The sequence below is a fragment of the Pan paniscus genome, chromosome 1 (genome assembly GCF_029289425.2).
Source record: "Pan paniscus chromosome 1, NHGRI_mPanPan1-v2.0_pri, whole genome shotgun sequence".
Taxonomy (NCBI): domain Eukaryota; kingdom Metazoa; phylum Chordata; class Mammalia; order Primates; family Hominidae; genus Pan; species Pan paniscus.
This window is the reverse complement of record NC_073249.2, coordinates 99626255-99914612: the sequence shown is the minus strand read 5'-3', so window position 1 is coordinate 99914612 and position 288358 is coordinate 99626255. Positions and strand designations below refer to the sequence as shown.

General features: G+C 42.1%; 5 protein-coding genes, 2 long non-coding RNA genes and 1 pseudogene across 22 annotated transcripts in view; 3 read left to right on the top strand and 5 right to left on the bottom strand.

Annotated features, from left to right (window-relative positions):
- SF3B4 (splicing factor 3b subunit 4) overlaps nucleotides 1-5569 on the bottom strand; it is a 6780-nt gene extending 1211 nt beyond the window's left edge. Inside the window, exons 1-4 of the mRNA XM_055114000.2 lie at nucleotides 3182-5569; nucleotides 2622-2750; nucleotides 1832-2374; nucleotides 1292-1498 (exon numbers count right to left, since the gene is read on the bottom strand). Of these exons, the coding sequence (XP_054969975.1) occupies nucleotides 1292-1498; nucleotides 1832-2374; nucleotides 2622-2750; nucleotides 3182-3215 (913 nt within the window). The 5' untranslated portion in view covers nucleotides 3216-5569. The remainder of the gene's footprint in view (nucleotides 1-1291; nucleotides 1499-1831; nucleotides 2375-2621; nucleotides 2751-3181) is intronic.
- Nucleotides 4107-12330, bottom strand: MTMR11 (myotubularin related protein 11). Of its 4 annotated transcripts, none has more exons than XM_003817320.6 (17): nucleotides 12045-12330; nucleotides 11622-11697; nucleotides 11050-11171; nucleotides 10765-10825; nucleotides 10454-10596; nucleotides 9919-9997; nucleotides 9662-9797; nucleotides 9326-9413; nucleotides 9081-9169; nucleotides 8872-8996; nucleotides 7726-7792; nucleotides 7406-7476; nucleotides 6722-6888; nucleotides 6254-6427; nucleotides 5827-6009; nucleotides 5085-5378; nucleotides 4107-4779 (listed from the first exon to the last, which is right to left on the bottom strand). In XM_003817320.6, the coding sequence occupies exons 1-17, from the start codon at nucleotides 12108-12110 to the stop codon at nucleotides 4591-4593; spliced, it is 2130 nt and encodes a 709-aa protein (XP_003817368.1). In that variant the 5' UTR covers nucleotides 12111-12330; the 3' UTR covers nucleotides 4107-4590. The 4 variants fall into 4 exon arrangements, with proteins under 4 accessions (XP_003817368.1, XP_034790305.1, XP_034790302.1 ...); XM_034934414.3 differs by having other exon boundaries at nucleotides 11050-11086; nucleotides 12045-12116; XM_034934411.3 differs by lacking the exon at nucleotides 11050-11171 and having other exon boundaries at nucleotides 12045-12184.
- Nucleotides 12331-13274: 944 nt separating this feature from the next.
- OTUD7B (OTU deubiquitinase 7B) lies at nucleotides 13275-86234 on the bottom strand. 5 transcript variants are annotated; one of them, XM_034934387.3, is made up of 12 exons: nucleotides 85847-86234; nucleotides 52872-53022; nucleotides 46523-46711; nucleotides 42762-42989; nucleotides 41244-41345; nucleotides 39680-39807; nucleotides 35153-35265; nucleotides 25563-25690; nucleotides 25101-25247; nucleotides 24441-24555; nucleotides 22724-22808; nucleotides 13275-20532 (listed from the first exon to the last, which is right to left on the bottom strand). In XM_034934387.3, exons 2-12 carry the CDS (start codon nucleotides 52954-52956, stop codon nucleotides 19324-19326), a joined length of 2529 nt encoding a protein of 842 aa, XP_034790278.1. In that variant the 5' UTR covers nucleotides 52957-53022; nucleotides 85847-86234; the 3' UTR covers nucleotides 13275-19323. The 5 variants fall into 5 exon arrangements, with proteins under 5 accessions (XP_034790278.1, XP_014202687.2, XP_054969952.1 ...); XM_014347201.5 differs by lacking the exon at nucleotides 85847-86234 and adding an exon at nucleotides 82107-82254; XM_055113977.2 differs by lacking the exon at nucleotides 85847-86234 and adding an exon at nucleotides 55723-55799.
- A 34823-nt stretch (nucleotides 86235-121057) lies between these two features.
- Nucleotides 121058-143010, bottom strand: LOC117975203 (uncharacterized). 3 transcript variants are annotated; one of them, XR_008625725.2, is made up of 5 exons: nucleotides 142879-142995; nucleotides 130090-130215; nucleotides 125990-126087; nucleotides 123960-124056; nucleotides 121058-123444 (listed from the first exon to the last, which is right to left on the bottom strand). It is a non-coding gene; the product is annotated as an uncharacterized LOC117975203 (long non-coding RNA). The 3 variants fall into 3 exon arrangements; XR_008625728.2 differs by having other exon boundaries at nucleotides 125990-126048; XR_008625726.2 differs by lacking the exon at nucleotides 130090-130215 and having other exon boundaries at nucleotides 142879-143010.
- On the top strand, nucleotides 126094-130989 carry LOC100983771 (large ribosomal subunit protein eL6-like; annotated as a pseudogene).
- Nucleotides 134082-221287, top strand: VPS45 (vacuolar protein sorting 45 homolog). Of its 4 annotated transcripts, none has more exons than XM_063605608.1 (15): nucleotides 134083-143871; nucleotides 144551-144685; nucleotides 148111-148171; nucleotides 152192-152271; nucleotides 152875-152943; nucleotides 153053-153190; nucleotides 153629-153739; nucleotides 157301-157435; nucleotides 157843-157956; nucleotides 158685-158852; nucleotides 167909-168067; nucleotides 168274-168381; nucleotides 169517-169638; nucleotides 186479-186610; nucleotides 194590-202602. In XM_063605608.1, the coding sequence occupies exons 1-15, from the start codon at nucleotides 143779-143781 to the stop codon at nucleotides 194642-194644; spliced, it is 1680 nt and encodes a 559-aa protein (XP_063461678.1). In that variant the 5' UTR covers nucleotides 134083-143778; the 3' UTR covers nucleotides 194645-202602. The 4 variants fall into 4 exon arrangements, with proteins under 4 accessions (XP_034790329.1, XP_063461678.1, XP_003817366.1 ...); XM_003817318.7 differs by lacking the exon at nucleotides 194590-202602 and adding an exon at nucleotides 220669-221287 and having other exon boundaries at nucleotides 134130-143871; XM_034934436.3 differs by lacking the exon at nucleotides 194590-202602 and adding an exon at nucleotides 220669-221287 and having other exon boundaries at nucleotides 143733-143871; nucleotides 144531-144685.
- Nucleotides 221288-225586: 4299 nt separating this feature from the next.
- PLEKHO1 (pleckstrin homology domain containing O1) lies at nucleotides 225587-235661 on the top strand. 4 transcript variants are annotated; one of them, XM_063605620.1, is made up of 6 exons: nucleotides 225587-225781; nucleotides 226907-227053; nucleotides 232079-232219; nucleotides 232924-233028; nucleotides 233406-233507; nucleotides 234846-235661. In XM_063605620.1, exons 5-6 carry the CDS (start codon nucleotides 233499-233501, stop codon nucleotides 235548-235550), a joined length of 714 nt encoding a protein of 237 aa, XP_063461690.1. In that variant the 5' UTR covers nucleotides 225587-225781; nucleotides 226907-227053; nucleotides 232079-232219; nucleotides 232924-233028; nucleotides 233406-233498; the 3' UTR covers nucleotides 235551-235661. The 4 variants fall into 4 exon arrangements, with proteins under 4 accessions (XP_063461690.1, XP_034790348.1, XP_034790355.1 ...); XM_034934457.3 differs by lacking the exon at nucleotides 225587-225781 and adding an exon at nucleotides 225910-226282; XM_034934464.3 differs by lacking the exons at nucleotides 225587-225781; nucleotides 232079-232219 and adding an exon at nucleotides 226045-226282.
- Nucleotides 230835-260896, bottom strand: LOC117975206 (uncharacterized). Its single transcript, XR_010112567.1, has 3 exons — nucleotides 258355-260896; nucleotides 231394-231499; nucleotides 230835-230959 (listed from the first exon to the last, which is right to left on the bottom strand). It is a non-coding gene; the product is annotated as an uncharacterized LOC117975206 (long non-coding RNA).
- Nucleotides 260897-288358: the final 27462 nt, after the last annotated feature.

Here is a 288358-nt window from a genome sequence, read left to right as displayed (position 1 = left end):
ACTCAATCAACTCCTTACCCTATTTGCTTGCTTCTTCCATGATTTAGGTACTGTAATAGTAATGATGAAGTATATAACAAGTGGAGTAATAACTCTGTTGATAGGATTTGAGAAAGTAGCAGAGGACATACTGTCTAAGCAAAGATCTAATTCTAAAGGATGAATACTTCAGGAGGATAAGATCATGGGAAGAAAGCATCCAAGCAGAAAGATTACCATGTGCAAGTCACAGGTGTGGCAAACAGCACAGTATGTTCCAGGAAATGCCAGGAGCAAAATGCAGTTATAGAAATGAGGGGCAGGAGCCAGATCATAAAGAGCTGTGAATGCTACGGTAATGAGTTTGGGTTTTACTCTGTAGGTCAAAGGCTGCAACAGAGGAATTCTGAGCAAGTGTGTGCACATCTGTGTCTTAAAAAACCTACACTGTGAAAGTAGATCAAAGTTAGGGAAAACTGGAGTCAAAGTGGCAGGAGATTACTACAATAAATTAAGTGTAAAATAATGAGGCAATGAGAGACTGAACTAGGGCACTGGCCATGGGGAGAGATGCCACTGATACAAATAAGACTTGGTATTAAGAGTGGGGTGATAGGGAGCAGTCAAACATAGCTCTCAGATTCATGAATTAAGCACCTGAAAAAAAAGAACGCTAGAGGAAGAATGGGTTTGAAGGAGAGGGATAGAAAAATGACGCTATCTATTAAGCAGCAGCATTAAGGATCTGGAATATCAACAGCTACGGACTAGAGATACAGACCTAGGAGGCATCAGTATATATCCAATTAAAACTATAGATATATGCAGAAAAGAGAAACAAGCACAAAAATCTAGGCACAAGTAGACATGAGTCTATCACGGTAGCTGAGATTAAGAAGTCAGAGAGAGGGGTGGAGGATCTAGAAAAGCAAAAGCAAAAAGAGACAAGAATTTCAAACAGGAGGACACAACTAGTTTCAAGTATATCAGAGGTCAAACTAGATAAGGAGCAGAAGCGTCCCCGAGATTTGGCAATTAGGTCACCACTTTGAGGTGGAGTCAGAGAAGAGAATGGAACTAAAGGTTAAAGAAATAAAAACTGGCAAGTAGAGTCTACTTGTCAGAAAAACTTAAGAAATGGATTCAGGGTGGTAGATGTTAGAGAGCATTTTGTATGTTTTTATAATAGAATGTCTGAAGGAAAGGAAAACTCTGAAACTGTTACTGTTGAGGAACAAAGGGCAGCAGGGTGAGTGGTAACAGAGATGCTCTACCAAGCTCTTCCCTCCCTTTCCCAACAAAGCACACCTACCTGGATGGGGCATCCCACCCGGTGGGAATGGGTGAGGATGTGAGTGTCCATGACCAGGATGTCCTGCCCCTGGGGTTCCTGCCGATGGGGGGCCATGTCCTGCAGCCCCAGGAGGCATAGGTGGTGGGGGCATGGCTGGGGGTATCCCAGGTGGGAGGGCTCCAGGAGGTGGCACTGGGGGTGGGAAGGAGCCAGGAGGAGGCATGCCTATAGAGGAAATGGAAAAAGGAAGAGTTAATGGTAGTGAGGAGAAAATGTCTTTAAAGAGCCTGTCCTGATCTGGCCTCTCCAGGCAGGGTGAGCTCTTTCCCCCTCCTCCCAGTGCTCTAAAATCAAAAGCAATGTTAGAAAAGTCAACCAACTTCACCCTCCTAAAGAAACCCAACAACTTTCTTCTCCACCACTACCATCACCCCTCAGTCCTCTTCCCATCAACTCACTGACTCAATGTCCCCTGTCCCCCTTTCAGACTTGTTTTCTTCTTCCTCCTGACCCTCTCCCCCAACCTTAAGACAAACATATTTTAACCAAAAGCTTTACCTGGTGGAGGAAGCCCAGACCCCAATGATGATACCACAGGATTGGGAGCAGAGGGTGGAGGAGGTGCATCTGCAAACAGCTGATGAGGGCGATCAGCCTGGGAGAGCGGGTTCTGAGCTGCCAGAAGTCGTTCGGCTGCTGAGCCATGGCGCTCACCCTTGGAGTCCTTCTTGAAGGCATAAGATACGGTGATAGGGCGGTTACAGAGGTACTGCCCATTCATGGCTTCAATGGCTGCATCCGAAGCATCAAATGAAGCAAAATTAATAAAGGCATAACCTTTGGAGTTGCCTGTGTCAGGGTCCCGCATAATCTTGGGGGTTTGTAAGATGACCCCAAAGGCGCTGAAAGTATCATAAAGCAACTTCTCATCAATCTCGGGGTCCAGGTTCCCAATGAAAATGTTGGCCCCTACATCCAGGTTTTTGTTGTGAGCTGATGCTTTGTTCACCCGTATTGGCTTCCCATAGAGTTTGATCATGTTCATGATCTTAATGGCATAGTCAGCATCTTCCTCACTCAAGAATTCCACAAAGCCATAGCCTGGAAAAGTGGAGAAGAGGAGGTTAACAACGTAAGTAAAGAGACTGAAAATGGGGTAAAACTCATCTACCCTCTAATCACAAAGAACAAGAAAGAAACAACATCACTTTACTTAAGAATGGTTCCAGAAATAAACTGAACAGAGGCTTAAAAGAAAAAAATCTTTAGGTTGCTCATGTTATTCCAAAACAGTTGTGAATACTGCTGGGACCCTCCGGGAGCAATTCGCCCCTTGTCATGTACTCACCTTGGTGCTGGCCAGTGACTCTATCCTTTGGCATGTGGGTGTTGACTACTGGTCCAGCCTGGAGAAACAGTTCCCACAGCAGTGGTTCACTAACCTTCTCATCCAGGCCCCCCACGTACACAGTGGCATCTTGAAGGGAGGGAGCAAAAAGAGCAAGCGTGAGAGTGTAACGGGAAGGAAGGAAGTGATGGAAACATGAAGATGGAACCCAACCAGGGGAACTGGGGACCGGGGTAGGGGACAGGAGCAAAAAAAAAAGTTTAAACCCTTAAACTTCTCTCTTCCCAGGACTTCGGGAATCCTCTGAGGTCTAATTTAGTATTGTGAGTGGATTTTTTTGATTTTTTGAGTGAGAAGTCAGCAGGGGACCGGACTTAAGTATCACACCCAGAGGCCTCAGCCAGCACCCGGCCACCCCGCCCCCAACAGGCACAGGGCCGGTCTCGCGCCCTCTGGGGAAGGGAGGAGTCCAGTCTCCCACCCCTGCAGAGACACTGCTGGCTGTAGTCGGGGCCTCCTAGCCACGCTGAGCCCATTCCAGACTTTCCCCCTCCAGTTACCCTGGTTCCGCTCGGAGATCGGCCCGGCAGCCATGGCGAAAGAGATCCCGCCGTCTCCCAGCAGCGGTTCCGCCTTCTGACCTCAGCACGACTTCCACTTCCGGGGCGAAGGCAGACGTAGCGGTGGGCGGGGCCGCGGAAGAGGAGGTGCCTGGAAGCGGCTGCAGCCATCTTAGGAGCCTCCGAAACTTAACCTGGGTCGGGCGGTAGAGTCCTCGGCTCGCGTCCTGAGGTGCCGCTGCTAGTTGTCTTAGCGAGGAGGGCGGAACGGAAACGCTCAGGCCCTCTTAATGCACTGCTAGACTTGAAAGAATCACACTGCTCTCAAAAATGTAAATTCGAAAGCTAAAAGAACAAAAATTTCAGTTTTAATATATTTTGTGGACAGTGATTCTTTTTTTGTTGTCCAGAGAAGGATGTGCTGAAGAGTTCCCCCCAACCCGAGGACTTGGCTGCTTTCAGGCGCAGAGGGAGCCTTCCCTCTCGCCTGCAGCCTTCTTGCAGATTTGGCCTCACAACCCTGATTTGGGCTGGAGGTATTTGGTTTTCCCTCAGGGGAGGAGACTGCGAAATGTCTGGGCTTAGAGTGACGTCTGCGCTCACCTCGTCGTAATTGCATGGGGAGGGTGAGGGCTGCTCCGGGTTGGTGTGTGACCACAGCTGAGGGGTGGATGGGATCGGAGCTCTAGAGTCTGGATCTCTAGAACACTCTGGCCCCATCTGCCTCTAAATGGGAGACACACACACGAGAACCCTTTCCCCAAATTGCACTTGAATTTTGCAGAGCCTCACCAAACCCAGTTCCCCTATTTCCTTAGCAATAATATGGTGGATGCCTTCCTCTCTTGGGTCATACACCCCTTTTACCCACCACTTTCCTACCTAGGAGAATCCTTTATTCAAACACAAGAAACAATGCCAGCAATGTGTATAAATACTATGCTTTAATGAGCCCCTTAAATAGAAATTCCACTACAAAAATACAGAGGAGACAGGGTGTTTCCTGTATCCGCCTCATTCCTATAGAAAACTATAAGGGAAGAAATAGAACTTGGAATTAAAGCAGCAGCAAGGCGAGGTGAGAATGCGATTTCTAGGCCATCTTGTTGGGACTGATGAACAGCATCTCTGATCTCATGATTTAACATCTGGTTATCCAGAAGGGATGGGATTGGCCTAAGAAAACCGATCAATTTCTGGATTGTTTTTGTTTCTTAATCCTTCAAATGACAAGAAGCAAAAATATTTGTAGGAACTAAGCAAGACAAGAGTTGGAGCAGTTAACACCACCATCTGCAGCAGAAACTCAGACCTTCTTAGTGAACTTAAGGGCTGAAGTGTGAAAGCTGAGGCTGCAAGTCCAGATACAAAAAAAAAAAAAAAAAAAAAAGATTAGACGGAACCCTCCTCTACCCCAGATCCCCCTCTGCCCTGCCTTTGAGAATGCCAGCAATTTCAGTGGGATTGAGAATGGTATGTGGATCTCTTTTCTTGGAGTGATCCTCAGGAGATATTCTTGGTGTCCATTTCCGTAATAACTCCTGAAGATGGGATAGCTCATCCTGGAGGCCAGAGATTGTGGGAGCTGAGAGGCCCATCTGGGGAGGAGGCAAAGAGGAACAGAGAGGAATACTGTTGTAGCTCTGGCCTCCTGCTTCTCTGCTACTTCTGGTGTCTTTAATTCTGTTTCCCCTTTCAGCTATGCCCTAAATTCCACTTAATCTAAGCCACAAGCACTTTCCCGCACCTCCTACACTCCCAAACCTTGTTTGATGCCAGGAGGAGTAGAACTTCACTTCCCAGACTCCCAGAGGCTTCAGCTCCTTGCCTTTCCAGCTCCTGTTCATCTGGTTCAGCAGAGTCAAGTCCCTTGTCCCACTCCCAGTCTATTTTCCCTTCTTACCTGGACCTCAGGCCTTCCCCTCAGGTAGCAGCGTCTCCAGAGCCTGATCTGGGGTCCCAGATACCCAGGCAGCAGCAGCCCTGGAGGTAAAGGGCAAGCTCCCCAATGTGAGGGGAGACCCCATTCCTGGTCAGCCAGGCTTTCAGAGGAGATAGCAGGTCGAGGGAGCCAACGAGAAGAGACTGCCAGCAGGGAGGGACTGTCCCGCCAAGGACAGAGCTGATTCAGGGGGGTCAATGCTCCTCTAGAGAAGAGCCACACAGAACTGGGGGGTCCAGGAACCATGAAGCTTGGCTAAAAGGAAAAGAAAATCAACTGGCAACAGAGAGACCAGATAACCCTAGTTTCCCCAATCTGGATCAGGACAGGGTGTCCTGCTGCCACCCACTCACTGCACTGGTGACTAGAACTACAAGCCTCCCCATGAGAACTCTTCTACCCTCCTCATTAGGCTTCAACTAGGCCTCAGGACTGATTAAGGTTGATTTTAGGGCACCTTATGTGTGCACGAGACAGGAAGATGAGTAAACAGACTTGAGGAAGGACAAAAAGGGTGCCCTCTATGCTATTCTAGGTCTTCTGTCTTCCTAGGGACACCCAGGGACTATAAGTGACAGCTGCAGAAGAGTAGTGGAGTAGCTTTCCCTAAGGAACTCAAGACATTTTGTCTTTCACTTCTCACTGTCTAGTAGCATGAGCCTGTGGGAACATCAAGGGAATTTAGGAAGTTTAGACACTTCACCTGTGGTCTAGGGAGCCAGGAATCTGGACAGTGTTCTGGGTCATAGCCAGGATTCTGGAATTGTAGTATCTGTGCATTGCTATAACGTAAATCCCAGTCCCAGACAGACAGCTGCAGGTTAAAAGAGTTCCCAGCTGGAGGCTGGGAGTATCCTGGGGTGTAGACTTGTGTATAGGAGTTTAACTGGACAGAGGAAGCAAGAAAAAGGATGGTTACACACAGTCCTCCCACATCTAGAGACAAATCATGAGATTCTCACCTCTTATTCTAGGAAAGATGTAGGGCAAAAGTCTCGTCCTGAAAATGAGAATAAATCTCCCCCTCCCCACTCACAGACCTCACTTCTCATAAAACAAATCAAGACCAAACTTCAGAGAGTACATCTCAATGGAAAAAAAAACACGAGTCAAAAATAGAAGTCACTGACCTGTCCGCTCTGCTTTCCGCGCTCCCAGGGGGTATTTCTCAGGAAGGTAAGGGTGTCAGGAACCCTGACACTGTCATGAAGAGCAAGAAGGAAAAACTCAGAGAATTCAAAATCAGCTGGAAACTGCTGGAGGAGCTGCCAGACACAATCAAGGAAGAGGAGAAACACCGGAGCCTGAAAAGAAATTAAGAGGTTGGAAGGGATTATTGGGACCCAAAGAGGGAGGATGACGAGATGATAAGGGAATGGGGAACACAGGGAATAGGGGGAACTTATGGAAGTTAGGGAATGAAAATCTGAATTGAGGGTAGCAGGGGCTTGTAAGGCCTCACTCATCAGGATCTTCGTCACAGCCTAACCTCGGGGCCCTTCTGACCAGATTCACCTCCAATGGATTATACAAAATAATTTCTCATTCTCTTACTTCCTTAGTAATATCCCCCCGATGCCATCCCGAATCATTCTCACCTCTTCACTGGCCCCAGTTCCCCCAAGCCGAGTCAGGAAGGGATGTCCAGCTGCCACCCACTCTCGCTGTACTAGTGATTGGAAGCCAAACAGTGTTCGGGCTTCGGGGGCTGAAAGCAGCTGGACGAGTGAAGAGAGGAGGCCATTGAGATCACGATCACCGCGCTCTGGGTGATAAAGAGGAAGAAGGGACAAAGAAGAGGGGTCCAAGAAACTAGGGCAGAAGAGAATGAGAAGAGAAATACGGCAAGGAGAAGTGAGAGGCACAGAGGGGAAAGGTTTGGAGTAGGAGGATTGAGAAAGCACATAGAAGTGAAGAGAAAACAAAGACCTTGAATGATTCACTTCCTAGACTCCACCCGGATAGAAATACCCAGTTTCACATGTAAGGGGCAGAATCACAATTCTCAAACCAGCTTCCACACTACCCTTCCCACCCCAACCCCAGTCTCCATCCACTGATGGAAGGAAAGGAACAAAGGGGCTAAGACCATCCTAGTGTCAGGGACCACAAGTTGTGATGGGGAGGCAGAGGTAGCACTGAAGGATGAGAGTAGAGCTCGCAGGTAGTTCCCAGGAACAGGAGAGGAAGAAGCCTTATGGGTCTCCCTCCCTGAATGCAATCTGGTCAGGTGGGTAAAGAAAAGAGGCAAGGAATGGAATGGGCTTAACCAAGGAACTCACCTTGAAGTATTACAGAACGAACCCTGGATGTCACTAATACTGAAATGTCACTGGCCTTTCGAAGACAAGCCCTGGAGGAGCAGGTGAGGAAGAGGGAGGAAGAATGATAAGCCTAGGGGAATGGAGTGATTTTGATGGGTCATGGGATGGAATAAGGCCGACTCCAAATCCTACCCCTCCTCCTTCTAAAGAGCAGAAAATGGCAGTCTTCTTGGGAAACCGAGGAGAAGAACTAAAGAAAGGCCATTTAGGACCCCAAGTTAACAGAAGGTTGAGGAAGGTTGAATTATAAATGATGGCTAGAAGAAGCGAGGGAGTACCTGACATAGTCCAGCCATCGTGTTCCTTCCAGGGCTGAAAGCCATTTATCCTCAGCTACAGATGAATCTGATAGAGGGTAGAAAGATCAGAAGGGCAAAGAGATTAGAATTCAGGATTCAGGATTCAGGTTGATAGCCTGCTGGGTTAAGAACAGGAATGAAAAGTAATTGTAAATGGCCAGGATGGTTTCTAAAATTAAACTGTGGTGATGGTTGTACAACATTGTAAATATAATAAAACTCACTGAATTGTATACCTCAGTGAAGGGTAAATTTTATGGTATGTACATTATGTCTCAATAAAGCTGTTTAAAGAATAAATTGGGGTCAAGAAGACAGGAAACCAGTGAGTCTGTGGGAGAGGTGGGAGAGGTGGGAGGTGAGTAGAAAACAGTCTCACTGGCCGGGCACGACGGCTTGTGCCTGTAATCCCAGCACTTTAGGAGGCCTTGGTGGGTGGATCATCTGAGGAGTTTGAGACCAGCCTAGTCTAACATGGGAACATGGTGAAACCTCGTCTCTACTAAAAATACAAAAATTAGCCAGGCATGGTGGCAGGCACCTGTAATCCCAGCTACTCAGGAGGCTGAGGCAGGAGAATCGCTTGAACATGGGAGTTGGAGGTTGCAGTGAGCCGAGATCGCGCCACTGCACTCCGGCCTGGGCCACAGAGGGAGACTCCGTCTCATCTGCCTTTTTTTTTTTTTTTTTTTAAGACAAGTTTCACTCTTGTCGCCCAGGCTGGAATGCAATGGCACATTCTCAGTTCACCCGCCTCCTGGGTTCAAGCGATTCTCGTGCCTCAGCCTTCCAAGTAGCTGGGATTACAGGCATCGGCCACCACACCCAGCTAATTTTGTGTGTGTGTGTATTTTTAGTAGAAACGGGGTTTCACCATGTTGGCCAGGTTGGTCTCGAACTCCTGCCCTCAAGTGATCTGCCCACCTCGGCCTCCCATAGTGGTGGGATTACAGGCGTGAGCCACCAGGCCCAGCCGAGACTCCGTCTCAAGAAAAAAGAAAAGAAAAGAAAACAGGCTCATTGGACTAAAGAGCTACTCATCTACAGCAAGCAAAGGGTAAACCAGGTTAGGCTCAGCAGACCTAGGGGTGAGGGTGAGGGTTAGGGGTCAAAGGTTATTCTCACCGGGCAGGCAGAGGGCCCTCAGCCTCAGGTGGGCAAGTTGGACATCTGCAAGGCTGGGCAGCTCATCCATAGTGTCTACCAGGACAACATCTGAATGCCCAGCCTGGAGCAACAACTCCACTGCTCTGGAGGGGAGGGAGTCAGGAAATAAGAGAAGGAGTCTGCCCTGAGCACCTAAACCTTGATTCTTCTCATCAAGCCTCCCTCACCTGATATCCTCCTTGTTAGGGTCACTGGCTGTATAGAAGCCTCCACAGCGGAGAAGATCACTGCCCCCAGGGTGATGCCAGGACAAGCGCTTCACATGGGGCAGAAGAGGGTCATTGTGGGAGAAATGCCTAGCTCCACGCTACCCTTGCCCCCACACTGACCTCACAGAGGTTCCTCCCTCCACGATGTCCCTGGCCCACATGACCCTCTAATCCACAGCCATTACCCTAACCATCACACTGACCGGTCCACGGCCCTGATGAAAGTGGCCAAATGCTCTCCTGACCTCACTGTCCAGAATTCGGTTAGGGACCCAGAAGTAACGGGGGAGGCTGTGAAATGAGAGTGATATTACAGTTTGGCTCAGTGACTTCATTATAATGTAAAGCTCTTATTACAAGGAAGCTGCTTCAGAGGGACCATTCCAAGGGATTTCAGGTTTAGGGATCTAGGAGGCAAGGGAGATAGCTTTGTGGGTGTCCTAGGAGGCTGGAGTTTGTGGGAAGTCCTAGCTTTAGAGGATCAAGGAACTAAGGGAAGATTGGGAGAGCAGCAGCGTTGGGGTGCACTGGGGGATCACCTAGTGGCTACGTCGAACCTCTCGTTGACCGTGCTGACCCTCCAGCCTCTGGCTGCCTGCTTCTTCCGCTCAGTCTCCCAGTCTTCCGCTGTCTCCATGAGAGGAATTGGTGGTTTTCTGGAGCCAGAACCCTGGCCTAGAACAGGAGTGAGACATAGAGGAGGAAGGAGAAAATCAGAGACAGCTTCTCAGCTCTTTGTCATCAGCCATCCTCTGCTTTTTCAGACTCTTCCTTACCCTAAAGCACTCTCACTCACCAGCCTTGCTCAGGGTTATCCCCGAATACTGCTGGGCTTGATTGCTCTGAGCTCTGGCTTGGACAATGGCCATGGTCACCTGCAGAGGAAAGGACATTCCATCCTTTTGGCTTAGGCTGAGTAAGTGAAAAGAAGGAAATGGAGCCCATGTGTTGCTCCACTCTCTTTGCCAAGAATGAAGAACAGTGAAGACAGTCCCTAGAGAAGGGGGCTTCCTCAGGTCATGGGGACTGGGGTCGGGAGAACAAATCTGGAACCACAGAATCCTAGAATGATGATTCTGGGAGGAATCCTGGTTTTTCAGAGGAGGAAACTTGCCCACAGTCACACTGCTGGTAATTAATAGAGTAAGGCTAGAGTGCAGGCTCTATACTCTCATCACGCAATCATTTATCCCAGCCTTTTAGCCTTTCCTTGAGAGAAGCAGGGGGAATGATGAGAGGATCCCAGGGGCTGGAGGAGTCTCAGAAATTGTCAGGGAGAGGATCCCAAGGTTCTGAGGTGAGGAGAAAGCCTCAGGTTAGGGGCCTCTTACCTGAAAAGCCTGAGGCTCTAGGCCTCCAGCCTCAAAACCAACTCTGAGCAGCCGGAAGTCTCGGCCATGAATCAGAATCTCCTCAGGGATAAATTTATGCAGGGACCCTGGACGGAGGAGCTGGACTCGGGACAAGCCGCTCACTGAAGTCAAGAGGTACAGAACAGTGTAACCATGGACTAGAGTCTCTCCAGAAGGGACTCTTGCAGCCCATCCCACTCCATCCCTGCTGTTTTCTGAGAACAGAGGAAGGACGAGGAGGGAGTTCCAACAACCCCAGTGAACCCCTTCACCAAACCCCCCCAACTTACCAGCCTCTAATCGTCCAATGTTGACCAGGGCAAAATCGTATTCACTGTTCAAGGGAGTGTCCTAGACGAAGCACGTGACTGGGTAGACATCTGAAATCGCCCTCATTTTCCTACCCTGGCAGCCCCAACCCCTTCTAGGGGGCAACAACCCTAGAGAGAGTTCCCACTGATTATCAATGATACATTCAAAAGACAGCCCTTAACCCATAATGTTTGTCTAAATCCTGCTAGACTCCCCTACCCATTTCCCACTAGCTGTCATTTCTGTGGCCCCAACCATCTCACCTGATTCCACTGCCATCCACAGGGCTGGAAGGTGACCCTAAAGTTGGTACAGATCAGGGTTCCAGACAATTCTGGTTCCAGGCCCTTCCTCACCCCTGGGGCCCATGCTAGGATCTGCTCCCCTAAAGGGGAAGAAGGGAAGCCCTGTTATGACTGTTCCCAGTGTTGCCCACACTTGGATACACCCACCCCTCCAAGAAAGGGAGATCTAAATAGGGAAGATTAAAATCCTCCCCAAAGCCCACTACAATGTAAGCTTATGAGGAAAGATAAATGTTTTTTAATTTCTGTAACTAGAACAGAGCCTAGAACAAGGCCTGGCACATAGCAGGCACTAACTATGTATTGAATAAGTAAATTTGAAAAGGGGTAACAGGGTCAAGGAAACAGAAGGAATGTCAAGGTCCAGCTCTCAGCCAGCTCTAGAGGCTGTCAGGGAGGACAGCGAGCCTCAGGCAGAAGTACTTCGAGCCACGAGAGGAACACAGGGGTATCTTTGGTGAGGGCATGAAACAAGATTGGCGTAGGATGAAATTTGGAAGAGTCTTTGGAGAGTAATAGGGCATTATTACCTGGGAGGCATCTGGAGGCCAGGCAACTGCTAGGCTGACGACTCCTGGGCTCCGGCATCCTGTTTTCCTGGACAGACTTTGGTCCAGAGAGTTGAGGGGGGTCTAGAGTTAACCCCTAGGCTCCCCACCTCCCCAAAGGCAGCTGCCTGTAGAGGCCTACACTCTCACTCTCGGGGGAAACTGAGATCAGTGTCTGTGGGGAGCTCCAGACCTACCAGGGCTGGTAGACAGTAAAGGGAGGGGCTGGTTAATGGATAATGAGACAACGAACTTGAGACTGAGAAAGACAGACCAGGCTCCATCAGCAGAAGCTGATAGACAGACACACCCTCCTCCTCTAGAGCCTTTGCTTCCCCCTTTTATCTCCACCTCATCCCCGTTCTCACCCTCTTGCCGACACCCCCCCAAATTCCTTCTCCTTACCCCCATCTCTGGCTCCTCCTTCTGGGGGGCAATGTTGAAACTCTGGCCCCGGCCCCCCCACCACATTTCTCTGGCTCCATCCGGGGACACAGCAGTTAAGGGTGGGAAACCTCAAGGATGCTCACCCACCTCGGGGAGAGGCTGAGTCTTCTTGAGAAGAGGGGTGTTAGGGAGAGGGGTAGGGGGTTGGACCCAAGGGAAAGGAGCATTTGACGTGCACGGAGCAGAGTTTGGGGGTCCTTGGAAAGGTGTGTCCAGCCCAGCCTGAGAAGTCTCCTCGGAAACTTCAGTCGACTCTGGAGAGGGCGGGAGAGATGCCCAGCCCCTTAAAGGAGAATACACACAATTCTGGAAAAGTGGAGAGGAAACGGTGGAGTCTGAGACGGACGGGTGGGGAAGAAATGGGGACTGAGAGAAAAACGACTCCCTTCTTTACCCCAATCCCAGACCCTGTTCTCTTCCTGTTCATGAGTACTGGAGACCGTTTGAGGGGAGCAGTTCTATTGATTATGAAGCTGGAATCATCTGGGCTACCTCTCTGGAGTGTCTCAGTGATGACTTCCCTTAAAAGCTCCGTTCTTTTGTCTTCTCAAAGGGGTTTGGGGCGGGGAGAGGGGTAGGAATGTGAAAGTGGTTCAAGCCTCCTTGCCGCCTCTTCCAGAAGAAAATGAAAATTAGACCTGGGGGGATTTTTGTCAGCAGAGGCCCAAGAATTAGGTGAGGAAGCAGGGAAACTGGTTAAAGTGGTTTTGCATATCTTTCTCTAGAGGGCATGACACAGACATCATGTGAAGACTGCAGTGGAGAAGTATAAAAAGAGATGGAAATGTGTCCAAGATGCAGACATAAGTACGGTTTGTGTGCAAGTCTTGGGGATGTGGGTGGGACAAAAAGATCTTACCAGTTAATCTTGCCCATCACGTAGATACACAACCAATAGGCAATAAGTGCCCATTCCCGTATGTGACTCCACCCCTCCAACCCAGACACCAGATCTCCAAATGAATGATTCATGTTCAGGACTTTCACAGGTGAGGGCTGGAAACCTCTCTTCAGCTCAGCAGTCCATCCCCCGTCCCTCCCATCTGCAACCCTAGAAGCAAAGATGGGTAAGGAAAGCTGGGAACAAGGAGAGAAGGAGCTGCAGCTCCTTTAAAGGAGGGGGACTTGGGGACAGCAAAGCAAAAATCTTTATTTAGACATGAAAAAGACAGAAAATAAAATACAAAATAAGAGTTAATGAGCTGCTGTTTTATTGCTTTTGAATCTACAGAGGCAGCAATCCTTAGATGGGGGCCCCAGTTTTCCAAAGTGACACTCAATTTTCCCCTCCCCCCAGTACACCACCCTTCTGGCCTCAGCTTTCAGTTTCCTGTCTTGGCTGCAACTGTGGAAATAGTGAAGATATTGTGAGACAGAAAGTCAGTCTGGAACAAAGAGGTATACACCTGCTAAGAAGGTGGCCCAGAAGCCTGATTCTAGAAGTCCTAAAGGCTACAGAGCACCACCACCCCACCTGCCCCTAATGCATTCCATGGGCCTCAACCTCTTGGGGGAAGAAAATATTTCCCAAGGTCTGTTGTAAAAAGAAAATAGGGACCAGGCGCAGTGGCTCACGCCTGTAATCCCAAGCATTTTGGAAGGCCAAGGCAGTCAGATTAGTTGAGGTCAGGAGTTCAGGACCACCTGGCCAACATGATGAAGCCCCATCTCTACTGAAAATACAAAGATTAGCCAGGCGTGGTGGCTCACACCTATAATCCCAGCTACTTGGGAGGCTGAGGCAGGAGAATCGCTTGAACCCAGGAAGCAGAGGTTGCAGTGAGCCAAGATCTAATGACTACGCTCCAGCCTGGGCAACAGAGCAAGACTCCATCGCAAAAAAAAAAAAAAAAAAAGCATAGGAAGGTGTACCATAACTTTTAAATCCCATTATCCACTTTCCTTCTCACCACCATCCTTCATTCAAGAGCCTCATTCTATTCTTTAGCACTTTGAGGTGTGGAGACAGTGGAGGAACACGGAAAAAAAAAAATTGGGGGGTAGGGGTGTGGTGGCTCATGCCTGTAATCCCAGCACTTTGGAAGGCTGAGGTGGGTGGATCACCTGAGGTTAGGAATTCAAGACCAGCCTGGCCAACATGGTGAAACCCCCGACTCTACTAAAAAAAAAACAAAAACAAAACAAAAATTAGCCAGGCATGGTGGTAGGCTCCTGTAATCCCAGCTACTCGGGAGCCTGAGGCAGGAGAATCGCTTGAACCCAGGAGACGAAGGTTGCAGTGAGCTGGGATCGCGCCATTGCACTCCATCCTGGGCGACAAGAGCGAAACTCTGTCTCCAAAAAAAAAAAAAAAAAAAAAAAAAAAAAAAAGCGGGGTGGGGGGAAATCAGGAGGAGAAAAGAATTGGGCGATTTGGATCAATACTTAACCAGGAATGGAGTGGGCAGGAGCTGAGGGTTAAGGCTGCCTCTCACCACCCCACACACCCCCAGTAGAAGTACTAGATGAAGGGAAGGGTGGAGAGGCAAGGGGCTATATCAGATTTTTCCATTTTCAGAATCCTGGTCTGGCTGCAGGTTTGTGCCAGGAGTAAAGGCTGCTGGGAGGGGCAGCTGGAGGAGGGAGGTGGAGCTGAGTGACTCACAAGATGAGTCACAGATCCAGTTATAAGCACAGAAAGAGGCCAAGGTCCTTCCCACCCCTACTCCTCTTAACTGCTGCCAGCCAGCTTCCGTTGCTCTTTTGTACTGCCCCTTACCCACTTGGCCAATGCAGGAGATGGCACAGACAAAGTCTACATGGGGACATCGTAATATTTTGTTACCCAACTGATGTATGGGGGCAAAATACCCTGTGATTTGCAGACTGGCTGTCTGCAAAGTAGAAGAGACAGAATGCCTGCATGACTCATCCAGATCTATAGTTGAAAGGCCTGGAGGGAAAGAAGGAAATTAGAAAAATCTGGAGTGCAGGTGATTCCAGGCCGGGAAGGGGCTTCTAATTCTGTCTCCTCACCTGTGGCTATATGTCTGGGGCACTGACTCATTGGAGAAGGAAGACACAGAGGCCAGTCGCGGTGGCTCATGCCTGTAATCAATCCCAGCACTTTGGGAGGCCGAGGCTGGCGGATCACCTGAGGTCAGGAGTTCAAGATCAGCCTGGCCGACATGGTGAAACCCCATCTCTACTAAAATACAAAAATTAGCCGGGCATGATTGCGGGTGCCTGTAATCCTAGCCACCTGGGAGGCTGAGACGGGAGAATCACTTGAACCCAGGAGACGGTGGTTGGAGTGAGCCGAGATTGCACCACTGCACTCCAGCCTGGGCAGCTGAGCGAGACTCCGTCTCAAACCAAAAAAAAAAGAAAGAAAGAAAAAGGAAAAAGAAAGAAGACTCAGAGTCCAGAGGTGTCTGAGTAATTCAGAGACAATCATCTCTGAAATACTCTTTATTGAGAAAAAAAAAATGTGACTGGAACCTTGGACACATGGCTAAAAGGAGTTAAGAATGGCAAAAGCTAGGTTCTCAGAACACATTCAAAACCAGCTCTATTCTTTTGGGCTCAGTATCACCCCGCAGATATACAACACGAAGTCACTGCTAATTCTTGTTTGTCTGTGGGCCTTAGTTTTGCTTGATAGAAAAAAAAAACTGAGCTAATAGAGGGAAGGTACTTCCCTTCCACTGCCCTCTACAGCACTGAGTTTAACACCATCTCCACTCCTTAAAAAGACTGAATCTTTAAAAAATCTTTGGATATAATCTTTTTATTTTGTTGATAAAAACCAGTATGGAGGAAAAACTTCTGGTTAAATCTTGTAACTTTCAATAAATGCAGCATAGGTTAAGGGAGAAGCGGAGGCCTGTCCTACAGTAACACTTACTCCGTTGGAGATGGGGCAGAGAGCATAGCAGGGAGGGAGTAGCACTGTCTAACATCAAAAAGGGAAAAACAAGAACCCTGAAAATCTCCCCTCTCCATTAAAAACTTCAGTAGGTACCCCAGTTGCCCTGGATTAAAGGAACTAAGTGCACTTAAATTTAAGCCTGAGAGATGATATCATCCCTCACTTGGGGTTAAAGGGTCTACCTTCCCCCTTCACTCACACACCCCTCCTTAACTAAGGAATTTTTCTGCCCATTTCGAGTGCAGGCCATATGCCCCTTCTTTCCTTCTCCCCAACCCAGTAACGACATGGGCTTGCCTCTTCTATTCCCTCATCTTCCCAAAATACCACAAACCAAGCTGAATCTATATTAATTTCCCAGGCATTATTCCTTCACCTCCCCCCATCCCACCAAGACCCTCCTCGAAAGAATGAAGCAAAACAAACTTCACTATCTCCTATAAAAAATATCCATTGTCTCAGGGTCTCTCATCCTTAGAATGGAGAGGTTTTTCAATGCCTCAATAAATAGTTACCCTCCCAAATAAAAAAAATAATTTATTTCTTAATAAAAAGCTATAAGGCCTAAAGCCCCATTTTACCATATTCACCCCTAGACCACCCCTCAAAATTTCCATCTTTTTTTATTTGAAAATAAAGCAAAAGGAATTGGAATTGGCTAACTTATAAATAAAAACAAACATGATACAAGGTTTTTTGTTCATTTGTCCTTAGTTTTTAAAAACAAAAGTGTTAACTAGAATCTAACAACAGATCAAATCCAAACACAGCAGTCCAGTGGAGAATCAAAACTTTTCCGGCTTTATTCTCTGGGAAAACCCCTGGTCTGTTTTCATTCCTATTGGTCCAGGCCAGCATTCTATGATATGAAGGCCTAAATTAGGAAAGCTAGGTGAGCTGTGCAAATTCAGGGTGTCTGAGCCACCTGTTTTTTGGTGTGTGATGGGGATGGAGGCGCACACAGTGGTGTTCTCGCTAGTGTTCAAATCACAGAAACAGGGACGTAACTAGGGTGAGGTGAGCAAAGCACTCACCTTGGGCACAAAATTTAAGGAGTGCCAAAAAATCCAGTAACCAAGATAAATACTATTTTAATGCAACATTTTTAAAAAATCACAATTAATATAAAAAATCTATGATGGACAATGTATCAAAAACTTAAATAAGAAGGATTCATCCCCATACTTATTCAATTCAGCCTCACTTCCCTCCTCCTAATCTCAGTCCTGTCAGATCCTGTAAGATTTCGCTATTTTATCCAACATAAATTTTTTTGCATTAATTTTTTTAAATACTGCATTTTTTAAAGTATCTTGATTAATGAGTTTTATAGTAACCCTTAAATTTTGCAACTTAGGGGAGTGCTCATCTCATACCAGGTTCCAGACCTGCCTAGACATATACACATCCCTTCCTTTGGAATCTCACTGCTTCCTTAACACAAATCTATTTTCAAAGAAAACCCTAAGAATTAATAGCCATAGGAAATTATTAAATCAGATTTGGAAAATAGGTGACTTCTGAGTTTGTTGAGGAGAAAATAACCTTTATAAACCGTGAGCATTTCCAACAAGGACAATCTTGACTGGCTACCGAGGAGGAAAACACACACACATATGCACGCACGCACATGCATGCACGCTCAAGTGCTTTAGATCAAATGTGGGGATTACGTTCCAAGGGATGGGTTATGAGTACATACCTCAAAAGAAAAATCCAAACACAGAAAAACAGCCCCAGTTAATACTCTGGACACATAAGTACACTTATTCCCCTTCTTCACATGCACCCGGGAGTGTATACAATTGCATAGTTGACTTTTTTTCCCGGAAAAAAATATAAAGAAAAAGGAAAATTGGCCCAGGATAGGTCTTCCGGTTTAAAGCTCTTAGAAATGGCTCTGGCCAGAGCATAGGCTGTTCAGACTTGTGCTTTGTGCAAATTGCGAAGGAGCTCCCCCTACTGTGTCCACATCCCCACTCCCAGCCCCTAGAGAACAGGGAAGGGTCAGGGAAAGGGAGAAACCTAAAGACAGATCAGCTCATTGGGAGTCATCTGTGCTCTGTGGTTATAGTTCACTAAAATATATTTCTCTAACTACCTTTTTATAAATTGCCCCTATATGTTTCAACATCAGTCCTAATATCAAAAATATCTCTTCTTAGAAAGTATTTTTAATTATTTTAATAAACTAACCACAGATTAAGGTCAGCTATGGCTTAACAAAAGAAGCCGGGATGTTAAGTTCATTCTCCAAAAGTAGAGCAAAGGGAGAAAGAACCACTTAAGTAGGAGGAAAAAAAATCATTTTTTAAATGTTTTTGCTTGCTGGGGTCCTTTTATTTCTTTTCCTTAAAAAAAAAAAGTCAATAAAATAAGTTGCTTTCTACAGAAACGCAGCAGCCACAGAGGCCTGTAATGCTCTACTTAGGTTTTTGGTTTTGTTTGAAACAGTCTCTGGCTAAAATGTCTGTCCTCCCACCCCTCCCAAGGTGCACTCAAACCCCAACGTATGGTTATTGCTGTGGTTAAAAAATAGATCAGCTCTGCCCCAATTCACCTGGAGAAAATGCAACACACATGACGGCTGTTCTCACCACACTCTTCCCTTTAAACAAATACAATTAAAGACTTAGATGAGGAAAAGATAGGGGGTAATCAGCAATCTCTTCTCAAATTGTAACAGATGACATATGACTGCTTGGAAGGAAATAAACCTTAAGAGGAAAAGGATTTCCCTTTTAAGTTCCTCCCTTTCCCATCTAAACAAACGGATTTAAACTACCCCCACCTCCTAACAGGCACCCATGAGGACACATTACTGCCTTGTCTTTCCAGATCCTTCAAGGGGAAGAATTTATCCAACCTTAATTTCTAGCTTAATTCAAATCAATAGCAAATGTGTCCAATTTCCCACTTCCCCTCCACACTTCTCACTCCACCATGTTTTCCCAACCTAAAGAATTTTGGTTTTATTGACTGAGAACCTCCTTTGCCCATTCCTCCCCAAGACTTCTGCCCACCTCCCACCCCCACACACCAAACCTTCCCCTGCTACTTTCTCTTAGGTCCCTGGATGGGACCCAGGAGGTTATAAGACAGAATCGCCATCTTTTCCCCTTGTACCTCAAACCTCATCAAGTCAAGCTCTGCAGAGGAATAGTACAGCCCCTGAGGTGCCATCCAGCCCCGACCTGCTCTTGCCAGCCTGGCAGCACTCCTGTGTGCACACACTTAAAAGTTTCCAGCCAGGCTCCCACAAACATTACTGCATTTTCCCCCTCAACATGGGGACTGTGTTCTTGATGAGCCAATTAGTTGAGCTTAACTTTGTTTAGCCTCCTTGCCCTTCAGTGTTCCACCCGTTCAGAACCTGTGCACCAGGAGCTCCCCATCCGGTTCCCGCTCCCTCCTCCTCAGTTCTTCCCTGTAACAACAGGAACAGAAGTTGTTTGTCTCAGGGTGTCCATAGAAGCTGCAGTTCGGTTGTTTGCATTTGGTCTGAGTTGGGGGAAGGCCCCGGAGACCTCCAGCCCATCCATCTGGCTCAGGGGGCTCTCTGTAGCCATTGCTATAGGAATCAGCCACTCGGTAGGGGGGTGGTAACAAGGCACCCCTGTGAAGTCCATCCTTAGAGTGGCTGCCTGGCTCCAGAGAAGGGATGCTGTCCTGGTGGGGGTAGGGTCGCCCAGGAGGGCACTGTCTGGGGAAGGTGGCATATGGTGGTAGGCCCCCGACACATGGACCCCCTGCCAACTGCCTCCGGGGTTCCTGGCAGTGGACTCCGCCCCCAGAAGGCCGAGGGATAGTAAAGTCCCCAGGGTAGCCAGTGGAAAATGCCATTGCCCTGGACTCTGCTGGGGGACCGGTCGGCTGCTCTTCCCTAGCATCTGGCTCTGGCTTTTTGGCTGGAGGAGGGCCACCCCCTATTCCTCCATTCATGATCTTCCTCTCTGCCTCCTTCTGCTTCTGTTCTGCCAGGAATCTCTCCTCAGCATCAGAAAGGTAGCGCTGGATCATCTCCTCCTGATACTGGTGACGGTGACCCATCTTCAGGGTTCCAACAAAAATAAACTTCCCCTCCCCTTGCATGGCAGTCCTCAGAATGCTCAGGCTCTGCATCACCTCCTGGCTATACTTGTTCCCTCCGTTACCAACAGACTCAGCTGGGGGCTTCTCAGACACAGGCCCATCCCCAGCTGCCTCCTCCTTGCCACCCTTCCAGCTCTTCAGTGAGTTTTTCTTCTTCTTCTCCAGTGTCTCAGTGCCACTGCTTCCTCCCAACCCTGTCCCCACCCCTCCAGGCTTCGAACCCTTGCTGTGCATCAGGCCCCCCATGTTCTTCTTGAGCTTGCTGCCCAAGGTTTTGCCAAAGCTGCCCAGTTTGTTAGCCACAGAATCTGCTCTCTTCTTGTCCTTCTCCCGATCTCGCTTTGACTTCTCCTTCCGCCGGCCGCCCTCGTTGCTGGTGGAACTGCTGCCAACTGACTCCTTGTCTGAGTCTCCAGACTCAGGAGTGGACCGGGGCTCATCTCCAGCTGAGGCGGTGGGGGACTCAGGCTGGGCCAGAGGAGCCTGGAAGAGACAAGAACACTGTTGACAGTTATCCCAGCAGCCTGGGGTGGGGGAATCCCCCAGGGACCTCTAGCCCATCCATCTGGCTCAGGGAGCTCCCTGCAGCCATGGCTATAGAAATTAGCCAGGTAGAAAAGGATGGACACCTATGAACTCCGTCCTCTGAGTGATTGCCTAGTGACTGCCTTGCTCCAGAGAAGGGCTTCTGTCATGATGAGGGAAGGGTCACCCAGGATGGCACTGTCCTTCCTGGGTTCCAGTCAGTCAGCTTTCTCCCCCACTGCAATCTGACTCCCTTCTGTAATAAGGAGATAGTAGAATAAAGCCTTACTGTTCATTTAGAACAATGAGCAACCATATGATACGTGGCTTCCGGGTGAGAGGCCCAGACATTAGAATGTTCTTTATTATACATTTCTCTATGCCAAATTCTGCTCGAAACTAATCTCAAGAAAGTCTTGACTAATCAAAACTAACCAAGTCTAGCCACTTTGCATCCCCTCAACTTTTATACATTCTGCATTGGAGTTATCAATTTGACCCTACTCCTGTGCTCCTGTTCTAACTCAGAGCCCACTGAATTAGGAGCTCTTTAAGCTACTCCGTCTCCTAGTGCCCAAAACAGAGGTCTATCTACAGAAGACTTTGGACGAAATAATGATCATCTCAAGTTCAACAAACAGTCCAGAAAACCTTTCTTAAAGAATATGTTAAGCCAGGCGCGGTGGCTCATGCCTGTAATCCCAGCACTTTGGGAGGCCGAGGTGGGTGGATCACCTGAGGTCGGGAGTTCCAGACCAGCCTGACCAACATGGAGAAACCCCGTCTCTACTAAAAATACAAAATTAGCCGGACATGGTGGTGCATGTCTGTAATCCCAGCTACTCAGGAGGCTGAGGCAGGAGAATCGCTTGAACCCAGGAGGCGGAGGTTGCAATAAGCTGAGATCGCACCATTGCACTCCAGCCTGGGCAAAAAGAGTGAAACTCCATCTCAAAGAAAAAAAAATAATAATAATAATATGTTTTAGGTCAGGCGCGGTGGCTCACGCCTGTAATCCCAGCACTTTCGGGGGCCAAGGCAGGCGGATCACAAGACCAGCCTGGCCAACATGGCGAAACCCCATCTCTACTAAAAATAGAAAAATTAGCTGGACATGGTGGCGGGCACCTGTAATCTCAGCTACTCGGGAGGCTGAGGCAGGAGAATCGCTTGAACCCAGAAGGTGGAGGTTGCAGTGAGCTGAGATCGTGTCATTGCACTCCAGCCTGGGCGACAAGAGCAAGATTCCGTCTCAAAAAATATATACATGTTTTAGTATCAGACAACAGAGACTGGCTGGAGAGGAGATGTGGAAAACAGGAGACTAACGGTTTTTAAAAAGCAGGAAAGGGCTGGGTGCAGTGGCTCATGCCTGTAATCCCAGAACTTTGGGAGGCCAAGGTGGGTGGATCACCTGAGGTCAGGAGTTCGAGACTAGCCTGGCCAACATGGTGAAACTCCGTCTCTACTAAAAATACAAAAATCAGCTGGGTGTGGTGGCGCACGTCTGTAATCCCAGCTACTCGTGAGGCTAATGCAGGAGAATCACTTGAACCTGGGAAGTGGAGGTTGCTGTGAGCCAAGATTGTGCCACTGCATTTCAGCCTGGGTGACAGAGCAAGACTTCCTCTGAAAAAAAAAAAAAAAAAAAAAAAAAAAAGGCAGGAAAGGCCAGGCGCGGTGGCTCACACTTGTAATCCCAGCACTGTGGGAGGCCGAGGCGGGCAGATCATCTGAGGTCAGGCATTCGAGACCAGCCTGGCCAACATGGTGAAACCTGTCCTCTACTAAAAATACAAAAATTAGCTGGGTGTGGTGGCGCATGCCTGTAATACCAGCTACTCAGGAGGCTGAGGCAGGAGAATCGCTTGAACCCAGGAGGCGGAGGTTGCAATGAGCCAAGATTGTGCCATTGCACTCCAGCCTGGGTGACAGAACAAGACTCCATCTCAAAAATAAAAATAAAAAATACAATAAAAACAGGAAAAATTGTCTTTGGAACTTATCTGACATCTTCTAGTTACTTCTAACCTTGAATTGTAAGCCACCACTCAGAATAGATTCAGAAGGAAACCATCCCAGATCTCCTTGTTCTGTCACTGAAAATGAAATGAAGACACACCAGGGTAGATGTGGGAGAAGTCTTCACCTGTGCATCAGAGGACAGTGGGATCCACTTCACATTCATGTAGCTATGCAGCAGATGCAATTTGACCTCTAGGGACAGAATTACACTATGAAAAAGAGAAAAAAAAATTTACTGTCACCTTTTAAAAGCAAAGCAATTTGATATAGTTGGGAGAAAGGGTGGGAGAGGGCTACATGGCTTAGGACTCAAATAGGGTTGGGTTTGAACTATTTCTCCACCAATTAATAAGCTTTATGACCTTGAGCAAGTCACTTCAACCTCCCTGAAACTCAGCTGCAGCTGAGAATGGGTATAGATAATATCTATCCTGTAGGGTTGTTGTAAAGATTAAAACAGTGTTTGGAAAGAGCCCAGCACAGTGTCTGGAAAATGGGAAATACTAGATAGTAGCCATTATCATTGTTGTTGTTGTAAATATTATTTAGAAGGAGCTTTTGACAAATAGGTGAGAGGTTATTTTTAAAAAGCCATAAACTCTGGATTTTAAAATCAAACTCTCTTAGCTGGGACCCAGTGGCAGGAGCCCAGAGAGTGAAGCACTAGGTAAGTGCTAAGGGAGGAGCTTTTGCATTCATACACTCTCCATCAGGAAGTTGATGCAGGAGGCAGAAGGAAGGCTTAACAAGCCACAGGGAGGTAGAGTGGGGGCTGAGAGGGTAGGGAACATATTTTTCTTGGTATTAAATTCCAGAAAGGCAAAAACTCAGAGCAAACTATTTTTATCACGTATTTATTTATTTATTTTTTGGATGGAGTTTCACTCTTGTTGCCCATACTGGAGTGTAATGGTACCATCTCAGCTCACTGCAACCTCCGCCTCCTGGATTCAAGTTATTCTCCTGCCTCAGCCTCCCGAGTAGATGGGATTATAGACATGCACCACCACGCCTGGCTAATTTTGTATTTTTAGTAGAGACGTGGTTTCTCCATGTTGGCCAGGCTGGTCTCAAACTCCCGACCTCAGGTGATCTGCCTGCCTCGGTTGCCTGTTCACTCTGATGGTGGTTTCTCCCAACATGCTGGGATTACAGGCATAAGCCACTGCACCCAGCCTTGATCAACTCTTTAAAACTCCTCTCACTTGGGCTAAGACATGTGATTTGATTATCCTGATTTTCTTTTTTTTTTTTTTTTTTTTGAGACAGACTCTCACTCTGTTGCCTAGGCTGTAGTGCAGTGGCACGATGTCGGCTCACTGCAACCCCTGCCTCCTGGGTTCAAGCGATTCTCCTGCCTCAGCCTCCCTAGTAGTTGGGATTACAGGCACGCACCACCACGCCTGGCTAATTTTTGTATTTTTAGTAGAGACGAGGTTTCACCATATTGGCCAGGCTTGTCTCGAACTCCTGACCTCATGATCCACCCACCTCAGCCTCCCAAAGTGCTGGAATTACAGGCATAAGCCACCATGCCCGGCCTGATTATCCTGATTTTCTGATCAATGTTTTAGAGATGAATCAGTGTATGAACACTTTTCCTATTGTAAGAAAAGAACAAGTTGAGATGCTAGGATTCCCATCTCTTTCACAGGGAGAAAAAGCAGCTGCACCATGAAAGAGTCCTGGTGCCCAACCTCTCCTCTACCTCCCCATCTTCCCAAAACTCATCTTAGCTTGTGACTGTCTTGCCTGAGCTGAGGAAAAATCCCTGGGAGATGGATGCCACATGTGGAAGAAATCCCAGCACAAAATAGATGAAAAGACTAGGCCTGGCTTACCTGGCCAATCGGACATTGTCACTATCATCTTTGCCCCACTCCCAGCCCTTTCCAGGGTCCACAGCAAAGTGCAAGGGCAGCAGCTTATACTCTGAATCTGTAAGTGGGATCACAGCTGGGGAGGAAGAAACATATCATCAAGGAATCTCCTTAAGAGAGAAAGGTAACTGAACACAGACTTATTTCACTAAAATCATACTAAGGTCTTTAATTGTAGTCACTTCTCAATTCTTACATGTGAATTACCCCTGGTATTAAAACTAATTGGCTAGTTTTCCCGCTACCACGCAGCATGTTTTAGGCCACAAATCTCCCTGAGTCCCCACCAGTCAGTCAACTAACTCTCATGATGTTCTTTCCAGTTAATGTATATTCAGAGAATTCAGTCATAATTTAAGACAAATTCGAAAAGCATCATTTAGAAGCTCTTACACCTTAATCATAAGCCTTTACTCTGGAAGAGGGTATATAGGTCTTGCTTTTCTCCCAACCCTTTTTTTTTTTAATTTGAAAACTCTGGCGTAACTTCTGGCTTAATAAAACAGTATCAACATGTGCTGTCTGGGCTTGCATGTCACTTAATTCTTTCCTCCTACATTAGATCTCATTCAATTTTTTCAAGTGAAAACAATGCAGACCAAAAGACATGTCATTCAGCACCTTGTTCCTTGGTATTCTTCTGCTCCATGGACACGAGTGCAGAAAAGTGGGCCTGATCATAGGCGAGCACCAGAGGGGAGCGGTGACACTGGCTGGCTGGGACCTCCAAAGGCAGATAGATTCCTCCAAAGGGAATAGGGGCAAATGCTGCAGGAAGCCATGAAGATTATTATGAAGGCTGTGTTTCTGCCTAGTGGACAATCCCTACATCCCACTCTGCCAACTGAGTCCCTCCCTGCTTTCATTCCAACATGTTTAATAATTCTTTCCTAAGAAGCCCTGTCAACTAATCCCAACTGCTTTACTCAGAATCTCTTGAGAATTTTGCACTATTCTAATTGATAACTTGCTTTTTCCCCAAGGGTCTATATATCCCCTTTCCTGCCTTCCTTCCAATGCTTAGCCTAAGGCTTTGCAAAAGGGGGTGCTCAGGATGGAGTGAGGACTGACTGGCTGACTCACCTTCCCCTCCGGAGTCCCTCAGCATGGTGTCTGCCACGACGACTATGGGCCTCCTAAGCACATGAGCAAGGACAAAGACGTGAAACTCTTCAAGGCTCTCATATACAGGCTCCTCAGAACTCTCCACCCTGGAACGACGGGAGGGGAGAGAGTGGAAAGGGTGCAGTAAAAATGAGAGAGTAGAAACAGGAGACCCTGAAGACCAGTTCTGCAGAAAGGGAAAAGAAGAATGTCCTTTCCTGGTTTTCCAATCTTAAGGCTGCCACTGATATAGCTGATTATTTTATGCTACCATGGCTGTTTCTACTTCCGTTTCACAGATGGGGAAATCCAAGAGAAGAGATTTGAAGGCTCTAGGGTTAAAGCAGTGTTAGGAATTCGGAGGTAATCCCTATCTCTTAATATTCTTCCTGTTCAATAGCCTCTCTCCATTCTCTTCATCCAGTAGCTCAATACACAACTGCATAGCTTCATCCTACTTATTTTATATACTACAGCCACCCACACATCACACTCATGTCTTACAAAAACAGCCAAACACAATTCCTTTCCTATGTTCCCTCACTGAAAGAACAGCTTCACCATCTATCCAGTAGCCTAATCAGAAATTTGGAAATATTTATTGTGCTTTTATCTCTCACCTTCCAGTAATCACGTGATTTAACCAATTCCATCTCCCGTGTGTTTTTTTGTTTTTTTTTTTTCTTTTTTTTTTTTGAGATAGAGTCTCGCTCTGTCCCCCAGGCTGGAGCAGTGGCGCGATCTCGGCTCACTGCAAGCTCTGCCTCCCAAGTTCACGCCATTCTCCTGCCTCAGCCTCCCGAGTAGCTGGGACTACAGGCACCCGCCACCTCGCCCAGCTAATTTTTTGTACTTTTTGTATTTTTTTTTTTTTTTTCTTTTTTGAGATGGAGTCTCACTCTTTCGCCCAGACTGGAGTGCAGTGGTGCGATCTGGGCTCACTGCAAGCTCCACCTCCTGAGTTCAGGCAATTCTCCTGCCTCAGCCTCCCAAGTAGCTGGGACTACAGGTGCCCACCACCACGCCTGGCTAATTTTTTTGTATATTTAGTAGAGATGGGGTTTCACCGTGGTCTCGATCTCCTGACTTCGTGATCCACCCGCCTCGGCCTCCCAAAGTGCTGGGATTACAGGCGTGAGCCACCGTGCCTGGCAATTTTTTAAATTTTTAGTAGAGACGGGGTTTCACCGTGTTGGCCAGGATGGTCTTGATCTCCTGACCTCGTGATCCGCCCGTCTCAGCCTCCCAAAGTGCTGGGATTACAGGTGTGAGCCACCAGGCCTGGCCTTCCTGTGTGTTTCTTTTATCTGTCTCCCCGGGCTTATCTTTAGTCTACCACACTGTTCATCCATGGCCCTTTCCTGGATTACTACAACTGCATCTTATCCCACTCCTTTCCACTTCATTGTCCACTGGAGTCAGCGTGTTCAAATACGGAGGGACAAATTTGCTCCTGTCATTCACATACTCAATATTCAATGGCTTCCACCCCCTAAAGCAATTTTATTCAATATTGGATGCTGATTACAAACAAGGATTTCTGGGCCTTACCTCTGTCCAACTCAACTGGACTTTTCTGGGGTGGAGGTCCAGAAATCAGCTTTTTAAATAACTCTCCCAGATTATTCTTATGTACAATAAAATCTGCATAGGTTATAATTTTTAACCATTATGGAAAATTTCAAAATTTTAAACATATTCAATACTAGAAATGATAATATACTAAACACTCATGTATCCATCACCCAGCTTTAACAATTATAAACACATGGTCAACATTTTTTTTTTTTTTAAACAGAAACTTTATTACAGCATATTACAGGCTTGTGTCAGTACTAAATTGATCAATAAACAGATTCTAGGCTGCACTTTCAGGAATGCACCCAAAGCTACTCCTCAGATCTAGAGTAGCATGGGAACTGCTTGCTGCTCCTGCACAATTTTTTTTTATTATACTTTAAGTTCTAGGGTACATGTGCACAATGTGCAGGTTTGTTACATAAGTATACATATGCCACGTTGGTGTGCTGCACCCATTAACTCGTCATTTACATTAGATATATCTCCTAATGCTATCCCTCCCCCCTCCCCCCACTCCACAACAGGCCTTGGTGTGTGATGTTCCCCACCCTGTGTCCAAGTGTCCTTATTGTTCAATTCCCACCTATGAGTGAGAACATGTGGTGTTTGGTTTTCTGTCCTTGTGATAGTTTGCTCAGAATGATGGTTTCCAGCTTCATCCATGTCCCTACAAAGGACATGAACTCATGCTTTTTTATGGCTGCATAGTATTCCATGGTGTATATGTGCCACATTTTCTTAATCCAGTCTATCATTGTTGGACATTTGGGTTGGTTCCAGGTCTTTGCTATTGTGAATAGTGCCACAATACACATACATGTGCATATGTCTTTATAGCAGCATGATTTATAATCCTTTGGGTATATACCCAGTAATGGGATGGCTACGTCAAATGGGATTTCTAGTTCTAGAACCTTGAGCAATCGCCACACTGTCTTCCACAATGGTTGAACTAGTTTACAGTCCCACCAACAGTGTAAAAGTGTTCCTATTTCTCCACATCTTCTCCAGCACCTGTTGTTTCCTGACTTTTTTAATGATCACCATTCTAACTGGTGTGAGATGGTATCTCATTGTGATTTTAATTTGCATTTCTCTGATGGCCAGTGATGATGAGCATTTTTTCATGTGTCTGTTGGCTGCATAAATGTCTTCTTTTGAGAAGTGTCTGTTTATATCCTTTGCCCACTTTTTGATGGGGTTGATTTTTTCTTATAACTTTGTTTAAGTTCTTTGTAGATTCTGGATATTAGCCCTTTGTCAGATGAGTAGATTGCAAAAATTTTCTCCCATTCTGTAGGTTGCCTGTTCACTCTGATGGTGGTTTCTTTTGCTGTGCAGAAGCTCTTTAGTTTAATTAGATCCCATTTGTCTATTTTGGCTTTTGTTGCCATTGCTTTTGGTGTTTTAGTCATGAAGTCCTTGCCCATGCCTATGTCCTGAATGGTATTGCCTAGGTTTTCTTCTAGGGTTTTTATGGTTTTAGGTCTAACATTTAAGTCTTTAATCCATCTTGAATTAACTTTTTTATAAGGTGTAAGGAAGGGATCCAGTTTCAGCTTTCTACCTATGGTTAGCCAGTTTTCCCAGCACCATTTATAAAATAGGGAATCCTTTCCCCATTTCTTGTTTTTGTCAGGTTTGTCAAAGATCAGATTGTTGTAGATGTGTGGTATTATTTCTGAAGGCTCTGTTCTGTTCCATTGGTCTATATCTCTGTTTTGGTACCAGTACCATGCTGTTTTGGTTACTGCAGCCTTGTAGTATAGTTTGAAGTCAGGTAGCGTGATGCCTCCAGCTTTGTTCTTTTGGCTTAGGATTGTCTTGGCAATGCAGGCTCTTTTTTGGTTCCATATGGACTTTAAAGTAGTTTTTTCCAATTCTGTGAAGAAAGTCATTGGTGGCTTGATGGGGATGGCACTGAGTCTATAAATTACCTTGGGCAGTATGGCCATTTTCACGATACTGAGTCTTCCTATCCATGAGCATGAAATGTTCTTCCATTTGTTTGTGTCCTCTTTTATTTTGTTGAGCAGTGGTTTGTAGTTCTCCTTGAAGAGGTCCTTCACATCCTTTGTAAGTTGGATTTCTAGGTATTTTATTCTCTTTGAAGCAATTGTGAATGGGAGTTCACTCATGATTTGGCTCTCTGATTGTCTATTATTGGTGTATAGGAATGCTTGTGATTTTTGCACATTGATTTTGTATCCTGAGACTGCTGAAGTTGCTTATCAGCTTAAGGAGATTTTGGGCTAAGACAATGGGGTTTTCTAAATATACAATCATGTCACCTGCAAACAGGGACAATTTGACTTTCTCGTTTCCTAATTGAATATCCTTTATTTCTTTCTCCTGCCTGATTGCCCTGGCCAGAACTTCTAACACTATGTTGAATAGGAGTGGTGAGAAAGGGCATCCCTGTCTTGTGCCAGTTTTCGAAGGGAATGCTTCCAGTTTCTGCCCATTCAGTATGATATTGGCTGTGGGTCTGTCATAAATAGCTCTTATTATTTTGAGATACGTCCCATCAATATCTAGTTTATTGAGTTTTTAGCATGAAGGGCTGTTGAATTTTGTCAAAGGCCTTTTCTGCATCTATTGAGGTAATCATGTGGTTTTTATCTTTGGTTCTGTTTATATGATGGATTATGTTTATTGATTTACATATGTTGAACCAGCCTTGCCTCCCAGGGATGAAGCCAACTTGATCTTGGGGGATAAGCTTTTTGATGTGCTGCTGGATTCGGTTTGCCAGTATTTTATTGAGGATTCTTGCATTGATGTTCATCAGGGATAGTGGTCTAAAATTCTCTTTTTTTGTTGTGTCTCTGCCAGGCTTTGGTATCAGGATGATGCTGGCCTCATAAAATGAGTTAGGGAGGATTCCCTCTTTTTCTATTGATTGGAATAGTTTCAGAAGGAATGGTACCAGCTCCTCTTTGTACCTCTGGTAGAATTTGGCTGTGAATCCATCTGGTCTTGGACTTTTTATGGTTGGTATGCTATTATTGCCTCAATTTCAGAGATGCTATTGGTCTATTCAGGGGTTCAAATTCTTCCTGGTTTAGTCTTGGGAGGGTGTATGTGTCCAGGAATTTATCCATTTCTTCTACATTTTCTAGTTTAATTGTATTGAGGTGTTTATAGTAGTCTCTGATGGAAGTTTGTATTTCTGTGGGATCGGTGGTGATATCCCCTTTATCATTTTTTATTGTGTCTATTTGATTCTTCTCTCTTTTCTTCTTTATTAGTCTTGCCAGCGGTCTATCAATTTTGTTGATCTTTTCAAAAAACCAGCTCCTGGATTCGTTGATTTTTTGAAGGGTTTTTTGTGTCTCTATCTCCTTCAGTTCTGCTCTGATCTTAGTTATTTCTTGCCTTCTGCTAGCTTTTGAATGTTTGCTCTTGCTTCTCTAGTTCTTTTAATTGTGATGTTAGGGTGTCAATTTTGGATCTTTCCTGCTTTCTCTTGTGGGCATTTAGTGCTATAAATTTCCCTCTCCACACTGCTTTGAATGTGTCCCAGAGATTCTGGTATGCTGTGTCTTTGTTCTCATTGGTTTCAAAGAACATCTTTATTTCTGCCTTCATTTCATTACGTACCCAGTAGTCATTCAGGAGCAGGTTGTTCAGTTTCCATGTAGTTGAGCAGTTCTGAGTGAGTTTCTTAATCCCGAGTTCTAATTTGATTGCACTGTGGTCTGACAGACAGTTTGTTATAATTTCTGTTCTTTTACATTTGCTGAGGAGTGCTTTACTTCCAACTATGTGGTCAATTTTGGAATAAGTGCGATGTGGTGCTAAGAAGAATGTATATTCTGTTGATTTGGGGTGAAGAGTTCTGTAGATGTCTATTAGGTCTGCTTGGTGCAGAGTTGAGTTCAAGTCCTGGATATCCTTTTTAACTTTCTGTCTCGTTGATCTCTCTAATGTTGACAGTGGGGTGTTAAAGTCTCCCATTATTATTGTGTGGGAGTCTAAGTCTCTCTGTAGGTCTCTAAGGACTTGCTTTATGAATCTCGGTGCTCCTGTATTGGGTGCATATATATTTAAGATAGCTCTTCCTGTTGAATTGATCCCTTTACCATTATGTAATGGCCTTGTCTCTTTTGATCTTTGTTGGTTTAAAGTCTGTTTTATCAGAGACTAGGATTGCAACCCCTGCTTTTTTTTGATTTCCATTTGCTTGGTAGATCTTCCTCCATCCCTTTATTTTGAGCCTATGTGTGTCTCTGCACCTGAGATGGGTCTCCTGAATATCGCACACTGATGGGTCTTGACTCTTTATCCAATTTGCCAGTCTGTGTCTTTTTAATTGGAGCATTTAGCCTATTTACATTTAAGGTTAATACTGTTATGTGTGAATTTGATCCTGTCATTATGATGTTAGCTGGTTATTTTGCTCGTTAGTTGATGCAGTTTCTTCCTAGCATCGATGTTCTTTACAATTTGGCATGTTTTTGCAGTGGCTGGTACCGGTTGTTCCTTTCCATGTTTAGTGCTTCTTTCAGGAGCTCTTGTAAGGCAGGCCTGGTGGTGACAAAATCTCTCAGCATTTGCTTGTCTGTAAAGGATTTTATTTCTCCTTCACTTATGAAGCTTAGTTTGGCTGGATACGAAATTCTGGGTTGAAAATTCTTTTCTTTAAGACTGTTGAATATTGGCCCCCACGCTCTTCTGGCTTGCAGAGTTTCTGCCGAGAGATCTGCTGTTAGTCTGATGGGCTTCCCTTTGTGGGTAACCCGACCTTTCTCTCTGGCTGCCCTTAGCATTTTTTCCTTCATTTCAACTTTGGGAATCTGACAATTATGTATCTCCAGAGTTGCTCTTCTCAAGGAGTATCTTTGTGGCGTTCTCTGTATTCCCTGAATTTGAATGTCGGCCTACCTTGCTAGGTTGGGGAAGTTCTCCTGGATAATATCCTGAAGAGTGTTTTCCAACTTGGTTCCATTCTCCCCGTCACTTTCAGGTACACCAATCAGACATAGATTTGGTCTTTTCACATAGTCCCATATTTCTTTGAGGCTTTGTTCGTTTCTTTTTACTCTTTTTTCTCTGAACTTCTCTTCTTGCTTCATTTCATTCATTTGATCTTCAATCACTCATACCCTTTCTTCCACTTGATTGAATCAGCTACTGAAGCTTGTGCACGCGTCACATAGTTCTTATGCCATGGTTTTCAGCTCCATCAGGTCGTTTAAGGTCTTCTCTATGCTGTTTATTCTAGTTAGCCATTCGTCTAATCTTTTTTCAAGGTTTTTAGCTTCTTTGCAATGGGTTCGAACATCCTCCTTTAGCTCAGAGTTTGTTATTACCGATCGTCTGAAGCCTTCTTCTCTCAACTCGTCAAAGTCATTCTCCGTCCAGCTTTGTTCTGTTGCTGGTGAGGAGCTGCGTTCCTTTGGAGGAGAAGAGGCACTCTGATTTTTAGAAGTTTCAGCTTTTCTGCTCTGGTTTCTCCCCATCTTTGTGGTTTTATCTACCTTTGGTCTTTGATGATGGTGACATACAGATGGGGTATTGGTGTGGATGTCCTTTCTGTTAGTTTTCCTTCTAACAGTCAGGACCCTCAGCTGCAGGTCTGTTGGAGTTTGCTGGAGGTCCACTCCAGACCCTGTTTGCCTGGGTATCACCAGCGGAGGCTGCAGAACAGCAAATATTGCAGAACGGCAAATGTTGCTGCCTGATCCTTTCTCTGGAAGCTTCATCTCAGAGGGGCACCCAGCTGTATAAGGTGTCAGTCGGCCCCTACTGGGAGATGTCTCCCAGTTAGGCTACTCAGGGGTCAGGGACCCACTTGAGGAGGCAGTCTGTCCGTTCTCAGATCTCAAACTCCGTGCTGGGAGAACCACTACTCTCTTCAAAGCTGTCAGACAGGGACGTTTAAGTCTGCAGAAGTTCCTGCTGCCTTTTGTTCAGCAATGCCCTGCCGCCAGAGGTGGAGTCTACAGAGGCAGGCAGGCCTCCTTGAGCTGCAGTGGGCTCCACCCAGTTCGAGCTTCCCGGCCACTTTGTTTACCTACTCAAGCCTCAGCAATGGCGGACGCCCCTCTCCCAGCCTCACTGCCTCCTTGCAGTTCTACCTCAGACTGCTGTGCTAGCAGTGAGCAAGCCTCCGCGGGCATGGGACCCTCCGAGCCAGGCACGAGATATAATCTCCTGGTGTGCCATTTGCTAAGACCGTTGGAAAAGTGCAGTATTAGGGTGGGAATGTCCCGATTTTCCAGGTACCGTCTGTCACGGCTTCCCTTGGCTAGGAAAGGGAATTCCCCAACTCCTTGTGCTTCCCATGTGAGGCAATGCCCCGCCCTGCTTCAGCTCACGCTCCGTGGGCTATACCCACTGTCCGACAAGCCCTAGTGAGATGAACCCGGTACCTCAGTTGGAAATGCAGAAATCATCCCTCTTCTGCGTCACTCATGCTGGGAGCTGTAGACTGCAGCTGTTCCTATTCGGCCATCTTCAACACTTGGTCAATCTTGTTTTACTACACCTCAGATCTATTTACCTACCTCCCCCATCACGGGGCTACCACCAGATAATTTTGAAGCAAATCCTGGACATTATATAATTTCATCCATTTTTATTTTATTTCAGTTTCTATCTCTAAAAACATAAAGGACTACCTTTTTTTTTTTTTTTTTTGAAATGGAGTCTCACTCTGTCGCCAGGGCTGGAGTGCAGTGGCACGAACTCGGCTGACTACAACCTCTGCTTCCTGGGTTCAAGCAATTCTCCTGCCTCAGCCTCTCGAGTAGCTGGGATTACAGCCGCCTAGCACCACGCCCAGCTAATTTTTTGTATTTTTAGTAGAGACAGGGTTTCACCACATTGGCCAGGCTGGTCTTGAATTCCCGCCCACCTCGGCCTCCCAAAGTTCTGGGATTACAGGCGTGAGCCACTGCGCCTGGCCAGGACTACCTTTTTAAACAACCACTATACCATTAATATCACATTTTATAATTTTAACAATAATCAAACACAGAGACATTGTTCACATTTCCTTAATTGTCTTATGATGTCCACACATCCCAACTGGTTGATGTCTTTTTTTTTCTTTTAGAGACAGAGGTCTCTCTTTGTCACCCAGGCTGGAGTGCAGGGGTGCTGTCACAACTCACTGCAGCCTCGACCTCCCCAGCTCAGGCAATCCTCCCACCTCAGCCTCCCAAGTAGCTGGGACTATAGGCATGCACCACCATGCCTGGCTAATTTTTTTTTTTTTAAGATGTGGTCTCACTGGCCAGGCATGGTGGCTCATGCTTGTAATCCCAGCACTTTGGGAGGCCAAGGTGGGTGGATCACTTGAGGCCAGGAGTTTGAGATCACCCTGGCCAAAATGGTGAAACCCCGTCTCTAATAAAAATACAAAAATTAGCTGGGCGTGGTGGCATGCATCTGTAGTCCCAGCTACTTGGGAGGCTGAAACAGAGAATCACTTGAACCCTGAAGGCAGAGGTTGCAGTGAGCAGAGATCACACCACTGCACTCCAGCCTGGGCAACAAAGTAAGACTCTGTCTCAAAAAAAAAAAGAAAAAAAAAGAAAAGAAAAAGAAATGGGGTCTCACTATGTTACCCAGGCTGGTTTCGAACTCCTGGGCTCACACGATCCTCCTGCCTCAGCCTTTCAAAGTGCTGAGATTACAGGTGTGAGACACCACACCCGGCCTGATATGTCTTTTTAGTCCATTTAAACCTACAAGTTCCTTGTCCCTTTTTATTTTCCTTGCAGTTTACTTACTGAAGATACGGGGTCATTTGTCCTGAAGTTTCCAAAGTCTAGATGGGCTACTTTATATTCCAGTTCAATACCGAACTACCTGTAGTTCCTAAACATATCATGTTGTTACACACTTTTGTGCCCTTAGCATAGTTCCTCTCTTTCCTTCTAATATCCTCTTAGCACAGAGCTCTCTAGACACTGGGCTGTGGAAGCCCAATGAGGACTCTATGCAGGTTTCCTCCTCCCCTACTTAGCCATACTTACCCACCACAGTTGGCTCCATTGGTACCTAGATGCATTCGGGGTTCACTTGAGGCAAGCTTGATCAGTTCATTCCACTCCTTCTGCCATTCATCTTCTGTGTATACCAGCCCTGACTGTGTGAAGGACAGGCAGGGGACATTGGGCAATTAGAGGCTGGGTTCTAAGAGGCAATACCTACTCCACCTTATTCACTGTTACTTACTCCCTAATCCCTTAGCACTTCATTTACAAATTGTACTACAAAGTCAAATCTCTTATCTCTTTTACAGTCAAGATCCATGAACTAATAGTCTATGACTATTACACTTCTTTATCATCCATTCTTTTTGACCTACTGCAATCTGTCCCATTTCTTCCCTCCATCCTCCTCACCCACCTGCCACATAACATTTCACCTACCTGATTTTGGCAAAGAACAATGACCTTCTAATTGCCAAATTCAGTGGACCCTGGTTCCCATCTTAGCCTTCACGTGGGTTATTTTCCTCTTTAAATTTTCTTTGCCATTAGCGTCCATAAAATTACTTTCTATTCCTCTAAATTCTGTCTGCCCCCAAAATACTAGTGGTGTGTCAATGATTTTCACCTTGGTTCCCTCTGGGTGATCTCTTCTACTGCCATAATCTCATCCACTACCATCTGTATGGTATATACCATCTATCTCCAGCCCAGATTTCTTAATTTCTTTTCTTTTTCTTTCTTTCTTTTTTTTTTGAGACAGAGTCACCCAGGCTGGAGTGCAATGGCACAATCTCGGCTCGCTGCAACCTTCACCTCCCGGGTTCAAATGCTTCTCCTGCCTCAGCCTCTCAAGTAGCTGGAATTACAGCACCCACCACCAGGCCCAGCTAATTTTTGTATTTTTAGTAGAGACAGGCTTTCCCCATGTTGGCCAGGCTGGTCTCGAACTCCTGACCTGGTGATCTGCCTGTCTCAGCCACCCAAAATGCTGGGATTACAGGCATGAGGCACTGCACTCAGCCTAGACTTCTTAATTTCTATATTCATATATCCAGCTACCTACTGGAGACTGCCACCTGCCCATGGCTACCTCAAACTCTGCAAAGTCAAAATAGAACTCCTGTTTTTTCCCAAACCCACTCTTCTTCCTATTTTCCTACCTTAGTGAATAGCACCAACTATCACCCAAACATCCAAGCTCAAAACCAAGGAATTATCTAATATTCCTTTCTTTCTTTCACCCACCCCACACCTGGATACCTTCTTTTTTTTTTTTTTTTTTTTTTTTTTTTTTTGAGACAGAGTCTCACTCTGTCGCCCAGGCTGGAGTACAGTGGAACGATCTCGGCTCACTGCAACCTCCACCTCCCGGGTTCAAGCAATTCTCCTGCCTCAGCCTCCCAAGTAGAAGTGCTGCATACAAAGCCTACTTCCTGGCCCCTACCCACTTCTCTAGTCAGATATATCTCACTGAATCAGCTGTAGTTCCTGAAATATACCATGTTGTTTTATACCACTGAGCTTTTGTCTAAGCTGTTCCTTCTGCCTGGAGTAGCTCACTTTCTATCAACCTTGTGAACAATTTCTCAACTTTTAGGACAGAACTCAGGTATCATTCCTCTAAATAGTCTCCTAAATCTCCCTTGGCAGATCAACCACTCCTTCCTTTGTATCCTCTCTCCCTAACTGCTATAGAGTTGTTGTTGTTGTTTTGTTTGTTTGTTTGAGACAAAGTCTTGCTCTGTCACCCAGGATGGAGTGTGGTGGCATGATCTTGGCTCACTGCAACCTCCACCTCCCAGGTTCAAGCAATTCTCCTGCCTCAGCCTCCTGAGTAGCTGGGACTACACGCGCACACCACCATGCCTGGCTAGTTTTGTATTTTTAGTAGAGACGGGGTTTCACCATGTTGGCCAGGCTGGTCTCGAACTACCAACAGGTGATCCGCCTGCCTTGGCCTTCCAAAGTGCTGGGATTACAGGCATGAGCCACCGCATCCGGCCAGCATTAACTGCTATAGAGACGTCTATTGTAAGAGTCATACATGTTATAACCTGTTGCAATTATGTATTTACATGTCCATCTCCTCCTCTATGCTAGGATCATGTTTTATGCAATACACCCAAGGTCTATTTTGTGACTATAATCAATAAACATATGCTAAGTGAAACTACAATTTTTATCAAAGGAGAGCAGGCAATGGTACAAGCAATTTTAAAATACATTGGCTTTAGGATGTATATAATGATAAGGGAAATAAGTTTAACTTATTAATTTTATTTGGCTGACATTAGTATTAAAATGAGTCTATACGGCTTAACCGCACACTGACAGAGTAGAAGGAAATCACTGGAAACATGAGGGGTATTGGGAACAAATTTAATGGGAATTTTTTAAATGACACAGCTATTTTCAATTTGTAAAATGCTATCACAAATTTTACTTCAATTAAAAATAAAGAGAGCAATGCCCAGGTTCTATATGGAGTGCTGCAGTCACTCCAATAGACACATCCAGAGGGATCCGGCTCCCTCTTCCTGGCCGGTTTCTGCTTCCTGTTTTAATGTACACAGCCACTAGGTGGTGTACAACTTCTAGCCTTAACATTTAAGAAACTATTACTGAGCCTCACCACCAATTGCAACATAAAACAAGGAAGCCCAGGAAATCAAAACTTATTTAGTGTGGTTTTGGTACTGGGGAGCTAAAGGAAGCTTCCCCAGTTCATTATCCTCCTCCTACCATTCCCACTCCCAAGGTGGGTATAATGCTATGAATGGTCTAAGCTAAGACAATTTATGAAGGCCACATTTTCAGTATGAACTTTCACTGTACTGAGCAAAAGGACTAAAACTATTGCTCCATTACTAGCCACTATTCTCTATGCATGTTGGGGACTTTCAGATGGAAAGGCTGACTTTGAGAGGGAAAGGCTGGCTGGCCAAGGATAGAACGTGGGTATTTCTGGGTTTCCTGGCTAAATACCATTATAATCTAACCCCATCTTTAGAATAATAACTGTAATTGCTTTAATAACTGGAATTGGGCACACCTAATTTTCTGGGTGTTGCTGTCATTTCTACTTAATAGTTGGCATGTTCTGGTTTGGCCTTTTCTTGCCTCTGCAGTGGTTAAGGTTCCGGTATTATCTGAACTCAACAGTGAAGAGGACAAAGCTGACTACCACAAAACTGACTACTGATTTGCTTTGGATTCTAAATTCTAGGCTAGCTCTAGCTCAGGCAAAAGCTTTCCATGAGATCCAGCCAAGCTTTTGGTGCTAAAAAAGAATGTCACTTATGTGGCCTTGCCCCTGTGGGTTTATTTCCCTCAGGAATCTTCTGGGGAAGACTGGCTGCTCAAGGAGAGGATTCTGATCTTAATATCATCTACTTTTAACAACTGGATTATTTGTTTTTGAGGAAGAAACATAGCATATTCTACTTACATATTAAATCTTCAGGATATAAAATTCTAAATAACTAAAACAAAAAAACTCTTCTACATTGTCAAGTTATGACAGCAATAAAATGAGAAAAAAAGAAAGGTGGACGAAAAAGGAAAGTTTCTGAAGAGATATTGCCATATTAAATGCCAGAAAGATCCAGCCATAACATGGCAAAAAAAAAATAGATATACATAAAGAGCAGGAGATATAAACATAGCACAGAATCACAGGAAAAGGAAATAGGGAGCCTCATTATTTTTATGTAAAGGCATAATGTCATTATTGAAGGGAAGTAATCAGCAAACTTTTTCTGTAAAGGGCCAGGTAGTCAGTAAGTATGGGCTGTGCAGGCCACATCATGTTACTACTGTGCTGCTGGAGGAAGAAAGCAGTTACACGTGTAAACATCCAAGAAATGCACAGGGCTGTGTTCTGATAAAAGGTTTTTTTTGTTTGTTTGTTTGTTTTACAAAATAGCCATAGTTTGCGCAACCCGTTTTGGAGAGGGCAAGTACAAACAATCTGTTGTTACTGCCTTATATAACAGCAGCCTCAACATTTGACAAACTCCTGAGAAGTACTGTTCCGACTCAATTAAATAGGTATGCTTTGTGTGTGTGTGTGTGTGATTAGAATGCTGGTTCCTTATGCTTTTTAAAATTTAAAATAAACTAAAACTGAGTATATGAAAAACAAATGGTATATATGTCCAAAAAGATTTTAAGCATTCACATTTCTATAGGGGCTGAAAACATAAGTCTTTAAAAATTGGTCTAGCCTTATTACAAGCAAAAAAACAAAACAATACAAAAATCCTATGGAATTGTCATAACTCATTTTGCAAAACACTGCCACTAAAAGCTATAAAGCACCTACTGGGGGAAAAGCACAATGTTAGATAACCTCTCTGTAGGTCTCATGCCCACCACCAGTTCTCATGACCACATCAGAAGGCATTTACCCCATTGGCGTTAACTGCATTTTCTCCAATTTTCAGGATCATAAGGGGAGTCACACTGACCTAAACACTTGGAAATATTTTCTACTGGCAGGCACCCGGTGACTTTGGCAGCTTGGTAACTTTAGGAAACAAGGCACTCCCACCCACGCTCTCCCACCTCTTTATTCTGCTGTGTCTGCTGCCACCTCCAGCGCCTTTTCAACGCTTCCTTCTCAACTCCCTTCTCCATCAGTGCATACAAAGCTTTCCGCAGCATCAAGTCCCGATCATGGAAACCCCACATTCCTGTGGCAAAAAAGCATAATGGTAAGATACCTCAGCTTGACTCTGCTAATTTTTGTATTTTTAGTAGAGATGGGGTTTCACCATGTTGGCCAGGCTGGTCTCAAACCCCTGGCCTCAAGTGACGCCCCTGCCTTACCCTCCCAAAGTGCTGGGATTATAGGTGTGAGCCATGGCACCAGGCTGCAAATAATATATTAAGTTGTAAGTTGACTTAATTTTTTGTTTATTTGGTTTTTTATGGGTTTTTTTGGTTGGTTTTTTTGAGACAGAGTTTCACTCTGTCCCCCAGGCTGGAGTGCCATGGTGTGTTCTTGGCTTACCGCAACTTCCGCCTCCCATGTTCAAGAGATTCTCCTGCTTCAGCCTCCCGAGTAGCTAGGATTACAGGTGTCCACCACCACATCAGGCTAATTTTTGTATTTTTAGTAGATACAGGGTTTCACGATGTTGGCCAGGCTGGTCTCGAACTCCCAACCTCAGGTGATCCACCCACCTTGGCATCTCAAAGTTCTGGGACTACAGGCGTGAGCCACCACGCCTGACCTTTTTTTTTTTTTTTTTTTTTTTGAGACAGAGTCTTGCTCTGTTGCCCAGGCTGGAGTACAGTGGTGCGATCTCGGCTCACTCACTGCAACCTCTGGCCCCCGGATTCAGCGATTCTCCTGCCTCAGCCTCCCTAGTAGCTGGGATTACAGGCACCTGCCACCATGCCCAGCTAATTTTTGTATTTTTAGTAGAGATGGGGTTTCACCGTGTTGGCCAGGCTGGTCTCAAACTCCTGGCCTCAAGTGATCTGCCCACCTTGGCCTCCCACAGTGTTGGAATTACAGGCGTGAGCCATTGAGCCCAGCCCTTACTTTAAATATTAAGCCTATTTACAGTGGGGCATGGTGGCTCCCACCTGTAATCCCAGCTACTTGGGAGGCTGAGGCAGGAGAATCACTTGAACCCAGGGGTGGAGGTCACAGTGAGCTGAGATCACACCACTGTACTTCAGCCTGGGCAACAGAGTGAGACTCCGTCTCAAAAACTAAATAAATAAATAAAATAAAGTAAGTGTGTGTTACAAAGGACTGCTAAAAACATACCTTTTTCATACAACAAAAGAATAAATATTAAGTAGAACTGTACACATACACACATCTAGCTATACACTGCTGGCTTACTCCTACTCATTACTCCTGGGGTCAGCTTTCAAAGCCAGCCCAAGCTAATATCTGTGCTCTCTTCACTATCTCACTAGCAAAGGTAGGGCTCACTCCCATTTCCTCTTGTGCCAACATAAACACACAGACACACACGTAAGCATGCACAATCTCGCTCTGAACCATCATTTCCGCCTAAGATCAAGGTTATCTGGATCAAGTCCTACACATGAGATTTGACTCAACTGCTTCCTTTCTGCAGGTGAATGGAGGACTGCTTTCAAGACTCACCAAGGGAGGCTGCATGCAGGAGGCAGTTCCCATCTCCAGTAGTTGCCAAAGGAAGCAGCCTCTGAGAGGTGGGATCCACACTCACCCACCAGTTCAAACGCCCTGTAGAAACAAGATAGTGGAGGAAAAGGAGATTATCCATGAAGCCCTTCCACCTTCCTATTTCTAAAACAGACTCCAAAGCAGCCTCCTCTAGGAGGCCTACCCAGAATAAAACCATCACTTGATTACTCTTTATATCTTCTTCACTTATATCTAGTCAGTCAGAATCTTGTGAGCACAATTGGTTAGATCAGTGAGTAGGGTCAATTTTGTCCCAAAGGGACACTGGCAATGACTGAAGATATGTTTGCATGTCACAACTGGTAGCACGATGCTACTGGTATCTAATGGGTAGAGGCCAGGGATGCTGCTAATCATGATATAATGCACAAGGCAGCTTGCAAAACAAAGAATTATCTAGACCAAAATGTCAATACTGCCAAGGTTGAGAAACCCTGGGTTAAATGACGAGGCCAAGGACATAAGTTGAAACTGTTGACTGCTTGGACTGGCCCTGATTCCTTCCCTCCACTCAGGAGACCAGTATGTATCACAGCAACAAAGCTCAGCAAAAATCCATCATGAACAAAACAAAAACAACTCAAAGCATGTATTTAAGGTGTCTTATGAGTATCATCTGCATATATGACAGCATGTCATCATGTGTGGGGTGTGACTTTAAAGGAATAAGCAATAAGATAAAGTACATAAAATATCCAAGAAAATAAGTCTTAATTCCATACAGTCATCCCACAATTGCCAACCCATTATTTACATGAGGAAAATATCTTATGAGTGATGCATAAGTTTTCTTGAACTACTGTGGAGCATAGTTTTTGAACTACTGAATGAAAAACTGGCTTATAAACTCCCTAGACCAGATAATTTACCAACTTAAAAAAAAAATTACAAATAGATGTATATGGTTAATATAGAAGGTTACAAAATGAAAAATAAAAGCTTCCTTTCCATGCCCTCATCTAACTCCAGTTCTTATCCCACACAAGCATTTTAATGCCTGATTAGCTTTTCCAAAATTCCCAGCTGCCTCATCCTATGATAAGAATTAATTTTAACAATAATTTAAGATAAACACAATTACAAACGTAAATACATTTGGGGGGATAGGTTCACTACTGTGCATCATCTACAGCATTGGTCATTTCTGTTCACAAGGGTGTTTCAGGGCCAATTATAATTCGTTGTATTTTTTTCATGTATTGATTTCTAGGTATTGATTCCTAGGCCTTTTCACATGTGTATCTGGTTTCTCTTCCATCAACCAGGAAATTCCCAGAGTAAAGTATCTAATCTGTATCCATTCTTTGACAGCACAAGTTTATCCCACTGACTCCTGACTTTGCAATCAGATAACACACTTAAACTGGAAGCTACCGATCAAGTCCAGCCCCTCCACAAGGCTGCCTGTAGGTGGAGAGTAGAGGGAAGAGTGTGGGAGAGGAAGCACTCACTGACCTGCCTGTTCCAAGGCAACCAGCATGGACTGCTCAATGAGGTCTCTCTCTATGAAGCTGCGGAAGTCTTCATTGTATACAGTGAGATCTGGAAGCTGGAAGGCACAGATGGGCATTTCCAGGGGGTGCTCATTGCTCCCCCCACCCCCACCATTGGAGGAGACATGGGACCGGGCCAGGGAAACAATGCTGGAGCTGGCGTGGGAGATGCCCCTAGACAGGCGTTTTTCTGCAACGAGAAATGGAGTCACCTTAGAACATACACAGCCCACTTGGAGAACTCTACACTGATGTGGTGAAAGTTACCTCTCAACAGGGTTTACAGTCAGAGAAAAACTAAGTCTAACTGACTACTGAATTTCAGAACCCTTTTTCTGAAGCCAAATACAATTGGAGAAATAGAGAAAGTATTTTTGTAGGCACTCACATTAGCACCAAATTATTCATTCCTCTTTCTGCCCTTGTTTGGAATTTGCCTGATCTTCCCCTCCCTCTGACTGTCTTCCTCCACTTCCATATTTCCCAGTGTGATAGGGACCCATTCATTTAGCAATTTGGTCATTGTTTGGTGGGAGGAGAGGGAATAAGGGAAGTGAGGTTTCCCTAGACTAGAGTTAGTCAAATAACCTCTCTGGTAATTCTCAGGGTCTTGGGAAATACCTTTTCTAAAGGGTATTTTCATTCTAGAAAGATTATAAAAGAAATCCATTATAGAAAAGAAAATCCTTTGGGAGGCCAAGGCAGGTGGATCACCTGAGGTCAGGTGTTCAAGAGCAGCCTGACCAACATGGTGAAACACTGTCTCTACTAAAAATACAAAAATTAGCCGGGCATGGTGGTGTGCCCCTATAATCCCAGCTACTCGGGAGGCTGAGGTGGGAGAATTGCTTGAACCTGGGAGGCGGAGGCTGCAGTGAGCCGAGATCGTGCCACTGCACTCCTGCCTGACAACAGAGCAAGACCCCGTTTCAAAAAAAAAAAAAAAAGACAACAACAAATCTTACACATTTGGGAACTTTCTTCCTACATCAATAACATTAATTTATATTGCTTACTACAACTACTCTCAATACCCATATTTATCAGAAATTTATAGGGACAGTCAATTCTTAACAGTCTATAGAGAACAATAATGTAGATAGTACCCCACATCATTTCATTTGTTTTGAATACATGACACTTGTAATTCCCAAGCAGATATTCCACTGTGATTATAATTTGCTCAATGTAGTATTACAGTTCATTTGTATGGCTTCAATTATGTAATGATTTAATGATGATCCAAAGGAGGCAAAATTTCAAAAGCATGTTGGGCTGTTCTTAATACAATATTTGCCAGATATGATACACAAAATAAACTGAGTTGTCTAAAGTTATCTTATAGTGATGTTATTTTTCAAATATTTTTTAGTTTTGTTTTTTTTGTTCTTTGAGACAGAGTCTCGCTCTGTCGCTCAGGCTGGAGTGCAGTGCTGCAGTCTCAGCTCACTGCAACCTCTGCCTCCCAGGTTCAAGGGATTCTCCTGCCTCAGCCTTCTGAGTAGCTAGGATTACACGCACACGCCACCACACCCAGCTAATTTTTTTTTTTATTTTAGCAGAGACGGGGTTTCTCCACATTGGCCAGGCTGTTCTCCTCAAACTCCTGGCCTCAGGTGATCTGCCAGCCTTGGCCTCCCAAAGTGCTGGGATTACAGGCGTGAGCCACCACACCCACCTTAAAAATATTTTTTAGGTATTCGTAGACTGAGCATGGTGGCTCACACCTGTAATCCCAAAACTTTGGGAAGCCAAGGTAGAAGGATCACTTGAGCCCAGGAATTCGAGACCACCTGGGCAACAGAGTGAGACCTAATTTCTACAAAGAATCAAAAATTTAACTAGGTGAGGTGGTGCGTGCCCATGCTCCCAGCTACTTGGGAGGCTGAGGCAGTAGGATCCCTTGAGCCTAGGAGGTTTAGGCTGTAGTGAGCTGTGTTCCACCAGCCTCACTCCAGCCTTGGGGGACAGAGCAAGACCCTGCCTCAAAAACAGTACCATGTGCCTATGGTAAAAAATCAATATACTATCAAAAGGTATAAAATGATTTCACAAGGAAGTCTTCTTATCGTTCAGAATTCCTGATCCCTTCCCCAGAGGCAAACTTTTGTATCCTTCTAGAAATTTTTATGCATACAGAAGCATATACAGGTTTTGGCCGGGCACGATGGCTCACGCCTGTAATCCCAGCACTTTGGGAGGCCGAGGCGGGTGGATCACAAGGTCAGGAGATCGACACCATCCTGGCTAATATGGTGAAACCCCATCTCCACTAAAAATGCATGTACAGCTTTTAAAATCATCTTTTAAAACACAAATGAGAGTATACTACATACATTGCATTGCGTCTTACCTTTTTGAAAAAAATTATATATTTTTTTATATGGAGTCTCACTCCGTCACCCAGGCTGGAGAGCAGTGGTGCAATCTAGGTTTACTGCAACCTCTGCCTCCTGGGCTTAAGCAAGTCTCCTGCCTCAGCCTCCCAAGTAGCTGGGATTACAGGTGTGCACCACTATGCCCAGCTAATTTTTGTGATTTTAGCAGAGACAGGGTTTCACCATGTAGGCCAGGCTGGTCTCGAACTCCTGACCTCAGGTGATCCACCAGCCTTGGCCTCCCAAAGTGCTGGGATTACAGGTGTGAGCCATCATGCCCAGCCCCCTTCTGAATAGATTTTAGAAATTTTTCCAAAACAGTACACCAAGTTCTGCCTAATTCTTTCTAATGATTACAGAGTATTCCACAACATGGATGATTACAATTTACTTAACCATTCCTTTACTAATGGACATTAAATGTTTTCAGGGCCAGGCGCAGTGGCTCACACCTGTAATCCCAGCACTTTGGGGGGCCAAGTCAGATGGATTGCCTCAAGAAAAAAAAAAAAGTTTCAAGATTTAATTATTGTAAAATAATGCTGCTGTGAATATCCTTATATGCTGCATTTATGTATTTCTTTTTTTAATTTTTATTCATTTATTTATTTGTTTTTTTGAGACAGAGTCTCACTGTGTCACCCAGGCTGGAGTGCAGTGGTGTAATCTCAGTTCACTGCAACCTCCGCCTCCCAAGTTCAAGCAATTCTCCTGCCTCAGCCTCCCAAGTAGCTGGGATTATAGGCATGTACCACCACGCCCAGCTAATGTTTGTATTTTTAATAGAGATGGGGTTTTACCATGTTGGCCAGACTGGTCTCGAACTCCTGAGCTCAGGTGATCCACCCACCTCGACCTCCCAAAGTGCTGGGATTACAGGTGTGAGCCACTGCACCTGGCCTTATGTATTTATTTAAAGAATACTTATGTGCACATACACATATATGATAAATTGCTAGATATGAAATTGCTAAGTCAGAGTACATACGCATTTTAATTTTGATAGATATTGGCAAATATTAACAAATTACCCCCCAAAGAGGTAATGACTCTTTCAATTCTACCTTTATGTGAACTTTATATCAACAAGGAGATTGTTATCCTCCTTCCTCTATTTCTTTCACAGTATCTGAGGAAGGCTTTTATACAGGATAACACTAAAGATGCAGAGACGCAGTGAGGGACTGCAGCACCTGGGCAGACTGAGGCCACCTCAGTCTGGGTTTGGCTGGGAGAAGGGGAAGAAATGGAATCACCTCCAATGGATCACTAGACTTTATGACTCCATTTAACAATCCCCTCCCTTCCTACTCCATATACGGAAACATTCCAGTCACCCCAGTACCTTGAACAATGTCATCCTGCCGTTGGAGGATGGGTCGGGGAGGGCGAGTAGGCTCTCTGTCAGAAAACCCTTTTTCAGGGGTCCTGGAGCCACCACTCCCCTCACTAAAGGATGGGGGTAGGTTTCCAGCATGGACTTGACGTAGCTGTTCAAAATCACTGAGGGCGGCATTCACATCCCAATTCTTTCCTGTCAGGAGACAAAGCAAAAAGCAAACTGTGCACCCATAGTATAGAGACACAAAGATCACACTAACTATCCTATCAAAACCAGTATGCAAATACGCATGCACATAATCATTCTTCTTTTCCTTACCCTGCTTTAATTTTCTTTATAACACTTCAATCTAACTTATCAAATGTCTTTACTTACTTATTTGTTGTCTATTTCCTAAGTAAGTGCCATGAAAATAGAAACTTTGTCCCTCTGAACTAAAAGAGCCCTTAAAGATCTAGTAACCGAAAATTAAAACTTCCTTTTACAGATAAAGTCTACAGAAGTAAATTATTTGCCCAAAGTCACAGCTAGTTCACACCAGACCCAGCAGGACTCAGGCCCAGGTCTCCTAATTCTGAGATCCAAAGAGGTTCTTAGCCTACATGTACTCCAGTGTGTCCTAAACCACTAAACCTGCATATAAGATCATGGGCTTGTGCATTTTCTAGTGAAAGAGTTCATAGCTGTCATCAGCTTTTCAAAGGAAACAGTGTTTCCCCCAAATTTAAGAATCACCATTCTACTAAAGAAATGACCTTAAATGATAAGATTTGTCATAATGGATTTTTCTGATGCTTTCTCCAGCTAAATTATTCAACAAATATGCATTGTATAATTGCTCACATTTCTTTCTGTTGTATTCCATCTACTACCACCTTAATTCAATTCCTATCACCTACTGTCCTACCTCCAATCCATTCCAAAGAATCCCATGAGATTAATCTTTCTAAAGCACAGTTGTGATCATTTTAGTTCCATAATCGAGATTTTTAATGGCTTACCACTGCCTACAGAATAAAACTCAGGCTCTTTGGCTTGATACTCAAGGCTTTGTATGTCCTGGCCTACTTTTCTGGCCTCTTCTCTGTGCTTCAATTTCCTTATCCGTGAAAATGCAGATGATAGTAACAGTGCCTACCTCATAGAGTTGTTATGAAGATTAAATGAGTTGAAAGCACTTAGAATAGTGGTTGGTTTTATTCACAATTTTACGTCTAAATCATTACTGATGATTTTACTTCTAAATCATTACATTAGCCAATTGTTCTGACTCCCTTTGCTCACTCTGTTCCAGTCATCACTGACCTTGCTGTTCCTAGAACATGCTAAGTCCACTCTCACTCTAGGGCCTTTCCACTGACTATTCCCTCTACCTAGAAGGCTCTTTCCCCAATATATCCACACAGACAACTCCTCATTAGCTTTAGGTATTTGCTTAAATATCACATTGTTAGTAAGGCCTACCCTGACTTAAAAATCACAACCCACTTCATCATTCCCTTTACTCTTCTCCATAGCACTTAACAGTTTATAATATACTTTATAATTTACTTAGTTATCACATTTGTTGTTTATTGACCCTCTCTCCTGCTAGAACATGAAGGCAGGTATTTTTGTTTGTTTTGTTTTGTTGGAGCATCTAGAACAGTACCTGGCACACAGTAGTCACTCAATAAATATTTGTTGAATTAATGGATAACTCTTCTCCTGAATCAATGCATGAACGAGTGACATCTGCCTTGAGCATCGGATCTATACTTCCAACTGTCTGCAAATCTCCTTAAAATCAGGTCTTCCTAACAATCCACATGGCCAAATTGAGTATCCATCATTTTCCTTCCCAAAACTTGCTGCTTCTCCTCTTCCTCTGTTCCCTAAATCAGTAATGGCATCACAATCCCTCCAGGCCCTGAAACTTCAGTCATTTTTAGCTCCTCAAGTTTCCTCAGATTGCACTCTTCCTCTTCCCTCACCACCAAGTCAATTTGTACCCCTAAAACATCTCTCAAATCCATTTCTTATTATCCATTTTTATTGCCACTGCCCCATTTGAGGTCCTCATAATCTTTACTTAGTCTTTGGTCTTTTAGGAAGGAATTCTCTATCTGGTCTCTCTGCTCCTAATCTCTTTCCTTTCTAATTTGTTCTTTATAATATGATAGTTTACTTTTGATTTCTTTCTCTCATTTTCAATTATCAGTATTGAACAGTCCCATTAGCCAGGTGTGGTGGTGTGTGCTCGTGGTCCTAGCTACTCAGGAGGCTGAGATGGGAGGCTCACTTGAGCTCAGGAGGCCGAGGTTGCAGTGAGCTGAGATCACACAACTGCACTCCTGCCTGGGTGACAGAGTGAGACCCCATCTCATACAAAACAAAACACAAATCAAACAGTCCTATTGAAATACAATCAGTTAACTGTTGTTGTTGTTGTTGTTTTTGAGATGGAGTCTTGCTGTGTCGCCCAGGCTGGGGTGCAGTGGCACGATCTCGGCTCACTGGAACGTTCTCCTCCTGGGTTCAAGCAATTCTCCTGCCTCAGCCTCTCGAGTAACTGGGATAACAGGCGCGTGCCACCATTCCTGGCTAATTTTTGTATTTTTAGTAGAGATGGGGCTTCACCCTGTTGGCCAGGCTAGTCTCGAACTCCTGACCTCAGGTGATCCACCTGCCTCGGCCTCCCAAAGTGCTGGGGTTACAGGTGTGAGCCACCACACCTGGCCTCAGTTAACTTTTAAAAGAAAAAACAAGCAACAGAGAGAAAATGAGGATGAGGTCCTTTTATGCCCCTTCTAATTTTTTTTTTTTTTTGAGATGGAGTCTCTGTTGCCCAGGCTGGAGTGCAGTGGCATGATCTCAGCTCACTGCAATCTCCACCTCCTGGGTTCAAGCAATTCTCTGCCTCAGCCTCCCGAGTAGCTAGGATTACAGGCGTGCGTCACCACGCCCGGCCAAGTTTTGTATTTTTTTAGTACAGACAGGGTTTCACCATCTTGGCCAGGCTGGTCTTGAACTCAACGGAATCTCATTCTGTCACCCAAGCTGAAGTGCAGTGGTGCAATCTCGGCTCACTGCAACCTCTGCCCTCCTGGGTTCAGGCGATTCTCACGCTTCAACCTCCTGAATAGCTGGGATTACAGGCGTGTGCCACCACACCCACCTAAGTTTTTTGTATTTTTCCTTCTAAATTATCTTAATTCCACCTCCTTCTATCTATTGCTACCACCATAGTCTACAACATCATCATCTGTCACCTGAACTAAGGCAATATTCCTAACTGTTTTAATCATTTCTTCTCTGGCCAGAGTGTTCTCTACAAGTACATTGTTAAAAACTCAAATCCAATCATGTCACTCCCCTGATTAAAATCCTTCACCAGTTTCCTAGTGAACTTAGAATAAAATTTAAACTCCTCATCATGGCCTACAAAGGCCCTACACTCTTTTTTTCTTTTATTTTTCTTTTTTTTTTTTCTTAGTTTTTTTTTTTTTTTTGAGACAGAGTCTCACTCTGTCACCCTGGCTGGAGCGCAGTGGCAGAATCTCGACTCACTGCAGTCTCTGCCTCCCAGGTTTAAGAGATTCTCCTGCCTCAGCCTCCCGAGCAGCTGGAACTACAGGCACCCGCCACCACACCCAGCTAATTTTTGTATTTTTAGTAGAAACGGGGTTTCACCATGTTGGCCAGGCTGGTCTCAAACTCCTGAACTCAGGTGATCCGCCTGCCTCAGCCTCTCAAAGTGTTAGGATTACAGGCATAAGCCACTGCACCCAGCCTCTTTCTTTTTCTTTTTTTTTTTTTTAAGAGACGAGGTCTTGCTATGTTGCCCAGGCTGGTCTCAAACTCCTGGGCTTAATTAAGCGACCGTCCCACCTCAGCCTCCCAGGTAGCTGAGATTACAGTGAATGCCACCACACCTGGCTAGAGCCCCTATTTTCTGCTTCCTGCCTATCTCACCAGCTTCCTACCACTTATGCACCATTCTTACTACCTCATTATTAATAGTTTCTCCAATGTGCCAAACTCTCTTGCACCTTAGGGCCCTTGCATAAACTGTTTATTCTGCATAAACACTCTCTTCTACATCCCTTTGTCTTGCTGCTCCTACTTGTCCTTCAGGGCTCAGCTTAAAAATCACTCCTCGGAAAAGGCCTTCCTGCACTCTAGATCTAAGTTAGGGTTCTTTCTTCACTCTCACAGCACCCTCAACGTTTCTTTCACAGCATGAGTGTATGTGTGTGTGCACACATGTGAGCATGCTAGCAATAATTTGTAACATAATTGCTTACAGCCATACTCTGAAACCAGATTGCCTAGATTCAAATCCTACTTAACTTCACTGAGCCTCAGGTTTTAAAATTATTAACTCCAGGATAATAAAACTTTATTGTATGGTGGTTGTGAGAATAAAATAACATATCTCAAGGACGCTGCACATATTGGACACTCATAAGTGTTCAACACATGTTATAAGAGGAATGCAGAAAGGTTAAGGATTTTATGAAAGAGGAAACATTTGAGCTGACTCTTGAAGGATGAGGAGAATAGAGGAAAGAAATGCTGCAGACTGAGGAAGTAACCTAACATGATCACCAAGAGGTGACAAGTCAGGCCTGGCTGCATAGGAAGTATAGGGAAAAGTAGTAGGAGAAGAAACTAAAAATGCAAATTAGGGTGGGCAGGGTGGCTCATGCCTGTAATCCCAGCACTTTGGGAGGCTGAGGTGGGTAGATCACGAGTCAGGAGTTTGAAACCAGCCTGGCCAGCATTGTGAAACCCCATCTCTACTAAAAATACACAAATTAGCCGGGCATGGTGGCGCGCGTCTGTAGTCCCAGCTACTGGGGAGGCTGAGGCAGGAGAAACGCTTGAATCTGGGAGGCGGAGGTTGTGGTGAGCCGACATCGCGCCACTGCACTCCAGCCTGGGCGACAGAGTGAGACTCTGTCTCAAAAAGAAAAAAAAAAGAAAATGCAAATTAAGGACAAAGTTGTACTAAATTACTAAACTGGAATTTAAACCCTGATCTTCTGTTTCCAAACTCATGCTCTCCTCACGGGTAGCCAAGCAAATGTCTAATTGTCACACCTTGCTAAGGGCTGGCAATTTAAAATATTACCTATGTATGCTAAGAACTTGCCCCTTCCCCATAGGCCTGCCTGTTTGTGTCATTACATATTTTCATCTATTATTTGTGACTCTAAACAGAATCCTAGGGACATGATTCTAACCCTTCAGGACCTTAAAATCTAGAACATTCAGCCAGGCATGGTAGCTCATGCCTGAAATCCCAGCACTTTGGGAGAGGCCGAGGCAGGCGGATCACCTGAGGTCGGGAGTTCGAGACCAGCCTGACCAAAATGGAGAAACCCCATCTCTACTAAAAATACAAAATTAGCTGAGTGTGGTGGCGCATGCCTGTAATCCCAGCTACTCCGGAGGCTGAGGCAGGAGAATTGCATGAACCCAGGAGGAGGAGGTTGCAGTGACCCGAGATCGCACCATTGCACTCTAGCCTGGGCAACAACAGCAAAACTCCGTCTCAAAAAAAAAAAAAAAAAATCTAGAACATTCAAACTTATGTGTATAAAGATATAAGTAAACAAAAGCAGCAAAATGAAAACATTAAATTGATTCACTCAACATAGAATTACCCATAATGTATGTTATGTAAGGAAAGAACAAAACCATGGATGATCCCATTATGAAAACCCTAAAGTCACTTCTATATAAAGAGGAAGTCTTACAGATCTAAAATTATGCTTTTAGGCCGGGCACAGTGGCTCATGCCTGTAATCCCAGCACTTTGGGAGGCCGAGGCAGGCAGATTACCTGAGGTAAGGAGTTCAAGACCAGCCTGGCCAACAGGTAAAACTTCATCTCTACTAAAAAATACAAAAATTAGCCAGGTGTGGTGGCAGGCACCTGTAATCCCAGCTACTCAGGAGTCTGAGACAGGAGAATTGACTGGACCTGGGAGGCAGAGATTGCAGTGAGCCAAGATCATGCCACTGCTCTCCAGCCTGGGCAACAGAGCGAGACTCTGTCTCAAAAATAAATAAATAAATGAAAATAAAACAAAATTATGTTTGTAATGGACTAATATAAAATTTCACTTGCATTGCCTGAGCATAAACTGACAATGGAGAAAACTACCCCAGTAAGTTCAAGGTGAAAAAGGGATTTTAAAATTTCTAATTATGACGGGTTATACACAAAGTATATCATTAGAATTAACTATAGGGCCTAACATACACAAAGTATCTTCCTGATCACCTTAAATGGTCCAAATCATCCTAATGATAAATACCACATTTTACTTTCTCTTTTCTCATTCTCCCCTACAACTCCTCACCTTCTAGGAGATCTCGCGCTAGCCCTGGCTCTGCTCCTGTGGAACGGACAAAATCTGACAGAACAGCATCCATGTCCAGGGTCATGTGATCATCAAGTACTTTCAGCCAGCTGGATGTAGGTAGAACATAGATCAAAATTCAGGCCTCCACCTGAGGAATAAATAAATACATAAGGCTCAAATTACACTGGAACAGGATAATCACAGTCCCATGTCAGCAGCTTCCTAACCAAATGGGGAAACTATCCTAGCTCATTCATTTCAGTTGAATTTTAAAATACAGCACTTTAAAATTATGAAGAGTAACATTTTATTTCCTAACTCTTCATTAACATCTCAACATCTACATTAACCAGTAACCTGTAATACCACTCTGAAAAATGCTTTTCCTGTACTTTCCCTGAGTACTGCTTTTCTACCATGAGTTTGCTTACCCAAACTAAAGAAGGAAGCAACAGGCTACCACCCTAAAGAACTCCCCACCTGCAATAGTCTCTAACATGGCACCTTTGTGTATTTCCTTCCTGGCACTTGAATACTCTCAAATTATTTTAATTAGTTGCTGTCTAGCCATCTCCTCTAATATATGTTTCTTGAAAGCAGGAAACTTGTATGTCTCCTTCACTAATGTATCCCCTGCATGTATCACTTGGCACAGTGCTAGGCACACTGGCCCTCAATAAATATTTGTTGAGTGAATGAACAATTACTATACACTGGATAATTTCAGAGTTGACTAGTGTTTTGATACTAGCAGAGGAGTAAACTGATAGCTAAAATTACTCAAAACACAGTATTAGGCCAGGTGCGGTGGCTCACGCCTTTAATCTCAGCACTTTGGGAGGCCGAGGCAGGTGTATCACCTGAGGTCAGGAGTTTGAGACCAGCCTGGCCAACATGGCAAAACCCTGTTTCTACTAAAAATACAAAAATTAGCCAGGCATGATGGCGGGCACCTGTAATCCTAGCTACTCGGGAGGCTGAGGCAGGAGAATCCCTTGAACCCACGTGGGGCAGAGGTTGCAGTGAGCCAAGATCACGCCACTTCACTCCAGCCTGGTCAAAAGAGTGACTGTCTCAAAAAACTAACTTAAATTAAATTAAAGAATAAGTTATTCCACAAAGCAGAGTGGGGACCCAAAAGGTTCATAACAAGATTCAATCTCTGTCCATTAACCTCTTGAACCCAGGAAACACATCTACTCCAAACACGTCTTTCTCCACACAGGACAGATGACTGTCAAATAAGTTCAACTGAAAAAGATCTCTTCTTTCAGACTTTGGCAGAAACTATGTCCCTAACCTGACAGCCTGGCACCAATTCAACATTCCTCTGAGGTTAAAAGTCAGAGGGAAGCAATAACAGAGTGAAGAACAATCTCTGATCAAATTCTGCCAAGTTTACAGCTTTCTATAGAAGACTCATTCATTAAGTTGCCAGGTACACTTGCCCTACCATACCCACCAATCCCCTGCCTTTTGGGAAAGGTCAAGGCATAATTGTTGAAGGCAAAAAGTGACAAGGCAAATAAACAAAAAAGATTTGTGGGTTATAAAACCAGCAGGTCACTAACTTGCTAACACTGGATTTTTTTTTTTTTTGGGACAGAGAAAGATGGCAAAATAGAAATTTTTCTCTCTTGTCCTGTTCTAATAGTACAAGAGATCCATGAGTGCAGGGACACGATTTCTTCATTTTTGTAACTCCAACATCTAGTGTAGCATCTATAATATGGTAGGTAGTCAAATGCCTGATGAAGAAATGATTCAATGACTAAGCCAATTTCCACATCAGCTACCAACAAACCAACCAATTTGAAGCTTAGCAGATCAGAAATTCTAGGGCACTTCTTATCACCATTCTATTTCTAAGTTTTAAAAACTCTCCTTTCTAAAGGGACATCAACCATGCTGTCACAACTCTTACCTCCCTCACACTACATGAGTTTACCTACATACACCTATATGTATTAACTAGGTGACTTTGGTCAAATTACTTACAGGGTTTCAGTTGTCCCTTCTATAATCTAGACTTGGATTAGATGACTCATAAGATACTTTCAAGGTTTAAAAAATAAACTTCTTCAGTTCACTATAGCCTCATGATCTATGATCTTTGACTATCTATCATTCTAGATATTGTCAATTTTAAATTTACCTGAGTTTCAACATCATAATTATCAGAAAGAATTACTAATACATAAAGAACTTTTGGTCTAAGATACCTCAAATTCAAAATGTCAAATTCAAATGTCAAATTCAAATTCAAAATGTCAAGTCCCTTACCTTCAGGAATTAGGAATTAAATTCCTTCAGAATTAATAGATGAATGAATCCTCCCCCTACCCCCCAGTACAGGCAAGAATTTCTTCTCCAAACCCATTTTAGCCACAGCCTTAGGTCAGAGGAAGTGGTAGCAGCTCAAATAACTTATACACATGAATAATCCAAAACCAAGTGTATAGCTGCAAAATAAATTTCAATCTTCTCTCTTTAAAAAAAAGCAACGCAACTGTAAAGCCATTTTAATAACTTTCTGAAAGAATGTGAGAAATATACAATAAGTACACAAAATACTAATCACAAACAGGTGCTCAGCAAAAAGGAAAAGAGTTGACTAAGCCATGGGCATACAGGCAATTTCACAGCCAGACAGTCTTCTGGGTGAGAGAAGTGAATGAAAACTAGTGTTATGGCATCATAGATCTCACATGTCAACACAGCACACAGGCTATTCTTCTCAAAAAACATTTTAACAAAGTAATTTAGAGGTTCAACATTATCTAGAATGCCTTGCTCTTTAGCAAAAATTTGAAGCACTAAGCCAAACTTCCTAACAGCACATTCTTACATTTGATGTCTCCAGGTGCATGCTGTGGACCCTGACCTAACCCCACCCAACAGGTGAGAACAACAGCTTTTGTTACATCACCACTAATACCTTGCTTAAGCTTTTCAAATTCCAAATGGAGATATCAAACCAATGATTAAAACACAGTGTTTGGGCCAGGCACAGTGGCTCACGCCTGTAATTCCAGCACTTTGGGAGGCCGAGGAGGGTGGATCACCTGAGGTCAGGAGTTTGAGACCAGCCTGGCCAACATGGTGAAACCCTGTCTCTACTAAAAATACAAAAATTTGCTGGGTGTGGTGGCTAGTCCCAGCTACTAGGGAGGCTGAGGCAGAAGGATCACTTGAACCAGGAAGGCGGAGGTTGCAGTGAGCTGAGATGGCACCACTGCACTCCAGCCTGGGCGACAGAGCAAGACTCTGTCTCGAAAAAAACAAAAAGTTTAGGCTGGGCACAGTGGCTCATGCCTGTAATCCCAGCACTTTGAGAGGCTGAGGCAGGAGGATCACTTGAGCCCAGGAGTTTGAGACCAGCCTGGACAACACAGTGGGACCCTGTCTCTAAAAACCTTTTTTAAACTAATTAAGCATGGTCGTGTGTGCCTGTAGTCCCAGCCACTTGAGTGGCTGAGGTGGGAGGATTGCTTGAGCCTGGGAGGTCAAGGCTATATAGTGTGCGACAATTGTGCCCCTACTCTTCAGGCTGGGCGACAGTGAGACCCTGTTTCAAAAAAAAAAAAAAAAAAAAGCAAACCAAACACACAGTTTGTGGCTCTGTCTCAGGGAGGAGGAGGAAGAGGAAGAGGAGGAGGAAGGGGAGGAGGAAGGGGAGGGGGAGGGGGAGAAGAAGAAAAGCAGTGGCTTTCAACCTTTCAAATAAAACAGAGGAGGTTTTCAACTATTTGTTAACTGAATGGTGTAAAGACAGCTCTCACCTGGCATCATCTTCCAACTGAAAGGGACTTTAGCAATTACTTAATCCAAATACCTGCCCCCATGCAAGAATCCTTCTATTACATCTCTGACAAATCACATAGTCTCCACTTGGATACAAGGTCTGACAGGGACCTCATTACTTTGCTATAATGTCTACTTTATTACTGGACAGCTTTAACTGTTAGAAAATGCTTTTCTAAACTAAAACAAACGCTATCACCAGCCTCACACCCCAACTATAACTTTCACATACCGGTTTTGATTCTGTTCTCCAGGACAATAAAATCTACTTCCCAAGGATGATGGAATTTTCATGCAAAATTATTAGACAAAGCATTTCTTTACATAAACATTTGTTGTAGATCAACATCATGATGTTGTTATGAGCCAAACAGTGGCCTTATTTTACAAAATCCTGTCTTATATCAGTACTTGCTTCTACCTATATTCATTCATAAATATTTGTGCTGACCTCATTGTATAAACTTAACAGGCTGAATAAATTATGTTGTTCAAAATTCGCTTCTGCCATCTTTGCCTCTCACCCCTTCTTCCACTTCCAGACCATCTTGAAGTAATGACGCAGTCAAGAATAAAAACTAACAAGTTAATATTAGTTAAGCACTTCTAAAAACACTCTTACTCGGCTAGGCACAGTGGCTCACGACTGTAATCCCAGCACTTTGGGAGGCCGAGGCAGGTGGATCACAAGGTCAGGAGATCGAGACCATCCTGGCTAACACGGTGAAACCCTGTCTCTACTACAAATACAAAAAATTAGCCGGGCATGGTGGTGGATGCCTGTAGTCCCAGCTACCCGAGAGGCTGAGGCAGGAGAATGACGTGAACCCGGGAGGCGGAGCTTGCAGTGAGCCGAGATCGCGCCACTGCACTCCAGCCTGGGCGACAGAGCGAGACTCCATCTCTAAATAAATAAATAAATATAAAAAAAAAAAACATTCTTACTCATTAATGACAAAACTCTTGCAGCAGGTCTCATTATTCCCAATTTATAAACAGAGAAAAAAAAAAGACTTCAAAAGTCAGGTAGGTGGCCAAAAGTCTGAACCTAGATAGTCTGAACCCATGCTCTTTCACTGTACCATACTAGGGGATGCATTACTGATTCCTGGAACTCCCCTGATTCTTGACCATTTAATTTGTTCATCATAGGAAAAGGTTGTGCCTATCTCTCGTATTTATCAGTAAAGTTATCACCTGCCTTATATAACTTTATTTATTTATTTAGAGACAAGGTCTAGCTCTGTCACCCAGGCTGGAGTGCAGGGGTTTGATCTTGGCTCACTGCAACCTCCACCCCCCAGGCTCAGGCAATCCTCCCACCTCAGCCTCCTGAGTAGCTGGGACCAAAGGCACTTAAATAACTTTAAATCCTACCATCTTCCTGAGCAATTTCAGTATCCACCTGCACAACTCGCCTAACATTTCTGCCTTAGAATTTCATTATCTCTTCTAATACTAAGACCACCTCCACAACAACAACTCAAACCTGGACCCTGCCATTTCCTGAAACCATTCCACCTCTAAATCTTAAACTCAAACATTTTACTCTGGCCACAACCTCATCTCCTTCCAGCTTCTCCTCTCTACTTTTTTTTTTTTTTTTAAGACGGAGTCTCGCTCTGTCTCCCAGGCTGGAGTGCAGTGGCCTGATCTCGGCTCACTGCAAGCTCCGCCCCCCGGGTTCACGCCATTCTCCTGCCTCAGCCTCCCGAGTAGCTGGGAAGCTGGGACTACAGGCGCCTGCCACCACACCCAGCTAATTTTTTTGTATTTTTAGTAGAGACAGGGTTTCACCGTGTTAGCCAGGATGGTCTCGATCTCCTGACCTCGTGATCCACCCGCCTTGGCCTCCCAAAGTGCTGGGATTACAGGCGTGAGCCACTGCGCCCGGCCTCCTCTCTACTTTTAAACCTGCCTGCTCACTAAGACATCCAGTCTCTTAACCACCTTATTCATTAATTCAACAAAAGTATTTGGAGTGCCTTTGTGTGAGGCACTATGCTCATGAGTAAAAACACAACAGTGAACTAGACACAATCCCTATCCTCAAAAGCTTCCAGCATGGAGGAAAAAACCACAAAATCCTACCATCTTCCTAAGCAATTTCAACAACCACCTGCACAATTCATCTAACATTTCTGCCTTTCATAATCTTTTCAAATATTTTCACAAACAATTATAATAAAGCAATGTTAGAGAAGGGAGTGTTATCTCCTATAGGGAGTCAGGAAAAGCTTCCCCAAGGAAATTATGTTTCATCTACGAATTAAGATTAATTAAGATTAAGCAGCAATTGGAGAGACAAATTGGGAAAGGAAGAACGCTCCAAGCAGAGGAAACACGCGCTAAACTTCCGTGGCAGGAAGGAACATAAAGATGAGAATGTTGCTACAGGAGGATGAAGAGAGGGCCTAGTGACCCTGTCAAAGATTTGAGATCTTATCTTAAATATAATGGGAAGCCACTGAAAGGTTGCACGCAGAGGTAGAACATAATCAGATGTGAATTGTTAAAAGATCACCCTGGTTACAATGTGAAGAGTTTGGAAGAAGCACAGTGGATTTAGGGAGAGAATTGATTAGAAAATTCTTGCAAAATAGAGCTAAATCAGGATAAAAGCAGTGAAGGTTGAGAAAAATGGATAGATTCCACTTTATCTCTTCTTACCTAACAAAGTAAAACCAATAATTGATCACCTAATTTACTTTCCTGTGAAAATTTAGTTCCCTTATCCATTTCATCTGTCCAACTTGGATGGATCCCACATTCTAACTTCCCTGCTAACCTTGCAGAGCAATATGACTACTAACATGTTATTCAGCCACCTTGCTTTTATTGAAACACTGCTATCTTTGCTTAACTTTAGTACCTCAATCAATTTTCTGAGCTACTATCCCATATCTTCACCATGCTCCTTGAGCCTCCCACCCAAGCCACATCACCTCCCCCTTACTCCTGTCAAATGACCTTGCCTCCTACTTCACAGAAAAAAAAAATTACAAAGCAAAGCAAGAGGGGTTCCTTTAGGTTTCCTCCCCTGCTCCTATTTGTTGGCAGTTAGTCTCCTCTTCCCTGCAAATCTCCTTGTCCTCAACCTACAAAAATAGGCTTCTGCAGAAAGAGAATGGCACTGGCTTATATATAAGATGATCACAATCATCCTTACTTCTGCTCTCTTTGTAGCATTTGATACTTACTGACCACTCTTCCTGCTTCTCCGGCCCTGTGTCTTGGTCGTCTTTGTGGACTCCCATTTCTGTGCCTGAACCAAACTTAGTGCACCCACCATTCCAGCCTTAGGCCTTCCATCTTCTCATTGAAACTTCATTCACAGCCCTAAGCACCCAAATGTTCATGACTCCAAATGTATCTGCACCCCCAAATTCTTTCCACCTCACCTGGGAATCATACAGGCACTTAAAATTCAGTATATAAAAACATGAGCTTATTCTCTCATCTCTGTCTCCCATCCTTTCAAACTATTCCTCTTCCAGTACTGCCTATTGTAGCAAATAGTCCCCAATCATCCAAGTCACAAGCCAGGGAGCCGCCCTGGACTTCTCTCTTGCCTTATCCACACAAATAATCTTTCAATAAGTTTTACTAATTTTACCTTAAATATCTCTCAAATCCCTGCAAAACCTTCCACAGGCTACAGCTCTTTTATTCTATCTCAGGTTTTCATAACCTGCACCCCAGGAAATAGCTCCCTAACTCCTCCCCCTACCTCTCTCCATCAATTGATTGGCCTCCACAGGCAACCACTATGAGCAATTTAAAATGCCAATATTATAGTATTACATCCCACTGTTCTAAATTCTTCAATGGATTTTCAATGGCTAAAGCCTAAGACTCAAATTCCTATACAGAGGCCAGGCACAGTGGCTCATACCTGTAATCCCAGCACTTTGGGAGGCTGAGGCGGGCAGATCACTTAAGGTCAAAAGTTCAAGACCAGCCTAGCCAACATGGTGAAACCCCATCTCTGCTGAAAATACAAAAATTAGCCAGGCGTGGTGGCGTGTGCCTTTTATCCCAGCTACTCGGGAGGCTGAGGCAGGAGAATCACTTGAACCTGGGAGGTGGAGGTTGCAGTGAGCCAGGATCATGCGACTGCACTCCAGCTTGGGCGACAGAGCGAGACCCCATCTCAAAATAAACAAACAAACAAACAAAAAAATTCCTATACAGGGTCGGGCATGCTGGCTCACGCCTGGTGGCTTGCACCTATAATCTTAGCACTTTGGGAGACCACGGAGGAAGGATCACTTGAGTCCTGGAGTTTAAGACCAGCCTAAGCAATGTAGCAAGAACCCATCTCTACAAAAAAATTAATTAATTAATTTAATTAGTCGGGTGTGGAGGTGCACGCCTGTAGTCCCAGCTACTCAGGAGGGTGAGGTGGGAGGATCACTTGAGCACAGAGGGTTGATGCTGCAGTCAGCCATGATGGCACCACTGCACTCAGCCTGAGGGACACAGTGAGACCCTGTATAAAAAAAAAAAAAAAAAAATCTATACAGGACAAACAAGGCCCCTCATGATCTGGCTCTACCTAATTCTCCAGCCTTTTCTACCTCCCATCATTCCCTTCCTTGTACTGGGAGTTCCCGAAGTGTACTATGTGCTTCAAATCTCAGTCCCTTTGCACATATTGTTCCCTCTAACTGGAGTAACTCCTAGGTGTAGCAGGTGAATTCTCACCTCTTCTTTAAAACTAACTTAAGTACTACCTCATTTGCAAAAGTTCTCTGACTTCCTAAATTGCCCACTTCTTTCTTGGTGCCCCCACTGCACCCTGTACGCTACTTCTACCATAATGTTTATCAACCTGCATGGTAGTTGTGTTTATTTACATGTTTGTCTCCCCACTAAACCAGGAACAATTTGAGGGCAGGAATCTTGGCTTGTTCATCCAATATCCCCCAGCATCCAAGCACAGCAGGCACTCAATTTTTGTTCAGATGAACTGAAGTATATTTGTATGGTACCCCATCACACACACACACACACACACACACACACACACACACACACGGTACTGTTGATAGTCTATCAGTGTTGTACACAGACAAGTCTAAAACAGTAACTCATCTCAAAGACATATGTTTAAGATTGTTATACGACTTTATTTGCAACAAATTTCTCTTCCTAAACATTGTTTAGCTCAGAGTAATATTAAAATCGGTCTGCATATTCCAACTGTCCAACTTACTTAATAACAGAGAAAAATGACCCAAAATTAAAGACCATGGATAATAACCCTCTATTAAAATGCCAGAGAAACTACTGACCGTACATTCTCTCATTTACAACATCCCCCAAAGCTTCCAGAGTTTCACTCTCTAACCATCTCCTGATTCCACTGAAGCATTAGAGCTGCATTTGAGTCCTCTCCAACTCTTCCCATAACTCACTGGAAAACCACAACATTCAAGACTGTCAAAAACTTTACAAAGTCAGAGACTCCTCCATGTCTATGATGTCAGTCCCAAGGAATCCAGACAGAGAGAAAGAGGAGGGACAGAGGCACTTAGAACTTTCACATAATTCTTGATTAGGTGGGAGGGAGAGATGAATAATTGTCTTGGCAATTTGTTTTTAGTTAATATGGGTCCTTCAAGTCAAAGAAACAAAATATAACCTTCTTAGAAAATATGACCAATTTTACTATATTTTTTCTTTTTTCTTTTATCTGTGGATCTAGTCCTGAATCCAGACCAATCCTACTCTAAAGGGATCTATATAACACTAAATGTTACAATCCAGAAGTAACAAGATGAGTCTCAAAGTAAGAAGAGAAAGAAAGTAATATGTTTTAAAGCTTTAGATATTATTTCATTTAAACTTCCAAACAACTCTGAGAACTTGGTATTGTTACTCCACATCACAGATGAAGATACTAAAGCTCACAGAGGTTAGGTAATATGCCCAAGGCAACACAGGTAAAAGTGGCAGACCCAGGATTTTTATCAACCCAGCCCAGCTGACTCCAGAGAACATACGCTCACATACCATGCCACATTTTGTCCAGGGAGGAGGACTAAGAAAACACGGGCAGTCCACCATGTGGAAGTCCACCCTCACTGCTTTAACTCCTCTCAACTCCACGTCAGAAGAAAGACCTGGCTCTGGATTCAGACAGATCTTGGTTCCAATCCCAGAGCTACTATTTAAGGGCTGTGTAATCATAGGTAAGTAATATAACCATTTTGTGCCTCAGATTCTTCATGTATAAAATGGGGGAAATGTATGCATTTCAGCCCTCCTGTTAGGATTAAATAACATACGTGAAGCCTTAGGGCAGCTTATTGATATACAATAAATCCTCAACAATTGTCAGTTGCCTTCTTTCTGCCCAATTCCTTTCCATACACTCTCACTCCACTGGTGCCCAACATAGCCCCCTCCCTGTATCTTTCCTTTAAAAGCTTCCTCTACCCCTCCCAAACAAACCCTTCAGTCCCACAACCATTTCCAAAACAGAGTCTTGACACATACACACAGTGCCCAGCCCATCATTTCCAATCCAGTGTCTTTCAACTCAAGCCTTCAAGAAAATATCCTAAAGGGGGTCCCTTAGTTGTACCTTCCACCAGATGGTCTCTCAAAAATAACAGCAAAAGAAAAGTATCTGTCCCTTCCTAGATGTACACAGCTACATAGCTCATTCATTCCCAAATCTCCAGGAACAGCAATTTCATACATATTTACTGGAATCCCAATGTCTTAATCTACCAATCCTACCTCCCCCACCTGTACCTCTTACTACTTCTACTCATTCCAGGTTCAAAGATTTTGTAATAGTCTCTTAATCTCATGTATATTATCTATTTTTTTGATTATTGGAAGGAAATGTTTACATATCCTTCTACTCACCCTGCATACTTCTGGGTTGTTTTCTACCTCTAATGCAGGATATACTTCGGGAATGTCTACTTTCTCCCCCTAAGTCAAACATGGAGTAAAAAAAAAAATCTCAACTCAATCATATAACCACTCCCAAAACAATTTATTTGTTTATCATATGCTATTGTGGATACACAACATTAAGGTCTCAGGAACTAGCCCCTGGTGGCTTCATCACTACCACTAGTATGTGTGTGTGTCAGAAAAAAATTTAACTATTTGTTCAAGAATTTCTAGTTTTGTATCAGGCCTACAAACAGCAGGCCTGATATAAAACTCCAACAGACAAATCCCATCAATAACCAAAGGGTAATATAAAGATCAGGGACTAGTGAACAGAGAACTTGGAAATTGGCATTTGTCTCTTCAGTGCTACTGATAAAGGCTCCTTAAATTACAGTTATTTGGGAAATTTAATAATTTGGAAGACTTGCAAAAGGGAAGTAATCTTTGGGAAAATGGGGGCAGGGAGAGTCATACAGAAAGTCTGTTATTATAATATTGGCACAACAATAGTAGCTTAAATAGAAACAAGAATCATGTCAATGTTTATTTTTTTTAGATCCAGACCAGCATGTCTATTTGCAACACACAATGAACTGTTTTATTCCTTTCAACTAAGGCCAAGGATAGTCCAAGGTTTGGGCTCTCAACAAATTCAACTTTTAAAAGAATAACCTGCAAAAACAAAAGTTCTACTTGACCTATTAAAGATTCTAATTATTGAATTTTTCACACAAGAGAAAAAAACACTATAAATCAAGAGACTAGGCTAATAGCAAAACACACTATCTCTCTAGAATCAATTCTCAAACATTTATTCAGTAGCTGACAATCTTCTCTCCCTTTCTTGATTTCTTTAGTCATTTCACTATAAATTACAGAATTTCCATTCAAGGGGAGAAACAGAAGAAAAAAATTCAAATTACTATACTGTCTACTCTTGGTTATCCACAGGAAATTAATCCACTTCATAAATTTCTTCTGGTAAATTAATTTCCCTCAGCATACAAGTACTAATTAATTTCTTATAAAGCCTCAAAACAGGCCGGGCGTGGTGGCTCACATTTGTAATCTCAGCACTTTGGGAGGCCGAGGCGGGCAGATCACTTGAGGTCAGGAGTTCAAGACCAGCCTAGCCAACACAGTGAAACCCTGTCTTCACTAAAAATACAAAAATTAGCCAGGCGTGGTGGTGGGCACCTGTAATCCCAGCTACTAGGGAGGCTGAGGCAGGAGAATTGCTTGAACCTGGGAGGCAGAGTTTGCACTGAGCCGAAATCGTGCCGCCTGGGTGACAGAGTGAGACTCTGTCCAAAAAAAAAAAAAAAAAAAGCCTCAGAACAATTAGAAATTTGGGCCAGGTGCAGTGGCACACACCTGTAGTCCCAGTGAGACCCATCTCTACAAAAAACAAAACAAACAAAAAACCCACAAAAATTAGCTGGGCATGGTGGCACACACTGTAGACCCAGCTACTCAAGAGGCTGAGCCAAGAGGATCACTCGAGGCCAGGCATTCAAAACTGCAGTGAGCTATGATAGTGCCATTGCACTCCAGCCTGGGTGACAGGGTGAGACCCTGTTAAAAAAAAAAAAAAAGAAGAAGGTGGGGGGCAGGGGGAGGGAGGGAAATTTGTCTTTTATAAAATTATGTAATTCAGTTAAAAGATGGATACTTCTTATTACTATTGTCATTTTTTAAAATTCTCCATCTTTAAGTTCCATAGTTCCATCTTTGCTAGCCATACTTAAATCTCATTTGATCTACAGGCCCAGTATTCAAAACATCCACCTGGCATCTGCTGTTATTATTTACTGTCTTGTGATACTAGTTGACCTTCCTGATACTCACATTTTAACTCTCCAATCTGACTATCAGTCATTCATTCAAAATTTACCAAGTTGGTCTACCATCTACCAGGCACTGCCATGGGGCCTGGAGATATCCCAGTCTTACCTTCAAGGCACTCTCATCTGATAAGAGAAATATAAACATGTTATTAGTGCCCATTGGGGTAGGAAGAGATATAGAAGCAACCAGTTTACCCAGGTGGGTTAGGGAAGCTTCTAAACTTTTAGCCAAGCCTTTAAGGACGTGTAAAAGCTCACCAGGATGGAGGACAAGAGTACGTTCAAGACAGAAGTAAGATTCTTGAAATCTGCACCTTTCTTTTATACTTGAAAACATTCTAAACAGGCCTAACACATTGCTTAGCACATAGTAGATGCCTAGCAAATATTTGTGGTTCTAAACTATTCATGCTAGTCCGTATATGTGGATAATTGAGAGTTATCTACACCTAAAATAGGCTTGTGAGTTACATACTGGTTTCAAATTTGTCCCATCAAGATGTATAAATAGGTCTATATGAATAAATATAACTTATATTTGTATAGCTGTCTGTTCACTAATAGCTTCTCTGTTATAATTTTTTGTTTTTAAAGCACTTTCATAAATAACCTCATAGTAAACATTTTTCAAATTAAATACTTTTTGAGGTTTTTAATCCCATCTATTCTGATGGAAAACACATACACATAGAAAAGTTTACAAAGCTTAGGCCAGGTGCAGTGGCGCATGCCTGTAATTCCGGCACTTTGGGAGGGCGAGGCAGGTGGATCACCTGAGGTCAGGAGTTTGCGACCAGCCTAACATAGTGAAACCCCGTCTCTACTAAATACAAAAAATTAGCCAGGCATGGTGGCACATGCCTGTAATCCGAGCTACTTGGGAGGCTGAGACAGGAGAATCGCTTGTACCTGGGAGGCAGAGGTTGCAGTGAGCTGAGATCGCGCCATTGCACTCCAGCCTGGGCAACAAGAGCGAAACTCCGTCGCAAAAAAAAAAAAAGTTTACAAAGCTTAAATGATACCCAGATAGCACAGAGGTTGGGCCTATGTATTCGGACTTAGAATGCGGGGCTCATATCAGTTTTCTAGGGATTTATAGCAAAACCAGATCAGTCTAGACGTGCAAACTCCACAGGCTAAATAACTCTATTTTGTTTTTTAAAATAATATCCATATTCACTACATTGTCTCCTAGCCACTACTATCCTCCCCACCTCCCATCAACCCCACAAACGCACACACATTTTCCAGGTTGGTGTTAAAAAGCAGAAACTCTAACCCAGTGTATCCTGGGCACTATTTGGCCCTCTCATTTCTACTGATCGTACCTTTTATAATAATAATTTTTCTTTTAGAAGAAACCAAGTCTCTTTTATTTATGCACATAAAATTAGCTACAAGCATATAACACAATCTGATAGTTCTAGTTTACCTGGGAACATAGAATATATACTTCATTTATATAATTAATATTTCACATTTGGGTCTTATGTAGAACAAACCTGGTGGTGAGGTACAGAAAGTCAGTCTGTTTTCCTGATTGACACTTTAGAATCATAAACTTTTAGAACTAGAACATCAGAGATTATTTTTATTCCATACCCTCAAGTTACAGATGACAACACACAGAACTAGAAAGTGAGATTAAGTGACTTGTCCAAATTCAAAGAGCTAACTATAGTAAAACTGAGTACCGAATAGAAATCTGCTTACTCCCATTCCAGTAATCTTTCCTTGACTTCACATGTACCACTAGCCCTCAATTTTCCATGGGATCTACTTTGTGGATTTATTCACAAAAACTGCCTTTCCCCAGCCACCCAGCTAAATCTCTTACTCCTACAGATGCATACCAAAGAAAAAGATGTATACCTAGGAAATTTAATCACTTAAGCAAGCCATATTTAGGAAAGGAAATCATCTATAAAGTAAATCATGGGGCAGGGCACGGTGGCTCATGCCTGTAATCTTAGCACTTTGGGAGGCCAAGGCAGGCGGATCATGAGGTCAAGAGATCGAGACCATCCTAGCCAACATGGTGAAACCCCATCTCTACTAAAAATACAAAAATTAGCTGGGCATGGTGCACACCTGTAGTCCCAGCTACTCAGGAGGCTGAGGCAGGAGAATCACTTGAACCCGGGAGGCGGAGGTTGCACTGAGCTGACATGGCGCCACTGCACTCCAGCCTGGCGACACAGCAAGACTCCGTCTCAAAATAAGAAAATCATGAAGGCATGCCAAAACCAAATAATCATTTATGTTTTGCTCGTCACTACTAAAGGTATAACTGAATTTGTAAGTATTCTTCTAATGTTATAACTATTTTGTAGCAAGAGGGTAGGACAAAATTATGTGTGACATCAGGATAATTTTTCTCTTCTACTGATAGTTTGAAGCTACTTATCATACACCATCCAGAAATCACAGCTATATCTAAATTGTTTTGTGTGTGTGTGTGGTTTTTTTTTTTTTTTTTTTTTTTTTTAGACAGAGTCTCACTCTGTCACCCAGGCTGGAGTGCAGTAGTGCAATCTCGGCTCACTGCAAGCTCGGCCTCCCGGGTTCAAGTGATTCTCATGTCTCAGCCTCCTAAGTAGCTGGGATTATAGGTGTGCACCACCACACCTGGCTAATTTTTGTATCATAAAGACGGGGTTTGGCCATGTTGGCCAGGCTGGTCTCAAACTCCTGGCCTCAAGTGATCCACCCGCCTCAGTCTCCCAAAGTGCTGGGATTGCTGGCGTGAGCCACCGGGCTGGCCTATAGCTAAATTTTGAACAGGACAAAACATAAAACCAAGAGAGAAATAAACCACCAACTTTTAACATACTGTATTACTTCTCCTTAGCCAAAAGTGTTGGCCGGGCATGGTGGCTCACGCCTGTAATCCCAACACTCTGGGAGGCTAAGATGGGTGGATCACCTGAGGTCAGGGGTTCAAGACCAGTCTGGCCAACATGGGGAAACCCCATCTCTACTAAAAATACAAAAATTGGCCAGGGATGGTGGCACGTGCCTATAATTCCAGCTACAAGGGAGGCTGAGGCAGGAGCATCGCTTGAACTAGGGAGGTGGAGGCTGCAATGAGCTGAGATCGCACCACTGTACTCCAGCCTGGGCAACAGAGACTGTCTCAAAAAAAAGAAAGTATACAGCCTGAAAGCATCAAAGCAATAACTTTCCTCACATTCACATTTATTCAAGTTTATTTGTAGGAAGGCAATATTTCCTCTTCCCCTGAGAAAGGCCCACCATCAGTACAGTAGTGCCCAGGTCACTGCAATTCTCTCCTGATGAAAACCTTAACATCCTGACTCAATCATTCAAAACGCATTCTTAATGCCAGGCAGGCTGCTAAGTGAAGGGGATGCATCAGCCAATAAGTCGTTATCTCTGCTTTCCAAAAGTTCATCTAATGGACTGGTTCCAGAGAAAACCCCAAGATAGATATCAGCCAACTTTCTTTATTTAACAAAAGGTTTATTAAGTGCCACACCAGAGACAGAAAAAGATGAAGAGGAAATTTTAAAAGGTGAGAAGCTTTTTCAATTTACTAAACAAATTTATTAAACAACTTACTCCTTTGGATTATTAAAGTCATGTGTTCCTCTCCAAGAATGTCAATCATCAGAAATTGACTGTAAAGGTTTTTTTATGATAATATCTAACCAAATATTTTGGTCAAAGGCACTGTTTCCTTAATCTTACTAATCTGGGAAAACAAGCAGATACTGATCTACATCGATACATTTTAAAATATCTATTATATAATATCTGTATTATAGGAATGTGGTTGATCTTACCAAAACTGGGATGAGTTGCTTCCTGTGCAGACAGATGCTTCCAATAGAATGTACTCTAAGCCTCTAGGGTCAAACATGTAAATCCTGTTTAAACTTTCTTGCCCCATACTGAGTGGGTACAAGTAGTATGGGCAATGCTTCACAATGACCACAATTACATAGGCCAAGTTTTCAGTGAAGGTTTCTGTTTTTCCTTCTCCTTTCCACAAAAACTACAAAAGGTATCAATTAGTACACAAGCCAGCTGGTAAACATCTCATTGTGTTCTGAGCCTTCTTGAAATTAATCCAAGAAACCAACCCTTCTAAGAGTGAGTCCTATCCCATTATTATTTTTAACACTATTATTGGTAGTGGTGGTGGTGATAACAAGTGCTAACTTTGCAGTTCATAAAATACTTTCAAATGTATTACCTCATTCACTGAAAAAAATGAAGAGGGGATAAAAGGAAATATCATAGGCAATTATCTCAAACATCAAAAACCAAACCCAGCCGGGCGCAGTGGCTCACGCCTATAATCCCAGCACTTTGGGAGGCTGAGGTGGGCGGATCACGAGGTCAAGAGATCGAGACCATCCTGGCCAACATGTTGAAACCCCGTCTCTACTAAAAATACAAAAATTAGGTAGGTGTGGTGGCATGCGCCTGTAAACCCAGCTACTTGGGAGGCTGAGGCAGGAGAATCGCTTGAACCTGGGAGGCGGAGGTCAGGTTGCAGTGAGCTGAGATCACACCACTGCACTCCAGCCTGGTGACAGAGCGAGACTCCATCTCAAAAAAAAAAAAAAAAAAAAAACCCCAATTTTTTGTTTTTTTAAGAGACAAGAGTCTTGCTCTATTAACCAGGCTGGAGCGCAGTGGCACGATCATAGCTCACTGTAACCTCAAACTCCTGGGCTCAGGCAGTCCTCTTGCCTTAGCCTCCTGAGTAGCTAGGACTACAGGCGAATGCCACCATGCCTGGCTAATCAAACCCAATTTAACTGGAACTGAAGAGCAAGCATTTTCAATTCAAGAAGTTATTTCTATCAAAAAAGCATTGGACTGACTCTAGCAATGCAAACATCACAGAAAAAATTTCCCTGTAAATTATCCCCTTAAATGCTAGGTCTAATTGATTCGGTGTATAAATGTTAAGATTACAGTCTCAGCAAGAATTTGACACTATAAATCTTTGTTTACCTCAATCTTTTTCCCAAATGCTTTACCTACAGTTAAATACTTAATAAATATTCTTCTACAGAAGGAATACTAACAATAAAGAAGCTGCTCTAGAAAGACAAACTGACAACATTTAGCATTCAAGGACCTTTTGAAGATTTAACGTTTATTGTGCACCTAATCCAAGTACCATGCATTACTTGTGGGTTAGATACATCCACATAAATCATCTCGCTAACCTCATGAACCATGCCCAGATACTCCTGGATCCCCAATACTAAATTGATTAGCTTTCCAATACCAGACAGTTCTAATACTGGCAACCTTGGCCGGGCACAGTGGCTCATGCCTGTAATCCCAGCACTTTGGAAGGCTGAGGCAGGTGGATCACTTGAGGTCAGGAGTTAGAGACCAGCCTGGCCAACATGGGGAAACCCTGTCTCTACTAAAAATACAAAAATTAGCCGGGCATGGTAGTGCGTGCCTGTAATCCCAACTACTAGGAAGGCTGAGCCAGGGGAATCGCTTGAACCTGGGAGGCAGGGGTTGCAGTGAGCCAAGATCGTGCCACTGCACTCCAGCCTGGGTGACAAAGCAAACCTCCACCTCAAAAAAAAAAAAAAAAAAAAACAAACACTGGCAACCTTGATCCCACCTAATTAATCCTTAGAACTTAACTGGAACTCAATTCCTAATGGAACTCAGCTACTCGCTCTAAGTCTTCAGCATTTTTTTTATGCTTTCTACTAGATAATGCTCAAAATAAATCCTTGCACCTGTTCTGAAGATGCTAACTCCAGAGTAAAGACCACACATCTCAGGTATGGCACACAGTAATAGTGGCCGTAATCTAAAACAAGTCCTCTCTTAGATAGCACAAGCTAAAGAATAAACCTAGAATGCTAACAAAACTGAATTTCAGCTGGGCAAAAGACATTGGATCTTGGTATTGTTTCCAACCTCAAAACTCTTTTCTAGTCCTCTGAATACAGAAAGCTTTTTCTATTTGAATGAATTGAGCAGGCAAGTTTGACTCAAGAGTCCCTACCTGCATACTCATCAGAGAGAACTGAGGGAAAACAAAAAAAATTCCAACTCGCATGACCACATTACAATGTTAACAACACATTACTCACCATTGTGCTACAAGAAAGAACCTGCAAGCAGGCACGAACTTTCAGGAAGCCAAAAAGAAACAAGCAAACAACATTCTCCTAGTTCTCAAAGCACAAACACATTCAAATGCCAAAGCAGGTCACACTGTCCAGTTTATACCCAGGTACAAGTGAGTGGAGAGGGAGAAGGGAGAGGCAAGGGGAAGAGAGGAAAAGCATTATTGTGCAAGTATGCTTTTCAGCACCAAGACACATTTCTTTCTTGGATTCATCAAGACCATTTTTAACAACAACAACAAAAAAAACTGGGGTTCCACCTATTTTTATGCCTTTATATATTCACAGAGAACATTCAATATATGTAAACAGTGGCATAATGTAACAATGGTTGCAGACATTCCTTTTGGAATCCATTAGAGCTATATCTAAATCCTACCTGTTACTTTCTTGATTTGTGACCTTGGGTAAATTATTTAACGTCTCTATTGCTTAGCAGATACTTCATTTGACATTCACTATAGCATCCTCAGGACCTTAAACAGTGCCTAAATCACACTAATACATACTTTGAATGAATTAATCTGTAAGGTTGCATAACAGTATCTATTTTATGGCATTGCTATGAGTATAAATGAGGTGTTATATAAAATGTTTAGTATAACTCAGGCTAGGATCTTGCTACTAAAGAGTAAAGTTTTCTTCCCTTTATTCTCCAGCCAGGTCAGAAGTTATGACAGACGAGCTGTGGCCACGAATAAGATAGGATAAGCATGGAAGAAGCTAAGCATTAGAAGATGTTTACTACTATCATCATGGGCCATACCTAGGATGACTGGTGCTTATTCTGGAGTTAGAAGCCTAATAACAGGCACAAGGATTTCTTGTGAGCATTACCTAGCAGAAAACATTTAAAAATGCTTAAGACTGTGACAGCAAGGAGCTGAGTTCCAGGAAGCAGCTGAGTTCCTAGTCAAAAAATCCGAGAATATTTAGTCTTGGCAGACGAAATTAAATAACAGTGCCAGTCCCTTATGGTAGGTGCACAACAAGTGTTAGCTGATTCAGAAAATTGTATTTTCAATCCTCAAGTATCTGTTATCACATAGATAAAAGTCTGGCAAAAGAAGAAAACAAGAAAAGGGGTAGGAACGAGTCACATCTTAAATATGCCTGACTATGTATTTTAAAAGCAAATACAAAAGATCTAAGGCTATTCAACCCCGTAAAAAATCTCCTATTAGCAAAAATACTCAATTGATTTATAGTATTTACTCTCCCTTTCAGGTAATAAGATCTATGTCAGTAAATTGTTTTTAACTGCTGACAGGGTAAATAAGGCTCAAAGATTTGGGTCTAAAGCTCTCTTCCTTTTACTAAAAAAAAGACTAATGGGCCTTTGAGGCTACTTCACCCACAGCTTTCAACTCAAGCAAGCCTACCTTCTTGCAGGGAGAGTGGGGGGACACTAATTGTATCTTCAAATTGGGAGTCAGAGAGACTATGCACTTAAATCCAAAATCTGAAGAAATCTTTCCCCTTGAATATGACGAATTGAATCTCAGAAGATAGCTCTAAGAAACCCAGGCCACTATTGCATTAAGAGCCTGATAGACTAAGTACACACATTTTGTGTCTAAATATAAGGAAAACCCATACGGAACTGAAACAGCTTGTGGTTAAACCTCACCATAATGTGGTCTTCAACTTCCCATTTTGTTTTCCAGGCATCGTTCTGTTTTTAACCACTTGACCCATCTCTTCTCAAGCAATGTGATCTAGTAGAAAGAGCACTAAACAACAATCAAAAGAACGGACGATACACACCAAGTCCTACTACTTACTAGGCATGCAAACATAAACCAGTTACTTAAACCCTGAATTCAGTATCCACTGAGAATGCTGATCCAGACTCAGTACCTTTCAAAGCTGTCTACCAAGGTACCCCACTTTGGAGAGGCATCAGAAACCCACCAAACCCAGCTCTCCCTATTGCTATTACCCAGACTGAAAATGTGTGATCATTCTTATCTAACCTTTTTCACGATAATCAGTTACCAAATTCTCCTTATCTCTCTTCAAATTACTCAAATCTCTCCCCCTTTCTGCATTACCGTTACCCTTGTAGACAGTCTTTTTCCTGGACTATTATAACAGTCCTCTAACTGGTATCCTTTCCTCTATTTTATACCACAAGGCTGAATCAGTTTTCCTAAAATACTAATTCATACAATACAATTCCCTACTCAGAGATTTCTCAGTATAAGTATAAAAACCAAATTCCTTTGGCTGAGATTTAAGTCTCACTCCAATTTATCTAACTCCCTAACTTTACTAACTTTACTGATCTTATTGCCCTCCTAGGTAAAACACTGTGCTACAAACTACTTTTCCTGCCCCCAAAACAAGGTGAGCTCAGCTCGCTGGTTCTCCACCTTGAATGTTTCCCTGCTATATTTCTCTCTTCTCTAAGGTCTAGATTACCATAAAGGTAAAACTTTTCCCTATCTATTCCCTTTAAACTTCTATATAGCTATGTAACTGTACTCCTCACTTGGTACTTAGTACCTAGGACTTGTATTACTATTTATCTATTTATGCAAATATTCAGTGTTCACAAATAATTAGTGAGTTCTTAATGACTTTGACTGTTTCTATAATATACTGGAAGCCTAACTTTTCAGAGAACAGATATCCAATAAACTGTTGACAGTAACTACTACCTTAGACAAGTCATTTAAATTTTCTGGGTCTCATTTTCCTCACCTAGAAAATGACAATATGTAAATCTCTTTTCAGTTCTAAAATGCTATATGATATTAGATATACTGCTACATAGCCTGTATTTGTTTCTCACATTTTTTTCTTTATATGCATTTATCTGTATGTAACCATGTCCTATGTAACCCAGAATATAAATTCCCAAGGGGCCAGTTCTCCTCCTGCTTATTTATTTACTGGGTAACTCCTCCTTGGCATCTCCTTAGTGCATTGTCCCCAGATTCCAGTGCACAGCAAGTGTTCGGTGGAAAGGAATTTGTAGTTTCAATCAGGAAATTTGCATAGATGATTTAAATCTCAATTTTCATAATGAATTAGTATATTATACAAAATTACAAAGATGTGAGAAAGAAGGAACTTAAAGTTGTTAAAATGACAGGACACCTTGTGCCAAATAGCCAGGAATTTATTTTAGGCAAGCAAAGAAGCTAGGACACAGAAACTCTTAAGTCTAACTCTCAAATTCTATTTTCAGAGTTCTAAGAAGGGGTATGGAAAGTCTCTATTCATGTCAGTAAACAACAGGGACCAAGTATTGTTCATGTCAGAGAATCCTGTCCCTTAGAACTGATAGAAATTTTCAGGAAATGGATGGTTTCATACTTAGCCAGGTGAGCTACCAGTTCAAGGGAGGCAAAAGCAGATGCTCACAATGGAACACATAAGAGGAAATAAGTTTCTAAAATATATTTTTGTTGGAGCTAGGCATGTTGGCACACACCTATAGTCCCAGCTACTCACAAGGCTGAGGTAGGAGGATGGCTTGAGCCCAGGAGTTCAAGACCAGCCTGGGCAACATAGTGAGACCCTGTCTCTAATAAATAAATAAACAAACTACATTTTTGTTAGTTAGCATCATTGTATTTTCCCATTGTCGTGTCTTAATTCTTCACATGCGACTACCTTCATGTAAATATCAATATTAATTAACACTAAAGCCTCAGAGGAATACGCTCTTCCTTTTCTTTTGATGTTAGCTGTTAATGATTCAAAAGGCACTAGTAGACTAACTCATTTAAAATGACCCTGACTTTTCAAAGAACTATTTTAGAACACAGCACTGGCACTTTCAAAGCTGCATTCTATCTATAATATTCTCTAAGTAGGTATCTGTAGAGTGTGGCCTGGATACAACTTTGATTAGTTAATATAAAAGGCTTATAAAGAATTCTAAGCCAGTTGTGGGAAAGATTATATCCTGCTGGAGAAAAAAGAAAATCAGGAACGTTTTTGTGGAAGAGATAGTTTACACTGGGACTTTAAGAATGGGTAAGTTTAAAAACAAAACAAAACAAAACAGGGCAAGTGGGAGCTGGGCATGGTGGCTCACGCCTGTAATCCAACACTTTGGGAGACTGAGGCAGGCAGATCACTTGGGGTCAGGAGTTCGAGACCAGCCTGGCTAACATTAGGAAACCCTGTCTCTACTAAAAAATACAAAAATTAGCCGGGTGTGGTAGCGCGCACCTGTAGTCCCAGCTACTTGGGAGGCTGAGGCAGGACAATCACTTGAACGCCGGAGGTAGATGTTGCAGTGAGCAAAGATGGCACCACTGCACTCCAGCCTGGGTGACGGAGCAAGACCCTGTCTTAAAAAAAGAAAACAAAAAACAAACAAACAAAAAAACAGGACAAGTGGGGAGGGCAATGGAGAAAACAGGTTTAAAATTTAGGTGACTGAATGAACTAGATCTACCTGTAGACACATCTGAAAAGCAATGTTGAGAAAAAAAGTTACAAAAGGATACATACATGATCCTATTTATGTAAAATTTCAAAACAAAACTGTATGTTGCCTATGAATACATATGTGGGGCCAGGCATGGTGGCTCATGCCTGTAATCCCAGCACTTTAGGAGGCCAACGTGGGCAGATCACTTGAGGTCAGGAGTTCAAGACCAACCTGGTCAATAAGGGCAAAACTCCGTCTCTACTAAAAATACAAAAATTACCTGGGCACTGTGGCACGCACCTGTAATCCCAGCTGCTCGGGAGGCTGAGGCAAGAGAATCGCTTGAACCCGGGAGGCAGAGGTTGCAGTGAGCAGAGATCGTGCCACTGCACTCCAGCCTGGGTGACAGAGCAAGACTCCATCTCAAAAATAAATAAATAATAAATAAATAAATAAAGATGTGGCAGGGCGGAGGAAGTATAAAACATGAAGGAATGAACACATCAATTCAGGCCAGTAGTCATTTCTTGAGAAAGAGGAAGGAGGAAAGGATGCAGGGTGGAACTTCAGCTATATCTATAACATTTAATATTTTAAAGGGAGTAAGACATCTAACAAATATGACAAAATGTTAATGTCCATCAAGTTGGGGTTGTAGACTCAAAATTGCCTGAGTTTTTCCCCTGAACTTTTCTAAATGTTTGAAATATCTCATTATGCAAAACTGTAAAATTAATAAAGGGCCAGGTGATTGGATGAATAGAGGAGTCAACACAAAAACAGTCAGGAGCAGAATGGTTTCCCAAAACTATAAGGAGATATCTGACTTGTTCAGTTTTAGACTGAAGAGGAGCCTTCACATCCCTCAAACAGCAGCGCTTAGAACAGGGTAGAGTGGGGACTGACAAAAATGGACAAGAAGGTTTATTGCCATCTCAAATCAGATAGCAGAGGGGAGTGAAAAACCACCTTCCCAGATAATTTAAATGCTAGTGTAACCAAGTTATCTCCCCTAAAACAGCCAAGAAAACTTCCAGTTACACAGGAATTCAGATAAGTACTCACTGTGAGTAGCTATTCTGTGCCTCCTCTCTACCCACCCCTTCCCTCTCCCAAATACTCACAAACAAAAACAAAATGTACCCTTGCCCACTTGAGAAAGAATTAAGACTTGGCAGCTCTGCTTAAGTGGACAGCTTCCAAACCAAGGCCCTCCTCTGGGGAAGATGCTGACAGAGCCCAGAGAAAAGAATTTAAAAATCACAACTCAGACAAGTTTTGAGGAAGGCCTATCAATGGAAGGTATCCATCCTTCCACACGTCCTTAAGTCCCAATTTCTCCCAGGGGAATCTAAGGACTTAGAGGATGCCCTCTACCCTGTTCTGTTCTCCTCCAGCAAAAGTGACTAAAACACAAAATCCAAACTCTCGCTTAGCACTTTAAAACCAAACAATTTCCCTCCACAAAAATCCAATGAAAATGAAAATACAGGGAAGATGCAGAATCTGAGTATTTAATATTTTAAAGAGAGTAAGACATCTAAAACAAATATGACAAAATGTTAATGTCCATCAAATTTGGGATGTAGGCTCAAAATTGTTTCTGTTTGGGTTTTTTCCCTGAACTTTTCTAAATTTTGTTTAGATATTCTTTTTTTTTTTAGATAAATATACTTTTAATCAGTGCCCAATTTATCACAGCTTATTTAACAAGTTTCAGTGGCACAAATAAAACTAAGTTTAAAAGAAAACAACTTAAAGGGAGCTTAGTGGCAGAGATAAAGACATGCAACAAAACAAATACCTTGACATTCTTCTACATCTGAATCACTACAGCTGAAAAATCCTAACACCTCATTCAGCCCAGTCCAGGGCACTGAACTGCCCCTCTTCCCAATGGTACTCTCAGGGAACATCTTTCTCAGTCAGACCTAGGAAAATACCTCTATTCACTTTGGACTGGTTAAAAAAAGACAGTAGAATGGAATGATGTTAAGTCCTTCTATCTGCTAGTACAATGCAATGTGGCAGAATGACACAAACACTGAAATGGGACTTGGGAGAGAAGAGAGAGGTGAACTCACCTTTATTAATCACCTAGTACATGCTGAAGACTGAATTCTAGACTAAGCTATCACAGAACCACTTCTGTGATCCTGAGTAAACCTCAGGTATTCTATTTGAAAATGAATGAGGAAAACTAAGAAAGCATCGCAGTCCCGCCAGTTGTCTGATTCCATGAATCTGTAAATATGATCACTCTCAATAAATGTGTTCAGTATAATGAAGTTATTGAAAGGAATTTTGCTTTCTCCATCTCCAATCCACCCTACACACCACTGACATCATCTTTCTAGGATGTGAAACTTATTAAATGGCTCATGATATACTGCAGTATAAGATAAAGCTCCAGGCCGGGCGTGGTGGCTCACGCCTGTAATCCCAGCACTTTGGGAGGCCGAGGCGGGCGGATCACGAGGTCAGGAGATCAAGACCATCCTGGCTAACATGGTGAAACCCCGCCTCTACTAAAAGTACAAAAAATTAGCCGGGCATGGTGGCGGGCGCCTGTAGTCCCAGCAACTCGGGAGGCTGAGGCAGGAGAATGGCGTGAACCCGGGAGGCAGAGCTTGCAGTGAGCTGAGATTGTGCCACTGCACTCCAGCCTGGGTGACAGAGCAAGACTCTGTCTCAAAAAAAAAAAAAAAAGATAAAGCTCTGTATGATCCAGCGTTGCCTACCTCTTCAGCCTGCCCTCCATCCCATCCTCCAGCCATAATGATTAAGTAAAAGTTACCTGAAGAAGTCTGGCCTTCATTCCTTTAAGATTTGTTCATGGTATTTTCTCAGACTGGAATGTAATTCTTGTCATCTGTAGAGTATATCCTTAATTCATCTTTCAAGACTCAGCTCAAATGCTAACTCCTCAGGGAGGCTCTTTCCAACCTCAGCGTTCCCAAGGCAGAACTGACCCTTGGGCTCCCACTCTCCCTGCTGCATACTTCTATCACAGCATCTATCACACTTCATTCTATCTATATATTTACATATCTGTCTCCTCCCACTAGACCCATACGCTCCTCGTGGGTTCCTTGTCTCCCTTACCTCCATCTCAGTGCCTAGGACGGTGTTTACAAGATAGGAGACATGTTTAGGTTTAGACGTGTTTAGGTTTATCAGTACCATTTTCTTTGCCCTTCTGCTCTTTCCCTAAACTTTAGTCCTCAGAGAGCTTATTAATTCTCTTGGCTACAGCTACCACATCTAGGCCATGGATTGCAAAACTGCATTTCCAAACCTACCCCCATCTTTACCCCAGCTCACACCCAGGACAGCCTTCATTTGGACATTTCATTGCCACTTTAAATCCAACACATCGCATATTATACTCATCATATTTCCCTAAAATGAGGAAAGCTTCCTAACTTCTTTATTTCACTCAATGTCTCAGACACCCAGGCACAACGTGTCACAGTTGTAGTTGACTCATCACCCTTCTTCATCTCCCACATCCACCCCTCATTAATTTCCATTTTTCCTTCACAGTCTCTTTTTCACTCTTTCCTCTCCTTAGCCTACCCTCCACAACTCTAACTCGGGCCTCATCACTTCACACACCCCCAGTGTCAATCTCCATTCCCTCCCAGCCAACCTGTGTATTAGTATCATCATACTGCTATTATATTCAAAAATCTTCTACCATTTAAAATATAAAGTTGACCGGGCACGGTGGCTCATGCCTGTCATCCCAGCACTTTGGGAAGCTAAGGTGGGCGGATCACTTGAGGTCAGGAGTTTGAGACCAGCCTGGCCAACATGGTGAAATCCTGTCTCTACTAAAAATACAAAAATCAGCTGGGCATGCTGGTGCACGCCTGTAATCCCAGCTACTCAGGAGGCTGAGGCACGAGAATCACTTGAACCCAGGAGGCGGAGGTTGCAGTCAGCCAAGATTGTGTCACTGCACTCCAGCCTGAGCTGGACAACAGAGCAAGACCCTGTCTCAAAAAAATAATAAATAAATAAATAAATTATATATATATATATAAACTTATAAGCCTAGCTTTTTAACACCCTCTATAAACATAGCTCCAAACCAACCTACCCACCTTCATTTCACTACTGCTCACTGCCACTCAGGTTAGTCTCCTCACCGCCCCAAGAACATCTCAGGTATAGTCCTGTTTCCAGGCTTTTGCTTGATCCCTTTCAGCTCCAATATGAAATGTTTTGTTATCCTCTTCATCTTCATCCCTTGTACCTAATACAATAACATTTATTCATTTATTTTTTTATTTATTTTGGAGACAGAGTCTTGCTCTGTCACCCAGGCTGGAGTGCAGTGGTGCTATCTCGGCTCTTTGCAACCTCCATCTCCTGGGTTCAAGTGATTCTCCTGCCTCAGCCTCCTGAGTAGCTGGGATTACAGGCGTGAGCCACCGTGCCTGGCCTATTTTTTTATTAAGATCTGAAATGAGTTATAATTCCTCTGTGACATAACTACCTGAGTACTCCTCTCCCCAAATACCTACGGTATGAGGTCTGCACTATGCAACTAACAATATAGTTTCACATTTTAAAATTTTGTGTGGCATATTAAGAGGCTCAGCAAGTATTCATTCCTTTTTATTCTTCTTACTCCCAACTGGACTGTAAACTCTTCAAGGACACAAAGTTGTCATTTTTCCTAATCCTCCGTAGCACCTAGCAAAGAATTAAACTCATAGCGGGTCACTACAAATAACAGTTTAGTAATTTTCTTATCTACAGCTATTTCTTAGAGGAAATAAAGGGCTAAAGTATAATCCTAAAAAAAGCACAGTTGAAAAAATCCCTATCTAGTTGTATAAAATAAGATTCCTGACTTTTCCACCTGATTTCTAGCTCAGAAATACTACAATCTCCTGACTCAAGAAGTAAATAATAATCCTGTGCTCGTGACATCACAGTTTGGTAATGATTATAAAGAGGTGGGGGAGAGTGGCAGGGATGGAGAAAAGCAAGTCAACTGGAGAAAAAAAAAAAGGGATGAAAGAATGGCATGTGATTTTGTTTACTTCTTAAATGTGGACACTTCTGCCCATTCCTTTTTTTTTTTTAATTGGACATACTTTCAAACAACTTTCCTACAGGAGGAAAAATCTGACAGATTTTCAATGAAGCTGATATCTGGAAGAGCCTCTACAAAGCACAAGTCCTTTGAGAAAGCCGGCTTAATCTTCAACAACACAACATAATGTAGTGGCATTCGTCCAGATACTGTGAATGAAGGCTCATTCTGGCTGGAACACAAGCATCACCTGCCAGTCATTCTCAGACATAAGACAGACAGCCTAGGAGGCCACATTGGATCCATACAGATTTTGAAAAGAAATTGGTCTATCAACATATTCAGTGTAGTCTAGTCTTAATTATCTACAAATGGATTATTTATTTTACGGATTTCTAAGGCCAAATCTTTAATGCAAGAATGACTGTTCTTCATCATCAGTGTACTCTCCCCACCATCAGGTAATATAAGCTTAGAAATGCAAATTTATTTCAATATTAGTATGATCCCCAAAAATGAAAATAAATCTGGTTTAAAAAATAATGTATTTTCGGCCGGGCACACTGGCTCACGCCTGTAATCCCAGCACTTTGGGAGGCCGAGTCAGGCGGATCACGAGGTCAGGAGATCAAGACCATCCTGGCTAACACGGTGAAACCCCATCTCTACTAAAAATACAAAAAATTAACCGGGCATGGTGGTGGGCGCCTGTAGTCCCAGCTACTCGGGAGGCTGAGGCAGGACAATGGCATGAACCTGGGAGGCAGAGCTTGCAATAAGCTGAGATTGCGCCACTGTACTTCAGTCTGGGAGCAAAGTTGTCATTTTTCCTAATCCTCCATAGCACCTAGCAAAGAATTAAACTCATAGTGGGTCACTACAAATAACAGTTTAGTAATTTTTCTTATCTAAAACTATTTCTTAGAGGAAATAAAGGGATAAGGTATAATCCTAAAAAAACACAGTTGAAAATAACCAAGAAATGTCTTTGTTAAGTTCTGAATTACCTACAACAGTGCTCCCTACATTAGCAGAGACAACTGAGAGTTAAATGCACTTGAAACATAATGCTGTCCTTACTATAAGCTCTTGAGGAGAATCCGGCCATAGTCTTGAGACTTCCCCACAGGTTGGTGCACTACGAGACAGGCACAAGCAGGCTCAGCATAGTAAGGTGTGTAAACACAAAAACTTCTACAAGGAATCTTATGCCTCCTGGCTGTATCCCTTCAGGTTAGGATGGTACAGAAAATAAGAGTCACAATGTACGGATGCCTGCCTGATTCCTTGTCCCTGAGTTCCTGAACCAAAGGGCTCAATATTTCTCATTAAATCCGTCCTTTGTTCAAGGACCTACAATGATTCTATTGACCCTTCTATCAACACCCAACAGAGTCTGGCTTCTGAGTCCCCTCCACCCTCTTGCCTGCTCTACCCATGACTTGCCCAACCCACATTCTCTACAGTCACTCTCATATATTCCCCCCACTCACAACTTAGTCATTCATATCATCATTGCACACTGTACATTCTATACTTTCTGTTTGGAAGATCCTTTCTTTTCTTTTATTCCCAACACAGTAACTATTTCATTTACTTGAATGCTCACATTTTACAGATAAGGAAAAGAAGTTAACTTGTCCAAGGTCACATGGTAAAAAATAGCCGCAAGGTCTGAACGAAGACCCATCTAACTCAATAGCCCATACCTCTTTATGACTCATCCACAGCCTCCCAAGTCCATTTCAAAATTTACTGACTCAGAAATCTCCCCAATTTATTTCACTGATTCTTTGTTACTTTAAGTCTTCTCAGCCCTTACATACTTATCAGCACGTTAAATTTGCTTTTGTCTATATGTTGTTTCCTAAATGTTAAAGCTCATAATAGTCTGCCTTCCCATATTTATATACCACCTTTCCCATCCACCCTCAACCCCAAGAGCAAAGACACATGTCTTTACATCTTTTATACCTCCCTAACGCCTGTCACTGGAGCATGGAGACTGCTTTATCCAGAGAAGTGTTCAATCATTACTCAGCAAGGATGTCTTATTTAAAAACAAACAAACAACTCTCTTCTATTATATTAAAAAGTCAACTGAATTCAGGCATTCATGAGAAAAACTGCCCTGTATCTATCTTCCAGTTACACAAATTTTTAATTACCTGAATTTATCAGAGGCTACAAAAAAGATTCCACAGTCTGCTATTCCACAGCTCCTAAGTTCCCATAGGAAAGATACTGCTGAGGTCACATTTCAAAGCGCTGTTTAAGGATTTTCCCTTTGGTGGGATGAGTGTTTAGGGTAAGGAGAGTGCTACTCATACACACATACACCCACACTATAATGGCCAATGTCTTTTAGCATGCTTAAGATACTCAGGAGCTCCAAAACTTTGACAAGTGGCACTTAGTGCCCTCATAACAATCAGAATACTTATTTTGGTTACATACATTGAATCTCAAAATTGCAAATAAAGCCTCCTGAGAACTAGGAATAGTGGTGGACTACCAGGCAGCTCTCCACTCATTCCTAGGCTTCTTCAACCCCTTTGATCCCCATGCCCTGGAATAAAGTATGCAGTTCAACTTAGGGAGTTGCTAGATGCAGATAAAAATAGAATATACCCAGATATCATCACTAATATTGGCACCAATCAACTCACACAGATCAAAACAATTATTGATCATCAACAGATTCTGGGAAAGGTGTATGTGGTTTTTAAAAATTAGATTTTCGTCTCCAAATTAAGTCTTTTTTTAAATAGGGGTCTCAAAAGAAAGATTAAACAAATAAAGCTTTGGGAAATTTTCCAAGTTGTTGGCAACATAAGGCCACTAAAGGCCACCTAATGATTAGCATTCATTACCGGTCACCGGGCCTTATACAAGTCAGTAGATAGCCAGCTCTTGCTTTGGCAAAGTTTTACATTTTTTTCCGAGGGAGTCTTCAGTATTAAAAGCAAGGAATAAGTCAAATAAGGCAACGACAATAAAAAATTAGTTTGGCACTATCTTCCTTCCATCTTTTCTTCTATCTTGAAAGTGTAATGTCCAAAGCAGATATCTGTTCAATTCTAAATTATTCATGTTAACGGATAATTATTGGCAGAAAGGTGGTGATAATCAAAAATGAGGGTAAAATCGAAAAAAATCTATTTTGGTTTTGGAATATATGTTTTCAGCATATTTACCTTCTTAATTATTCCTAGTATGAGCTAATATTTGCATTGATTTGCAATCTCTAAGTACATAGTAACTGGCCACTTTGTCAGGGAGGTGCTCTGAGGCAAGCTGGGTCAATAGTGGAAATTAGAACGGTCGGGGGTATTCAGCCTGCAGAGGAGCAACATCAAGTTCATTTATTTTACAGTTTTGTTCAGCCTTCAAAATATCAATAGACTAGCACAGCAGGTTGGTTACTAAACGTTAAAAGAACTACTTGAAAAACAATGAAGACAAAGCGTATAATTAATTCTTCATTGTTTGCGCATAATGTATTTGTAAGTTATACACAGCAAATATTTAACTACCTCTGATTCTCCCTAGCCACCCAGCTTCCGTCCCTGAAGTCTTCCCCCATCAGGAATGCAATCTCATTTAGTAGGAAGAAAATTTTCTACATGTTTTCAGAAGTTACATAGCATAGAAACTGTTTTTTAAATATTTAGGGGTTAGCAACTCTTTGGAGCCAGTCTTACCGCCACCTCTTTCTCTACTCTGTCCTTTTCCACCTTTGAAATAGATTCTGAAAGACAAAGGGATCCAGCCTCCTCAAAAATCTCCTAAATATACAGTACTAGAGGCCAAAGACTGAAAAATTAGCAGCATGTGAATTTCTAAGCAAAGCGTTACGTAGTACGTATAAAAAGATAAGGAAAATAAAAGTCAACGTCCTGCTAATTCTAGGCTTTGCATTCGTGAAAAGCTGCCTGAAAAGTTTGTGGGGAACTTCTTCCATAAAATTCCACCAGTCAGTTTCTAATTTCAAATTTTTACATCTTTATTGTGCCCAGAGAAGCCACCTAGGTTAGACAGAAAGACTACCACGAGCGGGGAGAAAGAGACTCTGAGCGCTGGTCCTTGTGAGCCGACAAGCTAAAAATACGCCGGCCCAGTAAACAAATCCCATTCCATCCCGACCGGAGCCACACCGTTAACCTAGTAATTATGAGAAGAGTGAGATCACGCAGCCCCCGGCTTACTCATCATCAGCTTCTAAAGTTTCCATCGGCTCATGGCAACTTTTCTTTTTTCTAAAGTTCTTAAGACTGCCCTAGAATCCGTCAACCTCCGTCTCTCTCTCTCTCTCACACACACACACACAAACACACACACACACCTTTTTCTCGCCTTTCCTCCATTACTGTATGCACCTTAGTTTGGCTATCAATAGGAATAAGCTTATTTGCTTTTCATTTTAGTATTATATTGAGATTTTAAATGAACTTTATCCTACTGTGGGGATAATACACTGCATCTTAATCACCTTAAAACTCCACCATCCCTCCCGAAAGTCTAGCTGACAAGGGGGGACCGTCCAAACTGGCCAGCACAGCTCAGGAAGGGAGGCCGGGAGCTGGAGAGCGCGGGGGTAGGAACGTAGGACGCAGGTGAAAGGGAGGAGGAAAGATTGGGACGAAGCAAGGAGCAGTCAGGGCGAGAAAGGAGTGCCGAGGGGAGATGGCTTCGGGTGAAATAGATTCAGAAAGGAGAAAGCGGACAGTGGCGATCTGAGGAGCAGAGTTTGCGAGTCTGAGAAGCCGGGAGGGGCGGGAGCAGACGGGGGACGGTGTCAGGACGGGGGGCTCCGTTACCCTCGCGGGCTCCCGGGGCAAGGCCCTAGGCCGGGGCGGAGCGCGGGGCCCGGCCGCCTCTCCTCATTCCTCGGCAGTGACCCCGGGGTCCGGCCGGCCCCTCCCCCGACGGCGATGGAGGTGGAGACTGCGACCGCAGCTGTTGCTCCGCACGGGATCTGGAGCTGGAGCCAGAAAGGACTGATCGGGACTGGCCTCCCGCAGTGGCTTTTTGCCCGCTCCGCACCGCACCCGGTCGCCACTCCGGCTCCGGCGCCTGGTTCAGGATCGGTGGCTTTCTGCTGTCCGGCCGGAAACAGGCGCCAGTTTCCGGCCGGAGCGGGTTGGTGGTGACACCCAAGCCGCCCCCGGGCCTCCTCCCGCTCCGCCCCGTCGCAGCCCCGCCTTTAGCGCCGCTCCCCAGGCTGCGGCCAGTTTGGCGCTTGCCCCGCGCGTGACCCCGTGTTTTCCCGACCCGAGTCCCTAAAGCTCCTGGTCTGGAGCATTCTTGAACAGGAGTTGGAGGAGTACAGGGTGGACTCTTAGGACTCTGGGGTAGAATCAGTTGGCTACAGCCGTTGGGAAGGAGCTGAAAGGGGTGGAGTAGTTGTAGAAAGGTGAGAGAGATGAAAATACTTCAGAATGAAAAGACTGAAATTCTAGTAACTCTACACAATCATTCTGGAGTGACCGGAGGAAAATTAGCTTCTTCCACACCAGTCTCCACCCAATTATATACTTCTCTTGTTCCTTCACTCTTGAAGTGAACATATCCTTCTCTGTAAACACTTAATATTTATTTACTTGCATAACAGTGATACCCTGTTGATACATCTGCTTTAGACTGCTAACAGTAAAAAAAAAAACTTACATAGTGCGTTTGTTATGTCTTCTAGTGCGTTTGTTATGTCTTTTAAAACATTATGGCATAATTCAAACATGTATTGTATCCCTGTGATGTGTATCACTGCGCTCAGTGATACAGGGGGATACAAAAATTAACAAGACATAATCCCAGACATCAAAGGTTTTACAATTTAGTAAAATACATAAAACTATATTATATGTGGCAGAACTTGTATGTGTCCTACCCGAGTGACAATGAGCTATGGCTATGAGAACATAATAAGCCATCCTTGTCACATAGTAGACCTTCCATATTTGTTGAATGAATGAATAAGTATTAGGCCTGTGTGGACTGTTTCAAGAAAGAAAGGCCATTTAATAAATACCTCTTTATGACAAACACAAAACGATGCCAACCCCGGCTATACTCTAACAAAAGACATTTGAAATTTTAATTCAGATTCCTAACATTATAGCACCTGGTCTGCATATTCAAAATAATGTATTGTCTAATTGTGCCCATTATGCCTATGTAAAAACAAATACTCTAGTCAACTTTTCTTTCCCCTCACTTCTTCCTCAGTTTCTAAAGGGGAGGCGTGGGGCATAGGCATTTTAGAATTGTCTAGCTCAGAATAGGAAACTGACACCTGAAACAGGGAAACTTCCTAGACAGCTATATCTCTTAGGGATACACCTGGGTTTACAATCGAAAATTTAGGGCTGGGCCCAAGGCTGTCCACACATACTAAGGCCAAACAAGTCAGAGTGCCTTGCATGGGGGCATATCCAAGACATACAATACAGGTTGACAAGTAAAGTCATTTGGCGTGGGCTTCAAGCGTATAGGGACCACAAATTTTAGCTACCGTTTAGTGGTAAATTTAAGGAGGAGAGCAGGATGAGATTTGGTCATCTAAATTGACTCTAACTGAACTCTAACTGAACTGAACTGGAAGGGTACGGGGGTGGACGCTTGGGACTCTGGGGTAGAATCAGTTGGCTACAGCCGTTGGAAAGGAGCTGAAAAGGGTGTCGTTCTAGAAAGGTGAGAGGGATGAAAATACTTTAGAATGAAAAGACTGAAATTCTAGTAACTCTACACAAACATTCTGGAATGATTGTGACAACAATCACTGACCACACCTACCCTTTGCTAGTTAAATCTGAAATGGGAGCACAGATCTGTAGAAGAGGAGCCTCAAAATCTGAAAGTTGCCTTGTTTCACCACAGCTGTCCAGAACCAGGTTATACCCATATAAATATGTCTTTCTAATCTTAACGCCACTGCCACAGACTTAATAGAACCAGGCGTGGAGCTCAAAGGCACTCTACCCTCAATATAAGACAGACTTTTTCTTTTGGCAGTGACCGTAGAAAGTCTCCAGATTTGAAAGCTGGGCCAAGTTGCTGGTCAAAGTCATTTAAGTGACCACACTTTATAGGCTTGCCTGGAAATTTAGGGGCCAGGAAGTGATGGGGTCACAGTTGCTTTGTGCCTATTTCTTGCTCTGACCATCCATCATTCATTGTTGTTTGTGCAGTTGCTCAATGGGCTGCTTGTCTTTGGTCAGCCCAGGCTGTGTGGGTAGCAGTGTGGTCAGCTGGGCTGGGAGCCAGGCCACCTGGGTTCTGGTCCCAGCTCAACCAGTCCCTAATCCATTAAGTGACTCCCTTCCCATTCCTGTGTCTCAGTTTCTCTGCCTAGAAACTAGAGGCTTCTTCTCTAGTGATATGCAGCCATTTAGGCTGGCACTAGGTTGGATGCTCAGAGGCAGCTGTTTAATGTAGACATTGGCAGCAGCCAGAACACAGTTGACTATTTCTTGCTGCTAGGTAGAATAGTAAGGGAAAAAAGGTAAAAGCACCAGACAAAATCCTACCGGTGTACACAGGGCCACACACCCTCAACTGCTATTCTGTCCAAAGTTCTTTTCCACCCTAGAGATCTGTTTTTGTTTACTCGTCTTAGCAATTCTAAGGGCTGCTTCAAGGAGCTCCCTGAGCTTTTACATCACTTTAAGCAAGAGCAGAAAAACCAGAGCTTTGCATTTCACCAGAGAAACTAAAAAGAGAGACTGTTTCAATACTGGCGCTAATGGCTAGAGTTGGGGAAAATGTTCAGAGAAAGGTTGTAGCTAGGCAGGGAAAAAAATTATTTACATTTATATGCTTTTGTGGTGGAAAAGAAAACCAAACCAAAATAACTTCCTTTCCACCGCCCCCAATATAATTTAGACCATTGGTTCTGGGGAGTTTTTAAAAACTACATATTATACATGCCTAGGAACCTCAGACTGACGCAGAATTCTTTCTTGGAACTGAAGACCATGAATCCATATTTTTTAAAAAAAATATCTAGGGCTCGGCTGGGAGCGATGGCTCACGCTTGTAATACCAGCACTTTGGGAGGCTGAGGCAGGCGGATCATGAGGTCGGGAGATTGAGACCATCCTGGCTAACCCGGTGAAACCCTGTCTCTACTAAAACTACAAAAAATTAGCCAGGCGAGGTGGCGGGCGCCTGTAGTCCCAGCTACTTGGGAGGCTGAAGCAGGAGAATGACGTGAACTCGGGAGGCAGAGCTTGCAGTGAGCCGAGATCGTGCCACTGCACTCCAGCCGGGCAACAGAGTGAGACTCTGTCTCAAAAAAAAAAAAAAATATATATATATATATATATATACACACACACACACACACATACACACACATATATACACACATATATACACACATATATACACACATATATACACACATATACATATATGTGTATATATGTATATATACGTATATATGTGTGTGTATATATATGTGTATATATACGTATATATGTGTGTGTATATACGTATATATACGTATATATGTGTGTATATATACGTATATATGTGTGTGTATATATGTGTGTGTGTGTGTATATATATATATATAGGGCTCAGCCAGACATGGTGGATCCTGCCTGAAATCCCAGCACTTTGGGAGGCCAAGGCAGGAGAATGGCTTGAGCCCAGGAGTTTGAGACCAGCCTGGGCAATATAGGGAGATCCCATTTCTACAAAAATAAAAAAAAATTAGTCAGGCATGGTGGTGCATGCCTGTGGTCCCAGCTACTAGGGAGGCTAAGGTGGGAGGATCACTTGAGTCTGGGAGATCGAGGCTCAGGGAACCATGATTGCACCACTGCACTCCAGCCTGGGTGACAGAGAGAAAGTGTCTCAAAAAAAAAAAAAAAAAAGCTGTGTGAGGGGAAGTTTCATAATGTTAAACACATTCCTACCCTAAAACCTAGTAATTCCACTCCCTAGGAATTTACCCAATAGAAATGAAACATATGTGTACACAAAAAACTTATACGTGAATGTTCACTATAGCTTTATTCATAATAGCTCCAAACTAGAACATTTTAAATGTTCACCAACAGAAAATTACTTATATTGTTCTTACAATGGAGTACAAATTTAAAAAACAAATGATCATTAAACACAACAATATGAATGAATCTTGGACTCATTTGTGGTGCAAAAAAAGCCATTTATGTGAAATTCAGGAACAGGCGAACGTAATCTTGAAGATAAAAATCAGAACTGTGGTTACCTATTAGGGGGAGGTGAAGATCAAATAGGAAGGGACATGAGGGAACTTTCTGAGGTGATGAGAATGTTCTGTGTCTTGATAAGGATGGCTGTTACACACAGACATCAAATTGTATACTTAAGATCACTATATGTGAATTTTGCCTCAATTAAAAAAAAATCCAGGGTTTCTTGATAACATTTAACCAGGTTAAACATTTACATTTACTTGTGGATTATTTGATTGATATTTACTTCACCCATCAGATTCTGACACTCCATTAGCTAAGTTTACCATTTTGTGTATAGTACCTAGCATAGTATCTGACCCACGACAGTCATTTATTAAATATCTATTAAGTGAATGAATGAATGAATGAATTGGCAGCCATTTGGCAATTGAAAGCATTGCTTTGGTAGATTATTATTTCATATTTAGTATCTTGTAATAGTATAGCTGAGCCTCCCTAATCCCAGGCCCTCTATCTGCTTGCACACCAGTGCTAAGATTATGGTTCCTAAATTCTTTTTTTTCTTTCTCTTTTTTTTTTTTTTTTTGTTTTTTTTTGGTTTTTTTTGAGATGGAGTCTGGCTCTGTCACCCAGGCTGGAGTGCAGTGGTGCAATCTCGGCTCACTGCAACCTCCACCTCCCGGGTTCAAGCAATTCTCGTGCCTCAGCCTCCAGAGTACCTGGGATTACAGGCACGTGACACCACGCGTGGCTAATTTTTGTATTTTTAGTAGAGATGTTGGCCAGGATGGTCTTGAACTCCTGACCTCAAGTGATCCACCCTCGTCGGCATCCCAAAGTGCTGAGATTACAAGCGTGAGCCCAAAGTGCTGAGATTACAAGTGTGAGCCACCATGCCCGGCCACTTCCTAAATTATTTCATGGATGTTTTCTCTCTTTTCAAAAACTCTCGCAAACATGTTGGTTGCTTAACCAATGTCCATCCTCCTTCTTCCTCCATGCCTATAGAACCTTGATTAGGTTCAAGTAACCAGCCTGCTGTACATGGCTTCAGGGGAGATTGGCCTCAGTAGAGGGGGCGGGGGCGGGGGCTGAGTGGGAGGAACACGGGTGAAACACTAATGGATCATGGGGCTCCCTTCCCCTTGCCAGTGCTTGATCTAGGCATGTGATAGAGTTCTGACCAATTCGAGATGTGAGAAAATCCGCTGGAGGCTTTTGGGAAAGTCTTCTTTGCTCTTACAAAGAGATGAAAAGAAAGAATAAATTATTTTCCTCTGCTGCTGAAAGTTGTTGGATTTGGAAATGTTGTGCTGGTCAGAGGCCAGACTGACATACTAAGGATGACAGAGCAAAAATATTAAAAGAATCTGGGTCTTTGGTGCCCTGATGAATTAACCAATCCCAGAGTGGTCCAACTTGAAATTCTTGTTATATGGGATAAATGCATCTTTCTTATTTTTTGAGCCATTTCAAATTTAGTCTTTCTATTGCTTGTAACCAAAATAATCCCAACGAATAAAATGTCATCAACAATACCTCAGTGTCAATGGATAAACTGAAAATTCCTTAATCTCCTTTGTAAGAGGGAACCCAGCCTGGTCTTAACTCCATTTCTACATTTCCATTTCTACATTTGTGTTCTACCTCCTTGACCACCAGTGGTGTGCTAGTAAATATTAACAACCGGTTCTCCAGGGTGAAAAAGCCCTTATTTGTAACATTTACTAATTTTCTTTCTCTTTTCTTTTTTCTTTTTTTTTTTTTTTTTTTTTTTTGAGACAGAGTCTTGCTTTTGTCGCCAAGGCTGGAGTGCAGTGGCACAATCCTGGCTCACTGCAACCTCTGCCTCCCGGGTTCAAACTTCTCCTGCCCCAGCCTCCTGAGTAGCTGGGATTACAGGCACCCACCACCACGCCTGGCTAATTTTGTATTTTTAGTAGACACGGGGTTTCACCATGTTGACCAGGCTGGTCTTGAACTCCTGACCTCAGGTGATCCACCCACCTTGGCTTCCCAAAGTGCTGAGATTACAGGAGTGAGCCACCATGCCCAGCCAGCAGTTACTAATTTTCATGGTGCAAATATTTCTACCACTGATAATTTCATGCTACCAATGTGATGTTGCTGAACAAGGAGCTGGGAAATGTGCAGTCGGCTCTAGCAAGTCAGCAAGAGACAGCTTGAGCTAACTCCAGCAAACCACCATGTTACCACCCAACTGTCTCCCCTGTCTCTAAGTTTTCTCTCTGGAGAGAGTTCAAGGCCCAATCTGTATCACCTCCTTTTAAAGTCTTTGTGTTAAATCCTAAACTATAAATGTGTTTATCAGTCAACTGGAATTTAGCAATTGCCTTGAATTGTTAATTTTCACAAGTATTTGCTCATAAGTGAACCGCTTAATCAATTAATGAAAAATACTTAGCAATAATAAAAATGTCAAAAGAGAGGAGTTTAGTGACACCATCTTACCTTCCTGCACTCCCTAAAGTGTTCCTAGGATTAGGTATTAGGAGAACTCCTAAGAAGAAAATCCCTGCCTCCAGGCCCTAAAATCACTGGAGGTGCTTTATTGTAAATAAGATTTATCAGCTCCCAATTATTGCAAGTAACAGTTCCCAGGAGAGCTGGGTTAAGAGATTTAAAAAGGGCCCTTGGCAAGATTGGGTGTGTTTCTAGTATGGTCCTGACAAATCCCCTGAGGATGTAAGAATGGGCTTCTAAGGCCATTACAGGCCTAGCAACAAGTAGGTAGAGAAAAGAAGCCAGTTCCTTAGGCTGTGAGGAGAGCAAGTGCTACCTTACCTAATTGGAATGCAGGTCAGGTGGGTCAGCTTAATCTCCACCTCACAGGTGACACACCCCAGGCTTGGAGGAAGCATGTACTTAAGACTACCAACACTTTAGCTCAGGCAATGGGGAGAGGCCTGGGAATGGAATGACAAAGTCACTCTGCCCCTGACTAGGTCAGCACTAGGAGGGAGGCCAAACTCAGGCTACTGGAAACTGACAGAGCATTCAGGGGATAGAAGATTGACACTACATCAGGCTCTGGTTATTGCTTTGGGGCATTTACTTGACACTGTCATTAACTCCCCTTTTTTCTTTGTGACTAATGGCCCAGGTTGACCTCAACAGGTACCACATACTAAGAACATTTCCTAAATTATAAAGACATGCTTTTTCTCCCCACATCAGGGAGCTTTGGGGTTCAGTGACTATATCTAATTGGCATCTACTAGAATCTCTCACTGACATGCCCTCCATTTCCATATTACTGTCCTGATCAGCACTGTGGCTGTTCCCATGTTGCTTATGGTCTATGGACGAGCCTGCAAAGCATAGCAACAACCATAGAGATGTCAATGGAAGTCATTATTTTCAGTTGGAAAAAAATTTAGAATTGAAAAGTGTCACCATTACGTAGGTAACCTTCCTAGTTTAAAAAGAGATAAAATCCTGAGGTCCAAAGAAATTAGTGAAACAAGACCAAAACCTACGAAGGGATCCATGGATACGAGTAAAGTACTCTAGAAGCACCCAAGGGAAAAATATAAGAACTGAGGCACATTTAAAAATAAAACACTGCCTATAGCAGGAAAGAGGAAGGGAAACTGAGGGGCCAAATAATGAAACCGGGCAGAAAGAGGTCCCAAGTGCTAATCAAGGATGCTGGACCTGCAACACCTTTTAAGCAGACTAGCTGCCCCCAGGCAGTGCCCTTCCACTCCTTCCCCGGGCTGCAGATCACACACAAGTGGCAGCTCTCCTCTTACTTGCCAATATATGATGCTGCAGCTAGTGTCATACTGCTTGCCTCCTTATCTAGACCCTCTATGTGAGCAAAAAATACTCAGCAAAATGGGAATTAATGACGATTACATGAATTCTACTGATGTATCTAAGCACCCACTATGTGTAAAGCATGCAAAGATGCAATCATTGCCCTTAAGAAGTTTTCATGAAGAAGACTAGCAGTTAGAGGTCCAAATCCTTCTCTGCTTGACATCTTTCATCTTATTCAGGAAAAAAGACAAAAGGTGTAAAGGACAAGGCAGCCTGTGACTGCAAACATTCATCCCTGAAAGGAGCTGAAAGGGCTGAGTCTTACTGCCCCAACAGCATATTCTGTTCTTGGTTTCCTACTTCCTACAAGACTTTCCTTTCCTTTAGTTTCCTCCTCCCCTCTTTCTCTATATGAATGATATCTGCAGGCCTTTATGCAGCAAACAGCTTCTAACACTCAGCAAGACAGTATGGTGGCTACTCCTAAAATTAAAGCACAGTCTAGTGAGTTGATGTTTCTCTAGCCTATTCCTATGGAATACCCCAATCTAGACATAGACACACCTACAATAATTAGGTTACACTGTGGACACAGTTGTTACTAGTGTCCCTGCTCAGAATCTAGGTTAGCATTTTTGTTTTAAGGTCTGAATCCATTGTCAATACCTCTACATTGAATCATTATATCTATTCCTTTCTCAATTCTCGTTGCTACAATCCCCTAGCTCATTACCTCTGACCTAAACTATTGTAAAGTAACTCCACAACTGTCTCTTGCCTTTCCTGTCTCTCTTCTCCCATCTACTCTTCACACCCTGCCTGAAACTAAGATCTGGTCACATCATTTCCCAGCTCAAAAGCCCCCAATTGTCTTTGTTTTGTTTGTTTGTTTGTTTGTTTGGAGACAGGGTCTTGCTCTGTTGCCCAGGCTGGAGGTCAGTAGCACAATCTCGGCTCACTGCAACCTCTGGCTCCCAGGTTCAAGAGATCCTCCTGCCTCAGCCTCCTGAGTAGCTGGAATTACAGGCATGGGCACCATGCCTGGCTAATTTTTGTATTTTTAGTAGAAATGGGGTTTCACCATTTTGGCCAGGTTGGCCTCAAACTCCTGAACTCGGTGATCCACCCACCCCACAAGTGTTGGGATTACAGGTGTGAGCCACTGGCGCCCTGGCCCAATTTTCCTTAAAGGGAAATTTATCTACTGCGAATAATAAAAATAATAGTAAATATTATTATCTTTGTTATCATTATTCACGTGGTTGGCACGATCCATCCCTAGGGGACTAAATGATTTCAGAGAGCTCATAGATTGTTCTGGGATCATTGTGTAACTGAGAAAGAAAAACTTGTTATTTAGAACCCAACCAGGCCAGGTGCAGTGGCTCACGCCTGTAATCCCAATACTTTGGGAAGCTGAAGCGGGAAGATCACTTGAGCCTAGGAGTTTAAGACCAACCTGGGCAATGTAGTGAGACACGGTCTCTACAAAATTTTTAAAATTAGCCAGGTATGTGCCTGCAGTCCTGGCTACTCAGGAGGCTGAGGAGAGAGGATCACTTGAGCCAGGGAGTTTGAGGCTGCAGTGAACTGAGATCGCATCACTACATTCCAACCTGGGTGACGGAGTGAAACCCTGTCTCAAAAACAAAACAACACAATCAACCCCAACTGTAGCTGCCTACTTTTAAGGTAGGTGATGTAATTCATATAGCAGGGAAAGAATTCTTCACACTGCCTCCTAATAGAATTGGAAGAAGGGAATGGCAGGCCAGGCGCAGTGGCTCACGCCTGTAATCCCAGCACTTTGGGAGGCTGAGGTGGGTGGATCATTTGAGGTCAGGAGTTCGAGACCAGCCTGAATAACATGGTGAAACCCTGTCTCTACTAAAAATACAAAGAATTAGCCAGGCGTGGTGGCGCGCACCTGTAGTCCCAGCTATTCAGGAGACTGAAGCAGGAGAATCGCTTGAACTAGGGAGGTGGAGGTTGCCGTGAGCCAAGATCATGCCACTGCACTCCAGCCTGGGTGACAGAGCAAGACTCCATCTCAAAAAACAAACAAACAAAAAATTAAATATCTAGGTATATGCTGTATGGGCCTCTATTTGTACCCTTGCCCCAGGCCCCACAAAGTTAGAGGTAGTCCTATTTAAAATTAAAACTGCTTGAGACTAGAGACTATTAACAGAGAACTACTTAAAGGAAAATATGTTTCTCTGCTATTTCTGAAAAACTTTGATTACAAACTTAGATTTTTATTTAAAGCTACTGATTTATCTTGAAAATTTTCTCTGAAAGCCAAATAGGCCCCTATCATATAATTATCTGTGTCTAAAATCACATTTCCCCCCAAAATGTTTGGTGCACCTAAATAACGACTGACACTTGTTGATTGCTTAGTTTCCAAACAGGGTGTGGATCTTTGACCCTAACTTTATCTGGCCCTGTTCTGGTCTCTGCTGGGGCAGCGCCTTCCACCTTTTCTCCTCTGGTTGGTTCAGTCTCCATCCCCTTACTTCTGTTGGCTAGACTTCTAATACAACAAAAGCAATTCATTTTTTGAGTACATAGTTTTAAATTTTTTCTGTTATTTTGAAGATTTTTTTAATAGCAAATACATTGGCCCTTCTCTATTTCTTTCTCTCAAAACACACACACCCCTAACAATTGTTTTTAAAATGAGTCAGATTTTTCCCCCTTTGGGTCATATACTTCTAGTAGGAAACATGTTCCATTTTGCTATATCAGACAGTATTTTGTTAAGGCTTTTGATGTCTGTTTTTTTCCAGTGGCGGTGAGGAAGAAGGCAGGCCAGGTCTGGGCAGGGTCCTAGAGGCTGGGAGGACTGGAGTCAGGTTTTCACACACAGCAGCTGGGAGGGAACAAAGCCAGAGGGTGAATGTAAAACTATATTTGGGGAGGTGTGGCAAAGGTTAATATTAATCTGGAAAAACGAGATCTTGTCATCTTACCAAGTTCAAGGGTCAAATTCAGAGCCAAAAATAGGAGATGAAGTCAGAGATCAGGAACTCAGTAAACCCAAGTCCAGTAGTTAAAGCAGATATGAGGTGAAAGGAACCAGTGCTACAGAGTGAAACAGGTGGAGCCCCAGAGCTCCCTGTATGGGATGAGTGAACCTGAACTAAGTCCACATTGGATTTAATGAGAGACGACACGACAGCACCAGTCCAGGGGAATCCAAGTTCTAGTGCTCAGTGAATACTTCTTGCATGATAAAATGGGTTTACTAGTCAACAAGATTTATGAAGCATATATAAGATTCATTAAAATGTGCATATCACCAGCAAATTTAGCAGCTTTCCTAAAGAGAGGCAGAAGGGAGAAAAAAGGTGTGAATGTTAACATTTAAAATTCATTAACATTACAGATGCAGTGGTTACTCCAGACTTTCTCTTGCCACTGAAACAACATCTAATCCAGTCATTTAGAATACAGCTTCTTATTCCAACATGAAGAATAATCTAAACTCTCTCTTTCTCTCTCTCCTTAATCATTCTTCCTGCTTCCCAGCCTGAGCCTGGAACTTTTAATGGAAGTAATGGGTCAAGTCAAGACTAGTTCCACAGTCTTTAGCTGTGTCAAATACTGTAAAATCTCATGCTGGGCCGGGCATGGTGGCCCACACCAGTAATCTCAGCACTTTGGAAGGCTGAGGCAGGTGGATCACCTGAGGTCGGGAGTTCGAGACCAGCCTGGCCAACATGGTGAAACCCCGTCTCTACTAAAAATACAAAGATTAGCCAGGCGTGTTGGCGCATGCCTGTAATCCCAGTTACTCAGGAGGCTGAGGCAGGAGAATCGCTTGAAACCGGGAGGCAGAGGTTGTGGTGAGCCAAGATCGTGCCATTGCACTCCAGCCTGGGCAACAGAGCGAAACTCTCTCAAAAAAAAAAAAAAAAAAAAAAAAAATCTCATGCTGAAGGTCTGAGGCAGCTGATCTGGCTGAGAGAGCAACTCCAGCCGTTGGTAACTGGGATTGCTGAAAAGAGCCGTAACCACATGTGATCACATGTGCAGAGCACACACTTCACGGCTTCAGGGTGTGTTTCCCAGCCTAGCGGTAGTGCCTCACCTGGGAGCTCATTGGAAATGCAGACAGGAGACTTGTGGGCATCAAGAGACACCACAGGCCATCTAATGACATCACTATGTCTCTAAAACAGGCTTCTGCAAGCCACTACAACAAGTGGAAGTCTACCTGGGCCGATCAGTTAAGAGTCACTCTCCATTTACTTTTATTTAACTCTTTAGTATCCCACCAGATTTATCTTATATGCAATGGTATGTATTTTTAAGAACCCAAGAGAAAAAAGAAATATCTCAAAGTGCCCTATTTACTAAAGAGCCCAAGGAGTCTCTTTACCCAGCAGCAGCCACAGCAACCACAGCAACAAACAGCATTAGCATCCAGTAAGGTCATAGTGTTTGCCACCATTGTGGCAAGAGATTTATCACAATTAAATGATCACTGGCAGTGTGGAACTGGGTACTAGAAAAAACAGAAATCCCTCTCACCTGGTATATGTTCTGAAAGCAGAATTAAGAAGTATTGACTTCAGATGCACAAAGGTGAATCTTAGTCACTAGACTACCCAGAATAGCTTTTATCAAAAACATGAAAGGTAAGTGTTTCCAAGAATATGGAGAAAAGGGGACTCAGCCCACTGTTTGTGGGAATGTAAATTTGTACAACCATTTTGAAAAACAGTGTGGAGATTCCTCAAAAAATAAATATAGAATTACCATAAAATCCAGCAATTCAACTTCTGAGTACATATCCAAAGAAATCGAAATCAGTGCATCAAAGAGATATACGCACTCCCATGTTTGTTGCAGCATTATTCACAATAGCCAAGACATAGAAGCAACCTAAATGTCCATCAGCATATAAACAGACACAGAAAATGTGGTATATATACACAGTGGAATACCAGAGAGCCTTGAAGAAGAAGGAAATCTTATTTACAACATGGATGAACCTGAAGGACATAGGCTAAGTGAAGTGAGTCAGGTACAAAAAGACAGATACTGTATAATCTCACTTATATGTGGAATCTAAAAAAGTTGAATTCATAGACACAGAGAGTAGAATGGTGGTTACCAGAGGCTGTGGTGCAGGGATAGAGAAAGCAGAGATGTTGGTCAAAGGATACAAAGTTTCAGTTACACAAAAAGAGTAAGTTTTAGAGATCTGTTGTGCAGCATGACGACCTTGGTTAATAATAAGGTTTTATATATTTCAAAATCGCTAAAAGAGTAGATTTCAAATGTTCTTGCCACACAAAAAAGGTAGGCTAGGTGATGGATATGTTAGTTAGCTTGATTTTAATCTTTCTACATGTATACATATATAAAAACATCACATTTTACCCTTATAAATATATAATCATTATTTGTCAATTTAAAAAGTTTTAAAGGTATTCCAGCTTCCTCCTGCATATGTTAATGAGTAATGACATAATTGAACAAGCACTTTAATTGGCAGCAGTACTATTACCTTCCTCATTTTGACACATCAGATAGTGGCCAGTGCTAAGGACATGAGAGACAATTATTTCTCAATAGAGTGCCACTATTTAGTTTATCAACAAAAACAATTTCTGAGCACTTATCTGCACAAGGTGGAATAAATATTCCATTCCACAAGTTAAATCTAGTTCCTCCTTAGCTTTTCTAAGAGCCTGTGATTTGTTTTAGATCACCAACTCTTAAGTCCTTTCAAATAAAGCCATTTTCATTTTTTGTTAAGAATGAGACCAGGGCATATAATAATGTCAAGGTAACAGTTTTTCTGGCAGGAGCTTGTTCCTGATTATCGCCTCTGCACTCCGGAATGAAGGATCTCACAGGCTTATGAGGGGACATTAGCTTAAATAGGAAGAGAACAATAAAGAGGATCAGGGATTTGAGTACAAGGTGATAAAGCCTAGAAACAGATGGCTTGATGAAGAATGTTAAATAGGGTTAAAGATACTGATCTGCATGCTATTTTTAGTGTCCTCAAAAACTGGAGAAATTAATATTTTAGGAGTTTAGCCTAAGATATACAACAAGAATTATAAATATATAAATACAGATATTGGAGAAAAAATGCCTCAATAAATAGAACTAATAGCAGCTGCCATTTTAGAATGTGGTATATGTGTAGCACATGGAAAGCTAAAGAATTGATGGTTTCTCACTCAATCCTCTCAACAACGCTTTCTTTAAAAGTCTTCAGTGAAGTTTTAGAAAACACCACAATTAGCCGGGCGTGGTGGCTCACGCCTGTAATCCCAGCACTTTGGGAGGCCAAGGCGGGTGGATCTCTTGAGGTCAGGAGTTCGAGACCAGCCTAGCCAACATGGTGAAACCCCATCTCTACTAAAAATACAAAAATTAGCCGGGTGTGGTGGCACACATCTGTAGTCCCAGCTACTCGGGAGGCTGAGAGAGGAAAATCACTTGAACCCAGGAGGCAGAGGTTGCAGTGAGCTGAGATCACACCACTGCACTCCAGCCTGGGTGACAGAGTGAGACTCTGTCTCAAAAACAAAAACAAAACAAAACAAAACAAAAAAAACCCACCACAACCTTATCTGAACTGAGTTAGAGAAGATAAAATATAAGATAGGTCTCAGGGGCTGGGCGCAGTGCCTTATGCCTGTAATCCCAGCACTTTGGGAGACTGAGACAGGTGGATCACCTGAGGTCAGGAGTTCGAGACCAGCCTAACCAACATGGAGAAACCCTGTCTCTACTAAAAATACAACTGGGCATGGTGGCACATGCCTGTAATCCCAGCTACTTGGGAGGCTGAAGCAGGAGAATTGCTTGAATCCAGGAGGTGGAGGTTGCAGTGAGCCGAGATCGTGCCATTGCACTCCAGCCTGGGCAACAAGAGCGAAACTCTGTTTCAAAAACAAGCAAACAAAACACACACACACACACACACACACACAAATAGACCTCAGGAAAGACTGAAACCCAGGGCTAAAATGTTTCCAGAATTCTCTGTAGCCTCTATTACAACTTCTTTCTGCATGTGAGCATTATTCTCTCCCACTACAGACTGACTTCTTCCACACCAGAGGGGAATATCAACTTCAGAGCCTCACATCTTACAGTGCTCACCACCAGAAAGGACCTAAGACTACCTTTCTCTGTGTGAATTCAAAAATCTGATGGAAAGGCTCTGATCAGACCATATTGGGTCAGGTGACCATCCTCAGACAAATACATTATGTCTAATATAGGGGATAGTGAAATATTTTGTTTGGGTCAGTTTTCTAGCCCTAGAGCAATTATTGTGGCAGGGAAATAAGCCCCCACATGAATTACACAACTGAAAAAAGAGATGTGGTCAGGTGCTGTGTTCATACTTGAGACAAAAGAGCAGAGGAGACACAGAGCTCTGATAGTCTGTTTGTCAGGTTGCAAGAAGGATCTGCAGAGCTCTGGAGCATGAATGGCCTTCAGTGAGGGCACTTGGCGAACAGGACAAGTGACTACCAATATGAATTTTAGAAAATACAAGCATTCCTTGGAGATTCCTAGAATTTTATGGAGAAATAGGCCTTCCAGTGTTTTCCAAAGGGAGCAGGAAGGACTGAGAAAGTGCATGACCCTTCAGTTTAAGAACACTTCCTGGAAGGTGCATACAATATTTTGCTTACATCCATTGGCCAGAACTTGGATTCACACTCAGCTGCAAAGGAGGCTGATATGAGCATTATTTATTCTGGGTGGCCATTTGCCAGGTTAAAATTAAAAATTCTTTTACTAAGAAAGAAGGCCAGATGGAAATTAGAAGAAAACTAGCAACATATATCATAGACCATGCAATGAATATTTATTTATTATTTTGTCTCATCATAACAGTACTTTTATTCTTTGGAGAGAATGGTTCTCTCCTTCTGCAACCATGTGATTTTGAAGGGACTTGCCTATAACAGTATCCCACTTCCCTGATGGTAGAGATAAGTTCCTAACCCAGCTTGTTTCAAGCATAATACCCCCATCTGCCTTATCCTCAGTGATTTGTGCAAAGGTAACACATAGTCCAAATGTGACCTATGAGAGCCCTTTCCTGGGATTTTCTAACTGAATTTTTCTCGGGTTACAAGGTCATAAATATATAAGCCCAGGGCTACTTAAGGCTATAGTTGAGATATGGTGACAGCAACTTAAAAGAATAAAGCCAGTACGGAAAGAGAAAAGTGAAAAGTGAAGAGAGAGAAATGAGAAATGTCTGGATAATATCCAAGCTCTTGGTGCCAGTCATCCATAAAAATAAATCCACCCTTACCCTTTCTGCAGATTGGCCATGTAAACCAATATGTCTCCGATTACTGCTTAAGCTCATTCCATCTAGGATTCTGTAATTTGCAATCAAAAGTATATTTATATTTAGAATTTATATAAATTGTAGAAATACTTAGAAATTAAATTTCTAAACAGTTAAAGCTATACTATATTCATAATCAGTGGAAGCCATTAATCATGTGATGTGTTCCTGCTAAATAGTCTCCAACTTTCAGCCTTCAGATAACGTAAATCAAAGGTATTACATTGTATTGTATTGTGTTGTGTTCTGTTGTGTTGTATTGGGCTGTATTATATCAGGTGATTCTGAACAATCACCTACCGAACCTAGCACCTGTTAACTAGGCTCTAGGGATATAAGATTATAGCACTATCTCTAACTTCAAGGTCCTCATCTTCTATAGGGAATACAGAGAGGTAATAAATAATTATAATACCATGCAGAAATATAAAAGGTAAAGCCGGGCACAGTGGCTTACACCTGTAATCCCAGCACTTTGGGAGGCTGAGGTGGGTGGATCACCTGACGTTAGGAGTTTGAGACCAGCCTGGCCAACGTGGTGACATCCCGTCTCTACTAAAACTACAAAAAATTAGCTGGGCATGGTAGTGCACACCTGTAGTCCCAGCTACTTGAGAGGCTGAGGCAGGAGAATCGGTTGAACCTAGAAGGCAGAGGCTACACTGAGCTGAGATCAGGCCGCTGCACTCCAACCTAGGCAACAGAGTGAGACTCCATCTCAAAAAATAAATAAATAAGTAAATAAGATAATCAATGGCACAAAAGCAGAAGTGATCAACTTGACATTTCTAACTTCATCTGCCAAAGAAGATTTCTTATAATAATCTGCTAGTATCCTTTAGTGCTAAAAGGATAACTGCTAAAAAAAAGTGTATTTTCTTAAAATTCCAAATTGGAAATATTTCTTTTCTTTATTATTTCCCTATGAAATAATTAAATTCTATTCTATTTTATCCTGAGAGATTTTAAGTTGAATAATAAAAAAACTGACTAATTTGGTGAGTTCAAAATATTGAGATGATTAATTAGTCAAGACCATATGAATTTCTCAGACATTTTTAATACAAGGAAAAAATACAATTAAAAAAGCTTTCTGAAGTATCCAAAATAACATATCACTATCTGAATCACAAAACCATAATTTTAGGCTGAATTCCCTTAAATAGGAAAATTAACTTTTTAGATAGTAGGTGGTATTCAATAATACTTATGTTTTCACTAGATCATCTGTACATAACTATTTTTCTCAAAAGAGTTATTTATTTAAATCAAACAGGTTTGACAAGGCTCTAGGATGCAGTTGTCAATAGTATCCTTAACACAACAGATACCATGAAACCAAACACATAGAGCCAAGCAAGCATTAACAAGTTCTGTAGAGCCCAGCTCAAGCTAAAGTGATCATTGGATTCAATACAATCAAGATCATTTGGCCTAATAAAAGGTTCGGGATTCTCAAGAGAACCTGGGCAAAGCCAAATTAAGAGAAAAGGCAATGTGAAAGAAAAATTAAACACTTCACTGTGGGTTTTTTTTTCCATTTTTTTTTATTGTGGTAAAATACACATAATACAAATGTACTACAGTATCTTAGCCATTTTTAAGTACCATATACAGTTCAATGGTATTAAGCACATCAATATTGTTGTGCAATCATGACCACCATCCAACTCCAGAATTCTTTTCACTTTGCAAAACTGAAACACTATATTCATTAAACAATAAGTCTCCATTCTCCCTGTTCCCCCTAACCCTTGGCAACCACCATTCTACTTTCTGTCTCTATATTTTTTATTGCTTTATGTACTTTGTGCTTTTTGAGACAGGGTTTCGCTCTTGTTGCCCAGGCTGGAGTGCAATGGCACAGTCTCAGCTCACTGCAACCTCCGCCTCCCAGGTTCAAGCGATTCTCCTGCCTCAGCCTCCCAAGAAGCTGGGATTACAGGCATGAGCCACCACACCCGGTTGCTCTAGGTACTTTGAATAAGTGAAATCATACATATAGTATTTGTCTTTTTTTGTGACTGGCTTATTTTACCTAGCATAATGTCCTCAAGGTTCATCCATATTGTAGCATATGTCAGAATTTCCTTCCTTTTTAAGGCTGAATAATATTCCATTGTGTATATATAGCATATTTTGTTTATCAATTCATATGCTGATGAACATTTGGTGAACTGTACTGTTTTTATGAATTACAATTATATATTAATAATCTCTAGTATTGGCTATATTCAATAAATATACTAGAAAAATAGTTGAATTGATGGTGTGTTAGGAAATTCAGTTTTGTTTCCAAATCTCAAAAGATACCAGAGAGAATATATTTATCTATACAGTTAATTAGATGAATAATTTTTGTCAAAATTGTTATAAGTTTAATAGGAAAGTTTCAGTGATAAAACAACAACCCCTACTGTGGTATGTTGACAGAAGGACCCATCCACCCACAAACTGTTGCTTGATTAAACCCATTGTCCAGGGTTCTGATATCAGCAGGCTATGGAACACCAACAATTCTATCTATATTTGAATTGTGATTCAAGCGAGGTCATTCTTGATACTTAGAAGACTTATGTTTGGCACATAAGTAACTATAGTAAGTAACTGCATTTATGACCCTATTGCTTAAGGATGCTTTAGATTTTTAGAAGCAATAGCTCAAGAATGAACTTACTGGAGGGTCCAAGAGAAGTTTCAACAATTTAGCCCAAAGAAAGCTCAAGGAAAGCATTTATTTGCCACTGTCTCCAGTAGAGGTTGTTCATTCTCTCAAGAGTCCACAGTCTCCAGGACAAGCAATTTGGTGGTTGCATTCTCTTGGCTTCCCATTTTTCATATAAGAAACAGAGGATCCAAAATATTTCAGTAACTCACCCTAGGTCATATAGCAGGGAAGTTGCAATGGGTTCTCCAAAGATGCTGTCATCTCTGAAATCTTAAAAGTCCAGTAATCCACAACCTATACAAATCTCCTATCCCTCCATCTGTTTACCCCTCATACTCTCCACACCCCTCTTTTAGCACCACAGCCAGCTCAAGTTCTAGATGTCTTCATTTTCTCTGAGTCTATCTAGGAGAGCCCAGGTCCCATAGTCAAACTGTTCATGCACTGGTTCTCTCTTGTCCTTACATACATAATTCATGAACTCCTAATGTTGGATCAGTCAAACTGATTTCTCTGCTACTGCATTCTAAGTACAGCTGGGGAAAATTACACCTGTGGATTGATAACAATACAAATTTTTAAATATCAAATTTAAGTTAGAAAACGCTTCTCTCATTCCTTCAGTCACGATTCTAAACTTTAACCACCATCTTCCTTTACGACCATCACCTTGCTCCTTCTCAAAAGATGACCTAATCTCCCAGTTCACTTAGAAAATTGAGGCCTTGGTGTGGATGGGAAGGAATTTCCTTACCCTCCAGGCCCTACATTTATAAGCCTGTTTACAGCTGAATCTATCTTTATCTCACACAAGTTTCTGAACAAAAGCCCTTCCCTCTAGCGTAGAGGAAATGCCCCTTCGAAATGCCCCTTCTGTTCAAGGTTAACATTCCCCGTTATTGTTCATAGTTTTATCCCCTTCTGCTTCCTCAGGGAATTTGTGCCATTAATGTTTCATTTATCTTCTATATTTTCCATTTCTCTTTCTCTCCTGGATTCCTCCCTACAGCCCACAGCACCCTCATTTTAAAACAAATAAAGCAAAAGTCAGCTTCATAAAACATTCGTTGGAACCTGTGTCTCCTTTAAACTGCTGAGCTTCCTCACAAATGAGCTTCTTGAAATGTACACCAAATCTCTCCTCTCTACTTCCTCAACTCCCATTTGCTCTTCAAACCACTTGAATTGGGCTTCCATTTCCACCAGTTCACTGAAACTGTTCTAGCAAATGTCTGTAGCAGCTGTACTTGTCACCCTTTCATGATTACTATTGTTTACCTATGCGTTCTGTTTTGTCATTGAATATAGCTTTGAATTTTTGTCTGTGCAGTTACTGCACAGTTTTTCTTGTTTTTGTTTTTTGAGAGAGTTTTGCTCTTGTCATCCAGGCCCACCACCACACTGGCTAATTTTGTATTTTTAGTAGAGACGGGGTTTCACCATGTTGGCTGGGCTGGGTCCTCGAACTCCTGACCTCAGGTGATTCACCTGCCTTGGCCTCTCAAAGTATTGGGATTACAGGTGTGAGCCATGGCACCTGTCCTCTATTTTTTATTTTTATTTTTATCCCCTTATCTGATTTTTCATTGTATTCTTGATTGTGCCCAGCAAGAAGAAATCTAACGAATATTTGTTAAATAAATTAAAGAAAAATTTAAGTAACATGAAAGAGCACGATGCCACCATATTTTAGATGAGGCACAAGGCTAGGCCTAAACAAAACTTTTCTCTGGTGACGACTACCTGCATTATACTCCTCATTAACCTCATCTTGCTGTTTCTGGCTCAGTGCTCTTCTGCTGTCCCACAGAGCCTGTTACTTTCCCTTCTACTGCCATAAAATTTACCTGTCCTATTTTTTATTTCCTCAGGGTCTAAGATTTCAGCCAGCAAGTCAGACAAACTAATTTTCATTAATAGAGAACAGTAATTGGAGAAGCCAAAAGAAGTACATGCCTAGGCAATAAATGTGCATTTTTAATAAAACGCTGTGCTTTTTCTAATTATAAAATACATTTTTATTATTGAAAAAATTTTAAGCACCAAAATATAGAAAATAAAAAGCACACACACACAAAAATCAGACAAGTCATAACATTTTGGTTTTAATATAGCATAGTAGTTAAGAGCCCAGACTCTGCTGCCTAAGCTTGAATCCCAGCTCTACCACCTTCCAGCTCTTTGACCTTGGGCAAGTGACTTAACCTGTCTATGTCTCAGCTTTATCATCTGTAAAGCAGAGATAGTGATAGTACCTATTATTGCTATGAGAATTAAATGAGCTAACATATGTGAAGTGCTTAAAACACTCTCTGGCACATAATAAGGTCTATGTTAAGTATTTGCTATTATTGTTTTGGCAAATATCCTTCCAGATAGATAAGACAGACCAACAGAGAAGAGATATAACTATAAACACACATACTTTAAAAAGTATTGGAATCATTCTTTACCTATGTTTTGTTATTTGCTTTTGTCACTTAAAAGCACACCATAAGGCCAGGCGCGGTGGCTCACGCCTGTAATCCCAGCACTTTGGGAGGCTGAGGCGGGTGGATCACTTGAGGTCAGGAGTTCGAGACCAGCCTGGCCAACATGGTGGAAACCCTGTCTCTACTAAAAATACAAAAAATTAGCTGGGCGTGGTAGCACACACCTGTAATCCCAGCTACTCAAGAGGCTGAGGCAGGAGAATTGCTTGAACCCGGGAGGCGGAGGTTGCAGTGAGCCGAAATCCTGCCATTGCACTCCAGCCTGGGCAATAAGAGCGAAATTCTGTCTCAAAAAAATAAAAGAAAAAAAAAAGCACACCATGAGGCCAGGCATGGTGGCTCAAGACTGTAGTCCAGCACTTTTGGCGGCTAAATTGGGAGGACTGCTTGAGCCCAGGAGTTCCGAGACTAGCTTGGGCAACATAGCAAGAACCTGTCTACAGAAAAAAAAAAAAAAAAATAGCCAGGTATGGTGGTGCATGCCTGTAGTCCTAGCTACTTGGTAAATTGAGGTGGGAGGATTGATTGAGACCAGGAGTTTAAGGCTGCAGTGAGACATGATCTTGCCACTGTACTCTAGCCTGGGCGACAGAGCAAAATCCTGTTAAAAGAAGAAAAGAAGAAAAAGAAGAGGAAGAAGAAGAAGAGGAAGAAGAGGAGGAAGAGGAATAAGAAGAAGAAGAAGGAGGAGGAGGAAGAAGAAGAAAGTATAGCATGAGTATCTTCCCACATTTTAAAATTCTTCAACAGTAGATGTTTCAAACTGGTAAACCTGTGGATAGAATTTAATTGTGTCTTGGCCAAAACAGTATTCTTTTATGTAAATTAATGCCTCCACATGGAATATAAACTCTCCAGTTCACCACCGTCCTCACCAATCCCTAGTGTCTTCACACATATACTTTACTTGCTAAACAACTGAAGGCATTTGAGTTTTTAACCCCCAACATAATTTTTAGTAACTGCATATTATCTTATTACATGACTAGGACATTCTGTAATTACTCAGTTTCCATTGTTAGACATTTAACTTTTTTTGACCCACTATTATAAATAATGCTGGGAAGAACATCTATAAATCTTTGTTATACTTATTTTCTACATCTCTTTTCCTAAAAATAAAAATGCTGGGTCAAAGTCTGAATGCATTTAAGACCTTTAATATGTATTGCTCAATTACCTTATAAAAAAAATTGTACTACCGTACATTTCTACCAGCCCACTTTTCTGAAGTTATTGATATCTGTATTATCACTTTTAAAACTTTTACCCCAAAAAATCTAATAATAAAATAATATACATCTTTTAAATATGGCCTTTTGAGGACAAAATATTCTTCCCTCCAGCCTCCCAAACTCATTCTTTTCCCTGCTGCCCAGACAACTAAGTGAAATAGTTGGAGGAAGGCAATAATCCTAACTATAGCCATCAATATTATCCTTAACGTCAACACTTCAATATTATCCAGTGTCTTTATGTCACAAAGAACTTGCCAGTGGTAAAAAAGAGGAGTTAAAATATAGGATATTTTTAATCTCTGCTAATCTCTACCATGTAGTGTTAATAGTAACAGTATCATCTACTGCTCATTTTACTATGTTTAAGCACCGTAGCAAGCATTTTGCCTTCATTCATCCTCACAACAATACATACTAATATTATGACATATTATCAGTATTAGTATGTACTATACATATTAATAATTTTTTTTTAGATGGAATCTCGCTGTCACCAGACTGGAGTATAGTGGCGCGAACTTGGCTCACTGCAACCTTCACCTCCCAGGTTTAAGTGATTCTCCTGCCTCAGCCTCCCAAGTAGCTGGGACTACAGGTGTGCGCCACCACACCCAGCTAATTTTTGTATTTTTAGTAGAGACCAGGTTTCACCATGTTGGCCAGGATGGACTCAATCTCTTGACCTTATGATCCGCCCACCTCAGCCTCCCAAAGTGCTGGGATTACAGGCGTGAGTCACCGCACCCAGCCTAATAATATTACTTTAAGAATTATAATGGACAACACTGAGGATCACACAGGTTAAGGAGACTTGTTTAAAGTTACATGATAAGTGGCAAAGCCAGGATTCAAGCCCAAGCTAGTTTAACTCCAAAACCATGACATTAGAATGTCTCTAAGCTAATAATCTGTTACTAATAAATCTGTTTCATTTAGTACTTTTAATTTCTCAAAAGACTTTCATATACATAGTTTGGCCCTAATAAGTCTGTGGGATATAATTAAAGGTATTGGGATCAATTCTAGATTAGGGAACTAAGGCAAAGTCTGCTCCAATATAATAATAAACACATGTCCATTGCTGCCTATTAGGGTCATAACCAGCACCATATCTGCAGTTAGAACTCAAAAATTACTCACATAAGCACTTTAAGTTAGATGTAGATGACAGCCCTATAGATATCACACACACATAGTTTCTGCTAGCTGCAGCAAGAATGCCAGTGACAGAATTATGACAGGAGTTCTGGCCAACTCCAACCCATCCTCATTCAGCAAGCTTGTTCTTTCTCTGTTTCTGCTCTCAGCTGACAGAGCTACTTTAAAAAAAGAAATCATTTCTGCAAACATGTGAAGCAGCTCAACCCTCTGGCATTTAGCAGAATAGGACTCTGTCAGAATAATCTAGAAATCTGTTTTCTGATGCTAGAATTAAAATGCCTGTGTTTTTAGTATTTTTTGGTATTGTTATGCCATTAGATTTGTCCAAAAATATAAATATATGCATAGGCTTTGACTTGTTCAAAATAGCATATTTTGAACATTGCGGTTTTATTATTTTATGTTTACTTATGGGCCTTTAAAAATGTCATTATGAGCCAGGCACGGTGGCTCACACCTGTAATCCCAGCACTTTGAGAGGCTAAGGCAGGAAGATCACCTGAAATCAGGAGTTTGAGACCACCCTGGCTAACATGATGAAACCCCGTTTCAACTAAAAATACAAAAAATTAGCCAGGCATGGTGGTCGCACCTGTAATCCCAGCTACTCAGGAGGATGAGGCAGGAGAATCGCTTGAACCCAGGAGGCAGAGGTTGTAGTGAGCCGAGATCGCGCCATTGCACTACAGCTTGGGCAACAAGAGCGAAACTCCATCTCAAAAAAAAAAAAAAGGTCAGTATGATTTAGAGTACTAATACAGTACACTGCATAACTGATTTTAACAGCTTTTTTCATAAGACCAACAGTTGACAGCTTCCCAATACTTAAATATTTTCTGATTAGTGATATATTGGTAATACAGTAATCCAATCCAGAGCTAGGCTTGGGAGAAATTGAGCCCAAGAAACGAGTGGGCATAACAGCAGGGGAGAAAAAGGCAGCCTGAGTCCGGGAGGCCTAAGCCTCAGAGACAGAGAGGGGAACACAGGGTTCAGGTATGGGTGGCATGGATGCCCTCACTGACAAAATGCAGTGCTATTTAGAGCATCTAATGTCCTCTAACACAGAACCACCAGCTGCCTGGGTTCCAGTCTCTAGAAAAGAGAAAAACAATATGCCAACCACAACCCTAATGCAAGGGTTACCATATGAATATGTTTCTATTGTCTTCCTTAGGCTTACGTCATTTTTACAGTTGCAATAATAGTAGGTACTCAGTTAATATTAGCATTGTGTGCCAAGAACAGTGCTAGGTAGGGGGATAATCCTTATTTTCACACCAAACCTGCAGAGTAGCTAACAATATCCTCATGGGACAGATAAGGACACTGATGCCCAGAGAGTCAAGCCACACAACTGGTGAGGGGATAAAGTTAAGTTTGGGACCCTAGTTGCTTTTGGTTCAAAGTCAGTATCTTTTAATGACATCACAACTGCCTCTCCCATAAAATATCTTTGCCTGCTACTTACGCATACATTGCTTTTTGGTGAGACTTTACCATGTTACTATGTGGTCTTCACCATTGTAACTTTTTTTTTTTTTTTTGAGACATTCTCTGTCTGCCGTCCAGGCTGGAGTGCAATGGTGCAAACTCGGCTCACTGAACCTCCCCTTCCCGGGCTCAAGCCATCTTCCCCCCTCAGCCTTCCAAGTAACTGGGACCACAGGTACGTGCCACCACACCTGGTTAATTTTTGTATTTTTTTGTAGAGATGGGGTATTGCCATGTTGCCCAGGCTGGTCTTGAACTCCTGGGCTGAAGCAATCCTCCCACCTGGGCATCCCAAAGTGCTGGGATTACCGGCAAGAGCCACCGTGCCCAGTTCATTGTAACTTTTTTTTTTTTTTTTGAGACAGAGCCTTGCTCTGTTGCCCAGGCTGGAGTGCAGTGGCACGAGCTCAGCTGACTGCAACGTCCACCTCCCTGCTCAAGTGATCCTCCTGCCTCAGCCTCTCAAGTAGCTGGGATTATAGGCACGTGCCACCACACTCAACTAATTTTTGTATTTTTGGTAGAGATGGGGTTTTGTCATGTTGGCCAGGCTGGTCTGAAACTCCTGGCCTCAAGTGATCACCCACCTCAGCTTCCCAAAGTGCTGGGATTACAGGCTGAGCCACCACACTTGGCCCATTGTAACTTTTTTGAAGTTCAGCATTCCAAGGAGTGAAGCTATCATTATTATGTGATCAACCATTTTTCTGTTGCTGAAATGTTTATGATCATAAATAAAGCTACAGTGAATATGAAAAATTTGTTTTAATAGAATGATCCACAAAGGAGTGGATCTAGAAATAAACATCATGAAATTAAGAAAATTAAGATACACTTTAAGATCATTTCCATATTGATTAAAATCATTAGTTTTTCTTACTTAACAAAAAAAATCTTTGTCCCACAACAGCTTAATAACAACAACATATACACACACACAAAATTGAATAATGTGAGCTCATGTATGTCATTAACTCATTCTTAGAATTGAATTATTCATCTAGTAAGATCTAAATGGAAGCAATGTATAAACACTCAGCTGTCTAGCCCTTTTAAAATAATGGTAAACTGCTCTTTTACTGCTCCTATTCATCCTATAGACAAAAACTACAACTGTTAATTTTTAAATATGGCATGTCCTTTATTTACGGCAATTTTCAAGCATATATGAGAAAATAAGAGCTAGCAAAAATTAGATCAGATACAGTCCGGTCAACTCAGCATTCTATCTAATGGAAGTGATGCTGAAGATCAATTCCTAAGAAAGCATCCTGGCTGTCCTTGATAGGAGAGATCACAAAATGTTCAAGAAGCCGCACAAAATACCCTCTTTTTTTTTTTTTTTAAGTAAAAGCTTTTTATCTTATTGCCCATTCCTTAATCTGAAGAAAAGGACTATTTATAGATAGTGAATCAAATACAAGCATTTGCCTTGTATAAACCCCACTAAAATGGCAGTAAAGGCATACAGCTCCAAGAACAAAGAGAATGGGAGAAAAGATACACGACATTTTGAAAGTTGGCTAATAAGTATCTATTTTGGCAGATTATACCTTATATAAATTTCAAGCCTCTTCATATATTTTCCTTTTTTATTAAAAATTGCTAATTATGAAAAATTCAAGACTCTGGTATAATCTGGACAGTATTGTTCTCTCACTACAGATGAAGTTTGTATCTACTTTTCTTTTTTTATTTTCTAGATCGAGTCTTACTCTGTCTCCCAGGATGGAGTGCAGTGCCGCGATCTCAGCTCACTGCAACCTCCACCTCCCGGATTCAAGCGATTCTCATGCCTCAGCCTCCCACGTAGTTGGGATTACAGGTGCATGCCACCATGCCCAGCTAATTTTTGTATTTTCAGTTGAGACAGGGTTTCAATCATTCTGATATCTTTTAAATAAAATATTTATTTTATATCTCTTTTTAAATCTAACAAATGAATATATTTATAAACTGGTGGCTTTGTTTGTTTTTTTCAGATGGAGTCCCATTCTGTTGCCCAGGCTGGAGTGCAGTGGTGCAATCATAGCTCACTGCAGCCTCCACCTCCCCAGGCTCAGGGCACCTCAGCCTCCCAAGTAGTTGGTACTACAGGCATGCCTTCACACCCTAATTTTTGTATTTTTGTTGTAGTGACAGGGTCTTGCTGTGTTGCCCAGGCTGGTCTCAAACTCCTATGCTCAAGCAGTCCACCCGCCTCAGCCTCCCAAAGTGCTAGGATTACAGGCGTGAACCACTGGGCCCAGCTAAACTGGTGCTGTAATCCATTTATCTTAATTATTGTGATTACTGACACATTTAAATGAGTTATTTTCCCCCACTTTATTTTTTTGCTTTTTAGATTTCTTTTCCATACCCTTTTCTCTTCACTTCCTGCTTTCTATTGGATTGACTATGTTTTCTTTATTGTTTCTTTCCTCTATTTAGTATCCAAGTTTTACATTTTATTTTCATTCTTTAAATTGTTTATTTATTTATTTATTTTTACTTTTTTGAGGCAGGGTCTCACTGTGTTGCCCAGGCTGGAGTGCTGTGGCATGATCTCAGCTCACTGCAATCTCCACCTCCTGAGTTCAAGTAATTCTCCCACCTCAGCCTCCTGAGTAGCTGGAACCACAGGCACACACCGCCACACCTGGCTAATTTTTGTATTTTTAGTAGAGACGGGATTTCGTCATGTTGCCCAGGCTGGTCTTGAACTCCTGAGCTCAAATGATTCACCCACCTCAGCCTCCCAAAGTGCTGGGATTACAGGCATGAGCCACCTCGCCCAGCCTAAGTTGTTATTCTTAATTTTTATTATGCATTCTTAAATTATAAAGTCTAAAATTATGGCACTTCATGATTTTTGAGTTTTATGTTTTGCTTAGAAAAGCTAATCTCAGTTTCAAGAATAAAAATTATTTTTATTTTCTGTACTACTTTTATAATTTTTGTCTGTACATTTCAGTAATTAACTCATCTATAATTCTTTCTGTATAGGGTTTCAGGGAGGGAATCTACCTTTATTTAGTGTCCAAATAAATAACTAATGGTCTGAACACCTCTTATACTGTCCATTTCTTCCCCACTGATTTGAAATGTAATCTTTATTATTAAGTAAATTTCCATATATATGGATCTATTTTGATACATTCTACTCTATTCCAATCTATTTAGCTTTCCTTTGCCATTACTAAACTATCTTAATTACACTTGTCTTTCTAATATCTAATAGAGCAAGTTCTTCCAGCCCTATATGCTATTCATTGCTCTTTAAAAAAGGAAAAGAAAAAACTTTTACAATTGTCTATTCTTGTCTATATTCTCTCTTCATATGTCAAGTTCCTATCCTCAATTCTCTCTTCATATGTCAAATTCCTATCAAGGTTTTGATTGAGATTACATTGAATTTAATGATTAATTGAGAGATTACCATAATCATAAGACTGAATATTATCCTAAATTATATTATCTCTTCATTTATTAAAAAAAAATTTTTTTTTTTTGAGACGGATTCTCGCTCTGTCACCCAGGCTGGAGTGCAGTGGCGCGATCTAGGCTCACTGCAAGCTCCGTCTCCCGGGTTCAAGCCATTCTCCTGCCTCGGCCTCCCAGTAGCTGGGACTACAGGTGCCCGCCACCATGCCCAGTTAATTTTTTGTATTTTTAATAGAGACAGAGTTTCACCGTGTTAGCCAGGATAGGCTCAATCTCCTGACCTCGTGATCGCCTGCCTCGGCCTCCCGAAGTGCTGGGATTACAGGCATAAGCCACTGCGCCTGGCCTATTCAAAATGTTTTAAAGTGTCTTTCAGAAAATATTTATACTTTCTTTCTCATATAAGTGTTACACATTTCTTGTCCAGTTTAGGCTTTTGTTATTCTTATAAATGTAATTTTTTCCTCTACATTTTTTCATTAGTTATTGTGGCATAAGAGCAGATATTGATTTTGTTTTCCTTATATGGAGCCACTTTATTGCACTCTCATTAATTCAAATTAGTGCTTCATTGGTTGTCTTAGATTACCTCTATTGTCTGTGTATATAATGATTTTTGTTGCTTCCTTTCCAGTATTTAACTCATTTCTATGTTTCTTTTCCATTGGCTAAGACCTCTAGAACACTGTTGAATAGCAGCAGTTATAGCAGGCATTTTTTGTGTTATTCATGAAAAGCCTTCTAACGTTTCATAATAAACTGTGATGTTTAAGTTTTTAAATAGATAGCCTACATCAAATTAAGGAAATTTCCTTTTCCTAGCTTACAATAGCTTTTATCAGGAATGGGAGTTAAATTTTATCAAAAGGGTTTTCAGTATCTTAGAAAGATGATCTTTTTTATTATTTTTCTTTCAGTATACTGAACATATTCCTTAATGTCAACCACAGTTGGATCAAACCTACTTGGTTAATTCAGTTCATTCAATTCAACAAATATTCATGTACTTAATATATGCCAGGTAGCTTTCTGGCCACTTAGCTTGTATTAAAGGAACTCACAATGATTCCTACCCTCATGGAGCTTATATTCTAGTAGATATCCATGATCTATCTTTCGTTTAACCTGTTGTTGAATTAAAATTGCGAATTTTTGATTTAATATTTTTATATTTACATTTATAAATGAGATTGATACAAGTATTTCTTTCTGTGCCATACTTGTTTGCTTCCCTTATTAAGATTTACCTTACAGAAATATATTGCAAATGTCTCATTATTTTCTATGCTATGGAAATGTGAAAGTAACAAATGAATTTGTCTCTTCTTTAGAGATTATCTATAACTTGCCCATAAAATCACCTAGACTTGAGACCTTTTCTTTTCCTTTTTTTTTTTTTTTTTGAGATGGAGTCTCACTCTGTTGCCCAGGCTGGAGTGCAATGGTGCAGTCACTGCTCACTGCAACATCTGCCTCCTGGGTTTAAGCCATTCTCCTGCCTCAGCCTCCCAAATAGCTGGGATTACAGGTTCCCGCCACCATGCCCAGCTAATTTTTGTATTTTTAGTAGAGACAGGGTTTCGCCATGTTGACCAGGCTGGTCTCAAATTTGTGACCTCAAGAGATCTGCCCTCCTCGGCCTCCCAAAGTGCTGGGATTACAGGTGTTTGCCACAGCGCCTGGCCTCTTTTCCTTTTTTTAATTAAAAAAATTTGTTTAATCGTAGTTAAAAAAATACATACAATTTACCATCTTAATAATTTTTAAGTGTACAGTTCAGTCATGTTAACTATATTGTGCTCTTTTTCTTCTTCAGTAATTTTTTTTACTATCTTAGATTCCCCACCTCTTTTTGAGTCAATTTTGGTTTGTTATATACTTAGATAAATTTCACCCGAATTTTAAATTTATTGCTATAAGGTAATATGCAATACATTAGTATGCTTTTAAAATCTTCACTATTTCTGTGATTATATGTCCTTTTCATTCCAATGCTTTGTTGTTGTTTTTGTTTGTTTGTTTCGAGACAGAGTCTCACTCTGTTGCTCAGGCTGGAGTGCAGTGGTGCCATCTCAGCTCACTGCATCCTCCGCCTCCCGGGTTCAAGCGATTCTCATGCCTCAGCCTCCAGAGTAGCTGGGATTACAGGCGCATGCCACCACACCCGGCTAATTTTTTGTATTTTTAGTAGAGATGGGGTTTCACAATGTTGGCCAGGCTGGTCTCAAACTCCTGGCCTCAAGTGATCCACCCACCTCGGCCTCCCAAAGTGCTAGGAAAACAGGCGTGAGCCACTGCACCTGGCCCTGATGCTATTTTTATATTTTCTCTCCTTCTCCATCTTTCTTTTTTTAATCAGACTTGCCAAAGATTGGTCTATTTTATTGGTTATCAAATAATCAGATTTTTAGTATACTAATTGAGTGTGCCTTTTATTGTTTGTTTTTTATTTCATTAATTTCTGCTTTATCTCTTTTAATTCCATCCCCCAACTTTTAAAAGAGTTGTTTGTAATGTTCTTTGCCTAGCTTATTGAGTTTAATGTTTGGTTCATTGATTTTCAATCTTTTATGTTCTTTGAGTACATTTCTAAAGCTATACATCTTCTTTTGAATGCCACTTTCTGTACACTATAGGTTTTGCTTTGTAATGTTTTCAGTATTGTCTTTAATTTCCATTTTGATTTACCCTTTAACCCAAGAATTCTTTCTTTCTTTATTTATTTTTTTGAGACAGAGTCTCACTCTGTCACCCAGGCTGGAATGCAGAGGTGCGGACCCTCCCTCCCTCCCTCCCTCCCTCCCTCCCTTCCTTCCTTCCTTCCTTCCTCCCTCCCTCCCTTCCTCCCTTCCTTCCTTCATCTCACTCTGTCGCCCAGGCTGGAATGCAGTGGCGCGGACTCGACTCACTGCAACCTCCATCTCCCAGGTTCAAGCAATTCTCGTGCCTCAATCTCCCAAGTAGCTGAGATTACAGGCGCCCACCACCACACCCATCTAATTTTTGTATTTTTAGTAGAGATGGAGTTTCACCATGTTGGCCAGGCTGGTCTCGAGCTCCTGACCTCAGGTGATCCGCCCCTGCTCAGCCTCCCTAAGTGCTGGGATTACAGGTTTGAGCCACCGCAACCGGCCCCAAGAGTTCTTTTTACCTTACAAGCAGATAGTTACCTTTTTAGTTACCTGTTGGCACTATACATATTTTTTTCCTCCCACTCCTCCCTTTACACTCATTTCCACCCAGAGAACTAGTCCTCCACTTTAGGGCTGAGACTCCCAAGACTGGCCCCATCCACTGGGCTAATGAGCAGCATGCCCTCATTTCACCCTGCTCCTTCTTGTAAGAGTCATTTTACACATTTGTCTTTCCCACTTAGCTGAGGCCCTAAGGTAAGGAATTTAGAGATCTTTCCCACCACTAAGGCCCTAAGGTAAGGAATTCAGAATGTATCTCTGAATACATTCAGAAATGTAAGAAACTCAGTTTTAAAGCAGAAAAATTATATATCACTATGTCTATATAGTAGTTATAGCCAACGTCCCTAAACAGAAAATTGTCCAATGGTGCAAAGGAATTAGTAAGAATATCTAGAATTTCTAGATCCACATTTCAAATCTCATATTAAAATAGATAACATTATTTGTTTTTAAACTAAATTCTTCATATAAAATACATTCAGAAATGTATTCAGAGATACATTTCCAACAATGATTCTCAAAGCAAAGTCCAGAGACCTTTGCACCAGCATCGCCAGTGGTACTATTATAAGTATATATACTGAGCCCCATCTCAGATCTATTAAGTCAGAATCTCTAGGGGGAGGGCTCAGGAATCTCCATTTTTAACAAGCACCCGCAAGATGAGTTTATTCTAGCACGCTGGTTTGACAACTATTTCTCTAAGTGATACCCTGATAAGCTTCAGTTAAGTACAGAGCAGGTCAACTAGGTAAAAAGGTGTTAGGACCCGTGTCATATAAAGAATTTTAAAGGAACGTAGGATATTTAGTACTAAAAACAAACATAAAAAAGAATTGGTTGGCAGAACATGAGAGATGCCACTTATGTGAAAAATACTTTAGATTTATTCCATACAGTTTTTGGAGGGTAAGTTCAAAGGGTAGAAATTAGAAGGAGATAGATTTCTGCTTTAATGTAAGGAAAAGATTTCCAACAATTTGAGCTCTTCAAAAATGGAATAGACTTATTGTGAATTCGTGAGTTCACCCCTATTTGGACATAGTCAAGCAGATGATGAATGACTTTATGCCAGAGATGTTGAAGAGGGACTTTTACATCAAACTAGTTGATCACTACATTCCCTTGCAACTCAGGATTCTTCAGATTCTCTAATTTTAGGAATATGAGTTCAATATGGCTTATAATTATTATAACATTTTTCAGGTGATACTAGAAGCCCATTTCCTCATAGTCAAGGAGGCAGACACATTTAGTGATTTCACACAATGTATATAAAAACAAGCCTGAGGCTGGGCACTATGGTTCACGCCTGTAATCCCAGCACTTTGAGAGGTTGAGGCTAAAGGATTACAAGATTACTTGAGCCCAGGAGTTCAAGACCAGCCTAGGCAACATAGAGAGACTCCTCCCCTACAAATTTTAAAAAATTATTCAGGCATGATGGCACGTGCCTGTAGTCCCAGCTACTCAGGAAGCTGAGGTAGGAGGACCTCTTGAACCCAGGAGGTCAAAGCTGCAGTAAGCCATGATAGGGTCACTACACTCCAGCCTGGGCAAGACCCTATCTCAAAAAAATAATAAAATAAAATAAAATAAAAACTGGTCTGAGTAAATAAAATCTCACCCAATTATATTTTTTTCAAATTTAAGAGTTTTTAAAGGTTTATTTTATTTTTTTATTTTTTGAGATGGAGTCTTGCTCTGTAGCCCAGGCTGGAGTGCAGTGGCATGATCTTGGCTCACTGCAACCTTCGCCTCCCAGGCTCAAGTGGTCCTCCTGCCTCAGCCTCCCAAGTAGCTGGGATTATAGGTGCACTCCACAATGCCTGGCTAATTTTTGTATTTTTAGTAGAGATGGGATTTCACCATGTTGGCCAGGCTGGTCTCGAACTCCTGACTTCAAGTGACCCACCCGCCTCGACCTCCCAAAGTGTTGGGATTACAGGCATGAGCCACCTGTTATATTACAGGCATGAGCCCACCACCTGGGGTGGTGGTGCACACCTGTAGTCCCAGCTACTTGGGAGGCTGAGGTAGGAGAATTGCTTGAACCCAGGAGGCAGAGGGTGCAGTGAGCCGAGATCACACCACTGCACTCTAGCCTGGGCAACAGAGCAAGATTCTGTCTCAAAAAAATAATAATAATAATAATAATAATAATAATAATAAAAAATAAAAATAAAGTTCAAGGATATGTAGCAAAGAAAATCACTTACAACAACCCAACATTATAGTCTGTCTATAAAATAAACACATCTACTCCTTCCAACTTCATAAGGGTGAAAAATAAGAGTTTAAAATATGAAGCAGAAACAAGATGTATTAGTTACCTGTGAAAATAGCTCTCTGATTGTGTGCCTTTAAATTGGCAGGAGAAAAAAAAGAAACTCAGTTTTAAAACAGAAAACTTATATATCACTATGTCTATGTACTTGTTATAGCCAACGTCCCTAAACAGAAAATTGTTCAGTGGTGCAAGGGAATTAGTAATAATACCAATAATTATTAGATTCAGATTTCAAATCCCATATGAAAATAAACAATATTATTTGTTCTTAAAGTAAAATTTTTTTTTTTTGAGATGGAATCTCGCTCTGTCACCCAGGCTAGAGTGCAGTGGCATGATCTCACCTCACTACAACCCCCGCCTTCCAGGTTCAAGCGATTGTCATGCCTCAGCCTCCTAAGTAGCTGAGATTACAGGTGTGTGCCACCATGACCAGCTAATTTTTTTGTATTTTTAGTAGAAATAGGGTTTCACCATGTTGGCCACGCTGGTCTCGAACTCCTGACCTCTAGTGATCTGTCCAACTCAGCTTCCCAAAATGCTGAGATTACAGGTGTGAGCCACCATGTCCAGCCAGAAAACCTTTGTGGAGGTGCTGGGGATTGACCCAGGGCCTCATGCATGCTAAGCATGCGCCCTACCACTGATCTACACCCCCTTTAATTCTTAACATCAGAAATATTATTCAACAGACACATATCAGAGTTGAGGGAAATTATTGGAAAATTGAGACCAAAAAAAGCATACAGAAAGTTAATTTATTTTCTAGACAGAACTCTACTAGTATTAGAATCAAATACTTTTAATTAGATAGTAATTTACTTGCTTTCTTGTACCTTATGGCCATCTTCTCTAGTCTGTTTGTTATAGTCCTACACGTATTAAATAGCAAAAACAAACTAATTATATATTTTGCATGATCAGTATGTTACAACATTAAGATCAGACTAATAATACAAGTCACCTACTCCATTGCCAATTTTTATACTCCCTGCAATCTTACAGCACATCCTCATATGAACAAAAAGGCTTTATATTTATCTTACAGAGGATATAAACATCAATTTATAAAAAAGAGACACAAGCCTTATATAGTTAAAAGTAATATAATTAACATGATTACAAAAACATTTCTAATAAAGCAGAGGAAATAATTATATTGCTTGTAGTTCTAGTAAGAGTTTATTGAACCATTAAAAATAATTTCAAAACAATAAAATACAAAGGCAAATATCCAAATAGTTTTGTATGGATCTAGCATTCACTTTTCCTTGATCCAACCTAGTTTTAATTCCTATGGCCTACAGGATGGCTTAGATAAGGAAGAAGCTAAAAATTGGCTGTTACAGAGTGGCAGTTGTGTGGCATATGGGTGATCTACGTAACTGAAGTTGAAGGGAGAAATGCAATCTTCCCCCAAAACCTGCTTTTCCTTCAGTCCACTGTCACAATCCTGAGTCCAGCTACTCTCTCAACATCTCCATCTCCCTGGCTAAAACCTCCCATCTCTCATCTGGGTTGTTGTAAAGCCTCCTAACTAACCTCACTTCTTTCGCCTTTGCCTGCTATGATTAATTCTCAACCCAGTAGCCAGACTGATCCTCTCCTCAAAGCTCTCCAGTGGCATTTTTTTTTTTTTTTTTTTGAGACAGAGTCTTGCTCTGTCACCCAGGCTGGAGTACAGTGGGGCGATCTCGGCTCACTGCAACCTCCACCTCCCGGGTTCAAGTGATTCTCCTTCCTCAGCCTCCTGAGTAGCTGGGACTACAGGCGCATGCAACCACACCTGGCTAATTTTTTTTTTTTTTTTTTAGTAGAGATGGGGTTTCACCATGTTGGCCAGGATGGTCTCAATCTCCTAACCTCGTGATCCACCCGCCTTGTCCTCCCAAAGTGCTGGGATTATAGGCGTTAGCCACCACGTCCGGCCTCCAGTGGCATCCTTATTCAAAATAAAAGTAAATATCCTAGGGTGGGCATGGTGGCTCACGCCTGTAATCCCAGCAATTTGGGAGGCTGAGGCGAGCAGATCACTTGAGGTCAGGAGTCCAAGACCAGCCTGGCTAACATGGCGAAACCCCATCTCTACTAAAAATACAAAAATTAACTGGACATGGTGGCAGGTGCCTGTAATCCCAGCTACTGGGGAGGCTAAGGCAGGAGCATTGCTTGAACCCGGGAGGCAGAGATTGCAGTGAGCCAAGATCATGCCACTGCACTCTAGCCTGGGCGACAGAGCACAACTCTGTCTTGGAAAAAAAAAAAAAGTCAATATCCTCACAACTAGGTCCTACACCAACTATTCCCCATTTTCCATCTTCCGCTGTCAATCACTCAGCTACCCTGGCTGCTTTGCTGTCTTATGAACAGCCCACTCCCACCTCAGGGATTTAGCAATTGCTCTTTCCTTTATCCAAAAAACTTTCATCTGGATTACATGTATCTTATTCCTTTAACATCCTTCAGGTTTTTGCTCAATGTTCATTTTTCAGCAAATGATTCCCTAACCACCACATTTATAACTGCAAACCTTACGCATCTCAACACTCCCCCCAACCTCCTTCTTTAAACTTGTTTTTGCTCTATAGAACTTACTACCACATGATTACTATATATTATGCTTATTTTGTTTACTGTCTGATTGTCCTCACTAGATTGTAAGAGAGATTAGGGATTTTTGTCTGTTTTTTTCAATCCCATATTTCCATGGCTAACACCTAATAGGTATTCAACAAATGCTTGTTGAATATATGAACATCCTCTATAAATCCTCTAGTAACCAGTGTCGAGAACTACATGCCTATGTAGGTGACCCAAACACTTCCTCTAAGAACTGTATAGAAAAATAACTTCAGGCCAGGCGTGGTGGCTTATGCCTATAATCCCAGCACTTTGGGAAGCCGAGGCGGGTGGATCGCGACGTCAAGAGATCAAGACCATCCTGGCCAACATGGTGAAACCCCATATCTACTAAAAACACAAAAATTAGCTGGGCATGGTGGTGCGTCCCTGTAGTCCCAGCTACTCGGGAGGCTGAGGCAGGAAAATCGCTTGAATCTGGGAGGCAGAGGTTGTAGTAAGACAAGGTCGCGCTCCAGCGTGCACTCCAGCCTGGCGACAGAGCGAGACTACGTTTAAAAAAAAAAAAAATTTTCATTTAATTTAAACATCTTAATTAAAAATAGCAGCATTCAATTAAACATTCACATAATAACTACACAATTATTCTCTTTACTTCTTTCCTACTTTAAGCCTTGATGCCATCACTACTTCCAGAAAAAAAAAAATAGTTCCTAAATATCCCACAGAAGAAAACAAGGTAATGTTAATATAAATACTCTGCCCCTACATTTATGCAGTCTTCCCTCATATTTTTGATAAATTCCACACCCTTCCACCAGAAGTTAAAGAAAGGAAACATATCCTCCCACTTTCGGAAATGCTTTAACCAAAATTAAAGAGAGAATGAACAAGCTATCCGTAGGAACCCATTCATCGATAAAAAGGAAAAACATTTCCTAAGAAATGTCAGAGACAAATGACTCTGGATCTAACACCATTTGGGGGGTTTCATACCATTGCTAACACAGAGACATAATATTATTAGATTTATATTAATAAGGCTGAGTGTAGTGGCTCATACCTGTAATCCCAGAACTTTGGGAGGCCAAGGCAGGAGGATATCCTGCTTGAGGACAGGAGTTCAAGACCAGCGTGGGCAAAATAGTGAGACCCCATCTCTACACAAAATAAATAAATAAAATTAGCACAGTGAAAGGATTGCTTGAGCCCAGGAGTTCAAGGCTGCAGTGAACTATGATTGTACCACTGCACACCAGCCTGGGGAAGAGAGTAAGACCTTGACTCTTAAAAAAAAAAATTGTATTAATACACTACTTCCAGAAATTAAACAAGACATACACAGTATGTGGATATAAACAAAGAAAATGATTTCCATGTGCAAAACATAAAACTCATAGATTAATAACTCAAGTTTCCTAGTCTATTTTCTTATTTTGTTTCATTAAAAAAAAAATTTGAGACGGAGTCTCACCCTGTCACCCAGGCTGGAGTGCAGTGGCATGATCTCAGCTCACGGCAACCTCTGCCTCACTGGTTCAAGCAATTCTCCTGCCTCCGCCTCCTGAGTGGCTAGGATTACAGGCGCCCGCCACCACACTCGGCTAATTTTTGTATTTTTTTTTCAGTAGAGATGAGGTTTCACCATGTTGGCCAGGCTGGTCTCGAACTCCTGACCTCAAGTGATCCGTCTGCCTCAGCCTCCCAAAGTGCTGGGATTACAGGTGTGAGCCACCATGCCCCGTCTACTTAGAGGTCTAGTAAACTTAAATCAGTTCTGAAGCTTTTCCAGACAGTAGTAGTAAAATACACTATAAATCAGATTACCTGGTTCTCAATTCAATGTTCTTTTCATTCTGTCATGCTGCTGTCTAAATTTGAGTGTTCTCTTGACCAGGAATTAAATTATTCTCTATATCTGAGTTGAAACTACTATATCACCAGGAAATAAAAAAGTCTAACTTCCCAATATTATTCCTAAATTAAATCGTGGTTAGTCAGGATGTTGCTATATACTTTTAATAATAACTGAAAATTGAAGCAGAAAAAACCCCAATTCACTATTACTTGTATATTTTGTGCCATGAACAGAGGAAATTGTCATTTACAGTATAATTTTCTGGGCATAGGCATGGATTCCGGTGTTCACATCCCCAAGTTCAAATCTCAGTTTTGTCACTTATTAGGGGACATTATCTTAATGTCTCTAAGCTTTTATTTTCCTTCTCTTTTTTTTTTTTTTTTTTTTTTTTTGAGACAGGCTGATTACAGGCTCGACCTCCTGGGCTCAAGCAATCCCCCTGCCTCAGCCTCCCGAATAGCTAGGACCACAGGTGCAAACCACCACGCAATTAATTTCTGTATTTTTTGTAGAGATGGGTTTTACCATGTGCTCAGGCTGGTCTTGAACTACTGGGCTCAAGTGATCCATCCGCCTTGGCTTCCCAAAGTGCTGGAATGACACGAATGAACCACCGTGCCCAGCCCTATTTTCTCATTTTTAAAAAAGAAAGGTTATTGTTTCAAAATATGTTGTACATGAGGCCAGGTGTAATGGCTCATTCCTGTCATCCCAGCACTTTGGGAGGCTGAGGCAGGAAGGTAGCATGAGCCCAGGAATTCAAGACCAGCCTGGGCAGCACAGTGAGACCCCCATCTGTACAAAACTTTTTTAAAAATTCTCCAGGCATGGTGTTACGTGCCAGTAGAGGCTGGAGGGTCACTTGAACCAGGGAGGTCAAGGCTGCAGTGAGCCATGATTGCGCCACTGTACTCTAGCCTGGGCAATCCAGGGAGACCCTGTCTCAAAAAAAAAGCATGCTTTACATGATAAATATTACAATTTTTGCCAATTAAAAATAAATATTTATCTCTCATATCCCAGGAAATCAAGTAAAAATAAATAAAAGAAATAAATGAATAAAATTTAAACAATAAAAAGAAGATAGCAGTACTACTTATGTCTTTGAGTTGTGAGAAAAATGCACAGAAAGTACTTAGCACATGGCCTAACACATATATATATTCATAGTGACAGATACACTACTGTCAATTGCAGTCAGACATGAATGGAAATCATAATCAGATTCTCACCTTTCAAACTTTAGATGTGACTTCATAGTAATTCAACAAATCTTCCAAGTCCAGAACACCTGTTGATTTGAATCTTACAGCAATTACTTTTATCTAGTCTTTAAGAAATGAAAAAATAATGTAATAGTAAACTCATACAGTGACTCAATAAATTTAAAGCCATAAACAGACTAAATCCAACACTAAACAAGCATTTTGCAATCTATTTTAGCCAAAACAATGCATTTTCCCTCATTCACATAACAATTACTCAGTATGCCAGCTCCCAGTGTTACAGAGCCTGTTCTTGGTGATTCAAGGGCGCCCTCTGTCTGAGTGCTGAAAAAATCCAAACCCAAATTTAAAACTATGTAAAAACATGCTTTCTCAAGTAAATTCTTAATAAACAGTTCTATGAAATTGATCCTGTCTTTAATCACTGCTGGCAGATAGTCCTTAAAAAAAAAAAAAGAAAGAAAGAAAAAAACGGCTGGGTGTGGTGGCTCACGCCTGTAATTCTAGCACTTTGAGAGGCCAAGGCAGGTGGATCACCTGAAGTTAGGAATTCAAGACCAGTCTGGCTAACATGGTGAAACCCTGTCTCTACTAAAAATACAAAAATTAGCCAGGCGTGGTGGCAGGAGCCTGTAATCCCAGCTACTTGGGTGGCTGGGGCAGGAGAATCGCTTGAACCCAGGAAGCAGAGGTTGCAGTGAACCGAGATTGCGCCATTGCACTCCAGCCTGGGCAACGAGAGCTAGACTTCGCCTCAAAAAAAAAAAAAAAAAAAAACCACCAACAAATGTCATGTCATTTGTTACAAGAGCACAAGAAAGTCATGTCTACATCTCTGTAATTTACCTGGAAATTTGGAAATTCCATGATATTTTTCTCAAAATGTATTCCATATTATTCAATGAAATTATTGACATGAGTCACCTAGATAAGTTTATTGCTCTCTTTTTTTGTTCTGTCCATGTAAAACTCTGTACTTTATTTAACATGTCATTGTAGCAGTTTGCTCAGTAGTATCACCAACATTAAATATTTATTGGGTATCTTCTGTATGCAGTACAGAATACTAGGTGAAAAGGATGGAAAAAACCATTCTCTATCCTTAAAGAAATAACAATCTAGTTTCTAAAACAAGACACATAAAAAGGATGTGTACAAAAATATATAGTGAAATGCCCACTAAAAAGTAGGTTTCTTTCCATCTGCTTCCACTTTAAGGAAGTTAGTCAACTTCTCTGAACCTCAGTTTATCTGGAATATAAAAATAATATCCACCTTAAAGGAAAGTTGCAAAGGTTAATTCAGATATCTGTAAAGGTCTCAGCACATAGTAAAAGCTTAATGAAAGGTGGTTGTTATTATTTACTACTATTATTAAGAGAATAATCTTAAATAATAGTGTCCTACATTAAAGACATTTTATTTGCTTCAAATGGAAAGATATGTAAATAAAAAAGTTTATGATTTACTTTTACAATATTAAACAGTCTTTCTAGTTAAGAAAAACAGTGATCTTGATTAAATGCTTGACAGATCAGGAATGAGCCATTTCTAAAAGATTATTTCAATATAAAAATATTATGCTCTCTTCATGTTAAAAACTCTCAATAAACTATGCATTAAAGGAACATATCTCAAAATAATGAGTCATCTATGACAAACCCACAGCCAATATCACGCTGAATGGGCAAAAGCTGGAAGCATTCCCCTTGAAAACTGGCACAGGACAAGGATGCCCTCTCTCACCACTCCTATTCAACATAGTATTGGAAGTCCTGGCCAGAGCAATAAGGCAAGAGAAAGCAATAAACAGCATCTGAATAGCAAGAGAGGAAGTCAAACTATTTCTGTTTGCAGACGACATGATTCCATATTTAGAAAACCCCATAGTCTTGGCTCAAAAGCTCCTTCAGCTGATAACTTCAGCAAAGTCGCAGGATGTAAAATAAATGTACAAAAAACACTAGCACTCCTATACACCAACAACAGTCAAGCTGAGAGCCAAATCAGAAAGGCACTCTCATTCACAATTGTCACCAAAAAAAAATAAAATACCTAGCAATACAGCTAACCAGGGAGGTGAAAGATCTCTACAATGAGAATTACAAAATACTGTGCAAAGAAATCAGAGAAGCCACAAACAAATGGAAAAACATCCCATGCTCATGGATAGGAAGAACCAATGTCATTAAAATGGTCATATTGCCCAAAGCAATTTACAGATAAAATGTTATTCCTATCAAACTACCAATAACATTCTTCACAGAATTAGGAAAAACTATTTTAAAATTCATATGGAACTAAAAAAGAGCCCAAATAGCAAAGCTAAAAAGAACAAACCTGGAGGCATCACATTACCTGACTTCAAACTATACTACAGTGGCCAAAACAGCATGGTACTGGTAAAAACAAAACAAAACAAAACAAAACAAAAAACAGGCACATAGACCAATGAAACAGAATGCAGAGTCCAGAAATAAGGCCACACACCTATGACCATCTGAACTTCAACAAAGCTGACAAAAACAAGCAATAGAGAAAAGACTCCCTAGTCAATACATGGTGCTGGGATAACTGGCTAACCATATGCAGAAGATTGAAACTGGACTCCTTCTTTACACCATACACAAAAATCAACTCAAGATGGAATAAATACTTAAATATAAAACCCAAAACTATAAAAACCCTGGAAGACAACCTAGGCAATACTATCCTGGACTTAGGAACAGGTGAAGATTTCATGACAAAGATGCTAAAAGCAATCGCAAAAAATTGACAAATGGGATCTAATTAAACTTAAGAGTTTTTGCACAGCAAAATAAACTATCAACAGAGTAAACAGACAATGTACAGAATGGGAGAAAATATTTGCAAACTATGCATCTGACAAAGGTCTAATATCCAGCATCTATAAGGAACTTAAACGAATTTACAAGAGAAAAACAACTACCCCATTAAAAAGTGGGCAAAGGACATGAACACTTTTCTTTCCCTTTTTTTTTCTTTTTTTTTTTGAGACTGAGTTTCCCTCTTGTCACCCAGGCTGGAGTGCAGTGGCACACTCTCGGCTCACCGCAACTTCTGCCTCCTGGGTTCAATCGATTCTCCTGCCTCAGCCTCCCAAGTAGCCGAGATTACAGGCATGTGCCACCATGCCTGGCTAATTTTGTATTTTTAGTAGAGACGAGGTTTCTCCATGTTGGTCAGGCTGGTCTCGAACTCCCGACCTCAAGTGATTCACCCACCTCAGCCTCCCAAAGTGCTTGGATTACAGGCATGAGCCACCACGCCCGGCTGAACAGACACTTTCCAAAAGAAGACATATATGCAGCCAACAGACATATGAAAAAAAGCTCAATATCACCAATCATTAGAGAAACGCAAATCAAAACCACAATGAGATACCATCTCACACCAGTCAGAATGGCCATTATTAAAAAGTCAGCTCTTTCCCACCTTACAAGATGGAGGGTGAACAAGTTGAGAAGCCAGATACTAAAGAGAAGAAACCTGAAGTCAAGAAGGCTGATGCTGGTGGCAAGGTGAAAAAGGGTAACCTCAAGGCTAAGAAGCCCAAGAACGGGAAGCCCCATTGCAATCAAAATCCTGTCATTGTCAGAGGGATTGGCAGATATTCTCCATCTGCTATGTATTCCAGAAAGGCCACGTGCAAGAGGAAGTACTCAGCTGTGAAATCCAAGGTTGAAAAGCAAAAGAAGTTTCCTGCAACTATTACAAAACCAGCTGGTGGTGGCAAGAACGGTGGTACGCAGGTGGTTAAACTTTGCAAAATGCCTACATATTATCTTACTGAAGATGTGCCTTCAAAGCTGTTGAGCCAAGGAAAAAAACCCTTCAGTCAGCACATGAGAAAACTGTGAGCCAGGATCACTCCCAAGACCATTCTGATCATCCTCACTGAAAGCCACAGGGGCAAGAGGGTGATTTTCCTGAAGCAGCTGGCTAGTGGCTGGTTACTTGTGACTGGACCTCTGGTCCTCAGTGAAGTTCCTCTACAAAGAACACACCAGAAATCTGTCATTGCCACCTCAACCAAAATTGATATCAGCAATGTAAAAATCCCAAAACATCTTACTGATACTTACTTCAAGAAGAAGCTGCAGGCGGGGCATGGTGACTCATGTCTGTAATCCCAGCACTTTGGGAGGCCAAAGCAGGCAAATCACTTGAGGTCAGGAGTTCAAGACCAGCACGGCCAACATGGTGAAATCCTGTCTCTACTAAAAATACAAAAATTAGCCGGGTGTGGTGGCATGGGCCTGTAATCCCAGCTACTTGGGAGGCTGAGGCAGGAGAATCTCTTGAACTCAGGAGGCAGAGGTTGCAGTGAGCCCAGAGCGTGCCACTGCGCTTCAGCCTGGGTGACAAGAGGGAAACTCAGTCTCAAAAAAAAAAAAAAAAAAAAAAAAAGACGCTGCAGAAGCCCAGACACCAGGAACGTGACATGTTCCACATAGAAAGAGAAATACGATATTACAGAGCAGCACAAGATTGATCAAAAAGCTGTGGACTCACAGATTTTAACCAAAATCAAAGCTATTCCTCAGCTCCAGGGCTACCTCTGATCTGTGTTTGCCCCGACAAATGGAATTTATCCTCACAAATTGGTGTTCTAAATTTCCCTTTTTTTTTTTTTTTTTGAGACGGAATCTTACTCTGTCACCCAGGCTGGGGTGCAATGGCCTGATCTCGGCTCACTGCAAGCTCCGCCCCCCAGGTTCACGCCATTCTCCTGCCTCAGTCTTCCGAGTAGCTGGGACTACAGGCGCCCGAGTAGCTGGGACTACAGGCGCCCACCACCACGCCCGGCTAATTTTTTGTATTTTTTAGTAGAGACGGGGTTTCACCGTGTTAGTCAAGATTGTCTCGATCTCCTGACCTCGTGATCCACCCGCCTGGGTCTCCCAAAGTGCTGGGATTACAGGCGTGAGCCACTGCGCCCGGCCTGGTGTTCCAAATTTCTTAAGAAGAATCTAATTAAATAACTGAAAACAAAAAAAAAAATAACAGATGCTGATGAGATTGCAGAGAAAAGGGAACACTTCTGCACTGTTGGTGGAGTGTAAATTAGTTCAACCATTGTGGAAAGCAGTATGGTGATTCCTCACAGAGCTAAAAGCAGAACTACCATTCGACCCAGCAATCCCATTATTGGGTATATACCCAGAGGAATTCTACCCTAAAGACACATGCCCACGAATGTTCATTGCAGCACTGCGCACAATAGCAAAGACATGGAATCAACCTAAATGCCCATCAATGACAGATTGGATAAAGAAAATGTACGTATACACCATGGAATACTATGCAGCCATAAAAAAGAACAAGATCATGTCTTTTGCAGGTACATGGATGGAGCTAGAGGCTATTATCCTTAGCAAACTAATGCAGGAACAGAAAGCCAAATACTGCATGTTCTCACTTATAAGCAGAAGCTAAATGATGAGAACTAATGAACACAAAGAAGGAAACAACAGACACTGGGGCCCACTTGAGGGTGGAGGGTGGGAGAAGGGAGAGGAGCAGGAAAAATAACTATTGGGTACTAGGTTTAGTACCCAGGTGGCTAAATAATCTGTACAACAAACCCCTGTGACATGGGTTTATCTATATAACAAACCTGCACATGTACCCCCGAACCTAAAATAAAAGTTTAAATAAATAAATAAATAAGAAAAAACTATTATACTCAAGACTCCTTTACCACCAATGAAATTTAAGGAGTTACAGGAATATGAATTTTCTAGTACTTACTTCATATGGCTTGCCTGTTCTCTTAAAACATCATCTAAGATGTTAAAAATAATTCAGTCACATTTATGGTCATCTACATATCTAACACCAAGAGCAGCCCAAAAACAGAATAATGATAATAAAAGGGATCTTAGCAATTAATCTAGTTTGATCTTTTTTAAGGAATAAAACTTATTCTGTATCTCCTTAACATTATAAGTTATTTTAAAATTCATCTCATGAATTGCAATAATTCTGGGAGGAGGCAAGCACATGATAAATATTTTTATATTCCATTTGTTGATAAGGAAACTTATAAACAGTAAAACTAAGCACAGTATAAAATACTTGTTATGAAAAATTAATTATAGCTAGGCTAAAGACTACTTGTATTATCTCAATTCTCACATCAATCTGAGGTAGGCGTTATTTTCTCCATTTACAAATGAGGAAACTGAGACACAGAGAAGTTACATAACTTGCCAAGTTATGCAGCTAGTACACACAGAATCAAATCCAGGCTCACTGATTCCAGAGCCTACACTCTTAACCTCTATATTATATTTTTCCTAATACCGAAAAAGAACAATTTTCTTAAATATCCATGAGTCTATAACTGACACAAATAAATGACTGAATAAATAAATAAATGGGGGAAGACAGGACAGGTCTTCTTTACAGAAAATTCCAATTAATACATACAGAAGGAATGAAGAAAATAATCACCATTAGATAAACACCAATTGTTGCAGGCAAGAACCATCAATGGATTACAGCTAAAATTAGGAGGTGAAAGTATGATGAGAAACAGAATATTTTCATAGCTTCAACACATCTCTCCATATGACATATGTTAATTACAAGGAGAAAAATAGTAATTTTACAGTGGAGAAAGCCTGCAGACACCAGGTAAACCAAGTGATCAAAGTTAATATCACCAATGATAAGATATATCAACATTATGTATGCCATGATATTGAGAAGGCTACATCACTTTTTTGATATTTCTGCCAAAAATGCACAATCTCAATCTAATAATGAGAAAACATTAGATAAACCCATATTGACGGATATTCTATGAAACAACTGACCAGTGTGCTTAGAAAGAGTAATTTAGTTAATAGTATTTTACCAATGATAATTTCCCGGTTTTGGTCTTTGTACTATGGTTATGTAAGAAGTTAATATTGAAGGAAGTTCGGTAAAGAGTATAAGGGAACTCTCTATTTTTGCAACTTTTCTGTAAGTTTTAAATTTCAAAATAAGAAGTTGAAAAAGTAACAATTTTCTTAAAATCTATAATCCAAACCTTATTAATTTATCTTCCTCTTTATTCTCAGAGAGGCCAAATTGGTAAGTTCTCCCATGAGTTGACTAGTGTCACTGGCAGAGGAGCTAAGAATAGTTCTCCATGGGTCAACTGTCTTCTCCATATACTACATGCTTCTATAAGGAGATTGGATGATGACGATACACAATAATCTTGTATTTGTAAGTAGTAAGAACAACTATTTTAAAATGAAAGGATTCAGTCTTTTCTCTTAGAGGTGTTCATTAGTTTTTAATCATGAAATAAAATTATTGCCCATGATTCTGAAGTTCTGTGTCTTGATACTCTAAAACATTATATACAGTGAAACCGCATTCTGTTAGGATTTGTCCAATAAAGTACTTTTCATTATCATAATGTTTTAAACATGTAGACTCAGTAATCCTTACTCTAAGAATGTAGAGATATGACTGTGCTAAGGCAATAAGTATGAATAAACAGAAATGTATAGCTAGCTAACATCACAGCTTAACTCAAAAGGTCTGAACCAAGCCTAAAACAGAAAAGTATGACAAGTGAAAGCACTGCCCAAATGCCCTTGGAGCATAATTATGAGCCCATTTTAAGGGGCAAATACTAATAGAATTGGATGAAGGATTGTGGGACAGAAGATTTAGGGGTAAAGAATAGTATTAAAGCTCAACGGGAAGAGAAGAAAAACTACTCAATCTCCTTGTATTCGCTCAGCCCCCAATAATCTTGACCCTCTACTGCTTTGCTACTCAAAATGTGGTCCATGGAACGCCAGCACCGACATCATCTGGAGCTAGTTAAAAACAAAGGATATAGGCTGGTGCCTTTAATCCCAGCACTTTGGGAGGCCAAGGCGGGGCCAATCACTTGAGTCCAGGAGTTCGAGATCAGCCTGGGCAACATGGAAAAATCCTGTCTCTACAAAAAAATACAAATAAATTAATGGGCATGGTAGCACATCCCTGTACTCCCAGCTACTCAGGAGGCTGAGGGAGGAGGGTCACCTGAGACCAGGAGTTTGAGGTTGCAGTAAGCCAAGTTATGATTGTAGCACTGCACTCCAGCCTGGGTGACAGGCTGTTTATTTTTTGAGACTGGGTGACCCTGTCTTGAAAAATAAAAATAAGTAAATAAATTAAATAAATAAAAATACATGATGTAATAAGACCTCATCCCAGATCCATTGACTAAAAAATCTTCATTTTAGCAAGATCCACATGTGATGAATCCCCAGGAGATTTGTACATGCACATTAAAGTTTGATCAACATTTCCCAAACACATTGAGTTTTAAGGAAATAAACAATAAGATATGTCATACCACATTAATCTCCAAATTGGTGGTTTAAGTAGCTTGGTATTTCATTAGACAGCCTTTCAATCTCACTTTAGAAGAGAAAAGCACAATAAAACATGCAGTATAAAAGGTATTTTAGGTATTCTTTATGCTTATCTGTCAGAGTCTAGTTAGGAAAAAATATTTCTTTTACAATAAATTTCTTATTTTACAATTTTCTTACAAAATATACCAAATCTGTGTTTTAAAGTAAATATATTATGTATTAGACATTTTTAAAGAATACTGACAAATTAAGGTACTGAATGCAAATATATACTTTCTTACTTACTTTCTTTTTTTTTTTTTTTTTTTGTGACGGAGTCTTACTCTCTTGGCCAGGCTGGAGTGCAGTGGTGTGATCTCGGCTCACTGCAACCTCTGCCGCCCAGGTTCAAGCGATTCTTCTGCCTCAGCCTCCTGAGTAGCTGGGATTACAGGTGCCTGCCACCACACCTGGCTAATTTTTGTAGTTTTTACTAGAGACAGGGTTTCACCATCTTGGCCAGGCTGGTCTTGAACTCCTGACCTCGTGATCCACCCCCCTCTGCCTCCCAAAGTGCTGGGATTACAGACATGAGCCACCGCACCTGGCCACTTTTCATATTCTTTCTTTTTTTTTTTTTTTTTTTTTTTTTTTTGAGACGGAGTCTCGCTCCGTCGCCCAGGCTGGAGTGCAGTGGCGCGATCTCGGCTCACTGCAAGCTCCGCCTCCCGGGTTCACGCCATTCTCCTGCCTCAGCCTCCCGAGTAGCTGGGACTACAGGCGCCCGCTACCACGCCCGGCTAATTTTTTGTATTTTTAGTAGAGACGGGGTTTCACCGTGTTAGCCAGGATGGTCTCGATCTCCTGACCTCGTGATCCGCCCGCCTCGGCCTCCCAAAGTGCTGGGATTACAGGCGTGAGCCACCGCGCCCGGCCTCTTTTTTTTTTTTTTTTTTTTTTTGAGACAGAGTTTTACTCTTGTTGCCCAGCCTGGAGTGCAATGGCGCAATCTCGGCTCACCGCCTCCTCCTCCTCCCAGGTTCAATCGATTCTCCTGCCTCAGCCTCCCGAGTAGCTGGGATTACAGGCATGCACCATCACACCCGGCTAATTTTGTATTTTTAGTAGAGACGGGGTTTTTCCATGTTGGTCAGGCTCTGTCTTAAACTCCCAACCTCAGATGATCTGCCCGCCTCAGCCTCCTAAAGTGCTGGGATTACAGGCACGAGCCACCATCATATTCTTTCTTTAATGCCCAGTCTAGGTAGGGAAGATTAACATTTACTAATATGTTCATTAAAATAAACATAAAACTCGGCTACTCTGGGCACACTGCCTATGGAGCAGCCTTGCTCTTCAAAGAGAGGGAAAAAAAAAGAAAGAAAAATTATTTAAAAATTATTTTAAAACATAAACATAAAACTTAATAACAATGTAAATACAAAATATTCAGCTAAAAGTTGGAAGGGTTCAGACCAATATGAATTACATGATCCATTACATCTGTTTGCCATTGCAAACAAACAAAAAAAAAACCAGCAGTCTTTTGATTTAGAATATTTTTAGTCATCTCAACCATTTCATGAAATAGAAGATAGTTTAAAAGAGAAAAAAAATCCAGGATAGAAGTAGGGCCATATGTTCCTATTTAATATTGGCATATAAAAGAGAAAATACAAGTAATATCAGCGTGACTCCTTCAGTGAGATTTCAATGCCTCATCTCACATATTTTCAGGCTATTAGGTGACATCTAGGGCTGAAGGATTTATTCACCAGTTAGCATCTGTTAGGTGATGAACTGTGTCCCCGCAAAATTCCTGTGTTGAAGTCCTGACCTTCAGTATCTCCGTATGGGGTTGCATTTGGAGAAAGGGTCTTTAAAGAGGTAATTAAGGTTAAACGAGGTCATTAGGGTGGGCCCTAATATGATTGGTGTCCTTATGAGAAGAGATTAGGACACAGACACCACATAGAGACCATGTGAAGACACAGGAGAAGACAGCCATCTACGAGAGGCCTCAGAAGAAACCAACCTTTGACACTTGACCTTAGACATCTAGCCACCAGAACTATTGAGGAAATACGTTTCTATTGTTTAAGCTACTGAGTCTGGGGGTACTTCGTTATTGCAGCCCTCTCAAACTTACATAGCATCTGACATACAAGATATGCAATAGGTATTTACTGAAGGAACGAAGGTTACAGTTTATCCAGCAATTAATTCTGCCCAAAGCTGAGGCTGAAGGTTGACTTTCCACCAGTAAAGTCAGATTAAATATTTATTATGCAGTAAGACAGGCAAAAAGCTATTATTAAATATGAGGAATATCCACATACCCTCTACCCATCTTAAGAAATGAAGCATCAGCATTATAGTTGAAGCACCTATGCTCTGGTTCCCAGTGGCATCCCACTTGCTCCCATGCTAGAAATAACCACTAATTGAATTTGGTTATCATTCTTGTGTAGGATTTCTTTTTTCTCTTTTCTTTTCTTTTCTTTTTTCTCTGAGACCGGGTCTTGCTGTCCCCCAGGCTGGACTGCAGTGGAACGATCATGGCTCACTGCAGCCTCAAGCTCATCGCACCCGGCTGACTAAAACAAAAAACAAAAACAAAAAAAAATTTTTTTTTTTAATTTGTAGAGATGGTGTCTCCTTGTGTTGTCCTGGCTGGTCTCAAACTTCTGGCCTCCAACAATCCTCTTGCCTTGGCCCGCAAAGTGCTGGGATTATAGGCGTAAGCCACTGTGCCCAGCCACATGTAGCATTTCTTCATACACCTATCTATAGGTTTGTAGCCCTAAACAATATACTATTATTTTTTGCATGTTTTCAAATGTTATATAAATAATATCATACTCTACAAGGACTATGTATGTTGTTTCTATACCCCTACCATCTTTTTGAGAGTCAACCATATGGATGCCCTTAACTCTGGTTTATTTGTCTTAACTGCTAAATATGAATATAGTATTTTGTTATAAAATCATACCATGATTTATTTATTTATTCTTCTGTTGATGGACATTTAGGTTGTTTTCAACTTTTTTGCTATTATCAGCAATACTGTTAAGAACATTCTCATACGTGTCTCACATACATGTGAGAGTTCTCTAGGGCAACGATTTCCAATTCCTTTCATGACCGCACATAGGAAATCTTGGAAAAGCATATAGGTAAAAAAAGGAGGCTGTTCATAGCCAGCAGTGACCTGCCCAGGGGCTCTGGCTGCCCCAAGACCTGCTTGGCTACTCCTAGCCTAATAACAAGTGTGGGGACAAGAGTGACTTTATTTTAAATGCTAATCTGCCACGTAACTTCTGACTAACCCCGAGTCTGGGAATGCCTCCAGAATGTCTAAATGATGTATTAGTCTTTATGTAAGAACTTCTATTCACTGTAAGTTTCCTCCTAAACCACACTTGATGCAATTGCAGAAATCATAGGCTGTGACGCCCACAGCCACCTACATACTCCTTCCAGATCACGTATACTTTCCCTAAGATATAAGCTCTGGGTCTGGAAGGTTTCGATGCAGAGATCTACCTGTCATGCAGCTGCCCAGAACCATATTTCTGTCTGTACATTCCCCTAATAAATCACTCAAAACTGACAAACTGGATTTGTCTGCCTCCTTCTTTGCCTTCTCAGCTCCTTCAGCATTTGGGGGCCACTTTGCACATATGGCCCTTTCACAGAACAAAGAAAGGAAGCTTCCTTGGGAGTTTCCATGGAAGGAAGAGGGATATATACCAAGGGGACGAATTTTTGAGTACAAGAGTATGTATAGTATATCTTTAGCCTTTTAATGTCCACATTGCTCTCCAAAATGTTATACCAATTTTTACACTTCTGCTGGCAATATATGAAGTGTTGTTCTACATTTTCACCAACACTTGGTATTATCAGACATTTTAATTTTTGGATATGAAATGGTAATTCCATTGTGACTTTAATTTGCATTTTTTAGATTACCATTGAGCATCTCTTTGAATGTTTACTAGTCATTTATTTCATTTTCAGCGAATTCCCTTTTCTAATCTTTTGCCAAGAAATTATGTCTTACTCTGAGCAACTGTTCTTTTCTACCTGTGTTAGCTAGGAATCTCTCTTAAACAAAAGCACATTCTATTTTATATATCAGAGCAACTTACAAAACTACCATAGTGCACAGTCTACATTTTGAAAGCTGCTAATCTATAAAATGGTCTAGAACTGATTAAAAAGTGAAGGGGGAAACCTGACATACATTTGTTTTCTTTTTCTTCTTTCTTTTTTTTTTTTTTTTGAGACGGAGTTTCACTCTTGTTGCCCAGGCTGGACTGCAATGGCGCACGATCTCGGCTCACTGCAACCTCCACCTCCCGGGTTTAAGCGATTCTCCTGCCTCAGCCTCCCGAGTACCTGGGATTACAGGCATGCACCACCACGCCCAGCTAATTGTGTATTTTTAGTAGAATCAGAGTTTCACCATGTTGATCAGGCTGGTCTCAAACTCCTGACCTCAAGTGATCCACCCATCTCCACCTCCCAAAGTGCTGGGATTACAGGCGTGACCCACCAAGGCTGGCCCTGACTTATATTTATAACAAGCTCAAATCACCAAAAATTTCACTCAGACTAGATCATTTCATCCTTGGGAATGCAAAGATCTTATTTAACTAAATTTTCAGTTACTCAGGTCTCTGAGTATATTACCTGTAGTTTCTGCAGATAGAAATGGTCCTAGGCCAGGCATGGTGGCTCCTGCCTATAATCCCAGCACTTTGGGAGGCCAAGGCAGGCAGATCACTTGAGGCCAGGAGTTCGAGACCAGCCTGGCCAACATGGTGAAACCCTGCCTGTACTAAAAATACAAAAATTAGCCAGTTTGGTGGCGGGCACCTGTAGTGCCAGTTATTGAGGAGGCTGAGGCATGATAATCACTGGAACCCAGAGGCAGAGGTTGCAGTGAACCAAGATGGCACCACTGCACTCCAGCCTGGGTGACAGAGCAAGACCGTCTCAAAGAAAAAAAAAGAAATGTTTCTTGCTGTGGAGTGGTTGCAATACAGAAATCCAGTTTCTCTGGCCATCTCAAAATGCTACAAATGGTGAACTTATTTGTAATAAAAAGTATGAATTCAGGATCGTTATTTTAAAGGAGTCTGCACAGGATTTGATAGCTGGTTGGTAGTCATGCTACAAGCCAACTCAGCTATAATATTCTCACTGTGGCTATTATCAATTTACCTACTCAGAAAGGTGGAATCACTGAAATTATTGAATGTGCAGACAGAACTCTTCATGCAGTTAATTTTTACTCAATGATTTAAAGCTATTAAATGCTTTTGCTACCATAAAGCTCAGCACATCACAGTTGGTGAACTGTGATGAAAATTTAACAAATTCTGTTTGATTTGAGGCTGCATAGACACTAAGCCTCTGAAATCACTTGAAGCATATTTTTCCTAAGTTTTTTCTTCATAAAAATTGCATGTGTTACAAATTATGATGGAGCAGGTCAAATCTTCCCATTAGTATTTCTATTATTGTATAGTAATACAAGATCAAGTCTTAATGGAAATTATATTTAGAAGCTATGGATGACATTTTCTGAAATTGATTCTATGTTTAAATTTTCTTGTCAATGGGAAATACATATAACCATAAGTGAAAAATAAGCTAAAACACGTTTACCTTTTGATTTCTAATAATCTAAGCTGATATTTATTGAGCATTTACTATGCACCAGGCACTGTGTAAAATACTTTTTTGCACATTATTTCATTTAATTCTCACAAATTCATGAGGTAGGTTATGTTATTACCATTTATCTGATGAAGAAATGGTTACAGAAGTTAAGAACACTGCACAGATACTAGTTGTATGACACAAGCAATCCTTTCTTTCTTTCTCTTTCTTTCTTCTTTTCTCTCTTCTCTTCTCTTTTTTCTTTTCTTTTCTTTCTGGCAGAGTCTCACTCTGTTGCCTGGAGTGCAGTGGCATGAACATGGCTCACTGCAGCCTCGATTTCCAGGGCTCAAGCAATCCTACCGCACGCTTCTCAAGTAGCTGGGACCACAGATGTACCCGCTACACTTAGCTAATTTTTAAATTTTGTGTAGAGACGAGGTTTAGCTATGTTGCCCAGGTTGGTCTCAAATTCCTGGGCTCAAGCAATCCTCCTGCCTTAGCCTCCCAAAATGCTAGGATTACAGGCATGAACCACTGTGCCTGGCCAATACTGCCATTCTTTATGCAAATATTTTTTTCAATTGTTATCAAGTAGGAAATCTAATTAACTTCAGTTTCATTGAATTTCATCTTTACTTCCTTCCTATCCATGGCTTATGAGAGAAGCGTTAACATGAAGCAACAAGGATTATAGTAAATAGAGAATTAATAATCTAAAATAACTGAGTTGGCCATATTGTTATTATAATTATGCTGAAGCTTATTTACATATTCTTTGTTTTGTGTTGAAGCCTTGAGCTCTGGTGGGGGAAAATCATGATTTTGATTAAACACAAAATGGGCAGTTAAACCTCTAAATAGTATACATGGAGAAAGCTGAAGTACATTTAATTATTTAGATAATCATTCCTGATTATTTAACTTACATATTTACAAGCCTAAATAAAATGTACAAATGTAAATAGTGCTTTTTTTTTGGAGACAGGTCTCACTCTGTCACCCAGGCTGCAGTGCAGTGGCACACTGTAACCTCAACCTCCTGGGCTCAGGTGATCCTCCCATCTCAGCCTCCCAAGTAGCTGGGACTGGAGGTGCTGGCCACCATGCCCAGCTAATTTTTTGTATTTTTTTGTACAGACAGGGTTTCATCATATTGTCTAAGCTGGTCTTGAACTTCTGGACTCAAACGATTGGCCTCGCCTTGGCCTTCCAAAGTGTTGGGATTACAGGAGTAAGCCACGTGCCTGACCAATACTGCATTTTTTGACTTCCTGTTTTCTATCCTTAAAGCACTGATTTCTTGGACCCAGTGAAAACAAATTTTTCAAGTTGAAGATTTTAAGTTAATGTAGTCATTCATATTTGAAGGATGTCATGATTTATTTTTTAAATTTAATGTCTTTACTATTGAAAATATTTCTTGTTATTATAGTTTATTTATACCCTAAATTAAAAATAAGTAGGCACTTCATATTCTGGATTTGCTGTCACTTGCCTGCAACAAAACAAGTAACTCTGGGTTTATACTGGATGAGTCACAAAGCAAGAGCTTGGATTTTATCATTGGTTTCAGTTCTATTTTTAGAGGTATGGGGATACAAAAGAAGTTCTTAATTTGGAGACATTTAAAATGGCTTGTGTGGTTTTCTTCAGGAAGGAAGGATGCTGTCTAACTTCAGGACCGTCACAGCACCCTTTAAATATGTAATAATTATTTTGTTCAAAATGTTTATGTTCCATATCTTATCGCTCAATGTATAAAATATCACTGCCACTGACATCAATGAAATTTTATGTGAAACGGAATGAGTTAGTAAGTGTCAAGTAGGTATTTTCCTCGTCCCTCAAAAAGTTATGTGCCCAAGTATAAATCATCAAAAGGATAAAGATTCTTTCCATCTATTGCTTACAGACTGACTATTGTTTAAAAAGGCACGAATTTCACAGACAAGTCTTTATCTCCTTCTTTCTTAAAAAAGCACAGAAAATGGGGGAAAAATCTTCTATACTGCAATCTAAATTACAGGTAAGAAAAATAAAAACCAAGTGACATGGGAGATTGGCAGTGAATTTTCAAATATCAGTAATTTACAGGATTTACAGGATTTTCATTAGCGTTGTTTCCATGTTTTCTGTAAGATACGAACATTTAAATTGATAAGAATGGAACGTTCATATAACATTTCTTGTATCCATTTAAAGATTCACATTTTCACTTTAATATATAACTTAAGACTTTTCTTTCAAAACACATCTAAAAATTAGTAAAATGCCTAAAGGGAAGCTTTATTTACTTGGTAGAAAAGCTGAAAGAAAAAAAAATATATTCTTCACAATTTCAGAGGTGACAAAAATCTCTTATATTTCAGTAGTTTCTGATCTCCCTTAAGGGATTTGAGAATTATATATAATATTGCATAATCTTAAGCTGATTAATGTTAAAGTGCTATTGGTCTATTTTAACTGTGTACTTCTTACAATATAATGAAAGAATTTATTTGGTAATCCTGAATCTATTGACCTCACAAACACTGGTCATTATTTTGGTGGAAATATTCATAAGCATTTTTAGTTACTGATTTCTAACAATTGTTTCTTATTATCTTCCTGATTTTACAATTCCCCAAAGTAAAGGTGCGAAAAACAAACATCTACCCTCCTTTTCGACAAATGCCATGATAGAGGGGAGACCTGTGTGGTGTAAAGACAAACGCAGACATTTGGAAGTTGATGGTTTTAAGATTCAATAAAAACTTGAGAGTTTTGGCTTCAAATCCCCACGCTAGTTTTAGTTCTACCGGATACGTGTCCCCTACCCATTTCAAAGGACCCAGTCACCTCGGCTCTTGCCTGAGTTTCAGAGTCCCGCCGGAGTTAGAGCTGGCAGAGTCCAATTGCTCAGAGCGCCGAGGCGGGGGCGGGTCAGGGGGACGCTTGCAGGTCCGGTGGTCCCGCGGGCTGCGAGCCCCCACGGCCGACCCTAGCTGCAGACCCTCCTGGAGAACCTCAGGCCTTTCCCCTAGAAACATCCCTAAAAGGCGTTCCCTTTGTTCATTCATTCAACAAATATTTGTTCAATCTCATATGCCCCTCTGTCTTGGGAAAACCAATTAGGGCCTCTGCAGCCTCAATACAGGGGCACTGTTCCCGCCTATTAATGACGCAATGAACCCGGGAAGACGAATCTCGACCACTGTTTCGCAAATACCGCGTGTGATTTATTAAATGCCGTCTCTCCGAGTCCCAAGCGGCCGGGAGCATTATGCCACCTCCCTTGCCCTCATCTCTCACTGCCATGCAAGAAAGCGTTAATGGCAAATAGGGCACGTAGCCACACTCCGTCGTTCCTGCTTCCAAGCAAACCTTGTGCCAGGTTCCTCATTTCGCGAGGCTCCACTCTCTTGGGCTTCAGGCTGCCGCTGGGCCTCCAGCACCAAAGGGCAATAGGGGTCTGAGAGTCCGGGCCTCAGGCATCTTCAGGCCGCAGGTGGGTGGAGAATAGCGCCCGCGCGTGGCAGCGGCCCAGGCCGTCTCAGCCGGATTTTTCCATCCCCGGGGTAGGCTTGGTCCCCTGTACACTCCAGCGGAACTACAACTCCCAGCACCGTGGCTGCCCGGACTCCCGGAAGCCGAATCCCGGCTGGGAGGAAGCAGCTGAGACCCGGCCAACAGACTGGGGGTTAATTTAGCCAGAAAAGGGGGCGGGAAGGGCTGTAGGGTACTTGTCAATTCGCCGCCATGAACGTGGTTTTTGCTGTGAAGCAGTACATTTCCAAAATGATAGAGGACAGCGGGCCTGGTATGAAAGTACTTCTCATGGATAAAGAAACGGTGAGTTTGCTTTTGCTCAGCATTTGTGAAGGAACCCTCTCAACCTTACAATTGCTGGTCCCATTCCACTGTAGGACTTAGCATTTAATTAAAGATACGAAAATGAGGGTCGGTTTGTGTGGAATTGAAAAGTTGTTTATATAAAGCTTGCCCGGTGGGTTTTCAGTCTACATGGCTCCAGCCACTGCCCAGAGACTACTTCTACCCGGAACAATTTATTGGAATCAGAAATCCTTTTCTAAATGTCTCCGCCAAGAAATCATTAATATGTCAGAGCACTTGGAAGACTTTGGGATGGGCCTACTGTTTCCACTCAACATTGTGTTTTTAAAGTAAAGCTGTTGGAGCTCAAGCTGAAATGACGGATTATTTGTTGGCCACAGACCAGAAAACAAAACTCTTTAAGGTGATAGAAAAAAATATTTTTGGAAACTTATGGATTGTTCCTGTTCAAAGAGACCATGTTTTTTGTTTTTAATCTTGAAGCTTCAGCTGAAAGGATAGAGCGTATTTTTCATTCTCGTATGTTACCTACCTGTTTGGATGTTCAGTAAATGTTTTCCGTATATTACTATTTAAGTTATCCAGCTAAGTATTAATGAAAAAAGAGGGTTAGATGTGCTACTTGTTTTTATTATTCTAGACTAGCATACTTTTAGTTAATCTTTTGTTTTTACAGACTGGCATAGTGAGTATGGTATACACACAATCGGAGATTCTACAGAAGGAAGTGTACCTCTTTGAACGCATTGATTCTCAAAATCGAGAGATCATGAAACACCTGAAGGCAATTTGTTTTCTTCGACCTACAAAGGTACTGCATAAACTGAGCTTCCATCTGCCCAGGCAGATGCAGAACACTCTGATCTGAAAGCATTAAGAAGGCAAAATAAATTTGTATTATCATAATTTGTGGCATCATAATTATCCTGGTTCATCAGTGTTATAACCTTCATTTTTCTTGTTTTGTTTCCATATTTCAGTTGACCCCTTACAGCCAGTTCTTCCTTCAAGATGTTTTTTAGGTTCACAGCCATTCCCATTGCCACTAATGAACTACTCTTAACGGAGACCCACATTACTTTATTCCTGGATTAATCTCCGTATCTGTCACATTGAACACCATCAACACTTAATTTTATATACAGCTATGAGTGTCTTGAATCTTTGCCACTTTATTCACATTTATGCTCAGGAACCTGTGGTGGCTTGATGTTACTTCCATGATTAAATCTATATTTAGCCCAGCAATTAAAGCCCTACTTTGTTGGTTTGATCTGCCCATGTGTATCCAGCCTTCCTATGTCCTAGGTCTGCTTCTCCTCTATAGCCAGCTAGGCTACTGTTGGAATGAGCAATTCTACATGCTCATTCCTGTTCCTTGTTTGTTGTTTTTTTCTTCCACTGATTAAAAGTTATTTGGCCATTTGTCACTTTTTATCCATCATCTTCTAAATCTAGCTTGAGTCTCTCCTTTAAAAAGCCTTTCCTATTTTAATCTTATTTGTTACACTTTTTTTTTTTTTTTTTTTTTTTTTTTTGAGATGGAGTCTCGCTCTGTCGCCCAGGCTGGAGTGCAGTGGCGCAATCTCGGCTCACTGCAAGCTCCGCCTCCCGGGTTCACGCCATTCTCCTGCCTCAGCCTCCCGAGTAGCTGGGACTACAGGTGCCCGCCACCACGCCCGGCTAATTCTTTTGTATTTTTAGTAGAGACAGGGTTTCACTGTGTTAGCCAGGATGGTCTCGATCTCCTGACCTCATGATCCGCCCGCCTTGGCCTCCCAAAGTGCTGGGATTACAGGCGTGAGCCACCGTGCCCGGCTGTTATACTTTCTTGATTCATATTCATGTTCTTCAACTCTAATGCATTTTATCGTGCTTGTGCATATGAACTTTCCAAAATGCAAATTTGATCATGACACTCCTGCTTGAAATCCTTGAATGACTTCTCATTGCTTTTCTGATAAGGGCAAAACTCCTTAATTGTAGCCTTCAAGGTGCAGCATGGTCTGGTTTCTACCATTTCTCCAGCCTCATTTCGAACCATTCCCCTTTTGCACTCTGCATCTTAATCACCCTATATATATCAATCCGCTATATTCCCCTTGTCCCGTCATGCCACGGGACGTTTGCATAGTCTTCTTCCTCTGCCTGGAACTTAACTTCTTCAAGTAACCCTTCACTGTTTTTGCTGACCAGGTCAAACCTGCCCCTTATATGCATTTACAACACCATCTTTATCTCCCTATTGTGTGTAATGGTTTGAACTTTTATATGGTTTATGTGATTACCAGCAGTAAGCTCCATGAAAACAGATATGATATCTGTTTTTTCTCACCCTATATTCCCAATTCCTGTCACACAGTGGACACTCAATAAACAGTTGCTGAATTAATGAACACATGCTGTGTTATAATAGTTTCCAATTGTTTCATATTTGTAGCTCTTAGTCATGAAATTTTGGTTCAAGAGATATGTTAGAGATCATCTAGTTCATTATTTCCTAATGTTTTTTATTAGAGAAATTCTTTCACTGTTATGTACTGTCTCTCGAACTCTTTTAAGAATCTTTCCTTTTGGCCGGGCGCGGTGGCTCACGCCTGTAATCCTAGCACTTTGGGAGGCCAAGGCAGGCGGATCACGAGGTCAGGAGATCGAGACCATCCTGGCCAACATGGTGAAACCCCGTCTCTACTAAAAATACAAAAAAAAAAAAAAACAACAACAAAATTAGCCAGGCGTGGTGGCAGGCGCCTGTAGTCCCAGCTACTAGGGAGGCTGAGGCAGGAGAATCGCTTGAACCAGGGAGTCGGAGGTTGCAGTAAGCTGAGATCACGCCACTGTAGTCCAGCCTGGCGACAGAGCAAGACTCCGTCTCAAAAAATAATAATAAAATAAAAATTAAAAATAATTTTTAAAAAAGAATCTTTCCCTTTTCTTTTTCCTCTTTTATATATTCTCTTTTGTCTTTTTCCACATTGTCTGAACTTTTAAGAATCTTTTAATTCACTTTGTTATTTTTGCCTAGCATATTACGAGGAAGTAATTGAGGTTTAAAAGATTTATTATTTAAATTTTTTGCCTTAAGATTATATTATAAAGTTAATTTGAAATCTAAATTGCATTTTTAAATCTAAATTACAATTTTTAAAACCCTTTCCCCATTAATAAGCAGTATATATTGCTTACTTTTTTTTAATTCTGTAAAGAAATGTGATTTTTAAAACAAATTAATATGTTTAGGGAACAATTTATATTGAAATTTAACCAGGTGTTATAGTATCAAAAATCAATAAAACCTGCATTATAATCTTATGTAATTGGAATCTTATATTTTGACCATATAAAAATCAACTTTTTTGTTTTAAACTTTCATACTTTATTTTAAAACTATGTAATTATAGAAAAGATCTTAGCCTGCTACTTGCAAATACTTCACAAACATTGTAGTTGTGCAGTCTTACATCCCAATAAATTAAAAGCCAAAGTGAATATAATTAACTTTATTTTCTCTTGAATGTTAATTTTTAAAGGAATAGACACATTTGATGCTCTATATAGGAATTTTGATCAGGCCAGGCGCAGTGGCTCACGCCTGTAATCCTAACACTTTGGGAGGCCAAGCCAGGTGGATCAGTTGAGGTCAGGAGTTCGAGACCAGCCTGGCCAACATGGTGAAACCCCGTCTCTACTACAATTACAAAAAATTAGCTGGGTATGGTGGCACAAACCTGTAATCTCAGCTACTTGGGAGGCTGAGACAGGAGAATTGCTTGAACCCAGGAGACGGAGGTTACAGTGAGCCAAGATTGTGCCATTGCACTCCAGCCTGGGCAACAGAGTGAGACTTAATCTCAAAAAAAAAAAAAAAAAGAATTTTGAGCAAATGAATACAATTTATAGACAAGCAGCTTGATGTGAGTTTGCAGAATTATAATCAATTTTATGTTGTGTTTCAACATCTGTGTCCTTTATATTCTTTATCTTAATTTGGCCAAAATGCAGCTGGTTAATATTTAATATTATACACATATTATTAAATAATATATGATTCCCGATCATTGTATTTAATTTATCTCTTTTGTCTCCAGCCCTTACCCACCAACATAAAAGCACACTTAACCTAGACTTCAATATGCAGTAGACGCAGTAAACAAACAAATCAATGGGTGAATGCTTATTACTTTTTTCCTTAAGCAACTCTCCTCATATTTTGTTTGCTTGTTCTTCATTTTCTAGGAGAATGTGGATTATATGATTCAGGAGCTCCGAAGACCCAAATACACTATATATTTCATTTGTAAGTATGTTAGTTCACTTTTTCAAACATGTAACAACATCCCAGTTAGTGTGTTTCATTGAGCCCTTCATATCATCAATAACTTCATTGAATCTGTCACTATAAAAGTCTAGTTTATTTAATGTCCTTCCAAAGTATTAAAAATCTTTTGACCTGCCGGGCGCGGTGGCTCACACCTGTAATCCCAGCACTTTGGGAGGCCAAGGTGGGCGGATCATCTGAGGTGAGGAGTTTGAGACCAGCCTGACCAACATGGTGAAACCCCATCTCTACTAAAAATACAAGATTAGCTGGGCATGGTGGCACATGCCTGTAATCCCAGCTACTTGGGAGGCTGAGGCAGGAGAATCGCTTGAACCGGAGAGGCGGAGATTGCAGTGAGCCGAGATTGCACCATTGCACTCCAGCCTGGGCAACAAGAGCGAAACTCCATCTCAAAAAAAAAAAAAAAAAAAAAATCTTTTGACCAGTATTCTGTTTCAGAGGGCTAAATGTGATTTCCATTCATCTTTGATTGCTTAAATTAAAAATTTTACATTTTACTTTGCCTTTCAAGATGCTTTGTAAGTCAAAAGTTTTAAGTAGACAAATTTCACATCTCACCCCTGCCAAAAAAAAAAAAGTATATACTTATCCCTATTTTACACTTAAAAATTGAGGCATGGAAGCTGATTTATTTTTTGAAGTGGGAAGGTAATACTTGAGTTTGCTGGAAAAGCAGAAATTTACTTTACATACCAGATAAAAGCCTTTCACTTCTCTTTGTTACTATATTTAATGCACTGAAAGTATAAATCATCAGGTAGTGATCTCTTATGTGCACAACTTTCTTGGAGTGGGGGTTAGGTAGGGGAGGTCTGGAAATAAACTAGGCTTGTGTTTACTATACAATTTACATGGATTTTTTTGATCCAATACATTCGGCTGTAGAAGTTACATCCATTCTCCTCTAGATGTCATTATTTATCTTTATGTTAATAGTGTTAGTGTAGTCTATTTGGTAACATTTCCAAAACCAAGGACTAGATTTAACAGTAAGTAGAGCATTTGAGAAGTTTTAAAGCTTACTTAAAGGTATTAGAGTTTTAGGGTTTAGACTACAGTCTAAGATGTACATACTTTCTTCAGCGTATACTACTTAAATAGAATAATGATACAAAAAATTAACATTTGCAAAAAGACTATATATATATATATATAAGAGCTCTCTCATATTTTATTTCATTCAGTTCTGTGTAGAATTGAAAAGTTACATAAAGCTTGTCCAGTGGGTTTTCAGTGCACGACGCCCCAAGAGGTAAAAATAGGCAATTTTATTAATCTGTGGCAACTTAATTTTTGTTTGTTTTTGTCTGTTTGTTTTTGGCTAATAGTCACAGGTTTTCTTTTTAAAATTAAACTTTCTATTTTGAAGTAATTGTAGATTCATGTGCAGTTAAAAAAAAAACAACGAATAATAATACAGAGATCCCAGATACCCTTTACCCAGCTTTCTCCTGTGTAGTATCTTACATGATGATAGTACAATATCACAACCAAGATGTTAACACTGATACAGTCAGGATACACAACATTTTCATCTCTATAAGGATCCCTTTTATTAGCTTATATGGACTTCTGTCCCACCCCAACCCCCTCATTAACCCTGGTAACCACTAATATTTTCTCCATTTTATATTTTGTCATTCGAAGAATGTTCTATAAATGAAATCATACAGCATATAATCTTTTGGGACTGGCTTTTTTCACTCAGCATAATTCTCTGGAGAGTCATCCAGGCTGTTGTGTGTGTGTGTGTGTGTGTGTGTGTGTGTGTGTGTGTTTGGTTTTTTTTTGTCCGAGAAGCAGTCTTGCTTTGTCACCCAGGCTGGAGTGCAGTGTCGCCATCTCAACTCACTGCAACCTCCACCTCCCGGGTTCAAGCGATTCTCCCACCTCAGCCTCCCGAGTAGCTAGGATTACAGGTGCACACCACCATGCCCAGCTAATTTTTGTATTTTTTTTTAGTAGAGACAGGGTTTCACCATGTTGGTTGTCCAGACTGGTCTCAAACTCCTGACCTTGGGTGATACGCCCGCTTCAGCCTCCCAAAGTACTGGGATTACAGGCATGAGCCACCACACCTCACCTGTTGTGTGTATTAATAGTTCATTCCTCCTTTGAGCTGGAACTGCAAAAAAAAAAGTTTTCTTAATTTAAAAATAGTTCATTTCTTTTTATTGCTGAGTAGTATTCCATGGTATGAATGTACCACAGTTTGTTTAACTATACACCATTGAAGGACATATGAGTTGTTTCCAGTTTTGGCTATTACAAATAAAGCTGCTATAAATATCTGTGTACAGATTTTTATGTGAACATTAAGTCTTCATTCTCTGGGATAAATAACCCCCAGGAGTGCAACTGCTGAGTCATATGGTAATTGCATGTGTGATCTGCCCACCTTGGCCTCCCAAAGTGATGGGATTACAGGTGTGAGCCACCGCACCGAACTTTTAAAGACATACAAAAGTAGAATAGTATCATAAGTTCCAATGTACCTATCAGCTGGTTTCAACAATTATTGAGCCTCACCCAATCTTGTTTTAGCTATACTGTCACCTACTTCTCCAGCAATATTATTTTAAAGCAAATCTAAGACATTATATAATTTTATCCATAAGTATTTCAGTAGGCATCTCTAAAAGATAAGGACTCATTTTTTTAAAAACACATTTCCATTATTACATCTAGATTAAAAGTGAAAAATAATTATTTATTCTTTTTTTTTTGAGACACAGTCTCCCTCTGTCACCCAGACAGAGTGCAGTGGCATGATCTCGGCTCACTGTAACCTCAACTTCCCAGGTTCAAGTGATGTTGCCCAGGCTGGTCTTGAACTCTTAGTACCATTTTCAAATAACCATTCAGCGTTCAAATTTAAAATTGTCTTTTTTTTTTTTTTTTTTTTACAGTTTTTTAAAATCGGGATCAAAGTAAGGTTCACACATTGCTGTTGGTTGATATGTTAAGTTTCTTAATCTTCTGTATAGGTCCTCCCACCCCTGCCCCTGCTGCCCCATGCAATTTATTTATTGAAGAAACTGTTAAGTTTTCCACAGTCTGGATCTTGCTGATTGCATCCCCAGGGGGTAGTTTAACATGTTCCTTGAAGTTTAAAATATTCCTCTGTCTTCTAGTTCCTGTAAATTCATAGGTGAATACAGAGCCTTAATTAGGTTAAGATTCGATTTCTTCTTGGCAAGAATACTTTATAGGTGGTATTGTGTGCTTTCATTGGCTGCTTATTCTTTTGATATTAGCAGCTGCTGATGCTCAATGCCTGGGTGCATTCAATTGATTCATTGGGGGTTAGAAAAAATGATGATATTCTAATTCTGTCATTAACATTTGTTAGTTATTGTTGAGCTGGAATGTTTTCACAAAGAAAAATTTTCCGTCATCTATTTGGTTACCTGGTAGTACAGTTTATATATAAAAGACAGCATGAAAGTTTACTTCTTTCTCCTTATTTTCAATAAAATGACTTACTTCCCTAGTATTCTCATTCTCCAATTCCTCCGATGGAGTCTTGCTCTATCGCCCAGGCTGGAGTGCAGTGCTCACTGCAAGCTCTGCCTCCCGGGTTCATGCCATTCTCCTGCCTCAGCCTCCCGAGTAGCTGGGACTACAGGCATCCGCCACCACGCCCAGCTAATTTTTTTTGTGTATTTTTAGTAGAGACGGGGTTTCACCGTGTTAGCCAGGATGGTCTCAATCTCCTGACCTCATGATCCACCTGCCTCAGCCTCCCAAAGTGCTGGGATTACAGGTGTGAGCCACCGCGCCTGGCCAGTCCTTTTAAAATATATATATATATATATATATATATATAATTATGAATTTGTGGATTAAATATATTTTTGCTACCCATTCCAATTTGAAGGTCACTTATTCATTAGGCTTTAACTATCAGGCCCTTTTACATATATTGCAGCAGAAATTCTCTCCTTTGAGTCAACCCCAACTCATGTGTTTCAGATTTCAGTAATGTGATCAGCAAGAGTGACGTGAAGTCATTGGCTGAAGCTGATGAACAGGAAGTTGTGGCTGAGGTTCAGGTAAACATATTGGTCCTGTAACACATCTCGTATGTTGGCCCTTTTTAAATATTTGAGTCTAAAAATAAAAAATAAGGAAAGGTCTGTCTCAAAAGAAGTTTTATTATGAATACTTGAATATGTTTATCACATAAATGAGGAATATTGTTTTCAGAGGCAGCAAATAAACTAGTTTTGAATTTTTCAGAAGGATGTGATAGGTGATAAATGAATAAAAAGAATACCTGTTTTAAATTATATTCTCTCTCATGACAACACATTGGACAGCAAAGTTCTTTTTTATCTGAGTAGAACATTGTATCTCCTATTAGCAGTATTTTATTTTTACTAATTGATAAGTATGCATAGAGGTCTCCAGAAATATAATGTGTATAACCTTACAACCTTTATTTGTTAGATTTATTATTATTGCTACTCTTTTGTAATTATTTTAATTCTCCCACGTTGACTGTTGTTACCCAATTATTAATTGAACAATTTTGTATCTCTTTACACCTGTATTTCACAAAGTTTGGCTATATCATATTATATCACTTATGAAAATATTACTGCTTGATACAATTGAAGTTTATGGAATGACTATTCTTGGTGCTTTATTTGCAGGAATTTTATGGTGATTACATTGCTGTGAACCCACATTTGTTTTCCCTCAATATTTTGGGTTGCTGCCAGGTATGGAAGGAAAGGTTTAATTTATCAGTCGAGGGTTAATTCAGCAAATAATTAGACTTGTAAGAGAAAATTCAAATATTTTCTCTGAATATATGTTTTTAACAAAAAGGGTCGAAATTGGGATCCAGCCCAGCTATCTAGAACAACTCAAGGGCTTACAGCTCTCCTTTTATCTCTGAAGAAGTGTCCCATGATTCGTTATCAGCTCTCATCAGAGGCAGCAAAGAGACTTGCAGAGTGCGTTAAGGTATGGCATTACCTATTCCTGGTTCCAAAACATAAAGGCCATTCATTTCTCTATCATATTTCAGAAACTAAAGGAATAGTTTATTTACAACCAAGGAGATGATTGTATGTTAGGTTTCCGAGAAAAGAGGTAGGTATATGTAATGTAAAACAAAAAGCAACAATTAGAGCTAAGATTCTTAGGTTTAACCCAAGAAACATTCACAAGCTATTTAACTTTTTTTTGGTCCAGTTAAACCACTTATAAAATAGGGTTTCATATCCTAACCTCTTAAATAGTATGCTACTAAACTTTGTGAGACTTTTGAATCCTTCATATGGAAGATCTATGTGGGTGCAAAGAACTATTGTTAAATGTAGCGTTTATTAATTTCCTATTTATATCATTTCTATATGTAACTAGATGGTTGCACAAACCATCTTTCTCTCTCACCCACAGCAAGTGATAACTAAAGAATATGAACTGTTTGAATTCCGTCGGACAGAGGTTCCTCCATTGCTCCTTATTTTAGATCGCTGTGATGATGCCATCACCCCATTGCTAAACCAGGTACAAAACCCTTTCTTGGCATAATAGAAGGATAATTTTAAGTGATATTCATCAAAATACAGATAGGGAAGTAAAAGCATGGTCCATTTATTTGCCTCCTTATTTTTAGCTATTCTTGGTTTTGCTTTGTATTTCCTGGTGTTTTGGTATCATGATTCTTCCATCCACTGTCATCATAACTCTTCTGCTTCATCTCTCCTGTACCTTTCTGCCAGTACCTCCACCCCTAATCAAGACAGCTTCCTAATTCTGTAGATTCTATTTCCCTGTGTTTCCTTCTGTCTCCTCATTTCCATGCTTACAGCCATTGCCTTGGTCTAGATCCTAATCTCTTGCAAGAATATTGAAATAGTCATCTACTTCGTTCCCTACTTTTTATTTCTTCTCACTCCAAATGTTCCACAAGTACAATTTCCTAAAGCACAGCTCTATCTTATTACTCTTGGCTTAAAAAACTTCATTGGTTCCCATTTGCCTACTAGGTTAAAAAGAAACTCCTGAACTTGGCATCCAAGAGCCTTCACAATGTGGGCTAAACCTCTTATAAAACCTAGAGTTCACCACTTACATAGATAATGCCACATGGTTTCCTGCCAGCATGCTTTTACTGTGACTGCTTTCTAAACTCTAGAATGTTTGGAATACCTTCTCTTCCCATCTTCACCTATCAAAATGCTGCTGTTAAAACCACTCAATCTGGCCGGGCACGGTCGCTCACGCCTGTAATCCCAGCACTTTGGGAGGCCAAGGTGGCTGGATCACCTGAGGTCAAGAGTTCAAGACTAACCTGGCCAACATGGTGAAGCCCCGTCTCTACTAAAACTACAAAAAAATTAGCCGGGTGTGGTTGCACACACCTGTAGTCCCAGCTACTTGGGAGGCTGAGGCAGGAGAATCATTTGAACCCAGGAGGCGAAGGTTGCAGTAAGCTGAGATCATGCCACTGCACTCCAGCCGGGGCGACAGAGCAAGACTCCGTCTCCAAAAATAAATAAATAAATAAAATGATTTATATGAATAATAGCAAAGAATAAAAAAAAAAAAGAGCCGGGCGCGGTGACTCACACCTATAATCCCAGCACTTTGGGAGGTCGAGTTGGGTAGATCACCTGAGGTCCTGAGTTTGAGACCAGCCTGGCCAACATGATGAAACCGTCTCTACTAAAAATACAAAAAATTAGCTGGACATGGTGGCAGACGCCTGTAATCCCAGCTACTCAGGATGCTGAGGCAGGAGAATCACTTGAACCTGGGAGGCAGAGGTTGCAGTGAGCCGAGATCATGCCACTGTCCTCCAGCCTGGGCAACGAGAGCGAAACTCTTGTCTCAAAAAAAAAAAAAAAAAAACACTCAAAAGCCATCTCCAACATCCAGCCATTCTTCAACATCTCGAAGCCTGTATTCTTTCAGTCAGATATTGTTCTTATCTCCTGAAAATCCCTGTAGACTTGTAGACCTTTGTGTCTCTCTCATGTCTCATGCTGTACTTGCCATGTTGTAGCTTTGGTTGTTTACATCCTCTCCTACGTTACATATTTCTTCAAGGCAGACTGAGTCTCACCAGTGTTTTTTCTCCTTCAAGTATAAGAACAGTGCACATAGCGGGTGCTCTATTAATAGTGATTTTATATGTGTGTATGTATTTATTGAGACAGAGTCTCTCTCTGTCACCCAGATTGGCGTGATCTCAGCTCACTGCAACCTCCACCTCCCAGGTTCAAGCAATTCTCATGCCCCAGCTTCCTGAGTAGTTGGGATCACAGGTGCGCACCCCCACACCTGGCTAATTTTTGTATTAAATATTTTTAGTACAGACAGGGTTTCGCCATATTGGCCAGGCTGGTCTCGAATTCCTGACCTCAAGTGATCTGCCCGACTCGGCCTCCCAAAGTGCTAAGATGACAGGCGTGAGCCACCACACCCGGCTGTGACTTTGTATTTACAGAGAAAGGCACAGTCTATGTTTCAGTTTCTTCCCAGCTTGTACTAATGTTAATGCTAAGGGAAATCTGTGGAGTGAAACTTCTCTGTAGTATAAAATAGCCTTGTATTCCTAAAATTCAAAGTAATATATGTTCACCGAAGAAACTTTTGATATTATCAAAAAGTAGAAAGAAAATTAATTGCCTATTATTCTGTCTCCCAAAGAAAAGCAACTATTTATCCCACAGATTTCACTGGGGACTTCTTTTGTGCCACGTACTAAACTAAGTACTAGAGATAAAAGGTTAAAAGTTACAATTTCTGCCCTCAAAGAGCTCATGGTCCAATTATGAGAAAAATAAACATAATTTTAATTATAGAGTAAGTGCTAGAAGCATGTACAAGAAGCTATCCATAAAAGCATAAAACATTTTGTTCTACGTTTTTTTTTTTTTTTTTGAGATGGAGTTTTGCTCTTATTGTCCAGGCTGGAGTGCAATGGTGTGATCTTGGCTCACTACAACCTCCGCCTCCTGGGTTCAAGTGATTCCCTGCCTCAGCCTCCTGAGTAGCTTGGATTACAGGCATGTGCCGCCATGCTCGGCTAGTTTTGTATTTTTAGTAGAGATGGGGTTTCACCATGTTGGTCAGGCCGGTCTTGAACTCCCGACCTTAAGTGATCCACCCACCTCAGCCTCCCAAAGTGCTGGGATTACAGGCATGAGCCACCATGCCCAGCCTTGTTGTACTTATTTTAAGTGCGACTTAATGGAACTTGCTTTTTCAAGAATTCCTTTGGCAAATCTTTTAGGAAATAAGCACCTTCTTTTATAACCTTCTAAATTATTTCTTAATAAATCTAGTTTTCTTAAGATAAAATATGTATATAAACATTTCTAGCATTTAGATTCTAGATGCAGAAGGGAACGTGCTAGAAAATACTTCATTTTGTCTAACAGACCTATGACTGAAAGTAATCTATTCTCCATAATTGGTGAAAAGGGAAAATTTGGAGATTTCTCATTTCCAGTTTTACCAAATAAATTCTCAATTTGTGAGACTGGAAACCAGTCCTTCCTCTCAACTCCCCTTAGGTAAAAATATAAAATAAAATGGGTTCAAAGGTAAGTTTCTGAATATCCCAGTGTTTTGATCAACTCACAAGGTTTTTCTGATAATACTAGTGTTCCCAGGACAAATATAGTACCACTCAGATCTGCAAGAACACACTTCTCATGCTGCAGAAAACCATAGAAGCATACAGGAAATGGTACAGCTTGTAACTGCAGTACCAATATAGCTCTATCTGTGAAGCCAAAAATATACTCTTAATTCACAGGCAAAAAATTGGAGCTAATAATAGCTCTAATTTGTTTTCTTTCTATCAAGAATATTAATCTTGCTGCCCTTTTTCCAAAAGTATGAAATCTAAAAGTATTTTGACTTTTCTTCCGTGTTTAATCAATTAAAATGACAGTCTTAATGCTTATAGCACAAAGTATGAATAAAATTTAACTCGAGAATCTTCATGTAAAGAAGACTAGTTAAAGAATGTTATCAGTTTTTATTTGTTTTCCTGAACGTTTACTATTTCCATATTCTGTCAGTTACCTTTTTTTTTCATAATTCTTTATTTAGTGGACATATCAGGCCATGGTCCACGAACTACTAGGCATAAACAACAATCGGATTGATCTTTCCAGAGTGCCGGGAATCAGTAAAGACTTAAGAGAAGTGGTCCTATCTGCTGAAAATGATGAATTCTATGCTAATGTAGGTGGTTTAAATTTTTTTTAATTGTCTTTAGTTGTTTTTATGTAAGAAGATCAATATTGGCTTGTTAGTATAGGGGCAGGCATGGGATTTCATGTGAAAGGATGATACGGGCATCCTGTGCATAAACTGCCTCTCAAGGGAAGGCAGAAGACTTGGATTCTGACCCTTTAGCAATTTTTTTTCATAGAGATCACGTAGTTATTTACTTCTCTCCCCTCCAGTAGCTGTTTGTGAGAATAGTAATGGTATTCATCAACAGTGTCCCAGCTAATGTCCAAATTTGGTAATTAAAATAGAATTTCCCTGCCCTTCAATTCTGTGTTCCAAATTCTTTTTCACTTCTTTCAAGTTGTCTGAAAGTCAGACTAGTTGATGAAGTGTGCTTCCAACTTTCTTTTTCACAGAATATGTACCTGAACTTTGCTGAGATTGGTAGCAATATAAAGAATCTCATGGAAGATTTTCAGAAGAAGAAACCAAAAGAACAGCAAAAACTAGAATCAATAGCAGACATGAAGGTAAATTGAACATGTACATGAATGACAAACGTGACAGTTTGGTACTATTCATGTAAGCAACACTTTTGGAATCTTCTGGGTCTAATTTCTACCTTGATTGATTTTATTTGGTTTGAGACTTATTTTCTGTAATGTCTTTAAACAATATAGTGAAAACTTTATGATAAGCCATGTGCTTCTTTCCATTCTTCAGTAATATCTGGACTATTTAAAGACTCAATCTATTGCTGGGAGCAGTGGCTCACGCCTGTAATCCCAGCACTTTGGGAGGCCGAGGCAGGCGGATCACCTGAGGTCGGGAGTTCAAGACCAGCCTGACCAACATGGTGAAACCCCGTCTCTACTAAAAATACAAAATTAGCCAGGTGTGGTGGCGCATGCCTGTAATCCCGCTACTCGGGAGGCTGAGGCGGGGGAATCCCTTGAACCTGGGAGGCGGAGGTTGGGAGGTTGCAGTGAGCCAAGATCACGCCACTACACTCCAGCCTGGGCAACAAGAGCAAAACTCTGTCTCAAAAAAAAAAAAAAAAAAAAAAAAACAACTCAGTCTACCAACATATACCAGTTCTTCTCTTCTTAAGCATAACAAAATGCCATGTGGCTGAAAGTTGTAGATGCTTTAATCTGGGCTGAAAAACAACCCCCGCTTTCCCCAACCCCCATTCAGTACATGCTTATCCTCAGTCAAAAAATAACAGAACCTCCCATTGATGTTTTTCCCATGGCAGGCGTTTGTTGAGAATTATCCACAGTTCAAGAAAATGTCTGGGACTGTTTCAAAGCATGTGACAGTGGTTGGAGAACTGTCTCGATTGGTCAGTGAGCGGAATCTGCTGGAGGTTTCAGAGGTTGAGCAAGAACTGGCCTGTCAAAATGACCATTCTAGTGCTCTCCAGGTCAGTCCAATTTGATGAGCACCTACTATGTGTAAAGCACTGTGCCAGGCAGAGCAAGAGATAAAAAGGCAAGTAATCCTTCTTCATCAACATGGAATTTAGTCCGACAAGGAGCTGACATGAGAACACAAATTAATATTATTTAAGATAGATCTATAAAAAGAGTCACAAGAGAAGTGTAATGTGCAATTCCCAAGGGTTCAGTTAATTAGTATGAGGGCAGCCTAGTCCACTAGAAAGAGCACCAAACTAGAATCAGAAGATCTAGATGGGAGTGTTTGGTATACCACTTACAGGCTTTGTGACATGGAGCTGTTGACTTAATCTCTGAGCCAGTTTCATTATTTGTAAAATAGGTATATTAATACTCATCTCACAGAGTGGTTAGGAAGACTTTAAAAGATAAAACGTATATTAAAATGTATTATCTAAGTTTTTTCATTATTGAAGATCTGCTTTTCATCGCACCAACATATTAATGCCTGCTATATGTATATACTACTGCTGTGAGGATCTGAATACAAAGATGAATAAGATACCACATTACAGTAGGGGAGAAAGAAATTTAAACCAGCAATTGTAATACCAAGCACTATGTACCATATTAGAGGTATTTACAAAGGAATATGGAAATACAGAGGAAGGACAACTGTTTTCCCCAAGGATGAGGCTTCTTAGCACTTCTTAGGGAAAATAACATCAAACAGGGAAAAGGAATAAACATTCTCAGCAGAGAGAATGCAGGCATGAAGATGTGAAGAAATAAATATTGATATATATATATTTTTTCTATATATATATAAAATATTTATATTTGAAATATACATATATTTAAATATATATATGGGAACAGAGAATAGTTCAGTGTGGCTAGTCCAGGGTACAAGATGAGTGGTCTTAGACTGGAAAGACTGACTGAAGCCAGGTTATGGCCATTGGAAGGAAGTTGGGCTTTAATCTTAAAATGATGGGGGCTCCCGGAGGATTTTAGAAGAATAGCAACATAATCAGACTCTGGCCTCAAGAAATGTATAGTCTAATTGAAGAGACAAAACTAAAGCACAAGAAAAAATTAGATAATGTTTCAAGATGAGAATTAAGTCATAATTGTAATACTGACTGTAACAGGTTTTGAGGTTAGAGAAGGCAAGATTTGGATGGACCACAAAAGAATGAATAGAATTTGGGGGAGGAGTTCAGCCAGGAGCAGCAAAAGCAAAGATGTAGAAATATGGAGGAAGTAATAAACAGTTTGACCTGTAGAGAGTGAGTATGAAACAGAATTAGATAAAATTGAATTGGTAAACAAAAAACAGTTTACAAGCTTTATGAAGAGGCTTGTAAGAATTTATACCTGCTGAGATAAGCAAAGAGATCCAGTATAGGATCTTATGTAGAAAGTTGAGGTGAGGAAGGCAGTATTTTAGGAAATGTAACCTAGTAAGGATGCTTTAGAGGTGAAAAAACAGGTCAGAGAGACTTGTAGACTTACAGTGATAGTAGTAAAAATGTACAGCAAGGGGCAGAACTGAAAAACATTTCAAAGGGAGAAGAATTAGACGACAGGCTGGATATAAAGATAGAATAAATCAGAGGTAATTCCATGTTTCCTGAGAAATGACAAAGTATGATGTCACTGACAAGTAATTTAGGAATACGAGTCCTTTAGGAAATAGCCATTTCTAAGCCACTTATAAGAAGCACATTTCCCTGTTAATAGGGCCCTATATTCTAAAGCTTAGCTTCTTTCTTTCCCAGCTACAGTTCCACTTTATTCTATAAAATAATGCCAACCTGTTATATTGGAAACAACTCAGGTTTTGGACCCAGACTGGCTTGGCTTATATCCTACCTCTCCTTACCAAAGTTTCTTTGGGAAAATTACTTGATTTGCCCAAGTCTTGGGGATTATGATTTCAAACTTTCAGACCGTTACGATGATTCAATGAGATATGTAAAATGCTTCACATGTAATAGGTGCTTTGTAAATGTTAGTTCCCTTCCTCTAAGCATGATTTTTTTTTTACACATAGTGCAAACAAAAGAAAGAAGTCTACCTGTGGGTGCTCTAGTTATACCAGAGTCTTTACTGGGACTTATTGTTGTTGGGTTTTGGATCAGAACCTAAAGTCACATTCTTTTTAATCACTAAATAGTATCCTTTGTAAAGATGTATCCTAATCTATTTAACTTGGCCTTTAAACAACACTACTAACAGTATTTTATAGTTGTTTCGTGGGCCTAATAGAAATGTCCTGATATTTATCACAAAAAATGAGTTTTCTGCCTCTTATTAAATAAAAAACAAAATTGTGTCCCGTAACTAAATTTAAATTTCTTATATTTCTTTATCATTTGATTTTTCCCTTGAAAACAGTAGAACCAGACTTAATCACTAGCCAGTTTTACTGTCTTTATTTGTATCTCTCTACATGTGGAAAGCAATTAGAAAAAGTTCTTGTAATAACTTGTCTGAAACTTTATTTTTGTGTTCACTTTAAAAGAAAAATAGTCACTTAAAAATATAAATTCTATTTGTGATCCACTTTTTATTTTTAGAACTTATCTTTTGAAGGTTTTCTTGTCTAGGGTATTGGGATTTTACAGTGAGCAGTTGATTTGGAGTCCCCCATCATAAACGACTTATTTGGCAACATAACTTAAATAGTCTATAAAGGGATCTTTTGTTTGATAGTAAGTGGATGTCAGGGGCCTGACTTCTAGAGGGGTTATAGCATTCCTTGGCTTGACCTTAGATGATAATACGTCATGAAGCAATGAAATGAGGTTTGTGAGTAGAGATGGGGTTTGCTTTATTGAATAGTATCATGACAAGAAAAAAAAGTTCATGTATTGCTAAAAGTTAACTTAAAAATTGCTGCCATTCTAACCATTATTTTGTAGGCTAATGAAAATTTCATTTAGAAAGAATTTCACTAGAACCAAAGTGAAATTTACTACCACTGAAACATATACATATCCTCAGAAGAGATTTATTGATTAGTAATGAAGATTTGCCATACCATGAAGAAAAGCATCTTTAGAAAGTGAGCAATTCCACCCTTACCATCCTCCCTATACTCTGCCCCCCCATGCCCAGCCTGTGTTGTCATATCACAGTTTTTCATTTGGAGAGAGGAACCAGTCTATTTTATATTTTTTCCTGACCTTTCATAAAGATCTCAAATCATCCTGTTAATGATACATAATAAGGACTCAATAAATATTTATTAGAAAAATGAGGAGGAAGAGCTCTATTTGAAGCAGTATAGAGTAGTGGCTAAGAGCTTGGGCCTTTGATGGCTTGGGTTTGAAAATAATTCCTAACCACTCTAAAACTCAGTCCTTTTGTCTATAAAGGGGGAAAAATAATAGTACTTACCTCAAAATTGTTGTGAGAGTGCAATGAGCTAATACATGTAAAACACTTATGGTACTTGGTACTTACAGCTTTCGAGAAATATTAACTACCAACATTAAGAGTATTATTATTTGATGGTACATTTAATTTTCTTAATGGCATCCAAGACATGTTTTTTAGTTCAGTGATAGCCTTGTATCTCTCTGATTTCAGAAAAGTGTTTGGTTTTTTTGTGTGTGTGTTTTGTTTTGTTTTGTTTTGCCACTCATTAAAATTATAAGAAAAGTGGTTGGGACACATTGAACTGACTGACAATTTTACTTTGATTAATTAAATGTAAAAATGATCCTTTTATTCTAAAACAACATTTAGCCAGTATTTTAGAAACAGTATTGATCAGCAGAAGATCTACTGCAAAGCTCAATTTTATGTTGACTAGTCATTAAGAAAAGGAATACTGACTCCGATGTATTTACCAGTCAGTAGAACTGGGTCTTGTCTGCTTTCTATCATTTTTCCCTGATAAGCTTTTTATATTCCCACAACACTGTTCTCTCAAACTGTTAGGCTCATTTTTGTCAGATCAGCATGTGGAAGACTTCTGCCAATTCCATCTTACTGTCCTAATCTGTTGGTTTATTTTGTTATTCTCTGACTTTACTACATTAATATAGTAGATAACAAAGAAGGGATCCTGTTCTTTAGGTTAAACTAAAACAAAAAAAAAATGGAGACTATCTTTATTACCAAGACCAACTGGAATCTGTATAATAGTTTGAAATGTGTGTATGTCATAATGATTTCTTCTTGCTGTGCTGCTTTATCATAGTTTTGATAGAAGAAAACAGAAAAGTAAAAAAAGATTTAGCCAGAAACAATGGAAGAATCTCTAAATATCAGAAAAGAAGAATGGTTTTCTCGTTGATGTCTTATAAATGAATGTTAGTTCCTTTAGGAAACTTGATCTCCAAAGACACTATTTTTGCTTTGCTTTGCTTTGCTTTTCCTATTCCTTGATTAGGCCCACACAAATGTTAGAGTTCAGTGCAAGGTTTTCGAATCCTGTCTTCTTAAGTAGATGACAATTTTCTGTTTTGCTCTTTACTCAGTCATTGTTATAATGTGACAGTGTTCTTTTCTAATAGTCACAAGGCTGATGGAAAATTTAATAAGAGAAACCAAAAAATTATGTAATTCAGTTAATTTCCAACAGATAAATACTACCGTGTAGCATATAACCTGCTTTGTAATTATAAGCCTCTCTGATTCTTTTTTCTCCTCTTCTCTGGTTAGTGCCCTGAAATCTCAATGTAATGTATGCCACTGCCAATCAAGTTGACAAGTCAAGTAGTTATAAGGGAAATCCTTCAAAATGAAGTTAAAGGATAAAGTGGGATCAAGGCAGACAAAAAGGTCCTGCGTCTCCAAGGACTGATACAGCTGAAAGAAAAGAAAGAACTCAGCTTGTACCTACAGGTTTCTTTTCATGAGAGAATAGATGCCTCTAGCTAGAACATGGACCTGAGCCATGAGTTGGGTCCTAAGGGCTCAAAAGTAGGCAAAATAATTACTCGCAGTAAGCCTGGTCAGATCTGGGCCAAGTCCTCAGTAAAGAACTAAGAGTCAAGCCAGGCAATCTAAATACCACTACCAAGTCTCAAGGAATGGAAGTGGATTTTTTTTAGGATTGATGCATAATGATTGTACAGATTTATGGAATACAATGTGATGTTTCAATACATGTATACATTGTGTAGTGATCAAATCAGGGTAATTAGCATATCCATCACCTTAAACATCTGTCATTTCTTTGCGATAAGAACATTTAAAAACCTCTCTTATAGCTATTTTGACATATATAATACATTATTGTTAACTCTATTCATGCTACTATGCAGTAGAACACCAGAACATATTCCTGCTATCTAACTGTAGCTTTGTACCTATTAACCAATTTCTAACCACCCCTATCCTTCACCATCCCATCCTCTGGTAACTGCTATTCTGCTCTCTACTTCTATGAGTTCAATGAGAACAACTTTTTAGATTCCACATGTGAGTAAGATCGTGCACTATTTGTCCTTCTGTGTCTGATTTATTTCACTTAATGTAAGTCCTCCAGGTTAATCTGTTTTGCCACAAATGACAGGATTTTGTTCTATTTCATGGCTGAATAATAAATAAATATATATATATATATATATATATATGCTGCATTTTCTTTTCCTTTTTTTTTTTTTTTTTTTTTTTTTGAGACAGGGTTTGGCTCTGTCGCCCAGGCTAGAGGGTAGTGGTGCAATCTTGGCTCACTACAACTTCTGCCTCCCAGGCTCAAGCTACTCTCCCACCTCAGCCTCCCCAGTAGCTGGGACTACAGGTATACACCGCCATGCCCAGCTAATTTTTGTATTTTTGTAGAGACAGAATTTCACCATGTTGTCCAGGCTGGTCCCCAGCTCCTGAGCTCAAGCAGTCCACCTGCATCGGCCTCCCAAAGTGCTGGGATTATAGACCTGAGCCACCGTGCCCGACCTAAATACTGCTTTTCTTGATCCATTCATCTGTTGATGGACATTTAGGTTGATTTCATATCTTGGCTATTTTGAATAGTGCTGCAGTAAACATAGGAGTGCAGATATCTCTTCAACATACTGATTTCATTTCCTTTGGATATATACCAAGTAGTTAGATTGCTAAATCATATAGTAGTTCTATTTTTAATTTTTTAAGGAATCTTCATACTATTTTCCATAATGGCTGTACTAATTTACATTCCCACCAGTTGTGTGTAAGGGTTCTTATTTCTCCACGTCATCATCAACAACACTTACTATCTCTAATAAGAAACAGCCAAGAGTCAAGATCCAAGTGAAGGTAAATAGAAAAGGGCAGAGACTGATTACTGCAAATAGTCTTTGACTGTCATCATACCAGTTTTGTGAATTTATAGTTACTTGGATTTCTCAGATTTGCTTAAAAGTACAGAGACAGATCAGCCAGAAAAGGTGGTAAGAGAGTGACTGCAAGGGCAGGAAATGAGACATTGTGCCTATAAGAAAAGTAACAACAGAAATCCCAAATGGGATTTCTTTTCTTTTTAAAAAATTTTTTTTAAATGTTTATTTATTTATTTGAGACAGTTTCACTCTGTCACCCAGGCTGGAGTACTGTGGCACGTAATCTCGGCTCACTGCAACCTCCGCCTCCCAGGTTCAAGCAATTCTCCTGCCTCAGCCTCTTGAGTAGCTGAGACTACAGGCGCCCGCCACTACATCCTGCTAATTTTTTGTATTTTTAGTAGAGAGGGAGTTTCACCATGTTGGCCAGGCTGGTCTCGAACTCCTGACCTCAAGTGATCCACCTACCTCGACCTCACAAATTGTTGGGATTACAGGCGTAAGCCATGGCACCCGGCCCCCAACAGGATTTCTTAATGTTTTAAACTTACGCTGTTGATTGAGATACATACATAATTTGTACCTGAAATTTCTTCATATTATAGTAGAAAATAGTGGAACATTTGAACAGATACCCTAAATGGGCTGTATTCCGTGGCTGCTCTAGGGGAAAGATCCCATGAAAGGAAAAAAATGAGAAAAATCTTACGAATTTGGGATCGAAATCTACCAACGAGAAGTTTCTCCCTTTTTGATCCCTTAAGGATGATGGTAGTGAAATAGTAACCCAAAAAATCAACAATAGAAATCTCTCTCAGAGAACTCTGTACTTGAAAGCTACATGGGAGGTTCCCCATTATCATCATAGTCCCTAGTCAGTGTGAACAGAAGAGCTCTTAGACATTGGACATGGTTGTTGTCAGGTACAAAAGAGATAATGTATGTGAAAGCATTTTGTAAGTTGTAAAGTAATCATATAGTTGATAGTTATGTCCTCAGAATTCAGTGCCCTTCAAGGCTCTTGCCAGCCTTTCAAACCAAGCCATTTCTTCCTCTGATTTCCATATTTATTTTGATAGTGCCACTGCTTTTGGTCTCTCACACTGGTTCCAATATTTACTGATTCTTCAGGACCTTTGGCAAGTGTCACCTCTGTGAAGTCTTTCCTAATTTCTCAACAACCCAATATACTTTCTCTTCCCCTTTCTCTCCCCTTCCTCTTTTGCACTGATTTTCAGCTTTTGCTTTTTGTTTTGTTTTTTGCATACATGTTTCTGTTATAACACCACATATTTGTTCCTGAAAAACCTCATATTCTATAAAAACATGCACTAAAAAAAGGGTTATGAGAATATAGGGTTATAAGCAGACCACTTAAAATCTACATGACTATAGAAAGAAAGAAAAAATTCATATAATTTTTAAATCAGAGCCCTAATAAAAATAGTAACAATTATAATAAAAATACTAGCATGGTTAAATCTCCACCGGCATTTGCACCTAGAAATCGAGCCAGTCCATCCTCTGCAGCCTTATTCCTGGGGCTCATGTTTTCTTCAAATTATAAGGTCTTGAAAATACTCACTTCTCATAAAGACTACCTTGTCAAAATTAAAAATACCATATGGAGACAGCTTTCTTCATCAATCAGTGTTTGATTGTTATTTTGTTTTGTTTTGCTTTTTTACACAGTGCAATATATTTGCATCCTTTTTATTTGCACTTGCCCTTTCCCCATATAGCATAACACAGTGGAAAGTGCAACAGTTCTTGAAGCTACAAAACCAGATACTTCTTGCAGAACACACTTCTGTAGGATTATCGTCTTTTTTTCTTAAGGTATTGGTAAGGCTTCCCCTTTAATCATAAGAAAGCCTATCCATTCTGGAAAAATTACATGTGAACCAATATGCCTTCTGTGTTAAACTGACACCATTTCCATATTTATCCATCTCACAGAAGTAAAGTACATTAAAGAAACATGTATATAGCAGAATAAATTATATTACTTTGATCATCCTTCACCCCATTGACTGTGAACTCACTGGGGACAGGAATTGTCTTTAACTTATCTGTGTGCCTGCAACAGTGCATGACATACTGCCTTATGGGGACTCAAAAGTATTTGTTGACTTGAATTAAATTATTTGTTCTGCTGCATAATAAATATAAATCTGTACTATATGGAAGGTCCTGAATATGAGGATTAAAAAATGTAAACATGGCTTCTCCTGGCCCCCTTTCCTATCGGTACCTGCCTCTTAAAATCATTAAGTACTAAATGTAGAGATTACATGCTATTACATACTCATCTCTGTCAACCATGTTGAGACATGTTCTGATGCTTCTTAGAGATCAAGCCCAGTCTGTGTAAAATTCTACCAACTTGTCTCCATTTCACTGGTCAATCATTAATACTAAGAGAAAGCAGTAGGGTTTGCAAATCAACTAGTCAGTTTTGTTGTGCCGTATTGATTCAAGTCGTGGAAATAGTAAGTGTTCCTTCTTTCAGCAAGGAAATTACAACTTCAGCTATTGGAAAAGAAAAGTGGAACTATCCATTATTAAATTCATTTTTGTCCTAAAGCAATTACAATGGAAATATATTTCCTTATTTAGTTCTTACCTTGGACAAAAGGCATTTAATTTTCTATAGTTGAGACAGTTGCTAAGTGTATGACTTATAATTGTCATAGTAGTGATGTATCACTACCATTCAATAATTATTAGATCTAAGGCATTGTACAACAGATGACTCAAGTGAAAGGGGGATAAATATAAGTTCTATCTTTCTTCAGAATATAAAAAGACTTCTGCAGAACCCCAAAGTGACAGAGTTTGATGCTGCCCGCCTGGTGATGCTTTATGCTTTACATTATGAGCGACACAGCAGCAATAGCCTGCCAGGACTAATGATGGACCTCAGGAATAAAGGTGTTTCTGAGAAGTATCGAAAGGTAACCAGTTTCCATATTAGCCCACCAAACAGGAACCAACTCTGTTATTATATTCTTAGCTCTAACGAATGATAAATCATACTATTTTTATTTACAGAAATGTATAATTCTGTCTTTTCATTTTTGTTTCCTTAATAAAATTATTTTCTTATGAAATGGGCTTCCTGATGCCTAAGCAATCAAAATTTGCTTCTCTTTCTTAATAGCTCGTGTCTGCAGTTGTTGAATATGGTGGTAAACGAGTCAGAGGAAGTGACCTCTTCAGCCCCAAAGATGCTGTGGCTATCACCAAACAATTCCTCAAAGGACTGAAGGTATAGACATCTCCTCTATGCTCTCCTGAGTGAGAACAGTTGAAGTCCTTGAGGCTGAGAGTGAATGAATATGATCTTCAAAGTATCTTGAAGATTGCTGCTAATTTAGTACTGTGTCAGTTAAATGAAATTAAAACTGGCATCCTCTTGAAAGCTTTTTCTTTTAGTGCTTTCTGTCTTAGAGCTGTATCAGCATTGGACCAAATAGCTTAGCAGGAAATAACTGGAGATATTTCCAGGAAATAAGAAGAAAAAGACAAACAGTTCTGTTAGTCACAGATATTTTACACCATTTGTTTATAATTAAAGATTTTTTAGGTAGTTTCTCTTTGAAGGAAATTAAAGATGAAGCAAACATTTGATCTTTTAAAAATACTAACCTGTTTTCTTAAAATACTCAAAAATTAATTCTAATCTGCTAGCCTTTCTTTTTTTTTTTTTTTTTTTGAGACGGAGTCTCGCTCTGTCTCCCAGGCTGGAGTGCAGTGGCGCGATCTCGGCTCACTGCAAGCTCCGCCTCCCGGGTTTTACGCCATTCTCCTGCCTCAGCCTCTCGAGTAGCTGGGACTACAGGCATGCACCACCTACACCCGGCTAATTTTTTTTTTGTATTTTTAGTAGAGATGGGGTTTCACCGTGTTAGCCAGGATGGTCTCGAACTCCTGACCTTGTGATCTGCCCGCCTCGGCCTCCCAAAGTGCTGGGATTACAGGCGTGAGCCACCGCGCCCGGCAGCCTTTCTTATGTTTCCTGAAGTTTTTCTATTTTCCTGGGTATTTCCAGTCTTTTTTATACATAATCCTTTCCTTTTATTTGCTCTACCTATCATTTAACATTTCACAAAAGGGTGAGAGACAATGAAGACATGATAAAGGATTTAAGCAATTCCATTTTTAAAAAATCCTTTACAATAACTAGCCCTAAATTACAGAGTAATTTTTATGAGATTAGAACATTTCTAGCTGATTAAAATAATTTTTAAATTTCCCAGTTACTAAATCTATTTCCCACAGTTATGTAAATCTATCCCATGAAATCTCTATTGAGTGCATGTCCTTTTCTGATATGAATATTATTAATTCTTGTGTTGCCAATTTCCCAAAAATGACATAAGAACCATTTTCCCCTGTTTTAGGGAGTAGAAAATGTATATACACAGCATCAACCTTTCCTACATGAAACCCTGGATCATCTCATCAAAGGAAGGCTTAAGGAAAACCTATATCCTTATTTAGGCCCCAGCACACTCAGAGACAGGTAAGCTAACAAAGATATTAATAATAAAAGCCAGAAATACTGAACAAACAGAAAATTTAGAGTAATGTTAAGGACTAAAGCTGAGGTTATAGCATTCTGCTCCTCCTTTCTTCTGTTAAGATTCTTTTGGTTTTACATATGTCAGCATTAGATATGAATTCCCCTGCTAAGTCTGAAACATTTATTTCTTTTGTACTAAAGAAACAAGTGTTTTGGAGAGCCTCAAATCCTTCTGTATTTCAGTATCAGACCAGTTTACTTATGCCATTTAAGGTTCCGTTCAATGGCATCTGGCATTTGGTGTTTCCAACATTGAGGCCAAAAATAGGCTTGCTGCTTGATTGCCATCCAGAGCAGGTTGTTACTATTTTTGGTGAGGACTGGACTTTGCCAAATGTTGCCAGCACACAAACTGAGAGACCTAATTAATAAAGGCCATTTGTTACACAGGAGCAAAGGATGGCTTTCTTTTTGACTATTAACTAAAGGAAGCAATAATTGTCATCTTAATCCAGTGGTTAATTTTTAATAAAAACAAAACTTGTCCAGAACAACTTATTTAGGCCAACCTGAAATTTTAAATACTGTATACATAAATTCTACCTAGTTAAAAATTATATATTTTTTTTTGTTGGAACACGTGTTATCTAAGGGGCTAACATATATACTTGAATCCTATTGGATAGATTAATGTGAAAATTTTACTGTTGACATAATTCTTCTATTATTTCAGTTAATAAACATCTAAGAGCCTTGGAAGTATAGTGCTTTATAAACATAATGAGATTCTGAATGAGAAAAATGTTTTGAGATACATAGTTGATTCTTTTATGTGATAAAGTGTATTTTTTCACTTTGTCCTTTAAAAAATTTTTTTCTGTAATTTGGTACAGAACAGAAAAAAAAAATCATCTTTTAAAAGTCCAAGGTTGAGATGCAGAACATTTGGTGTTAAATTCAGAGAGTACACTCATTCAGATAAAATGTTTAAAGACCTTGGGATCAAGATTCAGAAATGTCAGCTAAGTGGGAAGAATGAACGCCAGCCCAAAGTTATGCACCTATCTGAGAGGCTTTTTAAAAAACAACTATTCTTGAGCTTTTGCATTAATGTGATAAATAAAAACATTTATTTGCTTATGAATTTTTATAAGAATTACTGAACAAGGAATTATTTATTACCAAAGGGAAACCACAGGCCACCAGAAGAATATACTGTATATGATCAGTACACAGCAGAAAACCTTTCTAATTTACATAATTCATTCCCACACAAAGCTCAAAATTATATTCCTTGAACAAAATGCACATTTATCAGTTGCCAACATCTGTTACCATTTGTCACTATAACCTAAGTATGCATATAGTTAATAATTCAGTTGCTTTGTCCTTTTACACAACAGATGTTGATTGAATGCTTTCAGTATGTTAAGAGCTGTTGTAGATGCTGGCGATATAGAAGTGACAGGAAAGACAAGGTACCCGCCCTCAAAGAACTTACATAGAGACAATGAGTAAACAAGTAAACAAATGAAGAATATAATTTTAATAAGTGCTATCCAGGAAATAAATAGGGTGATGAGCTTCAGAGTAATTGTAGGGGTGGGGAGGACTACTTTAGATGGAGAGAGAACCTCTCTGAGAGGTGATATTTAAGATGAGCTTTGAGTCATAAGAAAGAACCAGACCAGGCACGGTGGCTCACGCCTGTAATCCCAACACTTTGGGTGGCCAAAGCGGGAGGATCACCTGAGGTCAGTAGTTTGAACCAGGCTGGCCAACATGGCAAAACCCTGTCTCTACTAAAACTACAAAAATTAGCCTGGCGTGGGTAGCAGGCGCCTGTAATCCCAGCTACTCAGGAGGCTGAGGTAGAAGAATCGCTTGAACCTGGGAGGCGGAGGTTGCAGTGAGCTGAAATTTGCACCGTTGCACTCGAGCGTGGGCAACAGAGTGAGACCCCATCTCAAAAAAAAAAAAAAGCAATCACACGATGATTAGGAGAGAAAGCATCCAAAGCAGAGGGAAACACCAGAGCAAAGGTCTTGAAGAAAGAGAGAATTTGGCAAGTTAATGGAACAGAAGGGAGCCCTGCTTGGCTGGAGCATAGTGAATAAGGAGGAAATAAGAGGTTGAAAGATAGGTAGGGTTGGATCACATCGGTTCTCGAAGACCCTAGTAAAGAGATTTTTTTTTTAATGTCATAGGAAGCCATTGAAGAGTTAAGCATATGAGTAACATGAACTTAATTGTGTTTTAAAAGATATTTGTGGTGAGAATGGATTATTGAAGGCAAAAATAGAAGCAGAGAGACTACTGAGGAGATGACTGCAGTAGTCCAGGTGAGAAATGGAAGTGGTTTGGGTAGGAGGCTGAGAGAGAAGCCAGAATCAATAGTCATATTTAATGGCACAGATTTATGGAACAAGGGTAAGAGAGAAGTCAAGAATAACTCTCAGGCTTTGAGGAGAAACAGTTTTGTTGTTCAGTTGGAGAAGTCTATTGGATAACAAGTAGAAATGTCACATATTGAGAGTTGACAAAAACATTAGTAATATTAAAACCTCTGGAAATGTTGAACTGCTCCAGATTAAACATGGAAAAGGCAACTAGTTGGGGAAATGGAAACAAGAGGAGAGTGTATTGGATCATGACAAAGGTATTGGTGAATGAATTGGAGATTTGATGAGGCCAAAGAATTATTACAGAATAGTATTAGTATAGGTAAATTGGAAGTTGAGAGGTAGTTATTGGATAAAGATATTTTGAATTCAAGATTTCATAGGGGGTTCAGATACTTGTAACGAAGAAGTTTAGATTGTAAGCATGGATGTGGGTGGTTGTAGTGGGTAGAAGAAAAGATCAGGATTGGTAAGGAGACCAGGATGTTAGATGAGTAATCCACAGTGATGTTAAAGTCACTGACAATCTTGAAAAGAGAAGGAGAAAAAGGAGGACAAGTAAGCCAGAGCTAAAGTCTTCACGGAATAAAAGTGACCAGGAAAGGAGGTCAGGAGAAAACGGTGCAGCTACATTATGAGCTTCTAAGATAGTGGAAATTTTGAAGGAAGAAGGCAAAGAAATGGTTACAAAACTACAGTGGGTGTCACAGAACATACCTATACCACCTCCTGGCCATGCCTAACAGAAGGAATACTGCAAAGGACTTGAAAATACTCTTATTTACCAATTCTACTTCTAAAAGCTTACTGTATAGATATTCCTGTGCAAGTACACAAAGATACTTAAGCAAGGATGTTCACTGAAGTAATAGCAAAAAAACTAGGAACAAGCTAAATATCTATTAATAGAGGGCTGGTTACCTAAACTACAGTACAATATTACGTATTCTTTTTTTTTTAAATGACATAACTCCTCACAGGTGATATGCAAAGCTTTTTAAGATATATTAGATAGAAAAGCAGGATGTTATAACATTTCTTTTCTTTTCTTTTTTTTTTTTTTTGAGACAGAGTCTTGCTCTGTCACCCAGGCTGGAGTGCAGTGGTGCCATCTCGGCTCACTGCAATCCCTGCCTCCTGGGTTCAAGATTCTCCTGCCTCAGCCTCCTGAGTAGCTGGGATTACAGGTGCATGCCACCATGCCTGGCTAATTTTTGTATTTTTAGTAGAGATGGAGTCTCACCATGTTGGTCAGGCTGGTCTCGAACTCCTGACCTCGTGATCCGCCCGCCTCGGCCTCCCAAAGTGCTGGGATTGCAGGCGTGAGCCACTGTGCCCAGCCATAACATTTCTTTCGGGTAAAAAAACTGTATAATCCTGGGTGCAGTGGCTTATGCCTATAATCCCAGCACTTTGGGAGGCCAAGCGGGCAGATTCTTTGAGGTCAGGAGTTTGAGACCAGCCTGGCCAACATGGTGAAACCCTGTCTCTACTAAAAATGCAAAAATTAGCCAGGCGTGTCAGGAGGCTGAGTCAGGAGAATCGCTTGAACCAGGGAGGTGGAGGTTGCAGTGAGCCGAGATTATGCCATTACACACCAGCCTGGGTGATAGAGCAAGGCTCCGTCTCAAAACAAAACAAAACAAAACAAAACAAAACAAAAAAAGTGTACATGTATATAAATATGTGCTTGACTATACATATGTATGTATATTATATATATAATATATTTTTACAAGCACATATATGTATAAATACAGTAACTTTTTTTGTTTGTTTGTTTGTTTTTTTGAGACAGGGTCTGGCTCTGTAGCCCAGACTGGAGAGTGGTGGCGTGATTTCAGCTCACTGCAGCCTCCACCTTTTGGGCTTAAGCCATCCCACCTCATTCTCCTAAGTAGCTGGGACTACAGGCACATGCCACAGTGCCTAGCTAATTTTTGCATTTTTATAGAGACAAGGTTTTGCTATGTTGCCTAGGCTTGTCTCAAACTCCTGAGCTCAAGCAATCTGCCTGCCTCAGCCTCCCAAAGTGCTTGGATTACTGGCATGAGCCACCATGCCCTGTCTACAGTAATTATTTCTGAAAGAATAATCAAGAAGTTGTTAATAGTCATTACCTCTAGATATTGAGACAGTAGTTAGTTACATATCTATCCTTCCTATTAGTTATTGTATTAGGTATTGTAATCTTGAAGTAAGTATTATGTTTTGTTAATCTTTGGGGTTTTCACAATGTTTAACACAGTGATTTACAAATAGTAGGTGTTCAATAGATGTTTGGTAAATTCTATAGGCATCTCTTCTAGTTGATATGCCAATATTTATAGTTGGAAAATTTAAACCAGAGAATAAACTTAATTGATGCTATACAAAATTTAGATTTTTGAAGTTCATAAACAACCCTATAAAACATTCTGGCTCTGCATTCACTTGGCCACACTATCAGCTCTAGCCACTTTCTTGGCCCTGTATTATCATATTGAAAAGAGTCCTTGATTATAGTGGTATTTATTATTATTTGTCTCATCATAATAGAAATTCTAGGTTTTATTGTTGCTATAATAATAGAAAATATCAAAGGAAATGTGGCAAGAACACAACTTTTCAAAACCAGAACACTGGTGGAAATTTTTTTAGCCCTTAGCTATTAAATTAGTGTTTAAGCTGTTTGGCAGTATAGCTATATCCACAAATTGGATTTGATCATTCTGCAGATGGGATTCTTGCATACCCTATTTTTCAAGCTAATTTTTTTTTCTCACTCTAGAATTGCCTCTTGTCTCTGATAAAGGCAAGCAACTTTTTCATTTGGTGAGGAAATGGAGCTATATGATCATGCATTCCAGAATCAGTCAATTCAAAAAGGAAGTACTTTTCATGTTTATACAAATGTAGTAGAATCTTGTTGCTACAGCTTATTTTTTGTTTCTGTGAAGCAGCAGTCCTTTTTCATTGGCCTTTTTTCCTGCAGTAAATGCTCATAAGAACTGTACCTTTTGTAAGTATGTTCAGAAATTACAATTTTAGCCATAAGTGTAATGCTCCACAAAATAGATAAAATGTTGCCTTTTGAAAGTTTGTGTTTCCATGTAACTTAACCACATATAGAAATAATGTTAAAAATTCTCAATAAGGTGGGCAATGTGTCTCATGCCTGTAATCCCAGCACTTTGGGAGGCTGAGGTGGGGCAGATCAGAGGTCGGGAGTTCAAAACTAGCCTGGCCAACATAGTGAAACCTTGTCTCTACTAAAAAAAAATACAAAAATTAGCCGGGTGTGGTGGCAGGCACAGTGGCAGACACCTGCAGTCCCAGCTACTTGGGAGGCTGAGGCAGGAGAATTGGCTGAACCCGGGAGGCAAAGTTGTAGTGAGCCAAGATTGCGCCACTGCACTCCAGCCTGGGCGACAGAGTGAGACTCCATTAAAAAAAAAAAACACCTCTCAACAAACTTGGTATTGAGGGAACATACCTCAAAATAATAAGAGCCATCTATTCCCAGTACTCTGGGAGGCCGAGGCGGGCGGATCATGAGGTCAGGAGATTGAGACCATCCTGGCTAACACGATAAAACCCTGTCTCTACTAAAAATACAAAAAATTAGCCAGGTGTGGTGTTGGGTGGCTGTAGTCCCGGCTACACGGGAGGCTGAGGCAGGAGAATGGTGTGAACCCAGGAGGTAGAGCTTGCAGTGAGCCAAAATCAAGCCACTGCTCTCCAGCCTGGGGGACAGAGCGAGACTCCGTCTCAAAAAAAAAAAAAAAAAAAAAAAAGAGCCATCTATGACAAACCCATAGCCAACATCATACTGAATGGGCAAAAGCTGGAAGCATTCCACTTGAAAACCAGCACAAGACAAGGATGCCCTCTCTCACCACTTCTATTCAACAGAGTATTGGAAGTCTTAGCCAGAGCAATCAGGCAAGAGATAGAAATAAAGTGCATCCAAACAGGAAAACAGGAAGTTAAACTGTTTTTAGACGACATGATTCTATATCTAGAAAACCCCATAGTCTCAGCTCAAAAGCTCCTTCAGCTGATAAACAACTTCAGCAAAGTTGCAGGATACAAGTCAATGTACAAAAATCACTAGCATTCCTATACAGCAACAACAACCAAGCTGAAAGCCAAATCAGAAAGCAATCCCATTCACAACTGCCACCAAAAAAATAAAATACCTAGGAATACAGCTAACCAGGAAGGTGAAGGAGCTCTACAGTGAGAATTACAAAACACTGTTCAAAGAAATTAGAGAAGCCACAAACAAATGGAAAACATCCCATGCTCATGGATAGGAAGAATCAATATCATTAAAATGGCTATACTGCCCAAAGCAGTTTACAGATTCAGTGCTATTCCTATCTAACTACCAATGACATTCTTCACAGAACTAGAAAAAATTATTTTAAAATTCATATGGAACCAAAAAAACGCCCAAATAGCCAAGGCAATCCTAAGCAAAAAGAACAAAGCTGGAAGAATCAGGTTACCCAACTTCAAACTATACTACAAGGCTACAGTGACCAAAACAGCGTGGTATGGGTACAAAAACAAGCACATAGACCAATGGAACAGAATAGAGAGCCCAGAAATAAGGCCTCACATCTATGATCATCTGATCTTTGACAAAGCTGACAAAAACAAGCAATGGGGAGAAGACTCATTCAATAAATGGTGCTGAAATAACTGACTAGCCATATGCAAAAGATTGAAGCTGGACCCCTTCCTTACACGGTATACAAAAATTTCAACTCAAGATTGATTAAAGACAAATGTAAAACCCAAAATTATAAAAACCCTGGAGGACAACCTAGGTAATACCATTCTGGACCTAGGAACAGGCTAAGATTTCATGACAAAAAAACTATGCATCTGAGAAAGGTCTAATATCCAGCATCTATAAAGAACTTAAACAAATTTACAAGAGAAAAACAACCTCATTAAAATGTGGAAGGCCGAGGCAGGTGGATCACCTAAGGTCAGGAATTCGAGACCACCTAGTCAACATGGTGAAACCCTGTCTCTACTAAAAATACAAAAAATTAGCCACGAGTGGTGGCTGGCACCTGTAATCGTGCCACGGGAGGCTGAGGCAGGAGAATCACTTGAACCCAGGAGATGGAGGTTGCTGTGAGCCGAGATTGTGCCATTGCACACCAGCCTGGGCAACAAGAGCAAAACCCTGTCGCAAAAAAAAAAAAAAAAAGTGGGCAAAGGACATGAACAGCTACTTCTCAAAAGAAGACATACGTGCAGCCAACAAGCATATGAAAAAAAACTGAGTTCAGTTTTAATGATCAGTTCATATCACTGATCATTAGAGAAATGCAAATCAAAACTATGGTGAGATACCATCTCAACACCAGTCAGAATGGCTATTACTAAAAAGTCAAAAAATAGGCTGGGCATGGTGGTTCACGCCTGTAATCCCAGCACTTTGGGAGGCCGAGGTGGGCGGATCACAAGATCAGGAGTTCGAGACCAGCCTGGCCAACATGGTGAAACCCCTTCTCTACTAAAAATACAAAAATTAGCCAGGCCTGGTGGCACGTGCCTGTAATCTCAGCTACTCGGGAGGCAGAGGCAGGAGAATGGCTTGAACCCGGGAGGCAGAGGTTGCAGTGAGCTGAGATCGCATCATTGCACTCCAGCTCTGGGCGACAGAGCAAGACTCCACCTTGAAAAAAAAAAAAGTCAAAAATAACAGAACCTGGCGAGGCTGCAGAGAAAAGGGAACACTTGTACGCTGTTGGTGGGAGTGTAAATTAGTTCAACCATTGTGGAAAGCAGTATGGCAGTTCCTCAAAGATTTAAAAACAGAACTACCATTTGACCTAGCAATCCCATTACTGGGTATATACCCAGAGGAATATAACTCATTCTACCATAAAAACACATGCAGCTGGACACGGTGGCTCACGCCTGTAATCCCAGCACTTTGGGAGGCTGAGGCAGGTGGATCACCTGAGGTCAGTAGTTCGAGACCAGCCTGGCCAACATGGTGAAACCTCGTCTCTACTAAAAAATAAAAAAAATTAGCCAGGCATGGTGGCAGGTGCCTATAATCCCAGCTACTCGGGAGGCTAAGGCAGCAGAATCACTTGAACCCGGGAGGCGGAGATTGTGATGAGCCGAGATTGCTCCACTGCACTCCAGCCTGGGCGACAGAGTGAGACTCCCTGTCAAAAAAAAAAAAAACACATGCGTGGCCAGGTGGGGTGGCTCATGCCTGTAATCCCAGCACTTCGGGAGGCCGAAGTGGGTGGATCACCTGAGGTCAGGAGTTCAAGACCAGCCTGACCAACATAATGAAACCTCATCTCTACTAAAAATACAAAATTAATGGAGCATGGTGGTGCATGCCTGTAATCTCAGCTGCTTGGGAGGCTGAGGCAGGAGGACTGCTTGAACCTGGGAGGCAGAGGTTGTGGTGAGCCAAGATTGTGCCCTTGCATTCCAGCCTGGGCAATGAACGAAACTCCGTCTCAAAAAAAAAAAAAAAGACACGTGCACACAAATGTTCATTGCAGCACTGTTCACAATAGTTAAGACACGGAATCAACCTAAATGCCCACCAATGACAGACTGGATAAGGAAAATGTACATATACACCATGGAATGTTAGGCAGCCATAAAAAAATGAGATTATGCCTTTTGTGGGAACATGGATGGAGCTGGAGGCTATCACCCTTAGCAAACTAATGCAGGAAGAGAAAACCAAATACTGCATGTTCTCACTTACAAGTTGGAGCTAAATGATAAGAACTCAGGAACACAGAAGGAAACAGCAGACACTGGGGTCTACTTGAGCAGGAAGGGTGAAAGGAGGGAGAGGAACAGAAAAGATAACTATTGGGTCCTGAGCTTAATAACTGGGTGATGTAATAATATGTAAGACAAACCGCCGTGACACATGCTTATGTAACAAACCTTCACATGTACCCCCAAACTTAAGATAAAAATTTTTAAAAAGAAATAATGATTTCCAGATACCCTATATATTATTTTTTTATTTTTTAACAAAATAAGATATTATCCTTGATTATCCTTGTATATCTCTATACAGCATGAGCTAGCTGCTGTTTTCTAATGTTTGCTGTCTGCATTAATTAATGCTTTGGTTGCTATGGTGAATTACAAAGCACAGGAAGATGCATACAAAGAATTGAACTTGTGTATTCCACTTAGCTTCAACCATCATATGGAAAAGATTTGCTATGTGTTTTACCATTGGCCTCATCAGAACATCTACTTTTAAAATTTACTGGGAAAAGGAATGAAAAGGAAAAATGTCAGGGGTATTTAAACATTGTTTTTCATAGACGTTCTTCCTTAAGTCAGCTTGAATAAGTAGTAGGAGGAGGCTCAGGAAAACATTTATTAATGTTTTCATAACCAAATGTGACATAGTCATCTTTGCGAGGTATACAATTGAGCCAAGCTCTAAGAGCCTATCCCTGTATCTAGGTTTTGTCCTTACATGTATATAACCTACACCCACAGTTTACCATCCGTGACATTTTCTTTCCTCTCCAGTAGTACAAAAATACCCTGCCACCCTGAAATGATCAGACTGAAGGACAGTGTTCTCTTACTATGCTAAAAGCCCACTTGAATTTGTTCCTTCCCAGTTCTTGCCTTTCTTTTCCATAAGAGACAGATATATTCTCCAGGCAGGTGATGGTCAGAGGATAGCTATGGAGAGGCAACATCATTTTCCATGATGCTCTCATTTGTCTGCTCAATCGCTTTTTAAATTGACTTATCAGATCAGGAGCTCAAAACAAAGGTGTTAACTATCTGATTCTTCCCATTAGTCACCAAGATGGTCACTGTACCCCTGCAAAGGAAAGTTTCCCTCCCTTCTTCTTAATAAAATAATCTGCAATTCATTTATTTACTTAAGTAAATAAAATGTGTTTATTTGAGTAATCCATTATGCAGTTTATCTTGAGCAAATATATATATTACTTTCCTACATTTTTCGTTTTTTTTGGTGAATATAATGTCCTTTCAGCCTTGAGTATTTTATTGTTTCCGAACACTTTAACTGCCTCTTATCTTCCAGCTTTTTACATAGTCTGTAACTATCTGGGTAATTTTTCAGTCATCTCCCTTCCTTCTTCCCCTCTTTTGGAGTCCCCCATAGTCTCTTCTCTTCATCCTTATGTCCATGTGTACCTGCCATGTTTAACTCCCATTTATAAGTGAGAATATGCTATATTTGATTTTTCTGCTTCAGATAATGGCCTCTTGCTCCATCCATGTTGCTGCAAAGGACATGATATCATTCTTTTTTATGCCTGCTTAGTATTCCATGGTGTATATATACCACATTTTCTTTATTCAGTCCACTATTGGTGGATACTTAGGTTGGTTCCATAGCTTTGCTATTGTATATAGTGCTGGGATAAACATGAGTGCAAGTGTCTTTTTTTATATAATGATTTCCTTTCCTTTGAGTAGATACCCAGTAGTGGGATTTCTGGGTCGAATGGTAAGTTGTTTTTGTTTTTTGTTTTTCCTTTCTTGAGACAGCATCTCATTCTGTTGAATGGAGTGCTGGATGGAGTGTAGTGGCAGTCACAGCTCACTGCAGCCTTCCCAGGCTCAAGTGATCCTCCCATCTCAGTGCCCTCTCCCTGCCCCCAGCCTCGCCAAGTAGCTGAGACTATAGGGGAAAGCCACCACGCTGGGCTAATTTTTAAAAATTTTTTGGCAGAGTTGGGGTCTCACAATGTTGCCAGGTGGATCTCAAGCTCCTTGGCTCAAGCGATCCACCTGCCTTGGCCTCCCAAAGTGCTGGGATTACAGGCATAAGCCACCAGGCCCAGCCTTTTTTCGTTGTTGTTTTTAAGGAGGAAGAGGGGACATGAGCAAGGATGTACCCTGTGCATTCGCTCCCCTCCCTGTGGCTTAATTGCTAGTTCTATTTTTAGTTCTTTGAGCTAGTTCCATAATGTTTTCCACAGAGGTTGAACTAATATACATTCCCACCAACAGTATATGAGCATTCCCTTTTCTCCGCATCCATGCCAACATCTGTTGTTTTTTGACTTTTTAATAAACCAAAATAGTAAGAGCCATATATGACAAACCCACAGCTAACATCATACTGAATGGGGAAAAGTTGGAAGCATTTCCCCTAAGAACTGGAATAAGACAAAGATGTCCACTCTCACCGGTCCTATTCAACATACTGAAAGCCCTACCCAGAGCAATCAGGCAATAGAAAGAAATATAAGACATCCAAATTGGAAAAGAAGAAGTCAAATTATCTCTGTTCGCATTCAATAGGATTATATACTTAGAAAACCCTAAAGATCCCTCTAGAAGATTCCTAGACTTGATAAGTGATTTCATTAAAGTCTCAGGATACAAAATCAACATACAAAAATGAGTAACATTTTTAGGCACCAATAACATTCAAGCTGAGAATCAAAGTAAGAGCTCAGTCCCATTTACAAGAGACACACAAAATACTTAGGAATATATTTAACCAAGGAGGTGAAAGATCTCTATAAGGAGAACTACTTAACATTGATGAAAGAAATCATAGATGACACAAACAAATGGAAAAACATCCCATGCTTATGGATTGGAAGAATCAATATTAAAATGATCATATTACCCAATGCAATCTACAGATTCAACACAATTCCTATCAAATTACCAACATCATTCTTCACAGAATTAGGAAAAAGAATCCTAAAGTTGATATGGAACCAGAAGAAAGCCTGAATAGCCAAGGTGCTCCTAAGCAAAAAACAAATCCAGAGTCACATTGCCTGACTTCAAATTGTATTATAAGGCTACAGTAACTAAAACAGCATGGTACTGGTACAAAAACAGACACATAGATCAATGGAACAGAATAGAGAACCCAGAAATAAAGCCACATACCTACAACCAACTGATCTTAAGTCGATAAAAATAAACAATGGGGAAAGAACACCCCACTCGATAAATTATGCTGGGAAAATTGGCCAGCCATATGCAGAAAAATGAAATTGGACCCCTATCTCTTAACCATATACAAAAATTAACTCAAGATGGATTAAAGGCCTAGATGTGGGACCTGAAACTGTGAAAGTCCTAGATGAAAACCTAGGAAAAACTCTTCTGGACATTGGCCTAGGCAAAGAATTTATGACAAAGATCCCAAAAGCAAATGCAACAAAAACAAAAGTAGACAAGTAGGACTTAATTAAACTAAAGGGCTTCTGCACAGCAAAAGAAATAACCAACAGAATAAACAGACAACCTACAAATAATGCCTCCAACAAAGGACTACCATCCACATCCTACAAGGAACGCAGTAAGTAAAAACAACCCCATTAAAAACTGGGCAAACGACATGAAAAGACATTTCTCAAAAGAATTACAAGTGGCCAAAAAATGCTTGAAAAAATGCTCAACATTACTGATCATCAGAGAAATGCAAATGAAAACCACACTGAGATATCATCTTACACTAGTCAGAAAGTCAGATGCCACCACTCTGGTTTTACCTTCCTACCGGCTCTTCTGAAGCCTTTGTTATTTTCTCTCTCTTGCTCTCGCTCTTGCTCTCACTCTGGCTCTGGCTCCCCCCATCACCCCATTATTTTCAGCTTCTTCTCTGCCGACTTCTTTTCCACAGGCTATAATCATACTCAATTTTCTTTTGTTAAATAATAAATTTAAAGCCTTTGGTCCTAGATTTTCCTGTAAGTTATGTCCTTCCCTTCATAGCCAAGCTTTTTGGATAAAGAAGCCCACAGTCACTGTCTTCTGTTTCTCAACTCTTCAATCCATGTAGCCTGGCTCCTTACTCCACTACAACACACTAAAACATTTCTTGCAAAATCACAGTAGTAAATCCAGGGGACTCTCAATTCCCACCTTATTTTCCCCGCTGCTGCATTTCACACTATTAACCATTCTTTTCTTCTTGAGACTCAGTTGGCCCTCAACCTCTCCCTTCTGGTTCTCCTCCTACCTTTCTGAAAATGTCCTTCTCAGTTGCTAATGCTGGCTACTCTTTTTACTTGTTTTTTAGTTATTAGGGACTCAGCAAAAAATCTGTCTTTTGGTTTTCTTCTCATTCTACATGATCTCCCTAGATAAAACTCATCTATTCCCATGGCTTCAGCTACCACATATTCGGGGAAAGCACTAGACCTGAATATACAGATGTCTAGTGGGCATCTCCATTAGAATATTCCACAGGTATCTAAAACACAGCATGTTTTTGTCTTATGCACAGTAAATGTCCTTTTTCTCAAACCTAAACTACTACACCTAGTTACCAAAACCAGAAAACAAAGTTATGGACTCCCCCTTTACCCCTATCCTCCACATTCAGTCATTGACCAAATACTGAAGAATATGTATTTTTTTGTGATTGGACATCCAGTACCTCCTCTTCACCCTTTCTGGGATGTCTTTAGTTCTAGGTTTCATCATATCTTCCCAGAAGTCTTACACTAGCCTTTTATTCTCCAACTTTTCCCAACAGTTACACCCAATTCATTCTTGCATAGCTGCCAAAACTATCCTTCAAAAAAGCAAATTTGGCTGGGCATGGTGGCTCACACCTGTAATCCTAGCACTTTGGGAGGCCAAGGCGGGCAGATCACCTGAGGTCAGGAGTTCAAGACCCCCTGCCTGGCCAACATGGTGAAACCCCGTCTCTATTAAAAATACAAAAAGTAGTCTGGCATGGTGGCGCGCGCCTGTATTCCCAGCTACTTAGGAGGCTGAGGCAGGAGAATTGTTTGAACCCAGGAGGCAGAGGTTGCAGTGAGCTGACATTGCACCACTGCACTCCAGCCTGGGTGACAAGAGCAAGACTCCGTCTCAAAAAAAAAGCAAATTTGATCATAGTAACCTGTGAGAACCCCATGACCTGCGAGATTTGAGGTGTGTGAGCTGCCTTATGCTTTTCCCTCTTTCTCTCACTATGTCCCCAACTTCACTTCTGCCCCAAAGGAAGAGTTAGGATGAGTCCAAAGTTTTTGGCCCAAGCAACTAGAAGGCTAAAGTGACCATCAAGTAAGATAGGGAAAGCTATAGGTAGAACAGACTTAGGGAAGATTGGGGATTTAAAACGTGTTGAATTGAGAAATAATTAAACATCCAAATGGAAATGTCAAGTAAACAGATATTTAAGTCTGGAGTTTAGAAGAAAGGTCTGGGCTGGAGATGGAGATTTGGGAACCATCAGCAGATGTATTTACAACCAAAAAATGGTGTGATTATCCAGGGAAGGAAATGTGCTGTTTCTCTGGTAACTAGTAATGTAACCACTTGTCAGTGTGGCTGTTGAGCACTTGAAATGTGGCTAGTGCTACTGGGGAATTAAATATTTAATTTTATTTTGGTTAATTTAAATTTAAATAACCATAAGTGACAAGTGGTCACTATACTGAATGGAACAGATGGAGGGAATGAGTTTAGATTAAGAAGAAAGGAGGTTCAATGTCTGGGCTCTGAGTATTCCACCATTAAGAGGTAACAGAGATGAAGTGGGACCATAAAAGAATACTGAAAAGTAGCAAGGGAAAAAATCAAATATGAAATTTTCTGGAAACCAATTGAAGAAGGTATATCCAGGAGGAGCAAGTGATCACCTCAGTCATATGTTGCTGATAAGTCAAGTAATATAAAACTGTTCTACCTCACCCATCATCAGGCAATAGTTTCATAAGGAACACACAACCTAGATCCCTCCCATGCGTAGTTCACAGTAGGATTTGCACTCCTATGAGAATCTAACGCCTCCACGGATCTAAGAGGAGGCAGAACTCAGGCCCTAATACTCACTGCTCACCTCCTGCTGTGCCCCCGCCCAGTTCCTAACAGACCACGGACTGGTATTGGTCCTCAGCCTGGGTTTGGGGACCCTTATCATAATTGACACTTTACCATAACAACCTCTTCATCATTGGTAGCTTGTATAACTGTTTTTAGGGGGAAGGTTTTTTTGGGGTGTTTTTGTTTGTTTGTTTTTGGAGATGGAGTCTCTGTTGCCCAGGCTGGAGTATGGTGGCACGATCTTGGCTCACTGCAACTTTCACCTCCCAGATTCAAGCAATTCTCCTGCCTCAGCCTCCCGAGTAGCTGGGATTACGGGCAGCTAGCACTACGCCCAGCTAATTTTGTATTTTTAGTAGAGCCTGGGTTTCACCATGTTGGCCAGGCTGGTTTCAAACTCCTGACCTCAAGTGATCCGCCTTCCTCGGCCTCCCAAAATGCATATAGGCATGAGCCACCATGCCTACCCTTGTATAAATTTTACTGGGAAATCTCTGCAATTTAGAGACTATCTGAACATTTTTAAATAGCCACAATAGCTGATTCTGTTTCAGTGAAGTCCCACAAGAACAAATACTCTCTCAGTTAATTCTTTCAAGGCATTTTAGAAAGAGAGGGAGAGACAAGCAGGAAGGAAATGTAGGGTTGGGGTTTTTTCATGATTTATACATAAGCATGTATATTCCTTGATTAAAGATGTTTCTGGTTAGTTTTGTGCAATAACATTCAAAATGGATGCTTCTGATTGATGTAGTTTTAGTGTCCAATGAGTGATTTAACAAAATTATTTGCCTAGTAATGGTTTTGAAAATAATTTGATCTCCTTCTTGGTGATATTTAAGGAAGGAGCTAATAGGAACAGTCACTTTTGTTATGAAGCCATTTTGATAAGGATTGAAACAGGAAACAGAGTAAAACAACACAGTGCTACCCAAGTGAAGCTAGTGACTGAGCTGTGTTCACATGTCCAGTATCAGCTACACTCATGGTTTTTTTGGTTTCCATGGTTTCTTTTTCTTGGTTTATCAAAGGATTCAGAAAAAAGATTTCAAGAAAAGATAGAGTTCCTAGAAGCACCATTAATTTTTGTGTCCCATTCTTTTTTTTATACTCAAAATACTAAATGTTTCTAGTTTCCATGTTTTGGGGACATCTAAATATGCTAGTTCTTTCAAAAATGCTTTGAGGTCCTTGGACAGAGGCCATTGTAATAGCACTGTATTAAGTATTTGACAAAGGCTTATACATGAAAGGAGATGTGTAGTATTAATACAAACATAAAATTCTGCCGTATTGATATCATGTCATGGTAAGGCACTCTGCACCCTCTTGAATATAAAAGAATATTTCTACATTTGGTTCCAGCAAACACTATTGTGCTATTCTGAAATCCACAGCACAGAAATTATAAGACATCCGCTCATAAACAGAAAGCAAATCACTATTCAGCATTTCCTGCTCTGTTTCCTGCCAATTTCAGATAATTAAAACTTTTTTTAAACCTTTTATTCTATTCTGCTTTAATTCTGCTTCCTCCACCAAAAAAAAAAGATTTAGAAATTAAAACTCTGTGTATGTAAGTCACAGTCCTTTTTTTTTCTTATCCGGTGATAATATCTCATTCTTCATTATTGCAGACCTCAGGATATCATTGTGTTTGTAATTGGAGGAGCCACCTATGAAGAGGCTCTAACAGTTTATAACCTGAACCGCACCACTCCTGGAGTGAGGATTGTCCTGGGAGGCACCACAGTGCACAACACGAAAAGGTAAAGGAGAACATTCATTCTACAACTGTGTCCTCTTTCCCAGAGGATAAAGCTTAAATTCCCTTTATGTTGGAAAAATTTGGTCAATACTCACCAAACTGCTGTAGACTGAAATTCTCTGGTGTTTGCAGCTCCAGAATAATTTAAGAATTTGTGAGAGAAAGGATCTATAGTAGTTAAGTTCGTTAAGTTCATAAATCTCTTTATTAGGTCAAAGACCTAGAAAGTAAGAACCATCTTACACTGTTAACAATTTGTATTTCCTGTGTTCAAAAAAGGAGAAACCCTTGGACCTAATTCATAAGGAAGGGGGGAAAATTAAAAATTGGGTTTTTTTTTAAAGAGGGAGAAACCTAATAGCCACAGCTTAGACTTTGAAAATACTTAAACGTAATGGTATTGAAGTCTGTGAGTTTTTCTATTTTGTTGATTAACTTTATTCACTTAGCAAGTATTCAGTAAGAATACAAAGATGAATAATCTAAAGATCCTACCTCAAGTTATTGTCTATTAGGAAAGAACATTTAAAAATAAGAAAAGAAGTGCCCAGAGAGGCAGATAAAAGGGCCAAGGATTCTCAGAGTGACTAAGGGAAATTAGCAAATGTTTCACATAGAAGATAGTATATTAGCTGAGCCTTGGGTGAAAATGGACATATGGAGGGAGAGCACATTCTAGGTAGAGTTAACCACATGAACAAGTTATAAAAGCTGTAGGCAACATACATACACAAAGAACAGCAAATAGTTGACTAGCTGGAATGTGTGTAATAAAGTGAAAGGATGATTGAATGCCATCATTGTGGAAGGCCTTGAGTGCCAGGCTTGGGAATTTCTACTTTTTTACATAGAAAATGGGGAATTATTGAAAGTAGTGATTACAAGAAACTCACGGTGTTTTAGGAGGATTAATTTGGCAGCTAAAGGTAGAAGAGGAAAAGACTGGAGAACCGTGACATGATTGTTGAATCTAAAGATTGGGGACCCTGAGAGATCCATGCTGAGCCATGTATTCTAGATAATTGGGAGTCATTAAAAGTATTTGTATACTTTTTAATTTTGTATGATTATTTGGTTTTTAATATAACTTTTCTCCTTTATTATGGAAGTAATATATGCATATTCTGAATATTTTTAATTCAGAAAGTACAAAGAGAAAAAAAGTTTCCATAATCTAACCACTGTTACGTTTTAGTGTTTTCAGGCCTTTTTTCTAAGCCTGTATAGACGTTTGTATGAGTGTGTGGACAGAAAGGGATCTCATCGTACATTCTGTGTTTTAACTTTCATTTTGCAGTCTGATGTAAACATCTTCTAGTGTTAAATATATAATCATTCATTCATTAAACAAATATTTACTGGATAAGATTTCTTGGGTTTGAATCCTGATTTCCCTCTTACTATTTTTGTAAACTTGGGCCAATTACTAACCTCTTTGTTAGTGTCCAGAACTCACTGGCTATTTATATATTTCTTTTGTGAATTGCTAGTTCATATTCTTTGCCCATTCCACAATTGAAGTATTCCTTTTTTTCTTAATAATTTTTTTAATTCTATTTATATAAATAAGGTTATTGGCCATTTGTCTAGTATTTATTTTGCAAATCTTTTTCCTCTATATTTTTGTTTTATACTATTCACAGTGTTTTGTTGTATAAAAGTTTTGTTGTTATTACTTTAATTTTATATGGTCACAGTTACCTGTGATTTCTGCCTTTGGTGTCATGCCTAGAAAGTTATTTCCTACACAAGATTATATAAATACTAAGATGCATTTTAAAAATTATTTTTAGGATACATATTTAACATGATATCTTTACAGTCTATCAGAATTTTAGTTTTGTATAAACTGTGCTGTAGGGTTTCCTTTTATAACTTCTACAGAAATATTACAGTGAGAAATATTACAGTGAGGGGCTTTTTTCTTCTTGACACCAAATACACCATGTCTTTCCCAACACCATTTTTCCAATTCTCCAGACACCAACTGGATATTTAGCAATTTGATTCAATTCTGACACGATCTACCTGGAGTTAGCATCTCATCTCAAAGTTAAAAGGGCTTAACCCCACAAGACCACCCCTACTTCAGATGCCAGTCACAAGTTCCAGACCACCCGTATTTCTGAGTGACTGGTTGTAAATCAGGGGTTCCCATGACCCCTTCCTCAGGTTTGATAATTTACTAGAACAGTTCACACAACTCAGGAAACCACTTTACTGCATTTGCCAGTTACTACAAAGGATACAACTCAGGAACAGCCAAATGTAAGAGATGCATAGGGCAAGGTATAGGGGTGGGGTGTGGAGTCTCCATGCCTGCTCTAGGAACACCCACCCCACCCCAGCACCTTGATACGTTCACCAACCCACAAACTCTTCGAACACTATTGGGTAGGGGTTTTTATGGAGGTTTCGTTATGTGGGCATGCTTGATTAAATCATTAGCCCCTGGTGATTGATTCAGGCTCCAACTGTTTTCCCCACCCTGGAGGTTCAGGGGTGGGACTGAAAATTCAAAGTTTCTTATTAAGGCTTGGCCTTTCAGGCAACTAGCCCTCATCCTGAAGCTATCTAGAGGCCCACCAAGAGTCATCTCATTGAAACAAAAGACACTCCCGTCACCCTCAGTACTCAGAAAATTCTTAGGGAATTAGGAGCTCTGTGCCAAGAATGGGGACAAAGACCAAATATCTTTCTGTGATACCACATACATACACTTACACACAGGTATTTAATTATGTACAGAAAAGTATATAAATGATAAACAGCTCAGTAAAACATTGCAAAGTGAATATATCTATGAGACGACCTCTGAGTGTAATGATCAAGAAATAGCACATTGCCAGCACCCCCAGCAGCCTTTCTTATTCCTCGTGCTCCCTCCTTGTCACAAATCCATGCAAAGTATTCATTATTATGACTTCTGTCACTGTAGATTAGTTTTACCTGTTCTTAAAAGATATTTTTTGAATAAAAGAAGAAATAGGCCAGGCGTGGTGGCTCCCACCTGTAATCCCAGCACTTTGGGAGGCCAAGGTGGGTAGATCATTTGAGGTCAGGAGTTTGAGACCAGCCTGGCCAACATGGTGAAACCCCGTCTCTACTAAAAATACAAAAATTAGCCAGGCGTGGTGGCAGGCGCCTGTAGTCCCAGCTACTCAGGAAGCTGAGGCAGGAGAATGCTTGAACCTGGGAGGTAGAGGTTGCAGTGAGCCGAAATCATGCCACTGCATTCCAGCCTGGGTGACAGAGAGAGACTCTGTCTCAAAGAAAAAAAGAAGAAGAAGAAGAAGAAATAAAGGCTACACTTAATCTATTTCTGCCTTTCTCACAAATAATATAAGAATATTAAAATGTTTTAACTGTAATCACTTTCCTCCCAATTTGTACACTATCATTGTCCAGTGTTTTGGTTTTACCTTTTTAAATTCCCAAACTAATCATTATTTTCACTAGTTAATGTTTATTTATATTTACTCACATATTTGCCCCCTTTTCCCCCTCCACTTTGTTTCTTTCCTCCTGGCTCTTTCTTCAATCCAATTTTCTTCTAACTAAAGAACATTCTTGCCTGAATCCCATGCCTGTACTCCCAGCGCTTTGGGAGGCCGAGGTGGGCAGATCACTTGAGGTCAGGAATTCAAGACCAGCCTGGCCAACATGGTGAAATCCCATCTCTCCCGAAAAATACAACAATTAGCCAGGCGTGGTGGCACATGCCTGTAATCCCAGCTACTCAGGAGGCTGGAGAATTGCTTGAACCGGGGAGGTGGAGGTTGCAGTGAGCCAAGATCAAGTCACTGCACTCCAGCCTGGGCAACAGAGCATAACACCATCTCAAAAAAAAAAAAAAAAAAAATTATTGGCCAGTAGTTTAGGAGGCCATGGCGGGAGGATCATTTGAGCTCAGAAGTTTAAGACCAACCTGAGCAATATGGAGTGACTCTGTTTCTCAAAAAAAAAAAAAAAAAGGTAAAAATTAGCTGGGCATGGACTAGGCATAGTGGCTCACACCTGTAATCCCAGCACTTTGGGAGGCCAAGGCAGGCGGATTGCTTGAGCCCAGGAATTCAAGAGGAGTTCAAGGAGTTCAGGCTGGGCAACATGGTGAAACTTTGTCTCTACAAAAAAACACAAAAATTAGCTGGGCATGGTAGCATGTGTCTGTGGTCCCAGCTACTTGGGAGGCTGAGGTGGGAAGATCACAAGCCTGGGAGATTGAGGCTGCAGTGAGCCGTGATCATGTCACCACCCCCCAGCCTATCTGAACGAGACCCTGTCTTAAAAAAAAAAAAAAACTTTAGTATTTTTTTCAGCTATTGTTCATTTTGATGCCTTTGTCTAAAAGTGTCTTAATTCAGCCAAGTTTAGAATTTCAGGTTGATAATTTTCACTTACTTAAAAGTAAGACAACAATGGAATGCTGTATTACTTGGTATGAAAAAGTCATGTTTGGCATAATTTCTGGAAATTTTACAGTCATTATTTCTTTGACTGTTGCTTCTCTTTCATCTCCTGTTGTCTATCCTTCTGGAATTACTGTGAGATATATGTTAAACCTTCATCTATTCTTCAGGTCTCTTAATCTCTCATTTATGTTATCCATCTGCTATCTGTCTGTGCTGTCTTCTGTATAATTTTTTCAGATCAGTGTTCCAGTTTAGTAATTCTTTCTTCAGCTATATCTAATCTATGTTTAATTTGTCTACTAAGTCCACTAATATTATATTTTTATGCTTACGAGTTCTATTTTGCTTCTTTTTCAAATTTGCCTGATGTTTTTGTTAGTATCCTCTTTTTTTCTCATGTTTTCAAATCCTTTATTTTTCCTAAACCACATTAACTCTATAATCTGAAGTATGTAGAGGTCTAATTCTGCTGTTATATCTGCTAACATTAACTCATGATGAAGCATTTCTGCATGTGTTCTGTGATTTTGACTTATGAGTTATCTTAAGAAGGATTTTATCTATAGCACCCGTGAGGAGCTGACATTCAAGATACATCTCTCTTGCATATTTTTCTTTCATTTTTGCTAGGTACCCCAAGAGCATTGTCAGTCTGGAATCATTTTTATGTTAGTTTCTATACATAAGGGTTCCTGAACCTTACAAAGCATATCTCCTTGTGCAGATAGATTTTTTTAGTCCACTTTTTCAGTGAGGGTCTCTATATTACATGGAAATCTCAATTTTGATTTATTTTCTTACCGAGGCCTAAGCCTTCTTTCCTGACCCTCTGTGGCTACTAAAACACAGTGCCCTTGTTTAATAACACTGGCACACACCTATTAGATAGTTGTAGCATCAGTTTATACTTATCAAGCTAAGTTTTGGTTCCCTTTTTGTGCTGACCCTTAGCAATTCCTCTCACTTTCTAAAGAAGTTAGATATTCATTTAAAAGAATGTTTGTCATTTTTTATCCTGCATTTGTATGTGTTTTATTACAAGATAATTTTCACCTTATCTGCCTTAATTCTAGAAATGGAAGTGTCAGTGTGGTTATGATCTTGGGAGTGGATAAAATGGTAGTGACATTATAGAAACTCCATTTTGAACATCAGTAGATGATATGATTTGGAAGGATAGCCGTGCATCCTAAAATGTCAAACTGAGGGTTTTGTACCTAATTCAAGGGCACCTCTTGAATATTTTTGAGCACAGAAGTGACATAATATTATTAGAGCTATTTTTTCAAGTGTCTCCCTTTGCTGCTAATAAAGCAATAATAGTTCATACTTATTGAGTAGATACTGTATGCTAGGCACTGTACTGAAAGTACTTTAAATCTATTAACTCATTGAATCCTCACATAAAGTTTGTACTATTATTATCTTTATATATGGAAACTGAGGCACAGAGAGATTAACTTATTCAAGTAAACATGACTAGTAAGAGATGGAGCTAGTATTGGAAGCCAGAACCCATGCTTTTAACCACTATGCATTTCCTTCCTCAGTATTACTTGAATGCCTAATGCTGCATTATTCTCTAAATAATATTTAATAATTTAGGGTGCAAAAGGTTTTATTACTTGATGGTAGCCATATGGGATTTTGTCTTCTTGATCCAAATGAGTTCTTTCATGAATGTTTAGTTAATCATATGCTTTTAAATAGGCTTCCATATCAGAATTCAAAAAGATGAATTGACCCTTAAGTGATTCCTCTGAGAGTTAATATTTCTCACTATTTGTAGCCTTATGGCCAGTGACTAAGAATTGTAGCATCATCCCTTTAATCTGAAATATCAGCAGGTTAAAATTAAACATATATCTCCATTTAAAAAAATAGGCCAGGTGCAGTGGATCACACCTGTAATCCTAGCACTTTAGGAGGCCGAGGCAGGCGGATCACGAGGTCAGAAGATCGAGACCATCCTGGCTATCACAGTGAAACCCCGTCTCTACTAAAAATACAAAAATTAGCTGGGCGTGGTGGCGTGCACCTGTAGTCCCAGCTACTCAGGAGGCTGAGGCAGGAGAATCACTTGAACCTGGGAAGCAGAGGTTGCAGTGAGCCGAGACTGTGCCACTGCACTCCAGCCTGGGCTACGGAGGGAGACTCCGTCTCAAAAAATAATAAAATAATAATAATAATAATAAGTAGGGGGGCCAGGCATGGTGGGTCATGCCTGTAATCCCAGCACTTTGGGAGGCCAAGGTGGGCAGATCACCTGAGGTCATGAGTTTGAGAGGAGCCTGGCCAACATGGGGAAACCCCATCTCTACTAAAAATACAAAAATTAGCCGGGCATGGTGACAGGCACCTATAGTCCCAGCTACTCAGGAGGCTGAGGCAGGAGAATCGTTTGAACCTGGGAGGCGGAGGTTGCGGTGAGCCGAGATCGCACCACTGCACTCCAGCCTGGGCAGCAAGAGTGAGACTCTGTCTCAAAAATAAATAAATAAATAAATAAATAAATAAATAAATAAATAAAAATAAAAAATTAAAAATAAGTTGGGGGCCAGGCATCGTGGCTCAGGCCTATAATCCCAGCACTTTGGGAGACCGAAGTGGGCAGATTGCTTGAACTCAGGAGTTTGAGACCAACCTGCGCAATGTGGCGAAACTCCATCTCTACCAAAAATACAAAAAAGTAGCCAGGTGTGGTGGCGCCACCTGTGGTCTCAGGTACTTGGGAGGCTGAGGCAGGAGAATCGCTTGAGTCCGGGAGGCGGAGGCTGTAGTAAGCTGAGATCGTACCACTGCACTCCAGCCTGGGTGACAGAGCAAGACCCTGTCTCAAAATAAATAATATAAGTTGGATTTAGATAGAAAGATAGATTAGTAAAGATTTTTTATATGTCTTTGTAATTTAGTCATGGTACATACAAAAATACATGTTTTAGATGTGTTTGACTAATTAATAGTGCTATGGGCTGGGCATGGTGGCTCACGCCTGTAATCTCAGCATTTTGAGCACTGTGGAAGGCCAAGGCAGGCATATCACTTGAGGCCAGGAGTTTGAGACCAGCCTGCCCAACATGGTGAAACCTCGTCTCCACTAAAAAATACAAAAATTAGTTGGGTGTGATGGTGTGTGCCTGTAATCCCAGCTACTCGGGAGGCTGAGGCACGAGAATCACTTGAACCCAGGAGACAGAGTTTGCAGTGAGCTGAGATGGCACCATTGCACTCCAGCCTGGGTGACAGGGCAAGACCCTGTCTCAAAAAAAAAAAAAAAAGGTACTATGAATAAAACTTCATTTTCTGTTCAAAAAAGAAGAAAAAAGAAAAAAAAATGAAACATCTAGGGTTTTCCTTAAATTAGTGTTCAAGTTCCTGATAAATGACCTTTTGTTTTTTGGGGGATGGAGTCTTGCTCTGTCGCCCAGGCTGGAGTGCAGTGGTTTGATCTCAGCTCACTGCAACCTCTGCCTCCCGGATTCAAGCAATGCTTCTGCCTCAGCCTCCAGAGTAGCTGGCACTACAGGCGTGCACCACCACACTCGGCTAATTTTTGTATTTTTGGTAGAGACGGGGTTTCACCATGTTGGCCAGGCTGGTCTCGAACTCTGGACCTCAAGTGATCCACCTGCCTTGGCCTCCCAAAGTGCTGGGATTACAAGAGTGAGCCACCGCACCCGGCCTCAACAAATCATCCTTATATAAAATTAAGAAGGTAAGGCAGTCCTGTGAAGGCTTTATGCTAGATTCTTCCAGCTATTGTCAGCGTTGGTATCTCTGTGTGACCTAATAGCATGCTAAGCAGTACACTGTATTACATTTGAGCAGATATCTTAGCAATAAAGATTCAATAAAATTTTGGACAGAATTATTCACTGGCTTCCTGACCAAAGAAACTTTTGCAAAGAGGGAGTTGCTATGGCAATCACCAAACAGGAAAAAATATTAGTTGATTTTTGCAACACATAAATGATTCAATATCAAGTGTTTATAGTTTACTTTTATAAATATATAGCCCTAGCCAATAAGTAAATAGTGAAATTTATCATACCAGTAAGAAGATTATGGAATTTATATTTCAGAGGCCAGTTATTGTGAAGGCTTAAGTAACTGAAAGCAATAGTTTCACCTTTGAATGGAAAGGCTCAATTTTCATGATGAATGTAGGATACCTTGGGTATTACTAACATATTTAGTAAGTTTACAACTCTTAATACATATTGGAATCTTAGACTCTCAGTAATGGAAAGGCTAATATTTTTTAAAAATCAGTTTTATACCTGGATATAGTAGGGCTGCAGTGAACTAGCAATAATATGATATGGAGGAGAAAACATTGAATAATTTGTTTCTGTGAATTATTAGGGTTTAATTTTGTAGGAGTTTTAGTGTATAATTTTCTCTGTAATATATGGGTTATTTCTTAAGGAAACAGGCCAAAAGAATAAGTGACAAAAATGCAGCCTTGACCTCAAGAGCTCTGCAGCACAGAAGTAGCTTTTTGAGAGACTAGGGAGATTAGAAAATGGTATACGTTTAGATTTGCCGCAATATTGCTCTCCTTTTACACTTAGAATCATGTAAGTCATGGTATGGTTGGCCATGTCTTACATGTCTTACATCCAAATCCATGGATTTGGATTAGTGGGTACCCCAATAAACAGGAAAGAAATGATATCTTGTCACTGTGTGATGTATTAATACAGAAGCTACTATCCTTCCAGAATAGGAAATGTCTATTGTGGAATATTTCTGGAATACAGGTCACTTAGTTTCCCTATTACAACTCTTAAATAAAATCTGAGGCCGGGCGCGGTGGCTCATGCCTGTAATCCCAGCACTTTGGGAGGCCGAGGCAGGCGGATCACCTGAGGTCGGGAGTTCGAGACCAGCCTGACCAACATGGAGAAACCCCCCCGTCTCTACTAAAAATACAAAATTAGCCAGGCGTGGTGGCACATGCCTGTAATCCCAGCTACTAGGGAGGCTGAGGCAGGAGAATCGCTTGAACCTAGGAGGCGGAGGTTGCGATGAGCTGAGATTGCGCCATCGCACTCCAGCCTGGGCAACAAGAGTGAAACTCCGTCTAAAAAATAAATAAATAAAATCTGAGATTACTAAACAGATTTATTCTGCATGCAAATTTCAGAACTATCACTTACTAGTTTTTTTATTACTTAATCACTTAATGTAATGGGTAGATAGGTCAAAATTGATCTCCTGCATCCCAGAAAATAACAAGTACCCTTACCCGTCAGGTAGCAATTTTAACAACCTTAATCATGGTTTCTCTATTTTTATTTCTGACATATATCAAGATCGCTTTTACTGTAAATTGAAACAAAATCTTAGTTGTAAACAAAACTTAAAAATAAAGAAGAGAAAGCAATTATTCCTTTCCTCCCTAGTATATTTCCAAAAATGAACATAATTTTTAGTGTAAGAACAGAGCCTTTGTATAAGTAAGCTCTTCATCTTAAGCAAGAAGTTACCTGAAGATATAGGTCCCTTAGATCCTAATAGGAAATATACATTAGTTTAATCTGAAATTGAAGTTGCCATTCAAAGTTATCTTAAAGTGGCTCTTTCTTGCATACTTTATTTCTTTAAAACAGTTCTTTTGCAATAATATTTTTTAGTGATTCAGGCGCTGGTTGTAATGAAGCAGAGTTCTATATATGCAGGCCTTCCGTAGTTGTATGATTTGTTTCTATAGGGCCTGCTCTGATTAGCTGTAATTGTGATTATTTTTGTTTAGATTTAAACACCATTTAAAATAGAAGGCATGTATTTGCTGCTAAGACACCAAGGAACTTTGCAGAAGCAAATTATCTCCTTAGCAACATTCTTTTTTTTTTTTTTTTTTTTGAGTCAGAGTCTTGCTCTGTCGCCCAGGCTGGAGTGCAGTGGCGCGATCTCGGCTCACTGCAAGCTTCGCCTCCTGGGTTCACACCATTCTCCTGCCTCAGCCTCCTGAGTAGCTGGGACTACAGGTGCCCGCCACCGCGCCCGGCTAATTTTTTGTATTTTTAGTAGAGATGGGGTTTCACCGTGGTCTCGATCTCCTGACCTTGTGATCCACCCTCCTCAGCCTCCCAAAGTGCTGGGATTACAGGCATGAGCCACCATGCCCTGCCCTCCTTAGCAACATTCTTAATAAAATTGCCTTCTAAATAAAGAGAGGCAGTCAGTATTTCTTCTCTTTCCATAGCCATATGAAGTTTAACATGAATTTTGTATTACTTCCCTTTTTCATTTCATATATAATGAAATACACAGAAATAAAATGTAGTAACCAATTACAGAGACTTCTTTAAAGATATAACTGTTGTGCTTTTTTGAAGGCAAAGAACCTGCCCTGAAAAAGAATCTGACCTGAACACATGCTGTCCTAAGCAGTTAGTCTAGTGTGTCTCTGGGGTCTATGCAGGTTTGCAGTGTACAGACTGTTATCTCCTGTCTCAGTATTTGCCCTTCTTATGGAATTACTTTCCTTCCTCTTACTACCTTATTTCCTCCTCTTCATTTGTCTCATTAGTTGTATTAGCCAGATATATATTTACTTGTAGGGGAGGGGGAATGTCAAATTTCAGTTTCTAGGAATTATATATGGCATGAGTCATTGCTATAGCATCACAGAAATTTTCATCAACGTCTATCTAGAACAGTCAGGAGTTCTAGTTATGAGTTCTGTAATAGATATTTATTGAACATGTGAGAACAATGTGAAGCCAATAGTTGGTTCACTCAAATATTTACTGAGCACTGGGATACCTCCATGAATAAAACAAAGATCCTAACCCTTGTGAAGCTTTCATTTTAATGCAGGGGGAGACAGAAATAAACCATAAACTTAACAAATAGGTATATTTTATAGTAAATCAGTATGTAATAGATGCAGTGGGGGGGTTAGGGAATATGAAACTGTGTAAAGGGAAATTGATAGTGCTTGGGGACAGTGGCTGTAGGTTACACTACTCAGTATGGTATCAGGAAAGGCCTCCTTAAGAAGAGATGTGTGTAGGCCAGGTGCCATGGCTCACACCTATAATCCCAGCACTTTGGGGGGCCAAGGCAGCCGGATCACCTGAGGTCAAGAGTTCAAGACTAGTCTGGCCAACATGGCGAAACCCCATCTCTCCTAAAAATACAAAAATTAGCCGGGCCTGGTGGTGCACTCCTGCAATCCCAGCTACATGGGAGGCTGAGGCAGGAGAATCACTTGAACCCAGGATGTGGAGGTTGCAGTGAGCTGAGATTGAGCCACTACACTCCAGCGTGGGTGACAGAAAGAAGACTTAAAGCCACAGCCATGTCCTAAGAATCATGCGATGCGTTGGAGGAGCTGCAAGGAGGCTGGTGAGTCTGGGTGGAGTGAGCAAGAGGAGTAGAAAGAAATGCAGTGCGAGAGGCATCAATACCTGGGGCTGTTCCTGGAGCACCTTATATACTGTGAGGACTGCTTTTCACTAGGAGTTAGAGAGCACTTTTGGGTTGGGGTTTTTTTTAATGTTTTTATTGAGCTAAAATTTACATACCATACAAGTCACCCATTTGAAGTGTAAAATTCAGTGGTTTTTAGTATATTCACAGATATATTCAACTATTACCACAGTCAATTTTAGAACATTTTCATTGGCTGGGCGTGGTGGCTCACACCTGTAATCCCAGCACTTTGGGAGGCTGAGGCGGGTGGATCACCTGAGGTCAGGAGTTTGAGACCAGCCTGGCCAACATGGTGAAGCCCCATTTGTACTACAAATACAAAAATTAGCCAGGCATGGTGGCACGCACCTGTAATCCCAGCTACTCAGGGGGCTGAGGCAGGAGAATTGCTTGAACCCAGGAGGCGGAGGTTGCATCACGCCATTACACTCCAGCCTGGGCAACAAGAGCGAAACTCCTTCTCAAAAAAAAAAAAAAAAAAAAAAGCATTTTCATTGTATCCAAAAATCCCCCTCTCCAGCCCTAATAAACCACTAATCTAACTTCTGTCTCTACAAATGTCCCCATTCTGAGCATTGCATGTGAATGGAATCATATAATATGTATTCTTTTGTGACTGGCTTCTTTCACTTAGCATAATGTTTTCAAGACTCCTCCATGTGTAACATACATCAGTACTTTATTCCTTTTTATGACTGAGTAATATTTCACTGTATGCATGTGCCATGTTTTATTTATCCATTCATCAATTGATGGACATTTAGGATGTTTCCATCCTTTGGCTATTATAAGTAATGCTGCTATAAACATTTATGTACAAGTTTTTGTGTGCGTTAATAGGGTTTTAAGCACAGCCATGACACCTGACTTATGTTTTAGGAGGATCTATCAAAGCAATGTGAATTAAGAAATTATCCACCAAAATGAACATTTGCTTATTATAAAAATGCAAATTTCTAGATGTAGTTAAATAAACTATACCCATTATTTTATTCACCTGCAATAAACTGAGCCATTATCGTAGTTGGTTTTCTGAAGCACATGATCCTACCTTGCAAATAAACGAGCATCTTGGTTTGGATTTTGAGCTGGTCTGCCTTAGCACTTCACAGGTCAATCAATATTAAAGAGTTCTAGTCCCTTCCAGCAGCAATTGACACCTTTAAGTTAGCTGTGTGAGCTGAGAGGTCAAGAACCCAATCCATATAGATGGAATTGTTATCGTAATAGGCAAAAATACCTGTCTTCATGGGATTCAGGATAGAAGTAGAGGGAAAAAGGGTGGCTAGGTGAATTCATTAGCCAATAGTGCTGCCATTGCTTGAGCACTATGTGAACTTTATTTAGTCTCCAGTTCTTAAAACTTTTGACAAATAGAAAGACATATCCTGCTAGAAGATGGCATGAGAGCAACAATTCTCTCGCTGCCAGATTCCCTTTCAAGCCAATAATAATTACTGTACATAGTATATTCTTTGTCATACTACTAGATCCAACTAAGCCCTCATTAGCTATAAACCTAAAGAATAATTAATGATCCCATTTTCAATTATTTTCCCCATAAGTAGCAAAGACAGATAGTGCTGGCAAACAGGTAAAGGAAAGTAGGCATTCCCCTTGACCAAGTAATTCATGCTCATTGTTAAAAGGAAATGAGGCTGAACACGGTGGCTTACTCCTGTAATCCCAGCACTTTGGGAGGCTGAGGCGGGTGGATCACGAGGTCTGGAGTTCAAGACCAGCCTGGCCAACGTGGTGAAACCCCATCGCTACTAAAAATACAAAAATTAGCCAGACGTGGTGGCGTGCACATGTAGTACCAGCTACTCAGGAGGCTAAGGCAGAAGAATTGCTTGAATCTGGGAGGCAGAGGTTACAGTAAGCCGAGATCGCGCCACTGCACTCCAGCCTGGGTGAGAGACCAAGACTCCGTCTTGGAAAAAAAAAATGAATTATAAAAGTAAAAATCATTCATAATACCACAGCTCAGAGCTAATCACTGTTAATATGTTGGCTTTTTTTCTTTTTTTCTTTTTTTCTTTTTTTTGAGACAGAGTCTCGCCCTGTCACCCAGGCTGGAGTGCAGTGGCACAATCCCGCCTCACTCCAACCCCCCCACCTCCCGGATTTAAGTAATTCTCATGCCTCAGCCTCACAAGTAGCTGGGACTACAAGCCTGCAGCATCACACCTGGCTAATTTTTTTTTTTTTTTTTTTTTGTATTTTTAGTAGAGATGGGGTTTCACCATGTTGGCCAGGCTGGTTTTGAACTCCTGACCTCAAGTAATCCACCTGCCTTGTCCTCCCAAAGTGCTGGGATTATAGGCATAAGCCACTGTGCCCAGCCCCTTCTAATTTTTTTTTAACCTAAATGTTTTAGAATTCTGTTTATGTTTTGTTTTTAACATAAGATCTATAGAGTTTTTTTCTTTAATCATTTGAGAACATTTTCCCATGTTACTAAAAAGTCTTTAAAACAATCTTAATGGCTATATAATTTTATTTTTAAGGATGGGTCTTTATTTAACTATTACCATTGGACATTTAGGTTGTTTACATTTTTTTCACCAGCATATTCAGCTGCAAGTTTACTTTTATTTTTTATTTATTTATTTTTTTGCTTTTTTAAATTTTTAATTGACATGTAATAATTTTACACATTTATTAGGTACAGAGTAATATTTTGATACATGTATACAATGTATACTGATCAAATCAGGATATTTAGCATAACAGCACATCAAACATTTATCATTTCTTTGTATTGGGAACATTCAAAATCTTTTTTTTCTGTATTGGATATGTATTTTTTTTTTTTTACTTTTTTTATTTATTTTTTAATATATATATATTTTTATTATACTTTAAGTTCTAGGGTACATGTGCACAATGTGCAGGTTTGTTACATATGTATACATGTGCCATGTTGGTGTGCTGCACCCATTAACTCATCATTTAAAAAATGATGAGTTCATGTCCTTTGTAGGGACATGGATGAAACTGGAAACCATCATTCTGAGCAAACTATCGCAAGGACAAAAAACCAAACACCGCATGTTCTCACTCATAGGTGGGAATTGAACAATGAGAACACTTGGACACAGGAAGGGGAACATCACACACTGGGGGGAGGGGGGAGGGATAGCATTAGGAGATATATTTTTTATTTTTTTTATTTTTTAAATCATTTTTGAGATGGAGTCTCCTCTGTTGCCCAGGCTAGAGTGCAGTGACACGATCTCAGCTCACTGTAACCTCCACCACCCAGGTTCAAGGAATTCTCTGCCTCAGCCTCCCAAGTAGCTGGGATTATAGGCGCCTGCCACCACTCCCAGCTAATTTTTGTATTTTTAGTAGAGACGGGCTTTCACCATCTTGGCCAGACTGGTCTTGAACTCCTGACCTTGTGATCCACCCGTCTCAGACTCCCAAAGTGGTGGGATTATAGATATGAGCCACTGCCCCTGGCCAAGCTTACATTTTTAATATAAATAATGCTTCAATAAACATCTTACGTACTGATAAAACTTGGTCCCCATCTCGGTGGGGACAAAGGTTTAAGATAAACGTATAGTGAGGCAGTCTGAAATATTGCCAGTAGAAGGATAAATTAGTATAACTTTCCTAGAAAGCAATTTAGCATTATATATTCTAAAGTATGGGATTAATTTCATGGCTTTTGTTGTTGGGTTTTTGTTTTGTTTTGTTTTTTTGAGACAGAGTCTCGCTCTGTCGCCCATGCTGGAGTGCAGTGGTGCCATCTCGGCTCACTGCAAGCTCTGCCTCCCGGGTTCACGCCATTGTCCTGCCTCAGCCTCCCAAGTAGCTGGGACTACAGGCATCTGCCACCATGCCTGGCTAATTTTTTTTTGTATTTTTAGTAGAAACGGGGTTTCACCATGTTAGCCAGGATGGTCTCAATCTCTTGACCTCGTGATCCGCCCTCCTCGGCCTCCCAAAGTGCTGGGATTACAGGCGTGAGCCACCACACCGGCCTGTTTTTTGATTTTTAAGAAGCCCTTGCTCAAGTGATGGAAATGTTCTATATCTTGATTGAGGAGTTGGTTATACAACTGGATATATTTGGCAAACTCATCAAAGAATATCCTTGATATCAGTGAATTTTATTGTCTATGAGTTATAGCTCAATAAAAAAAATTAATATGTAGCTGAGCAGAGTGGCCCATGCCTGTAATCCCAGCACTTTGGGAGGCTCAGTTGGGAGGATCATTTGAGGCCAGGGGTTCAAGAACATCCTGGGCAACATAGTGAGACTCCATCTCCAAAAAAAACGTTAAAATTAGCCAGGCATCATGGTACGCACCTGTAATCATAGCTACAGGTAGGACAAAGCACTGTAGTACCAAACTGACATTTTCTCCTTCAAATGTTCAGAAAGATAAAAAAGATAATTTAAAATAGAATAGTTTCTCACTGCATAATTCAATGTTATTTAATGCCATGCCCCAGAACCACCTGATGTCAACTGATGTTATGACTCACACACTTTGAGGAAAACTGGGCTATTACAATTCCTAAAGCAACGGGTATGATGATAATTTGGTAAAACACTTAACCAAATTTTAAAGACAGTACAACAAAATGTAAAATATCTCAGTACTTTTTTAAGTTGATTACATGCTGAAAGATAATATTTTGGATATATGGGTTAAATAAAATACACTACTAAAATTAATTTTACCTGTTTCATTTTACTTTTTTAATGTGGCCACGAGAACATTTGTGACTTGCACTGCTTTATCCATTTAATTTTGTTAATTCTCATAATGACTCAGTGAAGCAGATTTTTTTTTTTTTTGAAACAGGGTCTCGCTCTGTTGCCCAGGCTGGAGTGCAGTGGCACACACACAGCTCACTGTGACATTGATCTGGGTTCAAGCAGTCCTACCACTTCAGCCTCACAAGTAGCTTGTGCTAACTTTTTATTTTTTTCTAGAGACAGGGTCTTGCTATGTTGTCCAGACTGGTCTCAAACTCCTGGGCTCAAACAAACCTCCCAACTTGGCCTCCCAAATTGTGGGTGAGCCACCACACCCAGCCAAGGTAGATATTTTTATAATTGTTATCAACTTCCTTTTTCAGATGAGGAAATCAAAGTAGAGAGAAGTTAAGTACCTTGCCCAAAGTCATAAAGCTAGTAAGTGGTAAAACTGGAATTGGGCACAGTCTGTTTCCAGTATGAGTACCTAAGCACTCAGTTGAAATAATATTTTGGAATATTTATCTAGCTATGATATTTTTAAATCCTTTGTTTATAAATGTCACCTATAAGATAGGCAAAATATGTTTTTATCAAATGGATAATATGTGAAGCTTTCAGCCTACTAAGAAATATTGTAAACCAAAGCTGGGGAAAAAATAATACAGAATTGAGGGATCATTTACTTTTATTTTAAGAATTTTATCATTCAATGATGATTAAAAATGAGATTTAAGAGACAGTGTTGCTCTTTGAGTAAAAATGACTAACTTGGCCAGGCATGGTGACTCACACCTGTAATCCCACACTTTGGGAGGCCGGGGCGGGCAGATTGCTTGAGTTCAGGAGTTCAAGACCAGCCTGGGCAACATGGTGAGACCCTGTCTCTACCAAAAATACAAAAAAATAGCTGGGCGTGATGGTGCGTGCCTGTGGTCCCAGCTACTCGGGAGGCTAAGGTGGGAGGACAGCTTGAGCCCAGGGGGCAGAGGTTGCAGTGAGTCAAGTTCGCGCCACTGCACTCCAGCCTGGGTAACAGAATGGGACCCTTGTCTTAAAAAAAAAAAAAAAAAGAAAATTAACTTGATTAATTAGTGGCAGCTTTTAGTTTCATAACTATCTGAAATGATGCCTAAGTGTTATAATAATTTAACTTTGACATGGAGTGAAATTAATACTTTTTGTAGTGAATACAGCTAAGGGCCTAAAAAATAGTTGGCATCTTGAATTTCTATACATAAGTTTGAGGCTGGTAGGGGGCTGATTCAATTCGTGTTATCAACAGGTACTTTATAGATTTCCACCTAAACAAGTAACACTAGAAACTTGGACCTTCTCCTGTAACCACCAGTAGGTTCAATCTCTGAATTATTTACAGAAAAATTAGGATACTATGACAGAATTTGCATTTCAAAGAGGCGGGAACCCAGAGGGGACTTTTCTTCACTACGGACGTTTCAGGATAAGTTTTGAAACTTTCCCAAAGAGATTTTCTTTCTTTTTTTTTTTTTTTAGTGAGACAGAGTCTCGCTCTGTCGCCCAGGCTGGAGTGCAGTGGCACGATCTCGGCTCACTGCAACCTCCGCCTCCCGGGTTCAAGCGATTCTCCTGCCACAAAGTCCCAAGTAGCTAGGACTACAAGTGCGTGCCACCACGCCTGGCTAATTATTTTTGTATTTTTAGTAGAGATGGGGTTTCACCGTGTTAGCCAGGATGTTCTTGATCTCCTGATCTCGTGATCTGCCCACCTCAGACTCCCAAAGTGCTGGGATTACAGGCGTGAGCCACTGCATCCGGCAAAGAGATTTTCTTTGACAGCTTATTTTCCTCCAGTGACCAAAGGATTAGACATCATTGCAAGAGTTGTGATGGAGTGTGTCGCCTGTCACTGACAAGCATTTATTGAGTGCTGATTATGTGTAATGTTCTGTGCACGGTGCTAGAAAGATGAAGACATGTTCTGTATCTTTAAGGATCTCAATGTCTAATAGGAAAATAAACATATAAATGAACAACTCTAATAAGACGCCTTTTTAAAAGTTGAATTTAACCCAGGATTCAAATTTAGGCATGTCCCTTGATTCCAATTTATTTGTGCACTGTAACGTATATTTTTTAATTAAAAAATAGCTTTTCATTTTACCTCTGAATTGTGTGTAAAAAAGAAATTTAAAAAAGAAAAATATCTTTTCATTACAAAATCAATATATAATTCCTGTAGGAAAAAAAATTTAATACAGCTAAGCAAAAAAATAGCCATACTGCCACCATAGGGAATGTTGTCAGCCTTTTAGATCTTTTGCTATGAATGTATACACATATTTTTTAAATTTTATTTATTTATTTATTTATTTGAGACGGAGTCTTGCTCTGTCACCCAGGCTGGAGTGCAGTGACACCACCTCGGCTCACTGCAACGCCCGCCTCCCAGGTTCAAGCGATTCTCCTGCCTCAGCCTCCCGAGTAGCTGGGACTACACGCTACCACACCCAAATAATTTTTATAGTTTTAGTAGAGACAGATTTCACCATGTTGGCCAGGCTGGTCTCAAAGTCCTGACCTCAAGTGATCCACCTGCCTCAGCCTCCCAAAGTCCTAGGATTACAGGCATGAGCCACCACACCTGGCCAATTTTTTTTTTTTTTAAGATGGGGTCTTGCTCTGTCACCCAGGCTGGAATGCAGTGGTGTGATCATAGTTCACTGTAACCTCAAACTCTTGGGCTCAAGCAGTCCTCCCACCTCAGCCTCCCAAGTATCTAGGACTATGGGCCACCAAGCCTGGCTATCTATCTGTCTAATCTATCTATCTATCTATTTATTTGAGATGGAGTCTCAAATATGTTGCCCAGTCTGGTATTGAACTCCTGGCCTCAAGAGATCCTGCAGCCTCGGTCTCCCAAAGTGCTGGGATTATAGGCATGAGCCACTGTGCCCAGCACACATATATATCTATATAATATACACACACACTTTTTTTTTTTTTTTTTTTTGAGAGACAGGGCCTTGCTCTGTTGCCAGGCTGGAGTGCAGTGATGTGATCTTGGTTCACTACAACCTCCTCCTCCCGGGCTTAAGCCATCCTCCCGAGTAGCTGGGACTACACGTGTGTACCACCATGCCCAACTAATTTTTATATTTTTTGTAGAGAGAGGGTTTCACCATGTTACAGCCTAGGCTGGTCTCAGACTCCTGGGCTCAAGTGATCTGCCTGCCTTAGCCTCCCAAAGTGCTGAGATTATAGGCATAAACCACCACACCAGGCCTAGCCCACATATATTTTTAAATAAAAGGAAACATACTCTACATGTGCTTTCAATGAAAATGCTTATCTATATCACTTTTAATAACTGAATTATATTCTATTAAGTGTAGCACAATTTCATCAATCCTCAATTTTTTGTTCATTCAACAAATACTTATTGAGCACCTACTATATTACAGGGGTTACCTTGAGACTGGAATATAGTGGTGAGCAAAACAAATATTGTTTGATATTGTTTGCAGTTTTTCACTCTTATAAACAGTACTGTAATAAACATCATTTTACATACATCTTTAAACACGTATTCACTTGTTGACTTGGAATAATAATAATTGAATATATACTATGTGCCAGGCAGTTGGTTGACTTCATTACATATATTATCTCATTTAATCTTCATGATCCAAGAAGTGAGATCATTATGATCTCAATTTTCAAATGAAGAAATAGGAACATAGAGAAATTAAGTAATTTGCTTTAAGTCATATAGCAGGGAAATACAGAGCTGGAACTCAAGCTCAGATTTGTGTGATGCTGGATTCCATGCACTGCTGGCAATGTTGGTTAGGCATCAGAGGGTGTAAACGTTTTTAAGATGCAAAATTACTAAACTGCCGGCCAGAAAAATTTTATTATACCTGTATAGTATATACACATAATAGTGTGTTTATATCTTCACATCATGCCCGTGCCAACCCTGAGGTTAGTTGCTGCTAATTCTTAAAAATAAAATTTAGGCTGGGCATGGTGGCTCACACTTGCATTCCCAACACTTTGGGAAGCCGAGGCAGGTGGATTGCCTGAGGTCAGGAGTTTGAAACCAGCCTGGCCAACGTGGTGAAACCCCATCTCTACTATAAATGCAAAAATTAGCTGGGTGTGGTGGCGGGCGCCTGTAATCCAGCTACTCAGGAGGCTGAGGCAGGAGAATCATCGCTTGAACCTGGGAGGCAGAGGTTGCAGTGAGACAAGATCGCACCATTGCACTCCAGCCTGGGCAACAAGAGCGAAACTCCATCTCAAAAAAATAAAAATAAGGTAAAATAAAATTTTAAAATTATCAGCTAGGCACAGTGGCACATGCATATAATCCCGATGCTTTCAGAGGTCGAGACAGGAGAATCACTTGAGGCCAGGAGTTCGAGACCAATCTGGGCAACAAAGCCCAGACTCTTTTTTTGTCTCTAAAAAAAAAAAAAAAAAGTCTTTTTAGCCATGCATGATGGCATGCACCTGTAGTCCCAGCTACTTGGGAGACTCAGGCAGGAAGATCACTTGAGCCCAGGAGTTAAAGGTTACAGTGAGCTATGATCACACCACTGCACTCCAGCCTGTGTGACAGAGCAAGACTATGTCTCAATAAGTAAATAAATAAAAATTATCAATGTGTATGGAGAAGGTCAGTTAAAAAGCAGTTTACTTCAACCCAGATGCAGAGAAAGAAGGAAGAAACAGATTAATAGTGTGAAGCTTAAAAGAAGAGACCAATGAATAAATGAGAAAGAAATGGAGGCAAGAGTCAGCAAGGTAGACGTTATCTAGTTTCAAAGCAGCCTTCCAGTTCCAGATTCCAGGGTTTTATGAAGCAATGATCTTCTTACATTAAGTCAGTGACAGACACCCCTGCCCTGTCAATGCCATATAATAATCATTTTTCTTTTGTGTAAGCTACTTTGAATGGGTTTGTTTCCTGCAGCCAGAATGTTGAGTTATGGGAAAAAGTTATTCTCTCTCACAAGTTTGTAGGATATGCCTTTTTGTGTCATGTGGAAGATCCAATACAGATTTGCATATTTGTTTCAGGACTTGTGTAAAACTAAAAAGTTTAAAATGTAAGGAAAAACTCAAACATGCTTAACTCTGTATAGTGAGACAGAAGTGACCTGTTTACCTCATTATTTCCAGTATTATCTATATTTCTGTTTTCATGATCAAAAAATATTAAAATGTTCTACCAATTTTAAAGAGCCATCAATTTGATGCCACTGGAATTATTTAAATAATAAAGTGTCCAGTTGATTATATTCAACACAGCCCTGAGTTCCATTCCTCTGACAAAACCATACAGTATTACCTTCCCCAAATAAATGATGCATCCTTCAGGACATATGTTCTTTCACTAGGATTATCATTAGAGCTTCTGAGCCTAAGTGGAACCTGTTACTTATAAATCACCTTTTAGTACCCTTTGGTCTTGTAAGAAGCAGTGTAACATACCAATTAAGAGTATGGGTTTCAGTGCCAGACTACCTTGTTTAAATTCTGGTTTTGCCACATATTCACTTGTATGATCTGAGACAAATCATTTAGCCTCTTTCTGCCTCAGCTTTTTCAGCTGTAAAATGGAGGTATTAATAGCTCCTTCATACCATTGTTGTGATGATTAGATGATTAATATTTGTAAAATGCTTAGAGGTGATCTGGCAGAGGGTAAGCACTCAATGGATGTTACCTGCTGTTGCTGTTATTACTGTTACATTTTGGGGAGATAAAGTAAAACAGACTTTAGGTATTCATTATCACCACCTCTGTCATCACCCTTACTTCCAAATAAGTTGTCTTAAAACCCTTTACCATAATTCAAAGGCAGAATTATATTATTATTCCAAGTGGAAATATACTGAGGCAGTGATAAAATGTACTATGAAGATAGTCCAATGTCAGATGACTTTGCAGTCTGTGAGAAGAAAAATCTTTAGTAGTTCCATTTCCATTTGTGTTCACTTAAAATTTCTCCTTTGGGGCCCCCCAGAGTCAGTACCACTATAATTAAAAGATGAAGGCCAGGCGTGGTGGCTCACGCCTGTAATATCAGCACTTTGGGAGGCTGAGATGTATGGATCACCTGAGGTCAGGAGTTCGAGACCAGCCTGGCCAACATGGTGAAACCCCATCTCTACTAAAAAAAATACAAAAATTAGCCGGGCGTGGTGGTGGGCGCCTGTAATCCCAGCTGTTCGGGAGGCTGAGGCAGGAGAATCCTTTGAACCAGGGAGGTGGAGGTTGCAGTGAGCTGAGATTGTGCCACTGCACTCCAGCCTGGGCAACAGAGCGAGACTCCATCTCAAAAAAATAAAGAAGACTTGCAAAGAGTCTTCAGCATTCATGGTTGCTACAGCTGGGCTATTTGGGGCTTCGTTTCTTGCATTTTTTAATAGTGTTCACCATGCTGCCCCTGTAGTTGTGGTTGTTCTGACACATTGATGTGGGCTTGAATGTTCCCATACATCTACACCTCTTTTTATTCTCAGATGATAACTACCTTTCAGATATGTTCTCAGATGATAACCACCTTTCAGATCTCTGAGTTCTGTCCTTGAGGAGTCCATTTTTAACCCTGTGGATGATGAGGGTAATTTTTTCCTTTCTCTTCGCATGACATTCCAGTGAATGACACAAACAGTGCTAGATCCATGCAGAATCTCATTGTTTGCTTTTCTTGCTGTTTCTTCTCAATAAGAGAGGAAATAGTGCCAAGGGCTCCTGTTTGCTTCTTTGTTTTGTTTTGTTTCGTTTCATAAATCAGGTGGCCAGTACTAAGGAGGGAATTCGGAAGGAATAGCTACATTTTTTAATAGGCAATTATATCATTTGTAAGAAAGTGTCATAGGGTAAAATAACCCCAGTGGAATTAGTTAGAATCAAGGAAATATCTTATACTTTAATTCAGTGTATTCCAAGACTTATTATATAGAAAATTTATTTGAGGAGATATTGATAGGTATTCCATTTTTAAAAGGGTTCTATAGCCAACTAAGTTTGGAAAACACTCTATCCTTCTCTTAAAAAGTCAAAACTCATATTAGCATATTAAAGATTCTGAGAAAATCTAGGGTAAAGAAACCCACTCCACTTTTGTGTTTTTTAATTGTATTTTAATATAATATTTGATAAAATATATGTAGCATGTAAGTTAGAAAGGATAATATAATAAATATGCTTGAGCCTTTCACCTAAGCCAAGGACTAGAAAATTGCCAGTAACATAGATGTATCCATGTGTTCCTCTCCAATTACATCCCTTATCTCCCTACAGCAGGTAAGTGCTAACCTAGATTTTGTATTTAATTCCCTTGCTTTGGTGGAAGAAGATTGTGTTTTTAGCACTTATCTATGTATTTCTAAATAACACATTGTTTAGTTTTGCTTGTTTTTGAGCTTTATAAAAATAGTATCATACTTTTTTCATTAAACTTTGCTTCTAAGGTTCATCTGTATTGTTGCAGGTAACCTCAATCATTTTTCAGTGCTGTGTAACATTCCATTATGTGAATATACCACAGTTTACTTTTCCATTCACCTGTCCATAGACGTGAGGTTTTTTGTTATATTTTTTATTATTACTATTGCTCCTCTCAAGGAGAAACAAAAAGAAAATGTGAGCTAAAAATATTGACAGAATATTATGATTATATTGTTTGGGAGCATTAAGGAGTATATTTATTGAGTGGCTGCCTTTACTATTCAAGGCAGGAACTAAAACACAAACATAAATAAAACATCCCTGTCTTCAATGATCTTATGGTCCAGTGGAGGAGTCAAACAAATTCTGTATTTTTCATACTAGGATATGATTGGTCTCAAAGACTAATGGCACAAAATAAACATGACACATCTTTTGAAGTGCCCAGTTTCTTATAATCAGGGGGATGTGCAGGGGTAGAATTAAATAATTTAACTGATAAGTACCTTAAAATATGTTTGTGTCAAAATTTAAAAGGTCCTTTTATGAAAAATAATATAAAATTATTATGCATTTTTATTTTTATTTTTTTATTTATTTTTTATGACAGAACCTCACACTTGTCACCCAGGCTGGAGTGCAATGGCATGATCTCGGCTCACTACAACCTCCGCCTCCTGGGTTCAAGTGATTCTCTAGCCTTAGCCTCCCCAATAGCTGGGATTACAGGTGCCTACCACCACACCTGGCTAATTTTTGTATTTGTTTTAGTAGAGACAGGGTTTCACCAAGTTGGCCAGGCTGGTCTCGAACTCCTGACCTCACATGATCCACCCTCCTCGGCCTCCCAAAGTGCTGGGATAACAGGCATGAGTCACTGGGCCTGGCCAGTTATGCATTTTTAAAACAAAATACTGAAAGTCAAAGAAAGATGTAAGCTGATATACCAATCTGGACTACACCCTTAGGACTCATAATTCATTTGCTTCTTTTTGTCCTCTGTCGCCCAGGCTAGAGTGCAGTGGCGTGATCTCAGCTCACTGCAACCTCCGCCTCCTAGGTTCAAGCAATTCTGCCTCACCCCCCTGGGTAGCTGGGATTACAGGCACATGTAATCCCACCTGGCTAATTTTTGTATTTTTAGTAGAAATGGGGTTTCATCATGTTGGCCAGGCTGGTTTTGAACTCCTGACCTCAGGTGATCTGCCTGCCTCAGCCTCCCAAAGTGCTGGGATTACAGGCATGAACCACCACGCCTAGCCCTGCTTCTTCCTAGGTATAAAAATTTGAGGCCGGGTGCAGTGGTTCATGCCTGTAATCCCAGCACCTTGGGAGGCCAAGGCGGGTGGATCACCTGAGGTCAGGTGTTCAAGACCAGCTTGACCAACACGGCAAAACCCCATCTCTACTAAAAATACAAAAATTAGCCAGGCATGGTGGTGCATGCCTGTAATCCCAGCTACTAGCAGGGCTGAGGCAGGAGGATTGCTTGAACCTGGAAGGCAGGGGTTGCAGTGAGCCGAGATCGTCCCACTGCACTCCAGCTTGGGCAACAGAGTGAGACTCTGTCTCAAAAAAAAAAAAAAAAAAATTTGAGGCCGGGTGCGGTGGTTCACACCTGTAATCTCGGCACTTTGGGAGGCCGAGGCGGGTGGATCACCTGAGGTCAGGAGTTCAAGACCAGCCTGGCCAACATGGTGAAACCCCGTCTCTACTAAAAAATACAAAAATTAGCTGGGCATGGTGGTGGACTCCTGTAATCCCAGCTATTCAGGAGGCTGAGGCAAGAGAATTGCTTGAACTCAGGAGGTGGAGGTTGCAGCGAGCCAAGATCGCACCACTGCACTCCAGCCTGGACAACGAGAGCGAAACTCCATCTCAAACAAACAAACAAAAAAAAATTGAAAAGTGTTCATGTACAGAAGTTAAACAAAATGTATCCTAAATATAAATAATTAATTCTGACAGAGTAACTAGGAAATGCCTCACAGAGGAGCTGGTTTTTGAACTAGACCATAAAGGATAAGTAGGATTTCCATAGGAAGAAAGAGCAGTCAAGGCTGAGGAAAAGCATGATTAAGGACAGGAGCAAGATTTAAAAAAAAAAAAAAAAAAAAAAAGGTGTACCACATTTGAGAAATAATGAGAAGTTCTTCATAAGTAAAGTCTATCTCCAGTGAGGGGCAGGATGATCTCTGTGTGTGAGATGCCTGGTATTTCCAGATGTAGATTTGTTTGTTTGTTTTGAGACAGGGTCTCACCCTATCACCCAGGCTGGAGTGCAGTGGTGCCGTCTCAGCTCACTGCAGCCTCCACCTCCCAGGTTCAAGCGATTCTCCAGCCTGAGCCTCCCAAATAGCTGGGACCACAGGTGCATGCTACCACACCCAGCTAATTTTTGTATTTTTTTGTAGAGACGGGGATTCACCATGTTTCCCAGGCTGGTCTCGAGCTCCTGAACTCAAAGTGATCCACCTGCCTTGGCCTCCCAAAGTGCTGGGATTACAGGTGTGAGCCACCACACCCAGCCTCAGATGTAGATGTTGAATGCCAACCTATTCCCTTGCTCCTGATAAAACTGCTGTTGGATATTTAGAAAAAGTTTAGCACACTAGGTGACATTTAAGCTGGGGTCTTCTTTTAAAAATCTGTATCTGAATCATGTTCATTTGGCAAACAATTCATCCACTTTATACTAAGGATGAAGAAGGTAATACTCAAGATGTGCACTAACTAGTAAGACAAACCATTAGAAGAGAATTAGGAGGAAGGAAACCCGCTCACTGCCTTCTGTCCTGTCACAGGGGATGAATGCTCCTAGCTGGGGCTAGCTCTTCCACTTGGGCACCAGAGCCCATCTACCTCACCTACACCGGGATATCTCTCCAAACTCCCCTTTCTTTCCCAAATCATTTTTTCCCACCTGTTGGATTATTCATAGAAGCATAGAAATATCCTGCTATGCTGGGCACAGTGGCTCATGCCTGTAATCCTGGCACTTTGGGAGGCTGAGGTGGGCAGATTGCCTGAGCTCAGGAGTTTGAGACCAGCCTGGGCAACACAGTGAAACCTCATCTCTACTAAAATATAAAAAATTAGCCGGGCATGGCGGCGTATTTCTGTAGTCCCAGCTACTCAGGAGGCTGAGGCAGGAGAATTGCTTGAACCCGGGAGGTGGAGGTTGCAGTGAGCCGAGATTGTGCCACTGCACTCCAGCCTAGGCGACAGAGTGAGACTCCGTCTCCAAAAAAAAAAAAAAACAGTTTGAAATATCCTGCTATGTTCTGCATCTTTAAAAGCCCTCTCTTAACCCCCTTACTCTTTCTAGGCTCCATCTCATTTCTGTGTTCTCTTTCATAGGAAAATTCTCCAAGAGTTGTTTACACTCACTGTCTCTAATTCCTTCCCTCACATATTCTCTTAAACCCACATATTCTCCTCAACTACTGCATTCAGGCCTTCACTCCCATCACTCTAAAATCGCTGTTGTCAGGGTCCCTAGGGACCTCCACATAGCTAAACATAGAGTCAACTTTCAGTCCTCATTTTGCTTGACCTATCAGCAGCATCTGACACAGTTCCTTTACTTATTTTTTTTAAAAAAATAGAGATGAGGTATCGCTATGTTGCGCAGGCTGGTCGTTGTTATCACTTAGCTTCCAGGAACTATACTGTCTTGGTCCTCCTACCTCACTGGCCATTCCTTCTCTGTCTCATTTGCTGTTTCTCCTATTTTTGGAATCCCTGAGACTTGGCCACCTCATTCAGTCTCACGGCTTTAAGTTGTATGTCTCGACTACTAACTCCCAGATTTATATTTCTAGTCCTGAGTTTCATTATTGCTATTTGGAGGCAGATAATCTGTTGTTGTGGAGGACTGTCCTTTGCATTATGGATGTTCAGCAACATTCCTGGCCTATACCCATGAGAAACCAGCAGCACTCCACCAGTTATGACGAGGAAAAACATCTCCAGACTCTGCCAAATGTCCCCTGAGACTAAAATCACACTCCTCACCCCATTGAGAACCAGTGTTTCTTGTCCGAACTTCTCCCCCAAACTCTGGACTTGTATATCCACTGTCTTTTTGACATCTCTACTTGAATGTCTAATAAATATTCATACTTAACGTGATCAAAACCAAACTTCTGATCTTTGTTGCTCAATATAATCCTCCCTCCGACTTCCCACCTCAGTGGCACATCCATTCCTTTAGTTGCTTAGGCAAAAAAAACTTGGCATTTTCTTGAATCTCCTCTTTCTCTCACACCTACATCCTGACTTATCAATAAGTCCTGAGAGCTTTACCTTCAAAATACACCCAGAATCTAATGCCCTTTCACCACTACTGCTCTGGTCCATGCCACCGTCACTTCCCACTGGGATTACTGCAGCTGCTTTACTCTTGTCCCCCAACACCCCCTTCTCAATATAGTAGTAGGGTGATCTTGTGAAAATGTGTCATTCAGGGTATGTCACATCTTTTTGCAGAACCCTCCAGATGTCTCTCATCTTACCCAAAGTAAAAACCAAAATTCTTACAATGACATGCCAGGCCTTATATGGTCTCTCCTTATAGCCCGCTCTACCCATTCCTTACCTCTCCATTCTCACCTCTTACTATCCAACACCTTATTCACTTCACTCTAGCCACACTAACCTTCTTTCTGTTCCTTAAACATACAGAGCCTTGATCCCTTTGCACTTGCTCTTTCCCAGATACATGCTCTGTTGCCTCATTCAGGTCTTGACTCAAATGTCAGTTTCTCAGGGAGGCCTTCCTTGGGTACTAGTTTTTGTTTTTGTTTTGGGGGGATGTTTTTTATGGTAGCATTTTATTCCTCTTCAAGAAAAGCTATTACCTAACTCTCTTTTTTTTGAGACAGAGTCTCACTCTGTCACCCATGCTGGGGTGCAATGGGATGATCATAGCTCACTGCAGTCTCTAAATCCTGGGCTCATGCTCAAGTGATCTTTCCACCTCAGCTTCCTGAGGAGCTGGGACTACAGGTGTGCACCACCATGCTTGGCTAATTTTTAAAATTTTTTGTAGAGGGTCTTGCTATGTTGTCCAGGCTGGTCTTGAACTCCTGGACTCAAGCAATAGGATTAAAAATATCCTCCTGTTTCGGCCTACCAGAGTTCTGGGATTATAGGCGTGAGCCACCATGGGCAGCCAGTCACTAGTTTTATTTTATTTTTGTTGTTGTTGTTGTTGTTGTTGTTTTGAGATGGAGTCTTGCTTTGGTGCCCAGCCTGGAGTGCTGTGGTGCAATCTCAGCTCACTGTAACCTCCGCCTCCCAGGTTCAAACGATTCTCGTGCCTCAGCCTCCCAAGTAGCTGCGATTACAGGCATGCACCACCACGCCTGGCTAATTTTTGTATTTTTAGTAGAGACACGGTTTCACCATGTTGGTCAAGCTGATCTGAAACTCGTGACCTCAAGTGACCTCAAGTGATCCTCCCGCCTTGGCCTCCCAAAGTGCTGGGATTACAGGCGTGAGCCACCACACCCAGCCCAGTCACTAGTTTTAAAATCTCACACCACTACCATCTCCAATACTCCTTTTTTAAACCTGCTTTATCTTTTCCCATAGTATTTCTTCATCTAACATATTACAAAGAGGCAGTATAGCATTATAGTTAAGAAAACAAACTGAAGCCAGATTGCCTGGGATTATATCCCAATTCCATCACTTCTAGTGTGTGTGTGTGTGTGTCTGTGTGTGTGTGTGTGTGTATTTAAAGTGGAATGGTTTCTGTCCATTAGAGCAGTACTTTGCATGTAGTAATATGTGTACACCATTATTATTGTATTATTATTATTAACTACTAATTAATTGTATTTTCCTTCTCTCCCATTGGAATATAAATTCCATGAGAGCAGAGGGGTTTTTTTTTACTTTCTTCATTGCTGTATTCACAGCTTCTAGAACAGTGCCTAGCACATAGTAGACACTCAGTAAATATTTGTTGATCAAAGTATGTTATTTCTGGAGTGATGAGGATAAGGAGGGTCAAGGAAGACGAGGTATATGTTTAGAACTTTTACAAAGAGAATGTACTCATGTATCCTTGTGCCCCTAAAAGCTTCATAAGCTTGCATGGAAAATGGACATACAGACAAATAAATTACAACACAGTATATTTACAAGATATGGAAGAATGAGTACGTAACTCTAAGGGGAAAGCAATGCAGTTGAGGAAAGCTTCCTAGAGGAGTAATAATGTGAGAGTTGGGTTTTTAAAGATGCATAGTTCCACCAAACAAAGTGTGAGATGGATGGGACAGCCTTTGAATAGCAGGTGCAAAAGCAAAGAAGTATGAAACATAGCAGTGTCTCTGAAAACTGCAAGCCATGGAAGTTGAGAGGTGAGGAGCGTTTTCAGTGTTTTAAGCTATTAATAATTTCATCTTATCCTTCTGCCTTACCCACTCCCATACTCCTAACATCTCCAAGTAAGTGTTTGGCTGTAATTAGGAGCTTATTACTCCATTAAGACAAATATCTTGGGGTTTTTCTCATTATTTTCCTGAAAGTCTTTTTCTATTTTTCTGCTCCCCACAAGTTCCATTTTTTTTATTATTATAACACTATTCAGGTTCTAGATTCCCCTTGGTGTCTTTGGTATAAGAAATTCACATGTAATTTTTACCTGTGGAGTATAGTGAAAAAGGAGGAAGACATATCCTTAAATTATATACACATACACACACATAGTTTTTGTTACAGTATGATAGCTTTGTTTAGGAATAGAAACACAGTTGTTCAGCTGAATTATTTTAGTAATTAATATTTTTAATCCTATAAACATTGGTCTCTAGTCCCTTACCAGTGATGTAAGTGGAGAAGCTTGCTTTTCAGTGTGTGACTCAAGACTTCTCAAGGTTGACTTTTTAAAATCAGGGTTGGGGTTCTGCTTTTTTCCACCCACCTTCCTTCTATACATGGAGTCAGGAAAACACCCTTGATGACAGCACAAACTAAAAAAAGCAGTAGCATTAATCCACTCTGTTAGTTTCTGGCACTGCCTCTGTTTATACTCATATTGGATTGTGATTGTGTATCTGTCTCTGAGAGTCCCTTAAGGTAGGAATCATAACTAAGGTGTACATTTGTACACCTAGTTCAACGCCTAGTTCATAATGGATGCTCATTAAACATTTGTTGAATTGGATTGAATTGAACTGAATTGAACTGGACTATGGCACCAACGGAGAAGGGGATTTTTGAGTTTGCTTTTAAGTGAGATTGATTTAAAATGAATTTAGAAAGAGAAATTATTCTTTTGTTTTGTTTTTAAACATAGTCTAAATTTGGGGTACAGCTAGCAATATGTTCATTCGCCATAATTTTTTAAGCATTCTGAGCAATGACTCATTAGAGTCCCCAAATAGTTTTTTTTTAAGTCATAGTGGCCCTAGGAAACAAAATTAGGCTTGGTAAATATAAATAGTAAGTGTGTTCTCATTATAGTCAGGAACGTGGGGTCTTGTTGATATACAGAGGAGGATCTTTATTTCTTCCCTTAGTAGCAGAGTTGGAAATGAACCAAAGATCCCCTGATAAAATTCCTATAGGGCTTCCCAGCACATTTATTTCATTCTTTCTAGAAGTCATCAAGACTTGTTGTGTTATTGTTCAAAAAAAAATCAGTGCTACCTCATTTCCTAACACTTGTTTTCTGACCTCCAATTGTGTCTAGTCCAACTGGCCAAAAAGCCAGGCCAAAGATATCTGTATTTCCATAGAGGAACAAATGAACTTAGCTTCTACTCCTTTCCCTCTACTTTGCAATTTTTTCTTTTGCAAAGGAGTTTGGAATTTAAATTCTCCAAGCCCAGAATCTTTCAATGCAAGATGGTAATAAAACTGTAAAACAATGGTAATAACTGGTCATTCCTCCAGTCCTCTGTCTTTTAAATATCTGTCTTCTCTGAGAGAGAGTCCTGAGCATCCAAATAACTTGTTGTTGTTGCTGTTGTTGTTGTTGAGACAGGGTTTCGCTCCTGTCGCCCAGGCTGGAGTGCAATGGCACAATCTTGGCTCACTGCAACCTCTGCCTCCCGGGTCAAGCAATTCTTCTGCCTTAGCCTCCCAAGTAGCTGGGACTACAGGCACCTGTCTAATTTTTGTAATTTTTATAGAGATGGGGTTTCACTATGTTCCCCTGCCTGGTTTCGAACTCCTGGGCTCAAGCGATCCACCCGCCTCAGCCTCCCAAAGTGCTGGGATTACAGCGTAAGCCACCGCACCCATCCATCCAAATAACTTTTATATTATAAAGAAGGCTGTCTTGCCAATGGGTAGCTATTTTATTCATTTACTCAGCATAACTTTATTGGATACCTCTGTGTTAAGCCCTGGAGATCTAAGGTGAGTAAGACTTCCCCCTACCTCCCAAGAAGCTCACAGTCTGTCTTGGCAACAATTATACAGTGCTAAGATAGGAGTGGAATAAAGTAATAACAGTAATTAGTTCAGCATGGAGGGGTCTGGAAGGGCTTTACAGAAAAAGTGACTTTTATGTTTATGTATTTATGTATGTATGTATGAATGAGACCATGCCTGGCCAGAAAAGTGACTTTTAATCCTTAGTCTTGAAGAATAAGGTTCTTGCCAGGCGCAGTGGCTCACGCTTGTAATCCCAGCACTTTGGGAGGCTGAAGCAGGCAGATCACTTGAGGCCAGGAGTTTGAGACCAGCCTGGCCAACATGGTGAAACCCGTCTCTACTAAAACTACAAAAATTAGCCAGCATGGTAGTATATGCCTGTAATCCCACCTAATCGGGAGGCTGAGGGAGGAGAATCGTTTGAACCTGGGAGGCAGAAGTTGCAGTGAGCTGAGATTGTGCCATTGCACTCCAGCCTGGGCAACAGAGCAAGACTCCATCTCAAAAAAAAAAAAGAAGATTTCAGCAGAGAAAGAATAGCCCTACATTTCAAACATAGGACATAGTAAGAATAACTACTTGAGGTAGGAAAGCTCATGACGTGTTTAGGAACAGTGAGTAGTTGGGCATGGATGGCATAGAGGCTGCACTCTGAGAGATGGAACAGACAAGTGGGAAGCAGTATTGCAAGATGCTGAAAGGCACAGAATCTAGAGCCTGGGTCTGAATCCCAGCTGAGCCACTTACTAGCTGTTGTGACCTTGGCAAGTCACTTAACCTCCCCTCTATAGCTTTGTTTCTTTGTTTTTTAAAATGAGGATAATAGTAGCATCTGTTTGACAGGGCCACATGCATATATGCATATATACACACACATGGCTTTAAACAGTGCTCAGAACAAAATGAATATAAGTATTCTTTATTAGGGCACATTATGAAAGGCCTTGAACTGTACATTTTCCATAAGTAAAAGAAAGGTTTTAAAGCAGAAGAAGGGAGAGTATACAACAGGATATAATCTGTATTTTGTTTTATTTTTTAATTTTTTTTTTTATTAGAGACAGGGTCTTGCTCTGTTGCCCAGGTTGGTCTCAAACTCCTGGGCTCGAGCAATCCACCCGCCTCAGCCTTCTAAAGTGCTAGCATTACAGGCCTGAGCCACCGCGCCTGCCTGTAATCTGCATTTTAGAAAAGTAACTCTGGTGCCACTCTGGAGAGTAGATTGGATAAGAAAGAAACTATAGACAACATACAAGCTCTGAGACAGTTTCAAGAGTACAGATAACAGGTGCTGATGTAACATGGTACTGAGTTAATATAGTGGCCTTGCCCTTAAAAATTCTGGGATCCTAAATAGAAACTTCAAACTTGAAATGTTAGTCTTAATAGATCTTACAAATTTAATTCTAAAAAAAAAAAAAAATGAAGACCCAGGGGAAGAGCACAGAAGGACTGTCCTTGCAGTATGGATGTTGTAGTGCTCAACTGATGCTTCCATTCTATACCTAAATACCAGACCAGTACCTCCTGCCTACTATTCATGATATATTTTCATCTGGTTAGATGTCCAGAGCAAGACATTCTATTTTTGGAGATGCTTTTGTTTTTTCCTTCAAGTAACCTCAAACTACTTATCAGTTTCCTAGAGGAAGTTCTGGCTTCTGGACTGCACAGCCGAAGCAAGGAGAGCTCTCAAGTCACATCAAGGTCAGCGAGCAGAAGATGAAACGGTGGTTGGGGGAAGGGCACAGCTTCCTCTCTTGTCCCCACTACAGGCTTTCCCTACTAAACAAAGGTGTTGGAGAGCAGCTTTGGGTTCTGTGCTGGTTGTTAGAACTCATCTCCAGGTAGCCCACGGATACGTGGTTGGCACAGACACAAGACTCCCAGAGTTGTCCTAACAATAAGTCTGAGCCCATCTCAACCCACTTTTCTCCGGTAGTCTTTATGTATCTATTAGCACAATCACTTCAGTTACTGATGAATTTTGTTGGGATCTGACTTGGGGAAAGGGTTATCAGAGCCTAGAGGGGCTTAAAAAGTAATCATTTGATGTACATACCACATTCCTTGGCTTCCTTTCTCTTCCCTTAACCCTTTCTGCTTTTCATTAACCACATTCCTGCACAACTCATTTCTGAAAACCTACCATGTTTCTTTACAGAGCCATCCAAAAAATTTTTGTCCCTACATAGCAATTTTCTGTGGCACTGAGAAACCATGTATGACCACAATAAAAATCCATTTTGTGAAAGGATATGAGTGATTTAGTTTTATTTCTTTGAGGCTAATTTATGGGAATTTATGAGGTGGGACATGAGCTGGTTTCACACCAAACATAATGAAGGCATTACTTCTACCTGAAGGATATTTAAAGTATGTCAAGGCAAATAATAAATTCTAGTGTCAATTTCACCTCTCTTGAAAACAGGAGAAAGTGATAGTATCATTATTGCCAGGAAATTAAGGCATCCTCAAATCATCATAGCAAAAATACCAAAGCACAATCCCTCCCTGTTTTGTGTGTGTGTGTGTGTGTGTGTGTGTGTGTAAACTTGTATGTTGACAAATATTCTCTAGCATCAGACAGTAAGGGTCAAACCTATGTCATATTTATATGGCTTTGGGAATATTATTTAGCCTCTTTGTGGCTCAGCTTTCTCATCTATAAAATAGAACCTTCCTCATAGGTTTAGAAGAATTAAATGAGATGAGATGATACATGAAAAGTGCTTAAAACACTGGTATACGGTAATCACTTAATAAAATTTGGCTAATAGTAAATAAGATTAATTTCTGTCTCTAAGTTGGGGTTACAGAGTCACATGTAAAATGATTGGACTAATCATTTTAATCATTGCACATCTAATCATTGCACTAATAAGCAGTTCAAAAAATAGAGGGAAAAGCTGAAAGGTCATTCTGTCCCTCTCTTTTCTCCACTCCTCCCAGCTCTCAGCTGTTGTTTCTTTTTTTTTATTATTTTTTATTTTTAGTAGAGATGGGGTTTCACCATCTTGGCCAGGATGGTCTTGAACTCCTGGCCTCGTGATCCACCTGCCTCTGCTTCCCAAAGTGTTGGGATTACAGGCGTGAGCCACTGCACCCGGCCTCAGCTGTTGTTTCTTTACACGCACTCATGAAGTAAAATCCAAGTTCTTTATTTTTTATTTTTTTTTTTGCTTTTGTGGGTCCCTTTGGGTAATTTTTTCTTCTTCATTTTTTATAAGTATTTAAGACAGCCTGCACTTGGGGATGGAGTATTTTAAATGCAGCATTTTACAAGTTATATAGCCTTTTAGAATATGAAAAACTCCCTCCTCCAAGCAGGAATATCTGTGCTTCTCTTCCTATCAGCAAGATAACGCTGTGGAATAAAAAAAGCAAAAACAGAGACCTTCCTTATGTCATTTTCCTCATTATTCATCTGCTTCCATTGTGCCTACTCAACTGACAATATCAAGAAGTCTAAGAAATGAGCCCTACCATCAGGGTGTTTGATGTCAGAAGTTGGCATTTCTTTATTAAGAATCAAAGACACGTATTTTTGTGTAAGATTTACAGAGCTGATTCCATTTGTACTGGCCCTTTATTTTTGTGCCCTTTAAAAACATCACTTTAATTAAGGTCTTGTATGCTTTTAATAATCCTCTCCCCCATAGGTGGAAATGCCCTGGTCAAAACCTCTGTGTTCCATTTACTCCACAAAAGCCAAGGATATTTGTTTTTAGACAACTGTGTTTGAATAACAGTTTCTGTCCAGTAAACTTGCAAGCAGCAGTTGACAAGTTTTTATCTCTAATAGTTCCCTTCTTTCTCCCTTAAGTGAAGTTATAAAATATTCCGTTATAGAATACAGCTACTAGCAGTCACGTCTTATCCTCAGATGTTGTTAGGGAGGTACCCCCATCATGAGGTCCTCCCAGTGTCTTATCTTCACCACAGACAGAAACTGGCTGAGAGTGATTTCTGTGGTTTATGTGCGTGTAGTGTCAAGCTCACTGAGGAGCGCTGAGGAGACAGCGCTATAAAAATGTGTATAGGAACACATACGTTCTCAGATTTCTCACTTAAGCATTGGTCTTTGGAAAACAGTCCCACCTACATCCCAATTCAGGTGCCATGAGGTTCACCTGGTGAGACAAACCAGCTTCAAGAATAGGCCAGGGGAAGTGGAAAGGGGTGAGTGACAGGACAAAGGGAGAACAGGTGAACGAAAGTAGGGGCAGGATCACAGGATGGAGCAGGGCAGAGAGAAAGAGAGGACACCAGAGATTTATGTAACATCTTAAGAGAGCAGACAGGCAGGGAAGGTTCTGCAGCCCACATGCATCTGCTGTGGAATCTGAAAATTACTTCAGAGGGTTTTTCTTTTTCATTAGCCCCTCTGCCTAATGTTTCACAATGCTCTGGCACCTATCTGATGAGGCACGAAAGGAACCCTGGACCTTGCATGGAGGCACTCAAATATTTGTTTTATTTATCTATCTATATATCTATTTTTGAGACGGAGTTTCACTCTGTTGCCCAGGCTGGAGTGCAGTGGTGCAATCTCGGCTCACTGCAACCTCTGCCTCCCAGGTTCGAGCTATTCTCCTGCCTCAGCCTCCCAAGTAGCTGGGATTACAGGCGTGTGCCACCACACCCAGCTAATTTTTTTTTTGTATTTAGTAGATATGGGGTTTCGACATGTTGGTCAGGCTGGTCTTGAACTTCTGACCTCAAATGATCCACCCGCCTCGGCCTCCCAAAGTGCTGGGATTACAGGCGTGAGCCACCACACGCAGCCCAATATTTGTTGACTGATAGAAACTACTGGGAAAGGAGGAAGATGGGGCAAATGATGAATTACTTTTTTCCCATAAATCAGAATCTATTTAAATGATAACTCTAAACCACTCCTGTGTGTTTGTCCAGCAAGCCCTCAAAAAATCGTGCAGGCTATTTCCTCACCAGTACATTTGGACATTTTGCATCCTCACATATGAAGACACCCTGGATTTGCTCATTATTTTTTCATCGCTCTTTAAACAGGGGGTTAGAAAATAGAGACGGTGGAAAGGGGACAAGATGGTTTGGGGAACGTGGTGTGTGCACACTCATGCCCATGGGAGGGGGTTACAAAATCTGAAGAGGAGACTGCAGTCAGGAAGCCTGGATTCTAATCCATTTAGCCAGTAACTTGATGTATAAACTTGGGCAAGTCAGTTGATCTGGCATGCCCTGTTTCCTCATTTTCCAAATGGAAATATTAATACTTACTCTATATACCTTACAAGGTGGCATTAAAAGTGTAAAGAAATGACATATAAGAGCATTTTGAAAGGATAAAGTTCTGTGTCAGTCTAAAATCGTGGAATTAATTGGTATGGTGAATGGAAAGAAGTTGAGAGGAATATCATTGGATTAGGAGGAAAGGTGGAACTGGAAAAGAGAGGGAGCCCCTCCTTCATTTGACAGACACCAGAAAAAGTCAAAAGAGCCTCCACTATTCAAACCACAAATTTAGCCAACACTTTTATCTTGAGACATCTCTAGAAAAATGATTTTTCCTTTTCCCTGCTCCTCAGTGCCAGGGATTTTTATTCATTTTGTGGTTACTGCATGCTTGCCATATGCCAGGCAATGTGTTTATTAGCTTATTATGATTTCAAAATTAGCCCTGGAAGACAACACGTATCTTCAAAGGACTCTCAGAGGTCATCTCATATCTTCCCCTAGCTTTCCTTGTTGATAAAAATGGCAGTTCATCCCTCACCACTTAATACGTGGAGGGACGCGGGCCTAAAGAAATTCAGTGACTTGACCAAAGCCCAGAGTGGTGATGAAACCAGTACCCAAGCGCGGGGTTTCTCACTCCCCTTTTCCATCACACGTATATATATTAAAAAGACATGAAGTTACTAAGATGTGTCCTGGAGGCTCTGAGGCAGATCTGCTGTAGGAGGGATCAGCAGAGGCTTCTCTAGTCCGGGCATTCTCTGGGCGTTCAGCCCTTCCCTCCACTGGGCTCCAGCGCTGTAGAGAGGGTGGGGTTTTTACCTATCAGTATAGCGGGAAAAGATACCCAGGTGGCAGGAAGTTTAAGCCTCACCTGGAACTTATATTGAAAGCCACTTGGTATAAAGGATAATGGTTTGGAGACAGAGTTCTATTTCTGCCAGCATTGACACTGTGTCTGAAAAGCCAGCATCGACACTGTGTCTGCAAATCCCTCAGCTATTCTGAGTCTCCGTTTTCTCCCTGTGAGATGGAGATCATAAAATCCGCCTCATCCTTAGGATTATTCTCCTGAAGCTACAATAAGGCCTGAGGCATTGTACGCTGGAAGAAACGTGTATTAATAGCAACTTCTGTCCCACCCCATCCCCCAACACGTCGATCCCCTCCGGAGCATAAAACTTTCCCCCAGCATCTGACCTGCCCAGGCCACCCTAGCACCTAGGAGCGTGAATTCCTGATGCGGGTTGTGGGTGGCGCGCCCTCCCGGTTCCCGCTCTCGTTTTTGTTTTTGGTCGGGTAAGGCGATGCTGTAGAGGCTGGCGATCTCCAGTCTTCACGAATCCGCACGTCTCTCCATTATCCAACGCGCCCGCCCACTGGGCCCCGGGGCGGCCGGCGGCCGGGTCTCTCGGGCTCCGCGTGTCGCCCGAGCCGCCGCCGGAGCGAGGGTCCCTGCCCCCTGGGGAGCGGTCTCCAGCCGCTTCGAGGCCGCCTTCTTCCCCCTCCGTGGCCGCCTTCTTCCCCCTCCGTGAGTCAGAAACAAAGGCGGGGGGGCGGGGGGAGCGCCCGAGCTGCGGCTCCGCGATTCGCCCTTTATTCTGAACTCGCAACGTCAGCGGCCCGCGGATGGAGCTGCGGGGTGCGGACTGGGCCGCCCACAGCGCACCGGGCCGGGGGAGCGGCCGCGCTGGGCCGGGCGGGCGGGTGGCGGGGGCGCGCTCGGGGACCCGGGCCGCGTGGGCGCCGGGATGGAGGGCGCCGAGGGGCGGGGAGCGGGCGTGCGTGTGTGTGCGAGTGCGAATGCGAGGGAGGCCGGCCTTGAGTGAAACCGGAGCTACAAAGAAGGGGAGAGTCCGGGAGCGGGAGGGCGCGAGGGAGGAGCGGCGGCGCCGGGGCAGCTCCGACGCCCTCCCGCGGGGAAGGAGCCCCCGCGGTGCCGCCGAGGCCCCGACGCGGGGCCGCCCCTCGGCCCGCCGCCCCGCGCCCGCGCCCGCTGGGAATGATGAAGAAGAACAATTCCGCCAAGCGGGTGAGTGCGCTTGCCCGCCCTGCGGCCGCCGCCGCCTCCGCGCTCTGACGACCCCCGCTCCGTCGGCGCCGCGGCGGCCTGGGAGACCCCCGGCCCGGCCGCGCCCCCGCCCCGGCGGCCCGGTCCCCTCGGCCTCGGCCCCGCCAGGCGCCCGCGGGGGCTTTTGTTTGTTTACTCGCCTCGGGGGGCTTCAACTTGGCTGAGTTTCCCCACGACCCGCACCTCCCCCGCCCCCGGGCGCCGGGCGAGCGTTTGCCTCGCGCTCCGCCGTGGCGAGGAGACAATGGGAGAGAAAACCAGAGAAACGCCGTTAGTCCCCGCGCGGCGAGGACGGGGCGGCGGGGGCGCAGGGCCTGGAGGGAACCCGGGAGCCTCTCCGCGCCCGGCCGGCGCCCCTGCCACTTGCAGCCCCGGTTGTTTATTCGGGAGCGGGGGAGGGGAGCGGGGGGAGTTCCTCGGAGTGAAAACCTTTCCGAAGTGGGAGCGAACCTGGGGCGGCCCCCCGCCCCCCGGCCGCAGCCTTCGGAGGAGACTGGGCCGCCGAGGCGGTCCTGAGAGACGGACGGAGAGGAAGCCCCGGCTGGAATCTCCTAACCGCCCGCTTCTCATCTTGTCCTGGGGCAGGGACCTCAGGATGGAAACCAGCAGCCTGCACCGCCCGAGAAGGTCGGCTGGGTCCGGAAATTCTGCGGGAAAGGGATTTTCAGGGAGATTTGGAAAAACCGCTATGTGGTGCTGAAAGGGGACCAGCTCTACATCTCTGAGAAGGAGGTGGGTGCCTCTTGCCTCTAACTCTCCGTTTTCTCATAGCCCCCACTTTGTCACTCCACAAGGGCTCGCCTAGCTTACTCCACCCCCGTTTTGTTCCAAAGGCATGTTCAGTGGTCTCCTCTCTACCCCCATCTCATCTGCAGAGAAAGGCCACCCTTTAATGAGAAGACCAGAGTGAGAATTAGAAGTTGAGTTGGCCGCTTACTCAGTGTTTTTTTGTTTGCAAATACCTTTCTAACAACAATGATAAGCCCCTCCCAAGATGCCCCAGAAGTTCTAAGTGTCCCTTGCTGCCTCCCACCCTAACCTGGCCTCCTGCATATAGGATTTCTTTTCTATTTCTGCTGAAACAGTTTAGCCTATTCGCCACCCCTTCCTGTCCCCCTACCTTAACCCAGCCAGCCTCCCCTTTCCTGTCTGTGGCAGGAGCGTGCACAGGTCCTGTCCGTGGCACATCCGCCCTGAATCACAGAAAACACGCACCCCGCCGTCAGGCCCCTGTGACCTCGGGTGTGTGAATGGCAGTTATTTTCGTTGAAGCCAGTGTCCCTAACCAGTATGCTCTCTGTTCCCCACCCCCACCCCATTTAAAAAAGGCAAGGAACCCATTTTCTACCCACTTCCTGCCCACCCCTCCATTTGTATCACAAGGGAGAGAAATGGAGTTAAGAACCCCTGTATGTCTTTGGATAGCTTTGGCTGTGTAGTTAACCATGAAAACCACAGTCTACACTGTGTCAAGACCTGAGCTATGATAATTGAATCCAGACCCATCTCCATTTTTTCCCTAAGTCTTGGGATCAATAACGTGTACTAATGTGGAGAAATCAGAATTGCCCCTACAGTGGTTAGAAGTCATCCCATTCCCTGCCTCTGTGACTGTCCAAAGGCAGTCAGTATAGCCTGGAAGACTGTCCTGTGTACCGGTTAGAGTGGCCCTTCCTCCCGCCCTCACGGGAGGTATTCTGTGTTCCCTCACCCAGGGCTAACTGGGAAGTCCTCCCTGAGTTCTAACCTCTTCTGCTTTCTGCAGTAGACATCCTTATTCAGTAGATTATATTTAGGTAAATAAAACCTTTTATGGTATTGAAACATACACACACACACCCTGAGACAAAGTACTCATCTAAAAGAACATCTACTGAGGCATCTAGGGAAGAACTAAGCTGTGCCACAGCCAAAGAGATCCCTCTTAAGGGTATTGAAACCTAGCTGTTTACACAAAACTAGCAAGTTGGTGATGGAAAGTCTTAGGAGTGAGGTGAGGGCACTTTTCTTGGTCGGTCATCCAGGCAGGAATGCAGTGGCTCAATCACAGCTCACTTCAGCTTCCACCTCTCAGGCTCAAGTGATCCTCCCACCTCATCCTCGGAGTAGCTGGGACTACAGGTGGGTGCCACCATGTCTGGCTAGTTTTTGTATTTTTTGTAGAGACAGTGTTTCGCATTGTTGACCAGGCTGCTCTCAAAACTCCTGGCCTCAAGTGAACCACCCGCCTCAGCCTCCCAAAGTGCTGGGATTACAGGTGTGAGCCACCGTGCCTGGCCAGGAGGATTTATTTTTAAGAGTTACCTCTGCCCAATCACAAATCCTCCAGAAAGTTTTCTCCACAATTTTCTGGCTTTCTAATTTAAAAAAAAAAAAAAAACAAGTGTCAAAGTGTATCTCCTGTCTTCCCCGAACTTTTTAATTGCAGGAAACTCTAGTTACGAATCAGGGAGAACTTCCTACACATCAAAGGGAAAAACATAATAGTGAAAGGGTAAGAGGAATAAGACATCCATTGCTTGTTTGTATTTGCCCAAAGAGCAGAGTCTGGGGGCAAAAGCGTAGTTGATCCTTGCTTTTAGGTACAGAGACAGAGGAAAGGATGGAATGACCTCAGCCTAGGATATCTGGTGTTCTATGAGTCAGGACCATCTGACTGGTCATGGAGCCAGCTGTCTCCTGCTGGGAAGGGCACAGGAAAGAGGGACTAGGCATATTGATACTATGCTTTTTTGGAGCCAGTTTCCATGCTACAGTGGGCCTGGTTAAAAAGTGAAATTGACAGAGTACTCTGGGCTTTATTTTGCCCACTTGTGAAAAGCTCCAGGGCCAATAGAATCAAGACACGGTGTTCTGTTTTGTTTTGTTTTTTAGAGACAGGGTCTCACTCTGTCGCCCACGCTGGAGTGCAGTGTCACAGTCGTAGCTCACTGCTGCCTTGACCTCCCGGGCTTAAGCAATCCTCCCACCTCAGCCTCCGGAGTAGCTGGGACTACAGGCGTGCACCACCACACCCAGCTAATTTTTTTTATTTTTTGTAGACATGGGGTCTCACTATGTTTCCCAGGCTGGTCTCAAATTCCTGGCTTCAAGTGATCCTCCTGCCTCAACCTCCTGAAATTCTGGGATTATAGGCGTGAGCCACAGTCCCTGGCCAAGATTTTTTTTTTTTTAAGGCAGAGTATAATCTATATCATTTACTGTTAATGCAAGAAAATTTCTAACCCTATCTCCCAGAATTTTCACCAGTCTTTTTTGTTATTTCCTCTCTTAAAGGCAGGGTCTCCCACAACCACCTCTGCCGTAGAATTTCTTCTGTGTTCGATAGTAATCATTTTCTTCCTTCTCAAAGGGCATCCTCTCTCAAAGAGGGCTGGAGCACCTTATGATCACAGGCTGATGTGTAAGAACAGAAGCTAGACCTTAGGAAGACCTCATGGTGGAGGAAATTGGATTCGGGGCAACTCTTTGGACAGGCGTGGGAAAAATCCCTTTCTATAGTCAAGGACGAAGAATCAGGGGAAAGGAAGGGTTAATTTGGAAGATGGGTAGTTACAAATGAGACTCTGGGAATTAGATATGTGGGGGGAAAAAAAACAATATGGTGGAGAACAAGGCTGCTTGGCTTTGTCCATCTTCCCAGGCACTGGAATATACTTGTCCTACTGCTTGCCTCACCCCATCTCCCACCCTCTCCACCAAGGGCTGACCTCTGTCAGTGTCTCCTGCTCCCCAGAGCTCCTTATCAGTCTGTATGCAAGGTAGAATAACTCCCTTTCCTTCCCTTCCCCTAAGGAAAACATAGTAAGTTAACTCTCTTCCCCTGGCTACATTCACACACCCAACACTTTCCTCTCCACGGTTTCTGGGCTCTGCTGATAGTCTCAACTCTGGAGAAGGAGGGGGAGAGGAGGGATGATGCATCATCTTGTATCCCTGTCCCGTGTTTCTAGGAATTGTTCTTGAACACCCCTTGCCAGCACCTTGTCCTACTTCCACCCGTAATCATTCAAGGCCTCTGGCCGCTTTCCAGCCCAAAGCCAGGGAACCCTGGAAAGTGGGAGGCCCTGGAGGAGCCAAGCCTTGCTGAAACAAATGGAGGTAGATGTATGAGGCGTCACTCACCTGAATGGGGCCATGCTGACATCTGTCCTCATCTGTCATCAGCCTCCAGGTCCAGCAGCAGTTCAGAAGGATGGGCAGTTACAAGACTGTAGATGGTCTGGGTAATGGAAGGGAGAACCACTTCCCCACTTCCAGGTTTCCAGGAACCAGGAGGATAGATGAGTTCACCTCCATGCACACGAGTCCTATTTCAGAACTTGGGAAGTTGGGGACTGTTTTGGAAAATAATTTCAGTCAGGGTGGGTAGATGTCATCCAAGGAAGACGTGAGGCTACTTTTATTTGTTTGTTTAGTTTTAATGAGACAAGTGCTGGTGCTTTTAATTTCTCATTCCAGGAAAACGTGACCAGGTTTTTCCTGAGGTGTTCCAACCCTGGGCTCAAGTCACGGAGGGTGGACAGACTGCACGGTCTGGACTTGTAACTAAGTCTCCTCTCTGTAACTTTGGTCCTTGCAAGCCAAAACAAATCCATAAGCCACTGCTTCAGAGTCCCAGAGTTGTAGGAACACCACCTTAGGGGAAAAGAGAAAACACTGTGGTCAGTTTCAGATGAACCTGCGAAGAAATGTTCCTAGAGCTGCTTTGCAGTGCTCAGAAAAGGCTAGTTGGGGTTGGAGAATGTCACTAGGAATGTGGCCTCGATGAGACGTTCAGCAGGAGTGCTAAGAGCTAAATGTTGCTTAAACCTGCTAAAGGTGGAACCAGAGTGCGGGACGGAGACTATAGCAGGGAAGGCTAAGTTTAGATAGGAGGAAGAGCTTCCTGACAGTAAAGGGGGCCCAGGCACTCAAACTGGAATAATGGCAAGAAGTCACAGAAGTCACTTTTTTCCAAGTCTAAAGTGTAGTCTTCCAGGGAGAGTCTAAGTGCATTCTTGCCTAGAGATAGGGGGATGAAATAAATGGCTTTTCAGGTCTGGAGGAGTTAGTTTGGGTTGTCACAGTACCTTAGAGGGAGGAGGAAAGGGTAGGAACTGTAATTGTAGTTTTCAGCTTCTCTGGACAAATTCAGCAAACTGAACACGGGGCTGCCGTCCTGTGGTGGCGATGCTCCTGAAATGAACAAGGAAGATGAGTCTCTATAATTGTACAAACCAGAGAAGGAAGCAAGGTGGGGTGGGAGAGCTATACTGCACACATGTGAGTGGGGAGGCCAGAGACCGCCCCTTGTTCCCTCCAGACACCCCGATAACTGGCCCTGCCTTGATCTTCTTTCTGTGGACCATCAAGGGCCATACAGGTCTGTCTTACTGAGGGCGATGGATCAACCATCTACCATGTCTCTTTAAGGACGTGAGCCTTTTTAGAACATGTAAGCTGTGTCTTTAAGGAAAAGAGTGGGGCAGTTGGTGAAGAGAGGCATAGTGGGACTCTGGAAATGGCAGCCTGGCTAAGGAGAGTGAAGAGAAGGGGTTTAAACAGAAACACACCTTAACATTCAAGACTTGGAGCTGCCCTAGCGTCCTCCTCGATGTGAGGACCTTGTAGGCTTTGGGCAGACGGCCCCCTCCTCTCCTGGCGTGCCTCCCTCTCCTCAGGCTTCCTCTGCTTCCCAAGATGATCTAAACTAACAGTCTGGGTGGAGGGGCTAAATAATTTTATCCTCCTCACCTCACCCCAACCCTCCCCTAGGTAAAAGATGAGAAAAATATTCAAGAGGTATTTGACCTGAGTGACTATGAGAAGTGTGAAGAGCTCCGGAAGTCCAAGAGCAGGAGCAAGAAAAATCATAGCAAGTTTACTCTTGCCCACTCCAAACAGCCCGGTAACACGGTATGTTTCTCCTGCCACCTTGGCCGCTGGAACATGGACAGGGTTGGAGGGGGCAGGGGAGAACTCCTTCCCCTCAGTTTCTCTCTCAGCAATCTTGGCTCAGAGTCCCTGAATTGCTCTCCTGCTGGCTTTTATCATTTCACCTGAGAATATTGTAGCCATTTCCTTCTTTCCAGGCAGGCCACCCTTTAACCTGTTCAGCCACAAAGATCATCTCTCTATATATCTCTTTATTTTTCTCTGTCTTATACACACACATCCACACATGTGCATATTTACATCCCTTAGAAGAAAATCCCTGTCCTTGTACCCTGATAGGTGGTTGAAGTTCTGAATCTAATTCATCTTGTCTGAGGGAACCCAGGGAAGTTATTCCTGTCACATTCTATTTCTTCAAACATTGAAAGATTTGTATTTTAATACCTATCCTTCATCAGACTTCCTCTAATTATCTCTAATACCATACTAATATTCAGTATCCTTCTTAGCTCTTCCTTGGTCATTTCTAAAACAACCTCCTAGCTATGCATTTTGCAGGAATAGAAGCTGGGTTTCCTTAAGTTATGGATGACTCTGGAAGCAGAATATCTCTCCTTCCTGGAGCTGGGTCTGAGAAAGTGAGATTATAATCTCTTATTTCTTCATTGTCAAGGTGAGGCACCACCTCTAAAACCCTGGCTGAAACAGGAATCTTCCCCTCACAGGCACCCAACCTGATCTTCCTGGCAGTGAGTCCAGAAGAGAAGGAATCGTGGATCAATGCCCTCAACTCTGCCATCACCCGAGCCAAGAACCGTATCTTGGATGAGGTCAGGGGGCTCACTGTGGGGAGAGGGAGGGACGCTGGGGCAGAGGGAACAGCTGTGACCCACTGAAGGGGGAGGATTGTGCAGGCCCCGTTTACTCGCTCCTCCACCAGCTCTACTTCTTTACCGCCCTTTTAAAAGCCCTGATCTCTTTCTACCTTCTCTCCAAGTCTCATCTGACACCTCCTCTTCCCCGCTTCATGATGGGGGAGCCAGCCTTGGGTCAGCTTAAAGAGCCCCCTTCGTGTCCAGTAAATCCCCTTGCCCATGGATTCATTCAGAAGCAGTGAATGGAGTGGGCACATGTTCAGGCCTCGGGATGCTGGGTTGGGACAGCGAGTCGCTGAAGAGCACTCATGACTCACAGTACATCTCTTCAGGTCACCGTTGAGGAGGACAGCTATCTTGCCCATCCCACTCGAGACAGGGCAAAAATCCAGCACTCCCGCCGCCCCCCAACAAGGGGACACCTAATGGCTGTGGTATGTAAGACTGTAATAAACATTGCCAAAGGGCCAATTCTGTGTCAGTCCATCTCAGACAGAACTGTATGCCACCAGAGGCATTTGTGGGAGGCCTCCTTGATGCCAAGATCAAAGGCGAGGGAAGTCCTTCCACCCAATGCCTCTGCCAGATCTAAATCAAAAGGATTTATTCAGCACCCATTAGGAGTTCAAAAGTCCCAGCTCCCAGTAATGTTACCCTCTTTTGGAGAAAATGAGTTATACCCACATGAAAATGAAAAATAAGCTACTGTATGGTGGCTGTCTTGATGGGTAACAACATGTAGTACCGCGGGCGTTTGGAGGAGAAAGGATCACAATGAACTCCTGAAACATACAACGTGCTAGTTTCTTTCATGCCTCTGAGCTCTTAAGTCTTTAGAGAGAGACGCAGGCAGGTATAATGCAGAGAATACGGGCTTTGGAGTTAGAACCTGAGTTGGAACCTCACTGTAATCAGCTACCTGTGTGGTTCCCTGAAGTTGCATGTCTCCAACTGTAAAATGAGGCAGTAATCATGCCTGCCTTGAAGGGCTGCTGTGAGGAATGACTAAAACAACATATTTAAGTATTGAATACTCATCATTTTTAGTATTCTGGAAATAAGAGAACAAATTTTATTATAAGGCAAGGGGGCTGAAGTGTGGGGCTCAGAGGATGCAGATGGAGGAGGACAGTCATTGTGCCATGGGGAGCATCCTGTGTGCATCAGACGCAGTTTAATTGCTGAGAGTCCACAATACCGAGGAAGAGGACGCCCCTCAGGAAGCTTATGGTAGAGTGGAGAATACGGGAAACAAGTAACAGAAACTAAATCACAGAAGAAGAAACATTCAAGTCACTATCAAAGGAATAAGAAACAGCACATTCAGTAGGAGGGTTCAGTCAAGAGCAGAGGGCTTTGCCAGGCAGGGGGGCTCACACCTGTAATCCCAGTACTTTGGGAGGCTGAGACAGTGTATCACTTGAGGTCAGGAGTTTGAGACCAGCCATGGCCAACATGGTGAAACCCTGCCTCTGCTAAAAATATAAAAAAAAAGAGCTGGGCGTGGTGGTGCGCGCATGTAATCCCAGCTACTCGGGAGGCTGAGGCAGGAGAATGGCGTGAACCCGGGAGGCGGAGCTTGCAGTGAGCTCAGATCGTGCCACTGCACTCCAGCCTGGGTGACAGAGCAAGACTCTGTCTCTAAAAAAAAGTACTTCTCATTCAAGGAAGGCTTGTAGAGGAAAATGACCACAGCTTGCATCTTTTAGGCAGTCATTCTGAAAATCCCTCCTGATGACAGCTTTCCCCACTCATTCCCCCTTCCTCCACAGGCTTCCACCTCTACCTCGGATGGGATGCTGACCTTGGACTTGATCCAAGAGGAAGACCCTTCCCCTGAGGAACCAACCTCTTGTGCTGAGAGCTTTCGGGTTGACCTGGACAAGTCTGTGGCCCAGCTGGCAGGGAGCCGGCGGAGAGCAGACTCAGACCGCATCCAGCCCTCCGCAGACCGGGCAAGCAGTCTCTCCCGACCTTGGGAAAAAACAGACAAAGGGGCCACCTACACCCCCCAGGCACCCAAGAAGTTGACGCCCACAGAGAAAGGCCGCTGCGCCTCCCTGGAGGAGATCCTATCTCAGCGGGACGCTGCCTCTGCCCGCACCCTCCAGCTGCGGGCTGAGGAACCCCGAACCCCTGCCCTCCCCAACCCGGGGCAGCTGTCCCGGATCCAGGACCTGGTAGCAAGGAAACTGGAGAAGACTCAGGAGCTTCTGGCAGAGGTTCAGGGACTGGGAGATGGGAAGCGAAAGGCCAAGGACCCCCCTCGGTCTCCGCCAGATTCTGAGTCAGAGCAGCTGCTGCTGGAGACGGAACGGCTGCTGGGAGAGGCATCATCGAATTGGAGCCAGGCAAAGAGGGTGCTGCAGGAGGTCAGGGAGCTGAGAGACCTGTACAGACAGATGGACCTGCAGACCCCGGACTCCCACCTCAGACAGACCACCCCGCACAGTCAGTACCGGAAGAGCCTGATGTGAGGGCAGGGTGGGGTCTGAAACTTGTCGGGTTGGACAGACTCTTATCTCCGTGTTGCTGGATAAAGCTTTTTTATTTACCTCAATCAAAAAAAGAAAACAAAAATGAACTCATTGCTCTTGCTGATGCCTGACCCCACTACAACCCTTATTGCCCCACCTACTTTCCATATGCCCCTCGTATGCCCCTCAGGTTTGAGGAAGTGACCCCGCAGCAGTAGCAGGAAGTTTTTACAGCCAGAGAGAGAGAAGGCACGGTAAAGACACAGTCTGACCACTCCACACACCGCCCGCCCCCAAGACGGCACGGGGAGTCCACTGCTGCTCCCAAGGATACAGTGGGCTTCTAAGCTTAGAGCGGGAGGGGGATGAGGGTGTTTTCTGTTATGTCCCACCCCAGGCCTTCAGTTTGAGGGTGAAGTTTCAGCTGCCCAACTCTAGTTGTAGGGATGTGGAGGCCAGTGTCACCTGTCCGTGCACATGGAAGTGAAATTTATCCCAGCCCTGAGGAGGATTTGTGGAATTAAAATCTCCCCAGCCAGACACTGGCTTCTCATTCCTAGCAGTCTCTGATTGAGATCGAGCTGCCTGGATTTTCTTACATGAGGTGTTTCTTCCCTTCATCTTCCACACCCTTCCCAACCTTGACTCAAAGATCCAACCTTGTCGGGCGCAGCGGCTCACGCCTGTAATCCCAGCACTTTGGGAGGCCAAGGCGGGTGGATCACCTGAGGTCAGAAGTTTGAGACCAGCCTGACCGACATGATGAAACCCAGTCTCTACCGAAAATACAAAAAATTAGCCAGGCATGGTGGTGGGCGCCTGTAATCCCAGCTATGCGGGAGGCAGAGGCAGGAGAATTACTTGAACCTGGGAGGCAGAGGTTGCAGCAAGCCAAGATTGTGCCATTGCACTCCAGCCTGGGCAACAAGAGTGAAACTCCGTCTCAAAAAAAAAAAAAAAAAAAAAATCCAACCTTGAGTGGATGAGACTAGTTTCATTATTTGATTCAGGGCCCTAGCACAGGGGAACTAGAGACAGACCCCACAGAAGAACTGAACTAAGAATGAAACTGGTGTGTGATGCAAGCTGGGTAGGATGAAGGGGAAAACCAAACATCTGTCCAAGTTCCTCTTTCAGCCGTGCTGAGGTTTCCTGTAGCCTCCCCCTCTCCTTCCTCAAACCTCTTCCATCACTAAGCAAGTCCCCACTTTAGAAAAGCATCTGGATGCCCACGCCACCACCCTCCCAGCCACCTCTGAAGTTGCCAGGCTTCCCAACATTCTTGTCTGTGGTAGGTCCCACACAACTCACTGTTCACTCTTTCCTTGGAAGTGTGTGAGATCAGGTTTAGTAACAGTGGTGAGGTCCCCAGAAGAGCTATGAAGGGAATAATTTGATTTTGGGAAAGAAGGGGACAGAGTCTCATGAATCAAGTAAATGAGGGGTTAAAAACCACTTTGAAGTGTGCCTTGCTAGCTGCTTGATCCTCCAAGAGCAGCGGGGCTTCACTAGAGGTAAGAGGGGAGGAGGAGGAGGAAACGGGGCCAAGTTACATGTAGACCTGGCCATGACGCTGCCCCGATGTTATAGGAAAATGGGATAGGAGGAAGAGGGGAAAAAACCTGTGGGAGAAACAGATTCTTCAGTCCGCATTCTTCTGCTCTAACGTCACTCCTACAACCCATGTAAGCAAAATGGGGGCCTCTGTCCCCTTTCCAGAAATCATCTCTTTCCTTCACAGCTCTTCTCTGGACCTTATCACTGCTGTTAAACCATCCCTAGGGCAGAGGAATTCTTGCTCTCTCTAGTCCCTTGCCACTCTGTCATGGAGATTGTCCCCAGCTCTAGACTGTAGTTACCTAGCCTCTTCCTTGAAGAATGTGTATCCCAGTTGAGTGAGGGAAAGCGTGCAAGAGTGCCACCTTCATGTCATTCAATGGTCTCTTGGGGTATGAGGTGAGGACCCAGGCTTCCAGACTTCCTGTCCTCCAAATAGCTGCACTCTCCACAGCCCTAAGCATGGTCAGCAGAGCCATCCATTGTCACAAGTATTGAAGTCTAAGCTAGAATTATGCTTTCTTTATACAAGTCTCTATCTTTGTATTTTACCAGCATTTTTCCTTTTCTTTTTTTCTTGTTGCTCCCACATAATGAAAAAAGACAAAAGCACAAATGACATGTGTATCCCAACATGTCAATTATCTGTGGCTCCCAGGGGAGCCAGAAGATGGAGGGAGACACTAGAGAGGAGAATGACAGGTGAGAGAAGCAGAAAAAAAAGATCGGGGACCTCACAACAGTAAGAGAGGAGCTGGGCACTGTGCTCCTGGGCTTCAGGCTCTAAAACCAACAGCTTCCAGTTCTCCAGCAGTTACTGGAACATCCAGGCCCTAGGGTGGTGAAATGAGCCCAGCTTTGAAACCAGATGGATCTGGATTCAAATTCTAACTCTGTTACTTCTTGATTATGAGGCTCTGGGCAAGGCACATGCTTTCCGAGTATCAGTTTTTTTCATCTGCAAGCTGCAGAGCTATTGGATGGGTGAGGACAATATGGAAAATGCCTGTCAGTCAGAAAGTGACCACTGCAGCTACTGTTACTGGTTTGACTCTGGGCAGTGAGCCGCTAGCTCAGTTGGAGCACTGTGTGAATGAGGCCACCGGGGTGGGGTCACTGTCACTTAGCTAGATCCGGGCCACAGGCTGTGCTGGACCTCTCTCTTCAGAGGAGAGAGCCAGAAGGGATGAAAGCATGGTCCCTGGTCTTCAAGAACTTTAGAGCTTAGCATGGAACCAGGCTTCCCACTAGAAAAATCGCTTAAGGTGCACCCTTGTGGTAGGCTGCTGGCATGAGTTCTGTTGAAGCATTTGTATTGAACCTGGGCACTGTGACAGGAGGATGGGAAGGTGCTTAACGTTCATTTCCCTTCCTCCCAGTGCCTCTCTTCCCTCACTCCATCATTTTAGCCCCTCTGCCTGCAATATTTCCCTTCCGTGCCCCAGGTAACTGTGATGCATGGCAAATGGGCTGGCTCAGTAGCTGTGTGGGGCAACTTTCTCAGCACACAGCTGCCCCCAGACACTTTCAGGGTGCACTTATTCTCCCTCCCTTTCCACTCCCAACCGCTCTGCTCCCTTCTCTTCTTACACAGATGAAGCAAAGGGAAGTGCCCTCCGGAGGCCCTAGGATGGGGAGACGGGGTAAGGGGTGGAACCCAGGACACAGAGTTGAGATGGGGTGAGGGGTAGAGGCAGGTAAAGAACGAAATCTTAATTCTCATTTCAGTGACATTTTCCTCAACTTTTCCTGTCCTTCCCCATCAGGTTGTTAGCCAGGGGCCTGAGGAGGGATAAAGGAACTGCAGTCCCGGCTCCCTCCATCAGGAAGAATGTCTGGGGTGTTGGCCTGGAACGCTGATGAGTTGATTTCCTTCTATCTCCACAGCATAGGTTTACCAGGGAGAAAAGAAAGGTGCAAATTTCTCTAACTCCTGCCCTGGTCCTCACATACCATGCGGTTCTGAGCCTAGAGCTCTGTCCCTGGGGAAACAGCTCTCGCCTCCTTCCCCAGCCGCTCTCCCAACCCCTCTGCCAGTAATAAATTTGCCTCATTCTCCCAGGAAATGAGTCTCTAAGAATCGCTCTTCTATCTAAACCTCACAGGCAAGCAGTCCCAGCCCACTTCTGCAACCCTCAAGCTCAGCTACTGCCCCCACCCCCCACTTCGTCACTCCCTTCTCTACGCTGGGTTCCTTTCTCTTTCTGCTGTCTTACTACCTCCCTGTCTCCCAACAGGAGCAGCCAATCCCCAGCCTGCTCTAGAGCCACGCCATATATGGAGAGGTTGGAAAGAAACCCGAGTAAATGCAGGAGCGAACACACACACACACTCATACTCATGCACATACTCATGCACACACAGCAGAGTTTGACCGCCTTTCTGCATGTGACCCTGTGTCTATTTGTCTCTGTGTGTGACACAAGTCCCACCCACAGAATGAGGAGGCTGTTTGCTATTCCCCACCTTTAGTCGTGCCCCAGGAGACCATCACTCCAACCCGTTGCCTCTGACCTAGATTCCTTGCACTAATTACAAGCCTAACAAGAGCTAACAAACACCCCACTTAGAACAGCTGAGACCCTCGAGGTCAATTAGTGCAGCCCAGCTCTGCTCAGGAAATGAGAGATAGAGCCAGAAAGTCTTGTACATGGCCCACCCCAACCTCACCCCAACCCTGGGGTTGGAAGCAAGGATGGGGAGAATGCAAAAATTAGCAGGACCAGTTTAAAAACGGGATTTTGGAGGGTTAAAAAGTGTGGAGAACACACTTGTTAAGTGCATTAAGGTTGGGGAGCAATTGGAGAATACAGATTCCCAACTCCTCCTGAACTATCAGAAGTGTAGAGGCTGGTGCAGCTACAGAAACCATGGACATAAGGCAGCTTTCATAAGGACTTAATATGAGGAAAAGTAACTCATAGAAAGGCAAGTAGCACTAGAACTCTTGACCTTTGTCATGGTCTCCGACACCAAATCCCTTCTCCTCTTTGCTTCCTGCTGTGAACAAGTTGGGGTTATCACCCCTGTCCTTCCTGCTGGTTTGGGATGGCTCAGAAATCACCCCTTTCTTTCAAAAATATTAGGCTCATGTCCGTTCTTTCTTTCCCTTCCTCCAGATATTAAAGCCATGACAGCAAACAGCCCCTTTCTCCTAAGGTTCCTGATTTGAAGTGGCAAAACAAGGCAGTGGCATAGTCTCCTGTCCTATGTCCTTGGCATGCAGGTCAGTTGTCCTAATACCATCCCTAATGTTTTTGGCTCTATCAAGTGGGGGAGGCAGGGAAGAGAACACTAGTGGAATACTCTGTGCACAAATAGGGAAGTGGACTCAAAAACACAATGTTCCTCTTGCCCCAGCCTCCACCCAGCTCTGGCTGCAGAGGGCCACACTCCGCTTGTACCGCAACTCATGCACAGTCCAGACTTATACAGCAGCCGGCAACCCTAAGGGCAGGATGATTCCGAGACACACCAAATCTGTATGTTGATGTGTTGTCCCAAATTTATTTCTCCAGCCTAAATTTCCCTCTCTGGCACTTGGAGCTCAGTGTCAACTTGACATCTTTACCTGGGTATCTAACATGCATCTTAAATGTACTATAAATGTAATAAATGACTAAATAATGATCCTCAGTGAACCAGCCCCACTCCAGGCTCCTTTGCAATATGAGTTTGCTGTTCCTCCCTTTTGAGAGGTATTGCTTTCTCTCCAACTGCTGCTTGAATCTGGGTTTGCCAGTGACTTGTTTTGCCCAATAGAACAAAGAACATGTGCTGTGTACGTTCCAGCGCCTAGGCCTTAAAGGGCCTTGTAGTTTCCACTCCTTTACTCTCTTAAAATTCAGGTGCTTCTAAAAAGCCTGGGTGAGCATCCTTGCTATGAGACCATGAAACCACATGGCTCTGTCCCAGCATCCAAGCCTCCAGTCAGACACAGCTGGAGCAGCACACAAGCAAGACCAGAGACCAGCCGCTCGGCCAGCCCCCAGAACTGTGAGAAACTAACAAACCATTGCTGTCTTAAGTCACTAGGTTTTGGGGTGGTTTGTTACTCAGCAATAGATACTAAAACAAAGATTGTTTCTTGGAAGTGGGATGCTGCCCTAACTAAAACCTGAAACAAGTGGCATTGATCTTGGGACCCAGCAGCAGACAGCCTAGAAGGGCAGCAAGGAGACTTACAGAGTCTGGATGAGCAGGGAGAAAACTGCTCTCAGAGACGGGAGAAAGACCACACGTGTTATATGGCGGTAGAATCATTCACAAAACTGTCACCTGTGTTATCTTGGGAGCTAGAAAATATACCTAATAAATTTGTTGGAGGTAGCTAAAGAGACTTCCAGGCAGAATGTTAAAAGTAGCAACAGGCTTTTCTTAGCTGTGATTGGTAAGGTATTGCAGGAAAGAGGAACCAAAAAAGAAACTTTTCAGTTTGCAAGCAGAATTTGACAGAAAAATAAGAGACCAGAACAGTCTCCAGCAAGAAAAACTTTCACCGTTGGTAATTTAGGAGAATGTGCTGATGGCAGGGACCACCTGGTCAGTGAAACAATTCAGGCTTTTGAAAAGTACAGAGATAAATTGTACCCCATAAGGATGGGCAATTACAGTGTGTCCATTTTTAACATTAAAATTAAAACACACCAAAAATGCACAGGAGAACAAAGCACACAATGACAAAGGAATTGGCTGTTACTCAGCTGCACTGGTATCGTACAGAAAGATAAGGAAAGGCACTTAGCAAACAACTGAAACTAAGTGTGAGGGCCAGGGGCTTCTTTGGTAGCAAAGAGATCGCCTGCAATAGAAGAGCCATAAAAGATAGACAGAACTGAGAAATTGATAGCAACCAGGAGCTTCAAAAACTAACACCCCACTGAGGCTGAGGCAGGTGGCTAGAACCCTCAGCCAAGGTAGATCTGCCCCGTCAAGATCAAGGCCCTGGCTGAGAAAACCTGGGCTGGGATTCCAACACACAGAATGGGGAAATCTGGTACCTTGAATGGTGGAGATCCCTGAAGATTTTGGTTCCCAGATTCCTCTGACCCCACATACCCTGCTAAGAGGGCCCACCCCTCTCTATTAAGAGCTAGCACCACCTGCTGCCCAGGAAAGGCAATGCAGAGATCTCTCCCTGAAACATAACAGGAGTGCCCCGCCAGATCAGCCCCATCTCCTCTTCTGGCTACCAGAATAACTGGACATAAGTCACCACGTAATTCAGAGCCAAGAATGTGCTGGGCCTTACAAGGAAGAAAGGAACTAAACCAAGCATGTACCCGCAGGAGCAGGGGAGGTTCCCATGGACCTAGAATTTTTTTTGTTTGTTTGTTTGTTTGTTTGTTTTTTGATATGGAGTCTTGCTCTGTCCCCCAGGCTGGAGCACGTGGCACGATCTTGGCTCACTGCAACCTCCGCCTCCCGGGTTCAAGCGATTCTCCTGCCCCAGCCTCCCGAGTAGCTGGGATTACAGGCACCTGCCACCACGCCCGGCTAATTTTTGTATTTTTAGTAGAGACGGGGTTTCACCATGTTGGCCAGACTGGTCTCGAACTCCTGACCTCGAGTGATCCACCCGCCTCCGCCTCCCAAAGTGTTAGGATTCCAGACATGAGCCACTGTGCCCAGCCGGACCTAGAGTTTTGAGAATATCAGAATAGAAACCTGGATAAGAAAGTTTATTAATTTAGGGGCACTTTCTTGGGATACAGGATTTACACTCCAGCAAGGACCCCACGAAATAGTTCAGATATATGGATATTATTGTGCTCCTACAAGCCTTGAAAAAGTAATGACCCACGCAGCCCAGTTGAAATGCTTGAATTTCAATGCTTCCTCCACATCAGCAGTGGAGGAAGAAATTTAAAAGTTTAGGAAAGTAGACATGTTGGAATGTATTATTTGAGGTCTAAAGACTCACCGTGGGATTATGTTCCATGGAAGACACACATCCTTTACCACAGCATTGGTGAGGGGGGCACTAGCATCAATAAACAAAATGGGAGCTAGACAGACAATGGGCCAGGGATGAAGGTAGGAGAGGTCATAACAAAGCTGGGATTATTGATAGCAATGGAAATAACTGACCCCCTCCCCAATGCCAAGCAATAAAGGCCAGGTGGCAACAATAGAAGCCAGGAGGTCACAGTTCTCTCAATGACCAGCAAAGTCAAAGAGCCAGTCAAGACCAGGTGCGGTTCATGCCTGTAATCCTGGTGCAAGGTGGGAGGATCACCTGAGGCCAGGGATTTGTGACCAACCTGGGCAACACAGTAAGACCTGTCTCTACAAAAAAAAAAATAAAAATTAGCCAGGCATGGCCAGGTGCGGTGGCTCACGCCTGTAATCCCAGCACTTCGGGAGGCCGAGGCGGGCGGATCACGAGGTCAGGAGATCGAGACCATCCTGGCTAACATGGTGAAACCCCGTCTCTACTAAAAATACAAAAAAAAATTAGCCGGGCGTGGTGGCGGGCGCCTGTAGCCCCAGCTACTCGGGAGGCTGAGGCAAGAGAATGGCGTGAACCCGGGAGGCAGAGCTTGCAGTGAGCTGAGATCGCGCCACTTGCACTCCAGCTTGGGCGACAGAGCAAAACTCCATCTCAAAAAAAAAAAAAAAAAATTAGCCAGGCATAGTTGCATGTGCCTGTAGTTCCAGCTACTTGGGAGGCTGAGGTGGGAGGATTCCTTGAGCCCAGGGGTTGGAGGCTGCAGTGAGCCTCCTAGGCTGGTGCCATTGCACTCCATCCTTGTGACAGAGTGAGACCTTGTCTCAATCAATCAATCAATAAAAAAGCCAGTCAAGGGGAAATTAAGTTGATTAATAGAACATGATATCCCTAGGGATAAAATTAACAGACAGCCAACAAGGGCAAATCAAACAAATGCAAGAATAGGCTGAGCACAGTTGCCCCCATAAAAAGTCTTGAAGTAGAGAAATTGGAAGCCTTGTGCGGTGTTGGTGGGAATGTAAAATGGTGCAGCTGCTGTGGAAAACAGTCTGAGTGTTCCCAAAAATTTAAAAATGGAATTACCGTATGATCCAGCAATCCCACTTCAAAAGTATTGAAAGCAGTGTCTTGAGATATTTGCACACCCATATTCACAGCAGCGTTATTCACAACAGCCAAAAGGAAGCAACTCAAGTGTCCATTGATGGATGAAAGGATAAATAAAATGGGAAATGTACATTATTCAGCCTTAAAAAGGAAGAAAGTCCTGTCACATACTACAACATGGATGAGCCTTGAGGATATTATGCTTAGTGAAACACGCCAGTCACAAAAAGACAAAAATACTGTATGATTTTATTTATATGAAGTATCTAAAGTAGTCAGATTCATAGGAACATAAAGTAGAATGGTGGTTGCCAGGAGCCAGGGGCAGGGAGAAATTTGGAGTTGTTGTTTAATGGGTATGGGGGGGTCAGTGTTGCAAGATGAGCAGCTCTAGAGCTCAGCTGCACAACACTGTGAATATACTTAAAACTATGAAACTGTACACTTACAAATTGTTAAGATGATCAATGTTGTTTTGTGTGTGGTTTTTTTCTTTTTGGGGGACAGGGTCTCGCTCTGTTGCCCAGGCTGGAGTGCAGTGGCACTATCTCGGCTCATTGCAGCCTTGACCTCCTAGGTTCAAGCGATCCTCCCACCTCAGCCTCCCAAGTAGCTGGGACTACAAACGCACACCACCACACCCAGCTGAAAATGTTATGTTTTTATCACTATTTAAAATAAAATATATGTTTTAAGAACACTAAAAAAAAAAGTCATGATTCCTTCTCATTTCCTAGACCTGAGACATTTTTCAGACCTGAAATCTATTGAATGGGAAAATGTGACAGAGTCCCCGAGAGGAAGGTCCCTGCAACATCACAGCAAGTGTGCACTGTAATAATTCCACCAGTCCTGGGTGACTGTCACCTGGGAGAGGAGGAATATCCAGACATGTTGAAGACTACTAGACACAGGGCCTGAAATGACACTGATATTCAAAGACCTGAAATGTCATTATGGCCCCTGTTACAATGATGGGCTATAGGTCAGGTAAAATGGGGATTCTGGCTGATGTCCAGCTTCAAGTGGGTCCACCGGGGCCATGGCTCCACCTGGTGGTCATTGCCCCAGTCCCTGAATGTGTAACTGGGATTGGTATATTCAGCAGTTGGGGAAGCCCCGATGTGGGGCCCCTGCTTTATGATATAAGAGCTATCATGTGGGGAAGGTCAGTGGAAGCCTCTGAAATTGTGTCCGTCCCCCCTTCACCCAGCCAAGATAGCAAATACAAAATAATATCTCATTCCAGAGGGAAGATAGAGATCATTGCCACCCTTAAGTACCTCAAGGATGCAAGGATTGTGGTCTGTGTCATACCTCTGTTTAATTCACCAGCCTGGCCCCTGCAGAAAACACATGGATCCTGGGAAATAACCATAGACGATTCCTAGCTCAGCTCAAGCCCCGAGTGATCATGCAGGGTGTGGTGTCATTGCTAGATTATATAAATATGGCCTCAAGTACATGACATTTGGCCATTGATTTGGCAAATGCATTCTTCTTTATCTCGATCAAGAAAGAGAATCAGAAACAGCATTCACATGGACTGGATGACAATATTCATTTAGATTCCCCCGGCCCCCAGGGTTGTTGTTAACTCTCCCAATCTATGTCATGATACATTCAGAAAAGATCTAGATCATCTGGACTTCCCACAGAATATCACAATGCTCCATTCATCAATGACATTAGGCTAATTTGGGAGAATAGCAAGAGGTGGCTGATACCTGAAAGCCTCGGGAAGACACATGCACTCTAGAAAATGAGACATAAACTCTCTGAAGATTCCAGGGCTTGCCCCTCCCATAAAGTTTTTTGGAATCCAGTGGTAAAGGGTGTACTAGGACGTTGCCTCTGAAACAAAAGACAAAATGCTGCGTCTTGCATGCACAAAGAAGGAACTAAAATGCCTGGAGGGTTCTGGCAGCAAACATATTCCATGCCTGGGAATAGTGCTCCAGCCTGTATTCTAGAGGGTGCAGCTTTGTGTGGGCCTGGGGCAGGGATATAGAGCCTGATCAACAAAAGGAGCTAGAACTGCTCTTGGACAATAAGGCAGGAATATGTGTGAAACTCAGGTCAGCCACTTGAGCACCTCTTGATGATACCCTTCATGCCCAATGGTGACCTGAATGGCAAGTGCAGCCCAGCCTGTGAAGGGTGACGTGATCAAGGACTCAGAGCCTCTCAGGAATCAGGGTTGTGCTACGCCACCTGGTAGGCTATCGAGACCAGCAGAAATGACAGTGGTGTCATCTCTAGCAGAGAGGGAGAGTGGAATTTAGAATGGATAATGGAGGAGGGAAATGATGTTACCTATTGCAAGACCAACTGCAGCAACAGCCTGTGGTTAACCCACTGACCTCCCTTAACTAAGTCCCTTCAAGAAAAGAGCCCATTGAAACCCCGGAAGAGCTACCCCTCAATGTGTGTGGAAAGTAGATCCACATGGTACAAAAGGAAGACTGTGGTAGCCATGAAGGTGCCCCACTTGGATTTGTCTTCAAGAAAGAACTCGCTGCTCGGCTGCAAGGAGGACAGTTAGCTGTCAGCCTCCAGCTGTTAGTGCTGAGGGATCTGTCTCAGTTTTCCAGCCAAGGCACACTGCTCTCAGCAGGCTCTGGCCAGTGACTGAGCAGAGTGGAGGGGTTCTTAGGGTCTGGACATTTCTGCCCTATGCGAACTCCTCTAATGAAACACCTTTGCTCTGGAGTTCCCCAATATGTTGCCCAAGATTCTATCTGCATTTCAGTCTGAGGCTCTCCTTGTTGAACCCTGCTTTCCTGTCCCCTCTCATAGGTACTCCCTCTTAGGCCTCTTACACTCCTCATTCAGTATCTGCTTCCCAGAGGAGGCAGCTGACAAACCTTTCTTCCTCTTGTCTTCCCCATCCCCAACATCTAATCCATCAGCAAGTCTTTTTGGTTCTACCTTAAAGCATAGCTGGAATATGACCATTTCTCCATCTCTCCTCTGCCAGCTCCTTCCCTACATAGTCTGGTGATGTCTCTTTGCCTCCCCTCATCCCCACTCAGCAGCTGGAGTGTCTTCTTGTATGTGTGTGGGTGTTTTTGTTTTTGTTTTTGTTTTGTGTGTGTGTGTGTGTGTGTGTGTGTGTGTGTGTGTGTGTGTGTGTGTGTGACAGAGTTGCGCTCTTGTTGTCCAGGCTGGAGGGCCATGGTGTAATCTCGGCTCATCACAACCTCCGCCTCCCAGGTTCAAGTGATTATCCTGCCTCAGCCTCCCGAGTAGCTGGGATTACAGGTATATGCGCCATCATGCCCGGCTAATTTTGTATTTTTTTTTTTTTTTTTTAGTAGAGACGAGGTTTCTCCATGTTGGTCAGGCCGGTCTTGAACTCCGACTTCAGGTGATCTGCCAGCCTCAGCCTCCCAAAGTGCTGGGATTACAGGTGTGAGCCACCACGCCCAGCCTGGAGTGTCTTCTTAAAGCAGTTCATGTCACTTGACTACTTAAAACCACCCTAATTTCATGTCACTCTTAAAAATCCAAATATTTTCCTTGGCAAATAAGGCCCTTCTCTGCCAAGCACAGTGGCTCATGCCTGTAATCCCAGCACTTTGGAAGGCTGAGGCAGGCAGATAGCTTGAGCCCAGGAATTTGAGACCAGCCTGCACAACATGGCAAAACCTCATCTCTACTAAAAATACAAATAAATAGCCAGGCGTGGTGATGCATACCTATAGTCCCAGCTACTTGGGAGGCTGAGGTGGGAGGACCACTTGAGCCTGGGAGGTCAAGGATGCAGTGAATCAAGATTGTCCCACTGCACTCCAGTCTGGGCGACAGAGTGAGAGCTTGTCTCAAAAAAGAAAAAGGGAAAAAAAAAAGGTCCCTCTTCTTCTGACTCATGCATATCTCCAACCTTATCCCCAGGCCAGACACACAGATCTCTTTTCTGTTCTGTACACACGCCAAGCTCTTTCCCACCTCAGGACCTTTGCCCTTGCTATTCCTTCTGCCTAAAATACCCTTGTTCTCTTTTTTAACTTCTTTATCCAAACATCAGTTCTTATGAGCCTTCTCTGGCTGCTCTGTCTTGAGAGGCACCCCTTCCAACAGAATTGTTACCTTATCATTCTGCTTCCATCACAACAATGACCACAGTCTAATTATTCTCCTCAGTTGCCTCTTTATTTTCTCTCTCCCTGTGTAGAATAGAAGCCCGCACAGGGCGGGGCCCTGACTTATCTCCCCAACACCTAAACTCAATCTTTATTTGTGTAATGAATGATTGAAGAAAGCCTTACCTAACACATGTACATCTCCACCACATTATCCCCACCATTTAGTTCCATTGTAATAAAAGTAATACCTTTTGATGGTCCTTTACAGTTTTAGATAGCATGTTCTTGTTTGCCATCAATAGCTCTCTCACACACACACTATTTAATTTTTGATCTTCATAATTAACCCTGTGAAGAAAATAGGACAAGTATGACCCCCAAATTAAGGATTAGAAAAATTGAAGCCGGCCAGGCACGGTGGCTCACGCCTGTAATCCCAGCACTTTGGAAGGCCGAGGCGGGTGGATCACTTGAGGTCAGGAGTTTGAGACCAGCCTGGCCAACATGGTGAAACTCCATCTCTACTAAAAATACAAAAAAAATTAGCCGGGCGTGGTGGCGGGCACCTATAACCCCAGCTACTCGGGAGGCTCAGGCAGGAGAATCACTTGAACCCGGGAGGCGGAGGTTGCAGTGAGCTGAGATCGTGCCATTGCACTCCAGCCTGGGTGACAGAGCAAGAATCTGTCTTAAAAAAAAAAAAAAAAAAAAATGAAATCGAGAGAAGTAACCAAGCTAGAAAGTGTCAAAAAGTGTCAAAATCAAAATCTAAAAGCAGGCTTTGGGAAATGCAGTGATGTCTGACCCCAACTGCCTGGATTCAGGCCAGACTTCACAGGGTAAGGAACAGTCCTCCACTTCAGGCCACTCTCACTTCAGATACCAGTAGCCAGTTCAGGGGTTGGTTCCACTACCCCTGCAGGTTTGATAATTTGCTACAATGACTCACAGAACTCAGGAAAGCACTATACTTATGATAAATTAAACTTTTATTGCAGCAAAAGGGTACAAATCAGAACCAGCCAAGAGAAGAGATACAGAGGGCAAAGTCTGGGAAGAGCCACATGGGAAGCTTTGGGCACCTTCTCCTGTGGAGTTCCAGACATCACTGCCCCTCCCTGCTACGAGGTGTGGCAGTGCTTGTGAGTGCTGCCACCAGGAAAGCTTGCCCGAGTCTTTGGTGTCCAGAGCCCTTGCTGGAGCTTGACCACATGCTGCCTGCATGACTGACCTTTGCTCTCCAGTCCCTATGGGGGCTGGAACTGATATGGCGTGTTTCGGAGCCCCCATTATAAATCACATCATTTGAGCATCTGGTGGCCAAACTCCTCAGGCAAACAATGACATTCCTATTGGGCAGGACATTCCAGAGGCCTAGAGATCATCTCCCAGTAGCCGAGGGCCAAAGCCAGACCTCTCTTTGGGTAAAATCAATTCTTCACTACACAGGGGAGTTTTACCTTTTGTTTTTTTTAATTCGAGATCGAGTGCTATAACACACTGTTCTGTTTAATCTTTGCTCTCTTCTTTGACCTGTTTCTTCTCTTTCCAAGTTGGCTTCAGGTCACATGTTGCTCTGGAGAACCGAGAAGGGTGAGCAGACACCAATCATGACCCCAAACAGCAAGAGGACAGAAGTAAGTGAAGTCTTTATGATCAAGCAAGAAATATTCTGTTTACAATGGAAATTGTTATAAATTATCTTTTTTTACATGACATTGAAATGAGTTCTAGTAAATGTATCTGTTAGTAAGGAAAAGACCAAAGCAATGCCGGGCAGTGATGTCAAAGTAACATAATACTGTAATCTACTTGACATTCTCTGATAATATACCACAACACTGCAGCCTATAATTTCCTACAGATTAATATGCCAAGAAGGTGCCAGTTACTTATTGAAATGTAAAATTCAGATGATTTCACTGGTGTGTGGTGGGAGCTTATGCACATGGGTATATAAACGTGTGGCTGCTTTCTCTCTTATTTCACAAAAGTCCATTGTGGGTTTTTTGTTCGTTTGTTTGAGATGGAGTCTTGCTCTGTTGCCCATGCTGGAGTGCAGTGGCATGATCTCTGCTCACTGCACCATCCGCCTCCTGGGTTCAAGCGATTTTCCTGCCTCAGCCTCCTAAGTAGCTGGGATTACAGGCATGCGCCATCACACCTGGCTAATTTTTTTGTATTTTTAGTAGAGATTGGGTTTCACCATGTTGGCCAGGCTGTTCTCGAACTCCTAACCTCATGATCTGCTTACCTAAGCCTCCCAAAGTGCTGGGATTATAGGCTTGAGCCACCACGCCCAGCCTTCATTGTGATTATTAATTTTGGAGTACAAGCTGTCATCACACTGTCATCAAAAACATTTATTAAGTCTCCAAATTGCAAAGCATGTTTTGTTTTTGTAACTGTTTGTTTATTTACCTTTCTCCCAACTAGATGGTGAGCAGTTTACACAGGTGCTCAACAAATGTATTTTAATGAATGTCTACAAGAGGTTAACTAATTTGAATTTTTAAAAACAAATTACCCGAGGCGGGCGGATCACGAGGTCAGGAGATCGAGACCATCCTGGCTAATACGGTGAAACCCTGTCTCTACTAAAAATACAAAAAATTAGCCGGGAGAGGTGGCGGGCACCTGTAGTCCCAGCTACTCGGGAGGCTGAGGCAGGAGAATGGCGTAAACCCCGGGGGGCAGAGCCTGCAGTGAGCCGAGATCGTGCCACTGCACTCCAGCCTGGGCGACAGCGAGACTCCGTCTCAAAAAAAAAAAAAAAAATTACACAGCACAATAGAAGCATAATAAAAGTATAACAACAATAATGAACCTATAAGAAGGCATTGAAGTTGCTGCCCAGAAAGTCAGTTTCCCGTTCCAGCTCTGCTCCTTGGTTGTTTGACATTGGGCAAGTCTCAGTTCTCACATCTATTTCCTCATCTGAAAAACAGAATAACTCATGTTTGCTCTACTTACCCAGGAGACTACTGTAAGAATCAAATGAATCCATCAATTTTAAGGTGTTTTACAAATGATGAAGTATTTTGCTGATGTTATTATTTCTTTTTGTTGTTGTTGTTTTGAGACAGAGTCTCACTCTGTCACCCAGGCTGGAGTGCCGTGGTGCCATCTCAGCTCACTGCAACCTCTGCCTCCCAGACTGAAACGATTATCCTGCCTCAGCCTCCCAAGTAGCTGGAACTACAGGCACCCACCACCATACCCAGCTAATTTGTGTGTTTTTAGTAGAGACAGGGTTTCGCCATGTTGTCCAGACTGGCCTCGAACTCCTGGCCTCAGGTGATCTACCTACCTCGGCCTCCCAAAGTGCTGAGATTACAGGTGTGACCCACCGCGCCTGGCCTGCTGATGTTATTATTTCAACAGAAAAATTATTTTAGAAGTGGCATACATTTTACTAGGATGCAAAACATGATTGGGGAAACAGACTCAAGAATTCTAAACCTAGGCAGATTGAGGTCAGGGAAGGTACCTCTCACTTCTTTAGTCTTGAAGTAGTCTAGAAGTAATCTACTCCTGGTCTCTGCTGTTTATTATTTGTCTTCTTTGAGCCTCAGTTTCTTTTTTTTTTCTTTTTTTTTTTTTTGTGACAAGAGTCTTACTCCGTTGCCCAGGCCAGAGTGCAATGGCACGATCTCGGCTCACTGCAACCTCCACCTCCTAGGTTGAAGCGATTTTTCTGCCTCAGCCTCCTGAGTAGCTGGGATTACAGGCACCTGCCACCACGCCCGGCTAATTTTTGTATTTTTACTAGAGACGGGGTTTCACCATGTTGGCCAGGCTGGTCTCAAACTTCTGACCTCAGGTGATCCACCCATCTCAGCCTCCCAAAGTGCTGGGATTACAGACATGAGACATGGCACCTGGATCTTTTTTTTTTTTTTTTTTTGAGACAAGGTCTCACTCTCGCCCAGGCTGGAGTGCAGTGGTGCGATCTCAGCTCACTGCAGTCTCCACCTCCTGGGCTCAAGGAATTCTCATGCCTCAGCCTCATGAGTAGCTGGGATTACATGCGTGTGCCACCACACCTGACTAACTTTCATATTTTTGGTAGAGACGGGGTTTCACCATGTTGGCCAGGATGGTCTTGAACTCCTGACCTCAAGTGATCCTCCCGCCTTGGCCTCCCAAAATGCTGGGATTACAGGTGTGAGCCACCGTGCCCGGCCCTCAGTTTCTTTATATCATTCTCTCTGAGCCTCGTTTATGTTATATGTAACATGGTGATAAAATGTGCCTTGCCCCAGAAGGTTTGCTAGGGGGTTCAAATTAGATGATTGTTGCTAAGGTCTCTGTGACAGCTATAAAGTACTATACAAATGTAAAAAAATCTTGTATGAGTTCCCCGAAGGTGATGAACTTTCAGAGACAGTTTCAGTAAAGCACACAGGCTGAGAGTATGGGAGGCTAACATTGGCAGTCACATCCCAGGAAAGAATAGAACATTTTGGTATCTATTATCTTGGGTTGGATTACACATTGCCTTAGGAACTCCATTGTGACAAGGCCTTGCAAAAAAGTAAAATGAAACATAGGCCCTTTCACATACATTGGCTCAATAAATCTTCCCAACACTGTGCCAAGTGGGAATTATGATGCCCATTTGACTGATGGGGAACTGAAGCTTGGAGATGTTGAAACATACCCAAGATTATGCAACTGGCAGATGGCTGCATCAAAACAAATTTCTCCAACTCCAGCAGAAAAGTTAAGAGCATGCTTACATGAAAAGGAGGAGCTGGCCGGGCGCGTGGCTCACACCTGTAATCCCAACACTTTGGGAGGCCGAGGCAGGTGGATCACCTGAAGTCAGGAGCTTGAGACCAGCCTGACCAACATGGAGAAACCCCATCTCTACTAAAAATACAAAAAAAAGAAAAATATTATCTGGGCGTGGTGTTGCATGCCTGTAACTCTGGAGGCTGAGGCAGGAGAATCATTTGAACCCAGGAGGCAGTGGTTGCTGTGAGCCGAGATCAGACCGTTGCACTCCAGCCTGGGCAACAAGAATGAAACTCCGTCTCAAAAAAAAAAAAAGAAAAGAAAAGAAAAGGAAGAGCTAGTCGGGGGTGGCCTTAAACAAATGGCCCATTTCTCATTCCTCCCTGACACAACTTTCTACTCAAGCCAGCAAACATTTTCTTTCACAAATACTTCTTTTCTCTCTTTTTTTTTTTTTTTTTTTTTGAGACGGAGTCTCACTCTGTCACCCAGGCTGGAATGCAGTGGCACAATCTCAGTTCACTGTAACCTCCACCTCCCTGGTTCCAGCAATTCTCCTGCCTCAGCCTCCCAAGTAGCTGGGTTTATAGGCGCATGCCACCGTGCCCGGCTAATTTTTGTATTTTTAGTAGAGACAGGGTTTCACCATGTTGGCCAGGCTGGTCTCAAACTCCTGACCTTGTGATCCACCTGCCTCGGCCTCCCAACATGCTGGGATTACAGGCATAAGCCACCGCGCCCGGCCAGTACTTCATATTTCTTACTATGGCTGGGGTTCCCAGAGAAACAACTATGACAACAGGTGGATTTAGGATACAACAGGGTGACGTCTGTGCACGGGCAGGAAGGCATTTTTACTGGAGCGGAGTATGATCAATGTTCACAGCTGTGGCAGCCTGCTCCCCTGAAAGATCTTTAATTGGAGAAGAAGTGGCTATAGCCAGCTTCACTCTGACCCTGTTAGAAATGCCCAGTTCTTAAGTCACATCCCAATTCTACACATAGACTCAAGGGTTTGCAGAAACACCCACTACTCTCCCACCTCCCTCCTCATAAATATGTTCATCCTATGGCCTAGGCGAGTCAAGAGTAGTCCGTCAGACACAAAGACACTAGTGGTCCCTATTTATGTATAAATCTTTTTCACCACCTAGAATTCTTCCTTCATTATTTTGTGTCTCTTCCCTTATTTAAAAGCTAATTTTAAAAAATCTAACTCAAATATCAAAAATTAGAAACAGCCCCAATGTACATCAATTTGGAGACCAATTTGGCTGGACTCACACCTGTAATCCTAGCACTTTGGGAGGCTGAGACAGGTGGATCGCTTGAGCCCAGGAGTTTGAAACCAGCCTGAGCAACAGGGTGAAACTCCGACTCTAAAAAAAAATACAAAGATTAGCTGGGTGTGTTGGCACACACCTGTAGTCTCAGCTAATCAGGAGGCTGAAGTGGGAGGATACTTTGACCTCAGGAGGCAGAGGTTGCAGTGAGCCGAGATCACGCCACTGCACTCCAGCCTGAGAAATACAGCGAGACCCTGTCTCAAAAAAAAAAAAAAAAAAAAAAAAGGAGACTAGTTTAAATAAATGAGAGCACACATTCAAACAATGGACTATTAAAAGAACAAAGTAGACAGGACATGGTGGCTCACACCTGTAATCCCAGTGCTCTGGGAGGCCAATGCAGGAGGATCACTTGAGGCCAGGGTTTGAGACCAGCCTGGGCAACATAGGGAGAGCCCATCTCTATAAAAAATTTAAAAATTAGATGGGCATGGTGGCACACTCCTGTAGTTCTAGCTACTTGGAGGCAGGGGCAGGAGGAAGTCTGGGGTTACAGTGAGCTATGATTGCACCACTGCAATCCAGCCTGAGCAATAGACCAAGGTCCTGTCTCTTTAGAAACAAACCAAAAATAGATATAGCAAGACTGCCAAAATATAATGTTAAGTGAATTAGTAAAGGGAAGAGCAAGGTGTATAGTATGTTCCAATTTTTATAAAAAATAAATATTAAACATAGGCTTACAGTGGCACAAAAAGCTCTAGAATACACAAGAACTGTTAAGAATGGCTGACTCTGGTTAAGGACACACTTTTCATTGTATTCCTTTAGTGCTGTTTGAATTTTACCATGGCATATATTACTAATTCAATTCAAACAAAACAAAAACAACTTTAACTAAACATGTTTTTCTACCAAAAGCTTTACTTGTCCACCCTACTTCCTAAGTATCTCCCAAATCTGATTACCACCCCCTTCCCACTGCCTCTGCCCCAGCCCAACTACAGGAGTGGACTGTGCTTTGCTCCTGAATTCCATAATCTCAAGGGGCATGTTTCCTTTAAAACATAATTGTTTAAAAAAAAAAAAACCTGGTTATCCAGACCATTTGGTTAAATTGAAAACTATCAAAAGGCATATTACCAGTCACACCTGGCTGTATCCTGCATTACAGAGCTGTTTGAAGGTCAATTTTGAGTTGTTTGCCCTGAGTGCCAACATTGCTACTCATGGTTTTGCCTCTACAGGTTCAGGCCATCAACCCCTCTCTCTCCAACGACTGCAACAGTCTTCTAATTAGTGTCACTAACTCTACTGTTTCTTATGCCCACACTGCAATTAGAGCGATCTAAAATTTTAAATCTGGCTTGGTGCAGTGGCTCACGCCTGTAATCCCAACACTTTAGGAAGCCGAGGCGGGCATATCACCTGAGGTCAGGAGTTTGAGACCAGCCTGGCCAACATGATGAAACCCTGTCTCTATTAAAAATATGGGAAAAAAAAAGAAAAAGAAAAAATTAGCCAGGCATGGTGGTAGGCACCTGTAATCCCAGCTACTCGGGAGGCTGAAGCAGGAGAATTGCTTGAACCTGGGAGGCAGAGGTTGCAGTGAACCCAGATCATGCCATAGCACTCCAGCCTGGGCAACAAGAGCAAGACTCCATATCAAAAAAAAAAAATTAAAATTTTAAATCTGATGTTTATAGTCCCCACTGCCCTTGAGTTAGAGTCCACCTTCTTTAACACGGTTTACAGGGCCTCTGTGATCCTAGTCGCTTCTTTCTTTGGCCTTGTCCTTCCTCTCCATTCCCCTTATAGACACCTCAGGGCTGCCCCATGCTCTAAACTCCAGCCACACTGCATATTGGTGAACTTTATGCACTGAATCAGCATTGCTGTCTCTGGTCTCTAACACTCATACCTGCTGTTTGCTCTTTAGGGATCCCCCCTACTCCACAGCTTGACGGCAGAGCAGTGACCAGAATATATGCTCAGGAAGGCCAAAGAGATGAAGCCGCAGCTGCCTCTTTTTTTTTTTTTTTTTTTTTTTTTGAGACAGTCTCATTCTATTGCCCAGGCTGGAGTGCAGTGGTGCGATCTCGGCTCACTGTAACCTCCACCTCCCAGGTTCAAGCAATTCTCGTACCTCAGCCTCCCAGGTAGCTGGAACTATACAGGTGCACCATCACACCCGGCTAATTATTTTTTGTCTTTTTTTGTAGAGATGGGGTTTCGCCATGTTGGTCAGGCTGGTCTCGAACTCCTGGCCTCAGGTGATCCACGCACCTCCGCCTCCCAAAGTCCTGGGATTAGAGGCGTGAGCCACCGCGCCCAGCCAGGCTTGCTTCTCTGAGCCATACCCTTCTGTTGGAACAAGCATCCTTTCTATTAAAAGCAATAAATCTCTTATTTAAGTGGCAGATGGTTTAGATTGTTACTTTTGCTTTCAGCAATCCTCTAGAAAAAGAAGGAACTTTAAGGTTGAGAACTAACTTCTAGCAGCTATGCAGAAGTTCTGAGAGGTGACTCGTGTTTTTTACATCAAGACCTCCACAAAGGCCCCTTCTGTCATTGAGTCAAAGTTCTAGCGACCTAGGTTCATCCTCAAATGTGTAATGAAAACCTGTGAATCACTTGGACCCCACTTCCCCTCCCACCCTGGGTCCTCCACCCCACCTTGCTTTGGTTTTGCTTGGGGAGAAAGTGGTCTCTACACAATATGTCTCTCTCCCTGTCAGTCTGCAGGATGCTCAGCAGGGGCACTCCCTGAACGCGCCTGCTCCCACAGCATGTGCAAAGGCTTCACACTTGGATTGAGGGTTATACATTTCTTCATGGACATCCCCAAACAACACAGAACAGAGACAAGGTTTCTGGTCCTTTTGGAATGTCCACACCATTCCCATTCTTCAAAATCTGTCACACTTCCAGATAGTTCCAGTGAACAATGAACTCTCCCCCTATGCAGTAACAGTTGATTATTCAATTTAACACTGAATTATATATTCTCTGGAACTGTTCTCTAACAACTATGAGGCGTTTTCAACGGTAGTTGAATGGAAAAATACCAAACTGGGAGTAAAAAGATCTGGCTTCCAGGCCAGGCGCGGTGGCTCATGCCTATAATCCCAGTACTTTGGGAGGCTGAGGCGGGCGGATCACCTGAGCTCAAGAGTTCGAGACCAGCCTGGACAACATGGTGAAACCCTGTCTCTACTAAAAATAGAAAAATTAGTCAAGCGTCATGGTGGGCGCCTGTAATCCCAGCTGCTCGGGAGACTGAGGCATGAGAATCGCCTGAACCTGGGAGGCGGAGGTTGCAGTGAGCCGAGATCGGGCCACTGCACTCCAGCCTGAGCGACAGAGCAAGACTCCGTCTCAAAAAAAAAAAAAAAAAAAAAGATCTGGCCTCTCAAGAGGCCGCCACTAACTCTCTGTGTAACCTTGAGCAAGCCAATGTTCTGGGCCTTGGTGCTTCCTGCAGGGTAAGAGGAGGACTGCCGATCTCTAAGGATCTTCCGTGGTCTATGGGTTTATGACTCGAAACTCCTCAAAGCGCAGGAACACAAGCCACATCCCTTCTCAAGGCCAGACACATACTAGGACCTCTATTAATACCTGAATAAAAACCACGGATGAAGAGCTTGCCTGGCCCTGGCATTTCTATACCAAACCAACACACCATGGATCATTGTGTCTTCCCTGGGACAGACCCTCAGAGCCTACAAGTGAGTCTACAACTTCACTGATACAGATCTATTATTCCTTAGCTTAGACTTCCATCTCTCCAGATCAACCTTCAGGAAAACTAGGAAACTATCAATAATGATTTCAATTGTCGGCTTCAAATTCACCTTATTTCTTCTACCCCAGCATGCCTTTTTTGTGGCAGCACTTAGATTCTCATTCAGAAAACAAACGCATTCATGCTGTACCAGTGATTTGTTGGGGAAACTGCCTCGGCCCCACCACCCAGATCCCCCACGTTCCTACCAAGTAAGCCAAGTGACCATGTGAAGAACTGACTGACACCCAGAGGAAACTAATAAAGAAAAACAAATAAAAGCAAATACCTTTCCAGGAATCTCACTTGGAAAACCAAGTATAATGGCAAAAAACAACCAAAAAAAAAACCCGAATGTTTTCAGCGTTGGGGGTGTAGACATCTCGAGAGCTGGTTTCCGAAGGCACCGCACCCCAGACAATGTGCTACAAGAGCCTCCCGGCTGCTGTGTCAATGAAGCCTTTCAGGCCCTCCACACTGCTTCACTTGTTCCCTAAAGTAGTGCTTTCTGGAGGCTAAACTCTCAGCTGGCGAGAACAGTGAACTCTGTGCCATTTGTCTATCAACTCCTTTAAAAAGAAAAACCTCCTGTACGGCTCTCTTGTTTTGCATTTTCTATTCTGCACTCCAGTACGCATAACGACACACAGAAGAGGCAAGGGCCTCTTTTAAAACCGTGAAGAAAGAATAAATTTGAAAGCACCCAGAAGCCTCTGCTTTCAGCTATTAGAGAAAAGTTTGCATCCCATAGAAACCAGCACTAATTAAAAAAAAAAAAAACTCAGTCCTCAACCCTGGGAATCAACAATAAGGGACTCTTCAGGGTGTGGAGTAACAAAAAAATTTAAAAACAAAAAATAAATGTGCACAGCCCATCTATCTTTTCCAAAATGTAAAGCCTTCCAAAATGTAAAAATAGAAATATTTTCACATATGAATTTTACCTCAATAAAGTAATTTTTAAAAAATCTTTTTAGCCGGGCACAGTGGCTCATGCTTATAATCCCAGCATTTTGGGAGGCCGAGGCAGGCAGATCACGAGGTCAGGAGTTCAAGATCAGCCTGGCCAAGATGTTGAAACCCCATCTCTACTAAAAATACAAAAAATTAGCCAGGCATGGTGGTGCACACCTGTAATCTCAGCTACTCGGGAGCTGAGGCAGGAGAATCGCTTGAACCCAGGAGACAGAGGTTGCAGTGATCCCAGAGTGAGCCACTGCACTCCAGCCTGGGTAACAAGAGTGAAACTCAGTCTCACAAAAAAAAAAAAAAGAAGAAGAAGAAGAAAACAGGAAGTGCCTTCCATAATTCCAAATACAGTATTGTTAAATATTAATGTATTATGTCCAAATAGTTCAGTGAATTTCAAGTTTTCATCCAGATGAATGGAGTTCTTCATATTCATTCAACTAATAAATATTCCTTGAGCATCTACTACATGCTAGGCATTTTTACAAGTAAAAACAAAAGTAGACAAAAATTGCTGTCTTTATGGACTCTATATTCTAGTAGAGGGCAGAAAAGCCAGTGACCTATAAAAGCCAGTGACCAACACTTGTGTTTTTTAGCTGACTTATTCTTGGGTATTTAAAAGAGATCTTGGGCCGAGCAGTGGCTCATGTCTGTAATCCCAGCATGTTGGGAGGCCGAGGTGGGCGAATCATCTGAGGTCAGGAGTTTGAGACCAGCCTGGCTAACATGGTAAAACCCCATCTCTACTAAAAACACAAAAAATTAGCCAGGCGTGTTTGGCGCACGCCTGTAATCCCAGCTACTCGGGAGGCTGAGGCAGGAGAATTCCTTGAACCTGGGAGGCGGAGGTTGCAATGAGCTGAGATTGCGCCATGGCACTCTGCCTTGGGCAACAAGAGCAGAACTCCGTCTGAAAAAAAAAAAAAAGATCTTGAAGTTCAAAAATTATACAAGTCTGTTATTTTCCTAGTCTTTTCTCCAATCCAAAGAAAGATAAACCTAATTGGTATTCCTTACCACTACAACAATCAGGACCACTGAAGTGAGAGGGAAGGAAGCTATACAAGGACGTATTTAAAGCTCATTACTTAAACAAAATGAAAACATAAGATCCAGAGAGTTCTTTTTATGTTTATTTAAGAGCTTCAGAAAGGCTGGGCAGGCTGGCACATGCCCGTTGTCCTAGCTACTCGGGAGGCTGAGGCAGAAGGATAGCTTAAGCCCAGGAATTTGTATCCACCCCAGGCAACATAGTGAGGCCTCATTAAAAAAAAAAAGGAAAGAAAAAAGGGTTTTAGAAAATATAATCTGATGCACAGATTATAGAGTTTTGCATTTTTAAAAAATAGATCTAATTGATAAGACAGCAAAAAATGAATATGTGGAACCCAGCAATTTCATTCCACATACACACTAGAGCAGTAATCAGCAAACATTTTCTGCATAGAATTAGATACCAGATATTTTAGGCTTTGCACGCCATCCAGTCTCTGTTACAACCACTCACTAGGCCTGAAAATGGCCTTAGGTAATATATAAATGCATGAGCGTGGCTGTTCCAATAAAACTTTACTTATGGACACTGAAACTTGAATTTTCATGTGTCATAAAATATTAGTCTTTCCATTTTTAAAAACCATTCAGAAATGTAAAAACCACCTTAGTGTCTGGGTCATACAAAAAAAAGGTGGAGGGTCCACGGGCCAGACCATGGTTTGCCAATCCCTGCTCTAAAGAACTCTTACAGGCCAGGCACAGTGGCTCGCACTTATAATCCCAGCACTTTGGGAGGCCAAGGTGGGCAGATCACGTGAGGCCAGGAGTTCAAGACCAGCCTGGCCAACATAGTGAAACCCTGTCTCTACTAAAAATACAAAAATTAACTGAGTGTGGTGTCGCGCATCCGTGGTCCCAGCTACTTGGGAGGCTGAGGCACGAAAACCGCTTGAACCCAGGAGGCAGATGTTGCAGTGAGCCGAAGTCGTGCCACTGCATTCCACCCTGGGTGACAGAGCAAGACTCTGCCTTAAAAACAAACAGACAAAAAGAACTCTTACATACACATAACTCAACTACACATGAGAATGTTCATAACATCATTATGTGAATTAGCAAGTATGCAGATACCAAAAATGTTGGTAGACAAAAACTGGAGTTACATGTATCAACATGGATGATCTTACAAACCTATTTAAGAGAAAACACAAATTACAGAAGAACAGTTACAACGTCATTTGTATACAAATTTTAAATATGCAGAAATTATATATTACTGAGCATATTTAACATATATAATAGAAGTCTGAACAGGCCATGCGCAGTGGCTCATGCCTGTAATCCCAGCACTTTGGGAGCTGAGGCAGGTGGATCACTTGAGGTCAGGAGTTCAAGACCAGCCTGGCCAACATGGCGAAACCCCATCTCTACTAAAAATTCAAAAATTAGCCAGGTGTGTTGTCGTGCACCTGTAACCCTAGCTACTCAGGAGGCTGAGGCAGGAGAATCACTGAACCCGGGAGCCAGAGGATGCAGTGAGCCGAGATTGTGCCACTGCACTCCAGCCTCGGTGACAGAGTAAGACTCTGTCTCAAAAAACAAAAAGGAATGTTCCACATCAAACTCATTTACCTGGGAATGACGTCAGGGGGAGGCAGGAGAAGGATACAACTGGAGAAGGGTGCACAGGGGGCTTCAACTGCATTGTTGATGTTTCATTTTTTAAACTGAGTGACAAGTCGATCAATGTCCATTCTTGATACCACTGTGTACCTTAAATATTTAATAATAAATAAAAAGAAATGTGCAGTTTTGGGGGTTTTTTTGTTTTGTTTTTTGTTTTTTTAGATACAGTCTCGCTCTGTCACCCAGGCTGGACTACAGTGGCATGATCTGGGCTCACGCCCAGATCCTGAGTATCTGGGACTACAGGCGTGCACCACCACGCCTGGCTAATTTTTGTATTTTTAGTAGAGTTTTACCATGTTGGCCAGGCTGGTCTCGAACTCCTGACTTCAAGTGATCCACCTGCCTTGATCTCCCAAAGTGCTGGAATTACAGGCATGAGCCACTACGCCCAGCCAGGAATGTGTAGATTTAATGTGAATTTAGCAAATGGTTTGTCCTATTTGAGGGCAGAGGTGAGGTCAGCTTATATTAACATATCCAAAAACTTGGTTTGAGCCCAGATTTCTGACACTAAAAACAAAAAAATGCCCCATTTGTTTCTTTTCTTTCTTTCTTTCTTTCTTTTTTTTTAGAGATGGAGTCTCGCTCTGTCACCTAGGCTGGAGTGCAGTGGGGCAATCTTGGCTCACTGCAAGCTCCACCTCCCGTGTTCACGCCATTCTCCTGACTCAGCCTCCTGAGTAGCTGGGAACACAAGCGCCCACCACCACGCCCAGCTAATTTTTGTATTTTTAGTAGAGACGGGGTTTCACCGTGTTAGCCAGGATGGTGTCAATCTCCTGACCTCGTGATCCACCTGCCTCAGCCTCCCAAAGTGCTGGGATTACAGGCGTGAGCCACCACGCCCAGCCTGTTTGTTTCATTTTTTAAAATTGGACTGAACCTTAGGAGAAAACAGAAAATTGTACTACATTCTTGCATAGCTAGCTAATGTAAATAGCTTCAAGCAACAAACTAGATATTATTGATCCGTTTCAAAAGAGCTGAGGCAGGCTGGACACGGTGGCTCATGCCTGTAATCCCAGCACTTTGAGAGGCCGAGGCAGGTGGATCACCTGAGGTCAGGAGTTGGAGACCAGCCTGGCCAATGTGGTGAAATCCCATGTCTACAACAAAAAAATACAAAAATTAGCTGGGCATGGTGGCGCGTGCCTGTAGTCCCAGCTACTGGGGAGGCTGAGGCACAAGAATCACTTGAACCCGGTAGGTGGAAGTTGCAGTGAGCCAAGCAGAGATTGCACCACTGCACTCCAGCCTGGGCTGGAGGTTTTTTTTCATCTCGAAAAAAAAAAAAAAAAGAGCTGAGTCAGATTCTGACTTGTCTAACGGACTCAGTCGTGATGTTTTGCCTGTCTGCTCCAAGTTCCCCTGTTCCAGACACATCTCTCACAGCATTACAATGATCTACATGCCCTAGGAATAGCGACTTTCCATCATCTGCCTCATCAGAGCAAATAGAAGTGTAAGTGGCAATGACGTTAGTGTTTGTGTGTGTGAAAACCTAGTGCGAATTTTCCCCTTTCTCTGGCAAAAGCTCACAAGCCATCATTATAGAAAAGCAGAAGAAAAAACTGCTTGTTCTGCTTTTCCTGACCTCAGAAGCAGTAGTTGTTAAAACTCTTTAAAAAAAAAAAAAAAAAAAAGATGGGGTCTTGCTATGCTGCCCAGACAGGTCTCCATCTCCTGGGCTCAAGCAGAGCTGGGACTACAGGCACACCACCACACCAAGCAAAACTGTCTTTTGATTTAAAAGTACTTAAATACTTCTTTAAGGGTCTCCTATAGTCACTTATCTTCCAGTTACCTAAATCATTAGCTTTTTTTTTTCCTTCAGAGACCCCCCTAAGTCACATCCGTTGCAATTATCGGGCAGGTACTGCCCTCTAGTGTTTATACTTTTATAATAAAAATTTTACACACTACCCTTTTAACTGACCTCAAAGCATGGAAAATCTGTCAAAAACTAAATAATATCCTATTAACCCAAGATTTTTCACCTTCACACTACTGGCATTCTGATCACCCTTTGTTGCGGGGCTGTCTTGTGCACTGTGGGACGTTTGGCAGCACCCCTGGCATCTCCCCACTTGATGCAGTAGCACTCCCACACACATCCCGATGTGACAACCAAAAATATCTCCAGACACAGCTAAATGTCCCCAGGGGAACAAAATCACCCCTGCTTGAGATCCACTGTATTAGTCTAAAGGTTGTCCAAAACATTCACATTAGACCTGAAAATTGTAAGGGAAAAGGGCTTCTCTGGGCTAATTCCTTTGAATGAGATAAAGAACTTCATTTCTGCATGAAAAACAAGGAGGTAGAGAATTAAGATTTTCAGCTCCCCGCCTCCACGTACCCGCAAAGTCCTGGCCATTGGGACATTTTTTATGCCTTTAGCTTTCTGTTCCACCTTTACCTCTTAGACCTCTTCACTTCCTTTCAAAGTGCATCACAAACAAAGCTTGCCCTTCTAGCCAAATGCAGAGAATGTGGTAGGGAAAAGGAAGAAGGGAGGTCTGAGCATTTGTACTCAAAAAAAGGGCTCTGGCCAGATGTGGTGGCTCATGCCTGTAATCCCGGCACTTTAGGAGGCTGAGGTGGGCAGGAGTTCAAGACCAGCCTTGGCAACATGGCAAAACCCCATCTCTACTAAAAATACAAAATTAGCCGGGTTCAGTGGCAGGTGCTTGTAGTCCCAGCTATTCTGGAGGCTAAGGCACGAGAATCCCTTGAGCCTAGGGGGCAGGGAGGCTGCAGTGAGCCAAGATTGCCCCACTGCACTCCAGCCTGGGCAACAGAGCAAGACTCTGTCTCAAAAAAAAAAAAAAAAAAGGAGAGGGGCTCTAGCAAAGCGTTGAGGCTCAGCATTAATAAAGCAGCCAACCAGGAACCTGTATTGATTGTCAGTCTAATATGAAAATTCTTATCAAATATCAAAATAAGTTTCAAATCTGGCTTTTAGAAAGATATTTAGGAGGGTTTATTCCAATCTGCTATGAATGATTATTCTTCATACAAATGCATTATGCTTATAAACCTTGGTTCTGTGATTTTTTTTTTTCCAGACGGAGTCTCACTCTGTCTCTCAGGCTGGAGTGCAGTGGCACACGATCTCAGCTCACTGCAACCTCCGTCTCCCGTGTTCAAGCAATTCTCCTGCCTCAGCCTCCCAAGTAGCTGGGATTACAGACGTCCGCCACCACACCCGGCTAATTTTTGTATTTTTAATAGAGACGGGGTTTCACCATGTTGGCCAGGATGGTCATGATCTCTTGACCTCGTGATCCGCCTGCCTCAGCCTTCCAAAGTGGTGAGATTACAGGTGTGAGCCACCGTGCCCGGCTAGTTCTATGAATTTTAACACTTGCAAATTACTGAGAACTTGATATTTAAAAAATAAAAAAGGAGTTTGGACTGTCACTAACTTCCTCCCCTCATCAAATTTCTCACTGACTTAGTTGATTTCACTGAAGAACTAAACAAAAAATAAGAATAATCGGGCCGGGAGCAGTGGTTCATGCCTGTAATCCCAGCAGTTTGGGAGGCTGAGACAGGTGGATTACTTGAGGCCAGGAGTTTGCGACCAGCCTGGGCAACATGGTGAAACCCCGTCTCTATTAAAAATATAAAAAATTAGCCAGGCTTGGTGGTGCATGCCTGTAATCCCAGTTTCTGGGGAGGCTGAGGCACGAGAATCATTTGAGTCTGGGAGGCGGAGGTTGCAGTAAGCAACCTGTATCAAAAAAATAATAATTTTTTTCTGTCTCAAAAAATAATAATTTTTTTTTTTTGAGACAGAGTCTCGCTCTGTCGCCCAGGCTAGAGTGCAGTGGTGCAACCTCTGCTCACTGCAACCTCCCTGCCTCCCGGGCTCAAGTGATTCTCGTGCCTCAGCCTCCAGAGTAACAGGGACTACAGGCACGCACCACCACGCCTGGCTAATTTTTATAATTTTAGTAGAGACGGGGTTTCACCATATTGCCCAGGCTGGTCTTGAACTCCAGAGCTCAAGTGATTTGCCCTCCTTGGCCTCCCAAAGTGCTGGTATTACAGACATTAGCCAGCATGCCCGGCCTAAATACATTTGTATAATTAAAAATATTTCATTCTTTATTAACATTTTCAGACCTAATTTTTTTTATTATGTAGTGAAATTGAAAGTCGTATAGCTCTACAATTGTCAAGCTCTTATTAGCAGACCCTTGAAATGGAAATCTGTTTTAGCTACTGTAATGGTTAATACTGAGTGTCAACTTGATTGGATTGAAGAATGCAAAGTATTGATCCTGGGTGTGTCTGTGAGGGTGTTGCAAAAAGAGATTAACATTTGAGTCAGTGGGCTGGGAACGGCAGATCCACCCGTAATCTGGCACCCTAATCAGCTGCCAGTGCAGCTGGAATATAAGCAGGCAGAAAAATGTGAAAAGAGACTGGCCTAGCCTCCCAGCCTACATCTTCCTCCCGTGCTGGCTGCTTCCTGCCCTCAAACATCGGACTCCAAGTTCTTCAGTTTTGGAACTCGGACTGGCTCTCCTTACTCCTCAGCCTGCAGATGGCCTATTGTGGGACCTTGTGATCGTGTGAGTTAATAAACTCCCCTTTATTCTCCCATTAGTTCTGTCCCTTTAGAGAACCCTGACTAATACAGCTACCCAGAGCAGTTTGTGATCACTGCCCGATCTCTTCTTCAGAGGCTGTGGCATTATTGACTCTGTTTTTACTGGGTTCATCCTATTCTCTTTCTCTCTCTCTTTTTTTTTTCTTTTGAAACAGGGTCGTGCTTTGTCACCAGGCTGGAGTACAGCAACATGATCTCAGCTCACTGCAACCTCTGCCTCCTGAGCTCAAGCAATCCTCCTGTCTCAGCCTCCAGAGTACCTGAGACTACAGGCACGTGCCAACTCACCCTGCTAATTTTGGAGGGGGCACAGGGTGGGATGGATTTGGTAGAGACAGGTTTTGCCATGTTGCCCAGGCTGGTCTTGAACTCCTGGGCTCAAGCCATCCACCAGCCTTGGCCTCCCAAAGTGCTGGGATTACAGGTGTGAGCCACCGCACCTGGCCCCATTCTGATTAATGCAATTAGAAAGTCTTCTAATCATACAATAAAGCAAAGTGCAAATAGTTCTTATGCTTTCATCTTTAAAGGGCAACCAAATGATTTAGAATATATATATTTGAAACTATAACCTAGAAAAGTCATATGACTTGGTAGTAAAAAGCTAAAGCAAAACACAAAATCTGGAAATATATCATTCTGATCACAGAGAGAGGAGAGGTATATGTCACCAGATATTAAAAGGATCTTTTTTCAGTTATATAAAAAAGTCAAGCTATTCTGGAATATGCAATTATTTAAAACATCCAGAAGTTTTTCTAAAAAACAAATTATGGTAGAAATTTGTTTATATATTCATTGCTAATTTCTTAGCACTTTAAATCCCTTAGGTGAAGGAAAATTCCTTAGGTTTTTATATTAAGGAACTGTGGCAGGCAGAATAATCCCTCCTCACCCTAAGAAGTCCATGTCCTAATCCTCAGAGTAAATATGTTACCTTACAGGACAAAAGGGATTTTGCAGGTGTGATGAAGTTAAGGATTTTGAGATGGAGAGATTATCCTGGGCCCAATGTAATCACAAGAGTCCTTATAAGTAAAAGAGGGAAACGGGAAAGTCAGAGTCAGAGATGCTGGAAGTGGAGGTCAGCGTGGTGCAATAGTTAGCTTTGAGATGAAGGGGGGCCATGAGCCAAGGAATTCGGGCAGCATCTAGAAGCTGGAAAAGCCAAAGAACAGATTCTCCCCTAGAGCCCGCAGAAGGAACACAGCCCTGTGGACACCTTGATTTTAGCACCGTAAGATCCATTTCCATCATCTAACCTCTAAAACTGTAAGACAATTAATTTGTGTTAAGTGGCTTCATTTGTGGTAATTTGTTATAGCAACAATATGAAACTAATACAGGAGCATTTTATTAGTCTTTTAGTACTTTGACTATCCCGTTCAGTCAGAATTGTGGCATTTAAATAATTACATCTCATATATATATGTTTTTTTTTTTTTTAGATGGAGTCTTGCCCTGTCGCCCAGGCTGGAGTGCAGTGGGGCGATCTCGGCTCACTGCAAGCTCCGCCTCCTGGGTTCACGCCATTCTCCTGCCTCAGCCTCCCAAGTAGCTGGGACTACAGGCACCCACCACCACGCCCAGCTAATTTTTGTCTGTTTTTTTGTTTTTTTTTTTTTTTAGTAGAGACAGGGTTTCACCATGTTAGCCAGGATGGTCTCGATCTCCTGACCTCGTGATCCACCTGCCTCGGCCTCCCAAAGTGCTGGGATTACAAGCGTGAGCCACCGTGCCTGTCCAATTACATCTCATATTATCACGTTGGCTATAAAACTGTATGCACCCTTTTTATGGTTGCTAATAACAATGTTTTTGCTCAAATATACTTGCTATTTACCTTTAAGTGAATAATGTATTCCAGAATTAAAATCCAGGGCAAATATACACACAATAAGGAGCACCACTCTAGCAATGCAAGACACATTTAGTAGACATGACACATGCATTTAAATATGTGGAAAATTCTAAGCAGCTACCTATCAAATCTCAAGAGATAAAGTCCAGCAGCCCAACCACACTGGCTGTTAAACAGGCTGAAATTTGATTCAGAAAATAGAATCTGATTCAGAAGACAAAAATGGTAACGTTAACAATGCTATTTTGATGTGACCCTTTAGCAGAAAGCTGACCTTTTCAACAGTTGTTAAAAAGCAAGGTATGTCTGTAGGAGAGAGCAGAGCTTGATAAATGAAGAAAACAGGTCTATCCCCATAATATAGAGAGAAATCACTGACAATTTAGTCTCATCTTGTTCCACTATCATTTTAACAGTGGAAGCTGCCACTGCGAAAGCTCGCTGCATGGCACCTGTTAGGCCTCATTCTCATCTCGCAGTTCCCAGAATTCCTCTTGATTGCAGCATCCATACACTCTTCATTTTCCTGCAAGGTATTATTTGGACACTCTTCAAGAATCCTTTTTTTTTTCTTTTCCCCGAGATGGAGCCTCACTTTGTTGCCCAGGCTGGAGTGTAGCGGCGCAATCTCGGCTCACTGCAACCTCCTCCTCCCGGGTTCAAGCGATTCTCCTGCCTCAGCCCCCCGAGTAGCTAGGACTACAGGCGTGCGCCACCACACCAGCTAATTTTTGTATTTTTAGTAGAGGCGGGGTTTCACCATGTTGGCCAGGCTGGTCTTGAACTCCTGACTTCAAGGGATCCGCCCACCTCTGCCTCCCAAAGTGCTGGGATTACAAGCATGAGCCACCACACCTGACCCTCTTAAGGAATCCTAATTGCAACTTTTAAGGCTTGTAATTCCTCCAAATAACTAAAGCAATAGCACATACTCTAAAAAGAAAACTTTTCTTCCTTTGCCAATATATTGACAAATTTGGAAAAGATAAAATCCCAACATAATGTTCATTGTTCTTATGATTATGACTCTTGAAACTTTATGCAGATAACTCTGTACACAGACTAGTCCCTCATCTTTCCCAAAATGCTTAAGAAAAACAAGAATGTTTAATCCAGACGCTGTTTTCTAAATTGGCCAATTCAGTTTAGCACTTACATCTTAAGAAAGTAAGCTTCAAAAATTCTCCTGTTTCTCCTGTGATGTGTCAATATCATTTGGCCTTTGGCTTCAATTAGGACATGAGTTGATTTCTTCTTAGCCCTAACTAATGGTCATGTAGTAGACTGACTTTTCAAATAGTGTGTTTAGAATAAATTAGTTCATTACAGAACATTTTCTTTATTTTCAGCTGGCATCAATGTGGGCATCAAGGTGTCCTCCTACTAAGCAGTTTAATCTGAATTGGTAACATGGATTATATATACCTATAGTAACTTGGAGATTTTACTGTATTTCTCTTTTGAGATGTTTTACATAATTTTTTTCTCCTTGATGTGCTACTAAACTGTCTGTAGAGAACTGTATGCTTTAAGTCTAAACATCAAGTACAGTGTGGGTTGAAGGGATGATATCAAAAAAAGCAAACTCCATCCTTTTTTTTTTTTTTTTTTGAGACAGAGTCTCGCTCTGTCACCCAGGCTGGAGTGTAGTGGCACGATCTCGGCTCACTGCAACCTCCGCCTCCCAGATTCAAGTGATTCTCCTGCCTCAGCCTCCCAGTAGCTGGGACTACAGGCGTGTGCCACCACGCCCAGCTAATTTTTTTGTATTTTTAGTAGAGATGGGGTTTCACCATGTTGGCCAGGATGATCTCAATCTCGACCTCGTGATCCGCCGCCTCGACCTCCCAAAGTGCTGGGATCATAGGCGTAAGCCATTGCGCCCGGCCAACTCCAGCCATTTTTAAGCTATACTTAAGATCTTTCTGTCTTACATTTCTGTAATGAGACAGCTAATCACAACTAAGCGGGTTGGTTATAAAGACCTAAACCGGCCGGGCGCGGTGACTCACGCCTGTAATCCCAGCACTTTGGGAGGCCGAGGTGGGCGGATCACGAGGTCAGGAGATCCAGACCATCCTGGCTAACAGTGAAACCCCGTCTCTACTGAAAATACAAAAAATTAGCCGGACATGGTGGCGGGCGCCTGTAGTCCCAGCTACTCGGGAGGCTGAGGCAAGAGAATGGCATGAACCTGGAAGGCGGAGCTTGCAGTGAGCTGAGATCGCACCACTGCACTCCATCCTGGGCGACAGAGTGAGACTCCGTCTCAAAAAAAAAAAAAAAAAAGACCTAAACCGACATTGTAAGCAAGACAATGCTACAAAAGATGGAAGACACAAAGAGAGTTCCTACCCTCCAGAGAATTTCCCTGAGACGAGTACTGCCTTTCAGTTTTCTCTGTTGTGGGGACAGAAAGAATAATGGTAAGAGGCTGAGTAATCGCTGCATCATGAGGGTAGTCTAGACAAGCAACCCATGGATATGCAAGAGAAAGACTGTCTCCAGGGGTCCATGAAAGAGACTGCCTGAAGGTGGGTGGGATCTTGATGAGATGGAAAACATTCCAGGCAGAGGGCAAAGTGTGAGCAAAGACAGAGAGATTTGTGTATTCATTTCCCAGGGCTGCTGGAACAAGGTACCACAAACTGGGTGGCTTAAAACAGCAGAAATCTCTCACAGTTCTGAAGGCCAGAAGTCTGACATAGAGTTGTGGGTGGGGCAATACTTTCTCTGAAGGCTCTAAGAGAGGATTTTCCTTGCTGCTTCTTAGCTTCTGGTGGTTGCAGACAATTCTTGGCATTCTTTGGTTTGTAGACACACATCACTCCAATCTCTGCCTCCACCGTGATATGTTGTTTTCTTTATATGTCTCTCTGTTCACATGCCCCCCAGCTCTGCGTCTGTATCTATATCCTCCTCTCATAGGTACATAGCTTATACTGGATTAGAGCCCACCCACCCACTAGGACATCATCTTAACTACATCTACAATGACTCTATCTCCAAATAAGGTCACATTCATAGGTAGGCATTAGAACTTGAACATATCTTTTTGAAGGACACAATTCAACCCACAACATATGGTCATGAGAAGGTCAATGTGGTCAGAAAGTAGAGTATATCTAGGGAAAGAGTGGAAGTAACTCAGGAAGAAGGGGCTGGAGTATAGAGAACCTTGATGAATAAGCAATGAGGGTGCACAGAATATATGTATTTTTTTTTCGAGGCAGAGTTTCACTCTTGTTGCCCAGCTGGAGTTGCAATGCACGATCTTGGCTCACCACAACCTCTGCCTCCCGGGTTCAAGCGATTCTCCTGCCTCAGCCTCCCAAGTAGCTGGGATTACAGGCATGTGCCACCACACCTGGTTAATTTTGTATTTTTAGTAGAGACAGGGTTTCTCCATGTTGGTCAGGCTAGTCTTGCACTCCTGACCTCAGGTGATCTGCCTGCCTTGGCCTCCCAAAGTGCTGGGATTACAGGCGTGAGCCACCACACCCAGCCATTAGGGTGCACAGAATATTTTTAAGTAAAGGAGTATTACTGGCCAGGTGTGGTGGCTCACGCCTGTAATCTCAGCACTTTGGGAGGCCGAGTGGGTGGATCCCTTGAGCTCAGGAGTTTGCGACCAGCCTGGGCGACATGGCAAAACTTCGTCTCTACTAAAAATACAAAAATTTACTGGGTATGGTGGTGCATGCCTGTGATCCCGGCTACTTGGGGGGCTGAGGTGGGAGGTTGCTTGAGCCTGGGAGGCAGAGGTTGCAGTAAGCTGAGATCATGCCACTGCACTCTAGCCTGGGCGACAGACTGAGACACCATCTCAAAAAATAAATAAATAAATTAATTAATTAATTAAATTAAAAGGAGTATTACTAATAAAGTTGTCCATTTGGGAAAATTGATTTGTCATTATTATTTAAAATTCATTATAGTAGAAAAAGAGAAAAGAATAGGAAAAGTCAGGGAGCTACTTCAGGAATAGAGGGGGTTCGTGATGCATCAAATAAAATAGTCCATAGATCTGTAAAGAATGGGACATACAAGACAGCCTGGTTATAAGAGACGAGGTATGACTGAAGTTGGGGACTAGGAGAATAGTGTTAGAATTATTATCATTGTTACATTAATCAAACTGCATTCTAACACCAATTCTCGGGTGTCAACTGGGTGTTCTACATTTCAATTCTGATACTACCTACTGAGAAATAAAAATGAAATCCTAAGTACTCCCGGCCAACTGAATGGGCCCCCTCTTGGTCAAGAGACCACTGTCCGTGGACTTGTTCTGGCCACTTTACAGAGGCTGTGCACAGGATGCCTCTATGTCCTTCATTTCACTTTCTGACATTACAGCCTAATTTTAATACATTTAAATATTAAGTCACCACCCCAAAGTAAACATGTGACATTTGTAACATGCATTTTGACTTACTAGCATGTGCCCCCCTCTTTATGAATATTCACAGCTCCTCCTGTAACCTGTTGACTGTATACAAAGCCAATCCATTCAGCATAAATTTCTGCCTCACCCTCTCCTCCCTCAAAGTGCCTGCTTTCAGTTTCTACCAGAGGCTACACTTCCCAGCCTGCAGGCTGCAATCCTTCATAAAAAATAAAACTGTTTCCAAATTTATGAACCTTAAGTGCAGAATCCACAGGTTAAGGACAAAGTCCTTCACAAAATTGCATCTTGGGTGTCCCCAAACCACCCAAACTTCTGCCCACACAACTATAAATTCAGGGCTTCCCACAACCTCCTCAGGTTCAATAATTTGCTAGAACAACCCAGAACCCACTGTTCTGGGTAAATAATACAACTGTTATTTAACATCACATTTGTATCATAAAGAATAGCATTCACAGCCAGGCGCGGTGGCCCATGCCTGTAATCCCAGCACTTTGGGAGGCTGAGGCGGGAGGATCATGAGGTCAGGAGATCGAGACCATCCTGGCTAACACGATGAAACCCCGTCTCCCCTAAAAATACAAAAAATTAGCCAGGCGTGGTGGCGGGCGGCTGTAGTCCCAGCTACTAGGGAGGCTGAGGCAGGAGAATGGCGTGAACCCGGAAGGTGGAGCTTGTAGTGAGCAGAGATCACGCCACTGCGCTCCAGCCTGGGTGACAAGAGCGAGACTCCCTCACAAAAAAAAAAAAAAAAAAAAAAAAAGAATAGAATTCACTCCAGATGCAGTGGTTCATGCCCGGAATCTCAACATTTTGGGAGGCCAAGGCAGAAAGATTGCTTGAGCCCAGGAATTTGATACTAGCCTGGGAAACATGGCAAGTCCCATCTCTACAAAAATTTTTAAAAATTAGCTGGGTGTGGTGGTGCACACCTGTGGTCCTAAGCTACTCAGACAGAGGCTGAGGTGGGAGGATCACTTGAGCCCAAGAAGCCAAGGCTGCAGTGAGCCATGTTTGTGCCACTGTACTCCAGCCTGGATGACAGACCTGAATGACAATTTTCTTTGCCTCAAAAAAAAAAAAAAGGAATAAAATTCAATAAAACAAAAAACCAGGGCGTGGTGATATGCACCTGTAGTCCCAACTACTTGAGAGGCCTGAGGCAGGAGGACTGCTTGAGTCCAGGAGCTTGAGGCTACAGTGAGCTGATTGTACCACTGCACTCCAGCCTGGGTGGCAGAATGAGATTGTCAAAAAAAAAAAAAAAAAAAAAAAGCCAGGCACAGTGGCTCACATCTGTAATCCCACATAATCCCAGCACTTTGGGAGGCCAAGGCAGGCGGATCACCTGAGGTCAGGAGTTCAAGATCAGCCTGGCAAACATGGTGAAACCCCATCTCTACTAAAAAAAAAAATACAACAAAATTAGACAGGAGTAGTGGCAGGCGTCTGTAATTCCAGCTACTTGGGAGGCTGAGGCAGAAGAATCCCTTGAACCCAGGAGGCAGAGGTTGCGGTGAGCCGAGATTGTGCCATTACACTCCAGCCTAGGTGACAAGAGTGAGACTCCATCTCAAAAAAAAAAAGAAAGAAAGAAACCAGGCGTGGTGGCTCACACCTGTAATCCCAGCACTTTGGGAGGCCAAGGTGGGTGGATCATGAGGTCAGGAGATCAAGACCATCCTGGCCAACGTGGTGAAACCCTGTCTCTTCTAAAAATACAAAAATTAGCCAGGCATGGTGGTGCGCACCTGTAGTCCCAGCTACTTGGGAGACTAAGGTAGGAGAATCGCTTGAACCCGGGAGGCAGAGGTTGCAGTGAACTGAGATCATGCCACTGCACTCCAGCCTGGCAACAGAGACTCTGTCTCCAAAAACAAAAATACAATTCAAGAACAACCAATGAAAAAGACACTTAGGGCAAGGTCTGAGGGTGGGGGAGCAGGGAACAGGAACAGAGCTTCCCATGCCTTCTCCTCATGGAATCTGGGTACATCACCCTCCCTGTACATCAACGTGTTCACAAACTAGGAAGCTCCACTGAGCTTTGGAGTCTAGAGTATTTATTAGGTTTTCATTATGTAGGGCATGATTCATGAAATCATTGGCCACTTGACTGAACCCAATCTCTAGACTCTCTCTCCTCCAAGAAGATCAGGGTTGCCGGGAGTAGGGTAGGTCAGTAAAATTGAAAGATTGAAAGTTCAGTCCTCTGAACCTATGCTTGGTCTTTCTGGTGTGACCAGCCAGTCCCTTGAAAATATCAAAGGACTCACAGTGTGTTAATTCATTCACATCAACTCAGGTATGGTCAAAAGGGGATCATAAAGAATAACAAAAAAATATCCCTTTCTGTCCCTTAGGAAATTCTAAGGGTTTTAGTTTGTTTTTAGAGATGGGGGTCTCACTCCATTACTCAGTCTGGAGGGCAGTGGTGCAGTCATAGCTCATTGCAGCCTCAAACTCCTGGACTCAAGCAATCTTCCTGCATCGGCCTCTCAAAGTGCTGGAATTACAGGCGTGAGCCACTGCGCCCATTCTCCAAGGGTTTTTGAACCCATGTGCTGGCAACCAGAGACAAAGATCAGACATATAGGCAAAGCTCAGAGATGTTGCAGTTTGTGTTCCAAACCACAGCAATAAAGTGAATATCACAATGAAGCGAGTCACACAAATTTTTTGGTTTCCCAGTGCTTATAAAAGTTATGTTTATACTATACTGTAGACTATTAAGTGTGCAATAGCATTATGTCTTAGAAGTATACACATTTTTATTTGAAAATACTTTATTGCTAAAAAAAAATGCTAACGTTCGTCTGAGTCTGGTGGAGAGTCTTGGCTTGATGTTGATGGCTGCTGACTGATCACAGTGGTGGTTGCTGAACACTGAGGTGGCTCCGGCAATTTCTTAAATAAAACAATGACATTGCTGCATCAATTGACCTTTCCTTTCGCAAGAGATTGCTCTGTAGCATGCGATGCTTTTTGATAGCATTTAACTACAGTAGAATTTCTTTCAAAATTGGAATCAATCCTCAAACCCTGCCACTGCTTTAACAACTAAGTTGTTGTAATATTTTAAATCCTTTGTTGTCATTTCCACTATGTTCACAGAATCTTCACAAGTAGATTCCATCTCAAGAAATCTCTTTCTTTGCTTATCCATAAGAAGCAACTCCACATCTGTTAAAGTTTTATCATGAGATTGAGGCAATTCAGATTCATCTTCAAGCTCCACTTCTAAATCTAGTTCCCTTGCTATTTCTACCACATCTGCAGTTCCTTCCTCCACTGATGTCTTAAACTCCTCAAAGTCATCCATGAGGATTGGAAATCAACTTCTTCCAAATTTCTGTTAATGATATTTTGACCTCCTCCCATGAATCATAAATGTTCTTTTTCTTTTGTTTTTGTTTTTTTGAGATGGAGTTTCACTCTTATTGCCCAGGCTGGAGTGCAATGGTGCAATCTCGGCTGACTGCAACCTCTGCCTCCCAGGTTCAAGCTGTTCTCCTGCCACAGCCTCCCAAGCAGCTGGGATTACAGGTGCCTACTGCCACACCTGGCTAATTCTTGTATTTTTAGTAGAGATGGGGTTTCACCATGTTGGCCAGGCTGATCTCAAACTCCTGACCTCAGGCAATCCACCCACCTCGGCCTCCCAAAGTGCTGGGATTACAGGCGTGAGCCACCACACCTGGCCTTGAATCATAAATGTTCTAATGGCTTCTAGAATGGTGATTCCTTTCCAGAAAGTTTTCAATTTTCTTTGCCCAGATCCATCAGAGGAATCACTATCAATGACAGTTATAGCCTTATGAAATATATTTCATAAATAAGAAGACTTGAAAGTCCAAATTGCTCCTTTATCCCTGGGCGGCAGAATGGATGTTGGGTTAGCAGGCATAAAAACAACAGTAATTTCCTTTTACATCTCCATCAGAGGTCTTGGGTGACCAGGTGGATTGTCAATGAGCAGTAATATTTTGAAAGAAATCTTTTTTCTGAGGAGTAGGTCTCAACAGTGGGCTTAAAGTATTTAATAGGCCAGGTGAGGTGGCTAGTGCCTGCAATCCCAGCACTTTGGGAGGCCAAGACAGGAGGATCACTTGAGCCCATGAGTTTAAGACCAGTCTGTGCAACATGGCAAAACTCTGTCTCTACAAAAAATACAAAAATTAGCCAGGTGTGGTAGCATTTACCTGTGGTCCCAGCTACTAGGGAGGCTGGGGTGAGAGGATCACCCAAGCCCAATGAGGTCAAGGCTGCAGTGAGCCACGATCATGCCACTGCACTCCAGCCTGGGTGACAGAATGAGACCCTGTATCAAAAACAAACCAAAAAAAAAGTATTCAGTAAACCATGCTGTAAACAGATATGCTGTAATCCAGGCTTTGTTTTTCCAATGATAGAGCACAGGCAGAGTAGATTTTGCATAATACTTTAGGATCCTAGAATTTTTGGAATGGTAAATAAGCATTGGCTTCAACTTAAAGTTACCAGTTGGGTTGGGCATGGTGGCTCTCGCCTATAATCCCAGCACTTTGGAAAGCCAAGGTGAGTGGATCACTTGAGGTCAGGAGTTCAATACCAGCCTGGGCAACATAGTGAAACTTTATCTCTGCTTAAAACACAAAAATTAGCTGGGTGTGGTGGCGCACACCTGTAGTACCAGCTACTTGGGAGGCTGAGGCATGAGACTCTCTTGAACCTGAGAGGCGGAGGCTACAGTAAGCCAAGACCGCACCACTGCACTCCAGCCTAAGTGACAGAGCAAGACTCTGTCTCAAAAAAAAAAAGAAAAAGAAAAAGAAAACCTGTTGTTTAATGGAGCCACCTTCATCAATGATCCTAGCTAAAGTTTCTGGATAACTTGCTGCAGTTCCTACATCAGCACTTGCTACTTCACCTTGCCCTTTTATGTCATGGAGATAGCTTCTTTCCTCATGAACCAACCTCTGCTAGCTTTTAACTACTCTTCTGCAGCTTCCTCACCTCTGTGGTTTGGAAACAAACTGCAGCATCTCTGAGCTTTGCCTATATGTCTGATCTTTGTCTCTGGTTGCCAGCACATGGGTTCAAAAACCCTTGGAGAATGGGCGCAGTGGCTCACGCCTGTAATTCCAGCACTTTGAGAGGCTGAAGCAGAAGGATTGCTTGAGTCCAGGAGTTTGAGGCTGCAATGAGCTATGACTGCACCACTGCCTTCCAGACTGGGTAATGGAGTGAGACCCCCATCTCTAAAAACAAACTAAGTAAAACCCTTAGAATTTCCTAAGGGACAGAAATGAAGACAGGGCCTTGCTCTGGATTAGGAATTGGTTTAAGGGCATGCTGTGGCTGTTTTGATCTTCTATTGGGACCACTCAAACTTTCTCCATGTCAGCAATAAGGCTGTTTAGCTTTCTTATCATTCATGGCTAACTTATCATTAGCTAGCTGCTTGGCACAAGAGACCTAGTTTTTGGCCTATCTCAGCTTTCTTGGCTTTTGAAATGCCATCTTTACTAAATTTAATCATTTCTAGCTTTTGATTTAACATAAAAGACATGCAACTCTTCTTTACAATTAAACACTTAGAGGCCATTGTAAAGTTATTAATTGACCTAATTTCAATATCGTTGTGTCTCAGGGAATAGGGAGGCCTGAAGAGAGGGAGAGACACAGGAATGGCCATTCAGAAGAGCAGTCAGAACGCACAAATTTATCCATTAAGTTTACCATTTTATATAGGCACAATTTGTGGCACCCCAAAATAATTACAATACTAACATCAAAGATCACTGATCATCTCTGTTTCCACTTGAGGGTTGGGAAAAGAACAAAAATCACTAATCATAGATCACCTTAAAAGATATAATAATAATTTAAGAGTTTAAAATATTATAAGGATTACCACAATGTGACACAGAGACATGAAGTGACTAGGGCTGTTAGAAAAATGGCACCAATAGACTTGCTTGATGCAGGGTTGCAATAAACATTCAATTTGTAAAAAATATAACATCCAGGCCAGGCGCAGTGGCTCATGCCTGTAATCCCAACACTTTGGGAAGCTGAGGCAGGCAGATCACCCAAGGTCAGGAGTTCAAGACCAGCCTGGCCAACATGGTAAAACTCTGTGTCTACAAAAAAAAAAAAAAAAAAAAAATACAAAAATTAGCCAGACGTGGTAGCAGGTGCCTGTAATCCCAGCTACTTGGGAGGCTAAGGTGGGAGAATCACTTGAACCCGGGAGGCAGAGGTTGCAGTGAGCCGAGATCGTGCCATTGCACTCCAGCCTGGGCGACAGAGCAAGACTCCATCTCAAAAAAAAAAAAAAAAAAAAAAAAAATCTGCAAAGTGCAATAAAGGTGAAGCTCAATAAAATATGCCAGTATTCTTTATTATATCACATACTTTTTTTTTTTTTTTTTTAGACAGAGACTCACTCTGTTGCCCAGGCTGGAGTGCAGTGATGCAGTCTCGGCTCACTGCAACCTCTGCCTCCCAGGTTCAAGCGATTCTCCTGCCTCAGTCTCCCGAGCAGCTGGGATTACAGGTGCCTACCACCATGCCTGGCTAATTTATGTATTTTTATTTTTATTTTATTTATTTATTTATTTATTTTTTGCGACGGAGTCTCACTCTGTCACCCAGGCTGGAGTGCAGTGGCTCAATTTCGGCTCACTGCAAGCTCCGCCTCCTGGGTTCACGCCATTCTCCTGCCTCATCCTCCCGAGTAACTGGGACTACAGACGCCTGCCATCATGCCCAGCTAATTTTTTGTATTTTTAGTAGAGACGGGGTTTCACTGTGTTAGCCAGGATGGTCTCGATCTCCTGACCTCATGATCCGCCCGCCTCGGCCTCCCAAAGTGCTGGGATTACAGGTGTGAGCCACCGCGCCTGGCAATTTATGTATTTTTAGTAGAGATGGGGCTTCACCATCTTGGCCAGGCTGGTCTCAAACTCCTAACCTCAGGTGATCCGCCTGCCTCAGCCTCCCAAGGTGCTGGGATTACAGGCGTGAGCCACCGTGCCAAGCCTTTATTATATCACATACATTTTAATAAATGATATTTATTAAGGATTAAGGACTAGATATATAACAGGCACATTTAACTCTCATACCAACCTTATTTATCATCTCTATTTTACAGGTGAGGAGATTGAAACGCAGGGACTATATAATGAGCCCCAAGATCGTAATATCGGTAATTGGTAGAGTAAGGATTCAAAGCCAGGTCAGTTCACTCAAGAGCCTGTGCTGGTAACAACTGATACTTCCTCCCTGTGTCCTCAAGCAAGTCACTTAACCCCACAGATTTTGGTTTTCCATGCAGTTAAGATACAGAAGGTGGACTCCATGATTACTAATGTTCCTTTCAACTCTAGTGTTTCCCCTTTTCATTTAAATTGTTTCAAGGCTGGGCATCGTGGCTCATGCCTGTAATCCTAATACTTTGGGAGGTCAAGGCAGGCAGATCACTTGAAGTCAGGAGTTCCAGACCAGCATGGGCAACGTGGTGAAACCCTGTCTCTACAAAAATACAAAATTAGTGGGGCGTGGTGGTGTGTGCCTGTAGTCCCAGCTACTCCAGATGTTGAGGCACGAGAATCGCTTGAACCCGGGAGACGGAGGTTGTAGTAAGCTGAGATTGCCCCACTGCACTCCAGCCTGGGCAACAGATCGAGACTCTCTTAAATAAATAAATAAACAAATAGTTTCAAAACACCACTCTTTTTTTTTTCTTTTTTCTTTTTTTTTGAGATGGAGTCTCGCTCTGTCGCCCAGGCTGGAGTGCAATGGCGCGATCTCGGCTGACTGCAACCTCTGCCTTCCATGTTCAAGCTAGTCTCCTGCCTCAGCCTCTCAAGTAGCTGAGATTACAGACATACACCACCACACCCAGCTAATTTTTTTGTATGTTTAGTAGAGATGGGGTTTCCCCATATTGGCCAGGCTGGTCTCAAACTCCTGACCTCAAGTGATCTGCTCACATGGGCCTCCCAAAGTGCTGGGATTACAGGTGTGAGCCACCACACTTGGCCAAAACACCATTCTTAATGGCTGCATAATATCCTACTTATGAGTAAAAGATAATTTACTATTACCATACTGCTGGACATTTAGGCTGCTTCCAGTTTTTCCCTAATACAATTATCCTCGCAATGAACATTCTGGTGTTTTACAGATTATTTTTTTTAGAATAAATCCTTAGAAATAATTCTATCACCATCCATTCCTGTAATGAGTTTTTTTTTTTTAAGTTTTGTTCATCTAATCAATGTAATTTAAGCTGTGTTATCTTACTATACCTGTTTTTTAAAACCAGTATTATGCCACTATGGGGACTTAGTAAGAAAAAATAAAACACATTTTACTCTTGCCTGATTTCTTTAAGATTTTTAATCATTAATTTTTTCTTTTTTCTTTTTTTTTTTTGTTTTTGAGATGGAGTTTTGCTCTTGTCACCCAGGCTGGAGTGCAACAGCATGATCTCGGCTCACTGCAACCTCTGCCTCAGTTCAAGGGATTCTCCTGCCTCAACCTCCCAAGTAGCTGGGATTACAGGCACCCGCCACCACGCCCAGCTAATTTTTGTATTTTTAGTAGAGATGGGGGTTTCACCATGTTGGCCAGGCTGGTCTCGAACTCCTGACCTCAGGTGATCTACCCGCCTCTGCCTCCCAAAGTGCTGGGATACAGGCTTGAGCCACAGTGCCTGGACATTAGTGTTCTCGTATGTAAAAGTTGTCAGAATCAAAATGGAGTCACTAATGTTAAGAAAACCCTCACAAATAAGGCCAGAAGAAGTCATAATGAAAGGGCTTTTACACTTGCATGCTTGAGAATGAAAAAGACTATACAAAAACCACAACCTTACAAAAAAAGCCATCACAATCTTAGGCAAAAAAGACTTCTACAAGGACATCTGCCCAGCAACTACTTGTTCAGCCTCAGACTGGTATCACCCCTGTTATTAATCCTTGTAGCCAAAGATAATTATTTCAAAACAATTGCATAATCCTCCTGATTTTTCCCTTTAAAAACTTTGGTCTCCCTTTATCTTCTTGAATATGCACATCATTTACTATGGCATGCGGATTCCCATTGCAATGCTCTATTCCCAAATAAACATCATTTGCTTTTAGAGAGTCTCTCTCTCTGCTTGTTATTTAGGTTAACATATATCAGGTCTAGGCCGTGTGTGGTGGCTCACGCCTGTAATCCCAGCACTTTGGGAGGCCGAGGCGGGCAGATCACGAGGTCAGGAGATCAAGAGCATCCTGGCTAATACGGTGAAACCCCGTCTCTACTGAAAATACAAAAAAAAAAAAAAAATTAGCCAGGCATGGTGGCGGGCGCCTGTAGTCCCAGCTACTCAGGAGGCTGAGGCAGAATGGCATGAACCCGGGAGGCAGAGCTTGCAGTGAGCGGAGATGCGCCACTGTGCTCCAGCCTGGGCAACAGAGCGAGACTCCGTCTCAAAAAAAAAAAAGAGAAGGTACTTTGTAATATCCTACCCCACCCTTAAGAAGGTACTTTGTAATATTTTCCCCACCCTTGAGAATGTGCTTTGTAAGATCTACCCCTCTGCCTGCAAAAAATTGCTCCTAACTCCACCGCCTATCCCAAACCTGTAAGAACTAATGATAATCCCACCACCCTTTGCTGACTCCTTTTTCGGACTCAGCTTGCCTGCACCCAGGTGAAATAAACAGCTGTGTTGTTAAAAAAAAATTGTTTTTTGTTTGCATTTCTCTTGTTAAACTGTCTTTTGTTATGTGGCCTCAGCCATGAACCAATGGGTGAGGAAACAATATTATATATCCTTAGGTCTTGAACATGGAAATCAATAAATATTTATTAAATAAGTAAATTTGTCTTGTACTTTTTTGTTTACTCTTTTAGATAACCTTTAGAAAATTTCCATTAGCCGGGTGTGGTGGCACGTGCCTGTAGTCCCAGCTACTCAGGAGGCTGAGGCAGGATAATTGCCTGAACCCGGGAGGCAGAGATTTCAGTGAGCTAAGATCACGCCACCGCACTCCAGCTTGGGAAACAGAGTGAGACTCCATCTCAAAAAAAAAAAATTTTTTTCATGGTTTCCTCCCTATAAAAAAAATCCAGTGGGAATTTAGATGGGAACTGCATTGAATTTTTAAATTGATTGAGGACAGGCTAAAATCTTCACAATGTTTAGCCTTTTCATCTAAAACTTAGCATGCCTCTCCTTTTATTCACTGGTGAAAAATTAAGAGTGTTTCTATTAAAGGGTGTTTCTAATTTTTTCTCTCTAGTAATAGTTTGATAGTTTGTATTATATAGCTCAAACAAGTCCTCAGTAAGACTATGCCTATGAATTGTATTTGTTGATATGGTGCATGGGATCTTTTTTTCTCTACGTTCTTTACCTAATTATTGCCAGAATATTAGAGTGCTTTGTTTTGTTTTGTTTTTTGAGACAGAGCCTTGCCCTGTCACCCAGGCTCAAGTGCAGTGATGCGATCTTGGCTCACTACAACCTCTGCCTCCCGAATTCAAATGATTCTCCTTCCTCAGCCTCCCAAGTAGATGGGATTACAGGCACCCGCCATCACGCCAGGCTAATTTTTGTATTTTTATTATAGTAGAGATGGGTTTTCCCCATGTTGGCCAAGCTGGTCTCTAGCTCCTGGCCTCAAGTGATCTGCCTGCCTCGGCCTCCCAAAGTGCTGGGATTACAGAAAACAGCACCTGGCATGAGCCCCTGCACCTGGTCTAGAGTGTTTTTTTTCTGAACGACTTCATTAATTCAAATAGTTTAGTTGAGCACAAAGATTCCATCATCTGCTTTTCTCCCAGAATTTAAGCCACTTATTTATTTACTATCTTATTGTATTTGTCGGAACTTCTATAACAACGTCAAATTATAGAGGCTGAGAGACTGAATAACAAATGGACAATGGCAAGATCATATGAAAAATTGAACTTTGACCCATGATGTGCAACACCTTGCCCAGGAGATCAACCCTTTATCTACAATAAACAACTCAGGAAGCCAGTCTGCTATAAGTCAGACTTAGAGGAAGCCAGTTTGCTATCTCTAGTGACAATCCAAGAAGCTAAAAAATAACTTCTGTAACAATTGGCCTAAAATGGCCAGGACTTGATCGATAACTGACGGCGTCCAGAATTGTAGTCCCCATTTCCAGCATAGGACCAACCAAGGAAAGCCAAATATGCACCACTAACCAATCACATAAGACGCCCACTTCTGGTTAGCTCACCTACAGCTTCCTCAAGCCAACAGCTTCCAATCAGGGCTTTTTTCCTCTATAAAGCTTTCCCATTTCTCTGCCTGCCTTTGGGTCTCTGCCCAAATGCCAGTGCTGGTAGCTGACTCCCTTGCTAAAGCAAGTTCAGAATAAACAGCCGTTGCTTCTCTCATTTGGTAGGTCTTTTTTCTTTTAAAGACAGAGTCTCACTCTGTCACCCAGGAGTGCAGTGGTGCCATCTCAACTCACTGTAACCTCTGCCTCCCCAGTTCAAGTGATTCTCCTGCCTCAGCCTCCCAAGTAGCTGGGACTACAGGTGCATGCAGGAGCTCAAGACCAGCCTGGCCAACATGGTGAAACCCCATCTCTACTAAAAATACAAAAATTAGCCAGGCGTGGTGGTGGGCGCCTGTAATCCCAGCTACTCGGGAGGCTGAGGCAGAAGAGTCACTTGAACCCGGGAGGCAGAGGTTGCAGTGACCAGAGATCGCACCACTGCACTCCAGCCTAGGCAACAAGAGTGAATTCCGTCTCAATAAATAAATAAAGTGGCCGGACGCAGTGGCTCACACCTGCAATCCCAGCACTTTGGGAGGCCAAGACAGGCAGATAGCAAGGTCAGGAGTTTGAGACCAGCCTGACCAACATGGTGAAACCTCATCTGTACTAAAAATACAAAAATTATCCCAGCGTGGTGGTGCATGCCTGTATTCCCAGCTACTCAGGAGGCTGAGGCAGGAGAATTGCTTGAACCCAGGAGGAGGAGGTTGCAGTGAGCTGAGATCACACCACTGCAGTCCAGCCGGGGTGACAGAGCGAGACTCCATCTCAATAAATAAATAAATAAATAAATAAAATTTAAAAAAATTTTAAAAAGACAAAAAGGAGAAATATTATCATCTAATACAAAAAATGATTCGTATAATTATTATATTTAAAAACTGTGGCCGGGCACAGTGGCACCTGCAATCTCAGCACTTTGGGAGGCCAAGGTGGGCGGATCACTTGAGGCCAGGAGTTTGTGACCAGCCTGGCCAACATGGCAAAACCCCACCTCTACTAAAAATACAAACATTAGCCAGGGTGGTGGAATCCCAGCTACCCGGGTGGCTGAGGCACAAAAATTGCTTGACCCTGAGAGGCGGAGATTGCAGTGAGCCGAGATCACACCACTGCACTCCAGCCTGGGCAACAGAGCGAGACTCTGTCTCAAAAAAAAAAAAAAAAAAAAAAAGGAAAGAAAGAAAAATAGAAAGTATGTTAATAGAATAAAGTAATTTACATAGAATCAAAGGAAGCAAGAATTTGGCAGCATTAGTCTAATAGTGCTGAGCGTACTGCTGCCAAAGTCAGACAAACTGAACACAACAAATACTAAAACCTCTAGAAAGAATACTCCAGTGTGGATCAGGGTAGGTTCCTCATACTTGTCAAACACATAAAATATCCCTCTAGCACCCTCTCCTCCACTTCTATGCTCACCTGAGAGGATTCTGATTGTGCACTTGGCCTCTCAGTTACCTTTCCTAGAAGGGATACACGAGACCTTCACCTAGCAACATGACTATTGCACTTGAAATGTGGCTAATCCAGGCACTTTGGGAGGCCAAGGAGGGAGGATCACTTGAGCCCAGGAGTTTGAGACCAGCCTGGGCAACATGGTGAGATCCTATCTTTATAAAAAGAAAAAAAAAGAAGAAGAAAGTAACTAAATAAAAATAAAACTCTGTTAAAAAAAAAAAAGAAAGAAAGAAAAGTGGCTATCTGAATTGAGATTTGCTGTAAGCATAAAATCCATCCCAGATTTGGAAGACTTTGCATGAAAAAAATACAAAACATCTTACTAATGATTTTTTATATTGATTACATGTAGAAAGTATAATATTTTGAATATGTTGGGTTAATTAAAATACATTAAAATTAATTTTACCTGTTTCTTTTTAGTTTTTTAAATATGACTACTAGAAAATTCTAAATACATCTGTGACTTGCATTTTTATTTTATTTATTTATTTATTTCTTGAGACAGAGTCTCATTCTGTCACCCAGGCTGGAGTAGAGTGGCTCGATCTTGGCTTACTGCAGCCTCTGCCTCCCAGGCACAAACAATTCTCCTACCTCAGCCTCCCGAGTAACTGGGATTACAGACACCCACCACCATGCCTGGCTAATTTTTGTGTTTTTAGTAGAGACAGGGTTTCACCATGTTGGCCAGGCTGGTCTCCAACTCCTGACCTCAGGTGATCCACCCGCCTTGGCCTCCCAAAGTGCTGGGATTATAGGTGAGAGCCACCGCACTCCACCAACTTGCATTTTTGACAGAATTATATGTCTATTAAAGAGCGCCAATTTAGAACACTGAACAATAATACCATAATCAATGTAAATATACATTCTCCCTGTAAATTAATAAATTGACAACTTGATTTAGAAATCTGACTTTGGTGAATTTTCACGGCACAAGTCTGTCCCTCACATATTGATCGACTTTGTATTTACAAACTCAAATACATCTCCTTCTATAGCCCTGCAAAATGAAGGATCAAGCCTTCACTGAAGTGAGCAAATCAAAGTTTTGGCATCTTCTGAGCTTTCTGGGCACAAGCTGTCAGCTCAGCCATTTCTCTGCCTGCAATTTCGCTCTTGGTTTATAATCTTGGGTTTAGGCTGTTTTTCAAGGGATAGAGTTGGTATCATTCATATTTGTTTTCCTATCACTTATGTTCCTTAAACAAAGGATTTTAAAAGTTCGTTAAATATTCTACATTTTATGCCTTTGATCATAGCTGTAAGACTGCTTGCCTTGAAAAGGATTTGCACATAATTCTCCATGGTTTTTTTCTTAATATGTTAATTGCAAACCACTTGTAAAGATTGAGTACATGAAGATCTGAAAGACAGCAGTTATTTACAGTCATGTAAAGTAAAAATGGCAAGTGATATCTAATTAATAGCTAATAACCTAATAATATGGAGTGGAAACTTGATAACCATTACAGCACACTGTATTTTATTATCAAGGACAGAGCCTTAGAGACAGACCACAGAATTGATATTTCATCATTATGTGATGGCCTACATTATATGACCTCTTATTTGTCCCTCAACTCCAATAGCAACCTCAAGGCTGATATAGAATAGCAGTGGAAAGGAAAATAAATGACACAAAAAGAAAAGTAGGTTTATCATGGGACCAATGTAGTGCTTTGGCCTCATAGCAGAGACCAGATGGTAGCAGCTCCTCTCTCAGCAGGTAGCTCCTCGATGTCCTACGGGTTGTAAACAACAAATTCACATCATCTTCACCTGCTAATAATTATTTTTTAAAATATTGCGGCAACATCGAAACAATGCTGAAAATACAATCCCTCAATATAAGAAGAAAAAAATTTTTCCTAAATATTTAGTCTGTTAAAAGAAAAAAGTCTTTTCTGAGAAATGCTATTACCCACTAGAAAATCTTGGCTTCTTAAAATCCAAGAATATTCTCATCTCTTTTTTTTTGAGACAGAGTCTCACTCTGTCGCCCAGGCCAGAGTGCAGTGGCGCGATCTCGGCTCACTGCAAGCTCCACCTCCCAGGTTCAAGCGATTCTCCTGCCTCAGCCTCCTGAGTAGCTGGAATTACAGGCACGTGCCACCATGCCCGGCTAATTTTTGTATTTTTTAGTAGAGACGAGGTTTCACCATATTGGCCAGGCTGCTCTCCAACTCCTGACCTTGTGATCCACCTGCCTCGGCGTCCCAAATTGTTGGGATTACAGGCGTGAGCCACAGCGCTCGGCCTCTTATTTTTAAATAAAGTAAATGGCCCTCATTTTACCCAGTTTTGTGACTTTGTAAAAGCCAATGAAAATGCCTGAGAAACTACTGACATTAGTTTTACTGCAGTTAAATATTTGTTAACTTTGCCAGGCGCGGTGTCCCGTGCCTGTAGTCCCAGCTACTTGGGAGGCTGAGGCAGGAGACGGCTTGAGCCCAGGAGTTCTGGGCTGTAGTGTGCTATACCGATCGCGTGTCCGCACTAAGTTCGGCACCAATATGGTGACCTCCCAGGAACAGGGGACCACGAGGTTGCCTAAGGGGAGGGGTGAACTGGCCAAGGTCAGAAATAGAGCAGGTCAAAACTCCCGTGCGGATGAGTAGCAGGATCGTGCTTGTGAATAGCCACTGCACTCCACCCTGGGTAACAGACCCTGTCTCTCTCTCTAGATAGATAGATGATAGATAGATAGATAGATAGATAGATAGATAGATAGATGATAGATAGATAGATAGATAGATGATAGATAGATAGATAGATAGAGCGTGTATATATATACATATGCTAATTCTATAGAAACATATAACTGTCCTTTGACATTTTAATAAAAATTGTGTATACAAGATTTCAAATTTAATTATTCTCTTCTCCTTCCATAGCATCAAAGACATCTTTTGGTTGCACAAGAAAAAGTGAAGCAAATATTCTCTGAAAAGTGACTGATGCCAATAAAACGTA

What these genes read in the sequence shown, in the direction of transcription:
- MTMR11 (XM_003817320.6), bottom strand. Translation starts at nt 12,110, where the DNA reads ATGTGGTGGGGGGGCCGGGGCCAGAGTTTCAACATTGCCCCCCAGAAG. An exon ending in AGGAGGAGCCAGAGATGGGG is followed by an intron (nt 11,698 to 12,044) that starts GTAAGGAGAAGG and finishes TCTGGACCAAAG; the next exon opens with TCTGTCCAGGAAAACAGGAT. An exon ending in TCGTTCTGTAATACTTCAAG is followed by an intron (nt 6,889 to 7,405) that starts GTGAGTTCCTTG and finishes TTTATCACCCAG; the next exon opens with AGCGCGGTGATCGTGATCTC.
- OTUD7B (XM_034934387.3), bottom strand. Translation starts at nt 52,956, where the DNA reads ATGACCCTGGACATGGATGCTGTTCTGTCAGATTTTGTCCGTTCCACA. An exon ending in AGCGCGAGATCTCCTAGAAG is followed by an intron (nt 46,712 to 52,871) that starts GTGAGGAGTTGT and finishes GTCTCCTGACAG; the next exon opens with GAAAGAATTGGGATGTGAAT. An exon ending in GGTTGCCTTGGAACAGGCAG is followed by an intron (nt 41,346 to 42,761) that starts GTCAGTGAGTGC and finishes TTGTTTCTACAG; the next exon opens with GGCGTTTGAACTGGTGGGTG.
- VPS45 (XM_003817318.7), top strand. Translation starts at nt 143,779, where the DNA reads ATGAACGTGGTTTTTGCTGTGAAGCAGTACATTTCCAAAATGATAGAG. An exon ending in ATACACTATATATTTCATTT is followed by an intron (nt 148,172 to 152,191) that starts GTAAGTATGTTA and finishes CATGTGTTTCAG; the next exon opens with ATTTCAGTAATGTGATCAGC. An exon ending in AATCAATAGCAGACATGAAG is followed by an intron (nt 157,957 to 158,684) that starts GTAAATTGAACA and finishes TTCCCATGGCAG; the next exon opens with GCGTTTGTTGAGAATTATCC.
- PLEKHO1 (XM_034934457.3), top strand. Translation starts at nt 226,253, where the DNA reads ATGATGAAGAAGAACAATTCCGCCAAGCGG. An exon ending in TCTACATCTCTGAGAAGGAG is followed by an intron (nt 227,054 to 232,078) that starts GTGGGTGCCTCT and finishes ACCCTCCCCTAG; the next exon opens with GTAAAAGATGAGAAAAATAT. An exon ending in AGAACCGTATCTTGGATGAG is followed by an intron (nt 233,029 to 233,405) that starts GTCAGGGGGCTC and finishes ACATCTCTTCAG; the next exon opens with GTCACCGTTGAGGAGGACAG.